The sequence below is a fragment of the Eurosta solidaginis genome, chromosome 1 (genome assembly GCF_040869045.1).
Source record: "Eurosta solidaginis isolate ZX-2024a chromosome 1, ASM4086904v1, whole genome shotgun sequence".
Taxonomy (NCBI): domain Eukaryota; kingdom Metazoa; phylum Arthropoda; class Insecta; order Diptera; family Tephritidae; genus Eurosta; species Eurosta solidaginis.
In genome coordinates, this window is record NC_090319.1 from 282,709,508 (window position 1) to 282,927,851 (window position 218,344).

At 38.0% G+C, this 218,344-nt stretch overlaps 2 protein-coding genes, 1 long non-coding RNA gene and 4 other non-coding genes across 25 annotated transcripts; 3 read left to right on the top strand and 4 right to left on the bottom strand.

The window, feature by feature from the left end:
• Positions 1-414: 414 nt before the first annotated feature.
• Positions 415-44,449, bottom strand: LOC137237399 (uncharacterized). Of its 4 annotated transcripts, XM_067760975.1 has the most exons (6): positions 44,389-44,438; positions 43,927-44,235; positions 26,887-26,957; positions 19,725-19,870; positions 6,243-6,461; positions 415-5,968 (listed from the first exon to the last, which is right to left on the bottom strand). In XM_067760975.1, exons 2-6 carry the CDS (start codon positions 43,991-43,993, stop codon positions 5,881-5,883), a joined length of 591 nt encoding a protein of 196 aa, XP_067617076.1. In that variant the 5' UTR covers positions 43,994-44,235; positions 44,389-44,438; the 3' UTR covers positions 415-5,880. The 4 variants fall into 4 exon arrangements, with proteins under 4 accessions (XP_067617076.1, XP_067617078.1, XP_067617075.1 ...); XM_067760977.1 differs by lacking the exon at positions 43,927-44,235 and having other exon boundaries at positions 44,389-44,449; XM_067760974.1 differs by having other exon boundaries at positions 43,927-44,437.
• LOC137237400 (uncharacterized) lies at positions 43,940-45,081 on the top strand. Of its 3 annotated transcripts, XR_010948935.1 has the most exons (4): positions 43,940-44,250; positions 44,353-44,373; positions 44,442-44,676; positions 44,728-45,081. It is a non-coding gene; the product is annotated as an uncharacterized lncRNA (long non-coding RNA). The 3 variants fall into 3 exon arrangements; XR_010948933.1 differs by having other exon boundaries at positions 43,940-44,373; XR_010948934.1 differs by having other exon boundaries at positions 44,353-44,676.
• Positions 45,082-45,125: 44 nt separating this feature from the next.
• Positions 45,126-45,209, bottom strand: TRNAL-UAA (transfer RNA leucine (anticodon UAA)). Its single transcript has one exon. It is a non-coding gene; the product is annotated as a tRNA-Leu (tRNA).
• A 17,342-nt stretch (positions 45,210-62,551) lies between these two features.
• Positions 62,552-62,635, bottom strand: TRNAL-UAA (transfer RNA leucine (anticodon UAA)). The gene has a single exon. It is a non-coding gene; the product is annotated as a tRNA-Leu (tRNA).
• Positions 62,636-75,577: 12,942 nt separating this feature from the next.
• jar (Myosin heavy chain 95F jaguar) lies at positions 75,578-217,219 on the bottom strand. Of its 14 annotated transcripts, none has more exons than XM_067760990.1 (22): positions 217,040-217,219; positions 216,579-216,917; positions 117,466-117,654; positions 111,367-111,440; positions 111,155-111,284; positions 110,551-110,712; positions 110,165-110,427; positions 107,934-108,340; positions 107,315-107,861; positions 105,273-105,470; positions 104,778-105,210; positions 104,031-104,272; positions 103,868-103,966; positions 101,985-102,106; positions 101,605-101,835; positions 86,850-86,894; positions 86,558-86,602; positions 85,448-85,568; positions 84,601-84,718; positions 83,631-83,732; positions 83,458-83,553; positions 75,578-79,796 (listed from the first exon to the last, which is right to left on the bottom strand). In XM_067760990.1, the coding sequence occupies exons 3-22, from the start codon at positions 117,644-117,646 to the stop codon at positions 79,645-79,647; spliced, it is 3,768 nt and encodes a 1,255-aa protein (XP_067617091.1). In that variant the 5' UTR covers positions 117,647-117,654; positions 216,579-216,917; positions 217,040-217,219; the 3' UTR covers positions 75,578-79,644. The 14 variants fall into 14 exon arrangements, with proteins under 14 accessions (XP_067617091.1, XP_067617090.1, XP_067617088.1 ...); XM_067760989.1 differs by having other exon boundaries at positions 216,579-216,730; positions 216,838-217,219; XM_067760987.1 differs by having other exon boundaries at positions 216,579-216,733; positions 216,838-217,219.
• Positions 176,665-176,748, top strand: TRNAL-UAA (transfer RNA leucine (anticodon UAA)). The gene has a single exon. It is a non-coding gene; the product is annotated as a tRNA-Leu (tRNA).
• Positions 189,059-189,142, top strand: TRNAL-UAA (transfer RNA leucine (anticodon UAA)). The gene has a single exon. It is a non-coding gene; the product is annotated as a tRNA-Leu (tRNA).
• Positions 217,220-218,344: the final 1,125 nt, after the last annotated feature.

Consider the following 218,344-nt stretch of genomic DNA (forward strand, 5'->3'; position numbering starts at 1 on the left):
TGATAATTATTGTTATTTTTTAATTTTTCTAAATTTGAAAAATTGTATTTTGTTTTTGGAATAGTAAGTAGAAAATTTTTCAGACAACCTGCCATAGATCCATTTCGAAGGGTGCTAAGCCTTCATCATCAGTACGCTTTAGCTCGAATCGAACCTTAAATCATTTATCAATAGGCCAATAAAAACAAAAACAATTGTAAATAGTTTTATCTACATATATAAAATAATCGATTAGAATTTAAATTGCAATAAATTTGAAATGAAAAATAATTCAAACTAGTAAAATATTTTTCTCCAGCTGGTTTTATTTTGTGCAACACTGTGTTTTCCCATTTTAAGTGGATATGGCAAAATAGTAGTTTTTCCCAGTACTTACCTTTAATTTTCTTGATTTTAAATTAGAAATAAAACCTATGCCATGAAAGATTTTTGTTTTGTATATTTAATTATGGTTTCTTTGTATAAAATAATGACAGTTGATTATTGCTTATTAACTTAACCAAAGTAGATATCGAAAAAACGTTATATTTATCATTTAAGTATAATCGTTACAACATTCACTTTTTAAAAATATGGCATTCAATTTAAAGTAAATAGTTTTAAGGTTCGATTCGAGCTCAAGGCCAGAACAATAATTTTTTTCTAATGATAATTATTGTTATTTTTTAATTTTTCTAAATTTGAAAAATTGTATTTTGTTTTTGGAATAGTAAGTAGAAAATTTTTCAGACAACCTGCCATAGCTGCGCAGATAGATCCATTTCGAAGGGTGCTAAGCCTTCATCATCAGTACGCTTTAGGCACTCTGCGCTAACCATTAGCTATACAGCGGTGGTTTGTTTGACTGGCAAATTTGCTACTTCTATTCCTTTTACCAACTATATTTATTAAGTGTTGTGCCATCTGGTGCAAATCACTGATAATGCTGGATTTTTGTTTATTGTCAATTACTTTGTTTGACATTCCCAAGTGCTCATGGTTTATTAACAATTGTTTTTGTTTTTATTGGCCTATTGATAAATGATTTAAGGTTCGATTCGAGCTCAAGGCCAGAACAATAACTTTTTTCTAATGATAATTATTGTTATTTTTTAATTTTTCTAAATTTGAAAAATTGTATTTTGTTTTTGGAATAGTAAGTAGAAAATTTTTCAGACAACCTGCCATAGCTGCGCAGATAGATACATTTCGAAGGGTGCTAAGCCTTCATCATCAGTACGCTTTAGGCACTCTGCGCTAACCATTAGCTATACAGCGGTGATTTGTTTGACTGGCAAATTTGCTACTTCTATTCCTTTTACCAACTATATTTATTAAGCGTTGTGCCATCTGGTGCAAATCACTGATAATGCTGGATTTTTGTTTATTGTCAATTACTTTGTTTGACATTCCCGAGTGCTCATGGTTTATTAACAATTGTTTTTGTTTTTATTGGCCTATTGATAAATGATTTAAGGTTCGATTCGAGCTCAAGGCCAGAACAATAACTTTTTTCTAATGATAATTATTGTTATTTTTTAATTTTTCTAAATTTGAAAAATTGTATTTTGTTTTTGGTATAGTAAGTAGAAAATTTTTCAGACAACCTGCCATAGATCCATTTCGAAGGGTGCTAAGCCTTCATCATCAGTGCGCTTTAGCTCGAATCGAACCTTAAATCATTTATCAATAGGCCAATAAAAACAAAAACAATTGTAAATGGTTTTATCTACATATATAAAATATTTACATATATATTATGTTCTTATTCAATGATCTTTAAATTTCAATAATTTATTGCGAATATAAAATATGTACATTAGACTGGGTTGGTCCCTATACAAAAAAAAAATTCCAAATGTCCGCCCCTAAATTTAAAGATTATGTTGAGAGGGTTTCGGAAAAAAATTTTTTTTGTTGATCCTTCGAAATACAGCCGAAAAGGTTTTTTCGTTGTAACTTGGTTATTTGACGTCCGATTTTTAAAATTGATATGTCATTATTTTGGCCTTGAGAAGCTTCACTTTTCTTTCTAATGTCCTTTTAAGCTATGAAGTCGTTTTCACATTATTAGGTCAGCTAACAAAATTGTTGACATGTGATATTAAAAGTGCTATAACTTCTTTGTTTATTATTTTAGTAATATGACATGTCAATTTTAAAAATCGGACGTCAAATAACCAAGTTATAACGAAAAAACCTTTTCGGCTGTACTTTGAAGGATAAAAAAAAAAGTTTTTTTTCCGAAACCCTCTCAACATAATCTTTAAATTTAGGGGTAGACATTAGCATCTTTTTTTCGACCCAGCCTAATGTACATATGTATATATTTATTTTTTTAAACACGTGGGCATTTATTTGTAGACATGAATGTATCTTAATACATAGTTGGGAATAGTGCACTAATTTTTTAGTGGACTGTGATTCAACCTTCACAAAAAAATTATGGTGTTGGAAAAATATCCCCACCACTAAAGTCAGTGGAAAGTTGTAATAATGATAGCATATATTTTCTTACTCTCAATAAAAAGTTAAATAAATTACTTGCTTCGCAAAATTTCTTAGTTGTTTTTGTTGGATAAGGGCACTCCCCGAAGGCCTTTGGGAGTGCTATCGATGTGGATGGTCCTTTGCTGAATGTACATCCGGTAGGTTTCGGTAACAAGCACCATTAAGGCACCAGCCCGACTATCTCGTGAAACATTTAGTATAACCACACGGAACCTTCAAGGCTATAACGCCCTCCCACCCCCTAGATCCATGAGGAACTTGGGGTCGCCAGAGCCGCGACTGTTAAAGTAACAGGATTCGCCACGGCTAGGTGAGGTTGACAATTGGGTTGGAGAAGCTCAATTTTGCACTGGCAATATCTTGAAAAGGTTGCGCTACACAGCCCCTTAAATCAATTTGGTATTTTAGTCGCCTCTTACGAGAGGCATACCTACAGCTGGTATATTCTAAGCCCTGTAACCCTCTGGTGATAGTAGTAATAGATACTTGAAAGTCCTTCAAGTACCAATACTTTTTTTAACTTTAGTGCAATTAAAATTTTAGTGCATTTTTCCCAACTATGCCTACCTATCACCAAACAACTTGTGACTTGTAAACAATGCTGTCTCTGTGGTTAAATCTAAATCAATATCACAGCTTAATAATTATAATTTTTTTTATATTTACTTCTGCAACTACAAAGTGTAGTTTTATAAAGTATGTACATTAGGGTGGTCATTATACATTAAATAAGCTGTTCTTTCAGTTTTACCCGGTAATAAAATAAAAAACCAAAAATATCCCATATGAATTATTGTCTCAATTGGACATGTTGTTGTTGTTGTTGTAGCAGTGCTCAATTGGACATAGTTAAGGCATGTCGCTCAGAGGACAAATTTCAGAGTTCGCTGTGGACAATCAAAAAAGTAAAACTGCTGTTTATCTTATACCAAAAGTCGATAATAGTACAGCTGAGTGTTTGGATAGGGCAGTATGTACGGGCACATTCAGCAAACACAACTTTTGATCAGTCGTTGAAAGATAACTTCCTGACTGTTACGCAATTCCTTTACATTTGAAAGTAATGGTTATGAATACAATTATACTATAGTAAAGTATGAAAAATTTTTTAAGAAGTATTTTTCTTTAAAATTTGAAAATAATTTTTTCATCTGGCAGTTGGCTCAACTCACCGTTCATAAAACAAGGTTTGCATCACTCAACGGAAGTAATCATGTGTGTAACGCATTATAAAAATTGTGTTCACTGAAAGCTCCCAATTTTGACCCCAGCCCAACACTCCTTAACCGTATTTTATTGATGTATAAGTGATATCTTTTACCATAAGAACTGGATTTCATATAATGAGATTGTCTCCATTTTCATATACATTATTAAACGTGGTTTAAAATTGTCTGTTGAAAGGGGGGGGGGGGGGGGGGGGGGGACTGACACAATTTTTTATTAAATTTTTAAGGACACCCTAATGCTCATGTGAACATGCTTATATATTCACTTTCTAAATACACTAATTAATAATTATTTTAAATATTAAATAACATGAACATATTAAATAAGAAACTTGATTTGCTGACATTCCAGTTGACACTTGGCATTGCACTAAATTATATTTACCGAAACTATGTATAATTCAAATACCAATCTCAAACGTAAAGTGGGTACTTCTTCCGCATTATTACATATCGTCAGCTTAGGACGGTTTTCTAAATAGTCGATTAACGTTAACCCGCTAGTCAAGTCACACACAAATAATTTTACAGGGTATGGAAAGAGTATATGAAATAATCATTAAAAGTTAGCTAGTAAACTCCAGCTGCATCTCCTGCATTGCCGAATTGCATCAAAAAGTCATATTTCGCAGAAAACCCTGGTTATGCCTAAGCCCGCGAAATAAAAAGTTTACCAGATATTAGCACGTATATCTGAAGCATGCCTTTCATTATATCTTCCGGTTTGAGCTCAATAAATTAAATTCGGGGTAGTTTGCCGGTTGTGAAAGAGACACATACAAAAAAAAAAATCGTATAAGTGCAAATAATAAGAGAGCATCAAATATATTGAAGATAGTGGAAGTGTGTTAACATTTTTTCAATCTTTCTTGGTGGCTCTTTTTTAAGTTATTCCTAAAAATACTTTAGATCAGTGGTGGAATGAGCATCCTTAGATGTAAATTGATAAATATTCGGGTTCGTATACTCTTTATATTCTCAACAGCCCTAAAACATACCTGAGCATATGGATGTGTCTACGTGCAAATTAAACTTAGCCTTAAACAATTAACATTTCATAAATATTTGTAACGTTGGGAAAAACTTGTCAAATTGCATTAATTGGTTCATTTAAATTGACTGCAATTAATGCCTAAATCATAAATGGGCACTCACTCTGCCGTACCAAAACAAGTAGTAAAATTATACTTATATAATTCGTACGGAGTAAATTTTTTGAGATATTGCAATTAATTTCAATTACTTCACATTAGCAATAACATTTTACTGCTCACTAACTAAGTAGGTATTACTGGTGTGCTTAATTATTTATTATTTTTGATAGTCGGTATAAACTATTTTTAAGGGCCACATTCTCTATTACGAAACGAACGTTCGTTTCGCCTCAGAGATGAATCGCTAGTGTGTTTGCACTATGTAAAACGATGGCAACATTTCATTTGATAAGTGCTTTCGCCTTCCTGCTTTAAATGAAGTAAGAAACAAAAGAGTCGAACGAAAATCATAGCGAATAGCATTGCTAGACGAAATCGTTTTGAGGCGAATCGTTCGTCTGAGCTATCGTTCGCAATACAGAATGAAGCCCTAAATGTATTGAGCTTAAACCTGGTTATTAATCGAAAAATGTGTTTTAATAATTTATTTTGACTTCAGTCTGTATTCATCATCAGAACTGCAAAATCAATACGAAAAATTTGTATACACTTAAAAACAAAAAAAAAATGTGTTTTTGTATAGCAATTTTTTGTATTGTTTTTTGCAATCCTGACGATGACGTTAGACTGAAGTCGAAATATTCATAATTCATAAATAAAAACACATTGTTTTTTATTAATTACCGGGCTTGAGCTCAATAAATTTAAAAATTGTCATTCTTAATGTAAAAAGTTACAGTAATCTTTAAATTTATATTTTCCTTGAAATTCAATATAATTCAAGTAATTGCACAAAAAAAAAAAATGATAATAAATCATCCCTAAACTGACCATTTTTATTTAATTACAATTTTATTGGTAATGCACTAACTTTATACTGCAGTATGCCTATATACGATAAAAATAAATGAAAGCAATGCGATTGGCACAACAATGATAATCACTCTTTGTACAGATTTTGTAAAAATAAGATTATTAAATCTAACTTATGCTAATTTTTAAAATATTCATTGTCGATCAGCGGTGATCTCGCTGCTGGGCAAATAAAAGTCATCGTCATCGGTTACAAGTAATTCACGCATCCCGTAACGTCGTCTGTTTTATGATAAAAAAATAAAAAAATTTATATAAATAAAAAAACACGTGAATGGAAAAAATTAAATATAATTTAAAGATAATTTTTTAGAGAACGAACAGCAGTTTAAATTGCAATATTATTACATATTTATAAGATATCGTTACAAATGTATATTACTTATATGTATGTATAAAGATATGGACGAGTTTGTTCACATCAAGTTATTCGGTCGGTTATTAAGTCTCAATTTGCCTGCATTAACTAAATATGTAAAAAGCATTAAGTACTTACTCAAGATGTGAACGCCAAATAACCAACGCCACATACAAGGAAATCGAAAAGAGTGCTACAAAAACAAGAACCATTGTCAATATTAAGTGGTTAGGTTTGAAGTCATCATCATCATCTTCATCATCAACGCCATCCGCGTTCGCACTAGCGGCCATGCCACCATGTACTTCAATATTTTCATCAACGAAGTTATCGGTGTCCATTTTGATTGCTGAACCCCTGTATAGTGTTTATATTAAAATAAAAAAAAAAAAACGTGTACCTTAAAGTAATTATTTTTTTGTCAGTATAATTTCACCTTATTACATTTGTTTAATTTTTTAGTTAATTTTTGTTCTTTTTAAACAGTTTTTTTGTATTTTTATTTTTATTGTTTTTTTTTATTTCACGTTATTGTTTCATAATTATTATAATTATTTAAATATTTTTCTTAATTTTGTAAGTTTTTTGTTGCTTTTTATTCTTATTTAGTAGTTTATAACTAATTTTAATATATTTTGTTTAATTTATTAAGAAATTTTTTTATTTTTTTAAGCAGTCTTTTTGTGTTTAAATTTTAAAATTTTTTATTTCACGTTATTATTTCATAATTATTTTAATTATTTGAATTTAAGTTTTTCTAATTTTGTAAGTGTTTTTTATATTTATTTTTTTTTTTTGTTTTTAACTCTTTTAAGTATTTCATAACTCTTGACTTGTTTTATTACTCGTTATTACATTATTTAATTTTTTTGTTTTTTTATCTTATTAAAAATTTTTTTCTGTATTTTTATTTTGTACTTTTTTTTTTAATAAATTTTGTACATGTTTTTTAATCCTTATAATAATTCTTAACTTACGTATTCTGGTTGTATTTCACCTCAATGTGTTTTATTTTATTTAAAGTATATATTTTTAGAAAAAAAAAGATATTAAGATATTTTTTTACAATAATAAGATATTAAGGAAATTCATAGGAAACCCTGTATTACAATTACGTGATGTAATGGCCTTAACGATCAGAATCTCACGGAATTTGGGGTGTCCATTGTGGACAGAACTCTTTGGGAAACAGAAAAACCACATATTGACCCTAATCCAGAGGTCTGTTTACGGGTGGATACAAATTTGATGACTGAACAAGTAAGGAAGGTTAAGTTCGGGTGTAACCGAACATTACATACTCAGTTGAGAGCTATGGTGACAACATAAGGGAAAACAACCATGTAGGAAAATGAACCGAGGGAAACCCTGGATTGTGTTTGTATGACATGTGTATCAAATGAATTTAAAGAGTATTTTATGAGGGAGTGGGCCATAGTTCTATAGGTGGACGCCATTTACGGATATCGCCATAAAGGTGGATCAGGGTTGACTCTAGAATTTGTTTGTGCGATATGGGTATCAAATGAAAGGTGCTAATGAGTATTTTAAAAGGGAGTAATCCTTAGTTCCATAGGTGGACGCCCTTTCGAGATATTTCCATAAAGGTGGACGAGGGGTGACCCTAGAATTTCTTTGTACAATATGGGTAGCAAAAGAAAGGTGTTAATGAGTATTTTAAAAGGAAGTGATCCTTATTTCCATAGGTGGACGCCGTTTCGAGATATCTCCATAAAGATGGACCAGGGGTGACCCTAGAATTTGTTTTTACAATATGGGTATCAAAAGAAAGGTGTTAATGAGTATTTTAAAAGGGAGTGATCCTTAGTTCCATAGGCGGTCGCCTTTTCGAGATATCGCCATAAAGGTGGACCAGGGGTGACTCTAGTATGCGTTTGTACAATATGGGTATCAAACGAAAGGTGTTAATGAGTATTTTAATAGGGAGTGGGCCTTATTCTATAGGTGGATGCCTTTCGAGGTATCGCAATAAAGGTGGACCAGGGGTGGCTCTAGACTTTGTACGATATGGGTATCAAATGAAAGGTGTTAATGAGAGTTTTAAAAGGGAGTGGTGGTAGTTGTATATGTGAAGGCGTTTCCCAAATATCGACCAAAATGTGGACCAGGGTGACCCAGAACATCATCTGTTGGATACCGCTAATTTATTTATATATGTAATACCTGCCAAGATTTCAAGGGTTTTTTATTTCGCCCTGCAGAACTTTTTCATTTTCTTCTACTTAATGTGGTAGGTGTCACAACCATTTTACAAAGTTTTTTCTAAAGTTATATTTCGCGTCAATAAACCAATCCAATTACCATGTTTCATCCCGTTTTTCGTATCTGTTATAGAATTATGGCATTTTTTTAATTTTTCGTAATTTTCGCTATCGAAAAAGTGGACGTGGTCATAGTCGGATTGCGTTCATTTTTTATACCAAAATAAAGGGAGTTCAGATAAGTACGTGAACTAAGTTCAGTAAAGATATGTCGATTTTTGCTCAAGTTATCGTGTTAACGGCCATGCGGAAGGACACACGGACGACTGTGTATAAAAACTGGGCGTGGCTTCAACCGGTTTCGCCCATTTTCACAGAAAACAGTTAACGTCATAAAATCTATGCCCCTACGAAATTTCAAAAAGATTGGTAAATTGTTGTTCGACTTATGGCATTAAAAGTATCCTAGACAAATTAAATGAAAAAGGGCGGAGCCAAGCGCATTTTGAAATATTCTTTTATTTTTGTATTTTGTTGCACCATATCATTACTGGAGTTGAATGTTGACATAATTTACTTATATACTGTAAAGATATTAAAGTTTTTGTTAAAATGTTACTTTAAAAGATTTTTTTAAAGTGGGCGTGGTCCTTCTCCGATTTTGCTAATTTTTTTAAGCGTACATATAGTAATAGGAGTAACCTTCCTGCCAAATTTTATCACTATATCTTCAACGACTGCCAAATTACAGCTTGCAAAAGTTTTAAATTACCTTCTTTTAAAAGTGGGCGGTGCCACGCCCATTGTCCAAAATTTTACTAATTTTCTATTCTGCGTCATAAGTTCAACTCACCTACCAAGTTTCATGGCGTTATCTGTCTTTGGTAATGAATTATTGCACTTTTTCGGTTTTTCGAAATTTTCGATATCGAAAAAGTGGGCGTGGTTATAGTCCGATACCGTTCATTTTAAATAGCGATCTGAGATGAGTGCTCAGGAACATACATACCAAATTTCATCAAGATACCTCAAAATTTACTCAAGTTATCGTGTTAACGGACGGACGGACGGACATGGCTCAATCAAATTTTTTTTCGATCCTGATGATTTTGATATATGGAAGTCTATATCTATCTCGATTCCTTTATACCTGTACAACCAACCGTTATCCAATCAAAGTTAATATACTCTGTGAGCTCTGCTCAACTGAGTATAAAAATGGGAGTTCACATTCATGGGCAAAACAAGATTATGATACCAATGCTACCCCACTATTTTTATACTCAGTTGAGCAGAGCTCACAGAGTATATTAACTTTGAGTGGATAACGGTTGGTTGTACAGGTATAAAGGAATCGAGATAGATATAGACTTCCATATATCAAAATCATCAGTATCGAAAAAAAATTTGATTGAGCCATGTCCGTCCGTCCGTTAACACGATAACTTGAGTAAATTTTGAGGTATCTTGATGAAATTTGGTATGTAGGTTCCTGGGCACTCATCTCAGATCGCTATTTAAAATGAACGATATCGGACTATAACCCACTTTTTCGATATCGTAAATTTCGAAAAATCGAAAAAGTGCGATAATTCATTACCAAAGACGGATAACGCCATGAAACTTGGTAGGTGAGTTGAACTTATGACGCAGAATAGAAAATTAGTAAAATTTTGGGCAATGGGCGTGGCACCGCCCACTTTTTAAAGACGGTAATTTAAAACTTTTGCAAGCTGTAATTTGGCAGTCGTTGAAAATATCATGATGAAATTTGGCAGGAACGTTACTCCTATTACTATATGTATGCTTAATAAAAATTAGCAAAATCGGGGCCGACCACGCGCACTTAAAAAAAATTTTTTTAAAGTCAAATTAAAAAAAAAAGTTAATATCTTTACAGTATAAGTTAAACACGTTAATTTTCATATGAAAATATTTAATTTTATTTTACCGATGTTAATCGATTTGAGTACAATTTACAATTGATTTGTATGACATTGTTAAACCTAACCCAAAGTCATAGCTCAGCAAAACTCTTTTCAATCTACCGTGATGTTTTTGGTAGGAACTGTTCTGCTATCACTAATTAGCTTTTGATTTAGACCTTCGCACAGTCGATGCAAATATGTTGTACCGTAACTTTAGTCTATTATTATAGCTATACTGTTGTTGGATGTTTTTCACTGATCAGATCATACGATGAAGATATGTACTTGTTTTTGTATCAAGTATTCTAACATAATAAGCCCAGTAGAAGTTTGAACTCGGCTTGTGACTATGTTAGCTGCTGCTAACTTAGCGGTGGCAAATCTGTTAGCCGATATGAAAGTTAAACGTTCGGGACTAGGTTAACTAATACATATGTTAACTACTCCCCTTCTAAATTTCGAAGCGTCCTCGTTTCGTGGAAGTAAATATTTCTCATCTTATTTTGTATGTGTCGAGAATGGAAATGTGATTGCGTGGCTGCTTTGGTTTTGCATGACTTTGGCTACAAATAAGTACTATTGGAACTAAAGCACTTCCAAAATAGTAAAAAACGAACTAAAGTGACATACAACGCTAAACATATTTTGATCTTTTTACATTTTTAAGGCTATGATGATAATTCAAAGATTAACAAGTGGTTAGAATATTATTTTAATATACATATTAGATTAGTGTGTTTGTTGTTATTTTAAGGAGATACTATGCCTTTTTTATTTAGCTTCAAACTATTTTTTCTGCTTGCCAAGAGAAAAAAAATTTGAGCGAGATAATAAAAATATTTTACAAGCGAATATAATTATAGGCAGCTACAATTTTTCATTTTGATATCTTTTCCATTAAAAATTGGATAAAAGTTGGACACAAATTAATTATTTTTATCGGAGATTACTTTTATGCACTTTTCTGCCATCAATTAGAACTGTAGTACCAAGGTCCTTTTCAATTATCTTCTCGAAAAATACCTTATCGAACTTAGTTCCAAGCCTTTTATTCCTTTTTAGGAAAACTTTATCTCCTGGGCTATAATTTCTAACTACTCGACCTTGATTTCTTTTTTGTAGAGTTTTTTCTTGAGTTTCAGATAACTTTCTTCTTATGGAATCCAATTTTTCCCCAACACAATTATGAAATATATCGGTCGGTCTAGCGTCGATGACCGAATGGTAACTACGATTGTATTTGTGAGTTGCTAAAAGGACCAGGTCAACAATCTTTTGCTGTTCTTTGATACAGCGTCCGATTTCCAATAGAGTAGATTGGAACCTTTCTACCTGACCGTTACTTTCACTGTGAAGAGTGGGAATAAAAAATTGATTTATCCCAAAGGTATCTCCCAGTAAAAATTTAATTGCATTTGACTGGAAAGCTTTTTCATTGTCGGAAACGATAACTTTCGTAATATTGAATACTAGTAAAATTTCCAGCAGGGCATACTTGATGTCGAATGTAGCTCTTGAGATAACAGGTTTCACGATAGCAAACTTAGAAAACTTATCTATACACGTTAAAAACAATTGCTTACCAGATATGAAAATATCCATGTGGAGAATTTCACCTGGAAGATTTGGTATTGGTGTTTTGCCTATTCCAGGATCGGGAGGTTTTCTCTGATATTTGTTCTCCAGACAAATTTTACAGTTTGATATTACTGATTTCAATGATTTTTTTATATCTGGAAAGTAATATTCACGAGAAATCTGGCGAAAGTTTTCATGTAGGCCGCGATGAGCTCTGCTATGTTCCGTCGTTATCAATTCTATTTGATCATCTCTGTTAACTAAATCTATTAGAAGAAATTCGGTGTGAATAAATTTAATTCCTGGAAACGCTGTTACAATTGTATTTTGTATCTGTGCTAAGGTTTGAAGATCACAGTATACCCCGTTGGTGACGTCAGGGTTAATAATACCTTTTAAGCAATGAGCAAGGTTTTCCGGAGTATCAAAAATTATCGAGTGACGCATCATCTTTTTAAAAAAATTTTGGTGATTTTGCTAAATGAATCAGATTTAGAGATCATTAACTGATTTCTAAATTGGTTAATGGGACAACTAACTGTCTTAATTACTTTGCTTAAAGATTCTTCGCTATGTACAGTTTCATCTGACGCGACTTCGCTTAAATTATGCGAAAACTGCCTAGAAAGCGCATCTGCGACTGTATTATCTTTTCCAGGTTTAAAATGAAAGCTGGGAGCAAATTCTTCTATGAATGCCCGCCACCGTTTCATTTTCGCATTTGGGTTCTTCTCAGACATTGCGAAAATTAGCGATTGGTGGTCAGTAAAGATTTTTATGTCTTTGGTTCCATACAAATAATGACGAAGTTTTTTTAGTGCCCACACAATTGCGAGTAGCTCACGATCGTTTGTTGCATAATTTTGCTCGGTTGCAGAAAGCGTTCGTGAAATCATAATGATTGGCCGACCTTTTTGTGACAAAACCGCACCTAAAGCTATTGAAGAAGCATCCGTGGTAAGATCAAAGGGTTGATTATAGTCAGGGTATTGAAGTAAAACATCTTCTGAGGCCAATATTTGTTTTACACGTTCAAAAGCTTGATAGGCTTCAGAGTTAAATTCTACTTTCACATTTTTCGAACTGCGTGCACCAACATGCCCGTTTTCTCCGCGAAGGTAAACAGTCAGAGGTTTAACGATGGCAGCGTAATCTTTTATAAAACGCCGGTAATATCCCGAGAGACCAAGAAATGAACGCAAAGCCCTAAGGGTTTGTGGAGGTTGGTAATTAATTATGTCATGAACCTTATCCGGGCAAGTTTTGATTCCTGTATTAGAGACGAGAAACCCAAGAAACTCTACTTGAGTTTTAAAAAATTTCGACTTTTCAGGAGAAACTATCATTCCCGCATTTTGAAGTTTTAGTAGTATGTGGTTGATGTGTTCTAGATGAGACTCCTCATCTGAAGAATATATGATTATGTCATCAACATAAACATGACAATATTTCCCTATAAACTCACGCAAAACATCATCAATTGCCCTTTGTAAAATACTGGGTGCATTTTTTAACCCAAAGGGTAATCGACAGAATTCGTATTTTCCATTGTTGACGCCAAACGCCGTTTTCTGTCGATCTTCCTCATTCATGATGATTTAATGAAAACCTGACTTAAGGTCTAATGTGGTAAAATATTTTGAACTTCCTAAGTTAGCCAGGATTACTGATGTATCTGGAATGGTATATCGATCAGGAATCGTTCTCTCGTTAAGTTTCCGAAAATCGATCACCATTCGCAGTTTTGGCTTTCCATCTCGATCGAAACCTTTTTTAGACAAAACGTGAACTGGCGAATTGTACGGCAAGATGGCCTTATAATTCCTTCCTTAAGTAGGGTTTTTATTTCATTATTTATGAACGGAGCTACAGAAATTGGATATGGGTAACTCTTGCTGTATATCGGTTCATCCGTATTTGTACGAATTTTCCCTTTTACGGTCGTGTTGTATGGTAATGCTCTATTGGGATCAGCAAACGCATTAATATTCCTATTTATTACCTCGCGAAACTGGGATTGGAATACTGAGGGAACTAAATCTTCCTCTAACGTAATTAAATTTACTTGTTCGCATGCAAAATTTTGTAGCATTTCCTTACCATTACGATGAATTAAATAGCCTTGAACTGTGTCAATTGTTGTCAATTTGCCTTAAGAAATTGTAGCCTATTATACCATCGAACGTACTTAAGCTGGAAAGCAGAAAAAACGTTGAGGTATTTCCTAACACATTTACAGAGCACTTTTCGTTTATTAAATTTTTACCGTTTACTGACTTTAAAACAAAAGGTTTACCAACAGGTTTGACTCCTTTTAAAAATGAAAAGTTCCGAATATAGTTTTTTGATGTGCCTGTGTCAACTAAAATGCGAAGCTCCTTACCATTTGCGCACGTTTTTGTAATAAACGGAAGGAGCGATTTTAGTTTAAAAAATGTGTTTCATCTCCATATTCCGCCACAACATCATCATTGTAGTTATTCAGGACCTTCGTAATGGTGCTCGTTTTCAAAATGGTTATCCTGGATAAAATTTTCTTCGTCATTTGAACAATTTTCTGGTTCTACTGGCATACAATTTACCTTTTGTAATTTATGAAAAGGTGAACGATTGGAATGTAATTGTTCGCGATTTCTCTTATATGCAACTGGGAAGGTGGAATTTGGGTTATGCGGATTAGGGGCATAATTAGGAGTATTTTTAATTTGCTGATGCTGTTGGACAGGTGGACTTAAAACTCTATTACCTTGTCTGTAATAACTTGTAGAGTTATCAACGTCCATTGGGGTTGGTCTATTGGGTCGATTTGGGTTAAAACGATTACTAGCATGAGGTCGATTATTGTGATCTGTTGGTTTATACTGAGACATTATCGGCCTATCGAAATTATTGGTGTTTCCGACAGCGAAAGCTTCTGCAAAATCATGTCGTCTATGGCTTATTTGTAGCTCTTGAGCAACTGCAAGGGCAGTGGGAAGGTCTTTAGGTCTGGCGGAGAAAAGGATATTGCATAGTGGGTGGTGAAGGCCTGATTTAAAAACCCGTAAGGCGTTCTCTCTAGCACGCTCAACAAATGTAGCAACGATATCACTTCTTCCACTATATGTCATAATTTGTTTATTAATTATTTGGCACAGTTTTCTATCTACTTCGTTGTAGTACTCAGTAATAGATTGATTACCCTGCTTGAGAATGCTTAATTCATTCTCCAGAACATAAAGTGGCCGTTTGTCTGCGTATTCCTGATCTAGCCTAGCTATGATTGCTTTGAAATTAAGCACTGTACTAAAAGATGCAAGAGTGGCATTTGCAGAACCAGTAATTCGGTTTCGGAAAATACCCATAGCAATGTAGTATTTTTCAGATCCCTCTGTATAATATTTGATGGCGAATTCAGCTGCGCTTCGCCAGGCTGGGTAGGAAGCAGAATCACCACTGACTTTATTAAGTCTAGACTTGAAGTATTTTCTACAACCGCTGGGTTAATAGATACGAGTAAATCTTGCTCAACACCACGTGGCTGCAATTGATTAATTGCCAAGGTCAAACGGTTAAGCTGGTCAGATAATTCCTGCCTTGTGCGCTCATTAACTTCTTCAACAATTTCTACTACCTCATCTCTATTAGGAAACATTTTTCCGCACTCACTGATTAAAAAGCTTGGTAGAAAAATTTAATAAGGGTGTAAATTTTTCGAAGTTGAATATCGAAATGCTTTAATGACAATATTTAGTCGGTTGTCTTCTAAGAATAATTTTTAAATCGACAAAGAATTGTCGTATCGCTATAAACCGTGGCACTTTATTCTTTAGAGTAGCAGAAAACGTTGTTGTAAAGAAAACTCTATATTATTTATTGGAATGAAGACATGTAAGTGCATTAATTTAAAATTACTGCAGTTTGAAGCATATAGTTTCCAAAGATTTTACGATTTTAAGATTTACCGTTATGTGTTTTAAACACTCACATACACAAGGGAACTCTCAGAATTTTAAAGAATATTAAAAACTTCGATAAGTTTGAACAAAAAATATAGTTCGACAACTAAACTCAATTTAATCAAAAGCTAAACTCACATTTAAAACACGGATTTTAACATATAAACTTTTGATTATTGTTAGAAATATCACTTTTCGGCGATTTATAAATTTGTAGTATTCTTAGCCACTTAGAAAATTTATTGAATAATCACTTACAATTTTTAATTAAATAAGTTGGCTCGTGATCCTCAAGGATTCGTATGTACTCTCGATTTTATTGGTCCTTGGTCCTCCAGGATTCGGATGTCCTTTTAATTAGTAGGTCCTTGGTCCTTCAAGTTGGGCGCCAGTTAAACACGTTAATTTTCATATGAAAATATTTAATTTTATTTTACCGATGTTAATCGATTTGAGTACAATTTACAATTGATTTGTATGACATTGTTAAACCTAACCCAAAGTCATAGCTCAGCAAAACTCTTTTCAATCTACCGTGATGTTGTTGGTAGGAACTGTTCTGCTATCACTAATTAGCTTTTGATTTAGACCTTCGCACAGTCGATGCAATAGCAAATATGTTTTACCGTAACTTTAGTATATTATTATAGCTATACTGTTGGATGTTTTTCACTGATCAGATCATACGATGAAGATATGTACTTGTTTTTGTATTAACTATTCTAACATAATAAGCCCAGTAGAAGTTTGAACTCGGCTTGTGACTATGTTAGCTGCTGCTAACTTAGCGGTGGCAAATCTGTTAGCCGATATGAAAGTTAAACGTACGGGACTAGGTTAACTAATACATATGTTAACTTATATAAGCAAATTATGTCAAGATTCAACTCCAGGAATGATATGGTGCAACAAAATACAAAAATAAAAGAAAATTTCAAAAGGGACGTGGCTCCGCCCTTTTTCATTTAATTTGTCTAGGATACTTTTAATGCCATAAATCGAACAAAAATTTACCAATCCTTGTGAAATTTGGTAGGAGCTTAGATTCTAGGACGATAACTTTTTTCTGTGAGAAAGGGCGAAATCGGTTGAAGCCACGCCCATATTTTTATACACAGTCGACCGTCTGTTCTTCCGCTCGGCCGTTAACACGATAACTTGAACAAAAATCGATATATCTTTACTAAACTCAGTTCACGTAATTATCTGAACTCACTTTGTATTGGTACAAAAAATGGCCGAAATCCGACTATGACCACGCCCACTTTTTCGATATCGAAAATTACGAAAAATAAAAAAATGCCATAATTATATACCAAATACGAAAAAAGGGATTAAACATGGTAATTGGATTGGTTTATTGACCCAAAATACAACTTCAGAAAAAAAATTTGTAAAATGGGTGTGACACCTACCATATTAAGTAGAAGAAAATGAAAAAGTTTTGCAGGGCGGAATCAAAAGCCCTTGGAATCTTATCAGGAATACTGTTCGTGGTATTACATATATAAATAAATTAGCGGTACCCGACAGATGATGGTCTGGGTCACCCTGGTCCACATTTTGGGCGATATCTCGAAAATGCCTTCACATATACAACTACCACTACTCCCTTCTAAAACCCTCATTAATACCTTTAATTTGATACCCATATCGTACAAACACATTATAGAGTCACCCCTGGTCCACCTTTATGGCGATATCTCGAAAAGGCGTCCACCTATAGAACTAAGGTCCACTCCCTTTTAAAATACTCATTGTCACCTTTCGTTTGATACCCATATTGTACAAACCCATTCTAGAGTCAACCCTGGTCCACCTTTATAACGATATCCCGAAAACGCGTCCACCTATAGAACTAAGGCCCGCTCCCTTTTAAAATACTCATTAACACCTTTCATTTGATACCCATATCGTACAAACAAATTCAAGAGTCACCCCTGGTCCACCTTTATGGCGATATCTCGAAAAGGCGTCCACCCATAGAACTAAGGCCCACTCCCTTTTGAAATACTCATTAACACCTTTCGTTTGATACCCATATTGTACAAACGCATTCTAGAGTCACCCCTGGTCCACCTTTGTGGCGATATCTCGAAAAGGCGTCAACCTATAGAACTAAGGCCCACTCCCTTTTAAAATACTTATTAAAACCTTTCATTTGATACCCATATCGTACAAACAAATTCTAGAGTCAGCCCTGGTCCACCTTTATGGCGATATCCCTAAATGGCGTCCACCAATACAACTATGGCCCACTTCTTCTTAAAATACTCTTTAATACCTTCCATTTGATACACATGTCATACAAACATACAAACACATTCCAGGGTTACCCTAGGTCCATTTTCCTACATGGTGATTTTCCCTTATTTTGTCTCCATAGCTCTCAACTGAGTATGTAATGTTCGGTTACACCCGAACTTAGCCTTCCTTACTTGTTAAAACAGAAATCAATGCAATAGAAGTTTGCGATAGGGAATGACTGCGAAGAGGCTTATCCCGAAAAGTATCCTCATTATGTCAGATATCCAGGCAGCTTTCGTGCCTTGCAGTTTTACTCAAGCTGGTGGATGAATGCGCAAGGTTTTGTTAGGATGAGTTTTCGGGCATCAGGTCCATGAAGGTAATGATCAGATTGTTTCAGCAGCAGTTTATGGTCCAGAGCCCTCTATGGACTAACAAAGACACACATTAAGAAACAAAGCAGTTAAGTTTATACTTCTAAAAACTAGTGTATCAGCTAAATTCATTAATTTTAGCAGAGATCACCTACGAAATCTCACTGGGTACTTTCGCGATACTGTAATCTACGATATCAGCTAGGTAAGTTAAATCTATACGATACACAAATGTGTCGCTTTTATGAACTGAACAATGAAACTCCGGTTCACATTCTCTGCGAATGGTAAGGCAGAGACTTTTCCACTTAGGTGGTATGACTCTTAATCCTTCCGTGATATGGAGTAAAGAGACCCAAGAGGTACTTAAATATATTAAAAGCCTGGATATGCTGAAAAGTCAAGCACAATAGATCTAAATAAAGGTTGCAATGCATCGAGGCCTAATATAAATGACAATATCTTACTTTTAAATTTTCTTTATACATGATTTTATTTAGATATTTCGTTTTAGTTGTTGATTGTTGTCTTAATTAAAAATTTTTTATTATTGTACTTGTATTAACCTGGGTCGATTTGTATGGACGAAAGTTAACCGATATCGCACGATCGATTTTTCAATAAGATTTGGGTTCAGGAAAAAAAGTTCTACTACGCATACCCAAAATAATAATTTTCAAGCCTGCGAAAAAAAAATGGCGAAAGGGTCAATTTTTCGACCAAAACACTCTCCAAAACACAAAAAATATTTTTTTTTTTTCAAAAAACTGTTGTAAAAACGTTGGCAATAACAATTTTTTGAAAAAAAATATTTGTTGGGTTTTTGGGAGTGTTTTGGTCGAAAAATTTAACCTTTCGCCATTTTTTTTTGGCAGGCTCGAAAATTATTTTTTTGGGTACGTGTAGGGAACTTTTTTCCTGAGCCCAAATCCTATCGAAAAATCGATGGCGCTATATCGGTTAATAAATGGACCCAGTTTAACTTGTATATTAATAAGTTTTTTTATTCTAATTTATTTGGCTATGAATTTTTGTATATTTGTTTATTATACTTTTATTGAATTATTTTATCTGACATTATTCAATTTGTGTTAGTTATTTTAATTTTTTTATTTTTTTTTACCCTTTAATTATTATATTAATTTTGTAATTTCTTATATTATTTTGTTTTACTTTTGTGTGGTTTTACTTTTTTCTGCAGATAGTTTACATAGGAATGCTATTATTTTTAATATTTGACACAGCATATTTTTCGTTTATATTATTATAATTTTTTTTTTTTTAAATATTTTTTCAGTTTTTGTTATTAATTTATTTTATATTTTTATGTTACCTAAATCGCTCTTCCAACTCCTCGGTTTCCTTTTTAACATCGCGCGATTCTAGCAGCTCCACATCATATTTCAATAATTTGTCTTTATTTAGATCGGCAACCAGACGCAAAGCGTCTTCATCGTAGTGCGAAAAACTAGAAGATTCCTGTAATTACAATAAAGATATAAATTAAGCTTAGCAAGAATATCAAAAGATAAAAATGTTGTTCCTGTTCTTAATTGTAGCTTAGGAATTTAGGTCAAAGACTACTTTCTTACTTTCTTCACGAATTGCAAACAATTTCTTTTCCGACTTTTGCACAATTCATGTACCAATGACTTCCTTGATCTTTAATCATTCCATTCGCTTTTTTAATGCAACTGGTATTAAATTAATGGTCTCTGACTAAATATTTTTTATTTTTTCTCTTTAATTTGCTTCGTTATTAACTCTGCTTAAAGGATCACTTATCATATCGGTGGAATCTGTCACTTATACGATTCTTTTGTCCGCATTGCCTCCACATCATCATGATTTATGCAAGTATAGTTGCAGATATGCGATCTTCAATACTTCGTTTTTTTTACTGTTTACGTCTTAAATTTAAATTGTATTAATTTATTGCTTTAACAGCAGCAGATTAACGAGATCTTGTACTTACGTAAAGAAGGGGAATTCGCTTAAAGGTAAATATTTTTATTCGCCTTCATATGAATCTTTGAAGGCTTGACTCATTCGATTACACTGCGTGGAAAAGATGTAAGGCCATTTATGTAAATACGATTTTTGTTCTTCGTATAACAATTTATCGATAGAGAATTCGGTACACTTATTTTTTTAAAACGAGATATATTTGTAATAGAGGTGGGAACAATCGGTTAATTACCACGCCCAATTTTGATAATCCCTCCTATTGCGAGTGTCGATTGGAGTAGAATCGACTATTTGTCGATTCCATCTTTTTCATTTAATTTTGTTATTATGCAAGTTAATCGCCAAATCTTTGAACTATTAAAACAGTTATCTTGTACGAAACAGATTTTGATATTTTTTTAATATTTCGATTCATATAAAATACTTTTTATCCATTATAAAGATAATGGATTAACGCTCAATGATCGACTGTCGACTGCGATCGACACTCGCAATAGGGGGGGATATCTACTTGAGGAACAATGTCACAGCTGAGTATATAATGTTTGGTCGCACCCGAACTTAAACTCTCTTACTTGATTTTTCTCAAGCACTGGCGTACGCAAGACCAGTAGCTTAAAACAAAAAGTTCAAATTCCAAAGAGATTCCCTATAAGTATAAGTAGATATGTCACTATCAGTGGAATTGTATTGATGACGAAATAAACTGTACGTGAAATTTTATAGATGAGTCACTCGCTATAAATGTTAAGCTTCGTAGAAGCCCCAATGACTTGTTTTAACTGCTTACTAAATTTTTCTATATACAAAATCGTATTATTACATACATAGCGTTTAATACTATTGTATTGTCGACTTGCGGTATGCACAGTAGCCAAAATCTAATTTTATCCAATGCATTAGGAAATGGAATTGTGTTTGTCACGTTATGGGATAAAGATAGCACGTTTACCCACAAAATATTAATTGTTCATTTAGTATAATTCGACAGAACTATTTGTGTATGAAGAATTATTCATTAGAAAGTCACGTTCAGATCTTTTTTGTAAATAATGAGACTTAAATGAAAATAAACAAAAACTTGTGTGTATTATAGTGCAATCAAACAAATAGATTGTATGCGTGATTTTGATTTGCAAGGAAATAACCTCAGCCGATTTTAAAGTACATAGTAGATATATGTTATTTATTACACCTGTATCTACAAAATAATAGACAATAGTAGATTATTTGGTATAATTGAAATAATTATGCAGTTGTAGAATTCCGAAATAATTAAACAATTAATGGTATTTAATACAGTTTAAAATGTTTGTAGATATGGTTAGTTCAATAAATTTCATAAAGAAAATAAAATATATATATGTGACCTGGAGTCATGAAAGGGACCTATTGTGCGAAAACAAGTTTGCGAGAAAAACGCGTTTAAAGTTCTTGTTTAGCTTGACTCTGTGTAGCGGCCGGCCGTTGTGAACGAATTTTGTAATTAAAATTTAAGTAACTTCCCGATAACCTACAAGCTTGAAACTTGGAATATAGTTCAGAACCCGATGACAATGCAATAATAAGAAAAAAACTCCGATAGGTGGCGCATGGATCGAAATATTTCAAAAAATCGTATCTGTGGTCCGATTTGGCTTTAAATGCGATTTGTGAAAAAACTAAGAAAGATAAAAAACTGCGGTTTATTCCATTGGAAATAGTTTTAAATTTCCTATAAGAATCACTCAAAAAGTGAACAACGGTATTTTGCCCCCTTTCCTGATTCCAGGTCACATATATGAACCAGTCAAACAAGACTGCGACACTTTATTACTGAAGGCCTAAAGTGATTAAGTGCGATTTTTTGTCAGAAATTTTACCATAAATTTAAGCCTGCAAGCTTTTCTTGAGCATTTCTTGGACCCAGTGGTGTAGTGAGAAGGGGGGGGGGGGCAAGGGGGCATCTTGACCCGGGCGCTACTCACAGGGGGCCTCAAATGGTCCGAAAAGTATAACTTTCTGGATAATTTGTCTTTTTATTATAACTGATTTCTGGAAAAAAAATTCTATACTAAAAAATGCATGCATATATCCGGAACACTTGCTCTTTTTTCTCACGTTCAACGTTACGCTGGTAATTATTAAAAAATGCTTTAACAAAAACTGTCAAATGTGAATCTGAAACACGATGGAGCTCCAGAATACAAGCGGTTAGTGTTATCGTCGATGGGCCAGAGAAAGTAGTAAAACAGTTGGAACAATTAGCAGAGGATACTAATACCACAGATGACACCAGAAGCGAAGCTACAGTTCTGTTGCAAAATATATAACTTCTCTTAGGCGCTGGCCACCGTGGTGTGATGGTAACGTGCTCCGCCTATTACACCGTATGCCCTGGGTTCAACTCCCGGGCAAAGCAACATCAAAATTTTAGAAATAAGATTTTTCAATTAGAAGAAAATTTTTCTAAGCGGGGTCGCCCCTCGGCAGTGTCTGGCAAGCGCTCCGATTGTATTTCTGCCATGAAAAGCTCTCAGTGAAAACTCATCTGCCTTGCAGATGCCGTTCGGAGTCGGCATAAAACATGTAGGTCCCGTCCGGCCAATTTGTAGGGAAAAATCAAGAGGAGCACGACGCAAATTGGAAGAGAAGCTCGGCCTTAGATCTCTTCGGAGGTTATCGCGCCTTACATTTATTTTTTTTTTTTAGGCGCTGGAAATTTGTTTAACAAGGATAATAACGAGTTAGAAAGAAATTGTATGAACTTGGGTGAATTTTATAATACAGATGGAACAGAACTTTTATTTTTTTTCCCCGGGCGCAAGAAAGCCTCACTACACCACTGCTTGGACCCTTAAAGAAATGGTGAAGAAATCCTTGCACGTTTGAATTGATGCATGCAGAACGCATCTCGAACAAAATGTAAAAAAATTAATAATAGAATAGCAAAATATATCATAAAATATTTCCTCCATAGGTCCACATAACGGGCTTATGAATCCAAGTACCAAATTCATATACCCCACGAACTACACTGGCAGCGCTCTCCAATAAAAAACACAACATCATCAGGCAAAAAAAATAATATTGCAACATCTTTTATAATCCAGTTCGCCGGCAATGTTTCCACCGCTATATAACGGCACGGATTTCGAGGAAACCAAGCCTTAAGACTAATTTAATTTTTGACAACAGATTTACACCACAAAAAACCAAAACTAAATTTTTCCAAACAAATTGTTAAAGCTACATATATGTATGTACTTGAAGCAACAAACAATTTCCGCAATGAGTTTGTATAATGCAATATAAAGCGCTGCTAAATATCTCATGTAACTAGGCTCTGTTGATGCGCGCCTGTAAATATACTACACAATTTGGATCGAAAAACAAGCTTTGTGCATTCCAAAAGCAATAGATATTTAGCATTGCATTCTCAAAAACATTATATACGGCTTTGCATTTGCTACGTCATGGCAAATACGCAACCTCAAAAACCGTAGTTTATTTTTGCTGATGCGTTGAAAACATGTGATATCTAATATATAAAATTCTTCTGTCACGGTTTTAGAGGCTGAACTCCTCCGAAACGGCTGAAGCAATTCTCATGAAATTTTGTAAGCATATTGGGTAGGTCTGAGAATCGGCCAACGTCTACCTTTTTTTCGCTACGTGCCTAGGGTCTTGAGATCAAAACGTGGACCCGGGTACCCCTAGAATGTGTTTATAGAATATGGATATCAAATGAAAGCTGTTGAGGAGTGCTATATTACAGGATAATTTTCATACCCCTGGGTGACTAGGGTCTCGAGATATGGGCCAAAACGTGGACCCGGGTGCCCCTAGAATGTGTTTTTGACAATAAGGATATCAAATGAAAGCTTCTGATGAGTGCTATAGTACAGGATAATTTTCATACCACGGGGAGGCTAGGGTCTCGATATATAGCCCAAAACGTGGGCCCGGGTACCCCTAGAAAGTGTTTATACAATATGGATATCAAATGAAAGCTGTTGATGAGTGCTATAGTACAGGTTAATTTTCATACAACTGGGAGGCTAGGGTCTCGAGATATAGCCCAAAACGTGGACCCGGGTACCCCTAGAATGTGTTTATACAATATGGATATCAGATGAAAGCTGTTGATTAGTGCTATAGTACAGGATAATTTTCATACAACTGGGAGGCTAGGGTCTCGAGATATAGCCCACAACGTGGACCCGGGTACCCCTAGAATGTGTTTATACAATATGGATATCAAATGAAAACTGCTGAAGAGTGTTATAGTACAGGATAATTTTCATACAACTGGGAGGCTAGGTTCTCGAGATATAGCCCAAAACGTGGACCCGGGTACCCCTAGAATGTGTTTATACAATATGAATATCAAATGAAAGCTGTTGATGAGGGCTATAGTACAGGATAATTTTCATACAACTGGGAGGCTATGGTCTCGAGATATAGCCCAAAACGTGGACCTGGATACTCCTAGAATGTGTTTTTATATTATGGGTATCAAATTGAAGCTCTTGATGTGTGCTATAATGCAGAGTAAGTTTTACACCGCTGAGTGACTAGGGTCTCGAGATATAGCCAAAAAAGACTCGGATATCCCTAGAATATGTGTGTATTATGGATATCAAATGAAAGCTGTTGCTGAGAGCTCTAAAATTCATTGTGATATTCGATATAGTCACATCAACCTGGCAAAACTGATAAATATGCATGCGAAGCCGAAATAAAGACAAGAATTAATAATACCCACATACCTATTTACATACGTCCTCTTCGATTTGCCTGAAATTTCGTATATAAATTTGCCTATATTAGTATTTACGATGCTTTTTTCCGAGAAGTATACCATAGGCGGACTGGGACTTGGATTAGGACTAGGACTGGGACTGAGACTGAGACTCAGAATGGGAGTGGAACAAAATACATACCACCCTCTGGGACTGGCAATAAGAGATGAAGAAGAAGGAGAAAAACTTGATAGAAGAGAAAAGAGAGAAGGAGACTGAGAACGAGATAGAATGAGACGAAGATGGAGATGAATCGAAAAAGACGGAGGGAGGAGTGAACAAAGAGATTAGTAAAAAGTGTAGAGAGGTAGGGCAGAGTTAGACGGAAAAAGCTTATTAAAATGTATGCAGATAGGCCAAATTTAGGGCAGAACAACGTCTGCCGGGTCTGCTAGTAAGTTATAAATATGACCGATTTCTACGATTTTTTTAGACAACATTTTTTGTAATATATGTAAGCATTGTTTAAAATTCGAAGCTTCTATCTGTTAAAATGGGGCAGAAATTACGAAAAGTACCAAAAAGACCCTTATACTCCCTAAAAGGTGGAAGTTCAAAATTTTGAGCAAATTGTCTAGCATCATTTGCAAACTGATGTAGTGTTTTTACACAAAACGCCAACAAATTATACGGCTGTTTATTTGCTACGTTCTGGCAAATACGCACCATCAAAAACCATAGCTTATATGGTAATAGTCTAGTTGAGGGGTCGACAGTTAATACGCGTCCAAAAATATCGAGAGAGGTGTCAAACGACGCGTCTTGACATCAGTGTTAATAATCCGAAGGCGGAAAATAAAAATTTTAACTCATTCAAAAGATATTAACGAAAAACCCAAAAATTACCCGCGTGTACCTCCGTAACTGGGGGTGGAATCCATAGTATTTTTGCGCAGAACACCTTTTTGCATTGGCGGCCTTCGGCCGCGCTTATAAAAAATTACCCTGGGTGGGTCCAACAACGGTTTCGAGTCCAAAACTATATCCGCGCAGAACACTTCTGTTCACAATTTTTTTTGTGGGTACATCAACATTACAAACACCTATGTAAATGAAAATCGCCAACTTCAATTGCCAATAACTCCGGACAGAGATAAAATTTTTATTTTCCGCCTTCGGATTATTGTTGTCGTGATTAATACGCGTCTTTTGACACCTCCCTCGATATTGGTAACGTATTAGCAGTCGACCCCTCAACTAGACTATTACCGCTTATTTTTTCAGCATTGGAAAGCAAATCCGCAACTGTCAATACAAAACAAAATGTGGAAACTTAAAATTTAACTATAGTTTAAACTTTCAAAACTCCGGCCTTAATCTTGAAAATATAACCGATTTTTTTTGTAACCTCATTATTTGACTTTTATTTAAAAAATATAAATGTCATAATTTTGGTCTTGAGTAAATCTTTAAACCAGTTACAGCCCCTTAGAGTATGATTCTCGGTCTGCCAAACTAAAAAAAACTACAGTGTGTGAAATCAGCTTCAGAGCTAAAAAGGACATAAAAAGGAATTATAGAGTTTCTCAACACTTAAGCTAACATGTCTTTTCTAAAAATAGGATGCTAAATTACCAATTTACAAAAAAAAAAAAAAAACAAAATTGTTGAGGCCTATTTCATGAGGTGTAATTTGATTTTTTTTTTTTTTCAACTACTTAGTAAGTCTTCAGTCTGGTATTTGGAGATTTAAACGAAACATTTCTTTGCTTATTACATAAATATTACAAATTAAACTTTTACCTCTTTTATAGTTTTCGATTTTTCTCCCTGTTCGGAGCGGGTGGACATTTCATTTACTGGACTCGGTGTAGCTGAAAAACGAAATAAATAAGATTAATGTCAGCTAATGGTCTTAAAGTTTTCGACTATATGTTGTAAACAATTTTTTATTGTACTTTTATTGTATTACTATAAACTAAGCCGGTGTGATTGCAATTTTTAACCCTTATGCCCAGTTTTTCAGTGCGAGTTTAAACTCCAGTTAAAGTTGACCTTGCCACTTTGATAACATAAAATTTTGCTGCACATCTCAGCTTAAGCGTCCGAAGTGGCAGGGTTAAACTCTAGTCAACTTTGACTGGAGTTTAAACTCGCATTGAAAAACCGGACATTAACAACCCACAAGTGTCTAACGGGATATAAAGTCCAAAGGCTCTGCAAAAAGTCTATTATGTATATTTTCTACAAAATTCTCTGAGTAAAATTATATAAGGAAGCCATCTTAAGTGTCACGAGTGTCAAAGGTTACAACCCAGAATGGAGACGGCCAAACTTTTTTCGAAATCATACAGTTTTTGATGTCGAATCGCTTATCAACTCATACGAGGGGCTAAACTCATACAATTCTGACAAATTATTTAAATTAACTCTGTGTTAAAAATATTACTTGCTGTTCTGCAAGTGGGCCTTAGTATATAGAAAAATAAATGCATTTGCAACCTTTCTGAAACAAACAACAAAAGAATTAATCAGAAAGCCCATTTTTTAAACTCCCCCTCGATGTGTGCAAGGGCGCCGTATGAAAACAAAAAAAAAAACAAAAATATTTGTAGATAATGTTCTAAGTAATTGCTGTAAGCAGTTGTTGTAATTGCTGTAAGCGAATTCAAAAAGTCATTAATAGAATTCAAAATATTCTGTTGAATGAGTCAATTTGTTCATTGGACACTACTGGTAAGGACGTCAAAAGATTATACTAGGTGTAAAGGGTTTTAAAATCTTTAAGGCCAACAAAAAATTGTCTAGCTTTTCTTTAATTCTAAAGTCCATCGTAATAATAATATAAAAGAAAATGTGGTAAAACATTTTACGTATCTTAACATTAAAAACATTTTACATGTCAAAAAGTGGCTGGAAAAATTGCGAAACTATGGGCAAAATTGATTTCCAACCAGCGAACTATAAGATGAAAGTTCATAATCAGGTAATAGAAAATTTTGTAGTATAAACTTAAAGAAATTGCTGATTATAAGTTTGAAGATCCAAAAAGCTTTTACATTTTTTAGTTCCATACTTTGATTTCATTTTTAACCTACTTTGAGGAATAGTTGAAGAACTTTATCGGGCAATAATGATCAGTGAGTCCAAAATTGTAATTTATTGTTCAAAATACTCAGTTCCAATAAAAAAAAACTGCATATATTGGAAAGTTACAAACAACTTAAGTTCAGTAGTTAAGTTTCAGTAAGAATGTAGATAGGTACATATATTTTCTTTTAGGACGGCGGTATAGCAGGCTACATTTTCATCCGATTTTAATAACTTTTAATTCTGTTGACATTTTTTCTCGCGTAAGTCACTGTGCAAAAGCAATTGTGAACAAATCATTTTTACTGTGCACACATATGTTCATATCTAGGCCATCTGAGTGTGATGAACTTCGACCACACGGTTTCTTTCGTTTAAATTATGATCAAATTAATGAGTTTACATTTCTGGCAAACATTTTCTTGACATCTTTAATTGTAAATGATTGAAAGCAGTGTGGTGTACGAAAAAAAGTGAGGAGATTTATGGAGGAAAAATACAAGAGGGCAAGTTTTTGTTTGTTGACATGATACTAAATCTATCATCAGTGAATTGAATGGTACTGATAAACGTGTTTGACTTGACTCTATACTTTTAATACCTCACTTCAACTGCACCTATGGTTTGTGAGTTACAAGAAATCAAAGATTGGAGGCATCTAAATCTAATCGGAGGTATATAAACAGTCTTAATGAATTTAAAGCTAAACCTATTCAAAACTATTGCGATGTTCAAGTGAAAAGGTCCTCACATTCGGATTAATCACTTCAAAATACTTGTCAATATGTCGGTCAAGCGAAACATGCAGTCCACTCTTTTTGTGTGCCGGTGTTATTATTAACGCCTTGAGAATTTTGAATTTCACTTTTGTTTGATCCACCACCATCATTTTGTATTCAAAACAGCGTCTGGCAGCAAGTCTTAATGCTATTGTGCATTAAGTATGGGTATTTGGGGCATTGTTATGTAGTCACGTGAATTAATTTATCCAATAACCAATATTGTGTTTATCAATCAAATAAAATTCTACCTAAAAACCTTTGGAGTAATATTTTGTAATTGTTTTCATTTTTTTCTTCGAGCTTAAATGCATATAAAGTATACATATATTTTATGTATTACATACATACAAAAGATCTTAAATTATATCGCCAAGGTCGCGTGGAAACTTGTATTAATTTTGAGCTCACGTTAGATGTATACATGTTTCCTCTGTAGGAATTTTTGGGATTAACTTTTAAAATGAAGTGTCCGATTGTGGTAGCAGAGATTTATGGCAACCCTCTAAAATTTTGAAAAAAGTTTATCAATAAGAAAAAAAAACTTTTTAGGGGTCGCTCTTTGGCATTTGTTTGGCAAAAACTTCCAAAGTATTTCTGCAATGAAAAGCTTATCAGTTAAAATTCAGCTGCCTTGTCCCAGTTCATACAGAGATAAAAATTGCCGGCAGCAAATTTCTATTGGGTGAAATTGCTGGACGACAGTGCGACGAAGCAAGGTTGCCGAAATTTGTATGTGTATGTACTAGGACCATGCAGCTCCCGTTCGAAGTTAGCATAAACATGTAGGTCCCGTCCCGCCAATTCGCGGGAAAAAATTTAAAAAGAAGTACAGCGCAAAGTGGAATGGAAGCTAGGAGGTTAATTTTCATATATTTATTTTTACTAGATACATTCACAAAGGCCCTAACCAACAAATTTCAAAAAAAAAAAAAAAACATTTTATTTTTAGATTTTAAAAGTGTCATAACTCTGTTGTTACTGGTTCTAGATCTTCAAACTAGTGGTGTATCTTATTATATAATACCAAAATATGTGAAAAAAGCATTTTCAAAAATCTGTTGGCCTTTGTGAATTAAAGTAAAGATATATCTGTCCTTTTTTGCAATAACCGCTTAAGTCTTATATTTTAGTTTGCCGCAAATTGATATTTAAGATTTAAATGCATATTTGAAAAAATTTAAAACAGGTACTCAATCAAAAGTTCGTGAATCAGATGGCTTAAAGTAAGGTTAATAAGGGCCACCAAATCTTTTTTTAAATGTATGTGTATTACAAGAAATTTTTGCACTTAAATAACTTAGTAGGTTGTTGCAAATTTTAAAATATGTACACTTACATCTTACATTGACTTAAGCCTTTATTGCAAATTTTGATTTAAATATTAGCCTAACTTATTTCGACACAGGTTTTTATTGCCAACAGTAAACCAAACAAACCTTACGACTTAACTCAAAACGGAAATATATAGTCTCGAGTTAAATATTTCATTTGTTAGTTTTATTTAACAATAAATAAAATGTTTAACAAAAAAACTCATTCCATAAATTAGAAAAAGTAAAAGGAAAAATTCGGGGTCATTGCACTCATATCTACGTTTATATTTAATATAGTGAGCAAAGTTTCATTATAACCCTTTCATTAAGCAATGGATTTTTTTTTAAATAAATTGTATTTGAACCTCTATTTAGAATATGTAAAACTTTGAAAGGCTCAATTTCATTATTATATAGTAAATTTTGGCGAAATTGCTTTTTAATATCGTAACCATTTAACATTTTTCAAAAGAAATCTTTCGCTATCCTCATTACTAAGTCTCCAATTATATTTTGATTTAAGTGTATTGGAAAATGTATAGAAATTAACTGTATCCATTTATATAACATTAAAAATGTTTCATGTACCTCACACCCAACAAAATAATACCAAAAATGGGGATGGTGTATTGTAGCATTTGTGATTTTCCTCTTTCTTTCAATAAGCGCGTGATCTACGCCGCACTTCATGTGGGTGTGACCTGATTCCATAAACTTGTGGTCGATAATAAAAATAGGATTGGGAATTTGATTTGCTGATGTGAACATTGCGAACACAAATGAGCGCAATCATCACTGTGGAACGCAACATGGCTCACTCACTGTAGGTTCTTAAGATGTTCGAATGAACAAGAAACGATCTGATTTTCACCGCGCTCTGATATTCCTTCGTGCCACATGTAGCAATATGGAGATATTGTTGTGCAATCTTTAAATTAAAAGTCCACAATTGCCTTTTATAAAAGCTTAAGGAGATGTGCAGAAAATGAGCAAGTATTTTTGTAGGTCGAAGGCAAAACTTCTTCTATGCCATTAGTTCCTTTATCTACCCAACTCCGCTGTTTCTTGGTGCACTGACCGCTCATTCTGCAATTATGGAACTAGATCTTGAGTGTTGCCTTGATTAGGAACAACTATTTTTGCTTCCAATTTATTTCCAATTTATCCAATTTAATTTTCTTTGCTAAAAATTAATGTACCGAATTAAAAATATATATAATAAATTCTGTACATTTAAAAATATTCCAATAAGAAAAAGAAGCAGGGGCTTGGGATGGATATTTGCCACAAAATAGTGCATACATTTTCGAAAGCGATAACTCGGCTTGAAAGTATTTGCAGCGTAGGCCTCTCATAGCTTGGAAAGCTGTTAATGTGATCTTTAATTTTGCTTATTCTATCTTTAGAGAGCATGTTTCATCCAGCTGGGGAGCCACGCCTATCAAAAGAAAACTTCAGTTTGGACTACAGATTTTTTTTCATAACGCTTTTAAAAAACTTTTTGACATACTTGAATATTTGTTCTTCATTCACATTAAACATAATGGTATGGTCACGTTGCCGGGGCTTTTTAGCGTGGTAATATAATTTAGCCAATTTCTTGGTATCAATAAATAAAACTCGTTCATTGTTATAACCAAGTGCGCAAAAGTTATCAAGTACTTTATTGTGGAGAGAAGGTGATATTTTATTATTTAATTTTTTGCGGCATTCGTAATTTATAAGGTGGAAAATTCTTTCTGCTACTACTCCTTAGGAGTTTACGTAAGTTTTACCACTATTCCGTTTAATTTGGAGTTTTAGCGCGAGAAGGAGTTTTTTCAGTGCTTCAAATAGTTCCATCGATTTCTTGGTGATCCACTTCTCACTCAATGATATTAATTTTATTATTTTCATGGTTATCAATTTCAGATTCAAAGTCAGTAACTTGATAATCAGGATGGATTCGCGATCCTCATTATCAAACGCAAACACTTCGAATTCGGCGAATCGATTTTTTTTTATTTTCGTATTGAAAAATACACAACTGTTTAGATCTCTTCGCAAATTTAAGGATCTCGCCAAATTAAAAACAGTTAACACTGCACTTTTCACTTTTCACTCAAATGCAACACTTTTAGATGTAATTTACTAATGCGTTCATACTTAGTGCGTTACTTTTACATTAAAGAAATGAAAATACCGCAAATTTAAATATTTCATAATTTATTTAATAATTTGGGAAAAATTTAAACAACGTGACATCAGGACGGACAAGGCGACAGCTGTTTCGATTATACCTTGTAAATCTCTGCCAAGCCTTTTCTCCCGAGAGTGGGAGTCGAACCCGCACTCTTACGATAGTTGAAATGGTTACAAACGCATTCAGCTTAAATATTTCATGTTCGAATACCGACAGTTGTAAAGCTGAGAGAACAGCCTTTGGCGGACGAGTAAAGCGACTAGCTTGCGATCGGAAGATTGTGAGATCAAATCCAGAGATAGAAAACGAATTTTTTATTCATTTTTATTTCTTTTAACGAAATATCTACTATGAAAGTTTGTGATAAGTACACTGGATGTGTGCTATTTGTTTGTACTACAAAAACTTAAGTAGAACTGAAATGTGTTATACAATAGGTGCAATAACCGCTTATCTCTATAGAGGTCCGTTATTCGCGGCATAACCAATTTACAATAAAAACTTATTTCTAGGTATCACTCCACTTTGTAAGTTTTCCATTTTGCAATAATCGCTTACTACGACTTAAGCTATTTCTACTTTATGCTAAAATGTGCCGATTTGTTAAGAAAATATGTTTGCAATAACCGCTTATCTCGATATAGACGTATTATGCAACACAAATAAATGTTTACATTTCTTCTTAAGAACACATAAGCTACTTATGCAATTGTAAATTAGTACAGTTTCGAGTTCGGCGATTATGCACTTGCCAATAACTTTTCTATTAGTTTACCTTGAAGGATACTGGTTGGACACAAATATGTAGCTTTATTTCGCGAACACCATGCCATTAATAACTCAAATTCTTCTTAAGTCGTCTTAAGCGGTTATTGCATAAGGCCACAGATATGTATATACATATGTGTATATCAAAATTTAAATTAAAGCTGGTTAATTTTAAACAATTCAATTGCTCCAAAAAAGTGCATTTAAACAAGCAAATGTGCTGATAATATTTTGATTATTGCAGAAACTAGAAAAATGTTTAAAATATTTGGAATACTCACAGCCACGTCTAAATGTACTGCAAATTTTAACACCTGATGAAGTTTGACATGTTCTCATCATCACTAGTTGGCGCTAACTGCCTAGGCAATTATGGTCATTGCTAACATGTCACGCCAGTCATCTCTATTTAACGATAATAGAGGCCAATGGGGAGCAACGTGGGAGATCAAGTCTGCCTCAACTTGTCCCTCTCAACTAAATGGATGTGTCTCCTCCCTTGCTCTACGCCGAAAGTAGAGTCAGCCGTCACAACATGACCCAGCCAGCGAAGCCTTAGGGCTTTTATTCGTAACAAAATGCTCATGTCTGCGTTTAGCTTATATGGCTCATTTTTGAACAACACCGTTATCATCATGTGTCATTATTTTCAGTTCTTTCAAAATTATAAATTGAAGGGATGACAGAGAGCAAACGAAAAAAATACCAACATGTTGACAAATGAAGCATTGATGGCAAATTTGCCAAACAGGTTGGAAGTTGCCGTTTTCATTTATTTGTCATTAAAGTTGTTACTTTGTAATCAAACGGACATTGATTTGCACTCATATTTTTCCTAGTGAAAACCGCCCACTAAAAAAAATTTTTTCGTTTAATTTGTCATTTAATGTTTCTTTATTTTTTCTAAATATTTACGTTTCTAACATTCTTTTGAATTGTTACCTGTTTAATTATATAATTTCCATAAGTTTAGGAAAATATAAGGGATTACCATTTATAGAACAGCTGGTAAACCCGATTTGTCTATGTTCGAACTTCAGCTATTTAAAAAAAAAAAACGATTTACAGAGCATGCCTATAAAAGTCAATATAGACATCATCGACAAAACCTAGCAGAATTTACACAAAATTACCAATTTGCGCCTTCAAGTTATTCCTACAGGGTCGGCATTTTGTTCATATGTCCTTGTATGTATGAACATATTTGTACACTTGTTTTCTAAATATCAACTGTTGACACTGATAGTGAATTTTCTCTTTTTTTTGTTGTTAATTGTGTTAGCGCGAATTCCAATGCTGATAATTTACTATCAATGAAAGTATTGTGTACATTAACCTGGGTTAATTTGTATGGACGAAAGTTAACCAATATCGCACCATCGATTTTTCGATAGGATTTGGGCTTAGGAAAAAAAGTTCCACTACGCATGCCCGAAAAAATAATTTTCGAGCCTGCAAAAAAAAATGGCGAAAGGGTAAATTTTTCGACCAAAACACTCCACAAAGCCCTAAAAATATTTTTTTTTTTTTCAAAAAACTTATAAAACCGTTGGCGATAACAGTTTTTTTGAACAAAAAAAAAATATTTTTTTTTTTCAAAAAACTTATAAAACCGTTGGCGATAACAGTTTTTTTGAACAAAAAAAAAATATTTTTTGATATTAAAAAATATCGAGGGTTGGGCTAGCCTAATAATTAATTTTAATTTTGAAGTTACTGGAGTTTAAACTCACACTGAAAAACCGGACATCAAAAGGAAAAAACGAATTCCGTTCCTTTTACTGGATGCAGAAAGCAATTTCTTACCGTTTTTAACTCCTCACGAGATGATAAATCGAACTTGGGCAGTGGCGGATCTAGAATGGGCTATGGGGGCTCAAGCCCCACCACTTGCATTTTACACTCACTGCTTCAACCATTCCTTGAGTCTCTGTGTATGCAAGGCGTGTGAAGTTCCCGAAATTCGAAATATGCTTGGAACCGTTTCTGCAGTAATAAATTTTTTCACATCATCACACAAAAGAACGCAAGCACTTGAGGATGAAATCAAATAAAGATCACCCGAATCACAGAAAACTCGCCTCAGAACACTTTGCCTCACTCGATGGGTTGAAAAACCCGATAGTGTGGAAACCGTTAGTGAATTTCTCCCACATATTGCTGAAGTGTTAGGTAACTTGAAGTTTGATAAAGATCTTGAAACGTCTTCGAAAGCGCAACTTCTCAGTGCTATTGAGAAATCCGAATTCCTGATCGCTCTCCAAACATTCAATGATGTGAATTCGCCGATTTTGACTCTCAGTAGAACACTTCAACAACCTGAATTGCAACTGAAATCGGCCTGTGCTCATACTGATCATATAATCATGATTTTTGTCAAGACGCGTGAAAACGAAACATCGTTCTATGAAGTCTTCAAGAGAGCCGAGGAAAAAGCATGTGAATTGGGAATCAAACTTGAAATTCCCCGCATTTGTGGCCGACAAAAGCACCGCTCCAATGTTCCAACTAAGAGTAAGGCTCCTCTCGAATTTTTCCGGTGAGTTCTTGTTGATTAAATGCGTTTATTTACGTGTTTAATAGGGGTGAATGATTCGTTGACATTGTACTTACAGAGCTACAATTTACTACCTTTTTCTGGACTACATGATTTCTTCATTGAAGTCAAGGTTCAAAGGTGAATTTTTGAAGATTCTGCCTCTGGAGGGACTGATTCCAGCATACTCTGCAGGAGTAACGATTGAAGAAATTGTACTTGCTGCTAAATTTAAAAAGAAGATTTCCCCAGTCACAACGAGTCAGTGCTGAAAAATTAGATTTTATTGTGGCATAACCATTGCAAAAGTGATCCATTCATAAGTGCTCAAACAGCTACTGATGCCCTGAAAATCATTAAATCAGCACACTCTTCTTCATTTTTTCCAAACGTGACGACACTGTTGCAAATATTTGCGACTATCCCCGTGACATCAGCGACCGCAGAGCGTTCTTTTTCTGTTCTAAAGCGCTTGAAGACTTATTTGAGAGTCAACATGTCTGAAAATCGACTGACTGGTCTGGCACTAGGGAATGTCCACAAAGAAATAGAAACGGACATTGAAGAAATAACCGATCTTTTCTGTAAATCGAAGCCCCGACGACTCGAATCTTTGGATTCGTCGATAGAGGATTGAACCAGCAATAAGTAGGTTTGAAAGAAAGGTTTTTTTGGTTGTTATATCAATATCTCGAGTGTGCTGAATAAAAGAAGAACTTTATTTCAGAAAATATTGCTTGTAATTTATTAGTAAGTTATTTAATTTTTTTTAATTTTGAAAATCCTCGTTTTGTCATGCCATTTTATATTCTGTATACATTTATTTAACACATCATGGAAAACAAAAACAAAATTTGATAGTGAAAAAATTTCAAGCCCCCCACCCAGTACCAAATCCTAGATCCGCCACTGAACTTGGGAGGAGCGTTTTCAAATTTTTTTTTTCATTATATGCCGTAATGTTGGTAAATTCATATTTATTAATGAACTTTTGTCTGCATGGCGGTCGCCGTGGTGTGATGATACCGTGCTCCGCCTACCACAACGACGATCCTGAATTCACGCCTCGGGCAAAGCAACATCAAAATTTTAAAAACAAGTTCTTTCAATTAGAACAAAATTTTTCTAAGCGGGGTCGCCCCTCGGCAGTGTTTGGCAATCACTCCGAATGTATTTCTGCTATGAAAAGCTTCTCAGTGAAAACTCATCTGCCTTGCAGATGCTGTTCGGAGTCGGTATAAAAACAAGTAGGTCCCATCCCACCAATTTGTAGGGAAAATTAAAAAAGGAGCACTCCGCAAATTGGAAGAGAATCTCGGCCTAAAATCTCTTCGGAGGCTATCGCGCCCTACATTTTTTTTATCTGCATAGACCTTCCCATATACGCTTAATAGTTAAAAATAATAAAAGAAAGCAACAAGAAACACAAAAGTAGTTAAATACTCTGAGTTAAGTTTAAACTTGTTTACATGAAATTTTGCAATTCAAATTATGTACTTACGACGAAGACGTAAAAGAAACGCTTGAAAACAAATACGTCCAAATAAATTTAAGTAATATTCATACATATTAGTATGGGTTTATGCATGGATACCCAGCAGGAAAAGATACTAATTCAAAGTTACTGTTCAATATACCAACGTACATTTTTAATTTTTATACTCAGCTGAGCAGAGCTCACAGAGTATATTAACTTTGTTCGCATAACGGTAATCCGTAACGGCATAAACTAATCGAGGTAGATATAGACTTCTATATATCAAAATGATCTGGGCGAAAAAAGAAATTCATTTAGCCATTTCCGTCCGTCCGTAAACACGATAACTTGAGAAAATTTTTAGGTATCTTGATGAAATTTGGTATGTAGGTTCCTGAGCGCTCATCTCAGATCGCTATTTAAAATGAACGAAATCGGACTACAACCACGCCCACCTTTTCGATATCGAAAATTTCGAAAAACCGAAAAAGTGCGATAATTCATTACCAAAGCCGGATAAAGCGATGAAATATGGTAGGTGCGTTGACCTTATGACACCAAATAGAAAATTAGTAAAATTTTGGACAATGGGCGTGGCAGCGCCCACTTTTAAAAGAAGGTAATTTAAAAGTTTTGCAGGCTGTGACTTCGCAGTCGTTGCAGATATCATGATGAAATTTGGCAGGCACGTTACTCCTATTACTATATGTGTGCTAAATACACGCCCAATTTAAAAAAAAAAATTTTTTTAAGTCAAATTTTAACAAAAAATGTTCAGCCCAATTCTAAACCAAAATTCCGTGCGAGTTTTTTCCCTTCCTCCATTCCTCGTATTCTAAATAAAAATTCCTTGTGAGTTTTTTCACTTCTCCCTTTCCTCCTATTCTGAACAATGTTCGAAAAAGCGAAAACCGGTTATGGGAGAAAAGTAGGTATTATGAATGTGAGGGAGAGGGAGATTTCTCTGCCATTTCATAGGAGTTTTTTCACTTGGTTAAATTAAAGGGAATGCATCAAAATAGTTAAAGGAAATTGGTTCTTTTAAGAAAGAACACTTATTTGTATAAATTTGTGCTAAAATATGTATTTACATTCTACCACAATATTCTCACTGTTAATACAACAACAACTACAACCACAATATTCTTTATTTTAAGTCGAAAAGTATATCATAAGCAACGGTAGAGCTCTTGGTATACATATTTGATGCAACCATCCAGAAATTGCGCAAGGATTTTTTAATAAGGCTTAAATAGATTTTGGAGGGTGTGGCCGTGTGTAGGAGTCCACGAAAGTGGGCAAAGCTTCTGACCGCCATTCACCTGGGAATGGCCAGAGCGATTCTTTTGCATGCGGTTCAAGCAGCTCACTACTGCCGGTCGCTTGCGGCCAAGTATCCTCTGGGTAGCCGCTAAACACCCGTTTAGCGGTGAGCTAATGTGAGAAGGCGACAACCTGGCTAGGCCACTCTGACATAATCGGTTTAAGGGCTAGCCGGGGGAGATTTCATCGGCAGCGTCTGTACACCTCTAGGTGCGGCTGCAGGCGGGCGTCTGTCTTGGAGCAAGCGGCTCGCTATATAAACGTGCCAAGTAATATTTTCACCCCCGCTGAGCGGGTTGTGCGCTGGGCTTGGGACCCGCCACGTAAAACCATACTCCAATGAAATATAACAACAAGCCTCGGATAAATACACTCTCTATTGATGACAACCATGGCAAACGTTTGAAGGACAATGAATTGAGGGCATGCACCTGGAACGTCCGCTCCCTGAATGGGATTGGTGCAGATGCCCGGCTGGTTGTTGTCCTCGTCAAAGCAAAATCTGACATCACCGCCATCCAAGAAATGCGTTGGACGAAGCAAGGAAGAAAGAAGATCAAAAATTGTGACATATATTGGAGTGGCCATGCGAATAAGCGCAGTTTCGGCGTCGGATTCGTGGTGGGTGAGAGACTTTGTCGCCAAGTGCTGGCGTTCACGCCTGTGGACGAGCGTCTCGCCGCTATTCGAATAAAAGCAAAATTTTAAATACATCAAGCTACATGGCTGTCTCCTGATCGAAATACTCGCAATCAGATCGATCACGTTGTGATAGACGGACGGCATGCCTCCAGTGTTTTAGATGTGCGAACGATCCGAGGACCTAACATCGATTCGGACCATTATCTCGTTGCAGCCAAAATACGCACCCGCCTCAACGCGGCTAAAAACAAGGAACAAAAAACACAAGGAAAGCTAGACGTCGAAAAGCTTCAATCACAACAGACTGCCAATGATTTCGCAACTCGACTCTCACACCTGCTCTCTGAGGGCACAACTCATCCTGAAGGAATACAGGAGCAGTGGGAGCATATCTCCAAAGCACTTCATACTGCCGCCGAGGAAAAAATTGGTTACCGGCGGCCACGAAAAAACAACTGGTATGATGAAGAATGCCGCGTTGCAACCGAAAGAAAAGACGCTGCCTACAGGGCTACGTTAAAAGCGAGCGCGACAAGAGGAGTGTGTGAACGCTATCGTGAGTTGAAAAGGGAAGCGAGACGCCTTTTCAGGAAGAAAAACGCAGAAGCAGAAAGGCGTGAGTGCGAGGAGCTTGAGCTGCTAGCCACCAGGAATAACGCCCGAAAATTCTACCAAAAAATACGGCGACAGACGGAAGGTTTTAAGACCGGGGCAAACTCCTGTAGGAATGAAAACGGCGACCTTGTAACTGATGTCCAGAGAGTGCTTAGATTATGGAGGGAACACTTCTCTGCTCTCCTAAATGGAGGCAGCAATTCACCGCGCAGAGATGAAGAACCCGATCCCGCAATCGATGATGATGGAATATATGTCCCCCCGCCCGATTATGACGAAGTTAGAATAGCAATAACCAGATTGAAAAACAACAAGGCCGTGGGCGCTGATGGATTGCCTGCGGAGCTATTCAAGTTCGGCGGCGAGGAGTTGGTAAGGCGCATGCAGCAGCTTCTTAGCAAAATATGGGCGGACGAAAGCATGCCCGACGGTTGGAATCTAAGTGTTCTTTGCCCAGTCCACAAGAAGGGGGATACTGCAAAATGCACCAACTATCGTGGAATCAGCCTTCTTAATATCGCATATAAGGTCCTTTCAAGTGTATTGTGCGAAAGATTGAAGCCCACCGTGAACCGGCTGATTGGACCTTATCAGTGCGGCTTCAGACCTGGTAAATCTACCATCGACCAGATTTTCACAATGCGCCAAATCTTGGAAAAAACCCGTGAAAAGAGAATCGACACACATCACCTCTTCGTCGACTTTAAAGCCGCCTTCGACAGCACGAAAAGGAGCTGCCTATATGCCGCTATGTCTGAATTTGGTTTCCCCGCAAAACTTATACGGCTGTGCAAAATGACGTTGAGCAACACCATCAGCTCAGTCAGAATTGGGAAGGACCTCTCCGAGCCGTTCGAAACTAAACGAGGTTTCAGACAGGATGACCCCCTATCGTGCGATTTCTTTAATTTGATGCTGGAGAAAATTATACTAGCTGCAGAACTTAACCGCACTGGAACAATATACTATAAAAGCGTGCAATTACTGGCATATGCTGATGACATTGATATCATCGGCCTAAACACCCGCGCTGTTAGTTCTGCTTACTCCAAGCTGGAAAAAGAAGCGGTAAAGATGGGTTTGATGGTGAATGAGGACAAAACGAAGTACCTGCTGTCATCGAGCAAAGAGTCAGCGCATATGCGCCTGGGCAACCACGCTACTGTTGGCAGCCATAATTTCGAAATAGTAAAAGACTTCGTTTATTTGGGAACCAGCATCAACATTAGCAACAACATCAGCACTGAAATCCAGCGAAGAATCAATCTTGCCAATAAATGCTACTTTGGACTAGGTAGGCAATTGAAAAGTAAAGTCCTCTCTCGGCGAACGAAAATCATACTCTACAAGTCACTTATCGTACCCGTCCTGCTATATGGGGCAGAAGCATGGACCATGGCAACAGCAGATGAAGCGGCTTTGGGAGTGTTCGAGAGAAAAGTTCTTCGAAAGATTTATGGACCTCTACGCGTTGGCGATGGCGAGTACCGAAGAAGATTTAATGATGAGCTGTACGAGCTATACGCAGACATCAACATAGTCCAGCGAATTAAAACGCAGCGGCTGCGCTGGCTAGGCCATGTTATGCGAATGAAAGATGATGCTCCGGCCAAGAAAGTGTTTCTATCGGAACCCGCCTATGGAAGCAGAGGTAGAGGGCGGCCCCCACTCCGTTGGAAGGACCAGGTGGAAAACGATTTAAACTCCCTTGGTGTGACCAATTGGCGCCGGTTGGCGGAGCGAAGGAGCGACTGGCGCGCCTTGTTGGACGGCCATAACCGTTTAGACGGTTAAGCGCCAATTAAGTAAGTAAGTAAGTTAAATAGATTTTGGCATGTGACGAAGGACGAATTCAACTCAACTTGGCCGCCAGAAAATTGCTTTGCTGAATGAAAGCAGGCAACTCCAGCAGATTTGTGTTATGCGACCGTCTTCTTCTTATGTTCCGCTGTTGATGTTGCTGTGGCACCAATTCACTACTCATTTCAGTGAATACCTCATGAAATGCAATAAATATTGTGCATTGTTTATATTTTATTTCTGAATTTCCAACAAATTTCCAACAATAATTAAACTTTTCAATATTTTAAACAAATTAAGAAATGTGCAACGAAATTTCAATTGACAAAACAGTTGACTTCGAAAATTCGAAATTCCTATTCCTCAATTATTGTTCTCCCTAGGAGAACAGAATTGGAGGAATTTTTCCGCGGGAATAAAAAAATCCGCGAGAACAAAATTCCGCGAGAATATTTAGAATTTGTCTGTTTATATCTTTACAGTATATCACTGAATTATGTCAACATTCAACTCCAGTAAGGATATGGTGCAACAAAATACAAAAATAAAAGAAAATTTCAAAATGGGCGTGGCTCCGCCGTTTTTCATTTAATTCGTCTAGAATACTTTTAAGGCCATAAGTCGAACAAAAATTTACCAATCCTTGTGAAATTTGGTAGGTGCATAGATTCTATGACGATAACTGTTTTCTGTGAAAATGGGCGAAATCGGTTTAAGCCACGCCCAGTTTTTATACACAGTCGACCGTCTGTCCTTCCGCTCGGCCGTTAACACGATAACTTGAGCAAAGATCGATATATCTTTACTAAACTTAGTTCACGTTCTTATCTGAACTCACTTTATCTTGTTATAAAAAATAGCCGAAATCCGACTATGACCACGCCCACTTTTTCGATATCGAAAATTACGAAAAATAAAAAAATGCCATAATTCTGTACCAAATATGAAAAAAGAGATGAAACATGGTAATTGGATTGATTTATTGACGCAAAATATAACTTTAGAAAAAACTTTGTAAAATGGGTGTGACACCTACCATATTAAGTATAAGAAAATGAGACAGTTCTGTAGGACGAAATCAAAAGCCATTGGAATTTCGTCAGGAATACTGTTCGTGGTATTACATATATAAATAAATTAGCGGTACCCGATAGATGATGTTCTGGGTCACCCTGGTCCACATTTTGGTCGATATCTCGAAAACGCCTTCACATATACAACTAAGGGCCACTCCCTTTTAAAACTCTCATTAATACCATTAATTTGATACCCATATCGCACAAACACATTTTAGATTTACGCCTGGTCCACCCTTATTGCGACATCTCGAAAAGGCGTTCAACAAATGTCATTTGAAATTATGCAAAAGAAGAAGCATAATCGTGGACAGGAATGTAATTTACGAAATGATACTACCGAAATCGTGTACCGTGTAGACATAGTATTAGGGTTAAGGAAGTTTAATTGGCCCTTAAGCTGTGAAATTTATTTTTAATATCCCATTTGAGGGGTAATTTTAAATTGCTTCTAGACATTTTCATGAGGTATTTTTGATTGTTTTAAGGGGTCGTATTAATTAAACAATTAATCTTCTTTCCAACAATCACAATATATATTAATATAAACTTCTTAAAAATGTGTAGAAGGTAATTTTCTAATACCCGCCAATCGGGTACATTAGAAATGAAAATCGAACTGACGTCTCTTATTATGTCAATCATCTTTCCTTTGACTGCGATAAAAAACTCGCCGCTGCCGCTCTTGTTTAGGTTTAAGAGTCACGAAGTTGGTGGTGCTTGAGATCAGATCCATATCTTTTAACATTTTTTTTTATTTGCTAGGTCCATTATTGTACACATGTCGTACATTTTTGAATTATATGTTTATTTAAATATTTATTAAATTATTTCGAGCTTTTTAAACTTTCACACACAGTAGTGCTATAGCAACGCTGCATAACTTTACAACCAGTTAGTAAATGACTTTGGGGTGGGGAGCGGGATGGACTAGAAAGTTTAGGGTGCTCATATTAATCATTCCTGAGATGGTCGGTCTAGACCTCAATGGTGCTTGTTATCGGCACGTACCGGATCTATATCCGGCAAAGGAGCCTCAACATCGGTAACACTCCCCAAAACCTTTGCAGTCAACTAAAGTGAGCTACATCCTAGAAATATTTTCTGTGGGGTATTTTTTCATTGGTAAACCCTTGATTAAATGAAAATGAGAAAAAAATTGGCAAATATTAAATACCACTTCAACAATATTTAACTTGTTATTGTTTTCTATGTTTTTTCTTCTACATGCGAACTTACCATAATCTAGTACGGCAACGAATGCCACTAGGAAAGTTAACAACTTCAGTAACCGGCTCTCGTACATATTTATTTTTTATTTTGTTGTATTTGTATGTATTTATCTTGAATTGGTGAATGGTATTTTTTCAATCGTTATTTTTTTTCAATTGATAAGAAATTTCTTTCGTTCACAACTCAATAAATAACTTCCACTATTCATTACAAGCACACAGAGACGTTAAGTTGATAGCGCGCATATCAGTCACACACTTATCGATAGTTTTTTTTTGTGTATTTATATGGCACGATAAATACAGGTGTTATTCGCTGTATTGTTATAAGGTGAAAATTAAAAAAAAACTTAATTGTATTTACCAAATTATTTGATTGTAATACATACGAAAAATTTTGTTTTCATTAAATAAAAAAAAAAAACATTCATAGCGTCAAAAGTAAATCAAACAGGTAATAATTATTCACCTAATCGGCCGAGCTCACATTTAACTCGTTCAACACTTTCTGAATGTTGCTAGAAGACTGTCTCATTTTGCTGGCAATTGATGTTTGAGACAGAGGCAATGCAGAGCTAATATGTAGATAACAAATGGCAAAAGCAACAGCAGCAATGCGAAAAAGCAAATAACGGGCAGGTAGCTATAGGCAGTGAGTAGCTGAGGATGGATGACGCATTTTATGGTGAATCAAAAGACTGTGCTGAGCGTATGGACTACTGCATGCATACATATTTATAAGTGGTGGAGAGTAAAGGTATGTAGTTAAGTGTCTTACTTTTTTAGAATTCTCTATTACTAATTCCAGCTGAATATGCTTTTAACTGCCCACTTTTTTGAGTCGATGTCACGCCCAGTGCATCATTTAGCCATTCATTGACAATCGGTTCCATGGCGAACAGTTACTGCCATTAAGTTTAGAGACAACATTTTATTGTTTAGTTATTAAGCGGTTCCATTTGGGGCAGTTTCGGATGAGCGATAATCGATAGCCCATACTTCGAAGCATCACATATTTGGAAACGGTACAGAATGAAGATTTAACATACATACATACTTAAAAATAAACTGGATTGCTGGGTGCATGTAGATACATACCTATTTATACATATGTAATTGAAAACATAACATTTTTCTTTTTAAAATAAAAAATCTGTCTTAAAAGCAGCAAACAAAAATTAAAAAAACCTTGTCTCGCTTTAGATGTGTCAGGTGTGGGGTTCGAACCCACGCTCCCTCTCGGGAACCAGAGCTTAAATCTGGCGCCTTAGACCGCTCGGCCAACCTGACTGATAACTATAAATTGCCAAAGTTAGTACTTGAACAGAATGACTCGTCAGAAGGGAAATTTATGTATGTATCTAAAATTAGCATGTTCAAAAACCACGGGAAATTTTAAGGGTTGCCAGTAAAAAAAAATCAATAGTAAAATATAAAATGAAAAATTGGCTCGCAACCAAAATTGCTTGCCTAATTTGGGGTTTTTCAAGTAATGGGAAAAATCTTTCACTGGTAGTGACGTTTTTATACTTTTCCATCTATATATTGTAGACGCCTTTCACAATAATTTGTTTATTATACTTGATTATGAATGCATATATATAAAATAATTAAATATACCATATGACATTTTAACTATTTCGTGAAATTTGAAATCGAGCTCAGGGAGAGTATAAATTGTAATTTAAAAATACAAACTATTTTCAAGAAATCTTTGTCAGGATGGAAATATCCGCCAGCCATTATGTATGTATATATATTGTCATGAGTAAAATAATTTTGTCTAAAGCGCGGTATCTAGGTCATAAACAAATGCTAAAGAAATACTTTTAATATGTATTTTTGTTGGGCCAAGGAAAAATTATATTTTTATTGCTATTTTTGGAGCTTTTCGGTCGGTTGATTTAAATAAAATAAGGATTTTTAGATCCTACGCGTTTCGACGCTTATTCGCGTCTTCATCAGGAATTTATTTGACATTTAACATTTAAAATTCGAATGATAATATTTTTATCACAGCATAAAAGTATGTACATAGCAAACATAAATACACAGATACATTTTCAAACATTGAGCAACTTGCACGTCCTCGAATTTCAAATGTTAAATGTCAAATAAATTCCTGATGAATACGCGAATAAGAGTCGAAACTTGTAGGATCTAATAAATCCCTGTTTTATTTAAATCAACCGGCCGAAAAGCTCCAAAAATAGCAATAGAAATACTTTTAATTTCCACTTGTAAGTCAAATTCAAGGCTTTTTTGTAATCGAAAATATGTATTCATTTTCTTTACAAAAAATTGTTTTTAAGTCGCTTTGAAAATACGAAGCAGTACGACTCGGCATCGTTTAATCGTTCTAAGTTAATTTCTGCAGCCGGTTGGAACGATCGTATTGTAACGAATATTAGCAGCACTAAGGGATACTATAATCTCTAAGCCGATGCTAAGCAGTGACTCGTATGCACATCAATAATTCAATCATTATGTCTACACATATGTACGTACACGCAGCGGAGAAGCAACGCACAACCACATGCATAAATCTGAGATACTCCCGAAATTATGCAATGGTTGTGCAAGTGTCGCTCACACATACAAGCTGATGGGGTTTGAGAGAAGCTATAAAATCATGCATCTGTAGTTACAGCTAAGCAATTTTATAGCTGATAACTAACTAGTAAGTTCTGGAAATAGAAAAGCGAAGAAATATGAAACGAGGAAATCAGACAGTATAAAAGACAGCAACAGTAGAGGCACGATAATCAGTTTGATTTAAGAATCTATCTGGCGAGCAATAGTAGTGTTATTGTTGAAGTATTTTAATAAAAGCCATTTTGCATTATTGAAAAGTGGAGTTATTTATTCAACAGTTTAGTGATTGGAACGTTAGCAGAAGGTTGCAGATAAGAGGAATTGCAGTAAATTCGTTACAATTGGTGTAAGAAAAGGAATTGTTGAATAAATTCCGAAGACTGCGAATACAACTTGGACATGGCAAAGTGGAGTGAATTGAAGATCCTGTAGCTGAAGAAGCAGTTAGAGAGCCGTGGACTGAATACAACCGGCAATAAACTCGAACTTCAGGCACGACAACGAAAGGCAATGGAATTAGAGGGAATTAACGTGGAAGAGTATGTCTTTCTTTTTGATGGCGAGGATACAACAAAAAAGAGAAAAATGAAACATCGCAGACAGTTACGAGCACATACTTGAACACGATTTTTGCTGCAATATCTGCTCAAACATCGACAGTGGCATCTCAGCTGGACTCGCAGGAGACACGTTTAACATCCAAGATGGAATCGCAGATTCGTATCTCACATCGAAGATTGAAGCACAATTGGATGAACAGAAAACATACATGGCGTCACAAATTGCAGAATAATTAAAAGAGCAAGAGGCACGCATAACATTACAACTGGAAGCACAGGAAGAGCGTATTTCAACGAAGCTGGAGGCACAGGAAACAAAAGTCTCATCGCAGCTGAAGGCTTTTAGTGAACATGAAGTGATAAAATGGAGGCCGAGATGGATGCTTTGAAAGATCGTATACAGGAGTTGCAAATGAATCGCCCAGCAGTTTCAGCGAGTAATACGAAGGTAAAACTCCATCGTTTGACGGTTCTGTTCCTTTCCAGGAAGAACGCAGCAGTGAACAACTGGAATGCTGAAAATAAATAAAAGTTGATGCACTATTCATGCCGTTGAAAGGGCCTGCAGCTGAGATTTTACAAACCATTCCAGAGGGCGAACGGAACTGTTATGAAGCATTGATGGGCGCCCTAGAGAGACGATACGGAACTGAGCATAGGAGACAGATATACCAAATGGAGTTACTGAACCACTTCCAGAAGCCTGGTGAAACATTGCAAGAGTTTGCGTCGGATGTTAAAAGGCTGGCACATTTAGCAAATGCGGACGCACCCGTGGAATACACTGAAAGTGTAAAGATTCAGAGCTTTATAAATGGCATACGGAGCGTCGAAACAAAGCGAGGTACATACGCAAACCCAAAGTCAACATTCGCAGAAACGGTATCACATGTTCTGATTCTGGAAACAGCGTCGCTTCTGTGTAAGCCAGTTTTCAAAGCACGCCGTGTGCGAGTAGAAAGGCCAGGGTGGGTAGACGCAATATTGGAGGTGCTGACAGGATCGCAAAAGCGGAATAAAAGAGTTATCAAATGCTTCAAATGCGGGAAGCCCGGTCACATTGCACGTCATTGCGATCTTGATCCAAGTGGTTTCAACAGCATGCGTGGTCTTATTAACAAAGCTGGAGGGGATGAGCAAGAGCGGGTAAGATGTAGAGATCGAGAGCTAGATTCAGCTATTGAATGCCCTGTGATATCTGTGTCGCGAATTGGTAGAAAATCGAGCAGTCTTACCGTCAGAGGGAATGTGGATGGCAAAGAACGTGTAATGACTGTAGATACGGGCGCATCTCATTCCTTAATCCGATCTGACTTGGTCAACAGGAGAGTAAAACCGTTACCTGGAGCAAGGTTGCGTACGGTCACAGGCGAGTATAATCAATTCAAGGGAGAACTGGTAAGTGAAGTCTTAATTGGGAAGGTCATGGCTCTACACAAATTCGTTGTGGCAGAGATCGTTGATGAAGTTGTTGCGGTCACCCTATGGGGTTAAGCCAAGAAACGATCTGGCAACTTCTCTACTTGCGGGCCGTGTCAAGAATGACAGCTCTCATGCGGCAACCACAGCCAACTCTCGGTCATCGCTATTTCCGCCTTTTCATCGTGGAATTCAGGCAGCGCAGTCACTATAAAACCAACAGAAAGTTTGATAGTAAATCCGGCGGCATCCAATAGAAGACGCGGTAATTTCAGAAATACCAGCGACTTACCGGGAACAGCAACTAGAGAAGTAGGAGTTCGTTCTATCATTTCAGATCGCAGTTATACCGAAAATTAAACTGGTAGCGGGTAAGTAGATGCCGAGCAAGGAAAGTTAAGATAACAAATATATCATTATTAGGAAGCGTCGGGCGACGTCCTCAGCGGAAAACAGACGCCGCACCGACGATCTTAGCTGTTGGCAACGTGGTGGTATACGATTGAGCTGACTCCCCCACACAGCACAGGCAGCAACACCGGCTTCACAACTGAGGCCACCATACAAATATAACGCCAGCGTACATATATAACGCCAACGGCGGCGAGGCCCGACAGCCCACTACATGGCGACAGAGCCATTGCCATTGCACACCATACTGCTGTGACGATAACCATCGAGGCGAAGGCGCGGAGCATACCCCAGTATCGCCACGACCGTCACCATCACCTGTGGGACTAAAACCCCATCATCGCCACAACCAACAGCACTACACACACCCGAACAACAGTGGATGCGCTACCGCATCTCGGGGCGCCAGCGCAGTGGAGTCGGGAAAACGCAAGGAACCAGGTTTCGTAGGTTAAGCGTAAAGGGGTAGTGAATAAATAGTGTATGTTGTAAGGTGAGCAAGCTTAAAGCGGGATACGCACGTGCGTGGGTTCTGCACGCGAGTAGGCAAGGTAGTATTAAACGGTACGGGGGACCGCGAGGGCATGTGTGCCTGTGCACATGTAAATTCAATCGTAATAGTGACAAAACAGAAAGTGCAAACTTATTGGGAGAGGACGTGCGTACCTCCACATACATTGATCCGGTTGCACCCAAAGAACTTTGATTCCATATAAATTTTAAGATTATTGTGAGGCGTGAGCCTCAGGCCAATGGCGTCGTCACCTGACTCCCAAGAGGGGTTGTAGGCAAAGAAAGAATTATCATCTCACCATTGGCGTAATGAAGCCAAGTCCCATTCACCTGTAACTCAAGACGTCTTGTAGACCAGGGAAGGGGGGAATAAAAAACGGTAATTCAAGCCTGTCTTGGGCCGTTGCCACCAAACGAGGAGTGGGGATTAGACGGAACCTCAACCTAGAGGTCATGTCAGATTCATCTTAATGCCATTTTGACCGTACATACATATTGTCGTTCTCTTTTTTTAATGAAGCCATACTTGTGCGGAGCTGAGTGGATGTATGTGCGTGTACGAGGGGAATAAGGCCATGTAAAAAGCGGAGGGAGCATAAACACACTTGGTGAAACTTATTGAGAGGGGCTGTGGAAGCGTACACACCCATGCACACACGAAGTCCTTACTGACACACTAGTCGCACACGTATGTAAATGGACATACATGTACTCATTGCCTAGGTTAAGCGAACGTAATGGCGCTCTGCTGTATCGGAGCTAAGGGCAGGTGCACCTAAATAACTAATTTCGTGTAAATCATCTACATTAATACTTATCGTAAGAATGAGGAAATAAAACCATAATGCATCGTTAAATTTGATATTGAAAATAGTTGACTTCTTATTTCAGATGCGATGGGGACGGACGGACACAGGGGGGACATGGGCGGGTGAGGATTGAAAAGGTAAGGAGGGATGAATTTTGGGGTCGGCAGAACAACAGTAGCATCGCCGCAGCCGGCCAAGGAAGGGTGGGTAGAGAGCGGTAGGCCAAGTAGTAACATCTATGGCCGAGCGGGAGTCTCAAGGGTGGTCCGATTGGGGGATCGGGCACAGATGAGAGACAAGGGGGACCAGGATGATGTGACATCCCTGGAGTGTGGAAAGTGTAGATCGGTACGATTTTGTTTTTGTATGGTGCGGTGCATGATATGGGGCGGCGCAAGAACCACCCCACAGTCCGGCGAGCTAGTTCGTGCAAAAATGCAAGCGTACCGGCGCTGGCCCCGAAATGCCAAGCGGATGGGAGTGAGGGAGTAGGTCGGTCCGAGAGTTTAGATTCACTCCACCGCCGGGTGAAAATCAGCACGTAACATAAATGGCGCCCAACGTGGGGCCGACAGCTTGGTGGACCTTAAATAAAATATTCGGACACACTTCAGGGGTATTCACATCTTCTTTAGGGGGGACTTCCAAATTCAAATTTTAATTTTTTTTTGTTTTCAAAACGTCGGTAGCTTGACTAGGCTCCAGTAGAGCTGATCAATAGTATCGAGGTTGGGAGGGTATAGTGAATGGAGTAGCTCGTCTGTCAGCTTGTTTTGGTGAGGTTCGATCCGGACAACAGTGGCAGAGGACTGGCTTGGTTCGCTGAGAATCGCGATCGCGAATAGCTCGTTTTGCCAGTGATAGAGCGGACGATAATATTCGCGGGAAGGTTCCAATCGGCGGGCAGGCTAGCTAGGTAGCTTAGTTGGTTAGTGCAGCGCCAGCTAATAGTATCTAGGGCTGGAATGGAACAGGGGATTACAGCTAGAGGGGGGACAGAATTAGACGGACGACGTTAGGGAGGACAGGCTCATCGTATCTGAAAAGGAATGAGTCACTATTTTCGCTTTATTTTAACTTGCTGCATATCATTACGTTTTGCATTCTATTCATAAACACGTTTATACAACCACGTATATACACCTGATTTTCATTTCATTTAGGTTGGTAAAGTTTTATTAGGGGGAGTTGACCAAGCTAACGGAGCACGGTTGACACTGCAGTATTACTTAAGTGACGTCTACCTTCCCAGAGGGACGACCTAAATTGAGAGTTTTTTGAGAAGTATAAAATCACGCTTCGGTATACACCTTAGGATTTTTCTTTGTTTTATAAAATTTCAAGAGTTGGTACTTGTGTGTGCCGTTCGGCGATCCGAGGGCCAGGGTGAAGGATAGCGGTTACATCGCGCCAGCGGTAAGAAGGTCAGTCCTATAGTCGGCGGCGGGTTTGTGGCATCGACGCATTAGTGACCTCGAGGGAGCGCCGTAATCTTATTGCGTAGGTCGGAAGTCAATTCTGGAAATACAGCGCGGCGCACATAGCAGGATACGGAGATGACCAAGAAGAGGACAAGGCTTCGAAACGCCACGGGTGGCGAGGTCGACGAGAACACCGACAACGAGAACGGTTCACCGGAGCAAGTGAAGGAGGACGGCACGGGAGCGGGCTCCAATCAAGAAAACAACAACGAAGCCGGAACGCGAGACCTGCAGGACCAGTCGCACCCTGTAACGCACACGCCGAAAGTGGATCCCAGCCCCAACAACGCAACCGCCGAGGCGATGGGCAGCGCACTAATGCAGAAGTTCGAGATGATGTTTGTGCAGCATCAATTAGATATGAGTCGCTCGACCACGGAAGCGGTCAAGGAGGCCACGCAGACACTTAGAAGGGACATGAACGGTTTGGCGGGCAGACTGTCGACGCTAGAGGACGCAGGCGCACGCGATCGGGGAGAATCAGAGCGGGACGATTGGCTGTTGCACACGGAAGCTGGAGCGGCAAGCGCCAGCGCCGATGAGCAAGAGCAAAGCGGAGGCGCGCACCTGAACAGCGCGAGTCGAAGAGCAGCGCGTCTAACCCCTGAACGTCGAGTGGAGGCGAGCGCGCGCTGCGAAAGAAGCGCGACGAAAACCATACGCGATTGGCACTTGAAGTTCGATGGCGGACCGAAGGCAATACCAATTGAACGATTCCTATTCCGAGTCGACACGCTTCGTAAAAAGCACAACATTTCGTAGCGGGACTTATACGCGAATTTTTATCTGTTGCTCAATGGCCACGCGCAGGTGTGGTACAGGCTGTACACTGAAGAACATCCGGATGACAGCGCTGTGAACGTCCAGGCATTCCGAGCGGCCATAGTGGAACATTTTCACAAAGCGGATTGCGACGAAGAAATTCGTCAGGCGATGAACGAGCGCAAGCAGGAATACAACGAAAAGCTTTAGGAGTATTATGCTGTGGTGCGGGGTATGGAGCTGACGATGAGGACAAGGTTACCGGAGCTGAGTTTGGTTAATCTAATGCGGAGAATCCTCAAGCCCAGGATCAAAAATTTAGTCGTTGGAGGACCTTAGGAGGGCATGTCGACGAGCGGAAAAGCACTTGGCTGACTACGAAGCGAAGACGTACCGCAGGAAGGCCCTAGACGAGCTGGAGGACGCACGCAGCGAAGAGGGATCGGAGACACTCGAGCCATTTCACCGATCCGAAAAGGACAGGCCGACGCGCAGGGAGACCTCGACGGACGACAATGCGGCGGAAAAGGATACCCAATCACCGCGAAGAGTCAACGGCCACGGTTGCGACGGTAGACTTCATAGCATGGTTGGCTATAAGTGCAATCAGCCCAACAGGCAATTGTGCTGGAGTTGTCAGTCAAAAAACCAGCAGAACGGCGGGAAACCCGGGGAACCCTGCCAGAGTCGTCTGACCCCGGAAAAATAGGCGCATCAAATTTCGATAGTGATATTTGTGAAGGAAACTCTATCACGATTTTAACCCGACAAGACTATACATTTCTAACAAACCAAAACAGAGCTTTCAAGAACCACGACGAGGCGAAGTCCACGAGCAGACCGTCGCACTATCCTTCACTTGACGAAAGGCAAGCTAGGTACGAGGCTGCGCGGAGTCGGATATTCGGAGTTTCACCGAAATGGGAGTCCACGCGCGAAGTGGACGGCAATCCTAGGACGTCAGAAGCAGGGACGAGCCGCAGGTGGCGGAAGGTTCTCGATATGCGCAGGCGGTCGCGCGAGAAGCGATCGAGGAGACCGTAATCCGCGACGCGAACGATAAGTGGCCATACGTGGAAGTGGAGATCGGAGGCACAAAAGTGCAAGGATTGCTGGACAGCGGCGCGTCAATTAGCTGCTTCGGATCAGTGGCGCGCGCTTGGGCAGAGAGGATGGGAAGCAAGTTGTTGAAGCTGTGAGAGAACCTGAAAACGGCGAATGGGAAAGCGCAGACGGTGGAAGGCAAAATTCGAGTTGACATAAAGTGGCGGGGAAAGACCAGACAGATAACGCTATACTTGGTGCCCAGCTTGAAGCAAGAGCTGTACCTGGGGATCGACTTCTGGGACACCTTTGGGGTGGCGCCCATGGTTGTCTCCGAATTGGAGACCCAGGGGCAGATTGAGCTGTCAGCGGCCAAAGATAGTGAACTGGAGCGAGTGAAGAGACTTTTTCCGTCATTCCAAGAACTTGGCCTCGGTAGAACTCATCTAATGGAACACGTAATCGAGGTATCCGATGATACTATACCCATAAAGCAGCGCCACTACCCGATGTCGCCCGTCAAACAGAAGTACGCGTATGAGGAAATCGATCGCATGCTAAGGTTGGATATCATCGAGGAAAGCAACAGTGCGTGGAGTTCACTTATAGTGCTCGTGGAGAAGCCGGGAAAGAAGCGATTGTGTGTGGATATGAGGAAGCTCAATGAGCGCACCAAAAAGGACGCTTATCCAACGTAGCACGTGGAAGGGATTTTGGCACGGTTACAGGAAACGCACTAAATCTCGGGCATCGATCTTAAGGATGCGATCTGGCAAATCCCACTGGAGGAATCATCAAGGGAAAAAACGGCATTCACGGTCCCGGGGAGACCGCTCTATCAGTTCAAGGTGATGCCATTCGGGTTGTGTAATGCGAGCCAGCAACTATGTAGGTTAATGGATAAAGTGATCCCGGCGCGTTTGAGAGAGAATGTGTTTGTGTACATAGTTGATCTCTTGGTATGCTCGTCGGACTTCCAGACGCACCTGATATACCTGACGTGGCCGAATGTCTCGCCAATGCAGGCCTAACAATAAATTGGCAAAAATCGAAATTCTGCCAGAAGGAGCTTAAATACCTCGGTTTCGTAGTGGGGCAAGGAGAGCTGAAGACGGATCCGGATAAAGTGCGATCGATTGTCGGATTTCCAATACCCGCGACGGTAAAACAATTGCGTCAATTTCTGGTCATGTGTGGGTGGTACAGGCGATTCATACCAAATTTCGCCACCATCGCCGCCCCGATGACTGAGTGCTTGCGCAAGGCAAAAGTGTTTGCGATGACGGAGCAAGCGGTGGAGCCGTTCAACGAACTAAAGGCGGCGCTAATATCAACAGACGTATTGGTCAATACGGACTTCACCAAACACTTTTATGTCCAGTGTGATGCGTCGACCCAAGGCATTGGCAGCGTGCTGTTTCAGAAGGATGAAGAAGGCAACGAAAGACCTATCGCCTTCATGTCGCAAAAGCTGAATTCGGCCCAACGCAACTATACAATTACCGAGCTTGAGTGTCTAGCAGCAGTTGTGAGAGTGATGAAATTTCGAGCTTACATAGAGGGTTTGCCGTTTACCATAATCACGGACCACATGAGCTTGAAGTGGTTAATGGGGCAAAAGGACCTATCCGGATGTTTAGCGAGGTGGAGCCTGAAATTGCAAGGTTTCGACTTTAAAATCGAACACAGGAAGGGATCGCAAAATATCGTGCCAGACACGCTGAGCAGGATGCATATGGAGGAGATCGCCGAGTTGGAAGGGGAAGCCGACATAGATTTCGCGTCGCCCGAGTTCGCCAATGAAGCCTATATATCACTGAAGTGCCACATAGAACAGAACTCCGAACGGTTGCCGGATCTGTGCGTGAAGGATGGTGTAGTCTACAAAAGAGTGCAGCCGAGATGCAGGGAGGAGTCAGAGGAATCGGTGTGGAGAGTGTGGGTGCCCGAGGGATTGCGACAACACCTTTTAGAAGAGGCACACTCCGATCGATCGGCTGGACACGGTGGCATGGCGAAGACCCTGTGTCGCCTGAAGAGCAAGTTCTTCTGGCCTGGAATGGTGAGAGCGGTTCGAGACTTTGTTGCGAGGTGCGAGTTATGCAAGTGCTCCAAGGCCCCCAATCAGTCGTCTCGGCCGCCAATAACCGACCGTTTCGTGACTATGACCGTGTGATATATGTAGACTTCTGTGGACCGTACCCGCGCACGCGGGCTGGAAACACCGTCATATTCGTGGTGCTAGACCACCTGACTAAATTCATTTTTTTTAAACTAATGCGGCAGGCAACGGCGTCGGACGTCGTACATTATCTCGAGAAGGACATATTCCACACCTTTGGCGTTCCAGAAACTCTGCATTCGGACAATGGGAGGCAATTCGTGTGGGACATCTTTGTGGGACTTCTCGCCACATACGGAGTGAAGCACGTCAAAACCGCCCCCTACGCGCCACAGGCGAACGCGTCGGAAAGGGTGAATCGCTCGTTGCTAGCCATGCTTAGGACGTATATCAATCGGGAGGATCAACTCGCCTGGGATAAACACGTATCACATGCAGCGTTTGCGTTGCGAAGCGCGGTGCACGAGGCCATAGGCATTGATCCTTACAAAGCGGTGTTCGGACAGACGATGATTCAACATGGAAAAGCCTACGAAACCCTACGGCGACTGGAAGCGTTGCGAGAAAGTGGCATGAGGGTCCTGCACAGGGGAGATCGGATGAGCCAGCTGTCATGCGGCAACCACAGCCAACTCTCGGTCATCGCTATTTCCGTCTTTTCATAGTGGGATTCAGGCAGCGCATTCACTATAAAACCAACAGAAAGTTTGATAGTAAATCCGGCGGCATCCAATAGAAGACGCGGTAATTTAAGAAATACCAGCGACTTACCGGGAACAGCAACTAGAGAAGTAGGAGTTCGTTCGATCATTTCAGAGCGCAGTTATACCGAAAATTAAATTGGTAGCGGGTAAGTAGATGCCTTGCGAGCAAGGAAAGTTAAGATAACAAATATATCATTATTAGGAAACGTCGGGCGACGTCCTCAGCGGAAAACAGACGCCACACCGACGATTTTAGCTGTTGGCAACGTGGTGGTATACGATTGAGCTGACTCCCCCACGTCTTCCAAAAGCACAGGCAGCAACACCGGCTTCACAACTGAGGCCACCATACAAATAAAACGCCAGCATACATATATAACGCCAACGGCAACGTGGCCCGACAGCCCACTACATGGCGACAGAGCCATTGCCATTGCACACCATACTGCTGTGACGATAACCATCGAGGCGAAGGCGCGGAGCATACCCCAGTATCGCCACGACCGTCAGCATCACCTGTGGGACTAAAACCCCATCATCGCCACAACCAACAGCACTACACACACCCGAACAACAGTGGATGCGCCACCGCATCTCGGGGCGCCAGCGCAGCGGAGTCGGGAAAACGCAAGGAACCAGGTTTCGTAGGTTAAGCGTAAAGGGGTAGTGAATAAATAGTGTATGTTGTAAGGGGAGCAAGCTTAAAGCGGGATGCGCACGTGCGTGGGTTCTGCACCAGAGTAGGCAAGGTAGTGTTAAACGGTACGGGGGAGCGCGAGGGCGTGTGTGCCTGTGCACATGTAAATTCAATCGTAATAGTGATAAAACAGAAAGTGCAAACTTATTGGGAGAGGACGTGCATACCTACACATACATTGATCCGGTTGCACCCAAAGAACTTTGATTCCATATAAATTTTAAGATTATTGTGGGGCGTGAGCCTCAGGCCAGTGGCGTCGTCACCTGACTCCCAAGAGGGGTAGTAGGCAAAGAAAGAATTATCATCTCACCATTGGCTTAATGAGGCCAAGTCCCATTCACCTGTAACTCAAGACGTCTTGTAGGCCAGGGAAGGGGGGAATAAAAAATTGTAATTCAAGCCTGTCTTGGGCCGCTGCCACCCAACGAGGAGTGGGGATTAGACGGAACCTCAACGTAGAGGTCATGTCAGATTCATCTTTATGCCATTTTGACCGTACATACATATTGTCGTTCTTTTTTTTTTTAATGAAGCCATACTTGTGCGGAGCTGAGTCGATGTATGTGCGTGTACGGGGGGAATAAGCCCATGTAAAAAGCGGAGGGAGCATAAACACACTTGGTGAAACTTATTGAGAGGGGCTGTGGAAGCGTACACACCCATGCACACACGAAGTCCTTACTGACACACTAGTCGCACACGTATGTAAATGAACATACATGTACTCATTGCCTAGGTTAAGCGAACGTAAGAATAGATAGGTTGTTTGAATCCGGAGTTCACTGTTAGATGTAAGCGGGACAAGGGCAGACAGCGTCGTTAAGTGAATTTTTTGAATTGAAATGTTTATGTCTGACCCAGATGTCCAGTACGTTTAAAGTCGCACGAACGCGACATTTCTTTTTCTTAATCTTTTTAATATCGGCGCTCTGCTGCATCGGAGCTAAGGGCAGGCGCACCTAAATAACTAATTTCGTGTAAATCATCTACATTAATACTTATCGTAATAATGAGGAAATAAAACCATAATGCATTGTTAAATTTGATATTGAAAATAGTTGAATTCTTATTTTAGATGCGATGGGGACGGACGGAGACAGGGGGGACATGGGCGGGTGAGGATTGAAAAGGTAAGGAGGGATGAATTTTGGGGTCGGCAGAACAACAGCATCATCGCCGCAGCCGGCCAAGGAAGGGTGGGTAGAGAGCGGTAGGCCAAGTAACATCTATGGCCGAGCGGGGGTCTCAAGGGTGGTCCGATTGGGGGATCGGGCACAGATGAGAGACAAGGGGGACCAGGATGATGTGACATCCCTGGGGTGTGGAAAGTGTAGATCGGTACGATTTGTTTTTTTTTTGTATGGTGCGGTGCATGATAGGGAGCGGCGCAAGAACCACCCCACAGTCCGGCGAGCTAGTTCGTGCAAAAACGCAAACGTACCGGCGCTGGCCCCGATATGCCAAGCGGATGGGAGTGAGGGAGTAGGTCGGTCCGAGAGTTTAGATTCACTCCACCGCCGGGTGAAAACCAGCACGTAAAAAAGTCATATTGGGAGTGGACTTCTTAGTTGACCATGACATCAGGATCGACATGCAAAGAAGTAATATGCGCTATAAGAACCAGGATATACCACTTAACTTTAGTTTGGAAAAAGGGTTGAGCAGTAATCTAGTACTGGTGGAGAAGACTCGACAAAGACAACGAAAGTCAAAGGTAAAGGTTGATGGATCGAATGGGCCACATAAAGCGAAATCAAAAGTACCTGCGATTGAAACACTGGCATTGACAAAACCAAAGGGAAGCACGAAAACGAAAGAATTTCCCAGAAGGAATGCGAGGGTAGTTACAAGCCAGGGCGCACTACTGTTGTGAAACGTGGGAGCGATACTGATTATGCGAAGCCAATCTGTCAAGCGCAAGCTCTGCGTAGTAGTTCATTGGCCAAAGAACAGAGTGGGAGGGAACGGCCCAGGGTAATGGGTAGTAGGATGAAACACACGTACGACAAGAATTATAATTTTTAAGGTTTCTTGGAAGGAGATTTGGTACTGCTATACCACCCTCACCGGCGGAAAGGTGTCCCATCCAAAATTCGGCGCAGTTGGGAAGGCCAGTACAAAGTTTTGAAGAAGATTAGTGATACCATCTACCGCATACAAACCATTGGGAAATCACGAAATAGAAGGGTGGTTCATTTTGAGATGCTAGCAGCGTTTAGATCGAGAGATTTGTCTGATCGGGACGATCAGACTTATGTGGAGGGCAGTGTAACGAATATTAGCAGCACTAAGGGATACTATCATCTCTAAGCCGATACTAAGCAGTGACTTGTATGCACATCAATAATTCAATCATTATGTCTACACATATGTACGTACACGCAGCGGAGAAGCAACGAACAACCACATGCATAAATCTGAGATACTCCCGAAATTATGCAATGGTTGTGCAAGTGTCGCTCACACATACAAGCGCATGGGGTTTGAGAGAAGCTATAAAATCATGCATCTGTAGTTACAGCTGAGTAATTTTATAGCTGATAACTAACTAGTAAGTTCTGGAAATAGAAAAGCCTAGAAATATGCAACGAGGAAATCAGACAGTATAAAAGGCAGCAACAGTAGAGGCACGATAATCAGTTTGATTTAAGACGATATCTGGCGAGCAACAGTAGTGTTATTGTTGAAGTATGTACTTTAATAAAAGCCATTTTGCACTATTGAAAAGTGGAGTTATTTATTCAACAGTTACTGATTCGAACGTTAGCAGAAGGTTGCAAATAAGAGGAATTGCACTAAATTCGTTACAGTATTAACGCTTTTCGAAGTCAATACGTATTAAAATGTAGCGATTTGCCACGATTTCTTCACTTAGGTAAATAGTAAATATGTTAAAATTTAATTAGGTTTTGGAAAATGGAGATATTTTAAATTTTACGGCATTCAATAAAAAATACCTATTTACCGTTATAGCATTGTGCGTATAAACGCTTCAAGAACTAAATCGGATTCACACAACACTGTTGTAATGAATTTACTGCTATTCCCCTTATTTGCAATCTTCTGCCAACGTTCGTATCGCTAAACTGTTGAATAAATAACTCCAATATTGAATAATGGAAAAATGGCCTTTAGTAAAGTACTTCACAATAACACTTATACTTTGCAACGAATAGCTTGCTTAATAACCAAACTGATTGATAGCTCAAATGAAACTGACTATTGCCCGACAGATAGCGTGCTTAACTGAAAACTGATTGCAGCGCCTCTACCGCTGGTGCTTTTATACTCTGTGATTTCCTCGTGGCATCTTCTAGGCGCTTCCAGAATTTACTTATAGCGTTCTCTTTTCTGAAATAAATTGTTGCCTAAGTAAATGGTAAAGCCTTAATAGAGTTACTCCTACCCCAGAAAATTGTCAACATTTATAGTGCATACAAAGAACAATTGAACTCACCATATTCACTCATATCACAAAGTACACAAGACATGTAAACATTAGATCAGATCTTTTTTATGGGCAATTCTTACGGTCATTATCCTTTATCTCTTGTTTTCTCTCTCTTTCTTTCATTCACTCAAGCAGTCAACTGTGACATAGATGCGCAGAATGAAGCAATTTTGAACTCGTGAATGCGCAATATGGGTAGGTGATTTGTGTGAGCGAATTGAGAGTTTCACTGCCACACCGCCATTTTATACAGGGTAAAAGTGTAACGCTTTTGCGTTGCGAGCAGGCAACAATTTTCACAAAAGAACGAAATACCCCGTAAAGGCGGTGCCTGTTTTTTAGAATAGAACAACAACCCTTGCGCGGCGTACAAAAAGCGTAACACTATAGCCAGAAAAGAAAACGCTATTAGTTACCGCCATATAATTATAACTACCGATGTAGGTATATAGCTTCTCATATGCGTGTGTTTGTGAACGACAATTCCACAATTACAATTGCATACTTTTGGGAGCATCTCAGATAAGATATCTGCATGTGTTTGTGCATTGCTTCTCAGCTGCGTATACGTACATATGTGTAGACATAATGATTGATTCGTTTATGTAGATACAAGTGATTGTCTGCTTTATTGTTGTTGTGACTTTATTTACTTAGCATCAGACTAGGGATGTGAGTATCACTTAGTGTCACTCATATTCGTCACACTAATATTGTGTCAGTACAAAGAAGTGTATAAAGCACTGATAAAAATATATAGATATTTTACAGGGTTTTTTTTTAATTTTCTTGAATTTTATGTTAGTAGATTTGTGTTGCTATATTTTCATAAAAATATATAAAATAAATAAATGCGAGGTGATATACCTCCGAAGAGAATTAAGGTAGAGTTTCTCTTCTAATTTTTCCTCTTTAATTTTTCCTACAAATTGGTGGGACGAGACCTGGTTTACGCCGACTACGAACGGCATCTGCAAGGCAGATGACTTTTCACTGAAAAGCTTTTTATGGAAGAAATACAGTCAGAGTGTTTGCCAAATCACTGCCGAAGGACGACCCGCTTGTAAAACCTTTTTCTAAATGAAAACATTTGTTTCTAAATTTTTATGTTTTGTTTGACCGGGACTTGAACCCAGGATCTTCTGTGTTCGGTATAATACTAACAGAATGAATTAAAGCTTTAAAATTTTTGAAAATTCGAAGAAATCAACAGATTTTATCAAAAATTACATATCTTTTTTAAAGACTTGATTTCCTCAAGGTCAATGCCGCTATGTAGTGGATTACCTGGCAATTAAGAAAACAGTGAAGATGGCCACGTAACGTAATACAGCGGATAGCCAACCCAAAGGTCTTTAGCAATAATCATTTAGCCGGATATTTTAAATCATTTAAACGAATTATAACTAACTTTTCGTTTTATTCAAAATGTATGCAAACGCAAAGAATTATGGAATTAAGTTCGCCTCTATTGACCAGATTTAAGAGGAAAAGGGCAAGTCGACTTGTATGTCTTTTTTGTTTTACATTGCTTTCAAGGAAAATTGACAGCTGTGTACGCGAATAGAAAGCTCAAAAAGGAACGCCAGCAGACTGATTTCAAGAATTTTTTATGTTAAAGGAGATTTATTTAATTTCCAACTTTTTCTCTGCTCACTTCGCTTTGCACTAAAAATCAAATACATACCTCAGCACAAATAGTCGACCACTGAGCGATAATCGATTATCTTTATAATGTATACAAATTATGTTATATACATCGAAAAGTTGAAAAAATTGCAAAATCTGGTTGTATAAAATAACTGTTTATAATGGTCCAAAGATTTGGCGATTAATTTGTATAGTAATAATATTAAATGCAAAAAAGGGAATCGACAAATTGTCGATTCTATTCCGATCGACACTCGCAATAGGGGGGATTGTTTTTTTCTGGACCAAAGAAAAATTGGAATGAACATTACGTTAAAAAAATATTTGCTTTTCACAGCTACGCATAAAAATAATAAATTGGTCAAAATTATTTAATTTAAAAATTGCAAAAAGGCTAATTGGTTTCAAAAATGTCAGGTGTGGGGTTCGAACCCACGCTCCCTCTCGAGAACCAGAGCTTAAATCTGGCGCCTTAGACCGCTCGGCCAACCTGACTCTTTTTGTATTGTGCACAAGTTTGTATTTAAATAGCGTTTCATTAAACACAGCAACACTACGGTTTGCGTCCACAATATTTATTGTAGCAAAGACAAATAAAAACGCACAACTACCAGACACAGGTAGATAACATGTTAAATAGGTATAGCCAACAGTGTTGCCAGGTTAGCCTTTTCGAGGCTAGATTTGGCCTTTTTTTTGCCTTTAGCCTCGAAATTTTGTGTTTAGCTTCGTGACTTTTCTAGCCTTTTTTACTCCGAATATATTTTAAAAAATTTTTAAAATAAAATAATTTCAATAGTTCCTGTGAACACCTAATACCTAATAATATGAGTTCTCTACAAAAGATAAATTCTTTTTCTGCTGAAAATTCGTTGAAAATTTCAAAGCCAGATGTATTTTCTTACTTTGAAAAAGAGAAGTATAGTTATTCTTCAAGTCAAATAGCATTAATAGAGCTGCAGCGGCGAAAACTTGTAACTATACAATGGAAAAATGTACACTCCACCATGGAATTTTGGTCGGAAGTCCGAGAACATAAAAATGCATTAAACGAACCTCCTTTTTTAGAAATTGTCGAATTCGTATTTAGGGTTTTAGTATTACCACTCAGTAACGCGGAGGTTGAAAGAGTTTTTAGTGGCATGAAAATTCTGAAAACTAAATTAAGGAACAAACTAAAAATTAAAAGGCTTAATGCGCTGCTTAATATTAGATGCTCGTTAAAACGCTTATCTAAATGTTGTAATGACTTTGAAATTACCTATGATCTCATATCTATGGTAAATAGCCAAACTTTATACCCAGACATAAGCTCTTCTGATTCTTCAGACGGGGAATATTTTATATAAATAATTAGTTTGTAATATTTTTTTTATGTATATACACATATGCAATCATTTAAAGTAATTCCATGTGCTAGTCAAAGAAAATGTGCCTGATATGTTTTGAAACAGGAAGTTATGCTTAAGTTATGTTTATAAGTTTTTATATAAAAAAAATTTTATGAATTAACCAAAAAATTTCTGGCCTTTTTTTAGATTCTTTCTTTTCTAAATTTAGCCTTTTCTAACCTTTTTTTTTGCCAATCTAGCTTCTTTTTTTTGCATCACCTGGCAACACTGATAGCCAAAGAGGATAGATACAAAGATAGATATATTAAGAGACGTCAATCGTCAAAAAGTAGCGAATTTGCTCGCTCGAACGAAGCAACGAATGTTGACTGAGACATAGTCGGCCAGTTGTTGCCCATTTCAACTAAGAGTCTCTTATGACTCAAATTTGATGAAATTTTGAAAAAACGAAAAAAATTAAAATTGGTAAAATAGGCAGATGCGGAATAAAAATTCAGAAAATTTTCGGTGACAATTTATTCTAAATAAAATTTGAATTTAATTTAAACTTATTTCATTTCTAATAACAGGATACTTTCAGGGGAGTTTTATTACAAAAATTGTTTTCCTATATTTTCCGCTTTGGATATGTGTCAATAATTCTTCCTAAAATTGTGTCATTATAGAACTCAAAATAAGCAGCTTATAAGACAAATAAGGCTCATATATGATATCGGAAAGAGGCTTGTGTAGGATTCATATTAGCGGTAAAATATGAGATGCTTATGCGCCTGCTAGGAGCCATATCGTATTTACTGCACTCTCCGAAATTAGTTCGGACTAATTGTTGACTTCGAATGTTTGCTGGGTTGCTTGTTTAAAATCAAAATGAAAATTTCTTAATTTCAAATGACGTAATAATTTAATTTCTGAACTGTAATTCCAAGTAGCCTCGATTAAATTTTTTTTAAATATCCAAAAAAAAAAAGATACAAAAAAGGAATATTCCCGGTATTTTCCTGTTGTTGTTGTTGTTGTAGCAATACTCGCCCCACCTAATAGCCGCGACCGATCACAAATTGTCATCAATATCCTCTAACGGGAGTCCAAGGAAACTTGCCGTTTCAACAGGGGTGGACCATAAGGAAGGGGGTGTTAGAGGCGTTGGTTCCACATTACAATTGAAGAGATGGTTGGTGTCATGTGGGGACACGTTGCAAGCGGGGCATACATTTTGTATGTCGGGGTTGATTCTGGATAGGTAAGAGTTTAACCTGTTACAGTATCCAGAACGAAGTTGAGCAAGAGTGACACGCGTTTCCCTGGGGAGTATGCGTTCCTCTTCCGCAAGTTTTGGATAATTTTCGTTAAGCACTGGATTCACCGTGCAATTCCCGGCATAAAGGTCCGACGCCTGTTTATGGAGTTCACCAAGGACCTGCTTGTGTTTTTTCACTTCATACGGCTGGGTTCTCAGGTGCCGTATTTCCTCAAAATGCTTACGGAGATGACTGCTAAAGCCCCTAGGCGGTGCTGGTTCATCAATCAGATGTCTGTTGGGATGCCCAGATTTCTGGGTATTCAACAGGAACTGTTTGGTCAGCATCTCATTTCTCTCCCTGATGGGGAGTATTCTCGCCTCATTATGCATATGGTGTTCTGGGGACATAAGAAGGCAGCCCGTGGCGATTCTGAGAGCAGTATTTTGGCAGGCCTGTAGTTTCTTCCAGTGGATGATTTTTAGGCTTGGCGACCATATGGGTGACGCGTAGCACGTAATTGCTTTGTATGGTCATGAGCGTTTCTTTATCTTTTCCCCAAGTACTGCCAGCGAGGGATTTGAGGATTTTGTTACGGCTCTGAATTCTCGGAACAATTGCGGCTGCGTGCTCACCAAAATTTAGACCCTGATCAAACGTCACACCCAAGATTTTGGGGTGTAGGACAGTCGGTAGCGTAGTGCCATCGACGTGGATGTTCAAAATGGTCGACATTTGGGGCGTCCATGTTGTAAATAAGGCCGCGGAAGATTTAGTCGGTGATAATGCCAGGTTTCGCGAGGCGAAAAAACTGGAGAGATCAGGGAGGTAGCGGTTTATTTTATTGCATAGCGCATCGATCTTTGGGCCTGGGCCTGTGGCCATTATTGTGCAGTCATCGGCGTAGGAAACGATTGTGACTCCTTCCGGTGGTGAAGGTAGCTTAGATATGTAGAAATTAAACAAAAGTGGGGATAGGACACCACCCTGTGGCACCCCTTGTTTAATTCTCCTTGGTTTTGATGCTTCGTTTCTAAATTGCACCGATGCCTGCCGACCACCCATATAATTTGCGGTCCACCTTTTAAGACATGGGGGAAGGGTAGACCCTTCCAGGTCCTGCAGTAACGAGCCATGGTTGACCGTATCGAAAGCTTTTGATAGGTCTAGCGCTACGAGTACTGTTCTATGGTGGGGATATTGATTTAAACCGCAATTTATCTGGGTGCTAATGGCATTTAGCGCGGTGGTAGTGCTATGGAGTTTTCTGAAGCCATGCTGATGAGGGGCTAGCCGCAAATTTGCTTGGAAATAAGGGAGCAAAATGGCTTCAAGCGTCTTTGCCACTGGCGATAGGAGAGATATCGGACGATACGACTCACCTATGTTAGCTGGTTTCCCAGGCTTTAGTAGCGGGACCACCTTGGCCATTTTCCATTTCTCAGGTATGACAAAGGTGGAAAGAGACAGATTGAAGACATGCGCCAAATATTTGAAACCCTCTTTCCCTAGGCTTTTAAGCATCGGCATGGCTATGCCGTCTGCGCCCACTGCTTTGGATGGTTTAGCACGACCAATGGCGTCCTCAACCTCTTTAGCGGTGATGGTGATTGGTGACGCGCTGAATTTGTGTTTATGTGAGTGTCTATTGGCTCTCCGTCTATCTTTGTCGACCGTAGGATGCATTATATATTGTCGGCAGAAAGCGCTCGCGCATTTTTTTGCGTCCGACAGCACTTTGTCGCCAAAGGCGATGGAAACTTTGTCTTTGTGCTTTGTCGGATTCGATAGGGACTTTACGGTGGACCAAAGTTACCCACACCGGTAGAGAGGTTACAACCTCTTAGGTGCTCCTCCCATTTCGCCCGCTTGTGTTCATCCACAAGCAATCTGATGCGTTGGTTTATATCCCTTATTTGGGGATCGCCTGGATCAAGCTGTCTTATAAGGTCACGCTCTCTCTCTAAGTTTGCGGCCTCAGCCGGGAAGTGGGGCTGGATTTCGGGAATTCTCCCGGCGGGAATGAAATGTGCCGAGGCGGATTCAATGACCTTACCGAAGGCACGCTCCCCTTGGCGGGCATCAGTCGGGATAGGGAGGGCAGCAAAGCGGCTGTCTGTAAAGGATTTATATTCTTCCCACTTTCCTTTTTTGAAGTTTATGAAAGTGCGTTTTTCAGTGACGATGAAGTCGGCGGTACGCTCAAGCGAAATAAGTATGGGCAGGTGGTCGGATGCCAATGTTACCATCGGCTGCCAGTTGACGCAGTTTACGAGTTCTGCGCTCACGATTGAGATATCTGGCGAGCTGTGACAGCTTCCTACCATACGTGTGGGGGCGTTTCCGTTTATTGTGCAGAACGTCGTTTCTTCTATTTGATCCGCCAACATCTCACCCCTACTGTCCGCCCGCAAGTTTGAATGCCATAGATCATGATGGGCATTGAAATCACCTAAGATAATGCGATTGTTGCCAGTGAGTAAGGGCCTGATATTAGGGCGGTATCCACTGGGGCAATAGGTGGCAGGAGGGATGTAGATGTTGATGATTTCTAGGTTTGCATCGCCTGACCGGACAGATAGGCCTTGACGTTCTAAGACATTGTCCCTGCGGTCGATGCCAGGATCAAATATATAATATTGCACAGAGTGGAGTATGATAAACGCGAGACCGCCTCCATTTCCGCTCTCGCGGTCTTTCCTGTGGACGTTATACCCAGAGCAGGTCTGCAATGCAGATCTTGCTGTGAGTTTAGTCTCTTGAATCGCAGCAATGCGGATGTTGTGCCGCTTCATGAAATCGACTATCTCCGTAATCTTCCCAGTTAGTACATTACAGTTTAACTGCAGGATTCTGAAGTGCATAAGGGGAGACGTCGCCACTCTGGGGGTAAGTGACGGGTGACTACGCCTGGGTTGTGGAAGGCCAGGACGCAATTGCTGTTGTGGCCCTGGGACTGGGCGTCCTTGGGCAAGCATTGGGGTACCCGGATGATTTGGGTTTGCGACCTGGCAACATGGCGCGATGAAACCCGTCGGGGGGTTGCCGTCGCGGAGACCAGAACATCTGGGAAAGTGGCACCACCCAAGGCAGGAGCTGCATTGGGCGGATGTCGCAAACCTATATATTCTGTGCTGGCAGACGGTGCAAACGGAGGTAGGTACTAAGAGTCTGTTTCCCTGACCTGCACGATTGCTGCCGGAAAAGAGGGGGGGGGGGGGGGGGGGGGGAGAAGACGGGGGCAGGGGCTGATGCTCAGCATTGCTACCAACTCTACTACGAAGGTAGTAGTTATGAGTGGTATCAGCTGTTTGAGTTGTTGGCGCCGTGGAGCGCGAGCAGCAGCGCGTACTTGTTGTGGCTTGCTGAGCAGCGGGGCTGCTGGAGGGTAGTGGGGGCGCTAAGGCGTAGACTACGGGACGCCCTTGGGCGTGAACAGCAAGGAGCCACAAACGATTTATAAAAGTTACGTGGACGTCGGGTTTTGGGATCAAGCCCAGAACAACCTGTCCGATGCAACCATCCCTTGCACGAGACACACTGAACAGAGTATGACCGTCCTAAAAAGATTCTTTTCCGGCAGATGCAGCAAAACCATTTCTCAGGACCGGGGTCAGGAGACGGACCCGGATTGGATTCGATGCCTTCCCGGAGTAAGAGAATATGGAGCAGTCCCGCTGCAAGGAGCTGCTGGTAGGATGACAATTTGCGGGAGGGATGAAACAAATTAGATGGGGTCACACTGAAATGACAGTCCTTGGTCGGGAAAAATCCCGAGTCGCTCCGGTACATAGAACCGACTACCGGAATTTTCCTGGTATTTACCCATACAAATGGTAAATACCCGGTTAGGTTAGGTTGAACTGGCCGGTCCATGAGGACCTCACATAGACTGATTGAATCCGTAGTGTTACCAGAAGTTAGTTTTAACGACCAAACTGAAAAACCCTATCAAAAACCAGGACCTATGTTATAAAATAACGCCGTCCTCTTGGCAAATACTAGAAGCTTCCTAGGACTTAAGCCACTTGCTGTTTCTAGATCTGACAGCTGTATCACTCCTAATAGCTGGAGTCTTAGCCTGGCAAGTACAGGGCACGAGCACACCCCAACGGGTTAGGGGGTCAGAATATTCCCGCGATAGGTATGCCTGTCGTAAGAGGCGACTAAAATACCAGTTTCAAGGGGCTCTGTAGCGCAACCCTTCAGGTTGCCAGCGCAATATATAATTTCTCCAAACCCAATTGACAACCTCACCTATCCGCGGCGAATCCTGTTTCACTAACAGACGAGGCTCTGGCGACCCCAAGCTCCTCATGGAACTTGGGGGTGGGGAGGGAGGTAATGGCCTGAAGGTTTAATGTGGCCAAATAAATCGTTCCCGAGATGGTCGGACTAGCACCTTAATGGTACTGTGGTACCGGAGCGTACCGGATCTCTATCCGGAAAAGGACCATTACATCGATAACACTCCCCAAATCCTTCGGGGAGCAACCTTATCGCTACAACAACAACAACAACAAGCACAGAATGTGCTCGATCGTTTCGTCCTCCAACCCGCACTTCCTACATCTGCTATCACTGACGCCAGAAGGCAGTGTCCAGTCAGAATACCCGTCATGAGTTACAGTCCTCTCTTTTTAATGATAGAAGCAACTTTGTTAGTCTAAGGTTGTAAGACCTACACATAATCTTCGACACTTTACAGCCCCGCGCTTGAAACCACGCCTTTCCCGCTTGGTCGATCATGTGCACTTCTCGCCTTCGCTTAATCTCGCCCAGTCTAATTGGGACGTCTACGGAGCAAGCTTCAAGGGATGCGCCCTTTTTAGCTAGTTCGTCCGCTTTTTTATTCCCATCTATTCCCATATGCCCTGGGACCCAATATAGATGTATGCTTCTCCCTGTCCCGATCCTCTCCAGAGACTGCTTACACTCTAACACGCATTTCGATGCTGTGCTATGCGAGATTATTGCCTTAATTGCTGCTTGACTGTCAATATAAAAGTTAACACGGTTGCAGCTTAAGCTATTCTCTTCCAGGGTTTCTACTGCTTTGGTTACGGCTAATATTTCCGCTTGGAAAACGCCACAGTAATCCGGCAGCCTGTAGGATCTGCTTAGTACACCGCAGACCCTACTCCTTCCACTACTTTGGAACCATCTGTGTACACATGTATCGCCTCGTCCGCCATTTGCGCACCCTCGTGCCAACCGTCCACCTCTATTGTGGCCTTAAAATCTCCCTCGAAGCGCAGATTGGGAATCAGGTACTCTGTTCGTCTTGTGATTGATGACGCTATACTACTATGGCCATATGGTCGGCGCCCAAGCTGCCCCGAGGCACCGGGCCTGGTTGCGGTTGTTAATGCTTTGTTCTTTGCTACCAGGTCTGCAGGTGGAATGTCCAGAATGGCATGCAGTGCAGCCGTCGGGGTTGTTTTCAGGGCTACGGTAATGCTAAGCATCAATAGTCTGCATACCCCTTCTAATTTTTTGAGGTATGTTGTTTTTTGTGTGGCTTTCCACCAAAGAAGAACTCCATAGTATAGAATAGGGCTTACAATCGCTGTAAAAACCAAATGAGAAAGAGAGGGCGAAAAGCCCCCACGTACACCCCAGCATTCTTTTACATGCATAGAGCGCCGCTGAGGCCTTCTTGACCCTCTCCTCCACGTTGAGCTTCCATGACAGCTTACTGTCTAGGATGATTCCTAGATATTTTGTGCAAGGTTTCTCCTGTAAGGTCACCCCACCTAACTTAGGCCTGGTCTAATTTGGGACCTTGTACCTCTTTGTAAACAAGACCATATCCGTCGTCTCCGCATTGACTTTCAAACCGACATTAGATGCCCAGGTATGAATATCCCGAAACGCCCGATCCATCAAAGAACTAATCGTTGGAAGGCACTTTCCACTTATGACAATTACAACGTCATCTGCGTAAGCCGTCAGTTTTACGGGTCCCTCATCGAATCGCCTGAGCAGTTGATTGATGACCAGCGTTCACAGCAGAGGTGATAGCACCCCTCTTTGCGGCGTGCCCCTGTCCACTGATTTCATGGCCTCGTACAATCCCCATTGTGATGTAATCTTCCTGCAATTTAACATGCAGCCTATCCATCTGATTACGGCAGGATGTACTTTAATGTAATTAAGACCATCCATAATCGCCCATTTTGCAACATTATTTAAAACCCCGGCAATGTCCAAGAAGACTCCTAGAGCATACTCCTTATATTCCAGGGATTTCTCTATGCTTATTACCACCCTATGCAATGCAGTGTCTACCGACTTGCCTTTGGTGTACGCATGCTGTGTTGTGGAGAGCAGCTTTTCATCCACGTTGGACTTTATGTACACATCTATCAGCCTCTCAAAGGTTTTGAGTAGAAATGATGTTAAGCTAATGGGTCTATAGTTTTTGGGATACACGTGACCGATCTTCCCCGCCTTTGGTAGGAAAGCTACACGAGCAGTTCTCCAAGAGTGCGGTACATGATTCAGCCTTATGCAGCCATCGAATATTATTTTAAGCCATTTCAAGACCACCATACTTGAAACTTGTAGCATGGCCGGGAATATACCGTCTGGGCCCGGCGATTTAAACTTAGAAAACGTTTTCACTGCGCATTCTATCTTGGTATCGGTCACCAAGCCCGGCACTACTGGCTCCGTGATCGAAGTGTAAGTGATGTCTGCTGGCTATTACGTGACCATTCCACTTTCTCTTTCTTTACTAGTCCTTGGACTATGTTTCCCTTTGCTAGGAATTTTTTCAACCGTGCTGTTTCGCTGGAGCACTCTATGTCTGTACAGAAGCTTTTCCATGAGTTTCTCTTCGCTCTGGTAATTTCACGCTTGTAGATCCTCAGTAGATCCCTGTCTTCTCTACCCTCTTTAGGGGGATGCTGAAGCTTATATACGCATGGTCGGAGAAGGATGGTCTATCAACAACCAACCAATCATACATTGATACATCATGCTCGGAGCTCAATGTAATATCCAGAACATTGCTGGATGTTGGACCAATGTATGTAGTGACATTTCCCCTGTTGGATATCTGCATATTGGTTTGCAGGATGTAACAAAATAGGGATTTGCCTCTCTCGTTCGTATCTGCTCCTCCCCACGCATTTGCATCTGCGCCTATGACCAACCGCCCTTTGCGCCCTTCCTCCTGTAATAGTCTTTTGCACTCCATCGGTTGAGCCTCCGCAGTATGGGCCATGTAGCAGGACGCCAGGATAAATGCCTGCTTATTCTTTTGCTCAACGGCCACCGCTCAGTGGTGTAATAAGACAGCATATATGAATGCAGCTGTTTCTTTACCATTACTACAGCTCGCACCCGTCCTTCCGTTTGCGCGTAGTAAACGCCAAACCCGCGCGCGCTAAGTCCAGAAACCTTTCCTCCCGATGAGAGCCACGGCTCCTGGATCAGCGCCACGTCAAACGAACCCTCCTCAAGGGTTAGGAGGAGTTCCCTCGACGCCACTTTACTGTGTTGGAGGTTTATCTGTAGGACTCGCGGCACCATTGGGCTGTTTGTCCCCCTCCAGCACCTTCGACTTGACGTCGTCGTCCTCCCCCTTGCACTTTTGGTTTAGAGTATTCGAGGCCCCCTTCAGCCTCTCGTGACTGTTGTGCCGGGTGTTCCTCTGTGCGAGTCACAGCACCATTTGGCGGTTGGTCCTCTTCTAACACCTTCGTGGTGACGTCGGGGACCTCCACCTGTCTTATTTCCCTTAGGCTTTTGAGGTCCTTTTCGACTTCGCCCACCTCTAGCGTGTTAGGGTTTTTATCATCGGGACTTCTTTTCCTGAGTCGCATGTAAATTTTGTCAGTGCCAAACGACATTTTGCCAAGCTGCGTGTACAAAATATCCTCCGCCTGCTTGTTTATTTGGAAGATGTAGAACTGACGATCCTCGGTAGGGCGAGATACAGTAAGTACCTTCCAACCCTGTGTCGGTATGTTCGGATTCTGATTCTACAGAAGTCGCAGTGTATCCTCCGACTTCATCACGCATGGTATCTATCCATACCTTAACTTTTGGTACCGTGGGGATTTGCGCTTTATCTACCACCTCAAACCGCGCGTTCGTGCCTTGCCTTTGGAGGTTTGGAACTACTTCCTCCAGCCACCGCAAGCTCGCGATGTTGTCGCACGCTATCATCTTCACACCATTATACCATCCCCCCGAATCAAAGGTTGGAAGGGGCTTACTTGCCTGTTCCCGCATCATCTTAAGCATTAAACTAATAAGCTCCCTTTCCACAGATCTCCATCTTTCAGTAGTAAAATATCCTGTAGAATCACATCTCTACGCAGCTGGCAATGAAAGATGTTGAGTTTCTAAGGCTTGTTGACAATTCTACCTAAAATATAAATACTAATCCATTCTGTAGCTCAATTCAGAAGGTCATGTGCTGCCTCTAACTTAGCTTAGCACAAAATTGATTAAATTGCTTTATTCATTAACTTTTATCAGCTCCAAATTCGTGTTGTTAATGCGGTTGTTAAAATGTGTAAAAAAAAACATTTTATTAAAAAATAGGAAGCTCTCTGAAGAAAAACTCTGGAGTCGAAACAGCGACCACACGGGGTATGCAGAGACCTGTCAAATGTTGTACTTAAGATTTCATTCGACTTGATTGGAAAACAAATTTTAAAAATTCTAAATTTTTTTAGACCTACCACGGTATGTATGTCAATTGAGTTTGCCGTACGTTTTGACTGCGAAGTGAAAAATAAGGGAAATGGCAAAAGCGCACCGGTATGGCAAATACGACATTAAAACTTCATTGTCAATATTTACATTGGCAATTTTGTGTTGTTTGCCAACTGGCGTCCCGATAATGCCCGGTTTTTCAGTACGTGTTTAAACTCCAGTTAATGTTGGCTATCCTAAAGTTGACTAGAGGGTTAACCGTTCCACTTCGGCCGTTTAAGCTGAGATGAGCAGCAATTTTTTTTTTTTATCGAACAAAGTGTCAAGGCTAAACTCTAGTCAACTTTAGCTGGATCAAGGCGAATTCAGTACCAGGTGTTGTTATCCCAATAGCCAATGGCTTCTTTTTGATTTGTTTACGTACAACAATATGTCAGTTAATCGAAATCAATGCAAATTTACATTTGATTTGATATTTTTCAGCAAATTGAATTATTGATAAATTTGACTTGATGAATTCGCCTTGAACTGGAGTAATTGATAATTGTGAAAAGCGGCAGATAACAGAAAGGGTTGTGAAATAAATAAACTCTTAATTTGAGGTTGGGTTTTGACCACACTCTGCCTAATCGACATCGAGCAAAGTGAATTCAGTACAGGTGTTGTTATCCCAACAGCTGATTGCTTCGTCTTGATTATTTTCCATATAGCGCCTTGCTCTTTAATAAGTCAGTTAATCGAAATCGATTAAAATTTTCTTTCGACTTGACATTCTTCTGCTTGGCGAATTGGTTGAATTCGCTTTGCCATCACCTGTAGTGGAATTCACTAAATTTTTTAACGACATTTGTCATTGATTTATTTGCGAATCGATAACTATAACGATTTCGTTATTCAGTAACTATTTTGTATCGATATTTGTTTATCGACGATCAGCTCTGTTGTTAATTAAATGGCAAGTAAACTGGCTGCGTTAAAAATCACGAATTTAATATTTCTTGCAATTTTAGTTAAAAAATGAAAATCGGAACAGGAAAAGCTGCTTTATTTATAAATCAAATGGCATTTGAGTACTTGGCGTAGGTTTTATCACAAGATGAAGAATTACTAAGTCCATCGCCAGTGGACAGACACCTTCTTAGAGAAGTAGATAACCCATTCCAATTGAATGCAACAGTTTCGAAAGCTATACCGACTAACCCCATACTTGGCGCATGATATTATTTCTCAACTTGATGGTCAATTAAGGGGTACAAAAATTTACCGCATTTACTTACCTTTTGCAATCAATGCAAGATGCCGTCAAAACGAATTCAACACAATTCGCCAAAATGTCAACACCAAAAGAAGTTCGTATTGAATTCGCCTTGGACTTAAAAAAACTTATTTGTGCAAGGGAAATTCTGCACAAGGTAGTGTTATCCCATCAGCTGATTGCTTCTTCTTGATAACTTGCAGGAAATGCCTTGGCTCAGTAAGATGTCAGTTAATCGAAATCAATCCAAATTTTCTTCACTTGAAAATCTTTTGCACGGTATGGAAAATTTGAGTTTAAAATTTCATTTGCTTACTTGTTGGCAATTGACTTTCGTTTGCCAACTGGGGCCCCGTGTGAAAATAATGTCATAGAGTGTGAAACAACAAAAATTTTGAAAAGGGTTGTGAAATATTAAACACAAAACTTTAGCGTGTGTTTTGGCCACATACTCCTTTATTGACATATGTGTCATATTGAAAACGCTTTGGGCAACAAATGACTTGCGCAGTCATAAGAGTTAGAGGCAAGGCGAATTCAGTACTGTTATCCCAACAGCTGATTGCTTCTTCTTGATTATTTTCCACACAAAGCCTTGTACAGCAATATGTCAGTTAATCGAAATCAATGAAAATTTTGTTTTGACTTGACATTCTCCTGCACGGCAAATTGGTTGAATTCGCTTTGCCACCACTTGGTATGGATTCGCTTTGGTTAGAGGCAGTTTTTGATGTCAGTCATTTTGACCATCAATGAAAACCAAACATTTCCCTATGCTACGGATACAAGATCTTACCGACACCGTATGAATGAGGTGATTCTCCGGATGAAATGGCTATCCTATTTGTTAATCAAATTTTATTAAAACATCCCCTTATCTTCTGAAGTCGCTTTAATTTAAATAATTACGCATATGAAAGTTCGAGTATAAAGTATTTATTATCCACACTATTTTATTTGTAGGCAATTTTGTATACATAAAATTATAAATAGACAATCTTAATGTGTAGTAATTTTCTTCAACCTATTTCCTGCTATTAAAAACAAGACATAGTGAGTTACATTATGATATTTTAAGTAGAATAATCTAATATCTTATAAGAATTACAAATTTTTGCATATAACATCATATATGTATATTAGGGTGGAGTGATACCCTATTTTTTTTTTTTTTTTGTAATGGCCTAGCAATGAAAAGTTGTCTTTATAAGAGTTAACCAAAACCACCAAATATTATTTTCGTAGGATGACGTTTTAAGGTGCCCCCAGCCCCAAGAATTTGAGCAAAATAATCGCGATTTTACAAAGCTCATTATTTACATATTATTTATTTCTTTTTTAATATACATAACTTTAGTAAAATTACTATTATAACTAAAAACGACAAATTGGTGTTTTACAGTTTTATGTTGATAATAGTATGTTTCTAATCAAGTGTATAAGTACGAGTTTTACAGGCACATAGTAGGCCATGCAAATCAGTAGGATTTGTAATCAATGAGCACAATAACAACAAGCGAAATAAATCAATGACAAAAAAAAAAATTTTTGTACCTACCGCCTTTTTCAAAGTTTAATTGCTCTAAATATGCGATGAGTGAAATAAAAATTTTCAACCTTATTTCTGGTCTAGAAAGGCAAATTTCTGGAGGTCAGCCAAAAGCGATTTCGAAAAAAAAAAATTGACTTCACCCTAGTGTATATAGAGGCAGGTGATAAAATATGTGCATGCCATATGAAGCCTTCCCGACAAAGCCAGGTCGTTGTTGTAACGAATCTTTTAAAAATTTATTTGAGGTTAAATAGGCTACACTTGTCCTATGGCCGCATATACATACATATGTATGAAATATTTTAATATGTATGATAATATGAAAGACACATCAATTTACCTACATATGTAACTCATAGATTGTACATTATGATATATAAATTTAAATATTAGTGTACTAAGTATAATATATCGACTATGTCTTTATATTATCGCTTATTGGCCAGTTAGTTTGGAAAATATTATATATGTGCAGTCATTAATTAAACTCATAAAATAAATTTTTAACGACAGATTTTCCGTATAACGCTAGGGGAATGAATTTTTAGTTGAGAACAAACAAAGGTTAAAATGAGCTTTTTCCAGTTTTCCGGACAAAATGTGCTATTTTGTAAAGATATAAACAATATCAATTTATCAGTTACTTCCTTCTTTTGATATTTTCAAGGCGAATCTGTACAAGGTGATGACAAAGCGAGTTCAACCAATTGTTATACCAATGCTTTGTATGGAAAATAATCAAGAATAAGCAATCAGCTGTAGGGATAAAAACACCTGGTACGGAATTCGCCTGGGTTATATCTCTTAATTAGAAAGAGTTTGATGAATTTTATAATGAAAACAGATTTTTCAAGGGAATTGATCGCATTCTCGGATTACTTCACTTCCCAGAGGCGCTTCCTGGTAACCCAGCTTTGGCAAGACATTTGCCTCACAAAACGCTTCCTAGGTTGCTATCCACTTCTGTCAAAAGATTATTTCATATCAGTATGAGACCCCTTTGCCAGTTCCAAGTTCGCAAAATTACCTACCCAAAAAATTACTTTCAATACTATCTTTTTCGAAATTTTTCGTCTTATCACTTATTGACTTCTATTCCTCTCGAAATAGTTTCGAATTGCTGTATCGCTTTCGTATCTGAATGTCGTTACGCTCTAGGGTAACTTTTCTTCTCGAAAGCTGATACGAATTTGAAACAACGGCGATATCTCCGGCGATCATCAGAAATGTCGTATCGAATAAGTGACTTGAGTGATAGAAAACGCTGACAGGGTTTTCTCATTTTCTCAATATTTAATAATACACATGCATATAAAGTTATGTATATGTATGCACACCTGCGGGTAAAAATTAGCAGCAAAAATTATTTTCAAATTTTTATTATTTTTTGCTAGTTTAAAAAAATTAATGATTGCATAATGCATAATGCTTGCCATTTAAGTAAATTTGATTTGAAAGTAGAATTTGCCATGCTGTTGGGCAATTCCCGTTTTCATTTATTGGTCAATTTAACTGTCACTTTGTGGTCAAATGGACGGCAACGCTGTATGACTTGCCGTTTTCATTGTTATGACCAAGTTTGTGGTAAAATTTGAACGAATGAGAACAAAGCATGACGAAAATTAATGTAAATCAATTTCAAAAACTTTTCGAAACTTATAAGTTTCGCAAAATATTGAAAACATCCAAATCGTTTTTTTTTCCAAGTATGTTTGAGATTTTCTTACAAACAAAGATATATATTTTACACACTTTGTTTGGAAGAAAATCTTTAAATTTTTTGGAATTCGAAAATCAATGGAGATTTTGGGAAGCTTCAAAACGTATACTTTGTACATAAAAAATTTCAAACTTTTATTTAAATGGAGATTTTGGGAAGCTTCAAAACGTATACTTCGTACATAAAAATTTTCAAACTTTTATTTAAAATTTCAGAAAACCTTTTGTGTATTAAGTTGTAGGCTAATTAATATAATTACTAGAAACTCACAACCCGGAATTGCCCGGTCAATCCTGTACTCAAAGAACAGTACCCAAAACTAGCGGAAGGGGAACGCATACTTCCCAGGGAAACGCGAGTCACTCTAGCTCAACTTCGATCTGGATACTGTAACAGGTTAAACTCCTACCTATACAGAATCAACCCCAACATACAAAATGTATGCCCCGCTTGCAATGTGTCCCCACATGACACCAACCATCTATTTAATTGTAATGTGGAACCAACGCCTCTAATACACCTCTCATTATGGTCCACTCCTGTTGAAACAGCAAGTTTCCTTGGACTCCCGTTAAGAGGATATTGATGACAATTTGTGATCGGTCACACACATGGGGCGAAGCACTCCGACAACAACAAAAGCAAAAACAACTAGAAACTCAACACTTTTTCTGAAATTCTAAATAAAAGTTTGAAACCTATCAAAAATTTTTGTTAAAGACTTCTCTTCTCGTTTTTTCCAATTCTTTAGAAATCGCTTTCGAAAGTGGTTTAGAAAGTTGAGTAATACAATCATTAAAGTTTCGATTAATTTAAATAAATAAAAAAGCAAATAGCTAATGCAATTTTCAAATTATTCTTACTGCTATTTTTTCACGCGCAGTTATAAATTTAGGTTATTAAATGAAATTCCTGATCTCATTTCATGTTTCATATCAAATTATATTTAAGTATTCTAACTAGTTAATTTTCGAACATTCTCGAAATTATTAAAATATTTTCTTTTTTCAATACTGTTAACTAATTTTTTTAAATTTACATACATAGATGAGCAATATTTCAGCAAGAATATAATTAGATTATAAATGCTAAATTTATTCCATTATTTTAATAATTTTTTTTGCTTTTACTTGTACTTGGAAAATTGCAACGATTTTTTTTGCAACTCAAATATGTAAATTTTTTTTAAACTCTAAAAAATGCTTTTTTAATACTACATAAATTTCTAAAAATACGTATGCGAAATTTACTTTTAAGCGCGCAACAAACATTAATTGTGTAATTCCATTTAAATTGTGTACATATGGAGCTAGTTTCATAATCACTTAATACATAAATATATATTTTTCTTCATAAACATGTATGCTGCAATTCGCAAGACTGTCATTAAAATTACTACTAAGTATATGTTGTATTTTTTATTTCCCTTGCTCTTGTTATACTACATTGAAAGCACATTACCGACGGTACCGAATTTTTACTTTATCTATCAAAAATTTTGTTTCTTTTCGTTTTTTTGTTTATGCAAAAATGCACATACAATTTTAGTTATAATTTATTTAACTACTACTTTTGATTTACTTGCAATTTCAACTTAAAAGAGTCGAATTTCATATATTTATTTTATAAATTTATTTTAGTCTGCATTATGATTAGCTTTTAATTTCCTTCCGTCAAACGAGTGCAGCAGTGCAGGAAATTGCTAAACAAATTTTTAATTCCTATTAGCACCTAGATTTTTATATGGTTTGCCACCATTACGTTCCCATTCACGATTAAATTCATGCTCCAAAATCTCAGCGCCCCGTTTACGTGTTAAACCCGTTTCTTCGAGGCTCAGCTCGCACATTTGCATATCATCGACACCTAAAAATATAAATACATTTTAGAATGATCTTTTTGTATTAGATGGGTCGACATATTTGTAACGGAAACAGTTTATACATTTGTGTAGTTTTCATAACGCCAACTACAGATCGGGTGTTAGTTTTCATTAACTCTATTTGGCCAATAACCCGGAATTTTGATATACTTACTTTAAACTAGTTTTCAAAACTATCAGGCCTGTTAGGGTTTGCATACAAAATTTCGAATCAATTTTGGCTCTACATTGTACCATGGTATAAATATTACAAGGTAAACCCGTTGAGAGCCAAAATTACGTTTAAAAAAATTTTAAAATTCTCACTGCTCTCACATTTTTATTTTTTTTATTTTGGTGTTGTTTTCATAACAAAAATATAACAAACTGCGAGCAAAGAGAGCAAAGAGTCAGCGCATATGCGCCTTGGCAACCACGCTACTGTTGGCAGCCATAATTTCGAAATAGTAAAAGACTTCGTTTATTTGGGAACCAGCATCAACATTAGCAACAACATCAGCACTGAAATCCAGCGAAGAATCAATCTTGCCAATAAATGCTACTTTGGACTAGGTAGGCAATTGAAAAGTAAAGTCCTCTCTCGGCGACCGAAAATCATACTCTACAAGTCACTTATCGTACCCGTCCTGCTATATGGGGCAGAAGCATGGACCATGACAACAGCAGATGAAGCGGCTTTGGGAGTGTTCGAGAGAAAAGTTCTTCGAAAGATTTATGGACCTCTACGCGTTGGCGATGGCGAGTACCGAAGAAGATTTAATGATGAGCTGTACGAGCTATACGCAGACATCAACATAGTCCAGCGAATTAAAACGCAGCGGCTGCGCTGGCTAGGCCATGTTATGCGAATGAAAGATGATGCTCCGGCCAAGAAAGTGTTTCTATCGGAACCCGCCTATGGAAGCAGAGGTAGAGGGCGGCCCCCACTCCGTTGGAAGGACCAGGTGGAAAACGATTTAAACTCCCTTGGTGTGACCAATTGGCGCCGGTTGGCGGAGCGAAGGAGCGACTGGCGCGCCTTGTTGGACGGCCATAACCGTTTAGACGGTTAAGCGCCAATTAAGTAAGTAAGTAATATATTTGGTAATTCTATACGACAGCATGACACTCTTAATACACGTCCTAAAATATCAAGAGGGGTATCAAAAGACGCGTTTTGGATCGAGGATGGCAAATCCAAAGCGGAGATAAAAAAATGTGGGTATGTCGAGATATTTACAAAAGAAATTTTGAAAATTTTCATGTGGTTGTTGTAATTTTGATAATTTTGTGGTACCCACAAAAAAAATTGTGAACATAAGTGTTTTAGGCGGATATAGTTTTGGTCCCCAAACTGGTGTGGGACCCACACAAGGTAATTTTTTATAAGCGCGGCCAAAGGCCGCCAATGCGGAAAGATGTTCTGCGCAAAAAATCTATGGATCCCATCCTCGGTTCAGGAGCACTCCGGGGAAATTTTTCAGTTTTTTGTTAATATCTTTTGAGCGATCTACAATTTTTATTTTCCGCCTTCGGATTATTGTTGTCGAGGTCAATACGAGCCTTTTGACACCCTCTCGGTATTTTTGGACGCGTATTACCAGTGTCATGCTGTCGTATAGAAGTACCATATATTTTTGCGTTCTAACATTAATATTGTGATATGTTATTCAAAACCGAATTTTTTATTGGTGAAAATAACCAGAAAATAAGAAATCTCAACCGTCAACCGCATTCTAGAATTTTCAATTCAAGAATTGTATTGTGGTTTCCCGCAAAAGGAAGCATCAGTCTACGATCCTCTTCGGAGGAATTTCTTCAACAAATTGTTTAGAAATGTATCAGCGTCTGCGCGACGAGTAGAAAAACCCGACTTACCGCCAAGGTTTACGGAAGAGATACATATCTACTAATAATAACAATTTGGTGTGATATATATTTGAGGAGATCAAGGTCTGGCTTTCCATCTAATTCGAAGGCTACTTATCGTGTATTCGTTTTTCTACGAACTGGCTCACCTAAATACATATTTTGTGCCGACCCAAAAATGTATCTGCTAATTCGCACGAACTTTTGGTGCCAGGGTAATGCCGATGGACAATCAATACCATTTATACAAATTTTCTTAAATATTTTTAATGGATAGGTCAACACACTAGCTCTACACCACGGCGGCAGACTTTGACCGTTCAGCCTCCACGAACTATAATACTCGAACTGGACGATGATGTTTAGGTAAGCTGCGAAGAGCTACAGCGTGTTTGCTGGCGTGGGCAAGTTATGGGGAAATCTCCAATGGGTTCGGAGAAGCAGGTGGGGGAAGACTTTAATCTCTCTTGGTGCCCCCTGTTGGCGTCAGTTATAGCGAAACAGAGTTAGCTGGAGTGACTTGTTACGCAACGACCAGCATCTCCTAAACGGTTAAGCGCCAATTAAAAAATTTATCTTCCAACCGCGAGGAAAAGGACCAAAACAAACCGAAGAATATCTTCAAGATAATTTTTTTCCACAGTAGCGAGGAGACTTCAGACTGGTGATCTCTTATAAAGTGAAGTTTCAGCATATTTAAGGGTTAAAGACGTATCAACCAAGTGAAGAAGGATGAATGTAAAATCAGTAGGGGTGGTCTCCAACATTCGCTTCTTAATTAGAAGAGGTTAAGAAGTAATGGTTTTTCTTTTGTCTCTTTGCAAAAATAGCACGTGTTGAGGCATCCATTATATTGGTAATTAATTTTTTTTTGCCGTATACATAAAAACCGATTTCAAAACTTTTCGAAATATTTGGCATTAAAAAAAAATGAAAAAGTCAAACCAACAATTTTTTTCGTTTACTTTGGTTTGGCATTTCCACAAAGTTTAAGAGTGTGATTTAAAATTTTTTTTTTAAATCCAAAAACCATTATGGCCGCCAAGAAGAGTAAATGGTTTTACCTGGTATATTTATACCATGCATTGTACTACTTGTTTATTGCCCTTCTCCAAATCACATTGAAATGTTTATATTCTAATTAACTCATTTGTGCAAGGCTACTCGAATTTAAATTGGAAAATTGTAACTCGCTTCGAAAGCTGTCAAATTACATACATTCATTATATATCAAGGCGGACAAAAAAACATGGTGAGTTAAGCCAAAATTCCATTGGGGTCACACCGACAAGCACTATCCTGAACTATCGGTGTGTTTTCGCCGTTCGATTACTCGTTCGAGCTGGGTAACTAGAAAACAAGGCCAATTGAATAAAACTGACGCCGGAACTCAAATCAGCATTTTTAAAAACACTCACAAACGTATAAAATGTTTCCTGGGACTGGGGTAGCTTTCGGTAGTTTGATTTTCGACACTCGTCAGTTCGATATTTCAATTCGAGAGTACATTTTAGTTTCCGTATCTTGGTATGAGCAATTTAGTTTTCATATTTCAAAAAGTGTTTTGAAGCGAGAGTAGAAATAGCTTATTTCTTAACTTCTGAACAAAAATTCATTCCTTAAATAATCAAAAAAGCATTAACAAATTTTAGTTTTCGATACTACGCGCCGATATTTGGTGTTGTGGAGAGCAAAAACGATAGCCTCATACACGTTCTTGCTCGGTATCGATACAAGAAACGCCGCCCCTCAGATTTCTTCAAGCTTGTCAGCCCGGCGTATTTGTATTAGTTTTACCTGCAACCAGTAGAATGGGCGGCTTATCCGCATGCAGTTCCATTTGCCGCGCTATCCATTGGCCATCAAAATGTGCATACCAAAGTCCTCGTTTGGCTGCAAACAAATTAAGATGTTTTTTTTTATTTGTTTTCAATATTAAACATAAGTTTTGAAATATATTAATTACTTACTATTTTCAGGCGCATTTGCACGCATAAATGGTATACGGAAGTAACGGTGTTGGGCAGTCGTAATTTCCTGTTTCGGATGTGCTAGCGGTGGTGCTTTGTAAGCTATAATTAAAAGATAATTGAATGAATAACAACATTAACGCTGGATTTTCATTGGCTCAAAAAGACTGACATCAAAAACTGCCTCAAACTGGCCCGCTGGCCAATTAGGGCTAAAGGCGTTTCCACTATGTCACATTACCGACTCGAAGTCGATAAAGCATTTCTTGGCCAAAAACACTATTTATGGTAATTATTTATTGAAGGACATCCGTGAGTAAAGGAAAATAAATTGCCAAAGGTTAAATTTGCTATAGATCTAGGCCATTTCACTTATTGGTCAATTTAACTATCACATAGTAGTCAAAACGGACCGCAAACGAATTTGACGTGTTATGACAAGCCGTTTTCATTGATATCGCCAAATTTGTGGTAAAGTTTGACCTAGTGAAAATCAAGTATTAGTATTTCCATGTCATTCTCGTTTTTACATATTTGTCGTTTAAATTGACACTTCGTAGTCAAAACGGACAGCAAACGCATTTGATGTCCAATGACAAGCCGTTTTCACTAACATGACAATGTTTGACTTGGTGAAAATTAAGCATTACCTTAAATTTAATATTTAGTTAGTTTAGTCGCATGCTCTGTCAATATTTTTAGTTTCAAAAAAAGCATGCAGAGCATTTAGGCAAATGAATTGTTAATGTCAAATATGCCAAGTGAGTGGAAAATTGTCGTTTTCACGTATTTGTCATTTTAGTTGACAGTTCGTGGTCGAACGCATTTGACTTCGTATGACAAGCCGTTTTGATTGAAATGACAATCTTTGATGTCAAAATTTGACCCTCAAAAACCTAAAATAAGCTTTAGTCGTTCAAATCAAAAAATCAGCCAAATTTTACACTAAACAGCCAGAACTTATTTCTACCTGCTTCCATTACGCTTTTAGGTGCGCGTTCATTTTCCTCCATCGTCGTGCGTTTACGATTCTTTGCTTTCCAGGCATGATAGACCTTCAAACGACGGTGGAATTCTTGTCGGCAAGCCTACAAACAAAAAAAACAATAAAAAAAAACATCTTAATTAAGCTTATTATTAAGAATTCACGAGCTTAACGCCGGCTTATAATAATTGAATATTCAATTATTACGTTTTTCTAAGAGAAACTGAAAAGAAAGAAAGAAACATTTACTGGCATATTGCGATGGTACCATTTCGAAAACCGCTACGTAATCATCATCCGGCAATTTCGTAATGTTATCAAAGGTTTCACCGAGATTCGAACCGCGAATCATACGGTGAAACTGCAGTTGCGTTAACCACTAGGCTATCCTGCTTGTATTTGTTTTCTACACTAACAACACAATTGAGACATTCTGTCTCTATAAGGTTAAGACAACTGCAATTTCACCGTGTGATTCGCGGTTCGAATATCGGTGAAACCTTTGATAACATTACGAAATTGCCTGATGATGATTACGTGGCGGTTTTCGAAATGGTACCATCGCAATATGCCAGTAAATGTTTCTTTCTTTTCAGTTTATCTTAGAAAAACATAATAATTGAATATTCAATTATTATAAGCCGGTGTTAAGCTCGTGAATTCTTAATAATAAGTATAAATTGAACACACCATTAAAACAAACAAATTTCTTAATTAAGAACATAATTTTATCTATTGCATAATTATATGTCAATTTTTTTATAGAAATCCTAACAATAATCAATTCTGGAAGTTAATTAATATACTTCAGAAAGTGTACTTCGATACTCACCTCGAGTAACTCAATATCACAGGAAGTATTGATTGCATCACGTAATTCCGAGTATTTCCATTTAGACAAATCATATTTCTGTTTACCCAATGCTTGTTGTTGAGCACGAACGTTCTCCGATCTAAATATTTAAATTAGTTAATAAGTTTACATAAATACTAAAAAAAAATAAAAAAAATAAAAACATTTATCAATGTATGAAATTTGAATATGAATATGGTCAAATGGGTTTAGAATGATAACGCAGCCGTAATTTTTGTCGTATTTAAAAATGTAAATAATGATATCATTTCACAAAGCATTATAAACTGTTTTTATATTTTATTAATTTGATGATAAATATTTATCACAAAAATAACACTTAGAATTTGTCTTAAGAGCATTTGATGAGCGTTTAAAAAATCGTTATGTTTGGTTTTCATTAGGTCAAAATGACTGACATCAAAAACTGTCAAGCCGATTCCCTGGTCCGTTGGGGTTAGAGGCGTTTCAATTGTTATATTACTGACTTGGGGTCGATAAAGCAGTGCGTGGTCAAAACCCACGCTAAAATTTTGTGCTCATTTATTTCCCAACCCGTTTAATTATTTCCCGTGGTTTTACACGTTTCGACATTTGTTACTGCTTGGACAGGCGTCCTAGGTGATGGCAAACGAAAATAAGTTCCCAACATGTTAGTAAATGAAATTTGAATGTCGAATTTGCCATATCGTTGGGCAATAGCTGCTTACACTTATTGAAAAATTCAGTTGCCACTTTGTAGTCAACACTTTGAAGCTGTATGATAGGCAGTGATATTGCCATGGAAATAACTTTCTTACTTTTGAAATATTTTTTAAAAAGGTTGGGTCAAATACCCAGCGAAGTGCTGTACAGTGAAGTAATATTAAAAATTGTATATAAAATTTAAATAGATACATTTTTCTAATAATTGCATTTATTGAGTGTATTTATATATGTGTGTACATCTGCAAATCGCTGCTGTGAACGAAATTTGTAATAAGTGACTGAAATTGGAAAATTAAGAAAAAAATGAGTTGAGTGCTAAAATTATAAGGCTCAATGAATTTTTAAAATTTTTAAATATTTTTCTACAGTTTTCCAACTCACTTATTTAAATATCGTGATGCAAATGTTGCAACACCTCGTGTGAAGCTTTTTTTCAACAATTTTTTAAACAATAAAAAAAAGTATTAATATACATATATGTACATTAAGGCAGGTTCTACAATTCACTTGCAAATGAAATTGCATTTTCAGATAAAGCGCATCCGAGCGCAAGTGAAATGTAGAATATGCGCTTAGTTGTTAGTAGGAATTTGTGCATAAACTGCTTAATTTTAATTTAGTTTTAACATTAGAAAGCTACATAACAAGATAAAAAAGCGTGCTTTTTGTGTACCTGATAAGTTTGTTCGGAGCCATGGGCGAAACATCATTTTGACCACTGAATGCAGGCAGAGGGAATAAAATTTGTTTGTTTGTAAATATGCAAGAAAATAAAGTACAATATTTGTATATAAAGAGATGAAGGAATATTTTTGGTGTATTTTATACATAAGCGAAATGTACGAAACAATTTATACAATAATATACAACATAGGTACTGCAACTGAGATATCCAAAAAGTCTTTTATTAAAACTTAATCTAAAATAAATCATTTTTATAAAAACATGGTGATGGCCTTTGAAAATCTAAAGTACCTATGAAGTTATCTATCTCGTTGGTGATACTGAAAAACATTTAGCATATAAATTTCGTAGGTTTTGTAAAGTTTTCCTATGAACTCAAGTGCTTCTAAGCGTATTTTCTGACAGTTAACCCTGATGGGCAATTTTGATACCACAGCTCGGGAATTAACCAATGAAAAATATTATAAGAAGGCGGACAATGGTAATCCCATTACAGGATATACATTCCGTTATACCGTTTTCACACAGAAACCTAATCGAATCACAATTCTGTTTAATGGAATAATTAAGTTTCCCTTTTCATACAGGGCCTTTTGCTTCATGTTATGTATGAAACGAAGTGATAACGCCACACACTGAATTAATTTACTATCATTTTGGCAACCCTGTTTTGCTTATTCTTTTTCGTTCTTTTTTATTCTTTAGTATTAACTCAACACATTTTATATTGAAATGTTCATATCCACTCATATTAAAAAGACTGAGTAAATATACATATACAAAAGTGGTGTCAAAAGTGGGATTAAAAAGATGAGCCTCACATCGGAAGATTTGAAGAGGGTGCTGGATGCATTGGCAGGGGCAATTCGCGAGGCTGTAGAGGGGGCGTCCCACAGTGCTGGGGCAAATGCAAATCAGCGGGCAGCAACCAAACCGCCACCGTTTAGTATTGCAGAATACAAGTCAGAAGACAAATCCTCAGTGCAGCATTTTTTCGCACGCGTAGATCGGGCCTTACAGCTGAGCAAAGTTCCATAAGAGGAACAACACAACTTCGTACTCGTGCATATGGGGGCAGAGCTGAACGCCGCACTAAAAATACTTGCTAGCCCAAAGACGCCTGACTCGCTGAAACACAATGAAATAAAAACCGTGTTAATTCGTCATTTTGATGGCTCACGGAACAAGTATGCTGAAAGTATCAAATTTAGACAAAGTAAGCAAGAAAAAGGCGAATCGATTGCCGAGTACGCACTTCGTTTAAAAAAGGGCGCTGCATATTGTGAATGTGGCGACTTTTTGGATAGGATGTTAACAGAGCAGTTAGTGTATGGCGTGGAGTCACGCTATATTTGCAATGAGGTTATAAGTAAAAAACCAAACAATTTTACTGAGGCATACGAAATTGCGCACACAATCGAACTAGCACAAAGTGCAACAACAGATCTGAAGTGTACAGAGTGGGAACAACCAAGTGAACCAACGTTTAAACTGGGATACGAACCAGTCAAAACAAAAAGAAATGCAAATGCTGAAAAGTTGACGAAGAAGCCAAAAGAAAAAACCGCAAATTGTTACGGATGTGGGGGCCAACACAGCAGAAGACTGCAAATTCAGTAGCTCCAAATGTTTTTCGTGTGGAAAATTGGGCCACATTGCAAAAGTGTGCAAGGCAAAACTAGATCAGATTTCAGAGGATGAGCTCGAACCAGTTCAGCAGCTGAACAGCATTAATGTATGTAAAGCAGTAGACAGAAAAATGCTTCACGTAAATATCGATGGAAAGCAAATACAGATGGAGCTTGACACGGGTGCCCCATGCGCCATTATTAATTATAAAACTCTTCGCACTATAAAACCGAATTTTAGATTATTAAAAACAGATAGGCGATTTACAAGCTACACGGGGCATAGAGTGAACTGCATGGGTAGGGTTGTAGTAACCGCATCAATGGGGAGGACTAAGCGGCGCCTGAATCTGTATGTTGTCCAAGAAGATTTCGATACACTTTGCGGCAGAGAATGGATCTTACAATTCGCACGTCAAATTAACTTTTCGGAGCTATTTTCGTCAGCCAGGCAAATTAACTCTATAAGTTCAACCGCGCCAAAACTTTCAGAAAACCAACGAGAACGGCTGCAACATCTCCTTGCAAGTTACGAAGAAGTCTTTGACACGACAGCGGGTAAGTTGAGAGGACCGCCTGCAAAAGTGAAGCTGAAGGCGGGAGCCACACCAGTGTTCGCACGAGCACGCGAAATACCAATGGCATTGAGAGAGGCGTATGCCAAGGAAATATATCGCAAAATCCAGTCTGGCTTTTACGTGAGAGTAGAGCATTCGGAATGGGCTTCAGCAACACATGTAGTCGCGAAAAAAATGGAGATATTCGCATCACTGGCAATTACAAGCCAACGGTTAATCCAAGAATGATTATTGACGAACATCCGATTCCTAAAGCGGAATACTTGTTCAATAAAATGAAAAAAGCGGCGATATTTTGTCACTTGGATATAACGACGCATATACACACCTTACGATCGACGATGATTTCGCACATGGTTTGACATTAAACACAGCTACACACGGACTAGTACGACCGACTCGTGCGGTATATGGGGCAGCAAATATTCCAGCTATTTGGCAAAGAAAAATGGAGACGCTCTTGCAAGGAGTGCCAAACGTTTTAAATTTCTTTGATGACATCTTGGTGTTCGCGGAAAATTTTGAAGAGCTGTTGAGGGTTTTGGCGACAACGCTAAATCGCATCAAATGCAATGGTCTACGCTTAAATAAGTCAAAGTGTGTTTTTGCTACTCCATCGGTGGAGTTTTTAGGCCATCGCATCGACGCACAGGGGGTGCATAAATCTGACAAACACATTGAAGCTGTACTGAATAGCCCCAAACCAACGAATGTGGAGGAGATACAGCTGTTTTTAGGAAAAGCTACTTACTATAGTGCATTTATCCCAGACCTGGCGACGAGAGCGCGACCATTGCGCGATATGCTGAAAAGCGAAAAATTTCACAGGTCCAAAGAGGCAAATTCAGCCTTTGAGTATCTAAAACAGGCGCTGGTTTCTCCACAAGTCTTGATACCCTACAACCCGGCACTACCGGTTCTACTAGCGACGGACGCGAGTCAAACAGGGATGGGAGCGGTGCTATCACATCGCTTAGAGAACGGAACTGAACGACCCATTGCATACGCAAGTTGAACACTGAATACTGCAGAACAGCGATACCCACAGATGGACAAAGAGGCACTGGCAATAGTATGGGCAGTTCAGAAAATTTTCAAATATTTATACGTGCGTCATTTCACGCTAATCACAGATCATAAACCGTTGTCACACATTTTACAACCAGACAAGTCTCTACCAGTATTTTGCATTAGCAGAATGGCTAATTACGCAGACTTTCTGAGTAGATTTGATTTCGAAGTGGTGTACAAAAATTCAAAGGCAAACGCTAACGCCGACTATCTTTCACGGGTCCACCCTCTACGACAGCAACCATTACAGGTGGGACAGGTGCGGCAGGCATATACGGATAATCCAGACGAATACGACGAGTTCGACAACTTTGTGATTCGCCAAATCAACCAATTACCATTAAGATCCGACAAAATTGCAAACGAATCCAGAAAAGACGAGCGACTGGGTAAAATAATTAAACTGCTGGAAACAGGTCAATACTTGAAGAGGACAGGATACAAGTCCACAGAAGTGAGTTACAAGCTATCGTCAGGATGTTTGATGTTCGAGCATCGCGTCGTCATTCCACCAAAGTACAGAGCCAAACGAAATTGCGCACACAATCGAACTAGCACAAAGTGCAACAACAGATCTGAAGTGTACAGAGTGGGAACAACCAAGTGAACCAACGTTTAAACTGGGATACGAACCAGTCAAAACAAAAAGAAATGCAAATGCTGAAAAGTTGACGAAGAAGCCAAAAGAAAAAACCGCAAATTGTTACGGATGTGGGGGCCAACACAGCAGAAGACTGCAAATTCAGTAGCTCCAAATGTTTTTCGTGTGGAAAATTGGGCCACATTGCAAAAGTGTGCAAGGCAAAACTAGATCATATTTCAGAGGATGAGCTCGAACCAGTTCAGCAGCTGAACAGCATTAATGTATGTAAAGCAGTAGACAGAAAAATGCTTCACGTAAATATCGATGGAAAGCAAATACAGATGGAGCTTGACACGGGTGCCCCATGCGCCATTATTAATTATAAAACTCTTCGCACTATAAAACCGAATTTTAGATTATTAAAAACAGATAGGCGATTTACAAGCTACACGGGGCATAGAGTGAACTGCATGGGTAGGGTTGTAGTAACCGCATCAATGGGGAGGACTAAGCGGCGCCTGAATCTGTATGTTGTCCAAGAAGATTTCGATACACTTTGCGGCAGAGAATGGATCTTACAATTCGCACGTCAAATTAACTTTTCGGAGCTATTTTCGTCAGCCAGGCAAATTAACTCTATAAGTTCAACCGCGCCAAAACTTTCAGAAAACCAACGAGAACGGCTGCAACATCTCCTTGCAAGTTACGAAGAAGTCTTTGACACGACAGCGGGTAAGTTGAGAGGACCGCCTGCAAAAGTGAAGCTGAAGGCGGGAGCCACACCAGTGTTCGCACGAGCACGCGAAATACCAATGGCATTGAGAGAGGCGTATGCCAAGGAAATATATCGCAAAATCCAGTCTGGCTTTTACGTGAGAGTAGAGCATTCGGAATGGGCTTCAGCAACACATGTAGTCGCGAAAAAAATGGAGATATTCGCATCACTGGCAATTACAAGCCAACGGTTAATCCAAGAATGATTATTGACGAACATCCGATTCCTAAAGCGGAATACTTGTTCAATAAAATGAAAAAAGCGGCGATATTTTGTCACTTGGATATAACGACGCATATACACACCTTACGATCGACGATGATTTCGCACATGTTTTGACATTAAACACAGCTACACACGGACTAGTACGACCGACTCGTGCGGTATATGGGGCAGCAAATATTCCAGCTATTTGGCAAAGAAAAATGGAGACGCTCCTGCAAGGAGTGCCAAACGTTTTAAATTTCTTTGATGACATCTTGGTGTTCGCGGAAAATTTTGAAGAGCTGCTGAGGGTTTTGGCGACAACGCTAAATCGCATCAAATGCAATGGTCTACGCTTAAATAAGTCAAAGTGTGTTTTTGCTACTCCATCGGTGGAGTTTTTAGGCCATCGCATCGACGCACAGGGGGTGCATAAATCTGACAAACACATTGAAGCTGTACTGAATAGCCCCAAACCAACGAATGTGGAGGAGATACAGCTGTTTTTAGGAAAAGCTACTTACTATAGTGCATTTATCCCAGACCTGGCGACGAGAGCGCGACCATTGCGCGATATGTTGAAAAGCGAAAAATTTCACAGGTCCAAAGAGGCAAATTCAGCCTTTGAGTATCTAAAACAGGCGCTGGTTTCTCCACAAGTCTTGATACCCTACAACCCGGCACTACCGGTTCTACTAGCGACGGACGCGAGTCAAACAGGGATGGGAGCGGTGCTATCACATCGCTTAGAGAACGGAACTGAACGACCCATTGCATACGCAAGTTGAACACTGAATACTGCAGAACAGCGATACCCACAGATGGACAAAGAGGCACTGGCAATAGTATGGGCAGTTCAGAAAATTTTCAAATATTTATACGCGCGTCATTTCACGCTAATCACAGATCATAAACCGTTGTCACACATTTTACAACCAGACAAGTCTCTACCAGTATTTTGCATTAGCAGAATGGCTAATTACGCAGACTTTCTGAGTAGATTTGATTTCGAAGTGGTGTACAAAAATTCAAAGGCAAACGCTAACGCCGACTATCTTTCACGGGTCCACCCTCTACGACAGCAACCATTACAGGTGGGACAGGTGCGGCAGGCATATACGGATAATCCAGACGAATACGACGAGTTCGACAACTTTGTGATTCGCCAAATCAACCAATTACCATTAAGATCCGACAAAATTGCAAACGAATCCAGAAAAGACGAGCGACTGGGTAAAATAATTAAACTGCTGGAAACAGGTCAATACTTGAAGAGGACAGGATACAAGTCCACAGAAGTGAGTTACAAGCTATCGTCAGGATGTTTGATGTTCGAGCATCGCGTCGTCATTCTACCAAAGTACAGAGCCAAACGAAATTGCGCACACAATCGAACTAGCACAAAGTGCAACAACAGATCTGAAGTGTACAGAGTGGGAACAACCAAGTGAACCAACGTTTAAACTGGGATACGAACCAGTCAAAACAAAAAGAAATGCAAATGCTGAAAAGTTGACGAAGAAGCCAAAAGAAAAAACCGCAAATTGTTACGGATGTGGGGGCCAACACAGCAGAAGACTGCAAATTCAGTAGCTCCAAATGTTTTTCGTGTGGAAAATTGGGCCACATTGCAAAAGTGTGCAAGGCAAAACTAGATCATATTTCAGAGGATGAGCTCGAACCAGTTCAGCAGCTGAACAGCATTAATGTATGTAAAGCAGTAGACAGAAAAATGCTTCACGTAAATATCGATGGAAAGCAAATACAGATGGAGCTTGACACGGGTGCCCCATGCGCCATTATTAATTATAAAACTCTTCGCACTATAAAACCGAATTTTAGATTATTAAAAACAGATAGGCGATTTACAAGCTACACGGGGCATAGAGTGAACTGCATGGGTAGGGTTGTAGTAACCGCATCAATGGGGAGGACTAAGCGGCGCCTGAATCTGTATGTTGTCCAAGAAGATTTCGATACACTGCGGCAGAGAATGGATCTTACAATTCGCACGTCAAATTAACTTTTCGGAGCTATTTTCGTCAGCCAGGCAAATTAACTCTATAAGTTCAACCGCGCCAAAACTTTCAGAAAACCAACGAGAACGGCTGCAACATCTCCTTGCAAGTTACGAAGAAGTCTTTGACACGACAGCAGGTAAGTTGAGAGGACCGCCTGCAAAAGTGAAGCTGAAGGCGGGAGCCACACCAGTGTTCGCACGAGCACGCGAAATACCAATGGCATTGAGAGAGGCGTATGCCAAGGAAATATATCGCAAAATCCAGTCTGGCTTTTACGTGAGAGTAGAGCATTCGGAATGGGCTTCAGAAACACATGTAGTCGCGAAAAAAATGGAGATATTCGCATCACTGGCAATTACAAGCCAACGGTTAATCCAAGAATGATTATTGACGAACATCCGATTCCTAAAGCGGAATACTTGTTCAATAAAATGAAAAAAGCGGCGATATTTTGTCACTTGGATATAACGACGCATATACACACCTTACGATCGACGATGATTTCGCACATGTTTTGACATTAAACACAGCTACACACGGACTAGTACGACCGACTCGTGCGGTATATGGGGCAGCAAATATTCCAGCTATTTGGCAAAGAAAAATGGAGACGCTCCTGCAAGGAGTGCCAAACGTTTTAAATTTCTTTGATGACATCTTGGTGTTCGCGGAAAATTTTGAAGAGCTGCTGAGGGTTTTGGCGACAACGCTAAATCGCATCAAATGCAATGGTCTACGCTTAAATAAGTCAAAGTGTGTTTTTGCTACTCCATCGGTGGAGTTTTTAGGCCATCGCATCGACGCACAGGGGGTGCATAAATCTGACAAACACATTGAAGCTGTACTGAATAGCCCCAAACCAACGAATGTGGAGGAGATACAGCTGTTTTTAGGAAAAGCTACTTACTATAGTGCATTTATCCCAGACCTGGCGACGAGAGCGCGACCATTGCGCGATATGCTGAAAAGCGAAAAATTTCACAGGTCCAAAGAGGCAAATTCAGCCTTTGAGTATCTAAAACAGGCGCTGGTTTCTCCACAAGTCTTGATACCCTACAACCCGGCACTACCGGTTCTACTAGCGACGGACGCGAGTCAAACAGGGATGGGAGCGGTGCTATCACATCGCTTAGAGAACGGAACTGAACGACCCATTGCATACGCAAGTTGAACACTGAATACTGCAGAACAGCGATACCCACAGATGGACAAAGAGGCACTGGCAATAGTATGGGCAGTTCAGAAAATTTTCAAATATTTATACGCGCGTCATTTCACGCTAATCACAGATCATAAACCGTTGTCACACATTTTACAACCAGACAAGTCTCTACCAGTATTTTGCATTAGCAGAATGGCTAATTACGCAGACTTTCTGAGTAGATTTGATTTCGAAGTGGTGTACAAAAATTCAAAGGCAAACGCTAACGCCGACTATCTTTCACGGGTCCACCCTCTACGACAGCAACCATTACAGGTGGGACAGGTGCGGCAGGCATATACGGATAATCCAGACGAATACGACGAGTTCGACAACTTTGTGATTCGCCAAATCAACCAATTACCATTAAGATCCGACAAAATTGCAAACGAATCCAGAAAAGACGAGCGACTGGGTAAAATAATTAAACTGCTGGAAACAGGTCAATACTTGAAGAGGACAGGATACAAGTCCACAGAAGTGAGTTACAAGCTATCGTCAGGATGTTTGATGTTCGAGCATCGCGTCGTCATTCTACCAAAGTACAGAGCCAAACGAAATTGCGCACACAATCGAACTAGCACAAAGTGCAACAACAGATCTGAAGTGTACAGAGTGGGAACAACCAAGTGAACCAACGTTTAAACTGGGATACGAACCAGTCAAAACAAAAAGAAATGCAAATGCTGAAAAGTTGACGAAGAAGCCAAAAGAAAAAACCGCAAATTGTTACGGATGTGGGGGCCAACACAGCAGAAGACTGCAAATTCAGTAGCTCCAAATGTTTTTCGTGTGGAAAATTGGGCCACATTGCAAAAGTGTGCAAGGCAAAACTAGATCATATTTCAGAGGATGAGCTCGAACCAGTTCAGCAGCTGAACAGCATTAATGTATGTAAAGCAGTAGACAGAAAAATGCTTCACGTAAATATCGATGGAAAGCAAATACAGATGGAGCTTGACACGGGTGCCCCATGCGCCATTATTAATTATAAAACTCTTCGCACTATAAAACCGAATTTTAGATTATTAAAAACAGATAGGCGATTTACAAGCTACACGGGGCATAGAGTGAACTGCATGGGTAGGGTTGTAGTAACCGCATCAATGGGGAGGACTAAGCGGCGCCTGAATCTGTATGTTGTCCAAGAAGATTTCGATACACTTTGCGGCAGAGAATGGATCTTACAATTCGCACGTCAAATTAACTTTTCGGAGCTATTTTCGTCAGCCAGGCAAATTAACTCTATAAGTTCAACCGCGCCAAAACTTTCAGAAAACCAACGAGAACGGCTGCAACATCTCCTTGCAAGTTACGAAGAAGTCTTTGACACGACAGCAGGTAAGTTGAGAGGACCGCCTGCAAAAGTGAAGCTGAAGGCGGGAGCCACACCAGTGTTCGCACGAGCACGCGAAATACCAATGGCATTGAGAGAGGCGTATGCCAAGGAAATATATCGCAAAATCCAGTCTGGCTTTTACGTGAGAGTAGAGCATTCGGAATGGGCTTCAGAAACACATGTAGTCGCGAAAAAAATGGAGATATTCGCATCACTGGCAATTACAAGCCAACGGTTAATCCAAGAATGATTATTGACGAACATCCGATTCCTAAAGCGGAATACTTGTTCAATAAAATGAAAAAAGCGGCGATATTTTGTCACTTGGATATAACGACGCATATACACACCTTACGATCGACGATGATTTCGCACATGTTTTGACATTAAACACAGCTACACACGGACTAGTACGACCGACTCGTGCGGTATATGGGGCAGCAAATATTCCAGCTATTTGGCAAAGAAAAATGGAGACGCTCCTGCAAGGAGTGCCAAACGTTTTAAATTTCTTTGATGACATCTTGGTGTTCGCGGAAAATTTTGAAGAGCTGCTGAGGGTTTTGGCGACAACGCTAAATCGCATCAAATGCAATGGTCTACGCTTAAATAAGTCAAAGTGTGTTTTTGCTACTCCATCGGTGGAGTTTTTAGGCCATCGCATCGACGCACAGGGGGTGCATAAATCTGACAAACACATTGAAGCTGTACTGAATAGCCCCAAACCAACGAATGTGGAGGAGATACAGCTGTTTTTAGGAAAAGCTACTTACTATAGTGCATTTATCCCAGACCTGGCGACGAGAGCGCGACCATTGCGCGATATGCTGAAAAGCGAAAAATTTCACAGGTCCAAAGAGGCAAATTCAGCCTTTGAGTATCTAAAACAGGCGCTGGTTTCTCCACAAGTCTTGATACCCTACAACCCGGCACTACCGGTTCTACTAGCGACGGACGCGAGTCAAACAGGGATGGGAGCGGTGCTATCACATCGCTTAGAGAACGGAACTGAACGACCCATTGCATACGCAAGTTGAACACTGAATACTGCAGAACAGCGATACCCACAGATGGACAAAGAGGCACTGGCAATAGTATGGGCAGTTCAGAAAATTTTCAAATATTTATACGCGCGTCATTTCACGCTAATCACAGATCATAAACCGTTGTCACACATTTTACAACCAGACAAGTCTCTACCAGTATTTTGCATTAGCAGAATGGCTAATTACGCAGACTTTCTGAGTAGATTTGATTTCGAAGTGGTGTACAAAAATTCAAAGGCAAACGCTAACGCCGACTATCTTTCACGGGTCCACCCTCTACGACAGCAACCATTACAGGTGGGACAGGTGCGGCAGGCATATACGGATAATCCAGACGAATACGACGAGTTCGACAACTTTGTGATTCGCCAAATCAACCAATTACCATTAAGATCCGACAAAATTGCAAACGAATCCAGAAAAGACGAGCGACTGGGTAAAATAATTAAACTGCTGGAAACAGGTCAATACTTGAAGAGGACAGGATACAAGTCCACAGAAGTGAGTTACAAGCTATCGTCAGGATGTTTGATGTTCGAGCATCGCGTCGTCATTCCACCAAAGTACAGAGCCAAACTGCTTGACAATTTACACACATCACACCTATGGATTGTCAAGATGAAAGGAATCGCCCGCTCGTTCATATACTGGCCGGGCATTGACAATGATATCGAGAACATGGCGAACAATGGCATGTGCAAAACAGGCAAACAAACCCGGGAAAAAGGGCGATCATCATTGGGAGTATCCCAAGGGACCGTGGGAACGCATTGATATTGACTATGCGGGGCCGTTCGAAGGAGCAATGCTACTGATAATCTCGGATGCGTATAGCAAGTGGTTAGAGGTGAAAATCACTAAATCAATTACGGCGGCCGCGACAATTACTTTGCTGGACGACGTATTTGCGGCTTATGGCGTTCCTCAAACGGTTGTATCTGATAATGGAACAGATTTCACGTCCGCGGAATTTAACAACTTCCTGACTACAGTCGGTGTTAAATATCACAAATACTCAGCATCGTATCACCCGGCAACTAATGGACAAGCAGAGCGAAGCGTACAGACGGTCAAGAACGCATTGAAATCAATGGGTACCACGAATAGTTCTTTGCAGGAAAACATAAACGAATTCTTGAGATATTACAAAAATGCACCACATTCGACAACAGGCACCTCGCTAGCACTATTGTTTATGGGGCGGCAGCTACGAACACGATTGGACTTGATTCGACCAGAGGAAATCTCGAGGAAAGTAGAGGAAAAACAATACATGCATCTCAAGAAAAAGGGAAGAGAGTTCAAGGTAAATCAAAACGTATACTTCCTGTCGGGTAACCCGCGAATTTCTAAGTGGCTCAAAGGAACAATACACGCCCGTCTAGGGGATCTTCACTATCAAATACAATTCAATGGGAAAATGATAAAAAGACATGTAGGCCAAATACGGAAGTCACACGCGGGGCCCGATAAAGCAACACCGGAAGTGAATCATCATGAAACGAGAGTTGCAGCTAAGGAGAACGGCACAGCTGCATCGGGTATAGTAGAAAACCACGAAGAAGTCGAAGCGCCCATAGAATCACCACAAAATATATCATTGGGATCAGAAGAAGATTTGGAAGGGTTCTCTACTCCCAACACTACAATAATACAGGACGATACACCGCCATCGCATTCAACACCAGCACGGCAGGCGACACCGGAAAGAGATCCGGAACTAAGCGAGACGCCGGCAGCCCCTCGGCGGTTGACCAGACAAAGGAAACCGACTATTTTCGAAAAAGCCTCATTATCTTTTGCAACAAATGCAGCGAAAATTAAATTTTAAATTTTTTCGTGTTTTTCTACATAGTACAGGTTTACAAGTATGATATGTATGAGAAGGAAACAATTCCCTTCTCTTTCTTACACACTGCCGTTTGACACTTCGGTCAGCTCTCCGCGAAAAACTGTTTGAAACCAAGGTCGACTGCAATAACCCGTCCAAAAATGTGGAGAGAAATTAAAAGACGCGTTTTGTCCTGTTATCAATAGTCCAAAGGCGAAAAAGTATACGAATTATTGGAAGCGAGGCAAAAACGCGTCTATTAATACCTCCCCCGACGGTTTTGGTCGTGTTTTAGCAATCGTCCCCGGTAATAAAGTATCACAATTTGTTAATTAAAATTGTCCAAAACATCTGGATTTTAAAGAGAGATATAATTAAGTGCTCGTTTGAAAGTAAATAAGAATATTTCCTTGTAGTTTTACGATATAAATTTTACGCAGTTTTCATTAGCAGCTACACTTTTCTTGGACCTAAGAAGCACAACAGTGCTAAATAGCACCCGCAAAAAAAAACGACCAAGAACAAGCATTTTATCAGGTGAGCGTGGCTGTTTATGTGCGTGCTGCTACATATCCTACTTGTAGACCTTTACAATCTTTTTCTATGTTTCGTAAATTGTTGAAAATAATTTATTTTTGATTGTCATTTGTTACATTGACAATGAAATTTGAAGCACCAAGCAAAACAGACTGGATTTTACACATTCAATAAAGCAATAATGACATAATTAAGAATTTTTATTTTGTATGGAGGATTGAGTTCAATTAGGGCTTTAATGTAGAAAACTTGACCAATTATTTCATTAAGCCTTAATCTCTAAATATTTAAGAAGTTATTCGGTCTTAATATCCCACAGTTCGAAAAAGCTTTCCAAATTTAATTTTCCATAAAATTTTATATTATTACGTCTGGGAACCATCTTTGATCTGCCTGGTCGGCTCGTAAGGATAATGGCGTAATCTTTACAGTAACCAAAGATTAAATCGTTCGTACGACAAGCGGGCTAACATGTATCCCAACGTAGCATGCATAGAGTTTATGACCGGAAAACCCCTGCAAGGTATCGTACTATTTCCGGACTAGTGCAGATCTATCACATTGAGATTCCTTCAATGGCAATTGCTCCCCTTTGCAAACCTTTCTTAACTGGTTCAGTTGAAGGTGGTTCTGAACTTGTCGAAGCCTTTGATTATTTAATTTAGAATTAAGTGCTGATTGTACAAGTGAGGCTATCAACTGTACCGCTCTGCATCCGATTAGCGTGTGTCATATTCGTTGCAGGCAGAACTATCATTTCGCGAACACTTTACAAGAAATATTTACTATCAGTAGTTTTACAGTTTCTTTAGTAACAATTTGAAATTGCAGCCCGGACAAAATAACATCAAAAATTTAGAAACAAGTTTTTCTAAGCGGAGTCGCCCTTCGGCAGTGATTCGGCAAACACTCTAAGTGTATTTCTGCGCTGAAAAGCTTCTGAGTGAAAACTCATCTTTCTTGCAGATGTCGTTCAACACGAAGGTCCCATCCCTCCAATTTGTAGGAAAAATTAAAAGGAGCACGACGCAAATTGGAAGAGAAGCGCAGCCTAAAGTCTCTTCGGAGCTTATCGGGCCTTGTATTATACATAAATGTTTTCCAGTAGCACTAACGAAATAAATTTGGCATTATACATGTTAACCGCTTCATTAAAAAATAAATATAAACATGTTTACAAAGCTCTTTTAATTTAAAATGTGCAAGGTATGTCAATTTTACGAGCCCTATAAATCTTTGAATTTTTTAAGATTTTTGGAAGTTACAAATAGAAAGTATACCGTCCACCACAAAAATACCCCATGAATTAAATATACAAAGCATTCTTAAACTATGTGCAAAACAAAAACAAAATATTTTTAATAACTTAAAAAATATATATGTATGTACATATATTAGACTGGGTCGATTTATTAACCGATATCGCGCCATCGATTTTTCGATAGGATTTGGGCTCAGGAAAAAAAGTTCCACTACTTATACCCAAAAAAAAAATATTTCCAAGCCTGCGAAATTTCATTTTTTTGACTTTTTTTCGACTTTGATTTTTCAGGTTTTTTTTCATGACCTACTAAAAAAATTTCACGTATATCTTGTCCGACCCAAAAATGTCCGCTAAAAAATATTTTTTTTTTTCAAAAAACTGTCACCGACAACGTTTTTAGCGGATATTTTTGGGTCGGACGGGTAATACATATGAAAACTTTTTTTGGTAGGTCATGAAAAAAACCTTAAAAATCAAAGTCGAAAAAAAGTAAAACAATGAAATTCCGCAGGCTCGTAAATTATTTGTTTGGGTATGCGTAGTGGAAGTTTTTTTTCTGAGCCCAAATCCTATCGAAAAATTGATGGCGCGATATCGGTTAACTTTCGTCCATACAAATCGACCCACCCTAATGTATATATGCATATAATTATGCACTCAACATACTTGCGTATAACAGGTGGACTGTCTTCCACCATGCCATTTGTTTCGTTAGCCAAACGCAAAGCCAATTCATGATCACGACGCTCTTGCTCAAGCTGTTGCCTATACTTGGCGTCAGCTTGTGCTTCCTTCTCTAATTGCGCTTGCAACGCTAATGCCGCCCTACGATCCTCTTCTTCTTGCTTAACACGTTGCACTTCTTCAACTTTACGACGTGATTCCATTTCAGCTTTGCTATAAATAAATTAAATTTTTTTTGTAAGTTGACGGTTTGGAAAATTGTTTGCAAATATTATTCAGGATATTTCAACATGAATGTGTAGGGTGGTGTGTTGCGTTTAGTGGGATGTGTGTGTGTTTATATGCGCTTTTTTGATGCTTACAGTCGTTTATTTTCTTCCTCTTCTAATTTCTTGCGCTCTTCCTCTTCCTTGGCGCGTCGTTCGGCCTCGAGCGCTTCCTGTATTTTGCGCAGACGTTCCTGCTCTTCGGCTTGCTTTTGTTCCTGTGAAAAGATAAAGTGATGATGAAAGTTTGTGTAAGGAAGTGACTTTTTCTATGGTAAACAAAGGCATTTTTTGTGCATGAAATTAAGCAGAAATGTTTACTTGTATTTGTTTTAGCAAGCATAATGAGTCAGCTTTTATACCTAGCTGTGAAGCTTTGAATCTTTTGTATCACCGGTTTTATTATACTGTTCACGAATTCGGCGAATTTATCGATTTTATATCTTGTGAGCGGCATTTATATATTATTATCGATTGTTTTTTGTGTTAATCGATACTTATCCTTTTTAAATCGATGTTTATAAGGTTCAAATGCAAAGATATGAGGATCGGCATTTATATATAATTTTTTGCTTATATCGATGCAAATATATATTTGTTTATTCAAATAGATTCAAACAATATGATATTAGTACCTTTTTACATAGTATAGTTTCCCTCCATTCCCCTTTATAAGTATATTTTCAACAACAAAGCGATTTTTTTCCATTAGAAATCGATATTTTTTCGATAAAAAAACTAAAGCTTTTCGATAGCAAATCGATATTTTTTGGATAAATTTTGGATAAAAATTGATATTTTGTTGATAACACGTCGATAACGTTTTTATAACTATTAGAAATTTTTCCGAAAACAACGATAACTCGTCGATAAGGAATCAATAAAATTCCGATAACAATGCGATAATAATAACACATAATCGGATAACTTTTCGTAGTCGAACCTTGCTAAATGATTCCAAAATAGTATTCAAATAACCCCGAAATAGTAGTATTTGCTTTAAAAAGACACGATACTCAAATGATTCTATAACGACCTCAAAATAGTCTCTAAATAATCGCGCAAATAATTCCGTAATATTTCCTAACACATTTCGAACTTGGCCTCGAAATAGTACCTAAAATAACCCTAAAGTGATCTCAAAACAGTTCCGGAATGATCACAGCATTACCACAAAAGTCTCGAAATAGTCTCAGAAATTCGTCCTGGAAATAATCCCTGCATGACCTCAAAACCCCAAAGTGAGAAAACATTTGAAAATAAAAGTTAATTATTGAGAAAAGCAGCAAAAAATTCAAAAATAAACATACATATCTCACTGAGAGAACCTTTTTTTGTGCTTGGATATCGCTTGTTATCCGTAATAAACCGAACTGCTATTCTGGTTAACTGGTTAAATGCAATCTGTGCTTATTTTGCAAATATGAAACTCCATGATTTGAAATATAAAAATTTGCGTGACCTCCGTAGCAAACTTTATTAATCTAGGCCTAATCGGCTCAGAGTTGTAAATGTTACAAAATTTTTCTTTTTCACAAACTACAAATAATCCGAATGTTCAAGGAGAGCTCATTGCCAAAAACAATATCGGAATACTCTGCAGATAGTTCCTAAATCATCCCGAAATATTAGCGAAATTAACCGGATATACCCCTGAAATGATCCCAAACAGTTCCAAGATGGTCCGGAAAATACGCTGTGGCAATGCCGAATATAATCATAAAGTTGTCCCAAAGAAGAAATAATAAAAAAAATCACGATTATATGATTTCGAAAACATTGCCGAAACGACGAATTGGGCCAGCCCCACTTTAAAGCTTGGTTACCGAACATTCACACATTCAAGTTTTTAGTAGGAGAACAACGATATATGACACAGCTAGGTATATAATGTTTTGCTTCACTTGAACTAAACATTTCTTAATTATTTTAGGTTGGTATTTATTTATTTTTTAACAATCTGTAAACAAGAAACTCACCTTCAATTTAGTATTCAAATCAACGGTGAGCTTGTTCATATTGGCCATTACCACTGTGTATAAACCATCAATTTCCTTAGACGAGATTTTCTCATTTGTCTGAAAAAAAAAAACAAAAACTTATTTAACATATGTATCTTATTTTAATCAATTGTAGACATACCTTAATATGTATTATGGCCTCATCCACTTGCCGATGTATACCTTTCACCTCATTGATAAATTCATCGCGTCCCTTTTTTAGCCCACCAGCAATTTCGATTGTCCTTTGAGCATTAAAACGTATTTTATTGATTTTGCCAATACCTTGATAACGTGGACGATGCTGTTTACGCGCCAAATAACCGCGTACAGTGCGTTGTATGAGCAACACACAATTGTTGCGATATTTGATACGATTGCGTACTAAGGAAAATGAAAGAATGTAAATATTAAACAAATAAAACAATCAATATAAATAAACAACTGAATGACACAATAAAAAACAATTATATAATTTTTATACCCCCAACGGGTTAGGGGGTTAGAATATACCCGCGGTAGGTATGCCTGTCGTAAGAGGCGACTAAAATACTGGATTGAAGGGGTTTGTGTAGCGCAGCCCATTCAGGATGCCAACGCAATACATAGCTTCTCCAAACCCAATTGTCAACCTCACCTATCCGTGGCGAATCCTGTTTCATTAACAGTCGAGGCTCTGGCCATCCCGAATTCCTCATGGATCTAAGGGGTGGGAGGGCGCGATGGCCTAGAAGGTCGCAGGTGGTCATAACAAATCGTTCCCGAGATGGCCGGGCTTGGTACCGGAACGTACCGGATCTGCATCCGGCAAAGGACCATCAACAAAGGACATTACCCAAGGCCTTCGGGGAGTGTCCTTATAACAACAATATATACTTTTTCTACTCACATTTTATTACACACACCGCACCCAGCGCAGATTTCACCCAACGCGAACGTATCAACCATTTTTTTACCTTGGCTACGATAGCCAAAAGATTTTCCGGATCTGATTTCATAATGCGATCGAATTCAACAAATTTTCCCGGACGGAAAAATACTTTCTTTACGCCAAATTTGAAATCTTTTGAACTGAGATTAAGCGATTGCAGCATAGCTTCACAGAAAGTGCGTGGCGGTAGCTTAGCTAATTCAGGTGGTAAAACTGATTTATACATATTATATAAATCAGCAAAGGGTACACGTGATGGATAGCCATGCTCCATAAGCTCGAGCACAGAAATTGTGCCCGAACATTTCAGCTGTGCCAAAGCAAGTCCACCCTCAAAATCACGATCCACCATTTTGCTGTTTGGTTTGATGCAGCGTATAAAATTGGTGCCCTTAAAATATGATGGAAAATGTAATTATTTGATTTGATACTTAAAGATTTTATGTGACTTACATTCTTTTCTAATTTCTCCATTAACTCGGCAAGTTGTGTTTTAAATTTCGAGCCCACAGAAATGAAATTCAATTTACCACGTAACGCAGTGTTACTGCCTGATGGGAAAAGCGTTTTCAGCAATGGATTCTCACACTCTTGCACCAACCCTTCAAGTGAGGCATGCAGTGCATCGTTGTTTTTCTCAATAAATTGTTCCTAAAAATCAACAAAAACAAACATTTTTTTTAAATAAGTGGGTCCCACTCAAAATTATGTTTAAGTTCAAGCCCCCCTATCGCCTCCACTCTGGAACAGTTTTTTAGTTATAGCTCTGAGTCTCTTTGACCTAAACCAATAATATTTGTTTTAATGGATAAGATCGGAACTACTACCGCACCATTTTGGGTTGAATACTGGCAGGCTTTGGGTCTATTTTCGGACTATCCTTGGATCATTCCGATATTATTTTCAGTATCGAAATTATTTATGCCGAAGTTACATAGAACGCTTTGTTGCGTTGCTTCGCCTGATAGATAAGGTCAATATATGGCCAAACAAATATGTTGCTACACAAAGTTTTGTAGAATGTAAATCGTTGCAGAAAATTGGGATATTCCATAAGAGCACTATGAAGCGAAACAATGCGGCAGTAGTTCTATGCAAATTCGGCACTACGGACTAGTTTGGAGCTGTTTCCGAAATCATTTCCGGACAGTTTCGGTATAATTTGGTGACTATTGTTGTGATTGTTATCAGGATAAATTGGGGAATATTCAAAAACCGGAACCGCTACGGAACTGCTTCGAAATAATTTCGGGAATAATTCCTTCCAGGATCATTTCAGGTTTATTTTAGGACCGTTTCGGGATTATGTTCGGGATCATTTAGGACTATGTTGGATCTATTACAGGGCCGTTTCGGAGTTTAATTTGGGATTGCATACGAATTTTTTTAAGGATTTCTGTCCGTGGTGTGATGGTAGCGTGCTCCGCCTATCACACCGTATGCCCTGGGTTCAACTCCCGGGCAAAGCAACATCAAAATTTTAGAAATGAGGTTTTTCAATTAGAAGACAATTTTTCTAAGCGGGGTCGCCCCTCGGCAGTGTTTGGCAAGCGCTCCGGGTGTATTTCTGCCATGAAAAGCTTTAGTGAAAACTCATCTGACTTGCAGATGCCGTTCGGAGTCGGCATAAAACGTGTAGGTCCCGTCCGGCCAATTTGTAGGGAAAATCAAGAGGAGCACGACGCAAATTGGAAGAGAAGCTCGGCCTTAGATCTCTTCGGAGGTTATCGCGCCTTACATTTATTTTTTTATTTATTTATTTATTTCTGTATTACTTCGGAAAAATTTCTCAGTAACTTCGTCATGCCGATTTTGTTTACGGGACTATTTCTGAATCATTTTGATATTGTTTTGGACTGTACCGGGACCGTGTCAGAGTCAATTCAGGATCGATAAAGGATTATTTTGAGACTATCTCCGGATCATTTCGGCATGATTTGCGATTAATTGTAGATAATTGGGTGGTGCAATTATTATAGTATTATTTCGGGACTGTTTTGGGCTCTTTTCCTGTTTGTTCTGAAACCATTTAAACATTTTTCGGGAATAGTTCTTTTTCTCAAATCGTTACCAGTCTGATTTAATAAGGATTATTTTGTATGAGGGTTAGGGGTTAGATCGAGCCCTAAGCAATGTTGGAAACTAACTTTTCCATTCAACGAAATTTTATGTTTTTTTCCTTCGGGCGAACGGATCCGCGTATAAAGTCTTGTATTACAACAAAAAGGGGTCTGAAACAAATGGCAAACTCCCAAAATCATAAGTGAGTATCTGAGATGATTCTTTCACACAAAAAAGCTGCCCGCGAGATTTTGTTATAAGACATTTTACATCTTCTGGGTTATGAGATCGATGTCAGATGCTAGTTCAGTTAGCGTGCAAAGACCTTTAAGAAGTTTCACTTCTATAATGAAAAAAAACCCCCATAACAACATGCAAGCCACTACCTACACCTTAAATCTCCCATCACCCACTTTCCCAATCACTTTACTCACCGTATTATAGCAGACAGCACCAGCAAAATGACGCACCAAAAACCCATCCTCATCCCTTAAAGTACGATGCGCCTTCAAACGTGATGAACGCGGCAAGCCTAAACGGAAATGATTTGACCACGCCTTATGCACTTCAGCTGTAAAATGTTGTGCTGATGGTTTTGGCAATTTCGATTCCTCATCCAATAGTGTGTAAATACCATTCGCTTTTGCTTCAATTAAATCGATAATATCCTGATTATCGGTAAATGTGATTTCCGGTACATTCAGTCCTTCGCTCTTGTATAGCTCTTGCTCATTTTTGAGTATATTGTCATTGAAGAATTTTTGTAATTTCTCATTACAATAGTTTATACAAAACTGTTCAAATGAATTCACTGTGAAATATTCGAAACCAGCGATATCCAATACGCCAATATAGAAATTTGAAGCTTGGAATGGAATACTTTGATTAATCAGCCCCACAACACGATCAAAGAGTCGACTATAAATTGCTTTGGCGAGTGCATCACGTGCATTGTTGGCCTCATAGATTTTCAAAGGAACCCTGAAATTTTGTATGAAGCAAATATTATTAATTCACAATTCAAAAAATTGTATAAAAATGTATAAGACTTACATAATAACTGTACCCTTGAATCCACCTCCTTTACTTTGCATTACACGCGACACCAGCGCTTGTCGCAGTTCTGAGGGATCAACACCCAACAATTTCGATGTTGTGGTTAATGACTTCTCTGAAGATTCCGATACTTGACAGCCACCACGCGCATCATCTGGTATTTCTTCGAATGAAATATTACCCAAATGCAAGACAGCTGCTACTAAAGAATAAATTTCTAATTTATTCACTTCACTCAGACCCAAACGTCCCAATGCACGATCGAGATTTTGGAAATGATTATAATCATCGATTATGGGGTCTTTTAAAGGTCCTTTTTTCATATGATTCGTCGATTTTTGGCCAGCCGGTATGAGTTGTTCCGTTTTTGCATTGGAAAAATATTGTGTACAGCCGGAAAGATACTGCGGTAGAGAGATGAAAAGAAATTGTTATACATAAGTGAGGTAATCTATACAAATCAAATGTATAAGGGCGTAGGAACAAACGCGCCACCAGTTCTCAGCCAAGAGAGAATCATCGCATTCGTGCTTTGCCAGCAACGTCACCGTTGACAGATATAAATTGGAGATTGTGAAGGACTCCGTCTATTTGGGAACCAGCATTACAGCAATAACAATGTCAGCGCATAAATCAAACTGTTAATAACTCTTACCAACAACTGCTACTTTGGACTAAGCAGGCAGTTGAAAAGTAAAGTCCTCTTTCGACGAAAAAAACCACGCTTCACAATCCGCTCATCATACCGGTCCTGATATATAGTTCGGAATCATGGACGGTGTCGAGAGGAGATGAGATGGCTCTCAGAGTTTTCGAGAGAAGAGTTCTCCGGATGATTTATGGTCTTGTCCGTGATGCCAACGGCAAGTATGAAAGGAGGTATGATAATGATGAGCTTTACGCAGATATGAAGATAGTGGCCTTTGAGCTCGTGTTATGCGAATGGATTAAGACGCTCCGGCCAAGAAAGTATTTCAGTCGATACCGCAATTTCGAAGCAGAGGAAGGGGGAGACCTCCACTCAGTTGGGAGAGAAAGGAAGAAGCAGATTTGGGCTCCCTTGGTGCTTCGATTTGGCTTCAGTTAGGATAGCTGGCGTAACTTGTTATCAACCGGCCAAATCGCTTAGGCGGTTAGGCGCCAGTTAATAATGTGAGGACATGTGCTTGGCTTACGGAATTCAATACACCCTAAGCGATTTACATCATGTCTTCAAAATCGTTCCGAATTGGTTAGATTATACATCTTAAAAACTGCTTATAGATGGCGGCATGCTATGATCAGTTTTATGCCATTAAATTCCCAATGTAAACCCGAATTTAACGTCCAAGGTTCTCGCACCAATATTTATGAAATTTGGAGAGTAAGTTTAAATGGTCATCGATCACAGCATAGACTATTAACGTTTTCAAAAAGAGGGTGAGGCCACGCCCCTCACTACGATAAAATTTATATTAATAATAATAACAAATCTGCTTCGAGCAGATTAATGATATTTCGGTATATCCTACATATCTGGTATATGCAAAAAATTTTTGGAAAAGTGGAGTAAGCCACGATTAAGTGTGTATTTTTATTTGTGTTGTCTAAAGTTTACAACCGATAGCTTTAAAAAGTTTGGAGTGTTCGAGGGTAGGGTAGATAAGGAAATGAAAACGGAAGAGCGTGTTAGTTTGTTATTGACATATTGTCCAACAGTTGTCGATTATTTATCCAATAGTTGTCGATATATTATCAAAAAGCTATCGATTTGTTATCGGAGTGTTACCAATTTCTTATTGGCGTATTATCGATTTATCATTGTAAAGTTATCCATTTGTTAGAAAAAAAAAAATGTTTTTGCATTTTTAAAGTTATCGACGGTTTGTTATGAAACAAGTACCGATATAATTTCAATATAAAATGGATAACACATTTGCCTTGCAGATGCCGTGCAGAGTGGGGACAAAACATGTAGGTAAGAGAAACTCGGCCAAAATCTCTTCGGAGGTACATCGCGCCTTATATATACATAGTCAAAGTACCCTTATTCTGATTGTAATCGCAAGAGTAACCATAATTCTAAACGTAATCGTTAGCTTAACTGTAAACGTAACCATACCGCAACTGTTCCATAACCATAAGCGCGAAATATTATCCATTAGGTATTTCAAAAATACCCATGGATCACCCAATTTATTATATTTCTAAATTTCTACCAAGTTTTTTTTTTATTATTTTTTACTAACCCGATAATCATCTGGTTTACCCAAATTCAGCTTATCGCGCAATTGTTGTGGCGCACCTGCCAACAACATATAGAATACATGATAATTCCGCTCCTCTGAGCTTTGCGTACAAATACGACTTTTCTCCAATAAATAATGTGAAATATAGCCGCCCACAACTTGACATTTTGCATCATAATGAACTTCAATAAATTTACCAAAACGAGACGAATTATTATTACGCGTAGTTTTTGCATTACCAAAAGCTTCAAGTACAGGATTGGCTGTAATGAAATGATAAAATGTATGAGTATAAAAACTTGATAAAAATATCTAGGATTAATTAATGTCTATATGTATGTACTTTATACTCTGAAGGTGTTTAATAACCTATATCCAATACATACCATCTAAAATTTTTTGTTCAATGGGACCGGCACTATCACTTGAATGGCATAAATATTTGAGTAGATATTTTGTTGATTCTGTTTTGCCAGCGCCCGATTCGCCAGATACGATAATCGATTGTGACGATTTGAGTACGCGCATATCGCGTATCGCCTTATCAGCTAAAAAGATAAAACTTTTACAAGTATGTAGGTATTTATATGAGTATTATAAGAGCTTGAATATGCACATGCAGAACGTACTTCAGGTGAGTTTAGCAAGTTTTTAAGAAATATATTTTTTTTTTCATTTTCTTTGTTTTGCTAAAACAACTGGTTTGCTGCTTCACTGAACCAAAAATTTCATGAAAACCTCTCCAAAAACCGGTGTTCATAGAATTTAAAAAATATTTTTAGAATATATGTATTTTTTCTTATATTCTATGAATGGGTTCATAGATTTTAAGAAAAAATATTTATATTCTAAGAAATATTTTTTTAATTCTATGAAAACTGGTTTTTGGAGAGGTTTTCATAAAATTTTTCTTGGAAAACATATACTTTTTTCGTTCAGTGTTGTAATGTGCAAATAGGAATTTCTTTTATCTTAAAATACTTATCTTACCTATAGCAAATACATGCGGCGGCAGTTCACCAAGCGAACGTCCTGTATATTTTTTAATGGTAGTTGATGAGTAGAGATCAGTAATTTCACGATATGGATTCACAGCAATGAGTATGTTGGCCACATAAGTCTTTAAAAGAAGTAAATTTTATAATTTTTTTGGGTTTTAATGGTAATTGCAGTAAGTTGATATTTTTGCATTTAGCACTTACATAAATTTTGTCTTTGTAGTATCGCGTTTTTAAATTATCCAAAAAAGTTGCTTCATTTAATAGCATAAGTTCGCCTGGAAGGAAGTGTAGACATCATAATTTTTTTTATAAATTACGGAAAAGTATTAAAGCACCAAACAAAGATTATCTACGTATGTATAAAGTTCCTCGAATTAAAATTTAGTGACTATAGCCCTGAAGCTGAAAGACCTTCTGCAGGTAGGAAAGGCCCGTGGACTCAGCTAAGCCAACTATTCTTATGCAAGCAGAATTAATCAACCAGTCAACCCCTTCTTGTAAGGAATGCAGAAACTTAAAAACTATTTTCTATTGAGGGTACGCTTAGTTTTAACGAGCCATACCCGTGCGCATCTTGCGCAACCAATACAAAAGTCTCTTATCAAATGTCAACAGAAATCAGCTGTTATATCAATCAATTATGAGAGCAACTGCCGGTAACGCAGTGCAAATATTCACAATAGATCCATAGTACAAATAGACTTCTTTGTGTGCTCACAATCGTTTATTTTTAGCAAATTATTTTAATAAAATATAGCTATCCAAAAGCACTACGACCAAAATTGCCCAAAGCTCGCTAATAGCCCGAATCTCCATCTTTACAATGAAAACTTTATTTATAGATTTGGATTCCAAATAAGAGCGAAAGAGGGACCCGTACATAAAAACAGCAAATAGAAATAATATATATGATGATTATCTTCAATGATAGCTTCAGCTTCTTACAGCGGCTGCAGTGGTCGAAACAACAAGAGCCACTTCATCTCCGTTCTTTCGTTCGGTCGAAAAATGTCGTTGAACCAAAGCAACAAGGAATGCCGGGAAATCGCAAATATAATTACATACAAAGTCGCTGCGGCCGTGGTGTGACGGTAGCGTGCTCGTTTATCACACTAAACGTCCTGGGTTCGAAGTCCGGAAAAAGCTAAATCTTTAGAAACAAGTTTTTTCAATTAGGATACAATTTTTCTAAGCGACGTCGCCCCTCGACAGTGGTTTAGCAAGCACTACGAGTATATTTCTGCCGTGAAAAGCTTATAAATGAAAATGCTTGTCGATGCCGTCAGACGTTGGTAGAAAAAATGTATGTCCCGTCCCGCCCATTTGTAGGCAAAATTATAAAGTAGAATGACCAGAATAGGAAGAGAAGCTCAGCCTAAATCTCCTCGTTTTTCCATACATCAATTAATCTTGTTCTCGTTCATCACAAGACCTCCTTTTTCCGATTCTGCATCCACGTCAAATAAGGCAAAACTTGTGACGCGGTTTTAGATAAATCAGTATGATCAGCAAACGCCAAAAATTGTACGCTCTTGTAATAAATTGTACCATCACGGCTTAGATCTGCTGTTGGAATTATTTTCGCCAGCGTCAGGTTAAGGAAATCGCATGAAAGGGAGTTGCCTTATATGAAGACACGTTTGGTTTCGAATGGCTCTGAGAGGCAACTGCTTCGAAGTCGCAATAGAGATGCTGCGTACGATAGGACTCTCTTATCGTGGGTCTTCTCAGGGGTTTGGCGTTTCGTGAAAATCTGGCCGATAATAAATTTGCCAGGTTAAAAGTCGCCCTTATAAGATTCAACCAGTTCGTCGATTTTAAGCTTCAGACTTTCGCAGCATGCGCTAGTGAGATCCCTATATCGACTGCTGAGTAGAATATCAACCTATTTCGGCTGACGATTCGAAAACGCGCTATCTAAAAAAACATTAGAAAATAGCCCTATCTCAGAAGAAGAATGGTTTGAATAATTGAATGTCATGATCTTTGATTGAATAATTTGCTGTGTTCTTATGGGAAAAACAATGAGTCCCTGTTTACTGTATGAATTGGTGTGTCGTAGTTAGAATGAAACAAGTAAGGAAGGCTAAGTTCGGGTGTAACCGAACATTACATACTCAGCTGCAAAATTACAGCTTGCAAAACTTTTAAATTACCTGGGCGGTGACACGCCCATTGTCCAAAATTTCGCTAATTTTCTATTCTGCGTTATAAGGTCAACCCACCTACCAAGTTTCATCGCTTTATCCGTCTTTGGTGGTTTTTTGGTTTTTCGAAATTTTCGATACCGAAAAGGTGTGCGTGGTTATAGTCCGATTTCGTTCATTTTAAATAGCGATCTGAGATGAGTGCCCAGGAACTTACATACCAAATTTTATTAAGATACCTCAAAATTTACTCAAGTTATCGTGTTTAAGTCTATATCTATCTCGATTAGTTTATGCCGTTACGGGGTACCGTTATGCGAACAAAATTAATATACTCTGTGAGCTCTGCTCAACTGAGTATAAAAAAAAACAACGATAAGTCCCGTTTACCCTTTTTACCGCCGATAGTTCATGAATAAATAAGAAAAAGAAGTGAATAATATCTCTGCAAAAGAATTCATTGCATAACTTAGCCGGCCGATACATCTATGCTGGGTTCCCGGTCATAAGAGGATAGAAGGTAACGAAAAAGCCAATGAGTTGGCAGACTTGGTTGCAGCACTCGATTTATGAACAGTAGACGTAGCAATCCTTTTGGGAGAAATCAACTGGAAACAGGAGTTGCGTATGATCCATCAAAAATGAAAGATGTGAAAAAAAGCGCGAGCTGCAACATTTCTAAGATCATGTGCGAATCTTACGACTCACAAAGTTGCCCATATCCGTAAAGAGAGAAGACTTACGGCTCACGATGGACATGCTAACTGGACACTGCCTTATGGCGCCACATGCTTATAAGTTAGGCCTCGTGAGTGATAGTGGATGCAAGAAGTGCGAGCTGCAGGATGAAACGGATCAGCACGTTTCGTCTTCCTGCTCTGCGCTGGCGAGGTCAAGGCTCCAGTTATTATCTAACCAGCAGAGTTGCCAGATCTCCAGGCAGCTATTAAATTAGTTTCTAGAAAACTTCTAGTACTTGTCAAGAGGGCGGGATTAATTTATAACGTAAGTTCTGGTACCTAATTGGTCTTTTTTCATTTGGTCGTCTGGTAACACTATGGACACCTTCATTCAATGTGAGGTCTTTCTTGGCTTGCCAGTTCAACTTAATCTAGTTATTGATCTTTATCAAGTTTTATATTTATTTATTAAGGACAAGGAGGTGTGCTAAGCTATACTCATACAAAACCCAACATTGTGTGCAAAATTTTAATTACAATGGGGTATAACTTAAACTTAGCATAAAAATGATAAAACAGATCTCAAAAGAAATTACTAAAAATCAATGAAAATTGACGACATCGCAACTCAAATTATAATGCTTTATTAACATGTTATGTAAAGACAATAGGAGGGTCATAAATTGAAGCGAGTTTCCAACACTCACGACGTCAATAACTGTTCAAACAGCTGCGCTCTCAATCGAAATTGTTTTGTGCGTAGTAAAGGTACTGACCGATGCGGTTAGATCAGTTATAAATCTTCAAGAGTGGTAATACCAAAAAAAAACTAAAACTAAATGCTAAAATTTATAATTGATCTGTGAGCCGCCATCGTGACCGAGTTAAGTAGATAATAATCTACGCGTGCCAAACATAATTAGGCAACTTCACTGTGGGGAACAGCTTAAAAAAATTATAAACATGCGTAGTTACTGTGGACAGTGTTGCCACAAGGTTAAGAACAAATCATATATATTATTTATAATTGCTGTTTTTATGTACGGGTCCCTTTTTTGTTCTTATTTGGAATCCAAATCTATAAATAAAGTTTTGGTTGTAAAGATCGAGATTCGGGCTATTAGCGAGCTTTGTGCGATTTTGGTCGTAGTGCTTTTGTTTAGCTATATTTTATTGAAATAATTTGCTAAAAATAAACGATTGTGAGCACACAAAGAAATATATTTGCACTATGGCACTACTGTGAATATTTGCACTGCATTGCCGGCAGTTGCGTTTTAATTGATTGATAGAACAGCTGGTTTCCGTTGATATTTGATAAGATACTTTTAGATTGGTTGCACAAGATGCGCACGGGTACGGCTCGTATATATAAATGTCGATTTAATGTTATAGCTCCGCACAGAAAGCTCAAAACAATTCTAGTTTACACACAAAAAACATTTACATATTTCTAACTGGCAATTGAACTTTGAAATGTTTACTTTCGTTCTGCTTAAACAAAAAACAGTTGATTCCTTTCTAAAAGAACCAAAATGGTTTTAGCGAAAATTAATTTTTTTCAAAATAGGAAGTAAGTGTGTGTGTTCGCTATCAACCATCCTTTCGATTATGTGTTCAGCTAGAGCATTCCACCAAGCACAGATGTTGAATTACATGAAATTGTGATAAAGGTTAGCTAGTAAAAGCTTGACTACCTATGTATGTGTATAAGTATCTGAGAGTGTCCCTGTCGAGTTTCTTTGGAAAAATGGACCAGAGATCGATCAATTATAAAAAATTATATTAAGGATAGCTCCTTGCCTAGATTATATGGTTTGTATGACAATATTTTTATGGGTAGTGGATAAGGAACCGATTGCGGCCGCCGTGCTCCTGGATACACGCCCCGGGAAAAGCAATAGCAAAATCTTAGCAAAAAGTCTTTTTCAATAGGAAGAACGTTTTTCTAAGCGGGGTCGCCCCTTGGTAATGTTTGGCAAGACTCTGGGTGTATTTCTGCCATTTTCTCAGTGATAACTTATCTGCTTTCAGATGCCGTTCGGAGTCGGCATAAAATAAGTAGGCTCCGTTCCGTAGGACAAATTAAAAGGAGCACGACGCAAATTGGAAGAGAAGCTCGGCCTAAAATCTCTTCGGACGTTATCGCGCTTTACATGTTTTTTAGGTTTTTTTAAATCTGATTCTTATCTGGTTACTGGTTCCGCCATTGAGGAAGCAAGGGAGGGAGAACGAATGGGAACTGGAGAGAGAGATGGGAACAGATAGTAAGGGAGAGAAAAGGAGAGAGGGGGGCGAAAAAAATAATAAATAAAAGCTCAAAACGGCAACACTGAATGTGGCATATGCAAAATAATAGTGGAGCTAACTTCCCAGCAAACACAGTTTCTAACGTTAGAGAAATATTGTAGTTTTACATTAGAATTCTAATGTAGTTCTCTAATGCATTTCGAATCGAAAACTAGGTTAGAGCACTCGATTAGAATTCGACTGTGAAACGATTCGAATAACACTAGAAATGTGATGTTATGATTATTGTCACAGTTATCGATTATTTGCACGACATGATCAGTTACAGTGTTATACCACAAAACAAAAATAGTGAAAAGTTGTGTGGAAATATTATAAGCTGAGAAATAAGTTTTTCTATTTATAATAATAAATACTAGTAAGTGAAAATGAATCCAAGAAAGTTAAAAAGGGCTATTTGAATGGCATGAAGAAAACGCTTCCTCATCCGTACCTCAAACCAATGCCGAGCTCAATCCTGAGGAAATAAGTGGAAGCGAAAATTCCAACACAATAACTAGTACTGAAAACTGTGAAACATACGATAGGATTTTTAATTATTTTTATTTTATTATAATTTTTAAGCTTATAACCAAATAAAAGTATCTGATATAATGAAACAATGAAAATTTCGCTGATTTTAAATAACTGAACTTAATTGCGCATCACTTAAAAATTCTCATTAGAAACCCATTAGCAATTGACGTTAGAATTCGATTAGAATTCGATTAGAATTCTAACCCTTTTCTCGATATCGAGAACGAAGTCCCCTTTTTGTCGAGAATGCTATAATTCGCGACAGTTTCGCAAATCGTCCTCTAACCTTCTACCTTAGAGAAATACATTAGAATTCGATTCGTCTTCTAATCGTTTTCTAACCTAAATGTTTGTTGGGTTGCTAGGTTCTTTTTTTGAACTTCCCGCTGCTGGCGTAAAACGTTTGTAAATTTCAACATAAATAAGGCAAAAAAACAAATCAGCTTTTGACTGTAAAACATGCTGTCGTTTACGCTGAGTAAGCACGTGATTTCGATTCGTTGATAAGGCAGGTGTGCCTACTTACATACATCTACGTATATATATGTATGTATGTATATGTGTGTCACAGAGAACAATGAAATATAATATCTTAAAAATATATATACTTAACAAAAAAATATGGAAATAATACTTGTTGCACTTACAGTTATCATCGTGATCTTGCGGTCCATCGCATGACGAAAATATATCATCAACATGACAGGAACGTTTCGGATATTTGCGATCGATTGGTGTTACCTCGAATTCTTTAGCACCGATTTCCGAGATGCGACACTGTATATAGCCTTCGACCGGATCGCGAGCCCACACCAATTGTGTGTCCATTTTGCGCACTGAAATGGAACGACAAAAAACAAAATTTATAATAAATTTGCATATTTTTTTTTAAGAAAATTAACAGCAAGTTTATCGAGCGAATTTTGAAAAAAAAAATTTTAAACAATATCACATTACCGAAATTAACAAAAAAACAAAACAAAAAAAAAAACAAAAAACTATCAACTCCCGTATTGTATCAACAAACCACTAACATAAGCCTTTTCGGAGTAAAAGTGTTCCGCTACGCTAGCCAAATTCAACTAACTATGCGCTCCAGCTGGGTAACGTCGTCAACCCAACTTTAACTGAGAAGGTGGGTTAATCGTAGGCAAGTGCGAGGGATGCTAGATAAGTCGCTTACTTTTTGTATATAAATTGTTTTTAGTAAAAAATAAGTAACAAACCACGGACAACCTTGCCGCCTTCTTATCGAAGGAGGCCGTTGATGTAGCCTTTGCTCAGGGACCCTGGATGTGGTTAAAGACCTCCCAAGAAATCGCAGAAAGGCTAGGATATGAGGTTTGGTAAAATCTTACTCCTTTTCACAGCTCTTGAGATCTGTTGACAATGTGGCTAAAGACAGCCGACGGAATGCATTTTAAATGCCTCGTGTTACGTGCAACATGGCAGGACGCTCCACAGGAGGAGACGTGGTACTGCAGTCGTTGGTAGCAAGGAAATCAATAATCGGGGTGAATCATCTAACGAGTATATTATTAACACGGTTCTAGTACTGTGTAACGTGGGAAACATATCTAACTGTGTATTACCTAGCACGCAAATTTTCAACGGTTGGGAGGAACGTTCAATATTTTAGAGGTAACAACAGTGATTGGGTAGATAACTGGAGGCAATCAGGTAGGAAAAGCCTTCGGACCTCCTCTACAAATAGCTTGTCCAACTAGTTTCCGGAAAAATGTATATGTTCCCTTTTGGAATTCCATTATTTATACGCCTAGGAAAGAGTCTTGAAAATTGCACAATCTCGAGTCGTTGCGACGGCGAACTGTAAACCATACAACGATAGCCTCAGCAGTTACGAAAAGGGTTTTCAGAAGGCTAAGGAGGAATGCTGAAAGGAACTTTGTTCGCTTTTTGAAACAACCAAATAATCTTCGCAAATGCAGGGAAATTCTCTCGAGAGAAATTTCTCTAGAAAGAACAATAGTTTTAAAGCAAAGACGTTGGATCAATAAAAAGAATCTCAGCTATAACTGTGAACTGCTTGAAAAACTCCAGCCAAAATAAATCAAGAGAGCATATTAGGATAAAATCCTGCTTTTGGCTAATAAATTGACTAATAATAATGCTAAATAAGATTCCATGGGATAGATATATTTCAGTCAGGGTAAAGCCTGTGAGAAGGTATTTACGTTTTTATACTCAGTTGAGCAGAGCTCACAGAGTATATTAAGTTTGATTGGATAACGGTTGGTTGTACAGGTATAAAGGAATCGAGATAGATATAGACTTCCATATATCAAAATCATCAGGATCGAAAACAAAATTTGATTGAGCCATGTCCGTCCGTCCGTCCGTTAACACGATAACTTGAGTAAATTTTGAGATATCTTGATGAAATTTGGTATGTAGGTTCCTGAGCACTCATCTCAGATCGCTATTTAAAATGGACGATATCGGACTATAACCACGCCAACTTTTTCGATATCGAAAATTTCGAAAAACCGAAAAAATGCGATAATTCATTGCCAAAGGCGGTTAAAGCGATGAAACTTGGTAGATGGGTTGACGTTATGACGCAGAATAGAAAATTAGTAAGATTTTGGACAATGGGCGTGGCACCGCCCACTTTTACAAGAAGGTAATTTAAAAGTTTTGCAAGCTGTAATTTGGCAGTCGTTGAAGATATCATGATGAAATTTGGCAGGAACGTTACTACTATTACTATATATGTGGTAAATAAAAATTAGCAAAATTGGATGAAGAACACGCCCACTTTTTAAACAAAATTTTTTTTAAATTCAAATTTTAACAAAAAATTTAATATCTTTACTGTATATAACTAAATTAAGTCAAAATTCAACTCCAGTAATAATATGATGCAACAAAATACAAAAATAAAAGAAAATTTCAAAATGGGCGTGGCTCCGCCCTTTTTCATTTAATTTGTCTAGGATACTTTTAATGTCATAAGTCGAACAAAAATTTACCAATCCTTTTGAAATTTGGTAGGGGTATAGATTTTATGACGCTAACTCTTTTCTGTGAAAATGGGCGAAATCGGTTTAAGCCACGCCCAGTTTTTATACACAGTGGTCCGTCTGTCCTTCCGCATGGCCCTTAACACGATAACTTGAGCAAAAATCGACATATCTTTACTGAACTTAGCTCACGTACTTATCTGAACTCACCTTATCTTGGTATAAAAAATGAACGAAATCCGACTATGACCACGCCTACTTTTTCGATATCGAATATTACGAAAAATGCCATAATTCTATACCAATTACGAAAAAAGGGATGAAACATGGCAATTGGATTGGTTAATTGACGCGAAACATAACTTTAGAAAAAACTTTGTAAAATGGTTGTGATACCTACCATATTAAGTACAAGAAAATGAAAAAGTTCTGCAGTGCGAAATAAAAAACCCTTGAAATCTTGGCAGGTATTACATATATAAATAAATTAGCGGTATCCAACAGATGATGTTCTGGGTCACCCTGGTCCACATTTTGGTCGATATCTGGAAAACGCCTTCACGTATACACCTACCACCACTCCCTTTTAAAACTCTCATTAATACCTTTAATTTGATACCAATATCGTACAAACACATTCTAGAGTCACCCCTGGTCCACCTTTATGGCGATATCTCGAAAAGTCGTCCACCTATAGAACTAAGCCCCACTCCCTTTTAAAACACTCATTAACACCTTTCATTTGATACCCATATTGTACAAACAAAGTCTAAGTTGCGATACCTCGAAAAGGCGTTCACCTATAGAACTAAGGCCCACTCCCTTTTAAAATACTCATTAACACCTTTCTTTTGATACCCATATTATACAAACGCATTCTAGAGTCACCCCTGGTCCACCTTCATGGCGATATCTCAACCACCACTCCCTTTTAAAACCCTCATTAATACCTTTAATTTTATAACCATATCGTACAAACACATTCTAGAGTCACCCCTGGTCCACCTTTATGGCGATATTTCGAAACGGCTTCCACCTATAGAACTAAGGCCCACTCCCTTTTAAAATACTCATTAACACCTTTCGTTTGATACCCATATTGTACAAACGCATTCTAGAGTCACCCCTGGTCCACCTTTATGGCGATATCTCTGAAAAGGCGACCACCTATACAACTACCACCACTACCTTTTGAAACCATCATTAATACCTTTAATTTGATACCCATATCGTACAAACAAATTCTAGGGTCACCCCTAGTCCACCTTTATGGCGATATCTCGAAACGGCGTCCACCTATGGAACTAAGGGTCACTCCCTTTATAATACTCATTAACACCTTTCTTTTGATACCCATATTGTATAAACAAATTCTAGGGTCACCCCTGGTCCACCTTTATGGCGATATCTCGAAACGGCGTCCACCTATGGAACTAAGGATTACTTCCTTTTAAAATACTCATTAACACCTTTCATTTGATACCCATATCGTGCAAACAAATTCTAGAGTCAACCCTGATCCACCTTTATGGCGATATCCCCAAATGGCGTCCACCTATAGAACTATGGCCCGTTCGCTCATAAAATACTCTTTAGTGCCTTTCATTTGATAGACATGTCATACAAACACATCCCAGGGTTTCCCTCGGTTCATTTTCCTACATGGTTATTTTCCCTTATGTTGTCACCATAGCTCTCAACTGAGGATGTAATGTTCGGTTACACCCGAACTTAACCTTCTTTACTTGTTTGCTATACAAATTCCGAGGTCTGCATGTAATTTTCGCAGCGATGCTACAAAATACCTGCTTTAGTTTTTCTGAAAAATATCCTTAATTACTCTATTCCTTTCGAACCTGAAAGCAACCAGCAGGAAAATGCCTGGTTTATTGATTATTTTAGCTTTAGTATAGGCCTTAAAATTAGAAAATTTTGAAGTGGAGTCTCTACCCCCTCCAGGGAGGTCTAGTGGTTGGGACATATGTGTCCCATTCGGCTTATTGAGCGGGACGTATAGGTCCCGTTGGAACAGGAAGAGGTTTATAAATTTTTTTTAATTACTAAAAGTTAGAGAATGTTGGCAAGCTCTAAACGGGACATATTTATACCAACAAATAAACCGAATGGAACACATAGAATCATTACCTGAACTTCAATATACCAGACGGGACAGCTTTTAATGAGTTTAAATGAAAAATTAAGATTTTAGTTATAAGAAAACTTTTTCTAGTATGTATGTGTCCCAACACGTCCGAAAGGGTTAAACTGGAAAGGGATCAAGGTAGTTTTCATTCCAAAGGTCAACAAAAGGGGTCATGAAAATCCCTTGGACTTTAGACGAATTAGATGTTCGTCTTTTGTTTTAGAAGCTTTTTAAAGTCTACGAGGCCTCTAGGTTCGCACAGGATGAAATTATTTTATGTCGAGTGGATAAGAAAACTAAATTTGTAAAGCTTTGGAAAGTTTATTTGATGTGTACAAAACAATATAATAGAAAAGGATGACAAACACCACATTTGGAGGTATGTAATTTTGAAATTTATGGGTTCTCCTTTGATGAGACTGTTTTTCACGAATGTTCCATCTCAAAATCAGTTTCTTTTACCAGAAACAGAAGTCTCAAGATTCTTGATTTTGTTCCGTGAAAAAGCAGCGGTTTGGCAACGGTTAAATATTCCAAAATATATTATATAACATTTATCGGTAATTTAGTAACAAATTGACTACAGTTGACAATATACAATGTTTCAAGTTCCGAAATCTTTCAGATTTCTCTGGGTACCCCCGTAAAAAACAATATACGATATTCCGCTCTGATCTGTTGCGTTACGATTTGTAAGCTTTGCACTCAGTTTTGCTGACTCGTTGGCTGACTGGCTGGTTGGTTGGTTCAATGGCTGGCCAGTCGATAAACTGGTTGTTGTTTAGCTTGTTGGCTGGCTGATTGTGTGGCAATCTACGTGCATAGGCAAGTTCTGTCTTTTTTGCAATCGTTTACTGCCATTCTCTCCCAGTTCATGCCACTCTAGACGAGTTCTTCATACAAAATCAAGTTTTGTTTTTATTTTCCATTTTTTTATGCTTTAGATAATTATTCTATTGTAGAATTTTTGCTTTGTCTTTGCCGTTAAATATAGGTAAATTTTGTTTTTTTGACAATTTATCAGAGCAAAAGTGTTGATTGATGGTTGTGTGTGAGTCATTCCATTTTTCAGTTTTTGTTTTGTCTGATAAGATAATAAAATTGGTTTTTTCACGAACTAAAGTACAAACCATAATTTCGTATTTTGATTTGGCCTATAAACATGAAGAGATGTGAATAGTGTAAACAAAACAAAACAAAAAAAATAAAAATTTTACGAATAAGAGCTAAGATAATTTTCTTGTTTCCATGTTCTTTTTTTCTTATTCATATATGTGCACATACCTAAAGGTCAACGAGAGTGTGGAGCCTTTCTTGATTCTTAGTGATCATGCGAGTTTGTTCTCAAGTGCTTAAAGTGATTACTTAGGTATTAAAACGTTCTCGCGGGCTGAGAAATATTTACTAATGACTTGTTAGTTGTTATTGTAGAAAACACCATTGTTTGTACGTCACCCATATTCGTCATTATCTATTGCCGGTTACTGCTTACCATCAATTTGTATCTCAATTATCTACGTGTATAAATTGGTGAAGCAAGGCGAAAATTAAATAAACAAATGAGAGCGTAAAGTTTTACAAAAATGGGCAAAACAACGAACCTTCACAGTTTGTCAGTGTTTAAATGGAATATATTGAATACAACTTTTACTTATTTGTTTAGTCTTACAATTACGGTGAGCGAAAGGATCGTGAAGTCTTGAAATTAGTACTGAAGAGCAAACTCAAAGATCGAATACTACTATCTCTATACTAACAAAATACAAATTCTTGATAAGTAAAACCGAAGCTAAAATAGGAACAGAAGATTAGCAGCGATATCTGGTTTTCATTAAATCTTGATAATCGATTAGTCATAAGCTAAAGTTGTTTAGTAAAATAATCGATTAACACTAATCGACTAGTTTACATTGGACTCCTCGAAAAGTATTTTTTGTAATTTTTCAATTGAGTTCTGCGATTTGTAAAGACATTGTGGAGTTATTGTAAGCCATCTGCATTAGTCGGAAAATAAATTGTAAAGAAGAGCTCTGAAGCCATTCCAAACCAATTCTCAAATTCATCAGATTGGTCTTTGGAAAAATTTAGTAATCTAAATTTCGTACTGCTTGTGGGTCACTCCTTTTTTGTTTCGTTATTTCGCCGGTAATGTTCTTCTATCAATCTAAAAAGTTGAGAGATTTTGTCCGATGTTTTTCAAAATATGTTCGGAGATCGTGGCTTGTCAAATTTACTTTCAGTAATGTGTAAACTGCGTAATATTTTTAGATTCGTGGAAACTACCTATATCATTCTGTTGACCGCGCTGATGGGCGCCATAGTTAAACGGGGAAAACGATTTTTTTCTCCGTAGGCTCACTATAGTTTGTTCTTAAGCACTAAAGAAATTGCGTTGTTTTTTTATCCGAAAATTTTTGTGCTGAATATTTTAAGTCATTCATATAAGATCAAAGACTTGAGTGCCTTTTTTGATTCCGAAGTTTCATTCTCTAATAACATTGATTTTATGATACCCGCACCATATGCATAAACAGGCATTATAAGACAGAGTTCTGGGGATTTAGTATCCAAAGTGCATATTGTGGTGTATTATACTATTATTTAATAAATGCAGTCTGCCCCTGAAGAAGCTAAGACGATTAGCGAAACGTAGGGCTTCAATAGTGGAGTCCTTTGACTTGCACTAAAGCAAATTTTGGTCATTGCAGTATATTTCTATTACATGCATATTGTCCATTTATTCATTAATATGAAATCCATTTTTTGAAGTGAATATAGCCTCAGAACTCATTTGAAGTTCACGCTATCTCAGAACACCATGATAGAGTTTATATAAGATAAGCGGTACATAGAATTGGTTTCTAAAACCAATGGCATTTTCTTTTCTGCAAAAAATATTACCCCTATGTTGCACTCTTAAATTTTAACTTTTGAACTAGGTCACGTGGGGCTATGCAAAGTGGCTCTATTTGTGGGCAATGCGACTCTTCCTATTAATCATTGGAATATATTTCGTGGAAGGCACACACAAATTGACGAAAGAGCTGAGAAGAACCAACAGAAAAGAAAATGCCATAAATATATCAAAAAAAGAGCATTTATGAAACAAATTCTGAGCTAGGATGCCCTTTAACTGTATTCTGAGATTTGGTGTTCTTCAAAACTATTCGGAGAGAGGTTGATTTCGAACAGGTAGTCGTGATAGGGTAATCATTCACTCAGCCATCGAGTAGTAAGTGCGTATATCAGACGTATGCTGTGTAGCATACCTAGATAAAATGTGCCTTTTTTCCAGCTTATAAAAAATTAAAATTGGATAATTCCCCAATGTAAAATCATACTGTTCCAAGGTAATTGCTGTTTACCAAAACTAGAAGCATAGACACACAGGTAAAAGTAACATGGACCGTCTCATTTTCGTTGTGAGTGACTGTTGGTAAAGAAGAAAGCCATACCAATAAAACAATTTAAAACATTTTATGCTACACATTTTAATAATGATAATGACTTTCAGTTGTGATGACGATGATTGCTGTTTGTGCTGTTACTGTTAAAGGTAATGTTGCCTATCGTGGGCTGGTGACGCAGCTATCAATGCTAAGGTTATAGTTGTAGGTAGGCGTAGTTATTAAGCAGACAATATTTGTTTCAATTGCTTGACAAGGAAAAATCTATTAAAATAGCTAACAATCTCAACTTGTTGTTTAGAGAATTTTGGGTGCCGCAGCAAGGGTGAAATAGGTTATGCGTAATTGTAGTTTACACATACTGTAGACTACGAAAATCATAAGTACATAACATTTTGGCAAGTTTTGGGAATTATGTTTAATTTTTATATTTTCTAGACTATATTATAACTTTTGTTGGAGGCTCAGAGCTTTTCTTACAGATTTCAGAATTATATCTCGATAATCAGAGAAATTACGCCTCGATCTGTCAGCCATTTTACCACCCGGACTTATTGGTTAGATAGGAAAATAGCTATAAAAAATAAACTCCAGGCAGAATTAAAAATTGTGCTCTTTGAAGTAGTTCCCTCGGCTGCGATAACAACTTATGTTCCATGAGAATTTTAATTCTTAAAAATTCAATCAGTTTATAGTTCAAGTACATTCATTAATGATATATTGCTTTCCGTCCTTAAAATAGGTTGAACTGACCGGTCCGTGAGGACTTCACATAGACTGAATGAATCCATAGTGTTACCAGAAGTTTTTTCGAAACTGCAAAATCCCATTAAAAACGAGGACCTAAGTTATAAAATGAATGCCTTCTCTTCATCATCATCATCATCCTCCTCAACTCCTATTGGAGCATAGGGCCTCGACCACCGACTTAAATCTTATTCTGTTAGGTGCAGTTCTTGTGATGTCATTCCACGTATATCCTGCGTCTTCGAGTTCTTTATCCACAGTTCTGCGCCAAGTTTTCGCAGGTGCACCAGGTCGTCGGCTTCCTTGTGGATTCCATCGCAATGCTTGTCTGGCTATATTTACTGGAGGTCTTCTGAGAGTGTGACCAATCCACGACCATTTACGCTTGGTTATTTCTGTGGTAGCCTTAGGTTGATTTGTTCTAGACCATAAGTCGTCATTTGAAATTCTTTCCGGCCATCGAATTTTCAGGATTCGGCGCAGACATTTATTAATAAAAACTTGTAGACGTTTCTGAATTGAAGTTGAGCTTTTCCACGTCTCGCAAGCATAAAACAGTACTGATTTAACATTCGAATTAAACAGTCGAAGCTTCGTTTTTAAAGATATTTGGCTGGACCTCCACACGTTTGCCAGTTGCCCAAAAACCATTCTTGCTTTGTTTATGCGAGACTGAACGTCCTCATCTGCACCGCTCTTATTTGAGACAATACTACCAAGATAAACAACGGACTCTACACCTTCGATTTCATTTTCGTCAACCGTAAGCGTCAATGGCCTTGATGAAATACTATAGCCGCATCTTATGACTTTGGTTTTCGCTGTATTGATGCTTAGTCCGGCCTCCTTTGCATGTGTGTTGACAGCTTCTAAATTGTGTTGAAGGTCAGTACTTCTGTGGCTTAGCAGACAGACATCGTCTGCATATTCTAAATCCCCTAGCTGAGTGAAAGGCGTCCACTGTACACCGTGTCCACCATTTTCTGCGTTCCTCATAATCTCGTCTAATGCCAAGATAAACAAGAGCGGGGAGAGTATGCATCCCTGTCGCACCCCGCTTTTAATTTCGAAGGGTTCTGAGAGGCGCCCATCGTGACTGACCCGGCACTTAAATTCGGCATACATTGCCTTTATAATGTTGATTATTTTATTGGGCATCCCTCGTTTTCGTAGTATTTCCCAAATATATTTCCTGTCGAGACTATCAAAAGCCTTTTTAAAGTCGATAAAAAGTAAATAAGCTGATGTTCTGTATTCACAGCATTGTTCAACAATGATTCGGACGGTATTTATTAGATCAACACAGGATCGGTTTTGTCTAAAGCCAAACTGATTTTCTCTTAGAGTTCGATACACCGCCTCTTCAATTCGGGACAGTAAGATCGTGGAGAACACTTTGCTAGGAATCGAGAGTAAGGTGATACCTCTGTAGTTGTTACAATCAGAGGTATCTCCCTTTTTTGCGACTTTTACAAGTATGCCTTCATTCCACTGACGAGGGTAGGATTCTTCTTCCCATACCTGACGGAAGATTGGAAGTAAGGTTTCAGCTGCGGTATCTGGATCTGCTATGAGGTATTCAGCATATATGTCATCAGTTCCTGGGGCCTTGCCCTTTTTTAAGGACTTGATTGCTGAAATTATTTCATTTTTCGTAGGGGGCGCGCTGTTTACCCCATTGAAGTGGGGTTGGCTGTTGTAGTTTGCAGCAATAGTGTTGGAATTTAAGGTCGCTTCACCTACAGGATTATTTAATACTTTCTTGAAGTGTTCCACCCATACACTCATTTGTTGTTCGCTTTCAGTAATAAGATTTCCGTTTAAGTCTTTTACTGGTTTTTGACCACTCCTGTATTTTCCGGTGAGTTCCCTACTAATCTCATAGAGTTCCCTCATATTATTTAATCTGGCTGCCGTTTCAGCTCGACTTGCTAATGTGTCAGCCCATTCCCTCTTGTCTTTTCTAGCAGACTTCTTAATTTGCTTGCATTTTTCTTTATACCTTGCGGCTAACTGCCTTGCTTCCTCCGTGTCATTGTTGTTCGTCCGTCTGAGAAGCGATTCTTTAATTTTCCGCCGCTGTTCAATAAGTGTCCACGTATTATTTGTTAGCCATACTTTCTTTGCTTTGTTTTTGTGTCCAAGGATACTGCTACCAAGTTCTTGGTAGATATTATTAACGGAGTCTAGCCTGTCACCTGTACTACCACTCATGTTTACCTGTTCAACACGTTCGCGTACTGCGGCATTAAAGGCATTTTGATATTCTTCATGCTTTAGTTTCTCAATATCAATTTTCTTGCTAATTTTTTGAAGGTTTTTCTGTACTGCGGCTACCTTAAATCTGAAACTACCAGCTACAAGGTAGTGATCGCTACCAATATCTGCTCCTCTTTTAACGCGCACATCTAGCAAGGATGACCTCCATCTGCTGTTTATTAGTACGTGATCAATTTGGTTATTAGTGCGTTGATCCGGAGACGTCCATGTTGTTTTGTGGACTAATTTATGTGGGAATAAGCTTCCACCGATCACCAGACCGTTTTCACAACAAAATTCTATAAGCCTACTACCATTGTCATTCCGGGTACCAGGGCTGTGTTTACCCATGTATATATCTAGACCATCATTGTCAGATCCAACTTTAGCATTAAAGTCGCCTAGAATAACACATATGTCCCCTTGATTAACGTGTGAGTTTACGCAGCTGTTGAGCGTATCGAAAAATTCGTTTTTGATTTCGTCATTTTGGCTTTCTGTTGGTCCATAAACATTGATGATGACTAGTTTCCTTGCTCTAGTGCGGAGTTTAAGTATAATAATTCTGGGGCTTATCGGCACCCATTCAATAATACTTTTCGCTATTGTATTTGTTATTAAAAAACCTACGCCGCTGGTGTGACTCTCTCCTTCATTTCGGCCCGAGTATAGGAACGTTGTTCCTTGGTCATTTATTCGGCCATATCCTGTCCATCTGCACTCTTGTATGGCTAATATGTCTATTTTGTATCGGTGCATTTCCCTCCGTAGCTGTTCAAGCTTACCACTCTCGTAGAGAGTTCGTACATTCCATGTACATATTTGTGTTTTATGCTTCATGCCGATTCTGTGATGTTTGTTACTTTCAGGAATATGATCTTGGTCGGTCGTTTCAGTTTCATTCATCCTAATATTAAAGCGTGAATTTGGCACCTCCACATCCGATGTGCCAGCTGCCGAAGCAGAGGGATTGTGTCGCAAATGCTGGTTACCCCGTGGAGAATAGTTTCCGTTATCGTTTTGATCCATGCTAGAATATTATTTAAATTTCAATCAGCGAGTGATGAGTTCACAGATTGCTCGAAGCAGGCCGCTCCTTACATGGAGAACAGACGCCCACCTGCCGGCTACTCGGCTCCCAAAGAGGCGACAGGATTTTTTTTTTTGTACTTTGGTTTATTAACGAAGTGTCCTTCTTCGGCCTGTGTGGTCCGCGGGAGATATTTGATTTCTCTCCTACCACCCATATCTGGGAGGCATTCCCCTATCCGCCACCTGGGGACGCGCCCTCTAGGGATTTCAGGCTCCCCCGAAGGAAAGCATATACTAAAAGCTTTCTAGAACCTAGCTACTTGCTGCTTGTAAATCTGATAGCTGTGCCACTCCTAATAGCTGGAGTCTTAGCTTGGCGAGATCAGGGCACGAGCACAAAGCGTGGCGTCTTTACTTCCTTTTAAGTATCAGTAAATCTACATACATTGCTCTTATAACCAGGTCAAATTATCTGTGTTTTAAATATCTCAAAATTAGCATAAAGTTTATTATAATCTTCATTTAAAAAGTCTTCGAAAAGAACAAAAGCACAACAAATTAGTAGCAATTTTTCAGGCAATTTAACACAATCTTGATTATACTTTTTATATCTTAAAGAGAATGACATTAAAAGAAGAAAAAAACACTTTCATGGTATGCAACATTGTTGTTGCACATTGCAAATTGCTACTTTATACATAAATGATACGTATAAAGAGTATCTTAACCTATGAGAAGCGGTCGCTGCACTATATACCATGACGTTGTGCAACTATCTAACTGCAAATACAACTGCTGTCAGCACAATATTTCAAAAAAATTGTACGTGAGTGCATTGATAACCAATCATTAGGGATGTACCACAACAGAGGTAACTTTACCAGAAAGAAGTAATTTCGGACTTTTTGAAAAGAACTTCGTCGGCTTCTTATTGGTGATAACCGATAACGGAAAGTTATAGTTTTATTATCGACTTATTATCTACAGCGAATTATTATCGTGGAATTATCGGTATGTTATAGACTTGTAATAGGCGAGATATCGGATTACACTGATACAGGTAACAGCGTGTTTTTTAAAGTTAAAGTTTTGCAGAGTCGTCGTGAACAAATCGATAAAACGCAGATAACAAATTGGTGAAACTCTGATAAGGAATAAATAACTTTTCGATAGCAAATCGATAGCTTTTTGATAGAAAATCAAAAGCTTTTCGATAACGAATAAATAACACAGCGAGGACGAATTGGTAATACTTCGATAACTTTTTAATAAATAATCTATAACTTTTCGATAACAAATTGATAACTAATGGAGATGGCTTTTCGATAACCAATAGATAACTCTTTGACAACAAATTGATAACTTTTTGATAACAAATGTAGATGGCTTTTCAATAGCAAATCGATAACTTTTTGATACATAATGGATAACTTTTTCGGCAATAAATCGATAAGTTTTCGTTCACAAATCGATAACTTTCGCAAATCGAAAAAACAGTAATTTTAAAATAATTTTGCCACAAAAATCGATACGGCTTTCCGATAGAAAATTGGTAACACCCCGATAAAAAGTCGATGACTTTTCGATAACAAATTTATGACTTTACGACAGTAAATTGATAACTTTAAACTTCAGTTAAAGTTGACTGGAGTTTAACTCTGCCACTTCGGCCGCTTAAACAAAGATGAGCAGCAACATGCTATCGAGCAAAGTGTCAAAGCTAAACTCTTGTCCACTTTAAATGGAGTTTGAACTCCCACTGACATACCAGATCTTAGCAAGGCATATTTTCTATACCACCTGTGCCTGCTACCACAATACCTAATCTATTGTCCAATAGCTCGTCACGACCATGATAGAACACCGGCTGTATATTCAACCGGGTATTCCAATCCTTTTCATGCTAATAGCTGTCCAGAACCTCTGGCCCCGAACCACTTTGATGAATTCTTTATTTTGCTTCTACATTCTTCTTCTATTACTTTGCAATAGTGGGTCAGCCCTAGTGTGGGATTAGTCAATGCATTCCTTCCTGAAAGTTGCTATGAAACTTACTACAAGCACAAAGGATAGCAAACACTTATATAATCACTTTCAAAGTATGTACATATCTACGACCATATTCGTAGTGCGCTAAGTTGATGTTATGGAAGTGTGGTATATCTCATACCCAATTAACATTTGAGACTTGATTTTAAATTTTACAGCTAAGTAAACTTCATCTCCAACGTGGTTTCCTAAATATACCCCAAAAGGCATAAAGTTCTCAACAAAGAGTTAATTTTTTTCATCCTGCATAGGAACTACATTGGATCAATTTGAAGCCGAAGGATATCTTTGAGGTTTGAAAAGAGTTCGAGAATGCTGTTTAATGTTTTAAGAATAGCTTTTAAGCTTTGTTAGATATTCGTACGCTGTTTGTTGGGTAGATAGTTAAACCAACATAGTGGAGTTAAGCCTTTAGTGCACATACATACATATGTCATCGTTCTCAATAACGACAAATTCACAAAAAATAAATTTATATATAAAAGCTGAACATCATCAAACATTCAGAAATTATGCCGACACTCATTTCATTTTCATATAAGATTTTGCTGACGAATATATGTAGATATGGTTGACATATTCATTTACACATTGCAGTTGCAACATTTTTCATTTATTCTCTTTTTGAAAAAGTCCGCTCGAGTGCAACATATGTAATATGTATTTACAAGACAGATGGAAGTTCGTTTGCTGTTGCTTCAACTTCCACTTTTCCCACCGCATGACATAGTAGAATGCAGATAATTTACTGGCAATATACACGCCACGGTTGGGAGAAACTCTCTAGCGTTGCAAGACGACATTGACAGTGGCTTGGCTTGGCATGCGGAGCACTCAAAGGAACTCCAAAGAATTACGAAATCTTTATATGTTACGCATGCTGTTGGTAATTGAAAATGCGAGTGGTTCGAGTTCTCATAGACTTGATAAAGTGTAAAATGGTTGAGAGTGAATAGTTGAAAATATGTACAGTTATGTTCATATTAATAGCAGTGCTTTCTGAGAACCCTAATAAAGTGGATTTATCTAAAGTAAAGCAAACCAAATTTAAAAACGTTTGTATTATGTAAAAACGCATTAAGGCTAATTATGTTCGAGCAAAAAATATTTCTTCTACACCACGCCAAGTTGTTGTAAATTTGAAAAAGATTACAAAAGTGTCAGAAAAGAATTTTTATTAAAAAGTTATTATAACTAAAGACATATAGTGAATTAACTCAAAAAACACAAATATTTGACTAATATTTCGTTGTATAACCCCCCTTTCGGATGACGGCGGCACATCTACGAAGCATGGAGTTCACTAAGCGCTTACATCGGTTCACTGGTATATTTGCCCAAGCTGATTGCACTACTTCGCACAATAACTTCGCATTGGACCGTTTTTTTTTTCATCAACGGCGAGCTTTATATCCCCCCATAAGTTTTCATTGGGGTTCAAGTCCGGGGATTGAGCTGGCCACTCCATTAATGCAATTTTGTTCTCCCGAAAGAAATACTTTGCTCGCTTGCTCGTATGTTTTGGGTCGTTATCCTGTTGGAAAACCTATTTTTGGATTTCCCCTTGTACATACGGCAGACGCACACGGTTATTGGAAGCGAAATTGAAGACCCACAGCCCTCGAAAGGTACCACTTTTGACCAAACGCCACTTGAAAAACAGACTACAATTTGCTAGAAAGCATATGTAAGCTGGCCGGTTTCAAAATGGCGAAATATTTTATGGACAGATGAAAGTAAGGTGGTACTTTTAATTCCAAATGTCGGCGGCAGTATGTAAGAAGACCACAAAATACAGCTAATCGGCCTCAGTTTACAATAAGACAGTAAAACATGGAGGAGCAAAAATAATGGTTTGGGGCTGTTTTTCATACCATGGTGTGGGTCCAATATATAAAATTGATGGTATCATGGATCAGCACAAATATGTACCTCTCTGAAGTTGGCAAGACAACTTTTACGTGGAAAAAAATTACCTATTGGGAAAATTGCCGTGAATTTGCCGTAATTTATCCGTGAAACAAAAATATTTTGTGGCCATATTTTGGAAAATACAGGGTGGCACACCAACTTCACGTGAAGTTAGCGTGCCACCCTCAGAAAACCACCTTAGAGACCAGCTAGGAAAATAATTCTTGCAAACGAATTTGCCGTAAATTTGCCGTAGATAAGTGGCATATTATATAATTTCGGAAAAAAAAAAATTTTTTTATGGTGCACCGCCAACTTCACGTGAAGTTAGCGTGCCACTTTTCGAAAACCACCTTAGACACCAGTTAGGAAAATAATTCTTGCACGTGAATTTGCCGTAAATTTCCCTTGAATTATCCGTGAAACAAAAAAATTTGCCGCGGCCATGTTTTAGAAAATACAGGGTGGCACGCCAACTTCACGTGAAGTTAGCGTGCCACCCTCAGAAAACCACCTTAGCGGCCAGCTAGGAAAATAATTCTTGCACACGAATTTGCCGTAAATTTCCCGTAGATAAGTGGCATATTTTATAAATTCGAAAAACAAAATTCAAATTTTTTTTATGGTGCACCGCCAACTTCACGTGAAGTTAGCGTGCCACCCTCAGAAAACCCCTTTAGAGACCAGCTAGGAAAATAATTCTTGCACACGAATTTGCCGTAAATTTTCCGTAGATAAGTGGCATATTTTATAAATTCGAAAAAAAAAAATTTCAAATTTTTGTATGGTGCACCCTGTATTTTCTAAAATATGGCCACGGCAAATTTTTTTGTTTCACGGATAAATTACGGCAAATTCACGGCAATTTTCCCAATAGGTAATTTTTTTCCACGTAAAAGTTGTCTTGCCAACTTCAGAGAGGTCAAATATGTGGAAATCATTCAAGATGTTATGCTACCGTATGTAGGGGAAATGCTCCTATAGTGGGTTTTCCAACAGGATAACGACCAAAAACATACGAGCAAGCGAGCAAAGGATTTCTTTCGGAAGCACAAAATTGCAGTAATGGAGTGGTCAGCTCAATCCCCGGACTTGAACCCCAATGAAAACTTATGTGGAGATATAAAGCTCGCCGTTGATGAAAAAAAACGGTCCAATGCGAAGTTATTGTGCGAAGTAGTGCAATCAGCTTGGGCAAATATACCAGTGAACCGATGTAAGCGCTTAGTGGACTCCATGCTTCGTAGATGTGCCGCCGTCATCCGAAAGGGGGGTTATACAACGAAATATTAGTCAAATATTTGTGTTTTTTGAGTTAATTCACTATATATCTTTAGTTATAATAACTTTTTAATAAAAATCTTTTCAAACTGCTATTTTTATGAACATTCTTTTCTGACACTTGTGTAATCTTTTTCAAATTTACAACAACTTGGCGTGAGGTAGAAAAAATTTTTTGTTCTTAATATAATTAGCCTTAATGCGTTATTACATAACGCAAACGTTTTAAAATTTGGTTTGATTTACTTTAGATAAATCCACTTTACTAGGGTTCTCAGAAAGCACTGCTATTAATATGAACATAACTGTATGTTGAGATATTAACAAAAGTTCGGTAATTTCGAAACTCTGAGGGTTCACATTAGTATACTGCAGAAAGATTTGAATTGCTGTATGATGAAACGATTTCCCGTCAACTCTTGACAAATGTGGTTTTAAGACAGCCAGGATTCGAAGTTGTGCCACCTATAGTATAAATTTTTGTTTCTTCCCTTTAAAGGTTTTATCTTAATCATTTAAACCCTTACTCCAAGTAAGAAGAAGAATAAGAATAAATATTACGGTGAAGCAATAAATATTTTTTTACCACGCAAGTTTTTCTTGCCAGACAAGACGAAAATTTAACACTGAAGAGGCGAATGTGAGAAAAAAATGAGTAAAATAGAATTACCCACTACACGGATTAAGAAAACTGAATTGAGTACTTTATTAAGTTATTGCCAGCAAGCAATGCAGGGCCTAGCTAAAAGTTGGCTCACGTACGAAACAAATCAGGAGAATGCAATAAACTTCCCAAAGTATCGGGCAACTCTCACCCCAGGCCAACGCAGAGTAGTGCTTCGAGTCCCCTAAGCTTAACGCACAGTTTCCGTTGACACCGTCCTGGCCGTTAGATGGACTTTACTGATACATACCCTCGCTGCACAGAAGTAGAAAGAGATGTTGCTAAGCAGGCGCGAAAAAAATCGATCTGAAGCTGTAGCAAAGGAGATACAGTGCTGAAGGAAAAACGACCAGGGAACTAATTCTCGCGTTGGACCGACCACATGGAGAGGTCGACTTCTATTTGACCTAAGAGATGAAAAATCCGGACTGCCTATAATTAGAATACATAGATGCCATACGCGCCCATTTTGCACAGCAGCAAAGGTGAGTGGAATACACGCAACTTACAGCAACATGCAGAGCGGTAAAATATTTTTTAAACTCAGAGTTAATGTGTCTTATAAGATACTTGAGCAATATTCAAATCGCCAAACGGCAATACGGTAGCCTAGTCCAATTAAGTAAGAGAAGACAAGTACTTTACGTATCGTGACTTTGTATCTAAAGTAATGGTCCGAGAGGCGACCCCGTTTTAGAAATATTTCACAAGATATTTTGAAGTTCGTTGAAGAAAGAAAAAATTTAGACAACTGCCAAAGTTCATTGTATAGTTCCATTTCGGGAACTGCTAAATTTCTCCATTGGCTAGGCTTAGGTGCCGCTGTTATAACAATTGAGCTATCACAGCCGTTGTTTGTTTGTCTTCATTATTTCTACTTCTAACTTGTTTCTAGGCGGCCACCGTGGTGTGATGGTAGTGTGCTCCGCCTACCACACCGCATGCCCTGGGTTCGCACCACGGGCAAAGCAACATCAAAATTTTAGAAATAAGGTTTTTCAATTAGAAGAAAATTTTTCTAAGCGGGGTCGCCCCTTGGCAGTGTTTGGCAAGCGCTCCGGGTGTATTTCTGCCATGAAAAGCTCTCAGTGAAAACTCATCTGCCTTGCAGATGCCGTTCGGAGTCGGCATAAAACATGTATGTCCCGTCCGGCCAATTTGTAGGGAAAATCAAGAGGAGCACGACGCAAATTGGAAGAGAAGCTCGGCCTTAGATCTTTCGGAGGTTATCGCGCCTTACAGAGTATATTAACTTTGATTGGATAACGGTTGGTTGTACAGGTATAAAGGAATCGAGATAGATATAGACTTCCATATATCAAAATCATCAGTATCGAAAAAAAATTCGATTGAGCCATGTCCGTCCGTCCGTTAACACGATAACTTGAGTAAGTTTTGAGGTATCCTGATGAAATTTGGTATGTAGGTTCCTGGGCACTCATCTCAGATCGCTATTTAAAATGAACGATATCGGAGTATAACCACGCCCACTTTTTCGATATCGAAATTTTCGAAAAATCGAAAAAGTGCGATAATTCACTACCAAATACGGATAAAGCGATGAAACTTGGTAGGTGAGTTGAACTTATGACGCAGAATAGAAAACTAGTAAAATTTTGGACAATGGGCGTGGCACCGCCCACTTTTAAAAGAAGGTAATTTAAAAGTTTTGCAAGCTGTAATTTGGCAGTCGTTGAAGATATCATGATGAAATTTGGCAGGAACGTTACTCTTTTTACTATATGTATGCTTAATAAAAATTAGCAAAATCGGAGAACGACCACGCCCATTTAAAAAAAAAATTTTTTTTAAGTCAAATTTTAAAAGAAAAGTTAATATCTTTGCAGTATATGAGTAAATTATGTCAACATTCAACTCCAGTAATGATATGGTGCAACAAAATACAAAAATGAAAGAAATTTTCAAAATGGGCGTGGCTCCGCCCTTTTTCATTTAATTTGTCTAGAATACTTTTAATGCCATATGTCGAACAAAACATTACCAATCCTTGTGAAATTTGGTAGAGGCTTATACTGTTTTCACACAGACGGCTTATTGAATAATAAAGGCAGTTTTCTACATTAAGACGCTTATTGAGCTCAATCTTCCCTACAAAATTCGAATCTATTATTATTTCATTAGTAGCTAATCGAATGCCTAATGAAGTCAAAAGCACAATGCAACTCTGTTGGCAGCGTTCCGCTTCCGTTTCCGTTTCTTAGTTTTAGGTGTGTTCAGTGCTTAAAAATAACACGATAACTTGAACAAAAATCGATATATCTTTACTAAACTCAGTTCAGGTACTTATGTGAACTCACTTTATATTGGTGTAAAAATGGCCGAAATCCGACTATAACCACGCCCACTTTTTCGATATCGAAAATTACTAAAAATGAAAAAAATGCCATAATAATATACCAAATACGAAAAAAGGGATGAAACATGGTAATTGGATTGGTCTATTGACGCAAAATATAACTTTAGAAAAAAACTTTGTAAAATGGGTGTGACACCTACCATATTAAGTAGAATAATATGAAAAAGTTTTGCAGGGCGAAATCAAAAGCCCTTGGAATCTTGGAAGGATAACTGTTCGTGGTATTACATATATAAATAAATTAGCGGTACCCGACAGATGATGTTCTGGGTCACCCTGGTCCACATTTTGGTCGATATCTCGAAAACGCCTTCACATTTACAACTACCACCACTCCCTTTTAAACCCCTCATTAATACCTTTAATTTGATACCCATATCGTACAAACAAATTCTAGAGTCACCCCTGGTCCACCTTTATGGCGATATCTCGAAAAGGCGTCCACCTATAGAACTAAGGCCAACTCCCTTTTAAAATACTCATTAACACTTTTCATTTGATATCCATATTGTACAAACGCATTCTAGAGTCACCCCTGGTCCAACGTTTATGTTGATATCCCGAAAAGGCGTCCACGAATAGAACTAAGGCCCATTCCCTTTTAAAATACTTATTAACACCTTTCGTTTGATACCCATATTGTACAAAAGCATTTTAGAGTCACCCCTGGTCCACCTTTATGGCGATATCTCGAAAAGGCGTCCACCTATAGAACTAAGGCCCGCGCCCTTTTAAAATACTCATTAACACCTTTCATTTGATACCCATATTGTACAAACGCACTCTAGAGTTACCCCTGGTCCACGTTTATGGCGATATCCCGAAAAGGCGTCCACCCATAGAACTAAGGCCCATTCCCTTTTAAAATACTTATTACCACCTTTCGTTTGATACCCATATTGTACAAAAGCACGCTAGAGTCAACCCTGGTCCACCTTTATAACGATATTCCGAAAAGGCGTCCACCTATAGAACTAAGACCCACTCCCTTTTAAAATACTCATTAACACTTTTCATTTGATACCCATATCATTCATACAAACAAATTCTAGAGTCACCCCTGGTCCACCTTTATTGCGATATCTCGAAAAGGCGTCCACCTATAGAACTAAGACCCACTCCCTTTTAAAATACTCATTAACACCTTTCATTTGATACCCATATCGTACAAACAAATTCTAGAGTCACCCCTGGTCCACCTTTATGGCGATATCTCGAAAAGGCGTCCACCTATAGAACTAAGACCCACTCCCTTTTAAAATACTCATTAACACTTTTCATTTGATACCCATATCGTACAAACAAATTCTAGAGTCACCCCTGGTCCACCTTTATGGCGATATCTCGAAAAGGCGTCCTCCTATAGAACTTAGGTCCACTCCCTTTTAAAATACTCATTAACACCCTCATTTGATACAAACAAATTCTAGAGTCAGCGCTGGTCCACCGTTATGGCTATATCCCTAAATGACGTCCATCTATAGAACTATGGCCCACTCCCTCTTAAAATACTCTTTACTATCTTCCATTTGATACACATGTCATAGAAACACATTCCAGGGTTACCCTAGGTCCTTTTACTACGAGGTGATTTTCCCTTATTTTGTCTCCATAGCTCCCAACTGAGTATGTAATGTTCGGTTACACTCGAACTTAGCCTTCCTTACTTATTATTTTTAACTTGTTTCTTGCCAAATGATTTTCACAGCGCTGCGACATCTGTTGCAGAAACGAAATGCACATTGGACTTGTTTTATGGCAATGATGTTATAGTGTCATATTTATTGACACTTTTTCCACGTGATATGGGATGTATTATCAATTTTTGTTGTTATATCGGCCTACTGATTTGAAAGATCGCAGGTTCGAAGGCGAGCTCAAGGCCCAACAATAATTATTTTATCATTTTATCAACCATCATTTCCTAAGCAATAAGTCAAAGTGTAGTCGAAGAGCCTTTTGGATAGTCTTGATTTAAAAACGATAGAATCATCTATGTACTTATCCAGTCATGATAGGTGCAGCATGTAATTTCAAAACAACATTGTGGAGATACGGAATACAATAAGGAGATTGGGCTACGAATGCATTGAGCCAACTTGAGGCCGATTTTTATATGAAATCGTGTTTTTTGACCATTTATGGTAGACTATATCAAAATCTGTCATTCAGGACGATTGCCTAAGTTGTCATGCGTTTCCGACGAAATCCAATGTTGTTCTACCGAACTTAAATTACCCACCACCTACATAGTAGGTGTATGATGTCAAAAGAATAAATAGGTATATACCATAGCATTTTTTTATGCTATCTTATGTCATAGCAAATGAAAAAAATAACAAGTAAGGAAGGTTAAGTTCGGGTGTAACCGAACATTACATACTCAGTTGAGAGCTATGGTGACAACATAAGGGAAAATAACCATGTAGGAAAATGAACCGAGTGAAACCCTGGAATGTGTTTGTATGACATGTGTATCAAATGAAAGGCATTACGGAGTATTTTATGAAGGAGTGGGCCATAGTTCTATAGGTGGACGCCATTTAGGGATATCGCCATAAAGGTGGTTCAGGGTTGACTCTAGAATTTGTTTGTACAATATGGGTATCAAATGAAAGGTGTTAAAGAGTATTTTATGAGGGAGTGGGCCATAGTTCTATAGGTGGACGCCATTTAGGGATATAGCCATAAAGGTGGATCAGGGTTGACTCTAGAATGCGTTTGCACGATATGGGTATCAAATGAAAGGTGTTAATGAGTATTTTAAAATGGAGTAATCCTTAGTTCCATAGGTGGACGCCGTTTCGAGATATCGCCATAAAGGTGGACCAGGGGTGACCCTAGAATTTGTTTGTACAATATGGGTATCAAAAGAAAGGTGTTAATGAGTATTTTAAAAGGGAGTGATGTTTAGTTCCACAGGTGGACTCCGTTTCGAGATATCGCCATAAAGGTGGACCAGGTGTGACCCTAGAATTTGTTTGCACGATATGGGTATCAAATTAAAGGTATTAAGGAGGGTTTTAAAAGGGAGTGGGGGTAGTTGTATAGGTGGTCGCCTTTTCGAGATACCGCCATAAAGGTGGACCAGGGGTGACTCTAGAATGCGTTTGTACGATATGGGTATCAAATAGAAGGTGTTAATGAGTATTTTAAAAGGGAGTAATCCTTAGTTCCATAAGTGGACGCCGTTTCGAGATATCGCCATAAAGGTGGACCAGGAGTGGCCCTAGAATTTGTTTGTACAATATGGGTATCAAAAGAAAGGCGTTAATGAGTATTTTAAAAGAGAGTAATCCTTAGTTCCATAGGTGGACGCCGTTTTGAGATATCGCCATAAAGGTGGACCAGGGGTGACCCTAGAATTTGTTTGTACAATATGGGCATCAAACGAAAGGTGTTAATGAGTATTTTAAAACGGAGTGGGCCTTAGTTCTATAGGTGGACGCCGTGTCGAAATATCGCCATAAAGGTGGACCAGGGGTGACTCTAGAATATGTTTGTACGATATGGGTATCAAATTAAAGGTATTAATGAGGGTTTTAAAAGGGGTGGTGGTTGTTGTATAAGTGGTCGCCTTTTGGAGATATCGCCATAAAGGTGGACCAGGGGTGACTCTAGAATGCGTTCGTACGATATGGGTATCAAATGAAAGGTGCTAATGAGTATTTTAAAAGCGAGTAATCCTTAGTTCCATAGGTGGACGGCGTTTCGAGATATCGCCATAAAGGTGGACCAGGGGTGACCCTAGAATTTGTTTGTACAATATGGGTATCAAAAGAAAGGCGTTAATGAGTATTTTAAAAGGAAGTAATCCTTACTTCCATAGGTGGACGCCGTTTCGAGATATCGCCATAAAGGTGGACCAGGGGTGACCCTAGAATTTGTTTGTACAATATGGGTATCAAAAGAAAGGTGTTAATGAGTATTTTAAAAAGGAGTGGGCTTTAGTTCTATAGGTGGACGCCGTGTCGAAATATCGCCATAAAGGTGGACCAGGGGTGACCCTAGAATGTGTTTGTACGATATGGGTATCAAATTAAAGGTATTAATGAGAGTTTTAAAAGGGACTGGTGGTAGTTGTATATGTGAAGGCGTTTTCCAGATATCGACCAAAATGTGGACCAGGGTGACCCAGAACATCATCTGTTGGATACCGCTAATTTATTTATATATGTAATACCTGCCAAGATTTTAAGGGTTTTTTATTTCGCCCTGTAGATTTTTTTCATTTTCTTCTACTTAATATGGTAGGTGTCACAACCATTTTATAAAGTTTTTTCTAAAGTTTTGAGATATCGCCATAAAGGTGGACCAGGGGTGACTCTAGAATGCGATTGTACGATATGGGTATCAAATGAAAGGTGTTAATGAGTATTTTAAAAGCGAGTAATCCTTAGTTCCATAGGTGGACGCCGTTTCGAGATATCGCCATAAAGGTGGACCAGGGGTGACCCTAGAATTTGTTTGTACAATATGGGTATCAAAAGGAAGGTGCTAATGAGTATTTTAAAAGGGAGTAATCCTTAGTTCCATAGGTGGACGCCGTTTATAGATATCGCCATAAAGGTGGACCAGGGGTGACCCTAGAATTTGTTTGTACGATATGGGTATCAAATGAAAGGTGTTAATGAGTATTTTAAAAAGGAGTGGGCCTTAGTTCTATATGTGGACGCCTTTTCGAGATATCGCCATAAACGTGGACCAGGGGTGACTCTAGAATGTGTTTGTACGATATGGGTATCAAATTAAAGGTATTAATGAGGGTTTTAAAAGGGAGTGGCCCTTAGTTGTATATGTGAAGGCGTTTTCGAGATATCGACCAAAATGTAGACCAGGGTGATCCAGAACATCATCTGTCGGGTACCGCTAATTTATTTATATATGCAAGATTCCAAGGGCTTTTGATTTCGCCCTGCAAAACTTTTTCATTTTCTTCTACTTAATATGGTAGGTGTCACACCATTTTACCAAGTTTTTTTCTAAAGTTATATTTTGCGTCAATAGACCAATAAAATTACCATGTTTCATTGCTTTTTTTTGTATTTGGTATATAATTATGGCATTTTTTTCATTTTTCGTAATTTTCGATATCGAAAAAGTGGGCGTGGTCATAGTCGGATTTCGGCCATTTTTTACACCAATACAAAGTGAGTTCAGATAAGTACGTGAACTGAGTTTAGTAAAGATATATCGATTTTTGCTCAAGTTATCGTGTTAACGGCCGAGCGGAAGGAGAGACGATCGGCTGTGTATAAAAACTGGGCGTGGATTCAACCGATTTCGCCCTTTTTCACAGAAAACAGTTATCGTCCTAGGAGCTAAGCCTCTACCAAATTTCACAAGGATTGGTTATTTTTTGTTCGACTTATGGCATTAAAAGCATCCTAGACAAATTAAATGAAAAAGGGCGGAGCCACGCCCATTTTGAAATTTTCTTTTATTTTTGTATTTTGTTGCACCATATCATTACTGGAGTTGAATGTTGACATAATTTACTTATATACTGTAAAGATATTAAATTTTTTGTTAAAATTTTTCTTTAAAAAAAATTTTTTTTGTAATTATATCAATCTCGATTCCTTTATATATGTACAACCAACCGTTATCCAATCAAACTTAATATACTCTGTGAGCTCTGCTCAACTGAGTATAAAAATCGTATACAAATTTATATAGCGTTTGTAACGTTAAGAATGGCTATGCAAACATAAAAGTGTTAAAAACAAACACGACATGTGAAGCAACATATAAATTTACTCTCATTCAAATGGATGTATGTATGTATGTCTGATATCTTTGCATATATTAAACTACAAATATGAAAAATAAATAAAAAATTGTACTTGTCACATGAATGCACTGTCCATGAATGGCATCTTGGTTTCCTTTCATACTTGAGTTTGTCAAAAGCGCGTTGACATTGGCTGGACTGTGGAGTACCTCTAAGCACATAGCGGTTAGTGGGATGTCAACGATTCATGGGCATGCATTCTAGACTAACTTAAGCAACATGAATATGCAGAGGTTTTTTTAAAGTTTTGTTGATTTTGACACAGATATATAATTTAAAATCTAAATTTTTTTTAGAAAAAAAAAAATTTACGAGGGCTGTTTTCGACTGTACCGAAGACCTCATAACTTTCATGAATGGGGCTAAAGAACAATCTGATGAAATTTTAAAAATTCATAAAATCTGAACAATCAGTTGTACATGATTCATATTATATATATGACTGATCTGGTAAAATTTCAAACTTTTAGCTGTTAAAATTAGAAAGAAATTCGTAAAAACCTCTTATCTGAACAATCTGTTGCATCGGAAACATAATACAAATATGACCGATCTTGAAGATTTTTTTCAGGCAACAACTTATGCCATATATCTAATAATCCGGCAAAACTTCTAGCTGTTAAAATGAGGAAGAAATGACGAAAAACCACTTAACTGAACAATCGGTTGAATAGGATGTATAATTTATATAAGACCGATATTGACAATTTAGACAACAAAGTATGCCTTATATGTAAGAGTTCGGCGAAATTTCAAGCATCTATCTGTTAAATGAGGAAGAATTGACGAAAACCCTATTATCCGAAAAATCGGTTGTATGCGAGATACATATATGCCATGGTTATTTGATCCGGTCGGTTCCGACAAATTATTAAGCGGACACCCAAATATACCAGCTTATCAAATTTCATCCAAATATCTCAAAAGCCAAGGGACTACTAGTTTGTGTTCAAACAGCCGGACAGACAGCTGGACATGGCTACATAAAGTCAGCTTGTCATCCTGTTCATCTCGGTATACTTATTGGTGGTAGACCCACCTCATCTCCTTTAAGGGCTTACAATTTTTGAGATTCGGTCCATTACATTTTCATGGAAGGTATAAAAATCTGAATAAAGCTCAGTGGGGATCCTTTAGAGTGGTGATAGAAGCAGTAACTTCTTCATGCACTAAGCTTATACGTGTAACTGCAAGCCTTTGTGAGTCTGACATCAGATCGCCATACGAGCATGCTTATTTTTTATAGGTTATATTAAAGAAGGGCGAATCTCGCTTTTCACAGAATGTTCCAAAATGGATTGCGGTCTGGTAGCTGGGGTTCTCTACGAGCAGCCTTTCACTCTTTCAGTAGTAAAGCAGCACTCAGGAGCCTTATTTCCTCAAACATCACGCCAATATGGGTTTCTGGTCGCAGTTGCTTTGCTGGATGCCATTGAGGCGGACAGAATACTGTTATCTCCCATCAATCAAAGTAAACATACATAACACCAAAAAACAAAAAAAAATAAGTATTTATAATAACTGCCACAAACAGGAAACACTGGTCGCTTGACCTGCACTGGGGATTCCATTCAACAGCATATGCAGGAGTTGCTGTGAAAAGGGATGAAAAAAAAGTAGTTACTTAAAATATGTGCTGCGAATGGCTATCTCTAGAACACATTAAGTTTCGAACTCTGAGTAGCTAGTCTCGGAACTTAACTAATTTGCAAAATGCTCCATAAAGGATGTTAGCATGTTCATCGATCCAACCAAATGGTTCGAATACAGTATCGAGTAACCTAACAGCAGATAACAAGAAATGGCTTTATAACTTGGCAGCACAGCGAGGAAATAAGACAACCTCTGGTACCATATCTCCTGTGGAGAGGAGACATACATGTCGACATCACTCTCCTTGGTGTGGCGGTCCATATTTGGAGAATTTAAAAAATGAAGTATCTTGATAAGGAAGATGAAGTCCTCGAGCACGAGATGTGTAAGCAGAGATACTATCAGGCTCAATGGGTTTGAACTTTTTAATGTGTGTCGGTGTTAAGCTTTTTTTGTTTGCGCAGCCGCTTACTAATTTCCCTGTCGAGTAATGTATTACATACCGATTAACCTTCGGGTAGTCTCGGGTGCGACGCTTCACTAGAAAAGACAATTTAGCTTTGAACAAGCTTAAGGCCGCGGTACAATGACATTTTTCATATATATGCGTTTAACACAAGCTTATGCATTCCAATAACATCGCCACAATCAACCAAGATGCTGCGTTTGTAAATATGAAGGAACTTCAGACTTGGCAATGGAAATTTATTACGCGTTTCCCATTCACATACAAAATTTCGCGAAGCACTGTTGTAAACATTCTCTCTATACAACAAAAATACTTGCTAACATATTTTGTGTCGTATACGATTGTAACATTGCAGTTTTTAATTGTGAAAAATGTTAGAAAATTTACCAACCAGTGGGAAAAATAATTTCTCTTCCAAAGTGTGCCAACAGCCTTAGCCAAAGCAAACGTCAAATTCCTCTTCTTATGATTTGCTTGGAACACAATTAGGGAGTTGGGTACTTTTCAATATCAGATGGCGCCAGCGTCGCTTATTCTAGCATTCTCCATAAAAATACGTGCAATCTACTCATAATGCATAAGCATGTGTTAAACTCATTTATATGAAAAACTGCTTATGTGTCGGAGCTGTTAGCTTTATTTCTTACTTTCTCAGCCATACATAAGCACACTACTTTATGGCCCAATTAAAATCAGAATAAACATTTCAAATGTATATCTCTTTGAATCACAATGCCATCAAATTCTTGCAATTTATCTTTTTATCTCATTCGTATGCCGCTGTAAAAAAGCACTAAACACTGCAGTTTTACCCATTTTATAATGCATTAACTAATCAGCAAAAATACATCGCCAAACACGCCCTCATTGTATTTGCTCAAATAAAGGGATTATGCGATTTCAGCACAAATCCATGACATTTTAATGCTGAAAAAGTTATAAAGCTTTTAGTTAACTATTCTTTTTAAAGAATTTACAATACCACCCACCAGGCCTGCCCTTTTTTAGAAAAAAACGATAGACGGTTAATTGCCATACCTACTACACAAACAACGTGCTCATGCCTGACTGCGCTCAAGTGTCAATGAGTAGAGCTACGATAGTGGCATATCTTGGTAACTTTTACATTTACATGCAGTAACTAACTACACTTTAGTTTCCAAGGTAAAAGGTACATTGGCCATTTAATGTCTATGTATGTTTGGTTACTTGTATATGAAATTAGCCTGACTCATGGTGTGGCTCACCTGAGTGCACACAACCATTTGCGGCTTTCAGACCTATGGCCAGAAATCATCTCAACCATGCATGAGCTTTTTGTGTGTTCAACACGTTTCTCCTCAGCGACACATTTGAGGTTTATCCAATATTCGCTTTGTTGTTGTTGTTAAGAACCAAGGTTATGTAGGCGGTCATTGCAAATGTGCAACGAATTTATTTTAGTGATGTTGCAAATATACGCATTCGTGTTCCGAATTTACAAATCTCTCAATATGCGAGATTCACTCTTATTTCATACTAGGCGCGCTACTCCCACAGAAAAACTAATTTCGGAAGCTGGTATTTTTTTGGAAAAGCTATTTTGTTTAGTTATAACTTATTGTGAATACCTACATTTCTCACTCTTACCGTCCTTTCTCCCACTTCCTTTCTTTTCCCTAAATCTATCCTTTTTTATTTATTTATCTTTATACCTCTCTCTTTTCCCGAATCATAAGTAACACTTTTTTTGTAGATCGGTATCTGCATCACTTACCGGATAAAATATTGTTCTATAAAACGGTGATGGAATAAGGTAGTTAAGTTTGAACTTTCAAGCAAATCAGAGAGAAGTTTCGGAGCAGTCACGAATAGTACCGAAAATATGTGTGATATTGAAAATTTTGTTTGCATGGAGTGTCCCAAAATTCCCAATCATAATTCGCAGCATGAAAAATTCTCAAAATTCCCAAACCGAAATCAAACGCAATCTCTTTTTATACCCATTATCTTCCTCAAAGTGTAAGCAATAGCTTGATGAAGTTCTATTTAAATCCGATTAATAATGTGAACAGCGAGATTAGTTGCATTCATAAATGAGCATTAAAAGAGAAGGTTGGAGAGCAATATATATTTTTGTTTATTTTAACCAAGCATAAACTGTTATAAGGCAAACGGCATGGATAATGCTTGGCCCTGTTGAAAAATAAAATAATTTATTAAGGGCCGTTTCTCATGTAAACTTTTAGATTTATTTGCACTTTAAAAATACATTTTCTCTCACAAAACATGTTTTTATCGGACAGGTAAACCTTAAGGTTTATTTGAGGAAACGTTACCTAATCAAAATTACTATTTAAAACAAGTACCCCTATGTAAATCAAGGGCAGATATATGTCATTGTAAGACTTAAATTAGGAAAATCGGGCCAGGATGTCGGCTGTTTTGCTTTAAGCAGGATAGGGTCTTTAATTGTATAGATGAGGAAGATGCTCATTCTGTGCGCCATATAACGGAGTTTCTTTCCTCTTATTTTGGATTTGAACTATGTTACAAGCATTGAGTATCTATATCGCACGATTTTGCTCCAATTTTTTAAATATCTCATCCCACGTGTCTCCTACCAGGAGGTATTGAATGTATAGGAACTTACTTAAAAAATTTATCGCAAGATTTCCGTTGCACGACTTTTTAATTATTTCGATGCGTCGCCTATTGGCACAAATTTTTTCCTCCTGGTATACCACGTTCTGGTATATGTCTGGTTGATGTCCTCGTCAAAGCAAAATCTGACATCACCGCCATCCAAGAAATGCGTTGGACGAAGCAAGGAAGAAAGAAGATCAAAAATTGTGACATATATTGGAGTGGCCATGCGAATAAGCGCAGTTTCGGCGTCGGATTCGTGGTGGGAGAGAGACTTTGTCGCCAAGTGCTGGCGTTCACGCCTGTGGACGAGCGTCTCGCCGCTATTCGAATAAAAGCAAAATTTTTTAATATATCATTCATCTGCGCCCATGCGCCGACAGAGGAGAAAGACGATGAGGTGAAAGACACTTTTTATGAACAATTAGAACGCACATACGAGCGCTGCCCCCGTCATGATATAAAAGTCGTGCTTGGCGACTTTAACGCCAGGGTGGGCAAAGAAGGTGTTTTTGGCCCTACAGTCGGAAAGTTCAGCCTACACAATGAAACTTCTCCTAACGGACTGAGGCTGATTGACTTTGCCGGTGCTCGAAACATGGTCATATCAAGCACGAGGTTCATGCATAAAAAGATTCATCAAGCTACATGGCTGTCTCCTGATCGAAATACTCGCAATCAGATCGATCACGTTGTGATAGACGGACGGCATGCCTCCAGTGTTTTAGATGTGCGAACGATCCGAGGACCTAACATCGATTCGGACCATTATCTCGTTGCAGCCAAAATACGCACCCGCCTCAACGCGGCTAAAAACAAGGAACAAAAAACACAAGGAAAGCTAGACGTCGAAAAGCTTCAATCACAACAGACTGCCAATGATTTCGCAACTCGACTCTCACACCTGCTCTCTGAGGGCACAACTCATCCTGAAGGAATACAGGAGCAGTGGGAGCATATCTCCAAAGCACTTCATACTGCCGCCGAGGAAAAAATTGGTTACCGGCGCCCACGAAAAAACAACTGGTATGATGAAGAATGCCGCGTTGCAACCGAAAGAAAGGACGCTGCCTACAGGGCTACGTTAAAAGCGAGCGCGACAAGAGGAGTGTGTGAACGCTATCGTGAGTTGAAAAGGGAAGCGAGACGCCTTTTCAGGAAGAAAAAAGCAGAAGCAGAAAGGCGTGAGTGCGAGGAGCTTGAGCTGCTAGCCACCAGGAATAACGCCCGAAAATTCTACCAAAAAATACGGCGACAGACGGAAGGTTTTAAGACCGGGGCAAACTCCTGTAGGAATGAAAACGGCGACCTTGTAACTGATGTCCAGAGAGTGCTTAGATTATGGAGGGAACACTTCTCTGCTCTCCTAAATGGAGGCAGCAATTCACCGCGCAGAGATGAAGAACCCGATCCCGCAATCGATGATGATGGAATATATGTCCCCCCGCCCGATTATGACGAAGTTAGAATAGCAATAACCAGATTGAAAAACAACAAGGCCGTGGGCGCTGATGGATTTCCTGCGGAGCTATTCAAGTTCGGCGGCGAGGAGTTGGTAAGGCGCATGCAGCAGCTTCTTAGCAAAATATGGGCGGACGAAAGCATGCCCGACGGTTGGAATCTAAGTGTTCTTTGCCCAGTCCACAAGAAGGGGGATACTGCAAAATGCACCAACTATCGTGGAATCAGCCTTCTTAATATCGCATATAAGGTCCTTTCAAGTGTATTGTGCGAAAGATTGAAGCCCACCGTGAACCGGCTGATTGGACCTTATCAGTGCGGCTTCAGACCTGGTAAATCTACCATCGACCAGATTTTCACAATGCGCCAAATCTTGGAAAAAACCCGTGAAAAGAGAATCGACACACACCACCTCTTCGTCGACTTTAAAGCCGCCTTCGACAGCACGAAAAGGAGCTGCCTATATGCCGCTATGTCTGAATTTGGTTTCCCCGCAAAACTTATACGGCTGTGCAAAATGACGTTGAGCAACACCATCAGTTCAGTCAGAATTGGGAAGGACCTCTCCGAGCCGTTCGAAACTAAACGAGGTTTCAGACAGGGTGACCCCCTATCGTGCGATTTCTTTAATTTGATGCTGGAGAAAATTATACTAGCTGCAGAACTTAACCGCACTGGAACAATATACTATAAAAGCGTGCAATTACTGGCATATGCTGATGACATTGATATCATCGGCCTAAACACCCGCGCTGTTAGTTCTGCTTACTCCAAGCTGGAAAAAGAAGCGGTAAAGATGGGTTTGATGGTGAATGAGGACAAAACGAAGTACCTGCTGTCATCGAGCAAAGAGTCAGCGCATATGCGCCTTGGCAACCACGCTACTGTTGGCAGCCATAATTTCGAAATAGTAAAAGACTTCGTTTATTTGGGAACCAGCATCAACATTAGCAACAACATCAGCACTGAAATCCAGCGAAGAATCAATCTTGCCAATAAATGCTACTTTGGACTAGGTAGGCAATTGAAAAGTAAAGTCCTCTCTCGGCGAACGAAAATCATACTCTACAAGTCACTTATCGTACCCGTCCTGCTATATGGGGCAGAAGCATGGACCATGACAACAGCAGATGAAGCGGCTTTGGGAGTGTTCGAGAGAAAAGTTCTTCGAAAGATTTATGGACCTCTACGCGTTGGCAATGGCGAGTACCGAAGAAGATTTAATGATGAGCTGTACGAGCTATACGCAGACATCAACATAGTCCAGCGAATTAAAACGCAGCGGCTGCGCTGGCTAGGCCATGTTATGCGAATGAAAGATGATGCTCCGGCCAAGAAAGTGTTTCTATCGGAACCCGCCTATGGAAGCAGAGGTAGAGGGCGGCCCCCACTCCGTTGGAAGGACCAGGTGGAAAACGATTTAAACTCCCTTGGTGTGACCAATTGGCGCCGGTTGGCGGAGCGAAGGAGCGACTGGCGCGCCTTGTTGGACGGCCATAACCGTTTAGACGGTTAAGCGCCAATTAAGTAAGTAAGTAATACCACGTTCTGAATTATATTCCACATTTTCTAGCATTTTAATTTTTTTAAAAACTTATTAAAATTCCACATTCGCTACATTCCTAATATGTACAAATCTTTACAAAGTTTGCAGTTCATATGCACCAAATTACACGTGTCTCCGTACGTTGGCAGATTATTTACTGTAAGTACTGCGAATAAGTTTATAAATATGTATGTACGTATAGTTCCATATCCACAGAAGAAAGAATGCAAATATTTTACGGTTTAGTTATTATGTCACACAGGCATCGGATATCATAAGCTTAACCTTAAGTATTGTGTCATGCATCGCTGGCGGGGTTCCTCTGATTTTTTCCTGTACTATATATTTGAATACATATGAATATATGTAAATGTATAGTTTTGCGTTTTACCTTTGTTAACAGAGGGCGTTGGAACTACAAGCGAAATAATTTCATAGATATTTACCACGAAAAGGCAGATACTTGTTTATGGAAATAATTCTTTATAGGGGAAATTACCCCGAAACCTCCCGGAAAATTATAGTTTTCAAAATTAGTTTAGTTCAAAACTATAAACAGAATGTGGTATAAATATTTTTCATGTTGAAAAGACGCGAAACTACTGCGACTCCTCATAAGTTTAACAAATTACTAATAATTAACAATTTTAATTGACAAAAACAAAAATCAAATAACTTAACTTATTAACTACATTTGATGTTTAGGAGATCTTCAAGCTCTTTCAACAGTTGCCACAAGACCTTTGAAACGTATTGAGTAAAATTTCATCTTTCGCAGGAAGACCATCAGAGCAAATTATTGAAATGCTCTACAATTAAGCATTTACAGCAGCGAGCAGAAAAATAGCGTTGACCTTTCTTCAAATTTTATCAATCAAACTCTTCTTTTTTATATATTTTACGCATAACTTTTATGCGTTTTGTAACTGTTTCTATGCAAAGCAGTCCCGAAAACGTTTTCTAATTTCTTTTGATAATGCAGTTTTGTAGGTCTCTCAAAATTCGCACTTATTTTTGGAAATTTTTTCCCCGTAACAAAACAAAACAAAACAAAAAAAAAAACAAAACAAACCAAAACAAAACAAACCAAAATAAAACAATACAAAAAAAAAAAAAAAAAAACAAAACAAAACAAAACAAAAAACAAAACAAAACACAACAAAACAAAACAAACCAAACCAAAACAAAACAAAAAAACAAAACAAACCAAAACAAAAAACAAAACAAAACACAACAAAACAAAACTATTTATTCTTACGGAATTTCGCCGAGTATCACTTACAGCAGGCCGAAAAAAATACGGGATTATCTCAGGTTCTAATTAAAAACTGTATACAAATCTACACAGATGTGGGGGCTGGAATCTATTTAAATCCTCTAGAGATTTCTATGTCATTCCAGCAGCCGTCATACTGCAGTGTTTCAAGCAGAAGTCCAAGCGGATGGGCATGCCTGCAAATAACTCGACGTCCAAAGATAACTGGCAAGTATCTATCTTTTCTGACAGCCAAGAAGCAATAGAGGCGGTAGATGTATTAATCGACACTATAGAAATATCCATTATCTGGGTTCCGGGCCATAGAGGAATCTAAAGAAAAGATATGGCACGTAGAAGCTCATCGGAATGAAATTAGGGAATATACAGCGTCGAAATAAACATACCCCTAGGCGCAGACAAGGCAGACAAGGGGAAAATTCGAAATTTGGATATTCTGCGTACTCACCACTGCAGGTGTGATGTCCGGCTCTAGCTAGAAACCGTCTAAGATCTTTCGAAAGCCCCTTTCTGTAAAATCTGGGTAGATTATTGGTATTCCAAATATTCTTGATTTTATAAACAACTCGAGTTGGTTCTAGTACATACCCGATGTAGCACTCAGTAGGTTCAATTGTATGGCATCAAAACGGCTTTTCATAAACAACAGCCATTATACCAAACTACATACCCGATAATTGGGGTTGTGATATTTTTATACGGGTTGAACTGGTGAACTGCTCTCTTTTGTATGGGGGTCTGGTTCCTTTTTGTTACGCCCACAGCTGCGATCTTGCTACACAGTTTTTGGTTTTACAAGTGGAATGAAAAGTTTAAAAATGTTATCTCTCAAACGTATTCATTGTACATGAGGCCTTATTGTGAAAACTAGGTGGCGCATAGTCAAAGTAAAAATAATATAGTTTCTAACTTTAGTTGCTCCTTTTTGATACAAATTACGTCAAAAAGCTGAAACAAGCTTTTGAACAAAAATTTATTTCACTCTGTTTACAAGTGTACAAAATTACGCAGAGCTTATGCTTTCAACAAATGAACATTTAATTTATTAACATCAACACAAACAAGTAAGAAAGTATAAGTTCGGGTGAAACCGAACATTACATACCCAGCTGTGGACATTAGCTCAACCATACCACTACTGAGGTAGAGTATCAGTCAAATATAGTTAAATACCATAGTAATTGCAAACTTTGTTAAGGTTAGATGTTTAGGCTTGTTAAACTTCCAAATTTTCTTCTACTAAATGTGGGTGGTGCCCTGCTCATATTCCAAATTTTTTTGGAATTTATGTTTTGCGTCATAAAATCAATCCACCTACCAAATTCCATTGGATTAGCGGTGTTCGTTTTCGAATTCTCATCTTTTAAATTTTCGATATCGAACAAGTGGGCGTGGTTATTGTCTGATTTCGCTCATTTTCAATCCCAATCTATTCTATTCTGCGTCCAGATAAGCCCATTTACAGAATTTGGTGAAGATATCTCAATATTTGCTCAAGTTATCGTGTTAACGGACGGACGGACATGACTTGAAATCAAATTTTTTTCCATACTGATGATTTTATATGTATATGGAAGTCTATATCTATCTCGATTTCTTTATACGTATACAACCAACCGTTATCCAATCAAAGTTATAATAACCTGTGTACGAGTACAGCTGGGTATAATTAATTAACCAACTTACCGCCGTCTCCACCATCTTTATCGTTGCGATGTTCGGCTTTTGTATAGAAATCCATTCTAGCGCATATAAAATACTAATTAATTGCAGCAATAAATATCGAGTATCGGGTTCAAGTAGCGCCTAGATAAAACACATGTACATTCATGTAAATGTTCACATACATACATACGCAATCCTCACTATGTAGGTATAAGACCGAAATGCCATCTACCAACTAACGTTTTATTGGCTCGCGAACTAGAAAAACGCGGATTATTTACATGCTTTGAGGACGTTTGGACAGCGCGGAAATGATGGAAGAGATACACACAAAAGTATTTACTCAATTTACATGTGTCAAGTAAAGCTCAATTGTAAAATTCGTAAAACGGTAACGTTTGTTGAATAATTTTTCAAATCACACAAATGCTCCAATTTTCACAGTTTATGCTCGTTTGCAATTTAAATTTTTTTTTTGCAATTTTGTAATAATAATTTGTTGCGTTGCAAGTTCAGGTTTACTTTAATGGATTGGAGAGTCGTTCGCTGTTATTTTAATGCGTTGGCCTTCCGGTTATAAATAAGTGCCATGAATCGTAAAAAATTTGTCACTAACATGTGCATCACATTTAATACGTATTTGAAATTGCAATGCCACTCGCTAAACTATTTGCTTCTCTATGTGGTTATTCAAGAAGCATTTGCAAGTTTTTCATCTCAACAATTTATACTTTCACTCGAATAGTTCCCGCATTCAAGACGAGATTTCGTTATTTATGTATTCAATTTTTTTCCTGTAATTTCAATTTCCTCATTTTTCACTTAAACGCTCTATATTTTTTGCAATTACACACACCATCTCAGAAAATCTTTACTTCATTGAAGAAAAAAATCATTGCGATTGCGTCGTTCACAAATTTGCAAATATGTACGTCACCCATCCGCCGCCGCTCGCTCATTCGTTATAATAAATGTGGATTTTTATTAGCGTGGCGTTGCAAATTTGCCGCACAGTGGTTCTAACTTAACATTAAGTTTAAAAAAACTAGTGTAAAAAAACTATATACCTCCGAGAAGATTAAGGTCGAGCTTCTCTTTCAATTTGCGCCGTTCTCCACAAATTGACAGGACGAGACCTACATGTTTTATGCCGCCTCCAAACGGCAGCTGCAAGACAGCTTAATTTTCACTGAGAAACTTTTCGCGGCAGAAAAAAAAAACTCGTAGTGTTTGCGAAATCGCTGTAAGCCTATGTATACTCGTATGTCTAGAAATAAGAAGCCTGGACTGAACGCAATATCCCTAAAACTTGATGTCAGAGGCGTTGTCGAGAACCCTATTAATATAATCTAGGCTTTGTAGTGGCAAATAATGAGAAGGACCCTCAATCTGTTTACTGGATGTTCCGACAATTTATGGAAGAAGTATGAAATTAAATGGGGTAACATTTAAATAACAACCCTTGGTTGAAAAAAGTTCCGACTCGATCCGATACATAGAACCAGTTGTCGTGGGAAGCGAAGTGGATCACGCTCTGTGAACCCCGTTTTCAGTATACATACGCACGTTATCCAACTCTTGCAGAAGAGGAAAACAAGCTACCCTCTCTGACAAATTAACCCCCATGACACCAACCATATTTTCAATTGAATTATGTAACTAACGTCTGTAACAGCAGCTTATGTATGGCCCAAGGCAGCTGAAACTGCAAGTTTCTTTGAACTTCTATTGGAGAACTTTGATAACAATTTGTAAGTGGTCGCGCCACTGGTAGCTTAACAACAACTATGTGTTTCGAATGTTGCGAGTTTGTAAGCCCTACAAGTATTCATGTCATGATTTCTGCCAGCAAGCTGACTCCCGTTTACGCTAACTGTCTGAGCTTGGGCTATGTATCTATGTATCTAAGTCACCTTCGTCCAAAAAAAGGGAGACATCTTTTACGTCTCTCCCAAAAACTCTCACGTGTGGGACAGAGTTCCTAGAAAGCGTTTTGTAGCATCTCAACACGCCTTCTGTACAAGTCCATTGGAAGTGGTTTTTCATTCGGTTGTGAAACTGATCCAGAGTGGTCACCGGAGGGCAAATGATATCACTACCAACAGGCATAGAAAAGGCACAACTAACACTGGGAGTGGAATCGACTCTGAAAGAATTCTATTAGAAGGCTGATGAGTGGGGTAACGAACACAGTGATGTGGGCTGTGAACGACGTGCTTGAGGACTTAGGGGGAAGACGCTGTCGCTGGTATATTGTGATGACCCTGGGGGAATACCTGAATACACATCAGGACTTTTTACAGAGGTACCTGAGTGTCGTACCAAGTGATCTGAATCATGCGAGAGGCAGCAAACGCTGGAGCACTCTTCAATGGTAGTAAATTGGCTATATGATATCATGGTCAATCCGATTATATTTTAAGAAGTTTTGAACTAGTGGGCAGCATAAGACATTCTTCCAAGGTCAAGAGGTTGGAACCACCACTAAACGCAGTAATGGATCTGTAACCGTTTGATATCATGGGCAAAATGGTGCAGCCTGTCAGGTATTGCTTGACCTCACACACAACGGCATCGAAACATTTTTTGATCAAAATTGTCTGGCTTCCAGAATATAAGGACATCGCTACCCACTTTCACGGCGATATTATGGCTCAAGTGGGCCGATGAGCACTTGATCTCTGCAGTCAAACAGTCACATGTTTAACAAGTAAGGAAGACCAAGTTCGGATGTAACCGAACATTACATACTCAGCTGAGAGCTATGGAGACAAAATAAGGGAAAATCACCTTGTAGGAAAATGAACCTAGGGTAACCCTGGAATGTGTTTGTATGACATGTGTATCAAATGGGTTTAAGAGAGAGTGGGTCATAGTTCTATAGGTGGACGCCATTTAGGGATATCGCCATAAAGGTGGAGCAGGGCTGACTCTAGAATTTGTTTGTACGATATGGGTATCAAATGAAAGGTGTTAATGAGTATTTTAAAAGGGCGTGGGCCTTAATTCTATAGGTGGACGCCTTTTCGAGATATCGCCATAAAGGTGGACCAGGGGAGACTCTAGAATTTGTTTGTAAGATATGGGTATTAAATTAAAGGTGTTAATGAGTATTTTAAAAGGGATTGGGCCTTAGTTCTATAGGTGAACGCCTTTTCGAGATATAGCCATAAAGGTGGACCAGGGGTGACTCTAGAATTTGTTTGTACGATATGGGTATCAAATGAAAGGTGTCAATGAGTATTTTAAAAGGGAGTGGGCCTTAGTTCGATAGGTGGACGCCTTTTCGAGATATCGCCATAAAGGTGGACCAGGGGTGACTCTAGAATTTGTTTGTACGATATAGGTATCAAATGAAAGGTGTTAATGAGTTAAAAGGAAGTGGGCCTTAGTTTTATAGGTGGACGCCTTTTCGAGATATCGTTATAAAGGTCGACCAGGGGTGACTCGATAATGTGTTTGTACGATATGGGTATCAAATTAAAGGTATTAATGAGAATTTTAAAAGGGAGTGGTGGTAGTTGTATATGTGAATGCGTTTTCCAGATATCGACCAAAATGTGTACCAGGGTGACCCAGAACATCATCTGTTGGGTACCGCTAATTTATTTATATATGTAATACCACGAACAGTACTCCTGCCAAGATTCCAAGGGCTTTTGATTTCGCCCTGCATACCTCTTTCATTTTCTTCTACTTAATATGGTAGGTGTCACACCCATTTTACAAAGTTTTTTTCTAAAGTTATATTTTGCGTCAATAAACCAATCCAATTACCATGTTCATCCCTTTTTTCGTGTTTGGTATAGAATTATGGCATTTTTTGTGGGCGTGGTCATAGTCGGATTTCGGCCATTTTTTATACCAATACAAAGTGAGCTCAAATAAGTACGTGAACTGAGTTTAATAAAGATATATCGCTTTTTGCTCAAGTTATCGTGCTGACGCCCGAGCGGAAGGACAGGCGGTCGACGTGTATAAAAACTGGGCGTGGCTTCAATCGATTCCGCCCTTTTTCACAGAAAACAGTTATCGTCCTAGAATCTAAGCTCCTACCAAATTTCACAAGGATTGGTAAATTTTTGTTCGGCTTATACTAAAGTATTCTAGACAAATTAAATGAAAAAGGGCGGAGCCACGCCCATTTTGAAATTTTCTTTTATTTTTGTATTTTGCTGCACCATATCATTACTGGAGTTGAATGTTGACATAATTTACTTATATACTGCAAAGATATTGGCCCGTAATCATAGTCAAGTTAGAATAGAGTTTTATCGATTTAAACATGATTCTAAATTAAACATCGTTTTAAGTCTATCATAGTCAACTTAAGCACTGTTTTGTCTCTAAAAAGGAGTTTTAATTTTAAAATGGCGCGAACGTCATTTTTAAATATTAAAATCACATTTAAGTTGACGTTTTGCGTTGCATACTTGCGAAAATACGAGAAATTAAAATAAAAGTGAAATTATTGAAGTGAAAGTGAAAAAATGGACAGAAATCAACGAATTTTGAGGGATTTTGCGATTGTAGATGATGCAATCCCAAGTAGGAGGGAAAAAGTGTACAAGACGCGGTACGACCTTTTCCAAATGGAGGAAGACGATTTTTATAAACGATATCGATTCGATATGGCTACTGTTCTATATCTCATAGAAATTTTGGATATTGACGAACCTTTGAATAACAGGGGACTTCCAATTTCGGCCAGCCTGCAGGTTCTCACGGCGTTGCGATTATTAGGAAGAAATGTTCACCAAAATGACATTGGTGGGTGCTATAATTTGTGCTCTGCAGAATTTTACTTGAATTTACAAATTTTGGTCATTTAAGGTGATCTTCATGGAATGTCACAGGCTACAGTTGGAAGGGTTATAAAAAAGATGTGCAAAAAGATTGCCCTTTTGTTGCCACACTTCATTGCATATCCATCCAATCAGGAGTTGGCTGACGTAAAATCCAAGTTTTACAACGTGTCCAGATTTCCAGCAGTTATTGGAGCAATTGATTGCACACACGTTAGGATAAAATGCCCTGCGAAGGATGTTGGAGTGATGATGGCAGGACATTACCTTAATAGAAAGGGGTATTATTCCTTAAACGTTCAGGTTAAACTTTTTTTGCTCACTTTGTTGTGTTTTTAATCATATAATATAAAATACATCCATAGATCGTATGTGATGCAGACTGCAAAATTTTGGATATTGTCGCAAGATTTCGTGGCTCAAAGCATGACGCTCGGATTTGGAACGAGTGCCAATTAAAAAATAAATTACAGAGAGAATGAGAAGTTCCCATAATGATGTACTACTCGGAGATGGAGGATACCCTTTGTCACCTATTTCATTAACCCCTGTTAGGAATCCTTCAACACCAAAGGAAGAGAGGTATACACATCACGACATGCTTGGCAATGTGCATATTTATTCATGTTTAATTTTATTCTGATGAAAAGTACAATAGGTCACACATTGCCACTCGAAGCAAAATAGAATGCCTGAACGGACAGATTAAATCGAAATTCCGTTCTATTTTCGAACGTCTTCGTGTAGATTTGGATACAGCGAAAAATGTTATTATTGTTGTTGCTGTACTTCACAACATCGCTAAGGAACGGAATTTGACATGTAAGTTAAAGAAAAATCAATTTTTAAACGATGTACTATCGTATTTTTTTCTTTACAGTTTTAGATGCTGAATCTGCCATAGAGCCCGTAGCAGCAACAAATGCCAATGCGCCACCAAATGTACCAAGTACCACCACAGGAAGGGCATTTCGTTCTGCATTTATTAATGCTCATTTTTAGTAATCTTTAATAATTGATACACCTTGGCATATCGCATGTACCTTATTGTTGTGTGATCGCCCTAAGAATTTCAATCATGCGATTTAATTCGAACGCATTAAGCTTGTCAAAAATGACTTTTGAATGAAAACAAATCACCCATGTAAATAAATAAAGAAAAGTCAACAAGCAACCAATTTAATCAATTTTTGATAAAAACTATAACTAATAATTTACCGGGAGTTAGTTTTCATAAACGAATCGCACACAAATTTTCTCACCAAATTTCATCTAAAAGCTTTATATTTTACCCGGAATCGGTAATAGTGCACTGATTAAATATACAACCTCGACTACTAGCACGCGTCTAAAAATGCCGGGATAGGCGTCAAACTACGCGTCTTTTAACTCTGTGAGGAGATATTTTCACCTAATTTTTATCAAAAATTATGAAAGGTCTCTGTTGTATTTCGCCAGACTTTTTTAAGTGCGCCAAAGGCTACAAATACAGAAAAGTGCTCTGCGCAATGGTACTATGGATCCCACCCCCTCCTTCGCATAATTAATACCGGGGTCAAAGCCAGTATAATTGTTTACTTTAGCTCACAACTGCTAAAACTCGTCCAAAAATGTCAGGAGAGGTGTCAAAAGACGTGCTTTGCACCCAGGATCACGAATCCGAAGGTGGAAATTCAAAATTGTATTTCGTTTCGGATATATTTGCAAAAAAATTAAAAATGTTCATGTGTTTGTTGTTGTTTTGATGATTTTGTAGTACCCACAAGAAAAACTGTGGGTAAAAGGGTTTTGCGCGGATATAGTTTTGGTCTCCAAACCTGTGTTGGACCCACCCAGGGTAACTTTATAAGCGCGGCCGAAGACCGCCAATGCAGAAAGGTGTTCTGCGCAAAAATACTATGGATCCCACCCCCGGTTTCGGAGCGCTCCGGGGCTATTTTTCGGTTTTTTGGAAATAACTTTTGACAGAAATAATATATTTTGAATCTCCGCTCTCGAATTCGTAGTCCTGGGATCAAAACGCGTCCTTTGACACTTATCCCGATATTTTTGGTCGGGTTTTAGCAGTTGTGAGCTAAAGTAAACAACCGAAAATTACCAGTGGCGAATACACACTAAGTTAAGGTAATTCTATACGACAGCATAACACTCTTAATATGCGTCCAAAAATATCGAGAGGTGTCAAACGACGCGTCTTGACATCAGTATTAATATTCCGCAAGAATTCAGAAGAAAAATTTTTAGTTCAAAAGATATTACCGAAAAACCGAAAAATTACCCGCGGGTCCCTCCGATACCGGGGGTTGGATCCACATTATTTCTGTTCAGAACACCTTTTTGCATTGAAGGCCATCGGCCGCGCTTATAAAAAATTACTCTGGGTGGGTCCAACACCGGGTTGGAGACCAAAACTATATACGCGCAAAACACTTATGTTCAAATTTTTTTGTGGGTACCCCAACATTCCACAACCACATGAAAATCGCCAACTACAACTGCAAATATCTGCGCATAGAGATAAAATTTTTGTTTTCCGGTTTCGGATTATTAATACTGATGCATCTTTTGACACCTCATCGATATTTTTGGACGCGTATTAGCAGTGTCATGCTGTCGTATAGAATTACCTTATAATTAGTAATGCTCTTTAATGTTAAGCTCGTTGCCTCAATATGTAGACGATATTCAGGGTGTCATAACAAGCCATCTCGTGGCAGAGTTTTTAAGACTAGGGGACCAGACTGGTGCCGCGTACCACATTAGCGGCCGGCCAATGGCTTCGTAAGTGGTTAGCAAGGTTTCTTTATCCTTTCCGTAAGTGCTGCCGGCTAGCGACTTACGGATTTTGTTCCAGCTTTGTACTTTGTAAACAATTTCGGTGGCCTGCGTCTTAAAGGTCAGAGTGTTATCGAACGTTGTCCCTAAGATCTTTGGGGGACTGACAGTCGGTGGCGTAACACAATCAACGTTAACATCCAATATTTGCGCTTTCAACGTCGTTAACAGAGAGACCGTGGATTTGTTCGGCGATAGTACCTGTCGCACGAGGTGATTCCTCAGGGTAAAAGTCTGTAACAGGGGTCGACTGCTAACACGCGTCCAAATTATCGGGAGAGGTGTCAAACGACGCGTATTGACCTCGACAACAGTATTTTGAAGTCGGAAAAGAAAAATCTAATCTATGTCTGGAGATATTTGCAGTTAAAGTTTGCAATTTTCGTGTGGTTGTTGTACACAGGAAAAAATTGTGTGGACAAAGGGATTTTGCACGGATTTATTGTTCATCCTACCCCATTGGTGGATCGTCCAGAGTATTTTTTTATAAGCGTGGCCAAAGGTCGCCAACGCAGAAACGTGTTCTGCGCAAAAACAGTATGGATTCCAACCCCGGTTTCGGAGTCTCGCGATTTTTCGTTAATATCTTTTGAACGAGTTAAAATTTGTATTTTCCTCTTTCGTATTATTAATAATATTCGGATATATAATGTGTCAAAACGCCTCTCCCGATATTTTTGGATGCGTATTAGCAGTCGACCCCTGTTATAGAGTTTCACCGACATTGGAAAGACTGAGGAGATAGCTGTTTATTCTAAAAGCAAACTCGTCTATGAGAGGGCCAGGTCCCGTTGCCATTATTATGCAGTCCTTCTGGTGGGGAAGGCAGCCTTGATATGTAGAAATTAAACAGAAGCGGGGATAGGACACCACCGCGTGGACCCTCCTGTTTAATTATTCTAGGTTTTTATGTTAAGTTCCTGAAATGTACGGATGCCTGCCGACCATTCAGACGACGAGGATGGGTGGACCCTATGGACTATATGTAAGGCTTTTAAGTCTAGTACGAGTACCTTTGTATGGAGGGGGTTCTTTGATTCAGCCCACAGTTTATCGGTGAGTTGGCATTTAGCGCGGTGGTGGTGCTGTGGAATTGAGGAAACAGGACGGCTTCAAGTATCTTGGGTACTGGCGATAGGAAAGATATTGGACGATATGAATATCCAAGCTAGCTGGTTTCCCAAGGTTTAGTATTTGATTTATCTAGCCTTTTCAACTGAAGAATGGATCCCATCCAATTTGGGAGGGCCCAATGTACTTCAATCACGTTGAGACTGTCTATGATACTCGTTTCGGGACATGTATGGAGAAACAAGGGTACGTACATATTTATGAGGCTTATGGACTCCGAAACTATTCCGCAATTGTGATCAGATTTTCGGGATAACTTTATAGCAATCCTGAGTGTATCCGTAGTTTTAATCGAAACAATTAATTTTTATACGAAATTCGTGAAATTTTGAACACATGTAGCTCTTCTTGACAATGTTAGTATTTGTTGAACTTTTCTTTACCGAAAGTCGATCAGGGGCTGTAATATTCTTAAGAATCTTATTTATGGTTCGATATTTTTCAAAATTGCTACCTACCTAGGTAGCCTTTCTGATAGGTAAATATTTAAAATATTTTTCCTTCGACGACAGTGGACGAAACCCGACCGGTTTTCGAAATATTATGCAAGTAAATTCCATTTCATTTATGAAAATATTTTTAGAAAAAAGTGGAGCGGTTTCGGTATGTAATTTTAGCAGTCGACAAGACTTTACATTACCTTTAATCCATTTTTCTTTTTACAAATACAATAACATATATCCATAAGTATTGAATTAAAAAGAAATATATTTTTAAAATAAATATTTGTATATTTCATTATTCAGTCTTTTTTTAGTTTGCAGATTGTGTAAATAAGGCAGGTCATATATCTTAAAGCTACAATATAAAATAACAACTCCAATGCAAAATAATAAAAACGGAATAAAATCAATTCGCAAAAAGAAACTAAAAATTAACTCTAAAAATAAATGCATATAATATTTCAAAAAATGTTTTGCATACGCGTTCCCACACCCTCATCATTGAAAGTTAAACCTTGATGATGATGCGATTAGTAGAACAAAATTCGAAGCATGCAGGCAAGCAGGTACAAATGGAAATGTTAGTTGCAGGTAATAGAAGGAAAATCATGGAATCGCAAGCAATGGCCAAGATTGAAATTGGCAGCTCAAAACATTTTCAGCGCAGAACGAAAGACAGCCATTGCTACTGGAAATATTATTAAAGAGGCAGTTGCTGACAGTGTGGATATATCTACCATTCAGATCATACACAAAGCACCTGAGTTAAAGGAAGATACTATACTGCCAAGCAGCTGCACCTATTCCGCTCTGCACCAAATGATTTTTTTCCTGCCAGTTTCATCCTTGCCCACTGTTTACGCAATTTTGTGACCTCCCTTTCATATCCAGCAGCCAGCATTGTCATTTTAACCTGGTTCCATGCATCTCTCTTCTTTGCTATCATCGCACCATCATTTGATTTATCCTCTATGATGTGGATGTGGGACGCAATGCATTCACGCAAGCAGGCCTTTTCTCCTATGGTCCAATTTCCCTCACGGACTCCTTGTTTCGTTTCCTAGAACAACAATGAAGTTATTTATTTAAAATACTTACAATTTCGGTTTCTACTTACATTTATCTGCTGCATTTTAAAATAATTTGTGTAAAAATAAATAAATAGAAAAATGGCGAAATAAATGTTGTCGCTTTGCCGGTATGTATCCTTTTTGTAAATATCAGCAGGTAAAGGGTGATATTTTAAAATAGCTGAAATTCTTTCGTTACGCCTATCGAAACTTTTTTTTTCATGTGGTTACCCTGTACATGATAATTTTAGCTGATATCTGTGTTTAATATGACTATGACAGACAAACATTTTAAATGGTATTCTAAATTTAGGCAAGATTTTAACTAAAGAGTATTTTTGTCAGCGACTATGATTACGGGCCATTAAATTTTTTGTTAAAATTTGACTTTAAAAATTTTTTTTTAAAGTGGGCGTGGTCGTTCTTCGATTTTGCTAATTTTTATTAAACATACATATAGTAATAGGTGTAACGTTCCTGCCAAATTTCATCATGATACCTTCAACGACTGCCAAATTACAGCTTGCAAAACTTTTAAATTAACTTCTCTTAAAAGTGGGCGGTGCCACTCAAATTGTCAAAAATTATACTAATTTTCTATTCTGCGTCATAAGTTCAACTCACCTACCAAGTTTCATCGCTTTATTCGTCTTTGGTAATGAATTATCGCACTTTTTCGGTTTTTCGAAATTTTCGATATCGAAAAAGTGGGCACGGTTATAGTCCGATATCGTTCATTTTAAATAGCGATCTGAGATGAGTGCCCAGGAACCTACATACCAAATTTCATCAAGATACCTCAAAATTTACTCAAGTTATCGTGTTAACGGACAGACGGACGGACGGACATGGCTCAGTCAAATTTTTTTTCGATACTGATGATTTTGATATATGGAAGTCTATATCTATCTCGCTTCCTTTATACCTGTACAACCAACCGTTATCCAATCAAAGTTAATATACTCTGTGAGCACTGCGCAACTGAGTATAAAAACGGGTATAAGGATGATGGGAACTGAGATTGCGAGATATTGTGAAAAAGCATGAGCATTGATAACATCAAAAGAGGCGGCTCTTGGAGTGTTCGAGAGAAGAGTTATTCGAAAAACGTATGGGCCTCTACGCGTTAGCGACGGCGAGTTGTGAAGAAGATTTAATGATGAGCTTTATGCAGACAGCAGCATAGTCCAACGAACAAAACACAGCAGCTATCCTGGCTAGGCCACTGGATGAACCATGTGCAAAACGGGACGGTTTCTTCAAAAGGAGCGTGTAAGTTGGCGAAATTGTAATACATGGAGATGTGAAACAGAATAATTGAACTTATTGTCACTTGAGAAAGGCAAGTTGACTTTATGACCAATTTGGATAAGCAGGATGGTCATAATGTCAATGTCATTTCAAAATTTGAGGTTGTGACCATGTATTATGGTCATAACTTTAACTCACTTTGTGGGCATATGAAAGGGTCATAAGGTCATTTAACGTTATGGCCGTTAACCTTATGTCAACCCTCTGAATCAAAGTCCTCCTAATCAACGTTCATTCAAAACATGTATGTATGTATTAAGGAACCACTGTGCCTAAGTCTGCTACGACGTATGTATGTATATAAGTAAAGCTTGATTTGTTGCCACTGTTTTGTTTGCGGCAGCTTTGTTAGTTAATACCTCGCTGACATTAGCTATTACAGCCATATTATCCGTTTTTTATTGTTGCTGATGACCTACATTACTGCAGCAAATTATGTGCAACAAACACGAAAAGTGAAGTTTGCAATAAGCAACTACAACAAGTAAGGAAGGCTAAGTTCGGGTGTAACCGAACATTACATACTCAGTTGAGAGCTATGGAGACAAAATAAGGAAAATCACCATGTAGGAAAATGAACCTAGGGTAACCTTGGAATGTGGTTGTATGACATGTGTATCAAATGGAAGGTATTAAAGAGTATTTTAAGAGAGAGTAGGCCATAGTTCTATGGATGGACGCCATTTAGGAATATCGCCATAAAGGTGGACCAGGGCTGACTCTAGAATTTGTTTGTACGATATGGGTATCAAATGAAAGGTGTTACTGAGCATTTTAAGAGGGAGTGGGCCTTAGGTCTATCGGTGGACGCCCTTTCGAGATATCGCCATTAAGGTGGACCAGGGGTGACTCTAGAATGTGTTTGTACGATATGGGTATCAAATGAAAGGTGGTAATGAGTATTTTAAAAGGGAATGGGCTTTAGTTCTATAGGTGAACGCCTTTTCGAGAAATCGCCATAAAGGTGGACCAGGGGTGACTCTAGAATATGTTTGTACGATATGGGTATCAAAGGAAAGCTGTTAATGAGTATTTTGAAAAGGAGTGATCCTTAGTCCATAGGTGGCCGCCGTTTCGAGATATCGCCATAAAGGTGGATCAGGGGTGTCTCTAGAATGTGTTTGTACGATATGGGAATCAAATGAAAGGTGTTACTGAGCATTTTAAGAGGGAGTGGGCATTAGGTCTATAGGTGGACGCCTTTTCGAGATATTGCCATTAGGGTGGGCCAGGGGTGACTCTAGAATGTTTGTACGATATGGGTATAAAACGAAAAGTGTTACTGAGCATTTTAAGAGGGAGTGGGCAATAGGTCTATAGGTGGACGCCTTTTCGAAATGTCGCCATTAGGGTGGGCCAGGGGTGACTCTAGAATGTGTTTGTATGATATGGGTATCAAATGAAAGATGGTAATGAGTATCTTAAAAGGGAGTAATCCTTAGTTCTATAGGTGGACGCCTTTTCGATATATCGCCATAAAGGTGGACCAAGGGTGACTCTAGAATGTTTGTACGATATGGGTATCAAACGAAAGGTGTTACTGAGCATTTTAAGAGGGAGTGGGCATTAGGTCTATAAGTGGACGCCTTTTCGAGATATCGTCATTAGGGTGGGCCAGGGGTGACTCTAGAATGTGTTTGTACGATATGGGTATCAAACGAAAGGTGTTACTGAGCATTTTAAGAGGGAGTGGGCATTAGGTCTATAGGTGGACGTCTTTTCGAGATATCGCCATTAGTGTGGGCCAGGGGTGACACTATAATGTTTGTGCGATATGGGTATCAAACGAAAGGTGTTACTGAGCATTTTAAGAGGGAGTGGGCATTAGGTCTATAGGTGGACGCCTTTTCGAGATATCGCCATTAGGGTGGGCCAGGGGTGACTCTAGAATGTGTTTGTACGATATGGGTATCAAATGAAAGGTGGTAATGAGTATTTTAAAAGGGAGTAATCCTTAGTTCTATATGTGGACGCCTTTTCGAGATATCGCCATAAAGGTGGACCAAGGGTGACTCTAGAATGTTTGTACGATATGGGTATCAAACGAAAGGTGTTACTGAGCATTTTAAGAGGGAGTGGGCATTAGGTCTATAGGTGGACGCCTTTTCGAGATATCGCCATAAAGGTGGACCAAGGGTGACTCTAGAATGTTTGTACGATATGGGTATCAAACGAAAGGTGTGACTGAGCATTTTAAGAGGGAGTGGGCATTAGGTCTATAGGTGGACGCCTTTTCGAGATATCGCCATTAGGGTGGGCCAGGGGGACTCTAGAATGTTTGTACGATATGGGTATCAAACGAAATGTGTTACTGAGCATTTTAAGAGGGAGTGGGCATTAGGTCTATAGGTGGCCTTTTCGAGACATCGCCAATAGGGTGGGCCAGGGGTGACTCTAGAATGTTTGTACGATATGGGTATCAAACGAAAGGTGTTACTGAGCATTTTAAGAGGGAGTGGACATTAGGTCTATAGGTGGACGCCTTTTCGAGATATCGCCATTAGGGTGGGCCAGAGGTGACTCTAGAATGTTTGTACGATATGGGTATCAAACGAAAGGTGTTACTGAGCATTTTAAGAGGGAGTGGGCATTAGGTCTATAGGTGGACGCCTTTTCGAGATATCGCCATTAGGGTGGGCCAGGGGTGACTCTAGAATGTGTTTGTACGATATGGATATCAAATTAAAGGTATTAATGACGGTTTTAAAAGCGAGTGGCCCTTAGATGTATATGTGAAGGTGTTCTCGCGATATCGACCAAAATGTGGACCAGGTGATCCAGAAAATCATCTGTCGGGTACTGCTAATTTATTTATATATGCAATACCACTAACAGTATTCCTGCCAAGATTCCAAGGGCTGTTGATTTTGCCTTGTAGAACTTTTTCATTTTCTTCTACTTAATATGGTAGGTGTCACACCCATTTTACAAAATTTTTTCCAAAGTTATATTTTGCGTCAATAAACCAATCCAGTTACCATGTTTCATCCCTTTTTTCGTATTTGGTATAGAATTATGGCATTTTTTTCATTTTTCGTAATTTTCGATATCGATAAAGTGGGCGTGGTTATGGTCGGATTTCGGCTATTTTTTATACCGAGATAAAGTGAGTTCAGATAAGTAGGTGGGCTAAGTTTAGTAAAGATATATCGGTTTTTGCTCAAGTTATTGTGTTAACAGCCGAGCGGAAGGACAGACGGTGGACTGTGTATAAAAACTGGGCGTGGCTTCCACCGATTTCGGCCATTTTCACAGAGAACAGTTACCGTCATAGAATCTATGTACCTACCAAATTTGAGAAGGATTGGTAAATTTTTGTTCGACTTATGGCATTAAAAGTATTCTAGACAAACTAAATGAAAATGGGCGGAGCCACGCCCATTTTGAAATTTTCTTTTATTTTTATATTTTGTTGCATCTTATCATTACAGGAGTTGAATTTTGACTTAATTTACTTATATACAGTAAAGATATTAAATTTTTTGTTAAAATTTGAATTAAAAAATTTTTTTTTTTAAAAAGTGGGCGTGTTCTTCATCCAATTTTGCTAATTTTTATTTAGCACATATATAGTAATAGTAGCAGCGTTCCTGCCAAATTTCATCATGATATCTTCAACGACTGCCAAATTACAGCTTGCAAACTTTTAAATTACCTTCTTGTAAAAGTGGGCGGTGCCACGCCCATTGTCCAAAATCTTACTAATTTTCTATTCTGCGTCATAACGTCAACCCATCTGCCAAGTTTCATCGCTTTAATTGCCTTTGGCAATGAATTATCGCATTTTTTCGGTTTTTCGAAATTTTCGATATCGAAAAAGTGGGCGTGGTTATAGTCCGATATCGTTCATTTTAAATAGCGATCTGAGATGAGTGCCCAGGAATCTACATACCAAATTTCATCAAGATAGCTCAAAATTTACTCAAGTTATCGTGTTAACGGACGGACGGACGGACGGACGGACGGACGGACGGACATGGCTCAATCAAATTTTTTTTCGATCCTGATTATTTTGATATATGGAAGTCTATATCTATCTCGATTCCTTTATATATGTACAACCAACCGTTATCCAATCAAACTTAATATACTCTGTGAGCTCTGCTCAACTGAGTATAAAAAAAAGCAATACAATGTACTTTACAACGTCTTATTATTATCAGTCGACGGCGGTGATCAAATAATTTGGCAAGCAAAAAAAAGTTGCAATAACAGTTTTGAAGTTATAACGAAAAACACGCGAATTTGCTTGATCGATTTTCACATTTTTCACATTTCATTTTCATTACGCTTAAACGAATGCATACATATCGTTTAAAATAATAACAAAAATCGGGCACAACACATAAAAATTGCCATATGGCACGATATAGCCAAACACGCGCACACACACATTCACATATCAAGTACACCCAACGAATATTAATATTCTCGAAGTGCTCCTTTATTCCCTTTTTTGTAGCAAACAAATTGCAACCACTAAAAATAAATCACAAAGTTCTGCCGCAAAAGCAACAAAAAGTCATTAAAATTTTGCAGTACAGAATTTTCTTTTTGTTTTTATAACGTCCTTCTTCTTGGTGTGGCTTTGATAAACAAAAACATTAAATTCTTGGCAACTCGGCTACTCCCTATTCCCAAGGAACAAATATATACACAGGCTTATGTGTGTACCTACTTATTTTACCTAGTAACCGAGTTACAAGGACTTTTGTATTCAGTTCAGAGTTCACAATTTGCTGTTGCTCTAATCAAGTTCCGTGCGTGTAACGACCTCGCTCACTTCTTTTACTACTCGCGTTATCCGTAAGATTTTGCTCAGCGCTTGCCGTCGTCGCGAATTGCACTGACACTAATTTCGCATTAAGTTTAAATGCATAGCCAGGATTTTATCCAATTTAGGGTGGTCCACCCCTTGCAAATACTCAACATAAACTGAGTTGTGCTACCTTGCTCCAGAGACGTGAACTTATAACGTATAATACGATATAAAGACTTAGTAACTTTTACAGGGTGGTGCGAAATACATTACGCTGCATTAAGGAACATTGCCTTAGATTGGCTTATGCCGAGTAAAAATTTCGGTCACGCCTTTTTTAAAACCATTAAAAGAATTGTAGCAAAATGGCAATTGTGATATTCAAGTGACCCTGCTTATCAACATATCTGGTTATCTATTAAACAAATATATTGTTACGAATTTAGGGAAACTCCGCTTATTTTACACCTTCTACTAACATTCGTATCGCTAAATTGTTGAATAAATAATTCCAATATTCAATAATGCAAAAATGGTCTTTATTAGACTACTTTGAAAGTACTTCACAATAACACTTACACTTCACAAACAATAGCGTGCTTAAATCAAACTGTTTACGGACTACTCAGCTTCTGCTGCTTTTATACTCTCTGCCCAAATGTCTAGACATTTCTTCTTCTAGAATCCTCTACCTGGTCACCAGCCATGCGCGCGTGTATTTTTAGTGTGTAACCATATGCGTGTGTATATGCGAGCGAATTAGTAGCTGATCATGGTTCAACTATATACAGGTTGGCTCATCTGTAAAGCAACAAAATATGTCTGTTCAAATTGTCAAAATCTGTGTATTGGTGTTGGTGCGAATGGTATGGAATGGAAACATAAAACTTAGCAGTTTTTGTATGTGTAAGTAAAATGTTGCCAATGTGTTGGTTTCATTTTGAGTTTGCCATCTCCTTTTGACAATCCCTTCGACCATGCAATGACATATATAAAATCAGCTGATGAGATGAGCCAACCTGTACATAATTGAACCATGGTAGCTGATGATGGCATGCGTTTGTGAGTATCTCTCTGCTGCTTGTATGTATGTGTGTACATGATGATTAATTTGTTTACGTGCATACAAGTGTGGCTGCTTACTTTATTGTTGTTGTGGCTTTATTTGCTTAGTATCAGATTAGTGATGTGAGTATCACATTGTGCTACTAATATTCGTCACAATATTTTTAAGCTAAATTGATAACGAGCTGCCGTGTATACCCCGAATGATTCTTTTGGTTAAGTTATGCTAGGTGAAAGACCGTGCTTGGGATCTTCCCGTACTACCACCCGGAGATATTTTTGACCATTTTAACTGCGAAGTGAGGGTATATTCGACCAATCAGACACATTCTAATTAGTTTTGAGTTAGTCACTTGCGTTCTCTTATGCCTTCAAAGTATGTACGAAGCCGCAATAAAATCGTTAAGTAACTCGCTACCAGTACTTGGGGTGAATAAAGAGAAACTTTTCTTACGACATACAAAGCACCTGACCATCCATTATGTTTTACGCGGCATCACTAGCGTGGGCAACCGATTTATGCAATACCCGGTACAGAAAGCGACAGTCTCTCAGAATAAAAACCGTCACGGGATGCCTTCTTATGACTCGAACAACATCTATATACCGAGACGAAAATTCTCAATGTTAAAGGTACGTTCCGGTAACAAGCACCATATAGGTACTAGCCCGACCATCTCGGGAACGATTTGTTATGACCACATCAAACCTTCTAGGCCATACCGCCCTCCCATCCCCTAGATCCATCTTGAGTTTGGACTCTCCAGAGCCTCTGCTGTTAATGCTAATTGGGTTGGAGAAGCTATATATTGCGCTGGCAACACCTTGAGAGGGTTCCGCTACACAACCCCTTGAATCAATTTGGTATTTTAGTCGCCTCTTACGACAGGCATACCTACCGCCTGGCTTACATCCATTTCGGAATATTTGATGGTCAATTCTTCAGCAAATTCATTCTCTAAAATATTGCTGTGTCCAGGACACAGTCAAGAAAAAAAACATTAGGATAGGTTTTGAGCTCCAGCGATGATCGAGACCTCTGCACGACATTCGATTTTTATGGGCTTACACACTTTTCCGTGCTATAGAAGTCTATCCGTTCTCTTGGTGGAACAGACCTCCACTTAGAACACACTGCAAGAGCCATGAAGTCGGTAAGACAGATGCTTGGGTACAGACCAACCTCTGGGCCATCTGCGTATACTGTAATGTCTCTTCACTATCTAAGCCCATCTCATTTCTTCATTGAAGGATGCCATATGTTATATACAAGCAAAACATAGGGGGCAGTGTTACCACTTTCTGGAGTAATATCAAAACTAATTTTGGTGCACTTTAAAATTTAGCACCAAGTTAGTGCAATATGTCAAAGTGTCTCGTAATTGTACAATATTACACTTTCCAAAGTGAGATGTGCAGATGTGAACAGCAAGCCCCAATGGTGTGGTGGCAGCGTGATCCGCCTTTGACACCGAACGTCCTGGGGTCAAGTCCCGACCGAGACAACATCTTATTTTTTTATTATTTTTATTATTAACTTTTGGAATAGTTTTTGGCAGCATTTCTTGGGATGAAATTCACAATATTTTGTTTTTTTATAGATCAGTTTTGACTACGTTTAATTGATCTCTAGCCAACTAAATTAATAACGCATGTTGGATTCTCACCGTATAAGAGCCCCATTGCGGCCGAAGCCTGCTCGGACACATGACGTTTAACTTTTCCTGAGACAGAATTCACACTGTACCTGATCTTCCCAGGTATGTTAGCGGCTGCACCATCCCATTTCTTAGACTAATGACTGTTTTAATACAGACTTGTTTTGTTTCACCAACGGATTTTGAAGGCATGGACTAATGTGTGGACCCAGGTAAATCTTCCAGGGACTGCTTTTTCGGATGAACAACAAAAACAGTAGTGGTATTCACAACATGCTCGTTAGTTTGTTATTCGATAGTCGCCCCCAGGTGTGAACTCGACTAATGTTAAAAAAATATAGGATAAAATAAACTCGGTACATCAGACGTTTTTTCATAACAACAAATTGCAGGCAAAAAACATGCCTCCAAACCCTGTATTGTTTACATTTCATTGTGCTGGAGAAAGCTTTTAGTTCTACTTTGTAAAGCGCAGAATCAGTGGATGGTGGGCAGAGAGATTTGGCTTGGGATATTACATAAGTACGCAGCTATAGACAATCTCAATATGATGCATATCTACTGCGAACTGAATAAGAGTAAATAAATATACTATATAGAACATATGTATGTATGTATATGTATATTCCACAGAGATATGTACATATTTATGTATCAGAACTATGCTGGAAACTACGCAATTCGGTTAGGAGTGCAGTACAGGAAAAAAATATGAAAACAGCTTATTTTTCAGTTTTTATGTCAACTTCACTTACAATTAAAGGGTGTTTCGATTTCAAGGGAGTTTGACAGTGAATAAGCAGAACACAAAAGACTATTTTAAGTCCCTTTTGGGGTTGATAATAATAATAATAAACCCAACGGATTAATACCCTCCAAAGCCCACCCAACAGACACGAGGGGGGCATCCGCATGACGCACGGATTTTGTTTTTGCTGAGTTGTTGATAGGTGGAGGTTTGTTAAGCGTCGAGATCTAAAACTGCTCAGCTACAAAATAAAAATCATCAGCTGAGTATTATATACATAACAGTTGAAAATTATACATATAGTAAATTGTTAAATAAGTTAACGCTTTTAGCATATAAAGATTTTTTTTTTATTTAATTTATTTTATTTTTTTGTTACAAGTTAAGATAGGATAGGACAGTTTTCCTTATAGTAAAAAGTGAATCCGTTATATCAAATGAATTCGAATGAGAGTTAAAATCATGCACAAACACCGAAAAGGTTCATTTAATTCGAAATTAGTTCTGCACTGCCTCAAAAGAAGAGATTTGTAATGTTTTGACGCTCGTGATGGGACATTGAAGTTTACTTCGTTCAAAAGAAAGGGGCTAGAAATTATTCCATTCAGTAGTTTAGCCATAAATAATACGCCTAGCATTTCTCTACGACTAGCGAGAGTTGGAAGATTGATAAGCTTTAACTGACTAGTATAAGGTGGAAGATTATACGCAGAGTCCCAATGAAAATTCCTTAAAGAAAAAAGTAAAAATTGCTTCTGTATTGACTCAAACCTATCTGTATGAACTTGATATCGCGGATTCCAGACTATTGATCCGTATTCTAGTATCGGTCTAACTAATGCGGTAAAAAGGGCTTTGGTTACATAAGGGTCACTAAATTCTTTAGACCATCTCTTCACGAATGATAGAACACCTCTAGCCTAATTGGCAGTAGTGATAATATGAAGGTTGAAACTAAGTTTAGCATCCATCGTGACTCCCAAGTCCACAAAATAATTTACTGATACAAGACAAAAATTATCAATTACGTAAGAGGCTGCTGGCAAAGATCTCCGAGAGAGGCACATGAATTTACATTTATTGATGTTCAGCGGCATTGAATTCGCGTTGCACCAAGCAACTAAGTAGTTTAAATCCGCTTGAAGCAAGGGACGCTCTTCAATAGACGCATAGGACCTACAAATTTTCACATCATCAGAATATATTAAAATCTTGGAATATTTTATTGTGGTACATATATCGTTAATAAATAGCAATAACAGAATTGGACCGAGATGACTGTCCTGTGGGACGCCAGAGGGAACATTAATGACATCTGAAAGAGTATTTTTAAAAATTACTTATTGCGCTCTACCGCAGAGATACGAAGATATCCACTGGGTGAGACCAGGTCGGAAGCCAAGTCGATCCAGCTTGTGGATAAGCATGGAGTGGGAAACTTTGTCAAATGCTTTACTGAAATCAGTGTAAATAACATCGGTGTGAAGATTTTCTCTAAATCCATTAGAAACATGAGTTGTGAATTCAAGTAGGTTGGTAATGGTAGATTTGCCTTTACAGAATCCATGTTGAGAGTCTGCAATCAATTTAGAAATGGAAAATGTTAGCTGATTGGTAACAATGGCTTCGAACACCTTTGGGATGGCAGACAATTTTGCAATTCCTCGATAATTTTCTACACATGACCCACTGTCGTGTTTGTGGAGAGGTATTAGAAAAGATTCCTTCCAAGCAGCAGGAAAAACACCATGCTTTAGGGACATGTTGAATAAATTAAAAGAGTCATAGTTGAGATCTTCTTCTATTTTGGACCAAAATAGACATGGAAATAGCCAACTAAATTTTTCTTACGTAGGGTACTACGAGTAAGTAGGTAAACTTGGCCATTGTAAAGGTCTACAAGTAGGATATGTAGCAGCACGCACATACACAGCCACGCTCACCTGATAAAATGCTTGTTCTTGGTCGTTTTTTTGTGTATGCTATTTGGCACTGTTGTACCTCTTAGGTCCAAGAAAAGTGTAGTAGCTGCTAACGAAAACTGCGCAAAATTTTTATCGTAAAATTACAAAGAAATATCCTTATTTACTTTCAAACGAGCACTTAATTATATCTCTCTTTAAAATCCAGATGTTTTGGACAATTTTAATATACAAATTGTGATACTTTATTACCGGGGACGATTGCTAAAATTCAAAACTTTTGTATAATTTTCTGTAGAACCCATATAGGTGCACTACATTTTCATTCTAAATTTGTTCAAAAAAATTTACCATCACAGCAACCCATATCTGCTATTCCGCTCTTTTTTTTCCCCTGCGCCACTTTCCACGACAGCAACCCATATCTGATATTCCGCTCCTTTTTTTGTTTCCCTGCGTCGCTTTCGACGACAGCAACCCCGGTAATTTTGACACTTCGTTCAGTGTCAAACGCATGTTCCGCGCAGGTTCCACAATAGCTTGACACTGACCGAAGTGTCAAACGGCAGTGTGTAAGAAAGAGAAGGGAATTGTTTCCTTCTCATACATATCATACTTGTAAACCTGTACTATGAACTTGGCCTTAGGAAAAATCAAGAATCTTTTATGCGCCTCTTATTATACTCATATGAGTAAATATATTTACAATGTTGTCGACAACTGATAACAATCTTAAAAAAAGAAATAACGAAAAACAGAGATTGCTGAAGGAAGGAATAATATTATAGAAGATCGACAATCGACATTATGTTATGAGTCAGGTTGGCCGAGTGGTCTAAGGCGCCAGATTTAAGCTCCGGTTCCCGAGAGGGAGCGTAGGTTCGAACCCCACACCTGACATATTGCCCGTTTTCGTTTTTTTAATAAGATAAATTGCTACAAGTTTAATTTCTAATTAATTTCTAATGCATAGTTGGTGCTCAAGCTTGGGGTTCCAGCCACGGTAAAAGCTTCAATTTCAAGACTGGCCAAATAAAATTTAAAAAATAATTTAAGTTACGAGTACATATATTGATCGGCGGCCGCCGCGGTGTAGTGGTAGCGTGCTCCGCCTACCACACCGAAGATCCTGAGCAAAGCAACATCAAAATTTTAGAAACAAGTTTTTTAAATTAGAAGAAAGTTGTTCTTAACGGGGTCGTCCCTCGGCAGTGATTTGGCAAGCACTCGCGAGTGTATTTCCGCCATGAAAAGTTTCTCAGGGAAAACTCATTTGTCTTGCAGATGTCGTTCCGAGTCGGCATAAGACATGTAGGTCTCGTCCTCCCAATTTGTAGGAAAAACTAAAAGGAGTACGACGCAAATTGGAATATAAGCTCGGCCTTAAATCTTTTCGCAGGATATTTATTTTTTTATGAAGATTAGAAAATAATTGCACAACAAAAGTAGCTGAAAACGTTCCAAACAATTACCACTCCTCTTACCAAACTTAAAAGTGCAAATTGTTAGTGCACACAGATAGCAGCTCAATAACAAAAACGAGCCACGCTCCCTAGCACAATGTTTAATTTGCATTCGGTTGAACAACAGATCAAAAGCCCACAACGAAGTGACTTCCATATTTCTGCTCTAGTTCACTGCATCGAGTGAAATTAACGATTCATACCGTGAGTGGTGTTGTAGTAACACGCGCTAGAGAATTTTAAAAACACAAAACCATAGAAGCCAGTAAATTTGTATGCATCAAAGTGCAGTTTAAAATAGGGTAGGATAAAGCAAAAAAGAAGCGACCACCAAAAGCTCTAAATTGCATACTTACCCTACAGGAAAATAAGCTTACTTCAAGTTAAATATCAGTTGGTTGGAAATAAGCCAAGTGAGCTAGTGTGCATTCATCATCATCATTAATTGGCGCTTAACCACCTAAGCGTTTTGGGCCGGTTCATAATAAGCCACGCTAGCTATCCCTGTTTCGCAATAACTTATGCCAATTGGGAGCACTAAGAAAGGTCAAGTCTTCCTTCTCCGGCCTCTCTTAACTCAATGGACTCAGACGCTCCATTTGCTCGAGACTGTGGTTTTGATTGAAATGCTTTCTTGGCCGGAGCATCTTCGTCCATTCGCATAACATGACCTATTTTCGTAAAGCTCATACAGCTTGTCATAATACCTCGTTCGATACTTGCCATCGGCATCACAGAGAGGACTACAATTCTTTCGGAGAACATATCTTTCGAGCACTCCAAGGGTTATTTCATCAGTTTTCGACACCGCCCATGAGTCCTAGCCATATATCAGGACAGGTATGATCAGCGACTTGTGGAGCGTGATTTTTGTTGGCCAAAGAGGATTTTACTTTTCACTTTGTGAAGTCCTTCACAGTTTAGAATTTATGAATATATATCCGTTAACAGTGACGTGGCTCTTATTATTTGACAACTTTCATTGTAAAGATCTGACTATTTTTCTATGGCGATGGCCGTAAAAAAGGCCAAACTAGTTAAGCCTGAATGGCATGTCAACCAAAAAATAGTGAGCGATGGTCCTTTTCATGGCAACGCTGCATGACTTTACAACTAGTTTAATTGTGTATCTTGGAACCAGCTCTAATACTATATTCAAACAGAAAAATAAATTGAGGCAATTTCGATTTAAATTGAGTGGTGTTCATACAACTCAATTTAGCTTACACAATAGTTGGTTCAGACTGTCAAAATGTGCGTGTTGGTATTAAGCGAATGGAATGGAATGAAAACATAAAACTTTGAAATTTTTGTGTGTTGTAAGAAAATGTGTTCAATGTTCTGGTTTCATTTTGAGTTTGCCATCTTCTTTTCACAATCCCTACTCCAGTGAAATGAAAAAAAAATCCAATCAGCTGATGTGATGAGCCAACCATAAGTTGATCCATGCGTAACTGACGTTTAAATCTACTCAATAAACACACACAAGGTTGCATTTGCAGTTTGAAACAATTTATTACGCAATTTTTTTAAATAGGCAATTTATTATTACAATGATAAATTGCGTAATAAATTGCCCAAATGGTATAAATTGCCAATTTGGTGTGTGTTTGTACACAGTATAAGAGCAAAATCAATGTCAGCCTTGATATGGGAGAATTACTCTCACCAAAAATACCAAAGTCCTTTCTCAACGAACAAAAATTACGCTCTTTAAGTCCCATCATACCTATAATCTTCAAAATTTTCGGTCATGGACGGTGTCTAAATGAGATTGGATGGCCACTTGAGCTGTACGAGCAATTTTAGTAAAATGACACTGGCGCCTTTTAAAAATTTAATATTTGATCACATTTGATGCCAGATTTTGCTGGTATACCACGGTATCTGACATCAAGTCACTTCTGGAAATAGCATGGGAGTGGCTAGTGGTAGACTATTTGTTTTCTTGTTTTGGGTGGTAAACAGAGTAGGCAGATTGCGCGATTTTTTGGGGGACAACATATAATGTGACTTTAACATCTCGGTCGCTGAAATTTCCATTCGCGGCAATTTTAGCGAGGTAATATACGTACAAACCAGTTACGGAGTTGTGTTGATTTTGCGTACTTCAATTGAATGCAAACAAATATAGATCCGTTTTAAATCCACTCTTTATACATACTTAGCCAGTTATTAAAACACGATTACTAACTAGCATACCCGTCAGACATTGTCCTGCCCTCATTTAGACAATCGCCCTCTTCCTCTTCTTCACTATCTTCCGTGTTTTCTGCCTGTTTTTCTCACTTTCCATACTACACTATCCCACTCCTATACAAACTCCCAATCTCTTTTCTACTACTGGCACTCTCACTCTTAATTTTACTTCTTTTTCTACTTCCACATTTTTTTCCACTCTCATTCCCACTCAAATCCTACTCGAAATATCCGAATGCAATTCTAATATATATAGAATTTTTACACCACATTTTGGATACATTTTCTTTTGTTGATTTTCCGACAGGGTGAATAATTGATGTATACAACGATTTTTAGTCATCCCTTGTCAAATTTGGTTCAGAACGAATAATGAGACTGAAGATGGCACAATATATGAACATAATATTTTGGACAGCTGAATGAAATATTTACGGAGATACAGAGAATTTCACCTATTCCTAGCAGGCCATGCCCACTTTTCCTGAATTCTATACAGATTTGTGTTTGAGCCGAAAAAGTGTCGGGTTTTTGCCAAAATTAAATGTATATCGCTTGGAGGTGTGGCTTCGCCCACTTTTACAACATTTTATATAACTTTGGAGGCGTGGCCCACACAATTTGACAAAACTTTATATAGCCCAAAAAATAAACACAGCAATACAATTTTATTCATAACAAAGGTAGAAGTACTGGACTCTAACACGAGTCCATTATGAACAAAGTCATAACATGCACATCGCATAGCTGGGTATAAAAACAGCGAGCATCATCAGTAATCAAAGCGAGAGAAATATAATTCAGCAACACAATAAAGTAATTGACTCGAAAGGGGCAGGTAAGGGTAGGGGCAAACACACACATACCTACAACACAACCTATTTTTCAAAGGCTGCATGCAACAACTTCCGGTTCAACAGCCAGTTCAGTAGCGTCATTTCCATTGTATGTTGAACGATGTCATGTCATTGTGTCAACGCGTTACAGGTAAATTTTATTTAAAATAAAAAAAATAAATAAGTATAGATGTGTTTGTATGTATGTACACTCAGAGAAAAAATCGTTCTAAAACGAACGAAACCAATTCAAAACAAGTAAGGAAGGCTAAGTTCGGGTGTAACCGAACATTACATACTCAGCTGAGAGCTTTGGAGACAAAATAAGGGAAAATCCAGGGGTGACTCTGGGCCTTAGTTCTATAGGTGGACGCCTTTTCGAGATATCGCCATAAAGGTGGACCAGAGGTGACTAGAATGCGTTTGTACAATATGGGTATCAAATGAAACGTGTTATTGATTATTTAAAACGTAGTGGGCCTTAGTTCTATAGTTTCGAGATATCACGACCAGGGGTGACTCTAGAATGTGTTTGTACGTTATGGGTATCAAATTAAAGGTATTAATGAGGGTTCTAAAACGGAGTGGCCCTTAGTTGTATGTGTGAAGGCGTTTTCGAGATATCAACCAAAATGTGGACCAGGGTGACCCAGAACATCATCTGTTGGGTATCGCTAATTTATTTATATATGTAATACCACGAACAGTATTCCTGCCAAGATTCCAAGGGCTTTTGATTTCGCCCTGCATAACCTTTTCATTATCTTCTACTTAATACGGTAGGTTTCACACCCATTTTACAAAGTTTTTTCTCAAGTTATATTTTGCGTTAATAAACCAATCCAATTACCATGTTTCGTCCCTTTTTTTCATATTTGATATAGAATTATGGCATTTTTTCATTTTTCGTAATTTTCGATATCGAAAAAGTGGGCGTGGTTATATATAGTCCGATTTCGGCCATTTTTTATACCAAGGTAAAGTGAGTTCAGATATGTACGTGAACTAACTTTAGTAAAGATATATCGATTTTTGCTCAAGTTATCATGTTAACGGCCAAGCCATTTTCACATAAAACAGTTACCGTCATAGAATCTATGCCCCTACCAAATTTCACAAGGATTGGTAAATTTGTGTGCGACTTATCGCATTAAAAGTATTCTAGACGAATTAAATGAAAAGGGGCGGAGCCACGCCCATTTTGAAATTTTCTTTTATTTTTGTATTTTGTTGCACCATATCATTACTGGAGTTGAATGTTGACATAATTTACTTATATACTGTAAGGATATCAAATTTTTTGTTAAAATTTGATTTAAAAAATTTTGTTTTTTAAAAGTGGGCGTGTTCGCCATCCGATTTTGCTAGTTTTTATTTAACACACAAATAGTAATATGAGTAACGTTTCTGCCAAATTTCATCATGATATCTTCAACGACTGCCAAATTACAGCTTGCAAAACCCTTAAATTACCTTATTTTAAAAGTGAGCGGTGCCACGCCCATTGTCCAAAATTTTACTAATTTTCTATTCTGCGTCATAAGGTCAACCCACCTACCAAGTTTCATCGCTTTATCCGTCTTTGGTTCTGTTTTTCGAAATTTTCGATATCGAAAAAGTGGGCGTGGTTGCAGCCCGATTTCGTTCGTTTTAAATAGCGATCTGAGATGAGCGCCAAGGAACGCACATACGAAATTTCATCAAGATACCTCAAAATTTACTCAAGTTATCGTGTTTACGGACGAACGGACGGACATGGCTAAATGAATTTCTTTTTTCGCCCAGATCATTTTGATATATAGAAGTCTATATCTATCTCGATTAGTTTATGCCGTTACGTATTACCGTTATGCGAACAAAGATAATATACTCTGTGAGCTCTGCTCACAGTCTGTTGCACACCGTTCGTATTTTATGACCAATTTGGTATTGATGTGTGAACCTTCTGTGCTCATTTCAAGCACTACTTGGGCTTGATTTAAGATTTTTCATTCTCACGCTTCTAGAACGATTTGTGGTCGATTTAACATTTTTCGGTCTCAATTCAAGAACGGTTTGTGCTAGATCATTTGGTGGGAGTAGGAAGGTACCCTTTATTTATTTGTTTATTAATAATTATTTTTTTGCCATTAATAAAAAATATTAATAACAAAAAAAAAACTATTATTAAAATTCCAAACGATTAGAAAAAACTCATATTATGCATTTTTTCATATGCATACATATTTCTCTTATTGAGAAATTCTTCTTATTTGATGATGCAATCTGAATATGGCGGCCGTCGTGGTGTGATGGTAGCGTGCTCCGCCTACCACACCGACGATCCTGGGTTTGCCTATTATTTCTCATTCTATTTAGTGAAATTTCTTGTATGTATTATGTGTTCCAAATATGAGCCAAATCGGACCACAAATACGATTTTTTTTGAATATCTCGATCCTTGCCCACCTAGCGGCGATTTTTTTCATAGGTCGGTTTCTATTCCTGACCACAAATACGATTTTTTGAAATATTTCGATCCATGCGCCCCCTATCGGAGTTTTTTTCTTATTATTGCATTTTTATCGGGAAGTTACTTAAATTTCAATTACAAAATTCGTGCCGGCCGGCCGTCCACCCTGTCAAGTCAAGGTAAATAAAACCGTTTAAAAACTTATGAGTTTGACGGTGATCGAACTCACGCCACACGATCGCAACCGCAACATCACAGCCGCTGGGCCACTACAACTACTTGATAGCTTGTGCCAAATGTTGTATTTAACATTGTAGTACACACAAATTATACCGTTTCTTTTTTCTTGAACTTAATTTAAGAACATTGTTCTTAATCATTAATAGAACATTTGTTCATATTTTAAGACCAGCCGTTCTCTTTTCAAGAAAATGATTGTCAGTTCAAAAACAAGGTTGTTGTTTTGAGAATAGGTCGTTCGTAAAAGTAAGAACATGAAAAGCTTGAATTGAGTAGGGTGGTGCTGGATTTTAGAACGGCGTTTTTCTCTGAGTGTACATTTACTTAAGTGTGCATAAAAATGAAGATACAGAAATATATACATACACTCAAAAAAGTGTATTCGTTAATTGAGTTATTGTTATTATTGCAAAGCTAATAAATATTACTAAACGCGTATTTGAAACTTTTACGAAAGCACTATGAAAGGAAATGCGAAATTAAAGAGAAGAAATTCTTAAACAACAAGTTATTCAACGATTATTTTAACAACAATTTTCTATCCAATTTGTTTAATTCTCATAATTGCTCTCAGTTTGTGTTGGTAAATACCACGGTTGTCACACCATGTTTTCATTTGGGACCGAAATTCATCAAAAAAAAAGGACCAAATCTCAAGAAAAAGAACCAAGTTTTGTGTTTTATTTTATTGAAACACAATTAGTTCGGCAATTCACAAGAGTGACATATTCGTTGTAAAATATAAAATTTTAGGATGATTCCATGGTTTCCTATGCAAAATTTTACTAAAAATAGCGAATTGCAGGCTTTGCTTTAATTTAAACTGCACAAACAAAAATAAAGTGTACTTAAATATATTACATTTTCACATTTCTAGGATAAGTTTACCAACTAAACATTTTGAATTTAATGTTGTTGACGAAGCTCTTAGCATTATGTTGGTCATTGCAATGAAATATAATGTATAGCGCAGTTAGGTTTTAGTAAGAAACGGTTCAAAAATCTGCGTTCTGGTTTTGCCGAACTATGTGGCAAACTCAGTAAATCATAAATGAAACCAAGCAATTCCTCGAAGCATATTTGTTAATACCATTATTATAGATGCTTAATTTTCCCCCTTAACGTTAAAATTTCATACCAGAGCCTAGATTCAGTAAGTATAATTTTTGAAAAACTCAGATTTACTGAATCTAGCCCCAGGCCTCGGATTTTAAATCAAACGGCTTAAAAGTTTCAACTGTGCAATAACGGAACCTGATTACATTTAATTAGTTACTAGAATTTAGTTAACAGTGTTGTTATTGAAGTTTATTATACCTACGGGAATGTCACAAAACAATTCTTAAGAAATCGAATCTCTTTTACATTTTTTTCAAAATCTGAATATAAAAATAAATTGGTTTTAAGCGCAATTACTTGTACATTTATAAAGTTATCACTTTCGAGAAGTATTTCTGCCCCACTTCCAGTTAAAATATTTCTTATGTCAAGCTACTTAATTCTCAATAGTCCTCGAATTCTTTGAACTCATTAAGCTACTTGGAGCTGTATGAGAATGATTTAAATATCGACGTGCAATTTTTACATAGAATTTTTTTTTTTAATTTTGAACGTGTTTGGCAAGTACACCAAACATAAAACAAATTAGTTTAACTCTTAGTTTCTTAGGGGGACATGTGCATTTGAAGAAAAAATTGTTTAGTTCCACTAGTGAAAAAAATCTTTGAAACCACTGAAAGAAAACTCTGATATGTCCGTATAATGTGATTGCCCTAAGATCCAGCACTTTTCATTTTAATGCCTAGACTAAATTATCTCCGAGGTGTTCTGCTGTATTTTATTGGCTTTGCAATTTTTGTGGTAAGAATTCCATGGAATTAAATTGAAAATTATATGTGGGTTAATGAAAGTGTGCCAAATGTTGTGAGCAGTGTTGTTTACCTCAATAAAAACAAGTAAGGACGGGACTGTCTTCGGCTGTGCCGAAGACTTCATACCTTTCATGAATGGGGCTGAACAATAATCTTATCCCACTCGTAATCTCCGAATAATCGGATGTATAAGATAAGAATTATATAGTGAACAGATCTACATACCTAAACGATTTTTAAGATAAATATAAAATAAAATATAGGTAGGTACTTTGTGTGAGGATGCAAAGTTTCAGGTTTTTGTGGTCTGCGTGTAAAAACTATGACTACGAATCACGTATTTCAACAATATATGACGTAAACGTAACTATTTGATGAAATTTTGTGAATTTTGAAGCTTCTAGCCGTAAAAAAGGGGCAAAAAAAAAATACAGTTTATATGGGGTATATAATATATGTACCACCGATCTCTTTGATTTTTTCAGACAACAATATATGCTTTATACGTAAGCATTTGGTGAAATTTGAAGCTTCTAGCTGTTAAAATGGGGAAGAAATTGCGCAAAGTTTCTTATCTGAACAATCGGTTGTATGAGATATATACTATATATACCACCGATCTCAATGATTTTTTCAGACAACAATATATACTATACACGTAAGCATTTGGTGAGATTTGAAGCTTCTAGCTGTTAAAATGGGGAAGAAATTGCGCAAAGTTTCTTATCTGAACAATCGGTTGTATGAGATATATACTATATATACCACCGATCTCTATGATTTTTTCAGACAACAATATATGCTATACACGTAAATATTTGGTGAAATTTGAACATTCTATAGGATTTTTAAGATAAACATAAAATAAAAGATAGGTAGGTACTTTGTGTGAGGATGCAAAGCTTCACCTTTTTTGTGGTCTGAATGTAAAAACTATGACTACGAATCACGTATTTCAAAAATATATGACGTAAAGGTAACTATTTGATGAATTTTGAAGCTTCTAGCCGTAAAAAGTGGCAAAAATTACAGTTTATATGAAGCATATAATATATATACCACCGATCTCTATGATTTTTTCAGACAACAATATATGCTATATACGTAAGCATTTGGTGAAATTTGAAGCTTCTAGCTGTTAAAATGGGGCAGAAATTGCGCAAAGTTTCTTATCTGAACAATCGGTTGTATGAGATATATACTATATATACCACCGATCTCAATGATTTTTTCAGACAACAATATATGCTATACACGTAAGCGTTTGGTGAAATTTGAAGCTTCTAGCTGTTAAAATGGGGCCGAAATCGCAAAAAAAAAAATTATATATATACTATATATATATACTATATACATATACTATATATACCATCATATATATATTATATATATCACCGATCTCTATGATTTTTTGACACAACAATATATACTATATACGTAAGCAATCGGTGAAATTTGAAGCTTATAGCTGTTGAAATGGGGTAGAAATTGCGAAAAGTTTCTTATCTGAACAATCGGTTGTATGAGATATATACTATATATACAACCGATCTCTATGATTTTTTCAGACAACAATATATGCCATATACGTAAGCATTCGGTGAAATTTGAAGCTTCTAGCTGTTAAAATGGGGCTAATATTGCGAAAATATATATATATACCATATATATATACTATATATACCACCATATATATACTATATATACCACCGATCTGTATGATTTTTTCAGACAACAATATATGCTATATACGTAAGCATTCGTTGAAATTTTAAGCCTCTAGCTCTTAAAATAGGGAAGCAATTACGAAAAGTTTCTTATCTGAACAATCGGTTGTGGGGGATATATACTATATATACGACCGATCTCATTAATTTTTTCAGGCAACAATATGTGCAATATACGAAATTATATGGTGAAGTTTGAAGCTTAAATCTGTTAAATTGAGTAAGATATTACAAAAATCCTCTTTTTCTGAAAAATCGGTTGTATGGAGGATATATGCTATAGTGGTTCCGACAAATGTCTAATCGGACACTCAAATACACCCGCTCACCAAATTTTATCAAGATATCTGAAAAATTGAGGGACTAGTTTGCATACAAACAGACAGACGGACAGACGGACATGGCTAAATCAACTCAGCTCTGCAACCTGATTATTTCGGTATACTTAATGGTGGGTCTATCTATTTTCCTTTAAGGACTTACAATTTTGGGTTTCGTGACGAAATTAATATACCATTTCATTTTCATGAAAGGTATAAAAAGAAGAGTACCAAAATCGTGGCTACTGCCTAAAAAGGACCAAAATTGAAAAAAAGGGACCAGCGGACGAAATGGGGTTGGAAGGGACCATTTTTGGTCCAAATCGGCAAAAAGTGGCAACCGTGGTAAGTACTACAAAATAGTTGAACCACTTGATGGAATTGGGTATTACGTACCTACAAAGTACTCTTTTGTCATGCAGTAGCGGACCAATTCTAGTATCGACATATAGTAGTGGTTATATGAAGTGGAATTCACTAGCGATGCGCTTTATCGAGTTTTTAGCTAACGATTTTTTGCTTCCGATAACGACTGGACTATTCACTAACTTAATTTTTGTAGTTTTTAATAATATCAGCGACATGAACTTCATTCGTCAAAGATCATCTATTATTTTACTACTTCCGGTTGAAGCTAATCGCACTTCGACAGGAACCGTTCGGACATCCGCCAAATGAACTGTCTTTAACCGGATATCGAGAAAACGGCTTTCCCAATAATTTTTTTTAAATCTGTTATTTTGCGACCGCAAGCAGATTTGGAAAAAGCAGCCGATAGCTCTTCTAGAATTAGCATAATGTAAACTTAACATAGGTTATTATAAGGGTCTGCAAATCATTATTATTCTTTAAAATTTAAAGCTGAAAATCATACTACATCGCGGTCGTAAATTTGTTGGGCTCATGCGGTCACTATTTCCGATATCATTTGCACTTGACTTTTCAAGACTTTTTTGTTGTGATGTCGGGATCATTCCGAAACTATTTTGAGTTCATTTCGCGATTATATTGGATATCTTTTGGATGTATAAGATACTATTTCGAGGTCATTTTGGGTATGTTTTCGGGATTATTCCCACCACTATTTCGTCATCGTTTCGGGATTTTATCGACTATTTTCGGATCGGAAAAATTAATTTCGAAACGTTATCGATTTCTTATTCAAAAGGTATTAGCTTATTATGGAAAATGTATAGTTTTTATCGAAAAACTATCGATTTGTAATCGAAAATTTAACGATTTGCTATCGATAATGTATTGTAATCCATAACAAACAATTAACTTCTTGATACAAAATCGATAGCTTTTGGATAACAAATCGATATTTTTTCTATAACAAATTGATATTTTTCAATAACTTCTCGATATATTTTCGGTATTAAATCCATTTTTTTCGATAACTCGTTTATACCCGGTTGATAACACGCCGATCACAAACCGATGAGGAATGTAAAACAAACCGATATCTAAACCAAAAGAACTGTATAACACTAACATAAACCGTCTATAACAATATAAAAACTCGTCGATAATGGATGTTATAAATAACAATCTGTCACCTGTTGAGGGGACTGTTATTTCTGATTTTTTCTCGTTCATTTGGAGTACTCTTTGGCGCTTATGGACTGCATTTTAAATGGGTACATGGACTTACACAGTTTTTGCAGGTATGTACATACATATAAAAGTATTTTATGTACATTTTGAATATCTTTGGTTTTTTATTTTTCAACAACGCGGATTAAATGGACTTGACTTTAAATTTGCAACAAAAAAACGATAATCAGAAAATCAGTAAAATGCAAAATTATAGAAACACCCAAATGAAGAATAAAGAAAATGCAATTACCAATAGCTGGGAAACACGAGGGCGAATCGAAGAAGATGAAGACGAGGAGTAGGGAACTGATTGAAAACACATATGTACATACATACGCACATATACATATATACACAGACTGGTATTTTTTTTTTGTATAGTGCCAGCGTTGTTGATATTTGCCGGCGGTTGTTTGCCGTAATTTTATGTGATACGATGACGTAATTCACGAGCACGCAGCGTCTTTTGCTTATGTAGTGATTAGTGCGCGCTGCTCAACACAGTCAGGTTGGCCGAGCGGTCTAAGGCGCCAGATTTAAGCTCTGGTTCCCGAGAGGGAGCGTGGGTTCGAACCCCACACCTGACATATATAACAAGGTTGGGCCAATTTTTTTTTTAATTTAAAATTTTTTTAAACAAAAATGAAATGAAACAACTTTAAAATGAATTTGAATTAAAGCAAACACAAATTGCGCTTTAAAATTAATATTAATATGAAGATAATTAATGATTTATTGAATAAAGAAGATAAAAGATAATGGATGGAAATTAAAATCAACTATCTTAACAACTATTACATCTCTAACGAAACTTCAAATTTAAAATTTATTTTTTACTTTTATCTTTAAAAACGAAATATGTTATAATCAAATTCGATGTTTAATATAAAATTGATAACTAATTTTAATAAAAGAAAAAAGGAAAAATTAAAAGTTGACTTTTGTGCAAAAGTCATAATTAGTAGTTAAATGCAAATTTATTGACTTATAAAAGTGAAAAGATACAGTAAAATTTTATTTTCATTATAAGACTAAAAAATAAAAGGTACAATTTGAATTTTTTATAAAAGCAAAAAATATAGTATATTGTTATAAATGGATTATTATTATAAAAGTAAAAAATCATATTGAAATTTTGATTGTATTACAATAAATGATAGAAAAAATTAGACTCTTAGAATAATACACTGAATACACCGTGGTGTGATGGTAGCGTGCTCCGCCTATCACACCGTATGCCCTGGGTTCAACTCCCGGGCAAAGCAACATCAAAATTTTAGAAATAAGATTTTTCAATTAGAAGAAAATTTTTCTAAGCGGGGTCGCCCCTCGGCAGTGTTTGGCAAGCGCTCCGATTGTATTTCTGCCATGAAAAGCTCTCAGTGAAAACTCATCTGCCTTGCAGATGCCGTTCGGAGTCGGCATAAAACATGTAGATCCCGTCCGACCAATTTGTAGGGAAAAATCAAGAGGAGCACGACGCAAATTGGAAGAGAAGCTCGGCCTTAGATCTCTTCGGAGGTTATCGCGCCTTACATTTATTTATTTTTTTTTAATACACTGAAAGAAAAAAGTTCCTAAAATCAACCGAATTATAGATGAACACAACCGCCAATATTTATCAACTGTAAAAAGCTATTGGATCAACTTCGCACAAATTGTTGATTCTAAATTAAGTGTTACAACAATCGAATAAAAAAAAAGAAATTAATCAAATGTAATAGCTCTGTTTAAAAAGTACATATAAATAAAATTTTTTCTTGGAAATTTTTTTTAGTTGAAAAAAATTTTCTAAAGATTTTGATGTTGGTTTTCCAAGCCTTGAACCCAGAATTTCGGGTGTTGTAGGCGTAGCACCCTACCATCACACCGCGGTGGCTGCGTAGCTCTGCTCTGTTAACCAAAAATTATTAATGTCACCCAAAGAATACCAACGAAAACTGTTAAATCATCAGATTTCCATCAACATTAGAATAACATTGGCTGCTGATATGACCGAGATTTTTGTGGGACGATAGTCAAAAGAACAAAGTAATGAGCGCTGGGTTTCTCTTAAATTAGCTGATGTACTTGCATAATATATTGACAGTTATTTGCTGTGGAAATAACTGACGAAATCCATTATTTTAACAGAAAATCAGTCGGATCGATTGAGAATCTAAATGTTTTACAGAATATTTTACCGAATATCTGTTAATTTAAGAACTAGATTCATTTCTTTCGTTGCACGTACACGTCATAAACGCAGTATAATTTTTTCGTATAAAGTAATAAAAAACTATGTATTTTCTCGCGTAAGACAGTTTACATTGTATTTAAAAATTATGTAATTAGGATTGCCACCTGATCGGAAACATTTCGTAATCAATTCAGAATCACTTCCGATATTATTTTTGGGATTAATTCGGCACTTTTCCAGATATATTACGAGACTGTTTTCGTGTAACAGACAGGACTGTTTCAACATAATTTCGGTAGTGTTTTCAAGATCAATTATTTTATATTGTGCCAGGTCGAAAAGTTCTAATTATTAAATTTTGGAGCTTTTCGGCCGATTTATTGAAATAAAACAGTCGTTTATTTTATCTTCTACGCGTTTCGACGCATATTTGCGTCTTCCTCAGGAAGGTAAGTTAACAATATTTATCACAATCTTCTCTTGTCGAGGCTAAAACATTTTGGGTCTTTGGAGACCACTTAAGAATTATATGGAAATTGTGGTCCGAATAATGTCGGGATTATTTGTGCATTGTTACGGGGTTATTTTAGGATAATTCAGGATAAGTTTAATATTTTATGTTTTTTTTTTTGTGTAGCCGCGTTTTTTCTCGAAAATTACTTAACCGTATTTGATGCAATTTTTTTTGTATACCTAAGCCTTTTGGGTAGAAAAGGGGTTGTGAAATTGCTCTGAAATGATCCCGAAATAGTTCGGAAATGATTCAGAAAGTTAGCCCCATAATATTCCAAAGGTAGATAGTCTCGAATTGATCAAAAACACAAAAAAAAAAGCCGAAACGATTCTTAAATATTCTCATCTAGCATATATCTAGACTATTTGACGGCAATACTAGCTCTAGCTTAGCCGCCCATTTCTAAACAGCACTATAATTGGCAGTGGGAATCGTCGCTCAAAGCTTTAACATGCAAAGGTACAGCGCGGAATACGAAATGTCTAGTTCTAGGTCCAGCACCCACTTGAAAGTAGTTGTCTTGCGTACTAGCCAAACTAAGGTTCTGTCTGAAGGGACTCATTAAGTTGCCATGTAATGCACTGGGCGAAAATTGCCACCGCCAACAACATTGCTCTGTGAAAGTGGACAATTACGATAGGTGCTTAACGTGAGTACCTGTCAGTGCAAGACTCAAACCCACGGTGTCAGACACGGCTCTAATTATCGGCTTTATGTTGCCTTCTCTTCTTAGCCGAATCCTTGGTACCAATTAGCTTGTAATCGCTTGGGCAGAACTAATACAATTGTTAAATGGTCTAGCGCTACGCTAGTTGTGAGATAGATACATTTTCTTTTGCCAGCATTTTGACATTAAGATATTGTTTTTACCTACTATACTGAAGGCCCTAGCTTCAAGTCCACATAAAAGTAAAATCAAATTTCTTCTCAAAATAGTTTTTTTAACGGGTTCCACTCGACGTGGGCGCTAACATATCCCGCCCATTTGTAGGAAAAATTAAAGAGTAGCCCTTCACAAATTGGGAATAGCTCTCTCTTAATCTCCTCGGAGGTATATTGCACGAAGTTTTTATTATTATTATTATTATATATGTGTCCGCAATATATGCAATGATTACTTATTTCGAAACATTTACAGCATTCTCTGCTTTCAATTTTATGGTTAATTATTCAATTTGTTGCCCGTTTTCCCGCAACTGTTCATTATGTATTCCTACAACAAGTGGAATAATCCCTTTGTGACAAAAGCGTGAACATATTTATGTAGCTACATAACAAGCCATTGTAGCGCATGCTGACTTAACTTAAAAGTTAGACTAACAAACAATTTAATTGACGACCCATATGGAGATCACTCGCTCGGAACTATTACAGCCATGCTTGCATTAAATACAATTTTTAATTAAATTTCTGCATGCAGCTTACAATTTTATTTGGTTGTTAATGTTGAACAATCTGATATGCATTTTAAAGTTTACAGTATATTTAGTAGAAACATTCAAAAACAGCAGGCATATTAAATATATGCATGCGGAAACGATTTTTTTTATGTTCAAACAATAAAATTTTTTTTATTTTTTTTCCGTTAAGCTGATTATAGTAAAAACTAAAAATTTACAACTGCTTGTTAAAGCCATTATAATCACAAGTGCTTGCTATGCAAATGTTTTTTGTGACGAGTGACGTAAAAAAGTACTGTACCGAAATTTTGTTTATTTTACCCATTTGTGAAAAGCAATGGAGTCGAAAATACTAAAAAAAAATCACTTCTAAAACCATCAACGACTGGACTTTGGTTTAGAAACTGGGACTTGCGATTAATTGAAAAAAAAAAATGTATTACTAAAAATTGTGATTAATCATATCTTAAATTTACTCAAATTGATTAATTTTTATTTTCTATTATTTAAAAAAATACGTTTTCATGACTTATCAGTTTTTTAACTAAAATATCGTCATTTTGATTAATCACAGTTGGAAAAAATTGATGAATCACATTGCTTTTAATCGATTAATTGAGCAAGAAATTATTAAATTTATATTATTTAAGCCTAATTAAATTAAAGAGTACAAAAATAACAAAAAGTCGCTCTTTTGATAGTTTTGAGACTGTAGTCGAAACTTCAAGAAAACCCAAATCTCGTAGTCTAAGAAAATTTTCATTTTTCATACATTTCTCTTTTCTAAATTGATTGGGCTCAAAATTTTAAAGTCACATTACTAAAGTCAATATTTTATCGGGGTATGTGAAATATGGGAGCGATTAGACATTCCATTTTTCTTCCTAAGTACCTTTTTTTTGGCTGCCTCATCGATATCTCCCACGCGGAGACCCAATTTCTTCTTCAAATTTACCTTCGGTGGGAAGCGAACTGGGGAGTCTTCGATTTGAGACAGCCTTTTTGAATGTTTGCTCCTTCACATATCTCAGCCGCAGTTTCTGGCGCCGACATTGAAAAGGAAGTGTCGTTTTCGGGATCATTTCGGGATCCGAAATTATTTTCGTAATTACTTCGAGACTATTTCGTAGGCTACTATGTATCCTCAGATCTCTTCGTGAATATATCTGGACCATTTCTGGATGATTTCGGCATTCCCCGGACCATTTTTGGCCTAATTCTGAGATATTACAGGAAAATTTGGGATTGTTTTCGGGGCTTTTTCGGAATTATTTTCAAAGTCATTTCGAAGCATAACTACGAGACTTTTTCGGAACACTCTCGGAAATGTTTTCGGGATTATTATGAAACCACTTTAAATCGTTTCCGAATTATGTTTGGGAATCACCTTAGGATTATATCGAGACTACTTTGGAGCATTTTGGAAATGTTTTAAGGATGGTCTGCAGGATTGTTTTTGGGATAATTTTGTATTCATTTCAGAACTATTTGAGGATAGTTTCGAAATTGTTTTAGGATCGTTTCGAGACCATTTGGGGAATGTTTCAAAGGTTATTTTGGGGTAATTTCAGAGCATTTTAGATTATTTTAAGAATTACATCTCAACTATTTGCAGACTACTCCAGGATTGTTGATTCCCTGGAACAGTTTTTTATCTTCAAGGACTTATAATTTATGGTTTGTAAATATTTTCAATTTTGCAGACCATGCAAAGCCTGTTTTAAATAAAATAAATTTGAAATTCAGCGGAGGTGTCAAATGCTGTTTTTAATATTTGATTTTGACTGAGCTGCCTTATTTCATCCGTACGTTTTGTTAAAACCACGTTAGTAAGTCACGGTAGTGATATAAATAGCCATATGAGGTGGCGTTTAAAACTTCAGACTGCGAGAACGGTGAACGCTATTAAATCGCGCTGACCGGTAGGTTGATTGCTTTTCCCAGTCCGCTATAATATCTTCGCAGCTATACCGTAGTGCAATATCTCGTTGAGTAATCATTAACGTGCAAAAGAAACGATTGTTCTAATAAAAGGTACACAAAAAAAGAGTCTCTAAAACTTTAACCTTTAGTAAAAACGTACGAAAAACAGAGCAACAATGAGTCATCAATTTTATTTTCACTTTCAACCCCTACTTACTACAACTATTGGCTTGTTATTGAATGATTTAAGTTGCGGCTTTTCCCCCCTTCCAACTAAAATAATTGACTAAAAGGTCAGAATATTAAGCTATCGGTAGTTGTAGCATACACACATTTCCACATCTAAACAAATTTTAAGACAAATATACCCTTTAAGCAAACACGAATGGCTGATTTTTCAACAAAATAGAAAAAAATTTTGAAAAGTTAACTTTGCATTAGACCACCTCTGGCTTGCATTTTAGACAGGTCAGCAGTAACCAACAAAAAAACACAGAAATTGTATCTCACGTTTTATGCCGAAATAGCAAAAGGCAACACACCTTTGGCTAAATAACTCAATTGGCATGTACTTATTCCACTACGAGCTCGTTGCAATGCAATCCAAACCCTCTTGCGGAACAAATCCAACCGAAACTGACATATTAAATGAAGACACAAAGAAAGAAAATAAGATATATCGCAGCATGAGCATAACGAAGCAATTGATCGTTATAATAATCGCAAAGGAAATTTTTGTTTTTATTTACAAAAAAAGAGTTTAACCCATGGGCTTTAATATCTATTCGTAGCTTCTGGGTGCTAGCCTAATGAAATGATTTTATATGGTGAATTTTAACTTATAACTACATCGAATTAACGAGACAGAGGTTTTGTGTCGTTCCCTAAACGATTGGGCTAGTTGTGTTATTTTTCGGAGCGCACCGGATCAATATCCGGAAAAGAGCTTTTAGCATCGCCGAAACCCTTGAAAGTTTCGGGGAAGAGGAAGAAGATGCAAAAGAATCGGTACCTCATATGAACCATATCACGTCTGCACAATTCCTAAGTGTTTATGCTTTGACAACAATAAGAACAACAGAAATCATAAGATTTACACAATTTTGAAAAAAAAAAATATTCGAGCTCCTAAAAATAACTAATTAATCATAAAGTGTATAATCTGTCAACAAATTATGTATGTATTTAACTTTTAAAAATATCGTTCTACTTTCGAATCGACAACCTTGCTTTTTCGAAAGTTCACTGGACACTGCAAAGTAGCTGTGTAACGTGGAAGATCGTGCAACATTAACTAAAATCGTACTCTATTACCGTTGTTGTGCCCCAAAAGCATACAATTTTACATTGCTATTACTTTGCATAGATAGTTTTTTGTGTTATATTTTCATTTTTGCCAGAATGGCTTACTGTTTTTTGTTTATTTCACAGTGCAGTGAACTTTTCCTTTTTTACATTGCTCACTTTAAAATCACGTCTATGAAATCACGTACACTCACACGTTGTTTGTTGACAAAAACGTTATTCACATTGTTTTTGTTATAAAAGTTAAGATTCGAAAAAAGTTAAATGGAAATTGAAGTAACTTTACCAAAGCACATTTGTTTACAAATGATATATTTATAAAGGTGTTGGTGTTAGTATTTCAGGCTCGATTTCACTAAAACAGCATATTTTTGTACGCTCCGAAAAAGGTTTCAAAGCTTTCTGCTTCTTTTATATTAGCTCCACTTGACAATGCAACAAAAGAAGAAACAATTCCGCTAGATGGAGATAACAAAAAAATCAAACGTCCTAAAACTAGCTGCTTGAAATTTTAAAAGTTTTTCTGAGGCCAAACGTGGTAAAATACCTATTACAAAAAAATGCCCTAGAAGGCTCACGCGTCGAGGTACTTAGAAAATCGTACGGAAGGTGGAATCTAGCGATCAATTGTCATAAGACTTGCTACAAACTTGAAACTGTACGAGGAGGTTTTGTCCTGCGTAACCCCACGTGGAGGTTGTGTCCTGTGTAAATCCAAGGTATTTTGCTGCCATTGAACAAGTTCTGTGAAGTTGGCACCTCCATTTGCGAGTATTTAAAAAAACCGAATGCCATTCGTTTGTCCACGTTTGTCCAGCAAAAATTTTCGTGTGTCCACCTTTTGTTAAAAAGTTATAACAAAAAATTTTTTTTTCGAAAAACTCCAAATTTTTTTTTCGCTTTATTGTGCTAAATCATATGTAAGTCGTTTGCCCATCATTTGTCCATGTTTGTCCAGGAAAAATTTTCGTTTGTCCACCTTATGTTAAAAAGTTATTAAAAAAAAAAAAATAAAAAAATTCGCAAATGGAGGTGCCAACTTCACACACAATTTTTGTTTTTTGAAATAACTTTTTAACAAAAGGTGGATAAACGAAAATTTTTCTTGGACAAACATGGACAAACGAATGGCAATTGTTTTTTTTAAATACTCGCAAATGGAGGTGCCAACTTCACACACGATTTTTTTTTTTTGAAATAACTTTTTAACAAAAGGTGGACAAACGAAACATTTTCCTGGACAAACAGTGGACAAACGAATGAGATATGGTTTTTTTAATTACTCGCCCAAGTAGGTGCCAACTTCACAGAGCTCATTGAACAAGGGAGTTTGTTGCCACCCTGGGGTGGTTTTGGCATTATAGTTTTCTTCTCCGTGTAATATGCAATCGAACAGTGTATATTATGTGATCTGCATACCCTTGTGTGTCAAATCCATTGGATTTCAGTAAATTAAGGAGGCCATCTATGACTAGAGTCCACAAGAGAGGAGAGTACACCCTATTAAGGGCATGCCCTAGTGGCTACAATTGACTCAGTCGTCCCTCCCAGCTCAAGCTTGATTTTTCTTCTCCTTAGCATGGAAAGTACCTAACGAATGATTATTGGGCTTATATCATTGCCAGTCAAAGCTTGTTCGATAGCTTGATGGGTCGCGTTATCGAAAGCCCCTGACATGTCAATAAAAACACAGAGGGCTATACATTTTACTATTCCAATTCAATTTTTTAGGTGAGGCTATGAATAGCCATTTCCGTGGCTTTTTCTGGCTAATAGGCAAGTTGATTCCTACACAGAGGGCGTTTGTTTAAGGGAGGTCACCTAATGACCTGATCCAAAATTTTCTCCATAACCTTTAGGAGAAACGCACAAAGGCAAAAGGCTAACAAAAAGGAAATCGTTAGAAAACATTTAGTTTGGTGTTAGTCCCATACAGTTACAGTGATGGGTTATTAGTGTTTGGAATATGCTTAAATCAATTAAAAACTTTTGCTGGAGAGATTTGGTGTATCGAGTAACCAGCGGATGCACTTTGGGGGAAACATGAATATAAAAAAAAACGTGCTCACACTTCGTTTTTATCAGTTATCGGAATAGTTTTGGGAAGCATTCCCCAATTATGTTCAAAGATAAAATCGGAGGTGTAAGCTCGTCACGGTTAAAGTTGATCCAGGACCACCGTGTAATATGATATCCAACATGACAACTAAAAAATTGCTCAAAGGTTGGAGAAATATTCATTTAAATATCTTCGCCTATAATCTGCTAGCTAAAAGCTTCATCAATGCATCCGCGAAAACCAGATTTTAAGTCACTTAATTTTGTAAACTGCAATCAAACTAAATTCGTCGACTACCGACTTTAAGTTTAAATTACTACACCAACAAAACGTGCTCCTAACGTCAATAATTAGGTGGTTATTGTATTTTGCTGTTATAATAACTGTTGTAAATATGTATGTAAAAGAAAAATTAACTGCATAACAGTAGCATTTTGCAAATATGCCGGTATCAACATTAACCGTTGCTGATAGTAGAATAGAAATCGCTATTAGTAGTGATGTCACAGAAAACGTAATGAGCTAACAACTTTTTATGCATTCGACATACTATATTTAAAAACACGTTTCAAACCAGCAAAGACTTTACACATAAGAAACAAAATTATTTAACAGAGCTTAGCTAACACCAGTGTTGCCAGAACTTGTTTGCGAATCGGCTAGATTGGCAAAAATAATCGGCTAAGTTCGGCTAATCAATGTTATCCGGTACGTTCCCGTAACAAAGCACCATTAAGGTACTAACCCGACCATTTCGGGAACGATTAACATGACCACATTAAACCTTCCAGGCCATCCCAAACTCTTTTTGTTATAAATAAACCTTGTATGGAGTTTCATTGTAGGGTCATTGGTCGCTGCTTCACCCCAGAATCCAGAACTACACAACAGGTGGTTAAGCCGTTCCAGGTATTTGAGAATATCACCTCTTCTGTTAGCTGACAATCGAGGCGAAGTTCTGAACAGTATATTTTTTTGTGCCCAATAAAAAATACTTAGCAAAGACAAGAGTAAAACAAAAAAAACCGTAAATTTTTTTAATGACGATTTGTTAAGACAGCCACTCTTAACACGCCTGCAATACCCGAACGAATAAGGACACGGAAATGGCAAAAATAAAATAAAATAAAAAAACAAGGCGCCCTAACCTCCTAAAAGATTTTAGGCTGGGCTTCTCTTCCAAAACGCGTCTGCTCCTTTATATTTTCCCTACAAATTGGAGGGACGGCACCTACATATTTTACGCTGACTCCGAACAGCATTTGCAAGATGAGTTTTCACTGTGAAGATTTTCAGGGCAGAAATACTCTCGGTGTGTTTGCCAAATTACTGCCGAGGGACGTCCCGCTTAGAAAATCTTTCACCTAATTAATAAAAATTGTTTCTAAATTTTTGTCCGGGGAACGAGCTCAGGATCTTCGGTGTTGTAGCCGAGCATACTACCACCACACCACGGCAGCGATTAAATCGAATATGATAACGAATGCCGGAAATTTCCTCACGCTTTGTCCCTCTCTCCTTTTTCCTCTTTCTCCATCTCTTTCTGTTCCCCACCCCTTCCTTTTCTTCCCAATTTTGGTTATCATCATCCTTTCTTCCTCATCTTTGTATTCTTTTTGTAGAGTTAAGGAGACACATCGAAGGTTTTGGTGAGTTTTTTCGATGTTGATAGTCCTTTCTGGATATTGCTCCAGTACGTTTCGCAAAACAGCGCCATTAAGGTAATAGCCCGACCATCACGAGAACGAATTGAAAAGTATCCGTTGAGCCTTTTAGGTCATACAACCCTCCCCCTTTCGCGAAAAACTAGGTCGTCAGACCTCGAACAACTACTTAATAAATAAGCTTTAACGGGCTGGGTTGGAGTAGCTATAAACTGCGCTGGCAACCCCTTGAAAGGGTTGCGTATTCCTATTCCCATTGCTTTTCCAGTTTTATTGAATCCACATTCCTCCTCATCAGCGTTTTCTTCTTCACTCTTCTTCATGTGCTCTTCCACTACTTTCTCGGCTTCTGCGTCTTGCCTTACTCATTCTTTTTCTATACCTATTTCCTTCTTCCAACCTATGCGCTCTCTTACTCATATTTCTATTGTTTTACCAATTCCTAATTCTATTTCTATTCCGTTTCTCTCTTTTTCATTCCCTCTCTTTCCACTTTTTATCCCACACCTAATAGATCTCTATATTAAATAGCCCACACAAATATTTGCAGATACCGCAAAATTAAATTTTTCTTGTAAGACGCGTGCCACTGCCCGCTTCTCCAAAATTATCTTATTAAACCTGCCATGGTTCATTTCAAAAATATCAGTTGCGGCTCCTTATAATGAACTCACGTGGTATTTCCTAAAGGGCATATTTCACTAAAGAAAATAATTACTACCTACATAAGAAAGTATTAGCAATTTGAGTTTACTTAGCATTTCCAAACACTTACGAACAGCCAAACCTCCAAGAAAAGCAAAATGTTTTACCACAAAACGACCAAGAAAATTCAAGGCGGTCAAAGTTCTGTTCAGCAAACATGAGCAACTTAAACGAATGCTGGGCGGGTGGGCAAGCATTGGTTGTTTTGGCTGACGACTAGCCGATGGTCAGTGCAAAACGGGTTGAACTTGTTGTACTGAACGAAATATTTAGTTTTGGTGTGCATTGCATTTTAAAAGTTGCTGCAGAAACGTAAATCAGAGTAAAAGAAAAATATTACAATTAAATGTTAAAAACACAGGAAAAAGTCACGAAACCTATGGGCGTGTGTGGTGTGTGAATGGCTTGTTGTTTTTTTTTACTTGACCGCTAATGCACCGTTAACGACTTGGATGTGAATGTGTCGATGGTGACGTCCGAACTGGTTGAACTTGATATTGAAACAAGTATTTGCGGTATTTGTTGGCAGTTTCAGAGCTTCTTTACTCACATAAAACTGATTCTTGGCACAAAAGACAAAATTTGTAGATGATCAGCAGCATGTATTTTGTATTTGATCTGGTAGAAACATTTGATATAGTAGAAGCATAAATACATATGTAAGTGATTGCACGTGAGATAATGGTAACGGACAATTTGAGATTGTGACTGCACCACTAAATACCTATGGCAGGTTTCGAAGCCTTGATCAAGCTAAGTACGGCTGTGTCCTCAACTCGTATGAAAAGCCAAAGAAACGCAATTAGCAACATTTGTTTGCTGTATTCACAGACAGAATTGTGAGTTGGAAAGGCTTTTGAGGTTATATAATAGAAACTGAATAGTTAGTAAAAATTTATGTGATTTAAAATACGGCAGCATATAATGAGATTGTGGTTAAACAACTCAATTACTCCTTATTGGATGGTCTTCAATTACCTACTTGTTATTACTCACTTACTTATTTGGCACTTAACCCTTCAAACTTTAAATGGTTGCTAATTCTTCTGCGTAAAAATACCTGAGACACTTAAGCGCTCTAATACATGACTCCCGAGCAGGGAGGCGCTCCTGCGGATGACTTTTCGAAAAAAACCACACATTCTCTTGGCACGGAAAGCTACTGCCCTCCTAACACCTCAAGCCGTGTGCCCACTAATGCATTCGATCACATAAATACTGTATTACTCTTCCCTTTGTAGCGATAAAGAGACTAGCCGAAGATTTTTGAGAGTTTCATCGATGCGGATGGGCCTCCCTTAGTCGGGAAATAGCACCGTTAAAGTACTATCGCAATCATCTCGGAAATGGTTGGATGAGGTTGTCAATGGGGTTGGGGAAGCTCCTAATTATGCTGGCATCCCCCTTAATCCCTGAATGAATACTGTACTTTTATTCAGTGGGGGTTTCTGGGACCCCTACTTGCCATGGATTGACTGTCTGCTACCTCAGCCTTCGAAAAAACCCTCAACACAAATTCGCTTCTGTGATTGTGCCAACTTGAGTATGTATCAAAACGTAAATTTTTTGTTGTTGTTATTCGAGTCAGACATACACACAGTAACGGAGAGTTGGAACTATCCACATGAGCGGTAGATAATACTGGTTCGAGAAAAAGTGGCGGGTAACAGTATCAAAGCTGTCGGTTGAATAAAAGAACTGCGAATCGGTAGAATGGCTGATGACAAATTCAACTGGTAAAATGGGCTAACGGTGAATCAGGTGACAAACACCAAAAATTATTGGTTTATCAGAGCCTTTGGTTGGCCGGAACGACCGATGGTGAGTGGTGAATGATGAAACATTGATTGGTGGGTTAAATGGCAGATATCGAAAAGTCGGTCGGTGATTGGTAGAGCTATGAGTGTTTAATCGGTGCCAAGGTTAGCAATAAATGTAAAAAGACGACGGTAAATCGTCAAAGACGAGTCGGTGGGTGGTTGAGATGGAAGGTGAATGGTGGAGGGTCGACCGGTCGTGAAAAGGTTGTTCTTTATTGGTGCCAAATAATAACAGGATCGGGGAGCAAATAATCGAATAAGCAGGCCAATCGCTGACCGAAGAAAAGATGAACATGAATTTGGCTTGGATCCATGGAAAAAGCGGACGAAAAAGTTTCGCTTTTATGGGTACTAAAAGTTCCTGGGAGTGCTCTCGAAGTGACTATCCTTAGCTCTAGGTATGCATTGGTTTCATGTACATATATATTGTTCTGCACCCATCGGTATTGGTTTGGCTAACATTCTGAATTTATTTTCGCTTCTCAGAGAAAATGCATCTGCCTTGCAGATCCCGTTCGGAGTGGGCATAGAACATAGAGGTCCCCGCTAGTTCTCAGGAAAATTTGGAAAGTAGTACTACGCAAACCGGAAGAGAAGCTCGGATGTATATCGCGTCTTGTATTTATTTTATTTTTTTGTGTGGTTTTACCACACTTTTACTTGACCAGAAACCGTATCTGATAGAAAAGAGCACTACACATTAGATATTTATTTGACTACTTTGGCTTTTGTACAACAACAACGCCATCCTTAAACAACAAAACCGCATGCAATGTGATCAATGGTTGTTATGGTAAAAAATAAAGCCAAAGTGTATGGAATGGTGCGAAGGAAGTATTGAATAACATTTTCAATTGAAATGATGGTACAAGTTAGTTTGATCAATTTACTTTCACTGCTACAACAACAACAACAACATCAATTTGCTTTGCTGATTATTGAATGAACCATCACTAATTAATTTTGTTCATTGTGTTGTTATCTTGTTTTATTTTATTTAATAGCGTAATGAGTATTTGAATTACAAGTAGTAAAGTATGGAAATAGAAGTAAGGAACACAATTGTTTGTTGGAACGAAAATAGAGTAGATATAATACGAGTCCTTACAGCAACCTTAGTGTAACCAACAAAAATAAAATTTTCAGGTGAAGGTTTTCAAGGTGGCACTCCATGTTTCCAAAGGGCATAAATCTAATCAAGAAAGTTGGAATTATCTTAGTTCTTGTGTATTAATATGTCACCTTTTTTCCTGGGAATTCTGCCACTTGGAAATATGACGTGACACTTTAAATACCTCCTGCTATTAGGGCTCGAATCATAAGACTTTTTTCAGATATTGACACTAAGCTTTCTAAATTTATATCAAAAGATGTGTTTATTATCTGTAGTTGGAATCGATGGAAGATTTATTGGATTCGACCCCCTGATACAATAAAAGTGCTAACATATCGAATGGAACTTCTTTTCGATTCGTTGAACAAGCTAATGGTTCTATCCCAAAATCGAAAACCGATTTGTAATGAAACATTTTAGAGAAATTTTTTTATTGTTTTAATTAGCACAAAAGCGCTGTCATAAGCAGAACTTTCAGACCATATCGTTTTGTTCTTTGGCGGGATAATGTCAAGAAATTGCGAGAAGAACAATTGGACATGACAATCTATTTTAATAGATATTGCCTTAAATGAAGCTAACTTTTATTTTAACTATTTTTTACGATTTTAATATTTTTTTGGGCTTGTGACGGATGTTCGTTAATAAAGCAAGTGGCCATGTGTGAAAAGGAAAAATTAATTATTTCATTAGATTAAGTTTCTGTGTAAAATCCATATATCCCGACAAAAGCGTTAGTTTCGTGTATGTAAATGATGTTAGATCATATTCCTACATGGCATCTTCGGGGGTTCACAAAGGTAACATACTAGGTCCTTTGCTATTCCTAATTTTCACGAACGAGGCTGGCTCTTGTTTCTTACTCTCTGGTCATCTTTTCTATGGGTATGATTTGAAAATTTTCAAGGAGGTAAGAAGTTTTCCAGACTATACAAGTTGGCTCTTAGCATCGATAAGTGCTGTTTTATAACCTACCACAAAATGCGCTGTCCGACCCAATCTTCTCATCATTACTATATGCATATTGTGACGAATATTAGCAACACTAAGGGATATTATCATCTCTAAGCCCATGCTAAGCAGTGACTTGTATGCACATCAACAAATGAATCATTATGTCTACCCATATGTCCATCCATACAAGCGGAGAGAAAACGCACAAACACATGCATATATCTGAGACGCTCCCAAAAGTAGGCAATGGTTTGTGCAAGTATCGCTAACACATACACGCGCATATGAGAAGCTATACACGTGCATGTGTATTTATAATTTTATAGTAGATAACTAACTAGTAAATTCTAGAAATGGAAGCGCCTAGAAGTATGCGAACGAGAAATCACAGAGTATAAAAGGCAGCAACAGTAGAGGCACGACAATCAATTTGATTTAAGACGCTATCTGGCGAGCAATAGAAGTGTTATTTTGAAAGTAGTCTAATAAAGGCCATTTGCATTATTGAATAGTGGAGTTATTTATTCAACAGTTTAGTGATTCGAACGTTAGTAGAAGGTTGCAAATAAGTGGAATTGCGCTAAATTCGTTCAATATATTATTCCCAATGCATAGTCCTCACTTGCCTTTATTAAGAGGAATAGTCGCGAGTTTAAAGACTCCTATTCAAAAAAAATTTATAATGCTTTTTTTAGGTTGAAATCGGAATATGCGGTCTTAGCTTGGAGCCCACTATATGTTCTAACAGAACTGCCTACACCGTTACATACACACATATTTATCGCTGTAAATTAATTGATTTTGGAAGGTTAGTTACTGGTCTGTTGTTTTTGCATGGTTTACTGTGTGTGAGGATTGATTGCCTCCTTTGCTACAACTCATAAAATTGAATGTTTCAGGTCGATTTTTAGGTCACGGCAATATTTTTGCTATTGCTTGTCGTAGAAGTAATTTCGTTCTAAATAAACCACTTAATAGAACGTTAATTGAATTTAACAATTTTTATTATAAAGGTTTTGATGTTGATATATGTATTCTCCAGTACCTCTGATTTTAAAAGGTCTTTATTTAATTTTATTTATTTATTTAAAGTCGACGCAAACACAAAGCGGTCGACTAATTTTTGTAATAGACAGATATATATGTAAACACAGAGCCATTCTTAAAATTAAAAAAAATTAAAAAAGGTACAAAGAAAATTAGTATGTTATAATTATTTGACATCGCATTGTATAAGAAAAAATAAAATTAGAATATCAGGCTAAACATAAGCGTATAGCAGTATGTAAAGCGGCAAACGAACATTCAAAGCCAATGCAGTTATACAAATCATTGTACCGCGAGCACCAATGACGCAGGGGACTGTTTCTAGTAAAATTTTGCCGGCATAGAGGTAAATGAAAGGGCACAAAATGTCTGGACGCCCTAGCAGGAACCGCAAAATTTAGTTGACTGATCAGGTCAGGGGAGTCAATCACGCCAATGATGAGCTTGTGAATGAACATAACGCCAAGTAATACTCTACGATTCTCTAGAGATGGCAAATTAATTAGAAGAAGCCTATTCCTGTATGGTGGAAGATGAGTACTTGATTCCCAGTTGAGACCTCGTAATGCAAAAATTAAAAACCGTTTCTGGACCGACTCAATCCGATCAACATGGATTTGATAGATTGGAGACCAAACACATGAACAGTACTCGAGAATAGGACGTACCAGCGAGGTATAAAGTATCTTTGTGAAATAAGGGTCATCAAACTCTTTAGCCCAACGTTTGATAAAACCTAATACATCAGTTGCTTTGTTTATAATGGTTGAAATATGTGATCAAAAATTACTCCTAGATCAGTTGCAATAGATATCCGCCCCAAAGGGTTGCCGTTAAGTATATAAGATGATAGGACCAGCTTCACACGGCGAAAAGTCATTTGCTTACATTTAGAGCAATTCAAGAAAAGTAAATTTGCAGTACACCAGCTTTGAAGTGCGTCAAGATCGGCCTGAAGCTGATTAAAACAGAACAAGTTCGAAGGCAGATATGCGTAACAGAGTTTTACATCATCTGCATACATAAAAACTCTAGAATGTAATATAACCTTTGGTAAGTCGTTAATGAACAGGGTAAAGAGTAATGGACCCAAATGGCTACCCTGGGGCACGCCAGAAGTTACATCAAACGACTTTGAAAGATTGTTGTTGAAGAAGACTCGCTGAGTCCTATTCTCAAGATAACTTGAGATCCAGAAGATCAAGTTTGTGAACTAAGAGCTCGTGATTAACAGAGTCAAATGCTTTACTAAAGTCGGTGTAAATTACATCTGTTTGTTTGCAATCTAAAAAACCATTCATAACAAAAGACGTAAATTCAAGCAAGTTGGTAGTAGTTGATCTCCGATGCACAAAACCATGTTGACAAGGTGATATTAAAGAGCTACACAGGTATTGAAGCTGGTATGTAATTATATGCTCAATAGTTTTAGGGATAGCTGAGAGCTTAGCTATGCCTCTGTAGTTCTCAATATTAGACCTACTACCTTTTTTATGCAAAGGTATAATAAACGATTGTTTCCAAATAGATGGGAATGATGCGGATTCCAGAGACAGTTTAAATAATTTAAAGATAGGCTCTGATAAGCTGACAGCACAGTACTTAAGTACACAACTAGGAACACCATCTGGACCCGGTGAAGATATCGGTTTCAATGCAAGAAAATTATTAAGAACAGTATTTTTATCAATAAATGGGTTTAAAACATTATTAGAACTTTCCAAGCAATATGGATATAGATTAGACTGGACACATTGGGATGAATAGGTTGATTTAAAGAATACAGCAAATAAATCTGCGATTTCGTGATCATAATTTGCGTTTTTGCACCCATAAATAAAAGTAGATGGGAAACCAGAAGTTTTCGTTTTGGAATTAACAAATCTGTAGAAACGTTTCGGATTATTAGTAAATTGGAATTTGCAACATGATAAGTAACCTTTATAGGATACTAACTTAATTGGCGCTTAACCGCCAACAAGGCGCGCCAGTCGCTCCTTCGTTCCGCCAACCAGCGCCAATTGGTCACACCAAGGGAGTTTAAATCGTTTTCCACCTGGTCCTTCCAACGGAGTGGGGGCCGCCTCTGCTTCCATAGGCGGGTTCCGATAGAAACACTTTATAGGATACATTTTATATTTTTATATTTAGTCGACAATTTCTAAATTAGATTTTTATTTCTTCTGTATGTCTTGGTTAATCGTTGAATGTCACTTAGTCTGTAAGGTTTGTAACTTTAGACTGTATTAAATAATACGATTTAGCAATAAATTTTAAAACTTGGTTAACAAAACCATCCAATGACTCACAATGATATGTACAATAATCGAATATTTTGTAATCACGAAAAACTTACAAAGTAACTTACTCGTACCCAAACTATTCCTTGATTCCTTTTCGTCATGTAGAACCGGGGACATTTTTAAATAGAAATTACAAACCAACTAAAGCGGTTACTACTAACACTAGAAGCAGCAAAATTCAACTAATAGAAAGCAAAACACAAAGCAATAACATAACCATTCCCACTGTAAAATGCTTGAGGGCTTACAAAAAGATATAAAAATAGTATTCTTATGCTCAAGTAAATGGATTTACGATATACAAATGAGAGACTTTTGTTTATATTGTCTAGGCAACCGACTACCCCCCACTAACATGCGGCAGATTTTGTGTTAATAGAGTTGAAAAGACACCACCGATGATTGTTGCGGGTGGAAAATTTAGAGTACACAAACAATATGGATTGTGAGAAAACCACCCTAGTAATCGGGTGGTATAAGGATTTATAAATTGTTTGGTTTTGAAATTTATGTATTTTCAATAGCAAATGTGAGATAGGGGAACTAATAGGAAATTATAGCAGCGAATTTGATGATTTAACGGGGGCAGGAGGTTGAATGAAAAGAAGTGAAGTTTAAGATAAAAATGCGATATTTTCGAATATTTTATGATATAAAACCAAATACAAATAACACGTGAGAAACGTAGAAACAAAGATTTTGTGCTCGCTAGTAAGTAATGGACTCTGGCATAAAAAAGGAGATTCGTTTAGGTTACATATCATTGGGGCGGTTTTCGAAAGTTTGCTATGAGGAAATAAATAAATACAAGACGCGATAGCGTCTCTCTTCCAATTTGCGTTGTGCTCCTTTTAATTTTTCCTAGAAAGTGGCGGGACGGGGCCTACATGTTTAACGCCGACTCAGAACGGCAACGGCAACGCAGATGTGTTTTCACTGAGAAGCTTTTCATGGAGGAAATACACTCGGAGTGTTTGCCAAATCACTGCCGAGGGGCGACTGCGTTTAGAAAAACGGGGGTTTTCTAATTGAAAAAAAAATAAAACTAAAAATTATGTTGCTTTGCCCGGGAATCGATCGCACGATTTTCGGTGTTGTAGGCCGGGCACGCTATCACCAAACCACGGCGGCCGCAGAGATAAACATTCAAAGCGGATATACCACAGAGAACATAACTGTAATTTTAAAGGAACAAGATTTTTACTGGTGCTAGCGTATGTGGAAAGCTTTAATAACCCGAAACAATGCCGGCAGCTGGACATGTAGATTAATGGAAGCGAGCAAGCTGAATATAAGTTAGTTAGGCGGCAGCTAACCAGCACATGCGATTTGAACCCTTTATGACTGAAGGGTTTCATACCATAAAAGAAGAGTTTGGTAAGGAGACTTGGAAACTTGCAAAATTGGTGTGATACTAATAATTTCAAACAAAAACAAACCGATATATTCACGCCTCGTGCTTCGCAAACTCTGGAAGCCAGAGAAAAGTGTGAACGGATGATTTTTCGTCCTATATGCTGTTCATAGAGCAAAAGTAAGTAAGTCGATGCCACTCCGTATGTGGTCAATAATCCTACCCCAGCGGTTTAGGGGGCTTAGAATATACCCGCGGTAGGTAAGCCTGTCGTAAGAGGCGACTAAAATACCAAATTGATTCACGGGGTTGTGTAGCGCAACCATCTCTAGGGGTTACCAGCGCAAACCACCTACCCGTGGCGATTCCTGTTTCATTAACAGCCGAGGCTCTGGCGACCACGAACTCCCGACAGCCCTCGACTATACGGAAGAGCCCAGCGTTTTGATAGCCACTTGACTATTTGCGTAATTATTTAATGACCTTACAAGTAGTTAAAGCCGGGTATAGCATCCCATCCTCCAACTTCAGCGGCAACTTCCACAGACAAACACTGCAGTGATTAGGCATCAGACTCACACCGAGATCCTGGCAAAATACTCCCCAACAAACCTCTTAGGGAATATGATTGGTGAGTCTAGCATTTGGGGTGAAAGAAGGTGCAAAGTATTTTCTTTTAGGCACCTTGGGGCGAAGTTGAAGCCGGTCAGAATGCTGAAGTGCACATGATTCACAAGTTTAGTTTGCGCGTCTCGAAGCCGGGCAGTCACCGTTTGCGGTCATTTTGCATACCGGCCGGCAGGGTTTTCCTAATTTTAGTCAACAAAAATCTTTTTTTTTAAAGCGCATCAATTTAAAAATTTGGAACAGAAGAGACCCCCTCGTTAAAAGCAACACGCAGCAGATGGGCCACAACAACAATTTGTAAGCGGAAGAACACGTACATAAATACAAATGATATCTACGGTGGTTGACGCCCACGCTTTGTAGGTCTGTTTTTAAAACCGAATTCAATCCAGCAACAGTGAAGAATAACTCCCGAACTCGATTTACCAAAATTGGAGTTTTGTTTAGCCTTGCTGAAATTGTTTGTTGTTGCTGATAAGTGACACGCTCCGCAGAATAAAATATATATGTAATAAAACCTATTCTCAAATTTAGTTGATACAAATTATTAGGGATGTATGTAGGTACACCCAAGTGAGACTTCGTTTTACTTTGAAGCCATCATTTCCTCCCCCGAAAACACAAACTAAACTTCAAAATAGAAAGCATAATTTATAATAATTGTTGATGTTATTTGTTATGCCTGTGTGCTGCATGCATTGACTCAAATGCATCGACCATCGCGTCAATTCACCAAGTACAACTAGGTTGTGCGTGTGTGCAGCAGGGCGGATCCAGCACGATTTGGGAGGGGGACGATTTAAGTCAACTTTTTAAGTAAGATAAAGTGGCCTTAAAATTCTTCATACAAACACACATACATATCTACAACCATCTACAAAAGTCATCATCACTCAGATTTTTCCAGTTTTTACTAAGTTTTGCTTCAACCTTCATTATTTTTAATATTTTTATAAAAATATGTATTATTATATAAAATCAATTGGAAAATTCCGCTAATTTTCATGCAAATTTTCAGCTTTTCGGTAAGAACTTTTAGAATTTTTCTTAGAGATAAATTCTAAAAGTTCTTACCGAATAGCTGAAAATTTGCATGAAAATTCGCGGAATTTTCCTGAATTTTCTAAAAAGTTTTAAGTTTCTATATGGATTTTTGGTGTTATATAACATTACATATTTTTACAAAAATGAAAAATGTGTATTGAAAGCTCTTATACAGGTTTTGAAACATTATAAATGTGTCAATTAGGCTAATTCACGACTATTTTTATTAATCTTAGCTGAAAAATACTAAAAGTTTATCCACATTTAAGCAACTCTCCACAATGTTCATAAAGTACGAGCCCTCGACTTTCAAAGAATTTCTGCTGCATTAATTAACCGAATTTCGGACCGGAGGAAGATAGGTTCCATCAACTACTAAGAGCTGCCAAAAGAACTATAGGTTGACTTAATTTTACATATTTTTTATCTTTATGTAGAATTATGTATAGTATAAGTCAGAGCGTGCCACAATTCCCAAAATAATGGAGATTTCCTGGCGTGAATGTATTACTGCTGCCAAATAGTAACACATTAACGCGATGTAGGGACTGAAATTCGCGAAGGCCTATATAAATAATTTTTTGTGACATTTTGAAAATACACTGGATCACAAATTCCAATTTTTTTTCTGCACCATAGACGACATTATGAAATTCCTATGTAAAATTTCGAAAATCAAAGTTATTTTTAATTCTATGGTAACGTTTTTGAGATATTTACGAATAACGGTTTTTTCAAAAAAAAAAAAAAAAAAGAAATTGGGTCCACTTAAGCATATATGTATATCTCAAGAACGAATTGAGCAATTCTAAAACGGTTTGAAGCTTTTAAAAGGTAATAAAATTTGCTATAAACTGTGCATACCGGTAGGGTACTTAAGTATTAAATGGGAATATTTACATGAATGCTTATAACGTTTGTATTAGTTCATCGATTTTGTTGAATGAAAGCTTATTTTTCTTTGTAATAAAACAGAGCTTAGAGAGAAAAAAACAAATCTGCAAAAAAATGAAAAGTTTTCGAGATCCTTCCTCGCAAAGTACACATTTTTTTATATTGTTACAAAAAAAATGGAAAAAATCCGTTGTTGTTGTTGTTGTTGTAGCAATGCTCGCCCCACCTAATAGCCGCGACCGATCACAAATTGTCATCAATATCCTCTAACGGGAGTCCAAGGAAACTTGCCGTTTCAACAGGGGTGGACCATAAGGAAAGGGGTGTTAGAGGCGTTGGTTCCACATTACAATTGAAGAGATGGTTGGTGTCATGTGGGGACACATTGCAAGCGGGGCATACATTTTGTATGTCGGGGTTGATTCTGGATAGGTAAGAGTTTAACCTGTTACAGTATCCAGAACGAAGTTGAGCAAGAGTGACACGCGTTTCCCTGGGGAGTATGCGTTCCTCTTCCGCAAGTTTTGGATAATTTTCGTTAAGCACTGGATTCACCGGGCAATTCCCGGCATAAAGGTCCGACGCCTGTTTATGGAGTTCACCAAGGACCTGCTTGTGTTTTTTCACTTCATACGGCTGGGTTTTCAGGTGCCGTATTTCCTCAAAATGCTTACGGAGATGACTCCTTAAGCCCCTAGGCGGTGCTGGTTCATCAATCAGATGTCTGTTGGGATGCCCAGGTTTTTGGGTATTCAACAGGAACTGTTTGTTCAGCATCTCATTTCTCTCCTTGATGGGGAGTATTCTCGCCTCATTATGCAGATGGTGTTCTGGGGACATAAGAAGACAGCCCGTGGCGATTTTGAGAGCAGTATTTTGGCAGGCCTGCAGTTTCTTCCAGTGGGTGATTTTTAGGCTTGGCGACCATATGGGTGGCTATATGGCTGGCTATATGGCTGGCTATATGGCTGGCTTTGTATGTAGTCATGAGCGTTTCTTTATCTTTTCCCCAAGTACTGCCAGCGAGGGATTTGAGGATTTTGTTACGGCTCTGAATTCTCGGAACAATTGCGGCTGCGTGCTCACCAAAATGTAGATCCTGATCAAACGTCACACCCAAGATTTTGGGGTGTCGGACAGTCGGTAGCGTAGTGCCATCGACGTGGATGTTCAAAATGGTCGACATTTGGGGCGTCCATGTTGTAAATAAGGTCGCGGAAGATTTAGTCGGTGATAATGCCAGGTTTCTCGAGGCGAAAAAACTGGAGAGATCAGGGAGGTAGCCGTTTATTTTATTGCATAGCGCATCGATCTTTGGGCCTGGGCCTGTGGCCATTATTGTGCAGTCATCGGCGTAGGAAACGATTGTGACTCCTTCCGGTGGTGAAGGTAGCTTAGATATGTAGAAATTAAACAAAAGTGGGGATAGGACACCACACTGTGGCACCCCCTGTTTAATTCTCCTTGGTTTTGATGTTTCGTTTCTAAATTGCACCGATGCCTGCCGACCACCCAGATAATTTGCGGTCCACCTTTTAAGACATGGGGGAAGGGTAGACCCTTCCAGGTCCTGCAGTAACGAGCCATGGTTGACCGTATCAAAAGCTTTTGATATGTCTAGCGCTACGAGTACTGTTCTATGGTGGGGGTATTGATTTAAACCGCAATTTATCTGGGTGCTAATGGTATTTAGCGCGGTGGTAGTGCTATGGAGTTTTCTGAAGCCATGCTGATGAGGGGCTAGCTGCAAATTTGCTTGGAAATAAGGGAGCAAAATGGCTTCAAGCGTCTTTGCCACTGGCGATAGGAGAGATATCGAACGATACGACTCACCTATGTTAGCTGGTTTCCCAGGCTTTAGTAGCGGGACCACCTTGGCCATTTTCCATTTCTCAGGTATTACAAAGGTGGAAAGAGACAGATTGAAGACATGCGCTAAATATTTCAACCCCTAGGTTCCGTAGGTTTTTAAGCATCGGCATGGCTATGCCGTCTGGGCCCACTGCTTTGGATGGTTTAGCACGGCCAATGGCGTCCTCAACCTCTTTAGCGGTGATGGTGATTGGTGACGCGCTGAATTTGTGTTTATGTGCGCGTCTATTGGCTCTCCGTCTATCTTTGTCGACCGTAGGATGCATTATATATTGTCGGCAGAAAGCGCTCGCGCATTTTTTCGCGTCCGGCAGCACTTTGTCGCCAAAGGCGATGGAAACTTTGTCTTTGTACTTAGTCGGATTCGATAGGGACTTCGCCATACTCGAGCCCTCCCCCTGGATCAGCCACTGGTGTGCAGTATGCGTATGAGCCTAGACATTTGCTTGTCTGTTGCACTTCTCGCTGCGTTGACAGCGTATTGTGTCGCCAGTATTTAATGCACTTTGCTTCCCTCATGCCATTCTGTTAATCTAGGAGAATGCAAGTGCATGCCATTCTGGAGCTTAGTTGATTAAGCAAGTCACGTAACTCACAAGTACAAGTTTTCCTTTGACATAAATATATTTATATAATATTAAAAATAGAATATATTCATTCTAGCTGATATAAAAAGTGAGTTTTTAAAGGACGGAAGCCATGTTTTTTAGTAATATTGAATATATACATAAGAAAATGGTAACTGAGTCATACCAAATTTAAGTTGAAAGGGGTTAAAAAATTCGTCGATGTATCAAGGTTTTTAATTATAAGAATCCATAGATTCGGTTGCTCTATGAGTACTCCAAAATGTTCAATAACTGGCTCGATTTTACTTTTCTAGTTTTATGATAAGTTTCTACTCCGATTTGTAGGTTCATACAAACTTCGTTTCGATTTAAAGGAAACAAGCGGTATCAGAAAAAAATATTTCAAAGTTTTGCTGTGGCATCAGATAAAAATTTGGAACCATAGAGCTCTGTATGTTACGCTGGCTACATATGTAAATATTTCATATATAGTTTACCAAAGCTACAAATTTCAATTGCATTGGGCATAAACTAAACAATAAACAAATGGGAAACCATAAAGGCTTGCTGTCCATATACGAACTTATGCGGCTATTCACATTGCAGTGAATTGTGATGACGGAAACGACACCTGTGCTTCAACATACATGTGTGTATGTGCACACATTAACAACAAAAGCAGCTTTTGAGCAATATGGATAAGTTATTAGAGTTGTGAAAATTCATTTTTCTGAAATGGTGGGTATGACAAAGAGATACAGAATAAATATTTCATAAGTACATACATATTTGGCACATTCACATCACATCACATCAAATTGTTCTGGATCTGTATTCGACAAGTCCTATGACTATGAACGTCATCATTCCGCCAAATCTTGTTGTTGTTGTTGTAGCGATAAGGACAATCACCGAAGGCCTTGGGGAGTATTATCGATGTTTATCGTCCTTTGCCGGATGCAGATCCGGTACGTTCCGGCAACAAGCACCATAAAGGTACTAGCCCGACCATCTCGGCAACGATTTGGTATGACCACATGAAACCTTCTAGGCCATAGCGCCCCCACTCCCTAGATCCATCAGGAGTTCTGGGTCGCCAGAGCCTCGTCTGTTAATGAAACAGGATTCGGCATGGGTAGGTGAGGTTGACAATTGGGCTGGAGAAGCTATATACTGCGCTGGCAACTCCTTGGGAGGGTTGCGCTAAACAACCCCTTCAATTAATTTGGTATTTTAGTCGCCTCTTACGACAGGCATACATACCGCGGGTATATTCAAAGCCCTCTAACCCGCTGGAGGGTATAGTGTTTTATTGCTTATACTTCACTAAAATATGGTTCCACTGGTAGTTTTTTGTATGCCAAGCTAAACTAGGTACCAATGACAATTTGAAGTTTGTACGTATCGTATACTATTAAATTAGCGGTAGCTATGAGATTGGAAGAATATGCCGCCTTGAAAAATTCCTAAACGTACGATGCTGTTGTTGGTTTTGTAGCGATGGAAGAACTTCGGGAAGGTTTTGGGGATTTTTTTCGATGTTGATTGCATTTTGCCGGACACAGATCCTGTACTTTCCGGCAACGAGCACCATTAAGGTATAAGCTCGACCATCTCGGGCGATTTAATATTGCCACATTTAAACGCTCATTTTGTGAGAACGAAATGATACGTTCCTGCTAAGATAGTATTTTTTTCGGTTTTTGGATGAATAGGAAATCATATATGTATGTATGTATGCATCACTACCGAGTAGGAAGAGACAGGCGAATGAAGTTTAACTTACTTCTCAATTGACGTCTTTTATCGCGAAAGAAGGATATCTCGCCTGAGTTTCAACCGTGCGAAAATTCAACGATATTGTCACGTGGATTATCTACCCTGCAGCGTATGTTGTTGTTGTTGTTGTAGCGATAAGCTTGCTCCCCGAAGGCTTTGGGGAGTGTTATCGATGTGATGGTCCTTTGCCGGATACAAATCCGGTACGCTCCGGTACCATAGCACCATTAAGGTGCTAGCCCGACCATCTCGGGAACGCCCTGCAGCGTATGTGGAGCTTCGTTGGCTATCGCACGATTTTTCTTAAGCAAAATCTTTGCAGAGTACTGTTTACAGGGTACTTAGATCCTGTGCCCAGATATGGACGTTTAGCCGAGCTCATTGGGTGCCACTTAAGCAACCCTCCTTTTTCGCAGTTGTATGCAGGTTGATGACGCTGACACAGCAGCAAATTGGATTTTTAAAGCTGGTCTCTTTTTAACTTTTCAGCTTAGCTACGACAAGACGATAATTCCTCGGTCCAGTTATGGGTCACCTCGTTGCAACGTATTCATTTAAAAACTGCGTTATTTTATGTGTCATTCGAATGGAGCCCTTTGATTCCTCGTGAAGCAGCCATATAACTGGATCTCAATACTATTTATCAGGTCAGATGCAGCTCAGCTCACTTCAGGGCAAATATCATTTATCTTCAAAATGTCTTCAAAGTCATAAATCATAGGACCTACATATTTATGTATAAACTAAAAAAGATGATTTGCCTAAAAGCTAGCGTAATGGAAGCTACATTACGGATAGATAATACGAAGCAGTTAAAAAGGAACATGAAAAGGTCAATAAAGTTTTTATTCAATTGTACATACATACATCCACAGATATGTATATCTCTAAGCTTACCTGTTGATAGACGGCTTCGAATCGTTAACTTGTTAAGTTTTTATTTTTGTGGTTGCTTCTTGTTGCTGTTACCAAGAAACGTTTTGCCTTCGGTATCGTTGAGCTACCGCGGTTTGTGTATGCAAAATATCACCTGCGAACGTCTCCAACACCTGCTATGAAAAAAGTCGGAGCAAGAAGGCAGAATATTGGAACATAAGCACTCAACACGACACTTGTTAATATAGGTAATATGGAGTACTAGGTTCACAAAAATTACCATTCAAAATTCAGTAATGAAGCAGAAGTGTCTATGAAAGATTCTCCTAATTCGTGTATGAAAATAATCAGCGTAATTAACTAACGTTGTAAAAACAAACACATAAATATAATATAGTAGAGAAACAGTTGTATTATGTTATAATAATTGAAATTTAAGTCGCTATCAAGCAACGCTTTACAAAAACATACACAGCACATACACACAATTTATTTTTATTTGTTGGTACACCTTTAACTATTTTCTCTCTTATTTTATATTCACTTTACTTCTATAATTTAATTAAATGCATTTCCCGAATGTGATATATTTATTTTCTTTTTGAAATAAACTGCGCGCAGCTCTGACGTGCGCCAACAAAGTCAAGAAGAAAAATTAGAGTGTAAAATTAAAAAAACCAATTGACAAACAAAGTCAAACTGTTGACAGCCCATGTTGATTGTTTTGAATAAAGCAACCCTGTGTATACATGCTGCGTAATAGCGTTGCCACATTAAACAAATGGTAATTAGAAATTTGTTAAAAATTTGAAAATAGCGTTAACATTAATTTGTATTCAAACTTGGGCTAGGACTATCCGCATATTCGAATATCCGGATATCTATACGGATATCCGTTGACACCGATAAACCCGGACGCCATGGATATCCGGTTAATATTCGTTTGTGAAAAACCCGGATATCCGGATGTATGAAGATTCGGTTAATAACCGTATTTTTGGATATCCAGTGAAACCAACAAATTGATGTACCATATATGTTTATTTAGCATTAATAACAATAAATACGTGGGGTATTTAAATTAATTAACGGTGAATACAAAAAAGGCTCGTATTTGGGAATATGTAATACGATGTTAAACTATTTTCTTCTTGTTCCGGTGTAAGAAAACAAGTGCCGATATCATTTCCCGACTCAAACAATTTCGTGTTGGACGAACTACATTTCCAGCACTTGAAAATACACTTTCAGGAGCTTTTGAAGTGGCAGGTACCGCAAGATAACTTTTGGCGATGTTCGACAGATTGGGAAATATTTTTTCATGGTCTTGCCACCAATTGCTGGCACTGATATTGTGGTTTATTTGTTCCCCGAATAAGTAGCGCTGAAACGCGTCTTCCTTCCTTGTTTCACTGTCATTATCATTTAGGAATATATCCATGGCCGTGAGGACACGGTTTTCCGGAGCTTGTGCATTTATATCAGAAGTGCCCATTTTATTGCCATTTTTTCCACATATGTTTTTTTTTTTTATTATGAAAAGCATCGGTCTCAACTTGCTTCAACTGTTTGAACCTCGGATCAAGACAACTTGCCATATGTGCAATAATGATATTTTCCAGAGATGGATCTTCAATGTCTTCAAAAGAAAAACGTCTTCTCAAGTCTGCAGCTACTTTTTCTTTAAATGTTTTGCCATCCTCGTATCAGTGTTTTTAAATTTCAGATGCTTATTAATCATTTTATGAATGATGGGTTTCACTTTAGAAAATGTAATCTCGCTATCA

Coding starts and splice junctions, on each gene's coding strand:
- LOC137237399 (XM_067760975.1), bottom strand. CDS start 43,993: ATGTACGAGAGCCGGTTACTGAAGTTGTTAACTTTCCTAGTGGCATTC. Junction 26,958..43,926: donor CGTTGCCGTACTAGATTATG/GTAAGTTCGCAT, acceptor TTCGTTTTTCAG/CTACACCGAGTCCAGTAAAT. Junction 5,969..6,242: donor ATTTGGCGTTCACATCTTGA/GTAAGTACTTAA, acceptor ATCATAAAACAG/ACGACGTTACGGGATGCGTG.
- jar (XM_067760978.1), bottom strand. CDS start 207,659: ATGTCCCCGGTTCTACATGACGAAAAGGAATCAAGGAATAGTTTGGGT. Junction 108,341..110,164: donor GTAAACCAGATGATTATCGG/GTTAGTAAAAAA, acceptor TCTCTACCGCAG/TATCTTTCCGGCTGTACACA. Junction 103,967..104,030: donor AGGCCATAATACATATTAAG/GTATGTCTACAA, acceptor TTTTTTTTTCAG/ACAAATGAGAAAATCTCGTC.